The 288,358-nt window shown below is 42.3% G+C and overlaps 13 protein-coding genes across 15 annotated transcripts in view; 3 read left to right on the top strand and 10 right to left on the bottom strand.

Moving 5' to 3' along the window:
• Nucleotides 1-12,202: 12,202 nt before the first annotated feature.
• tmem120a (transmembrane protein 120A) lies at nucleotides 12,203-17,500 on the bottom strand. Its single transcript, XM_034607138.1, has 12 exons — nucleotides 17,332-17,500; nucleotides 16,200-16,318; nucleotides 15,753-15,884; nucleotides 15,513-15,572; nucleotides 15,328-15,423; nucleotides 15,116-15,205; nucleotides 14,810-14,875; nucleotides 14,555-14,616; nucleotides 14,073-14,165; nucleotides 13,165-13,229; nucleotides 13,004-13,072; nucleotides 12,203-12,598 (listed from the first exon to the last, which is right to left on the bottom strand). Exons 1-12 carry the CDS (start codon nucleotides 17,407-17,409, stop codon nucleotides 12,485-12,487), a joined length of 1,044 nt encoding a protein of 347 aa, XP_034463029.1. The 5' UTR covers nucleotides 17,410-17,500; the 3' UTR covers nucleotides 12,203-12,484.
• Nucleotides 17,501-20,655: 3,155 nt separating this feature from the next.
• LOC117774280 lies at nucleotides 20,656-23,867 on the bottom strand. Its single transcript, XM_034606573.1, has 6 exons — nucleotides 23,751-23,867; nucleotides 22,771-22,881; nucleotides 22,580-22,622; nucleotides 22,312-22,412; nucleotides 22,070-22,119; nucleotides 20,656-21,430 (listed from the first exon to the last, which is right to left on the bottom strand). Exons 1-6 carry the CDS (start codon nucleotides 23,752-23,754, stop codon nucleotides 20,936-20,938), a joined length of 804 nt encoding a protein of 267 aa, XP_034462464.1. The 5' UTR covers nucleotides 23,755-23,867; the 3' UTR covers nucleotides 20,656-20,935.
• A 949-nt stretch (nucleotides 23,868-24,816) lies between these two features.
• Nucleotides 24,817-30,785, bottom strand: si:ch1073-15f19.2 (cell wall protein DAN4). Its single transcript, XM_034607211.1, has 7 exons — nucleotides 30,554-30,785; nucleotides 29,966-30,316; nucleotides 28,728-28,837; nucleotides 28,373-28,529; nucleotides 26,393-26,842; nucleotides 25,628-25,727; nucleotides 24,817-25,421 (listed from the first exon to the last, which is right to left on the bottom strand). Exons 1-7 carry the CDS (start codon nucleotides 30,633-30,635, stop codon nucleotides 25,283-25,285), a joined length of 1,389 nt encoding a protein of 462 aa, XP_034463102.1. The 5' UTR covers nucleotides 30,636-30,785; the 3' UTR covers nucleotides 24,817-25,282.
• Nucleotides 30,786-69,899: 39,114 nt separating this feature from the next.
• On the bottom strand, nucleotides 69,900-101,811 carry mtnr1bb (melatonin receptor 1Bb). The gene is made up of 4 exons (XM_034607108.1): nucleotides 100,690-101,811; nucleotides 72,521-72,639; nucleotides 72,048-72,392; nucleotides 69,900-71,019 (listed from the first exon to the last, which is right to left on the bottom strand). Exons 1-4 carry the CDS (start codon nucleotides 100,895-100,897, stop codon nucleotides 70,591-70,593), a joined length of 1,101 nt encoding a protein of 366 aa, XP_034462999.1. The 5' UTR covers nucleotides 100,898-101,811; the 3' UTR covers nucleotides 69,900-70,590.
• An 8,995-nt stretch (nucleotides 101,812-110,806) lies between these two features.
• LOC117773988 (protocadherin Fat 3) lies at nucleotides 110,807-177,935 on the bottom strand. The gene is given in 53 exon segments (XM_034605966.1): nucleotides 110,807-112,101; nucleotides 117,388-117,426; nucleotides 117,714-117,773; nucleotides 118,939-119,037; nucleotides 124,693-124,948; nucleotides 126,321-126,731; nucleotides 127,742-127,889; nucleotides 129,154-129,307; nucleotides 129,588-130,113; nucleotides 130,224-130,381; nucleotides 130,492-130,623; nucleotides 130,948-131,510; nucleotides 131,647-131,924; nucleotides 132,702-132,830; nucleotides 132,832-132,900; nucleotides 132,981-133,124; nucleotides 133,278-133,415; nucleotides 133,502-133,716; nucleotides 134,080-134,293; nucleotides 135,746-135,924; nucleotides 136,198-136,431; nucleotides 136,533-136,686; nucleotides 138,983-139,179; nucleotides 140,303-140,696; nucleotides 140,790-140,924; nucleotides 141,257-141,709; nucleotides 142,297-142,517; nucleotides 142,652-142,835; nucleotides 143,264-143,371; nucleotides 144,041-144,194; nucleotides 144,806-145,170; nucleotides 146,259-146,789; nucleotides 146,878-147,051; nucleotides 147,333-147,683; nucleotides 148,219-148,482; nucleotides 148,567-148,681; nucleotides 148,770-148,952; nucleotides 149,083-149,204; nucleotides 149,888-150,046; nucleotides 150,163-150,377; nucleotides 150,507-150,717; nucleotides 150,899-151,174; nucleotides 151,740-151,876; nucleotides 153,466-153,537; nucleotides 154,952-155,162; nucleotides 156,888-157,202; nucleotides 158,247-158,308; nucleotides 164,190-164,388; nucleotides 166,556-166,674; nucleotides 172,879-173,080; nucleotides 173,415-173,549; nucleotides 173,644-176,642; nucleotides 177,510-177,935. Coding segments are annotated over 52 exon segments (14,283 nt in total). The 5' UTR covers nucleotides 176,620-176,642; nucleotides 177,510-177,935; the 3' UTR covers nucleotides 110,807-111,358.
• Nucleotides 177,936-178,048: 113 nt separating this feature from the next.
• chordc1b (cysteine and histidine-rich domain (CHORD) containing 1b) lies at nucleotides 178,049-188,382 on the top strand. The gene is made up of 11 exons (XM_034605969.1): nucleotides 178,049-178,253; nucleotides 181,293-181,342; nucleotides 181,420-181,476; nucleotides 181,617-181,777; nucleotides 182,391-182,491; nucleotides 182,736-182,794; nucleotides 184,635-184,705; nucleotides 184,947-185,052; nucleotides 185,203-185,322; nucleotides 185,436-185,498; nucleotides 186,920-188,382. Exons 1-11 carry the CDS (start codon nucleotides 178,190-178,192, stop codon nucleotides 187,091-187,093), a joined length of 1,026 nt encoding a protein of 341 aa, XP_034461860.1. The 5' UTR covers nucleotides 178,049-178,189; the 3' UTR covers nucleotides 187,094-188,382.
• Nucleotides 188,383-189,012: 630 nt separating this feature from the next.
• On the bottom strand, nucleotides 189,013-194,630 carry LOC117773990 (tyrosinase-like). Its single transcript, XM_034605968.1, has 5 exons — nucleotides 193,809-194,630; nucleotides 192,651-192,867; nucleotides 191,239-191,386; nucleotides 190,967-191,148; nucleotides 189,013-189,877 (listed from the first exon to the last, which is right to left on the bottom strand). Exons 1-5 carry the CDS (start codon nucleotides 194,628-194,630, stop codon nucleotides 189,615-189,617), a joined length of 1,632 nt encoding a protein of 543 aa, XP_034461859.1. The 3' UTR covers nucleotides 189,013-189,614.
• Nucleotides 194,631-197,902: 3,272 nt separating this feature from the next.
• grm5a (glutamate receptor, metabotropic 5a) lies at nucleotides 197,903-216,930 on the top strand. The gene is made up of 18 exons (XM_034605967.1): nucleotides 197,903-198,083; nucleotides 198,907-199,211; nucleotides 199,287-199,420; nucleotides 200,571-200,832; nucleotides 201,168-201,282; nucleotides 202,000-202,249; nucleotides 206,332-206,567; nucleotides 206,710-206,831; nucleotides 206,908-207,032; nucleotides 207,142-207,310; nucleotides 209,453-209,579; nucleotides 210,039-210,156; nucleotides 210,635-210,821; nucleotides 211,998-212,156; nucleotides 212,237-212,362; nucleotides 212,711-212,893; nucleotides 212,991-213,160; nucleotides 214,351-216,930. The coding sequence occupies exons 2-18, from the start codon at nucleotides 198,984-198,986 to the stop codon at nucleotides 215,249-215,251; spliced, it is 3,612 nt and encodes a 1,203-aa protein (XP_034461858.1). The 5' UTR covers nucleotides 197,903-198,083; nucleotides 198,907-198,983; the 3' UTR covers nucleotides 215,252-216,930.
• Nucleotides 216,931-218,210: 1,280 nt separating this feature from the next.
• On the top strand, nucleotides 218,211-223,113 carry rab38b (RAB38b, member of RAS oncogene family). The gene is made up of 3 exons (XM_034606961.1): nucleotides 218,211-218,781; nucleotides 220,291-220,568; nucleotides 221,892-223,113. Exons 1-3 carry the CDS (start codon nucleotides 218,553-218,555, stop codon nucleotides 222,042-222,044), a joined length of 660 nt encoding a protein of 219 aa, XP_034462852.1. The 5' UTR covers nucleotides 218,211-218,552; the 3' UTR covers nucleotides 222,045-223,113.
• Nucleotides 223,114-227,520: 4,407 nt separating this feature from the next.
• bach1b (BTB and CNC homology 1, basic leucine zipper transcription factor 1 b) lies at nucleotides 227,521-233,358 on the bottom strand. Its single transcript, XM_034606960.1, has 5 exons — nucleotides 233,203-233,358; nucleotides 232,767-233,015; nucleotides 230,942-232,291; nucleotides 229,155-229,361; nucleotides 227,521-229,058 (listed from the first exon to the last, which is right to left on the bottom strand). Exons 2-5 carry the CDS (start codon nucleotides 233,004-233,006, stop codon nucleotides 228,750-228,752), a joined length of 2,106 nt encoding a protein of 701 aa, XP_034462851.1. The 5' UTR covers nucleotides 233,007-233,015; nucleotides 233,203-233,358; the 3' UTR covers nucleotides 227,521-228,749.
• Nucleotides 233,359-234,049: 691 nt separating this feature from the next.
• map3k7cl (map3k7 C-terminal like) lies at nucleotides 234,050-244,964 on the bottom strand. Its single transcript, XM_034607383.1, has 5 exons — nucleotides 244,464-244,964; nucleotides 243,477-243,558; nucleotides 240,521-240,579; nucleotides 238,040-238,155; nucleotides 234,050-235,168 (listed from the first exon to the last, which is right to left on the bottom strand). The coding sequence occupies exons 2-5, from the start codon at nucleotides 243,550-243,552 to the stop codon at nucleotides 234,985-234,987; spliced, it is 435 nt and encodes a 144-aa protein (XP_034463274.1). The 5' UTR covers nucleotides 243,553-243,558; nucleotides 244,464-244,964; the 3' UTR covers nucleotides 234,050-234,984.
• Nucleotides 244,965-249,441: 4,477 nt separating this feature from the next.
• On the bottom strand, nucleotides 249,442-284,624 carry grik1a (glutamate receptor, ionotropic, kainate 1a). Of its 2 annotated transcripts, XM_034606352.1 has the most exons (17): nucleotides 284,195-284,624; nucleotides 272,687-272,854; nucleotides 271,591-271,848; nucleotides 269,975-270,156; nucleotides 269,353-269,406; nucleotides 268,894-269,064; nucleotides 268,047-268,190; nucleotides 266,020-266,127; nucleotides 265,734-265,778; nucleotides 261,927-262,043; nucleotides 261,403-261,606; nucleotides 260,305-260,528; nucleotides 260,108-260,226; nucleotides 258,235-258,452; nucleotides 256,193-256,418; nucleotides 252,695-252,945; nucleotides 249,442-249,971 (listed from the first exon to the last, which is right to left on the bottom strand). In XM_034606352.1, exons 1-17 carry the CDS (start codon nucleotides 284,283-284,285, stop codon nucleotides 249,804-249,806), a joined length of 2,748 nt encoding a protein of 915 aa, XP_034462243.1. In that variant the 5' UTR covers nucleotides 284,286-284,624; the 3' UTR covers nucleotides 249,442-249,803. The 2 variants fall into 2 exon arrangements, with proteins under 2 accessions (XP_034462243.1, XP_034462244.1); XM_034606353.1 differs by lacking the exon at nucleotides 265,734-265,778 and having other exon boundaries at nucleotides 284,195-284,623.
• A 2,396-nt stretch (nucleotides 284,625-287,020) lies between these two features.
• Nucleotides 287,021-288,358, bottom strand: part of LOC117774159 (T-lymphoma invasion and metastasis-inducing protein 1-like) — a 72,490-nt gene continuing 71,152 nt past the window's right edge. For both annotated transcript variants that reach the window (XM_034606351.1, XM_034606350.1), the window contains exon 29: nucleotides 287,021-288,358. This exon is cut by the window's right edge and continues 1,013 nt beyond it. The gene's annotated coding sequence lies outside the window, so the exon portion shown is untranslated.

Below are 288,358 nucleotides of genomic sequence, written 5' to 3' on the forward strand. Positions count from 1 at the left end.
TTTCACCCCCGTCCGTTTGTTTGTTGGTTTGTTGGTTTGTTGGTTGGTCGCTTTGATTAGCCAAACACGACAGAATCAGTTTTTTTATATCCAATTATCCATATTAAGGAACATGTGGGAGTGACTCTGTTCATGCAAAGTGAGAAATTAACAAGTGAAGTCATTATTAAGACAATAAAAAAAAAGGTCTAAACACTAACCCGTATTTGGATGAATAAATATGAAATGTATGAAGGTAAGAACATTGTTCCTTATTCAACAAAAACCTAAATTTGTTTTAATACGAAGTCACGAGCTGAGCTTCTATAGATTTGATCCCGGAGAGAACCACGTCCCTTCACTTTGCACTGGTGCCATTTTCTGGGCTGGAGGCTTAACTGGAACATCACAAGGAATCATTAGATATACTACCCAGAAATTCTGATTCGATTACAGCGCGTATAGCTTTGTGCGTGCTCGTCAGGGGGGGAGTGTGTTTGTGCACGTTCCTGTGTGTGTTTTTCTAGGACAGGGGGCATAAATAGGTTATGGGACCTCTGGATAGTTTTGGGGGAGGGGGTAACTGATTATACCTCCTGCGATTGCTCAGATCTCCTGACAGAGTTTGCCCCGAGGCGAACTGACACGTTTCCATTGACCCCTCGGAAAGATTGTTGCCATGGCCACAAGACGCCCTTAATGAACTAATGAATCACTCCGGCACACCTCAGCTCAGGCACATCAGTGTCTTGTTGAGGGCACAGAGGGAGGGAGCGACGAGGCGGGGCCCTGGGGTCCATACGGACACAATAGAGGGTTTTTGGTTAAAGCACTCTGAGGGACCCAGGTGGCCAATTGGCCCCAAATGCAGTGAATCAAAATTGTGTCAGGGCGGCCCTTAATCACCAGCAGACAGAACACTTCACATTCATTCTCCTCTGATTACATTAACAAGACGTCCAGGACTGTGCCGTCTTTTGTCTCCTGTGTGTGCAGGGCTGCAGGTATGTTGGAAATTTGACATTTTTCATCAGTCGTATAAATGATTCAGTCTCAAAACAACAATCACCGTCCACATTAAAGGAGAAGTTCAACAGTTCTGGGAAGGAAGCGTGTTTTCTCTCTCGGTCAGAGCGAGAAGAGAAAGTCGAGACCGCTCTCATTTTTCTAGAGGGAGTCAGGATGTGGTTAGCTTAGCTCAAGGAGCCGCGGTCCTGTGTGAAATGTTTTGTCAGCCTCAGAAACCTTTTCTCTCTTCACTTGTTGGGTTTGGATGAAAACGGGACATGAAACCGACATTCACCTCCGTCATGCTGTGAGCGGTTCACTGTGCAGACGTGAGAAACGAGCCAGGACTGTGGCTACATGCATACAACCACGTTCTCCTTTTAAAGTGGTGTTTTAAAACTAAAACGATCCCTTTCTACACAGGCGTTTAGCAGCAGGTGAGGGACCAACAAGCTATTTTTTTTAAAGGGCGGCAGAGGAAGGTTGTATACATCACTGATGCCAATGACGGAATAATTGGTGAAACAGGGGGCACACAAACATTGACTTTGAGGTCACGTGAGATATTTTGAACAAGTGAGATTTACGGTCAAATGTTGCGATCACCTCCTCTGGGACAGATTTGTTCAATCTCTGCAAACATGACATGTAAAATGAGAATTTGTAGAAGGATTTCTTGGGTCAGGTGCAGTGAGTATCCTCTCATTTTGTCTGGAGGTGCAGCCTCACACTGGAGCTTATTTATCTTTGGGAGGCTAATGATGAACTGTTGTGTTTTATAGGCTGAGGATCACACGTTGAATTAGAGATAACAAGCTGAGGATTGTTTAAATAACTACAGCCTGTTCCTCACAGATTCTTTTTATCATCTTCATGTGTCCAACAGCTCTACTTAGCATCCTGCGATTCACAAATCACACTATGCAGAATTTAGATTAAATAAAAAGCTTATTGATAATGAGGGTAAATGCAATGGACCGTTATCCTGTTAAAGATCATAAAGTGTAACCTGGAGACACAGACCATAGAGGAATACTTAATATTTTGGTGCAAATGAAGGTGATGCAGATTGTTTTGTGTTTTATGACTAAAGACGCTCTGTCTCACCATGTTAAAGAAAGATACATTAAATGTGTTCGTCCTTGGGTCAGGCCTCACTCCTCTACAACCTTTCATGGAAATTGGTTCAGTAGTTTTTGCATAATCCTGCTAAATAACAGACAAACAGATGAATAATCTCCTCAGCGGAGGATGAATAAATCATTTATGTTAAGTCACTTCCTCTTTTTTTTCTTCTATAAGAACTAGATAATCATGTGTATAGGATTGTTTGGCCTTCTCAAATGTATAAGTGTCATTCTAGTTGTATTTTGGAGGTATTGTAAAGAGTCCAGAGTAATGGATGTTTTGTTTTCTAATTTCAGTGGTTTTTCGATTGACTGAGACAGTAAAACCCTAACCCTCCTCTGTACAGACAGTTACGGTTTAGAACATTTCCTCTCAACAATACACGGCAGCTTTAAAGGTCTTTGATATTTACACATGTTCAGTAATCCTGGTGAAATTTAATTGAGTAAAAAAAATAGCCTGTGAGCTGAAGAGCTGGAGCTTCAGGCGGCTCCGATAAAGCAGCTTTTAACTCCCTCCCTTCTTTCTGCCGTTTTCAGCTCCACACGAGAAATAAGAGCTGAACTGCTCTCGTCGCTCAGTTTCTCACAAAACCTGCACTTCAATTTTACATTTACAAAACAAAATCAAACGCACACACACACACACACACAAGATACAGTTTCTGAATTAAACAGCACGTTACACACGGTCAAGATTGGCCCCTTGAAATTGGCCCCCTGCAACTTTGACTGACAAGCCCGAGTGCAGTGGCTAGAACCATTAACCTCAAACCACTCAATCATCCAATCGCATAAAGAAGTCAAGTGTTTTCCCAAAGGTGTTAAACCGGGTCCACGAGTGCAACGTTACATGGCGCAGGTTCTCATCCTCTCCGATCGTTTTACCGTTTTCAGTGTTGGTTTGGGGTTGATTACACACAGTCAACCCATTCTTATTTTCTATATTCTATTTATTAGAATTCCTGCTGCTATAAAAACACACTCTAAACGTTCATTATCGGGGTCAGTGCATCGAAAACTAAAAGATTCTCGTTCCATTTTTGGTTTTGAAAATGAATTTGAAATGTTGAGAATGAAGTCGACAGTTGCTGGGGCCCTGAGCTGAGAGAGGGCCCCCCCCCGAGAGCAGCTGATTACATTAGTCGACAGCAATGACAATTTAGTGAGAGCCCCCTTAAATTCTACGATCGGCTATAAACAAGAGGCTGAAATGACACCATGGAAACCCCCTAACAAGGCCCCATGCCACAAGCTCTTTGGCAAAGGCTCCATAAATTTAGAGGTGTGGTAGAAGACTAGAGGAGTTAGGTTTGGTTTGATGTCGGGCCCCCTAGGTCTCCTACGCCTGGGGCCCCCGGAGTCCCTTGAAACGCTCCTGCAGCCAGGAAACATGTTTCTTAATTTCCCGTCGACAGCGCTGACTGTTTAGTTCCTGCCTGTGCATCACAGAGCGGAGAGACAGCAGCGGTCCTGCGGTTGCATTGTCCAGTTCTGAGGCTTTTATAGTTTAAAGCATCTTGCAGCTGCCAGCTTTACGTGTGGTATGTTTTATTACCTCGGGTTTGTTTGGTGTTTTACGGCGGGTGAGCAACGCCTCGGCTGCAGTGCGTAATTTTATATGCTGTTGTTTATGTTCTGCTACGTTTTTTGCGTTGTTATTGTAGACAGTGGAGAGTTATGGGAATCTTAAAAACGTTGGCACCGGACTTCAAGAAAAGTTGTCTCTAAATGTGATTTAGAGCTTTTCAAAATCGTCCAACGCTGACATTCTTGTTCTTGTCTGGCTCGGCCAAGCAGCTGGTCTGTCAGTCACATGGCGGAAAAACTCTTCAGATCTGTGACTGTAAAAGTAGTAAAACAACAGTGTAAAAATACTCAGAAAATGTAAGAAGTACAATTATTATGATTAATATCATATCTTTAAAAAATTATCAGATTATCACTGAAGCATAATTTTGTTCTTTTGCCCGTAGCGGGCAGTAAAGGTCATAAAAAACCACCTCCACCATGTTAATGGGTGGGATACAAGCAAACCAACAAGTACATGTTGAATAAATGTTAGTTTGTTTTTTTAAGGTATTTGATGCCATTAAAACAGGGTGAAACATCATGATTGAAAGCTGAGACTGACTCATGATTGGTCGACCACGACTTCATTACCACGGCTCCTCCCCCCAATGGCTACTTCGCAGACTCTGGCTCCAAAAGATGGCAGCGTTCGTATCCTGGTAATTTCAGATTAATTTCAAGACAGTGTGTGGAAGTGGAGACAAGTCGTCCATCTTTACATACAGTCTATGATTTTACTTTACTTTACTCCATGAGCACATTATTAGGAACACCATACTATGAGTGGTTCCTTCCTTTGCTCTAATAACAGCCTCAGTGCTTTGTTGTTGTCGTCCATCCTGAGTCCTTCTTCCCCGCAGCAGCTGTGGTTTCCTGAGTTACCGCAGCTTTTCTGTCAGCTCCGACCGGTCTGACCATTTCTCCTCTGACCTCACTCAGTCTGCAGAGCTGCTGCTGCTCACTGGATGTTTGTTCTTTCTTCTTGCACCACACTGACTCAACAGCAAATCTAATCCCAGCTGATCAGCACTTACCACTAACACCAGCCTGTCCGACACAAACGACACAAACAAAGATCTCATACGCTGCAGTGCTGCCTCATGATTGGCTGATTGGATAATTGGAACAGATCATAGCTGTGTATTCTTCCGAGGCTGCATTTGAAGACCGATTGCGTCACGGCGGCACAACTGGTCTGTCCCGTTTCTATAGGTCTATAAAAGAGCTCTATAAAAGAGATGATGATGCTTATAAATGTATCAGGCTTCAACTCAACTGGACAAGATACACACGAGTATTAAAACGTTCTCATCGTGTCTAACTACAGCTCCGTTGCTAGGCGACAGATTGTGTTTGTGGTCAATGCAGTTTCACCTGAATTTGGACACAGCTCATGTTTTAGTTTGAGTTTTATTTTCACACATTTCTCTCTGTGCCACGACACGTGTAATCCGCTGTGTTACGCTGTAATGACATAAAAAACATTATTTGGATTTATTCAGAGTGTTTGTTCGCTTTGTTTCATTTGCTTGTTTACACCTCAGCTCAGTGTGGGAGCACAATGACGATTTAAAAGGGAAATGGTAACCAAGGGAAACTGGAAAATAGCAGTGACCAGCATCCACCAACAATGGCTGCAATGAAAGTAACAATGACAGTGGAGGTTTTAAAGGCCTTTTATCATTCTTTTTTTTGTGCTGGTAAAAAAAAGATGGAGACAAAGGCAATAAACGTGATGTTGGAGAGAAAAGCTTTTCAAAGAGACAACACAGGCAGAGATGTGATATTTCAAACCTGTCACAGTGGTGACCTGTGGGAACAATGAGAGTTTTTCAGCCTCTTGTTCTCTCGGGCTCCACAGTTTGGTGAGTACCTGCTCACATTGGGTTCTGCAGCAACATCTCAGAAAGAAACGGATCCATTCATCCATTAAATCTTTTTTTAAATGTTTAATAAGCTGCTGTTATAGACTCCAGCTTCACTGTTAACCTGCAGGGTCAGTTCATGACCTCGGGAGGAGTTTGTATTACAAATAAACGTTTTGCTTTCAACCAAATATCTTTGTATCTTGCTGACTTCATGCAAAGTCTATACAGAGACTGTGCAGAGGCTTGAGTCCTCCTGCAGCGGCTGTAGGTTCAGTTCCCTTTACCGCGTGTCTTCCTCCAGAAAATCCTGGATCTGCCCCTTTGTCCAGATCAATGCCAAACTGCAACGAGTTCTTTCTTGGTTCATGTTCCATCCTTCCACCGAATTTCGGGAAATCTGTTCTGTAGTTTTTTACATAATCCTGCTGACAAACAAACAAACCAACCAACAGACAAAAGGACAGAGGTGAAAACATGACCTTCTTTTTATGATAAATTTCCCAAACACACTGAAGTACACTCGAGGACACACCTCCATTATCAAAGTAGTGTGAGCACATGTCTGTGTTTGTTCCTGCTCCATTAGAGTTCAGAGCCTCGGAGGATCTCACTCCATCTGCTCCGGAGGGTCACGCAGGGTCAACACATTACCAACATACCTCATACGACTTCAACGCTAATGGTGCAAATGCAAAGAGAAGGTTTGTGGCTCGGACTTGGCAGCTGGAGGAAAGTTAGACTTATACCTGTTTAAAAAAAGTGCATCACAGTGTGTAGTCCTGGTGCTGCTGCCCTGACGGTGCACTCATTTCCTCCCGTGACTCTCAGCGGACGTGTGTTGTGTGTGTTGCACGCTGACTGTGCACGGCAGGAGCCTGCAGGGTGTTTGTTCTGCAAGTTGCAGGGTGATTGTATTCAATCAGATGCGGGACAAAGTGTGATGTGATTAATTTTCTCTTGGCTCAGACTTAATTGGCCATCTGGTTTACAGGAGCCCACAGTGTGTGTGGGAGTGGACCTATTGACCCACTTCATTGTTCATCTTTTAGCCCCTCAGGGCTGAATGTTTCCAATATGTGGGTCAAGGACATTGATGGTGACGGTGTTATGGTGTAGGTATTATTATAAATATATCGGGGCTGTGGTGTGTTTTGAATTGTCTGAATACTGATTTATCGTTGTTTTAATTTGGTCCACATTAGAATTACATGATGTCATGGTCCTAATATCACAGAACCCAGAATTTAAGGATAATGTAATTAAAGGTTTTTGCTTTTTCCCTCAAGAAATTGTTCAACTTTAAGAAAAATGAACAGATTTGCTTTAATTTGCAAGTCAATAATTAACATGTTGTAGTGTATTTATGTCACTGCACCAACAACAGTCACTGTGTCAGATCCACAGTTTTTATGTCACACAGTTTTGGTGCCGAAAGAGACTAAATCTAAAATCTGTTCTGAACGGCAGCTCAAACCATAACTGGAGAATCTGCACACTTCTCATTGGAAGGATAAACTGTTGTTCATCTTTCGTTGCATCGGTGAAACAAAAGTTTGTGCTACTCGCACGTTAATATGCACGTTAATACGTTCACAACTCTCCTGCCATCTGTATGAATAGTTCTTTGTATGAAACGGTTATTCAAGGACTCACTGGCCCTTTCAAAAAAAGAGCCAATGAGTCTTATTTTTCATTTATCTCATTTCATTTCCTCCTGGAACATTAAGGAAACTGATATTGTAAATATGGAATATACTTAGTACTAATTATAATACTATAATTAGTCAAATATGTGAAATAAAATTAATGAAAGGCAGATTTCAGTCCTGCACTTTGGTCATTTAATTACATGCAAGACCTCAAACTGTTCCATTAAGTCCAATCTAACTGAATCTGATGTCAAATTTAAGCTCTGGAGAACTCTCCCAGTCTCGTCTGCTGAAAATCTCCTAAATCTCTTTGTCGAGTGAGACCAGGTCAAGATGGAGCGTAACATCCCACATTGGACAGTTAGAGAAAATAGAGTGAGTTAAAAACAAACAAGAGAAATCAGATGAATAATACAAAGATGTCATCATGTAACCTATTGGCCTGGAAATACATATAGAAACAATAATGTAATGCAATCAATGATTCAACATATGTGTCTGTATGAATATGAATATATCAAAACAGATAATACAACAAAACAGTAGTTAACAAACTTGGCATTTTTAATTGAAGATTGTTATTCATTCATAAGTTGATTTATCTACATTGCAAACTACTGACTTTTCATCGGCTGGATATTAGGGTCTGACTCCAGCCTGAAATATTTCAAAGCAGCAAAATTGGCAACTTGTTACCAAATTCTGTTTGGTGTTTCAAATAAAAAATGTTCAGGCGCATGGCAGGAACGTCTACTCCTGACTGTCTGCTTTCTGTGGTTGCCATAGGAACCTGTGGTCCAAACCCCCAGAAAGACAGAGTGTGTGTAATCAGCTCCGCAGAGCAGTGGGGGGGGGAGTCCTGCTCGGGTTACTCCCAAAGAGCCGCGTTAAAATAAAGATGAATTCTCTTTTTTCTTTCACACTCTGCAGGCCATGAAAACCTCTCTGCCTCTCTCAGTCCTTCATCGCTCATGCTCTCGTTTTACAAGTGGATGTAATCATGTTCCCCTCTTATTAAATATGCACATTTAATTTGGCTCTCAGTTCATATTTCAGGAGTGAAGGAGTCGCTGTCATTTGCTAATGAGGGGGAGAAAGATCTGAACCTCAGAGCCGCGAGAGCACGGAGAATATTTTTTATTATTTTGTCAAGTGCGTTTTGTGGACAACCATTATTTTGTTGAATCATTTCCACTTAAGGGATATGCATGTATTTCACTCCCCCCCCCTCCTCTGTTTGCATATATAATCCATATCCATGAGCATGCATCTGGAGGACGATTAGTAAATCTCACAGACTGGCTGCTGTTGCTCTGGATTGTGACGTCTACGGAGAGCCAGGCAGGACATGGGCCAGGATTGATGAAGTGTCAGGAAGTGTCAAGAGGGAGTAAGTGAACGGATGCATGTAGCTATAAAAAAAGATTAAACCAATATAAGCTAAGTATCAGTTGGTATGTGGTGGTCACTGTTGATGTTGTGGCCGTGGCCACAAACAAATCAATGTATGGACACTGAGAAGCTTATAAATACACATCTGTTTCATTGTGAAACTGTAGCAGGTCAGAGGACGTAAGTGGTTCCTCTTATGTGGCCCAGGACATATTTACACTAACCCTCTGAATGTGGCTGGAGGGATCAGATCTCAAAGTTTTCAGCTTTGTTTGTTAGGTGGATTCTGCAAAATGGGGGCGATGCAAATTTGTACCAATTTCCCTGCATGGATCTTTATGAAAAGAATCAGGCACATTTAGAGGCTTGATATCTATGAGTGTGTTTAAATTGGTGCACCTTGATTGAATTTATTGGGCCTTGGCAGTGGAATCGGCTGAATTCTCTATTTATTTAAACAGGAAAGATTCACAATGTACTGAAAACAGTTCTATCACCATTTTGCATTAACTGTATTGTTATCTCTACATCAATTGCTTTTCAGAAGCTTTGCAAAAGATAACAAGGGGTCAAACCATAATAAATATGCAGTTGTGAATGTTAATAAGCTGTTTAAAAAAGATTTGAATTATCATCTAATGAATCCCTTAATTACAGCTTAAGGTGCCTTATCGGAACCTGGGATCAGTTGATTTCTGCTTGTTATGTCAGAAAAGACAATTTTAACCTTAATTCTTTTAGATTGTATCTGACTAAGCTATACATCACACTGACAAACAAAAAGTAATAATATTTATATAATTCTTACTCATAAATAGTAAAAATCATACAAGCTGAATTATCAGCAACATGAATCAGACGACTTGTCGCCATCACAGCTCCTGGCTCTGCCTCTTTCTTCAGAATCACCTCTTCTCTCAGGAACCACTTCCTCTCTTCTAATCACTCCGTCCCAGATGGAAACTCATCAGCACTGCTCTGCTTTTTCACATCCGCTCTCTGCTCTGAGGGACAGCTCAGTGTATTTGGTACCTACTCAACCAGAGACTCCCCCTCCTCCCGTCCTCCCTCCCTCAGCCTCTTCCTCCTCCTGACTGGCTGCTGCTCCGGTTGTTCCCAGGCCTGGGAGAGAAGGTGAGCACAGATAAGAGGTCTTTATCTGGCTCCCAGAGGGGAGGCGGGTTAAGTTTTAAGGTGACGGTCTGACATGGTGCCTCGTCTGCTCGCTCTGGCTGCTCCCTTCTCTCCTTCTCCACCTCCTGATGCGAGGCTCAGGCTCGCTCCCCAATCCCCATGTCCTTGGGCTCATTCTTGACGGCCCCCACTGCTCCGGCTTTAATGAGAAAGATGAAAGAGGTGCAGGCTGGGAGAATACCCGGCCCTCCTCTTCCCTCTTCTTCGTCCCGTTTGCCTCTCTCTCTCTCTCCCTCTGGCCCTGCAGCACTAACTCATCCAAGACTTTTTGCAGGGGTGGGTGAGTGAGGAGGTGGGGGAGGCTCCACTGTAATAAATTGGAAGTGAGGCTGGTTTCCATTTTAAATTTTTCAGGTATTATTCCCTCTGATGTTATGTGCAAATTTCTTTCCATCCCTCTTTGTGTTCTGGCACTCGGCTGCAGATATGTTTAAATCATAATGTGAAGCTTTATTGAAATCTTTTCAGTCGCCATTCTTCTTTTCTAAAACTGTGCTGTGACAATTGTTCACAGATATTCTCATTTTTATTATTGTTTTATCTACTCACACGTTTCCACTGATTAATCTGGAGAATAAATATATGCTGACACACACTATTATTGTGTAGTCTGTTGTTTTTTGGTTGTAATTTTTTTTGTTGTCTATTATGTATTTTTGCTCTGTATGTGTGTAGATGTGTATGTATGTGTATCTATACATGTGTAATCATGTTTGACTTAAAATCTGTTTTGCTGATTGGGGAAAGAAAGGGAAAAACAAGCTATGATTCTATCTCAGCTACAGTGATGAACATGATACTGCATTGTTCACAAAATAAAGAAATTAAAATACTGGTGCATTGTCCCCTCGCAGAAAGAAGAGTCAAAGGTTCGAGTCCCGGGTCTTTCTGTGCAGAGTTTGCATGTTTCCCTACGTCAGCGTGGTTTCACACCAGCTTCCTCCCACAGTCAAATAACAAGCAGATTGGGGTTAACTGCAGACTCTAGGTTACCTGCAGGTATGAGTGTTAAAGGTTGTTTATATCAGGGTGTACGTACCCCGCCTCTCTCCCACTGCCAGCTCCCCCCTACGACCCTCAAACAATAAGCTCTATAGATGATGGTTGGATGGAAACTTAAACATCCTCTGTCTGCTTTCTCTTCTTCTTTTGTTCTCCCTGCTTCAACCACGTGTTCCTCCTCAGGTAAAGGAGAGAGTGTGATCTCCATAGAGAAATGAGGTGGGACTACTTTCAACACACAGTGGATGCAAAAGTGGGTGTTTACAGGAGGAGGGACTGTGTATGTGGGACTGAATTGAAATGAGGAAACGTGTTTGTTTTGTATTAAACATTAATCATAGATGATATTTGGCTTTTAATGTCTGTTGAGTTTATTTTAATTTTTCTGTTGTTTTAGGAAACTCAAATAAGAACAAACTGATTTCAGTATCAAACTGTGATTCTGTCTTCCATCTGCTCCAGTCGACTGTGTAATATATTCAAAAAGAGCCCAGATTGGCATTAAACTGTTGTAACTGTAGATGTGGCCCTCGAGTCTCCTCAGCTCCCACCGAGGCCTGATAAGTCTCCAACAATGAGTCTGAACCACTCACTGATGAGTGACTTTCACTCAGAGAAATTGTTTAAGATGATGAAATGTGAAGAATCTAATTCAGCAGCTCCTCATCACTCAGGAGTCGTGCCGCAGCAGATGGCCGACTGTAATCACCCTCATGAGATGTGATCCATCTGGAGAAACGTGCCCCAGACTCCCAGTGAAACACGACTTTACATAAAGAAAGAAATCTGGTGGGTTTTTATCCAAAAATAAAGAAAGGATTTGAAGTTTTCATGGATGAAATCTCCTCAGTGTAATAAGAGATGTGACAGCTCATGAAATGCAATGCTTTCACCTTGTGGTCATTTGGATGTAGTGCAACAAAAACCTCAACGCTCCAGATACTTTTAGACTGTTAAGAATAGAAACTATGGATTTGCTGTTTGTTTCGATCAAGGTTTTATTCTTTAATTGTACAAACTTGTGTTCATGCTGTAAACACTCAACAACAACACATGAATGTTACAGTAACAGAAAAGTTGAGGACGAACTGTGATGCAGCATGAACTTTTCTGCTGTAAGAGAGAAAACAAGAACATGGGCCGATTTGAAGGAGTGTTTTACTAAAGCAGCTGCTGAAACACAAAATGTAGATTTCCCAAAATAAACATGATGCAAATAACGGTTATTTGCTTTAGAGCCCAACTGATTTATTGGTTGAGCAATTAAATTGCTGATATGTAAACTTTTAGTCAACAGTGTAAGACAATATGTGATTCTGTATCTCCAAAAATATGTACCGGTAGATATATCCGCCCCCAAAACTCAATATTACCAGGGATCCTATATTTTATCAGTAACACTTCCTTGTCCGAGTTGTACAACTCGGACCAAAACACCCAAAAACCTACAAAAACAAGCTCACACTTTAACCCAGTAACACCTGACAGTCGCTTTCTTTTCTTTGGTATTACGCCATTAACAATATCTATGGTCAAGATTCCAGATTCAAATATATAATCAGAAGAACTAGAAAATCAAAGAACATGGATAAAAGAAGCTGTGCCTGTACATGATCCACACAGACAATGTACAGTACATTGATAGAAAGCTCTAAAGAGAATATTAGAGCCTCAGTGTTGGATCATTCCCGTTCTATAAGTTCTTAGACTTGTCCTGGTTGTTCATGTATTTCTGGTAAACCACTCCCAGCGTGGTGAAGAAGTTTCCCATGAACAGCACCATGTAAGCGCAGCCGCACATCACCACCTACACCGCAGGAGAAGAAACAAACACATGTACAAACAGCTCAGTCAGAGGATTTTAACAGCACACAGGACTCTAAATACACAAAGTACTGTGTGGTAATACTTTGTATTCATATCCACACACCAGAAGTGGTTCCATTGTTTTCTGCTGCCATGTACTTTTACTTTACACTATGTCCGGATAAAAATAAAGCTAAAAACTAGAAAGTTAAAACTACAAAACACAGAAAAGTATCTGAAAAGTATCTTTCGGCCATTTTAAGATGGTTGCTAACATTATCTCGTCAAATTCGAGGGAGCTTTACATTAATGATATTTCTACTGTAGAGCTGGATTAGTTGAACATATTACGACACGTTAAATGAGTAAATGTTGAATATAAAGTTTAAAATGCAGAAGAACAAACCTGCCACTCCTTACACTCCGGGAGCTGGAACATCTTGAACAGTGTTATACTGTTGTAAAGCTGCCAGAACTGGAGGAGGAGGAACAAGCATGTTACTTTTAAAAAAAATCTGAATTTCATTACTTTTCAATCTTCAGTGGAGACGATGACAAACTACTCACGTGACCAAAGAACAGGAAGGGGAGGAGGAAGGTCAAACCTCTCCACATCCACGACTGGAACCCCTCTGAACACCAGGAGAGAGAGTCACTGAGCTGAGAGAAACCCAACCTGTCTCTACCATCACACAATATGTCTCCTGATTTACTACAGTGCACAGAAGAGGAACAGCTGAGACAAGACAAGAGGACAGGAAGTGAACCTGGCTCTTTGATCTGGGAACTGCAGATCTTCTGTCACTTCTTTCAAATTAAAACTGATTATTTAACTATTTGACACAGCCTTTCATTTAATGAAATAATGACTAACTTCTTGCCTTGAGGTTGAAATGTGCTTCACAAATAAACTTGCCTTGTCTGATATGTACAGTAATCAAAGGATCATCAATATATCAATAGAAATATTGATATTTAAGAATTTCTAATTCCAATAAAAAACCCAAATTCATATAAATACCATCTCTTTTTTTAAATAAAGACAACTTTGTCTCACATTCTCCTTTTTCTGCTGTGGCTTAACTCTAACGTGTGAGTGCCCACTGGTGGACAAACTAGGTAATAGCAATTACCAATTTTACTCCCCTCTTTCTGTTTTTAATTTCACTTTTTCTTTCAGTTAATCTCTTTGTATCTTTGTCAAGAAAAGTGCTGAATAAATAAAGTTTATTATTGTGATTATATTAGTGTCTTTAACATTTCTCTGAGGCGACCTTGTTGAAATAATGTATGTCTCTGACTGTACGTCTGCAGACATCATGAGCCTGACCACTTCAACACTCGCGACCTTTTGTTCTCCACAGCATCACGTTAACTGTCATGTGCAGATCGTTTGTTCCCCTTCTCGCTACTTCAGAGACACTCAACTACAAAATGTATGCAAACAAACTGACATCAGCTCGGAGTGCACTCACCGACTGTGAGGTCCATGTTGTGTCTTTCCCCCAGAGCTCTGAGTCGGTACAAGCAGCCGCTCTGGTAATAGCACTGAAGAAACTGGACAAAACCTAATGTACAAACAGGACAGAGGAAACAAAAAAAACACACAAGTGCTTTCAGGACGTCAGACAACGACTGTTTACGATCAAGTTTCCCACAATACACATAAATTATTAACAGATTTTATCTTGGTTGTGCATTCACAACGTGCATTCAATGTGTTAAAATAAGTACATTGTGAAACTGAAGAGAATACAATTATTATTATTTAGTTTTCTAATGTGTTCGGCACAGAAGAAAAATATTTTGTCGTTATATATAGTGATAAAAAGTCACAAGTGAAACTTTGCTTTATTGTAAGAGATTACAAAACACTGACTAGGCTGATTAGTCCATAGAGCATATTTCATCATGCAAGTATGTGATGTGAAATTGGGCCACGGCTTAAAACTCTTACTTTGGTAAAGAGAGTATGCTAGGAACTGGTTTCTGAACATCTGGTAGAGGGCACCTTTAGGCCTGTGAACAAACACAACATCTGGTTAGAGCGCAAACAAGAGTGAAAGAAGTTTGATGCATTTGTTTTATTTTCCCAGGCCATCAGGTTAATTATATATATATATATATATAAATAAAAAAGGTACAAAAACACATTTTCTTATATATTGTTATAATATTGTGCAAAGGTATGAAAGTGTAAAACACGACTCACCACGTCAGCATGACTCCAGACAGGAAGGCCGACACATAGTGATGGGAAACCCACCAACCTTTAATCCTGAAACAACATGGACGACTGACAATGAAGGAGAGAGGACTGTGTGTCGCACGGACAGACACGATACTCACACATCAACCGAGGTTGTACTATTACAGTCGGTGTAGATACAAACTAGAAAAATACACAAAGAGGAATCTAGTCTACATGATGACGTCCAGAGGAAACCTTCATATGAGCAGTTTATCAGTTATTGTTGAAATAAAAGTAAATAAAGTGGTGGTTTGATTTGTTGCAGACCTGGAGCCGTTGTTGATGAGGATGCTCTCCCGGATAGTGAGCGTGCAGTAGTACCACACCAGCAGGAAGTTGAACATGGCATCGAGGGCTCTGAAATGAAAACATAAAACACACACGTAATAAAGTCAATCGTTATTTACACATTCACACATTTAGTGGAACAAACTGGAGCAAATCCAGCCACAATCTTTTTCCGTTTTGCGACATCTCACCTGTAGCTGAACAAAAAGCGACACGTGAAGGAGAACACGAAGAGGATGACGGTCAGGACCAGTTTAAACTTCTCATATTCATCTTTGTAGGCGAATCTGTTTCGGGGAAGCACAGAGAGAAACATTAATTAATGTGATGTGGTGACGTAACTGTACTTTGAATTAAGAACCTGAGTGTGACTTACTTTGACTGTTTGTTGAGGAGCGTTACATTGACGTTTCCTAAAACTAGAGAGAGGTAGAGCCTGCACAGGAAGAAACGTCTGTCAGTCACATTGATAACATCTAAACATTATAATAGCTTTGTGGTTTTAAAAATGGGAAAAGCTTAAACTTATAGTGATATTGACAAAATATAAAATATTTTGTATTATTTTTTATTATGAACTGTTCCACACACAATGAATTAAAGGACAGAAACGCACCCGTTCTTCCTCGGCAGGAAAGCTTCCATCTCACAGAAAGCATTTGTTCTGTCTTTGATGGAGTCTTCGATTTCAGTGATGGGATCGACATCGTCAGGACTTAACTCGGGTGTCGGACTTTGGTTTTTGCATCTTATCATGAAAAAGAAAAATCACGGTGGCATGTTAACGACACAGCGCTGACTTGTTGTTATTCGTTTGTAATTTTACTCCCCATTTCCGACTTTACAGTCCCCAACAAAGAGTCCAATTCCTCACTGGTTTCCCACCCACCAGAATCTGTTGTGTTTCTAACTTCTTACTCAATAAAAAGTAATTATCGTTATTATTGCGGTATCTGATAAGTGGATTCAATACTTGGATTCATGCATCACTAACAGACCGGCTGCAGGTTTTGTGAATGAGCTCAGTAACACACTCGCATCGAACTCCCTGATCAATACTCACTCCTCTAACGACGCCGTGAGTTCTTTCAGCTTCTTCTTCTGACGCGAGATGGCCCCAGAACAGCTGACCTGCAGCTTGGTCACTTCCTCAAGCTTGTGTTTATAAAGACGATGGGTGTCCTGCAGGTGAATGGAGAGAAACGTAAGATTACAGAGGAAGATAAAGAGGTTTATTTATATAGAGAGTGAAGAGGGTCACTACATGTCAAATCATCACACTGTCACAGATTGACATGTGTCAGTTATGGAGCTGAAATTTGATGTCTTGGATTCTAAATAAGGGAGTTTCACCAAGTTTTAACTTTTTTTGGGGGGGGGGGCTCTGTGACTCTGACTGATCTGGACAGAGACTTCAGATGTTGCACTGTTATATATATCTGTACTATTGGGGAAATCACATATCCAAAAATCCATATGGGTCAGGCTTGACTTATTTGATGGATAGATAGATCAGATAGATAGATAGATAGATAGATAGATATAAAGATAGATAGACAGATAGATAGATAGATAGATAGATAGATATAAAGATAGATAGATAGATAGATAGATATACAGATAGATAGATAGATAGATAGATAGATAGATATAAAGATAGATAGATAGATAGATAGATAGATAGATATAAAGATAGATAGATAGATAGATAGATAGATATAAAGATAGATAGATAGATAGATAGATGTCCTTTGGGAATTGGGAAATGATCCTGTTACAGCATGTCAGGGGCATTGCACATAGAGCGAAGTAGCACAAAAAGATACGAAGAATTCAAATAGCTGAAAATAGAATGTAACAAAGATAAAAATGTACTAAAATCTATAAAAAAATACTCCCCATACAACAAAGTACTAGAGTACACAGTAAAGTACTAAATACAATAGAAGAAAGAATAAGCAGATAAACAAGAGACACGTGTGTAAAAGTTGCAGTAGTAGTTTGCATTTAAAGACAAAGTGATGAGGTAGGAAGGAATATGAGTAAAGTAAAATCTGAGTATAAGAATAGTAAGAATATAAGATATATTCCCCCCCCCCGCCGCCCGGGACCCACCCTCTCCTGACAGTTTGCTAACCCGGACCGAGCAGCTGTTCTCCGGGCAGAACCACTGACAGACAGTCGGTGAAACTCACCTGGATTTGCTGGTAGTCCTTCTCTAAATCCTCCCATTCCCTCAGACACTCGCTGACTCCTGTCGGACTGAACAACATGACTGCTCCCGCACCAGGAAACCTCCGGACACAAGTTCGAGCTCCGCCATGAAACAGCTGCTCCACACTGTCACACACACACACACCAACGAGCAAGACGCACTTCCGGTCGGAGCCTTCAAAATAGTGACTCCACTTCATCAAACTTCTGAGTTTCACTTAAAAGTATTTAAGTAAGAGTATAAAAAGTTATTTTACATGATTGATCACATGTATGCTATATAGAGGAATAGCCAATCAGACAGAGTGACCCTATGATTCTTAAAAAAATATCACCACAGTTATTCTGCAAGATCATATCATATTATATTATCTTTATATGTCTAATTATATTATTTGTTATTATTAATGTCATGTATTTTTGTGAAATTAGTTTTTATCTGCAAGATCTCGGGATTTATTCTTCTTGGCTGAATATTTAACCTAAATATATTTACTTTCCTTTACTTATAGTGAGATACTCTGAAATAAGTAAATAAAAGACAAACCTTTACAGACAAATTATTCAAATAAATGGTAATTACTATCTTCTTTTATTTATTTAAATGTGATATGTTGCTGTTACCCAGTCCTATTATAAATAATTTGCCATGTAAGCTACATATTTTTAAAATGTTGTGAGTTAAAGTTTGATGAAGTTAAATGATCTGAGGTTTTTCTTTCAGTCTCATCTTGACTACAGGCCCCACACATGGTTCAAATTAGAGAAAAATATCTGCTGTCATCTATATATTGTAAATCAACTCTTACTGCCGTCCAATCTCTGACATTGCAAGTCGACAACTTTTAAGATGATATACATATGTGACTACTCCCCTGAGTTTAGTCTGGAAAGCAAAATAACCTCTTTTACAAATCCAGCCTGTTTGACAGTTTAACCATATACTATGACTCTGACCACACTAACTTAAAACATTTGAATCATACACAGTTTGGTCGGTTCTGCAGGGAGGGGCTCCTTCTCTCCTGCAAGGCAGCACACATGGCTCTCACTGCTCTCTAGTTGGCATTTGGCCTATATTTTTAGAGCTGGTGTTATGTGTAGACAGGGGAATGTGTCATCTCCAATAATGTCAGGACCTCTGGCAGAACCATGTATGGACTCAAGCGTGACTAATGACATTTAGATCTGCATCGGGCCCAAACAAGACAGCGGGTACACAGAAGTACAACGATATGAGTTCAGAAAGCTCGAGGTGTCACTGTCACTTCTTTAATTTGTGTTTCTGTTTGTCTGCTTTGCCTGAGGAAATATATCACACTGAGTCGGTAGCTTCCTTTAAATCAAAGCTTGAAACTTACTGTGTCGTATTGCATTCCCTGATTTTAGTCTGTAAATGTGTGTATATATACCTATGTCTGTGGGTGTGTATATGTATATATGTGTATGTATATATATATATATATATATAGAGGAGTGTATGTATATTATGTATATTTTGTTCTTCCATGTGTTACATTTTGACGTCATGGTGGAAAAATAATAAAAAGTTTGATTGTTTTGCGTGCCTGTCAATCATGACTCACCTGTGGTAAAAGGTCAGGACGCAAACAGGAGTGGGCGGGGCTAATTGCAATCACCGTGCTAACGGTAAAAGCACGGAGGAGAAGAGAAGTGAAGAGAAAGAGAGAATGTGAGAAACATGGTGGACCTCAACGGCGAATAGTGATGTAGTGTGATAGTGAAACATGGAGGTAGAGACTTTGACTCAGTGACACAGTGATGCTTTTGTGCTAGCATGCTAATGCTAACACCAGCTAATGACAGGACGTGGTTACTGACCGGAGAGGACAGCTGTGCTCCCCGAGGACGTGTCCAGGGTTGTCCTGTGGATTTCTGTCGTCTCTTTCAACTCTGGGACAAACTGTGTTTCTCCAGGACCAACTTCCAACTGCGAATTAATACATTTCTGTGTAAAGTCCCCAACATATGTCTTATTTTTTTTGTAACGAGGGAAAGAAACTCAACAGAAATGATATTACCTTTTATCCATCAGCCTTTAGAAGACACCTTAAAAGCTTCTGTTCTGTTTGAGCTGGACACAAATCAAGGAAACATCCTGTACAGTCCAGCTGATAGGTTTATACTGTAAAATGTCAAATAGCAAACAACATGTGTATTGATCGCACGTTGGAGAATCGACAGTTGTTTATAGTGCCTTGTTATCTGTGTCTCTGTATTTTTCTGTGCTCAGCATCTTTATGTCTGCAACAGTCGGATCTAAAACTCCTGAGGTCAAGAAATGAATCCATAGAGGGGAAGTGGGCCGGAGTCAGGTATTGAAAAGCTGTCAACACACAGTTAGAAGGCTGCCGGCCTCCGACTGCTCAGTTCACTTCAGACCTCAGTAAATTATCCTTCCAGACTGAGGAGGATACAAAGGCGGGGATCATTTAGTCAGATGGTGCATCAGGTCAATAGAGTTTAAAGATAATTATCATAACCACAGTTTGCATCCTCTGTGATGCGACATAACAAGCTGCCTACATGGAAAATAAAATGATCATCTATTTCCTTTTCTCCTTTTTATCTCTATCTTAATATTATTCAAGATGTAACCTGACTGAGAAACAGTGTCACATGTTTAAATCCAGGCAAATTTATTCAATAAAATACTGTCTCTTGTTTGGCCAAAGGTTTTCACACCTCTTTCTGAGACGTATGACTGAGACATCAAAACAGAAAGACGTCTCCCTCATCTTCCGTGACGATCTGACGATGTTCTTGTCTTTTGCGAAACAAACTGAAAACGTGGCCCCTTGACCTCTAAATGTCACACACAGTCTTTCCTCTGTGTTGATTTCCTCCTCTGCACAGAAAGATTCCTCAGTTGCTCAATGCTAAGATTTCGAGAGGCAGATTTGATTACCATCAAAAAGGAAATTGCTCAACTGTGTGAAACTCGCTGAAAACTGAACATGACAAAGTTTCCTTCTCGTAGACACAGATGTATTTAGTACATTTTATTGACTTTTTCCAGTTTGCTTAGAAAAATTATTCATGAACATTTTAAAAATAATTAGTAACAAAAATATATGTAACATTCACACAAGCATCCTGGGCCAGTAGGTGGCGATAAAGGCTACATCAGTGATCCACCAAATACCAGAGAAGAACGCCGTGGTCCAAGCCACATTGGGTGAAGCAGACACCTAAATGTAGCTGAACATTTGTAATAAGACCTAGCAGTGACAAAACAACAGAGGGCATGCAGTTTGTGCGGTGTTTGTAAAATTAGTTTTGCAAAATGTCTGCAGTAATGTGGAGAGATTTTTTCAACAGATCTACGGTTCAGCATGACTCTTCAACTTGCTGGACCTGATTCCGATTATTGAAGCCGTCACTGTAAGTCACTTGCTTCTCAAAGAAAAGTTACATAGAGTAAGAAGAGATGTTCAGGGTGAGAAGTGGGAATGAAGGAGGAAACTTTCTCCTTGCTCCAATGTCAGTGAACCAGCAAACTGATTTTTAAGCTGCTATTTTAAGGTAAAGAAGTTGCATAGTGTTGCTTTAATATTACGGCTGCTATACGATACTTTGTCGGTCACTATCTTGGCAGATGCTGCTGGTGAAATTATCTGAATCTCTCTGAGTAGCATGTGTACACACAGTCCCATTCCCAACACCCAGCTCTCTATCTTTTCTTTCCTCACTCTCTTCCTCTCCTCTCCAGTCCGCTGTTCCCCCGTCCTCCTGCTGTTCATTTCCTCCCCACCCCACGTCCTCCCTTTCCCAGTTCATACTCCTTTCTTTGGCCAACTCCTCCGTCTCTTGGGCTATCTGTTGGCTGTTCAGGTAGATGCTGGTGTGTGAGACCATGGTGCTGGTGTCTCTGGGAGGAAGGTGAGCATCCATGTCTCTCTCCACCTCCAAGAAACTATTCATGGGGGGTGGGAGGTGAACCGGCAGCTGATCCTGACGGCTGCTTCGAAACTGGTCTTGCTGATGTTGATACTTCCTCTTGCGTTTCTTTGCGATCTTCAAATCCAATGAGGCGTAATTCAGGTCAGTCTCAAAAGGCTGGTTTCAGACACAGAGACAAAGAGGGTTGGTTTAAAATACTACATTTGTATGTGCTGCAGCACTGTGCACCAGTTTAAATGAAGTAGTGTGTGTCGTGGGATCTTGTGGTCTCTTGATGTCCTTTCTATTATTAGAACACCTTGTGCATTTCTGAGTTCACTTGTTTACTTTCCCAGACCACAATGTGCTAATGGTGTTTGCTGCTTTCCGTTTTGAAAGCAAATCGGTCAACGTGCTAAGTTATTTTTAGCCATAAAAAAAACACAACGAATATTCTAAAACGGGAACATTTGCATTGTAAACAACTTGCAAACTTTTTTTTTAATTTGTTGGCCTTAAAGTGCATATTATGTCCACATGTCGTCCTCTGTATTGGAAATGCAAAGCTTTAACAATCAGGTTAATAATATATCCTGAGAACAACACATGCACATCAGAGCTAAGCACAGAGCACAGAGGCATAAGCGAGGATATTTCCATTCTGCCATAAGAGTATAGTCTCTACACAAGCTGTTAAATGTAAGATAAAACATATACCAACACAGTGTGTGGCAACATTACATACAGTATTAATCGAAATTATTTAAAACTACACCCATGGAAATTATAATAGAGCGATGCAATTATAGCAATTACCTCCGTACGATGTCTTGTGTGTTGCGTGGTCATCATCTCGGTGAAAGCCTCTACAGAACGTGAACAGGTAACATTTACAATCGGCACAGGAATGAAAAAAAAGAATAATAACGTTGATTTTTAAGAAATTGTTTGCTGAATTATTGACAGCCAACAATACAGCTTAATGTTTATTAAAAAGTGTGTACATTTTTTTCCCTAATGGGTAATCTACATGGTATTGAAGTCAGGCCTGTGCTCACCTGTTCTCACTGTGCTGATGTTTCCATAGATTGGATTTTCCTGTTGCAAGTGGGGATTTTCCTGCTGGTCAGGAAAAAAACGACCTTCGTCCTGTGGCGGGCTTCAACAGGTTGCAGAGAAACAATTTCACAGATTATTTCTACAGGTAGATGGTATTTGTAGATAAGACAAAACATTTTACTCATTACAAATTAAAATGTGTTGGACTGAGTAATATGCGGCTGACGTGTTTAAGCCTGATTAAATATTTTTAAATAAATGTCATACCCTTCTCCTTCATAAATATGTGGGAAGCAGCAGTCATCTTTTTCTGTATAAAAAAACATAAAGCCATTTAGAGAACGTCCTGTTGTCCTTATAAAAGCTGAGAGAAGTTTGATATCAACAGTGAATACTTTTTAAAATGCAAAAAATATGCCAAATAAGAATATATATATATATTTGACATATAATCATACCTCTGCAGTAAGAGCCTCTTCGTCTGATGAAGAGAATGAGATTGAGAATCATCGAGATCATCAAGGCCACAAATAAAAGCACCAGACCTATATGTTCAAGCATACAATCTAAAAGAAAAACACAAACAGACTATTATCATCTTTCAACATCTTTACACGCAACAAAAAACTCAGTGAATTTCAAAAGGAAACTTTTATCAGCCAATATCTGGAGTTTCCATCCGTAAATAGAAAGGATGAAACATTTTTAACATGTGTCACGACGCATGATGAACATTCACTCAATTGTTTTAACTTCACTTAACAATTCTAAGAGATGGAAAATATGAAGAAAAACTGTTTCACCATTAACATTTTTACGGTCATTATAAAATTATTAATATATAATACAATTGTTTCTACCCATAACTGTTTCCAAAATAATTTTACATCTACAACTCAGCATCATTCAGAGAGTCATTATTTCTTTACTGTGAGAAATATAAGAAATTTGCTGTTAATTGGTCTCAACTGACATCTTAACAATGTTGACACATTTCACAGAAAATTCATTCTTCATATTGGAACCTCGGCTTTGCTATAAGTAAATCATTATTTCTAAGTTAGTAAAAGAGAAATTCAAATAGTTTTTTTAAAAAGTGTCACAAGTGCTTTGGAAACCAAAATTGTTGAACGTACGTACTGTAACACAAATTAAATAAGGCTACGTGCATATGCTAAACTACAATAGATAAAGAATAGACCATTAAATAAATAAAAAAGTGTTTAAACTTTTATATTTTCTTTTTCCACAATTGTGATATGTAGCTTAGGAAACAATGTTTTTGTAGAAAAAACAATGTTATGTGGCAAAATCAACTTTTCGTACGAAGGGATAAAGTCAATATTTACACAGATATGTTCATTGTCAGAATGTTTAAAGTTTGAAAACCAAAACACAATTTGAGAAGTTTAAAAAGTTGCTCTGATCTCACCTCGTACCATATTCCAGCCGTCTTGAACAAAGCAGGTTGTCTGACACGATTGCTCTCGGGCTACAGGGCATGGTGTGTTAAGTCAGTGAGGTGTACTGCACTGTAGTCTATTTTTACCTTCCCATAGTTATCTCTCAGTGCTTTGCAAACTGGCTGCTCTTCAGTTACAAACAGGAAGCTATGTAACCTCATTCTCAAGCACCCGGTCTGTTAGGTGGCAGAAAAACAATTTCTACTGTCTACCATACGAATATCTGTAAGGAACTTTTAATATGAACGTGAACATTTGCACATTTCAAAATGTCTGCACTGAAAAGAATATAGACTTGCACCCAAAAAAGGTCAATCTTTCTTTGTGCACAAACTTCAGAGCTATGTACATCAAGAATTTATAACTTGCATATACCCAGTGCATTGTGGTTTTTTATGCTACTGTGGTTGGAAAATCAGCAGAAGAAAAGTTGCAGTAGTTAAAAGTTTCTTTGTGCAGCTCAATTGCACTGTTGTGTGTAAATGTGTTTTACAGTGTGAGGAAATTAAAAAGCCGAAATTAAGTTTTTATAAAATCTAAATATGGTAAATAACTTTAAATTGTCTTCACACTGGAATTAAACAAAAAGCATAAAATTCTCCAAAATATCAAAAGCTGCACCGTCAAAGTTTCCAGTAAGTGTCTCTGGAACTGTCATGTGATGTCATCTGGTGGGTGTTACATTTGGTATCCCAAGTGGTTTGGGGTTTAAGGCCCACTGGGTCAACTTGCATACCAGCCTGTGGTACCTGTGGACAACACTGAGATAAAGGCCAATTTCCAATTAGGAAATAATCCTTCATCAGTTGAAAGTTACAGCTTTAAACTGCAGAATCAGCAGATCTTCGTTAAGTCAGGGAGACTAAATCAGCCGTGTAACTTGTGTACAGTTATATGTTTCAGTGTAAATGTTTCTATGCAGATAAAATACATGTGTTATGCTTTATAAGACAGATTAGCACAGTATGCTAACTTCAGGAATGTCAGAAGAGGAACACACAAGCAGCTGAGGCGTAAAAATCGAATCCAGAATCAAATGAAACCAACTTTTATTTTCACATCTTAGAATCTACTGTACATACATAGTTTTAATACATTTAATACAACAGAAAAAAGGCTTTTTTTTAAACCAAGCATTCAAATATTATTTATACACGAAAGCATAGAACCAACCCCACCCACCCATGATACATTATCCACATTTAACTGCAGTTGAAACTCATCACATCTGACGACTTGAATGTTACCCAGTGGACCACAAACCTCCGCCGACACACATGAAGCTGCACACTCTTAAATCACAGTCCTTTTAAATATGCCAAACTTTTGAATTATCATCCACTTATTATGTCACAAAAAGTAAAAAAAACAACAACCTGGCTCTTCCCCTTCGACGGGAGTCACCCCCAAATTTTACGAGTTCTTAATTCTTACTCTTAATAGTACATCTTGTTATTGTACCCTTAAGAATAATAACCCAATATCCAATTTATCAACTGCTTATATGTTAATAAACATTTGATCCAAATTCCGCTACAGAGTTGCACCTTGAAGTGGGTACGGTCTGTTTGTACATCTCATGGTGTGTTGCAGCTGAGTACTTCACTGGAGGGGGGGGGGGTTTGAACGGAGGCGGCAGGGACATCCTACAGAGAGACAGAGAGAGAGAGAGAGAGAGAGAGAGAGAGAGAGAGAGAGAGAGAGAGAGAGAGCACAGATTGATTATTTGCATTTCTTAGAAAGGTAGCTGTACCCAGGAAGCAGTGTCACAAGTCGGGGGCATCTATCGGGGGCACCCCCCCCCCCCCCCCCCCCCCGCCCACTGCTGAATACATGCAAGCAAGAGATTTACCTTTGTTTTATAATTCGTCTCCGGTACAGAAATCCAGCCACGGCGATCAGAACCAGCACTGGAACGATGATTAACACGGCCAGATGAGTCCGCGCTGCGTCTAAGAGGCAGATGTAGAAAGAGAGGAACGCTGTCGATTTGTTCTGTGGCAAAAGCTTAGACATGTGTTTCTCAGATATTGATCAGTTTGCTCCGATGAGTCCAACATACACAGATAAAGAAAAATGTAAAAAATACAAGGTGAAAACTTTTGCCTCGAGGCAGAAAAGTGTCTCGCAGTTCTCTCCAAAAGGCATCTGGCCAGAGGCATGTGAGAGAGAACTGGAATCTATAAAGCTGCAGAGGGCGAAGGTCAATACACTGTGGCTAATATTCATCTGTAGTTCTTAAGGAGTCTCGTAATGTTTGTGGTTTGTATCTGCTGCTTTTAAACGTTTTTTCCGTTCTCTCATGGCACTAAAGCTGCTGCTGGCCTCACCTTGATGACCGCAAATAAAGCTAATAACACCGCAGGTCCCAGAGCAGATTCTACGATCAATCTGAGAGCATCAGTTAAAAGCCAATTAAAGGCAAGAAAGGCAGATACAGGCTAAAGACAACAGTAATACATAGTGTGACCCACTGGTGATGACATAGAAAGTTTTTCTTCCTTTAATTGTACCATCATGTTTTTTTGGGCTAGCGTTCACAGATCTTATCCTGGAAATGTTGCGTTTTTGGAGGGAAAGGGGAAAGTATTTCTCCATTATTTGTGAAAGTTATTACCTTTATTTCCTGTTCCATTCTTTCCAGTGTTCAGTGTCAGGGTTGTACCGGGGCGTTCATACTGTTCTGTACTTTTTCCAGAGGTGCTGGACTCACCCTGTGGCCTGATTGATAAAGAAATGTCCTCGTACTCGTAGTTCCTGTCGCTGGCCGCTTCCTGTGTGGATGTGAACACTGCACCACCAGGACTTAATGTAGCAGAGGGATAGGGGTCAGTTTGTGTGACAGGGGATGTTGTGACACTGAAATGTGTAGGACTTGTAAAAGAGGTGACGTCCTCCCCGGCTGTGGTCGCATCTGGATTATCGTCCCTCACATTAGCCGTGGTCCAAGTTACATTGGCGTCAGTGGTTAAAAGCCCAGTGGTCGGGGATGTGGTGGAGCTGGTGTCCGCAGGTACCGAAAAACTCTCTTCCGTTACGTAGGACTGAGTCGACACTGTTGTGGGATCTGAAGGAAGTAAAAGGCAAGTGTACATGAAACAGCTGGAAAACTGCACACTGCTTAACAAACAGTGACTTGCCAGCGGCGTTATTTAGTTAATTTAAAAGATAATGGCCTCTTTGGACATGTAGGTAAATACCTTTCATAGCCAAGAGTTGAATGAGAAATTTGATGTCAGTCATATAGATGCAGTTTTTGCAGGATTGGATACAAACATCTGGCTGGGCTCTGGACTCCAGTAACCACCACAGTGTGATTTCACAGAATACACGTCGTCCATTATGTACAGTCTTTTATAGTGTGATTATTCACTTTGACTAAAAAGGGAGGATTCTCCGGGAGCAATGAGCTGGAACTATTTCTTCATCTGAAGCAGTCGTCCTTTAAAACCCTTCTTTTAATATGTTTTTCTCAGAAATGTTTGGAGCTTTGTAAAGCTGAATATAGAGTAGTTACTGCAAGCGATGGTAGCCGGTAACACATCATTAAAACGTGGGTTAAGTTGGCATTTATCAGCACTCTATGTGCATAATCAATAGATACAATTAGGGGGGAAGCGCTTATTCATTCAAGATCCTGGTTTACAAAGTCATGGACACGGATTCCTGAGATACAAATTTTCATTTGCATGAATTGCAAATCCAGCAATACTCATGAGTAATGTCCATAATTAATCTGTTGTGTATCTTTTTGTCTACCATATTTATCCCCATGCTTACACCAGAACTTCCTTATTCTCAGCTGCCGTTGCCAAAAAGACGCATCTGCAACTACGTCAAATTTAGCTGATCTACTAGCATATTTCTAAATTGTGAAAACGCTGTTCGTGTTTCTAGCAGCTTATCTCAGTATCTCTCAAACCTCAAGGCTGTACTTCTCCAAACTGTCCAACAGATTGTGCTCTCACCCCACGCCGTGACTGATGCTGATAAGAGGCTCTGTCTTGTGGTTTGAAAGTAGACAGACAGAACAGGACGTGACTTCTGACATGTGTGTGTGGCTTGCGTTTCTTTTTCCTTTCGTTTCATATTAATATAATTCTCACGAGAAACAGGATGAGAAAGCAGACGACGGGGGGTTTATTTTTCCTACAGCCCACTCACTCATTGCACCGCGCCAACCTGTGTCACCATCGGGGGCAAACAATATGCAGTTTGTTTTTTTGTAATTTAAAATTATGAACACTGTTTTATCTTAGCATAATTCAGTATTCTCCCTAACCCCACGGGGCAATTGATTTCCAGCAAGTAATTGAGTTCTTTTTTGTTTTTTAGTTCCCAATTTATTCACAATTTCTGCTGCTTTCTCATAACATGGCTGGCAGATTGGAAAATCTCTCTCTCTTTCCTCTCAGCTAATTAAAAATTAGAATTGAGTGAGCTACAGGATAATAACAAAAGTCAAGTGTGAGCTCTCTGGTCCAGTGCAGTTTATTAAGTAAGTCAGTCTCTTGGGCCCTCTGCGAGATGGTTAATCCAGCCCTGAGGAAATGTGGAAAATTGAGTGCGACACAATGAGAGAAATGGAGAAGCTCACCTGTCTTTGCATGTGTGGTTGCTGTTTGTACTGCGATGGTAAACTCCTTATGCACAGTTTCATTTCCTGTGGAGACAGTCAGCGTGTAGACTCCTGCGTGAGCATCAGTCACCCACAAGAGCTCCAGAGATTCATTCTGTGACAACAGCTCCTCGTTCTGTGGAAAAACAACATTACGGAGCACTTAAATCATAGTGAGCATTTTTGGGAAATGTAGGTTTTTGATGTCAGAGGTAATCAAATCATCTTGATGTTCACTGGATGTGTAATTGAATAAATAAACAAAATAACTGAAGTGAAATCTACTGGAATGGGGTAAATGGCGTGATTCCCTTTATTTGATGGCGTCTGTTACCTTGGTCCATCTGTACTGTGCATCAGGGGAAGCTCGGCAGTGAATTGTCACATTCTGTCCATTACCCACTTCCAAACTGCTGTTGGTGTCACACGTTATCTCAACAGCATCTGACAGAGAAAATGGAGGATTAAAATGAATCACGGTCAACACAAGAAAGCTTCTGGAAAACATTTGCTGTGGGTGGTATCTGCTAAAGATGACTCTGACGACTCTGCCTTCACACGCGATACACAAATACAAACACCTTCATTGTCCTCTGCTTCTATTTACGATCATAACATCCCTTCAGTTCAATTATAGCTGTAAATAAGGGAAGAGTGTATTGTATAGTGTAGAGTCGTGAGAAAAATAAGCAGAAATGAGTTTTTTGCAATTATAAAATGTGAAATACTGACAATCTAGAGATGTGACAAAAGCAATATCAGCCTTTTAATACTGCCAGAAACGTCTGGTTGGGCATTCTGCATATTCACATACAGAATCTGTAGTGTAGAGTTGGCCATAGATAAAAATGTCAGCAAGTAAAATGGCGACGTGCACCATATGCAAGACTTCAGTTGCGAGTGGCGGCTCGAGTGTTGCCGTTTACAGCTCCAGCAATAGGCTGTACAACACTGATAGTGATCATCACTCTCTAAACAGGATTAGTAGTGTTAAAATACATAATATAAGTTATCTTTTTAAATGTAAAGGTATCGGAACAGTGCTCGCCATTGGCCGATACTAGATAATCGAAAAGGGAAAAGTTATATCAGAGATCTTTTGGAGAAATAGTATGGCGACGCCCCTATCCATATAGGACATGGGACAAATTGAACATCTACAAGAGATTTTTGACTGAAGCGTCAGACACAACTGCCGTCAAAACACCAAATGTGGGAATATCTCCTGGGAGAATGGTGCTGCATCCCTCCAGTGGGGTTCAGACGCACGGGGAATCAATGGAGAATCGAGGATGTTCTGGTGGCGCGTGATGGCCCAACACCTTGCTCAGGTTTTTCTCCCTTTTAATTTGTCACCCATCTCTACATTTGCTCAGAAGTAAATAACTGCGGAGATTGGCAGAGCAGCGACGCTCTGATGCAATCTGGAGTAACATGACAAATATGCACCTGACAATAAGACGGAAGGTAGCTGTGCAAGCCTTATCCAAATATTGAATCCTACGAGGACTGCAGAGTTTGTTTGAGGTGTGCATGTGCGACTTTGCATGTACTTGCCTTTCGTCTTCTTACCTTTAATCTTTAGCTCCGTCTCCCACCTGAAGGAGCCGTATGGAAAAGTTCCAATATCACAAATATAGATGCCGCTGTCCCATTTATTCACCGCAGGAAGCTGTAGATGGGACACCATCAACTTGCTTGCATTCTCATAACGTAATGTAAATGTGACATTAGGCCAAAATAAATGAAGTCCATGGCCTTCGCCAAACAGAGCCAGCTTGGTTTCATTGTTTTTCTTCCTCCATTCAATATTGACAATGTTGAGGTCAGGCAGGTTTTCCACGGAACACTGTAAGGTGATGTTCTGGCCCACCACGGCTTCTCTTGTGACAAAACGTGGCCTCTCAACATCCAGCCGGAACCCTGTTAAGCATATCAGTTTATAGTGTTGGAAGCAAAACAGAGTGAGGAGACGAAATCGCTTACTTTGAAGTTGATAATACAGACTGCGATCCGCTGGGATGCAGGCAGATAAAATCATAGAATTATACTGAGGCAGCTTATCACACCAGAAGCCAATACGCATTTTCAAACCCACGGTGAACATCCCATCTTGGCTGTTATATTATATGAACGACAGCACATGTGGTCCATGATTACCTTGTATAATCGAGGCACAGAGGAGGAGTGAGAAGGCCGCTCCCAGTGCTGCTCCAGCCACGTTTAAGCTCCCCAAACTCATTACGATCAATCAGGCTCAATCCATTGAGGGATTTAAGCAAAAGGCAGAACAGTAGACAGTCGACTGAGGTTGAAGTGTGGAGCAGAGACTGAAACAGTGAACAGGGTGACCCGTCTCCACAGGAAGCCACTCAGACACAGTTTCTGTGCTGCAGCTTTGCGGTGAAAAACCTCAGCTGCAGATATTTGCAGTAGAGGTGCAGTGCTTATGATTATGTATTCTTTTAGTCAGTGCTAAATAACAAGATCCAAGGGAGAGACTCGTTTGATTTCAGGTTATTTTACTGATTACATCGAAATCCTCTTTAAGAAAGATGCAGCGGGAGCACATCAATGATCTTTCTAAATCAACTTCTCTTTCCTGAATTGATTCATTCCAGTCCTGCACAGGTTCAACAATCATAAAATCACTTGAGATTAAATTATTTTTGTAGAAATGTATGAACTGCATTTTGGAATTAAACCTTATCAACAGCGCCCTCTGCAGTCAGACCTGGTGATTACTTCTGTTGGGTCCTGTATCCAGGCGATTAATAGTAGTTTTCACTTAGAGAAGAAACAGTGGATATTGACATTTTAAGTTTCCTTGCTGAATATTGGAAATAAACACAGTTTTTTTAGTAACTTGTCTTTTGAACTGATCTACAGTTCAGCTTTACTCTTGAACTTGCTGGGTCTGATTCTGAGGATTGAAACAGAGACTATCAGTCGTTTCTGGGGAGTGGGAATGAAAGTGACACCATTTTATTCTATTTCAAGTCGGTGAACCATCAAACCCATTTTGAAGCTGCAATTTTAAGGTAAAAAAAGCAGCAGAATGTTGCGTTAACTCAAAAGTCATTGTGTTCTCATAAGGGATTTATTACACTCTTTTAGCTTCACCTGTTGATCAATACTCAACAGACAATAGATCCTTGAAATCTTCGTCTGCCCTTATTGTGTTTATCAGAGGAAAGACACGTGCGTTGTTAAACTTGCTTATATGTAATAAAGATAATATTAATAGATAATGTTCTCTGGGCTTCCGTCTCGTGTTGTTTTGTCCTCTGTTCTTCTTAGTGGTGCTTTTCAGATTCTAATTTCATCAGCCGATCAGAAAGAAAACCAATTTTAACTTTTATTAGCATCACAAAACAACAATCTCGTTTCCCAAACAGCTCGTCCAACTTTCGTTCTTTCCATCTCTCCTTCACCTGTTATGAGCTCTCCCCCTTCATTTATTATGAATCGTCCCTGTAGAGGCGGCGTTCGGCTTTTAAATGATTGATCATTTTACAGTTCTATCCTGTGTATGACCTTTTATAAGTTAAATTAGGGTTTGGAAGAGTGTCTGCTATCCATTGGGAGATCTCTATCACTATTCTGTCAGTGTTTCATTCGATTGTGAGGGGGCCTTGTTCCATTGCTCCATTTGATAAGGGCAGCATCATTTCCCCAGGGAGTCATGCTCAAGGATTTCTGACAGACTGTAGCATCACCATGACGACTTCATTCAGGGGTCCAAGAAGCCATTTGGCCCCGAAAAGCATCGTTATAGCTTCCAATCACAGACAATGTTCCAGACACAAGACTGTGAATGGAAATTATTCTCTTTCAAGATCAAATAATAATGATGAACATGAATTACTGGCTCTTCTCGCTGCTTTTTCCTCTCTTGAAAGAAAGTGGCGCGACCCGCTGGTGCACCCCGCTCCTCCTGCATGCACGTGATCCACGCTGAGGCGATGCTGCTCTGAAGGTCTCGAGGGTTCACAGATCCCCGTGTGACCTGCAGCATATCGCACCACAGCACTGATTGTGAACCCTGTGTGTAGACGTTAGTTATCTCTGTGTGCGTGTGATGTGTCCACTGACCTGAAGGGGGTTGTGCAACCAGTGTTAACGCACATTCACACATTATGCACTGCTCTTTTAGTCACATTCAACGCTCAGATTTCCTTTTAGCGCGGCGTTAGCTCCCTAAACAAGGAACATTTGTAGAGGCAATGTAATGTTAAAATCAAGGCATGTTGAACAGACTACAAACCAGTCAAAGCCTTAGGAGACTATAGACCATAGAGTATTGATTGTGCCACACGTGGATCTCAAACTGTGAGGACGACCCTATATAACGTTAAAGGGCATCTATGTGGTCACCTCATTAAAGAGGAACTCTTGAAGAGTGGCAGAGCAGGTTAACCTGCACTCGATATCGCTGCACTTTTCCTACCAAAAGCTGAGCAGTGCCAGGTGTTAGTGAAGTTCTCATTTAGGGTGTCTTCCTTTTCAAATGCACGTGCACCCATCTGAGCACCCACGGGTGTTTTAGTCTTAACATAAGGTGGGATTCAGGTGCATATCTTGCATGTGGAGGCTGCAGAATGTGGTAGAGTGGTTGACCTGGTCTGAGGTCAGTAGCTCTATATGTCACTGTTACAACGGCACATTATAAACATAGTAATATGCACCTGCACTCTACTTAACTACATTATACCTTTATTTTTAAAACATTCAGATGGCCCATTTCCTTTGCAGACAAGAATAGAGTGTAGAATTTTATGCATAGTGTAATTTAAATCAAAGTCAGATACCCATTTGTGCACAGCTAAGTTCAGGAACACTACCATCAGCCCCAGGTTTAATGCCGCTCCAGAGAAGGACGGAATGAGATGATGTTTGTTTTTTTGTTTTACTCTCCTCCGTCTACGAGGATGACTCAAGTGAAATGTCCTCTATTTGTGTTTCATTATTCTGGCTGGATGACGTTAAAAACTTGAGCTGTCCTTCAGGAGGGGACATTTTATTTCAAGACAAAGTTGTAAAATTCGTATGAAATGTTTGACCACTGCAAGTGTACTTTTGGTGTCTTGTAAACCCGTGAAGATCGGGCACTTTGTGTGCATGACAGGAAAATAAAACACAAAAAGAAAATTAAGTTAATCAGTGGGGTCTAGGGGGATATAGGTAGTTATGGGTAATCATATGAGATCATTCATAGATAGATAGACTCCATTAGATCTTAAATTCACTGAGGATAAACTGAAGAAAGAGAAGAAATAGTTGAAACTTCATAAGGAGAAACAGAGACTGAAGATATAAACAGAAATATAATGCACACACTGAACAATCAAGATCTACAAGTGACAGAAAAACAAAACAATCGAATATATACAACCAAAAACTACAAAATGCATCTACATATAACACAATTCCAAAAAAGATTGTAAGAAAACTCATTAGTTTGTTGTCAGTTCCTTCCACACTTCACAATCTCTCCCTCACCCACAGAAAACATTCAAAATGAAGCTAAAGTTAGAAAATCCGTGTTCTTTCAAAGCCATCAAAAGGCTGGTTTAGAGCTGATAATCCCCAATTATCCCCTGGATGCATGAAACATCTCTTTGAAACGAAGAATAGAAGGTGAATAAAAGTGACTGTGAAGGCAATGGAGAATTGTGAAGGCAGAAATATTTTTTTCTCATTTATTCCCTCGCTGTTCTGCACAACAAAAGAAATGGAACCCGGCCACTTTCCTCCAGTAGTGAAGAGGAGATTATTTGTGGTAAATCTGTAAAATAATCATAAACTTGCTCCAACAACAGCTTCAAGTCAGATTTTCCTCTTGGTGGAAATTCTTTTGTTTATCTTAATTGTCTTAGCCTTTGTTTACTTCCTTATCTTTTTTACTGTTTCATGGAATTACACTGATCTCCGACAGCACAAATAGGTTTTTCCCAAATTCGTTTGGTTGTGCCTCTGTTTATTAGCTTGTGGGCTCGAGTTAGAGTCGGTTGGAATTTGAATTTGTAAATCGATTTACGACCATAGCCCATATTAATAGCTGACAATTTATGTATCAGTACCACAATACTATTCCATTTTTTGCGTGATGATAGTGGAAAAAAAAAAACCTTACATGATTGTCTCCGGGCTTCTTTCTGGAATAAGTCTCCTGGGAAAGTGATTTAAAGCAGCGAGGAAGAATTAACCCAACAGATGAGATCCTCCGGCTCCAGCTGTTCATTCCCATTATGGTATGCACAGCTCCATGCCGTGTTCGACCCCGCACTCCGGCGTACCTTTTCATGTCTTCTCCATCAGCAGTCAGTTGCTGTCTCGCTCTGAAACGGCATCCATTGATTAGCGTTGAATGTTCCCTCAACTCTCCGGAGACGCTCGTACCCACATGTGGAATTTATTCGTAGCAGTAATTTATTTTCATTGAACCTGGGCCCTGATTTATGACCATTTTAAGTGCTTCCTTTCTCAGGAGAAGCTGAACTGCTTTTACTTAAGGCAGCTAATCTTGTGAGGTGGAAAATATCCACAACGATGAGTGAAATGGGTTTAAAATAAGCAACAAGTGAATATGTGCAATGTGGAACAAGTCACTTATTATTGTGTAGAATCCAAAGAGACGACTCAGTTGAGCTGTGGAGACTCTTGGCCTCTTCTAAATTTACTGTATGTTACATTGGAATGCTCTCATCAAGCCAATTTTTTCAGTGTCAGGCAGCCATTTTTAGTTTCTCTGTCAAGCCAGTTGTACTCTAACTACCTGCCCAGTACAAAATGGCAGATGGACAATATAACCTGAAGATCCACGTATTCAGGAGTTGACAAATAAAATGAGAGTGAAAATTGGACCTAAATGTATAATGTAGTCAGAATAAGATTTGCTTATGTCACCCTGTGCCTGCTGGGTGTGTAAAAGTGAAGCTGCTGCTTAAACACTGGCCATTAAATGACTGTCACAGCTTTGAACTTTGTAAGATTGTTGTTGAAGTAGTGCTAGATTATTTTGCTTCATGTGCACCACTAACTGACTTCAAACAGTTATTGGGAAAGTGAGAATGTGAGAAGTGAATATACTTGTACTCGCAATATACTTGCATTTTAAGCCATTTTGAAAATTTGAAAATGTTCACACTTGCCTGCACGATATTAGGAGAACATGCGATATGCGATAACGTTGTTTGATATTGCGATGACGTGCTGTCAAACCAACCCATTTGATTTCCTACCTGCTTCATGCTCTACCCACAAGCCACCACTCACCTGAACGCTCCACAGATCTTCCTGTTTTTGTGAACATGTCTGACCCGGACAGTCTCCTGCTGCGTTCTCAATATGCAAAGTCTGGATAATGTCTGAGCTCAATTGCTTTGATACCGTCTGGAGGTCATCTCGTAAAATGATTTGTATACATATTTGTTTTGCACCACATGTGCAAATGACATTACACGTGTCCGTTAAAACCTTTAACCCAGAACATGTGGGCTGATTTGTGGACTCCTGAGTTCTTCAAGCAAAGTTACAGAGAGTCTGTCAAGCTAATAGCACTTTGTGATGCTAAGGCATGAATCTACACACAGAGTCACACACACTTTGTCCCACACAGTGAGGTGTTTTGTCTGTTATCTATAATAATACTTGAGGGAATTTAAACTTTTGTCAACTTGCCTCGAATGTACACCGTTATGTGTTTTTTGGGGCAAAGGACGATTAAACAACTCATCCTAATCTTAATCATAGAGGCAGTTATTTTCTACGACCACGTTAGCTCCCTCCGCGTGCTACTTATATTTGATCATCTCTTAATGTTCCCCAGTTGGTATTCAGAGTGCAGTGGCAGTAACAACTGAGGAGAGGCAAGGAGCCAGTCCAAAATAACATAACACAAAAACAAACCTTTCTGTAATAACAGTGTGGAGAAATGTGTCCTTTGTGCAAGTAAATGGTTTCATCTTATACTGTCAGTAGAAAGAGAAGCACACTCAGTTAAATATGAGATATAAACAAAGAAAACGTGTTGTTTTTCCCATTCATGTTTTTAAATGGCAAAAAAGTATCTTACCAGAGGCTTAAAGTTAACGTGTTCGGGTTAGAAGATTATCGTACACGAGTCATATCCAAGAAAACAATAACAACATATAAAGAACAAATAAATTAAAGGCAAACAATACTTTATATAAAACACATTATTCCAAAATATATGATTTTTCAAAACTAGCAACACGAAAAAAACCTGGTTCAAGCCCCCCTCTTAACCGAGGAGTAAAAAACCTGACGCGTGGTCCATATTCTCGTACATCATCACAACAACCATCCATGTTCACAGACCAAGATCCATATTTTACTGTTCTGATTATTATAATTCCAAAAACTATCACTAAATTATAGTTTCAATACATTACAGGAATTTTTGAATTATTGATTGTACAGAGGCTGAAATTATCACACATATGGTGGTAATTGTACTTCTGGTAAGTATGAAAATGAAATACCTACAATATCCAAATAATCCTCACACCTTGATATTAAAAATTACTTATTTATAATAATAGTTTATTTAGAATTTAGTGTTTCTCAATATTGGTGCCGATTGAATTTAGTTTTTTCAGTTTACATAATTGTAACGATAACAACTCTGTTCAGATCACATGACCTGTGAATCAAACCCATTCCACTCACTTCATTTTTATTTATTCTTCCTTTATTACACTGCCTTTTATAACCATTATATATATATAAATACTCAATGATGTATTCAGTGTCAGACAAGCACAGAAGTGTGGTGTTTTACTCGCTTGCAGTAATGAAGGCCAGTTACTATGAACCCAAAGACAAATCATATGCTCCTTGATATGTGAAAAACTGCCGACTCAGCGCTCTGTGGTCGGCTCTGTTGTAGGGAAGCGAGCAGAGGGTTACCAACGAGGCAGCAGCGTTCGGAGTGAAGTGGTGCTGGCGTGCCACGGAGTCACATTGAGACGTGACTCATTATCCTCGGGGCTAATTTCTCATTCACTTGTTTGAACATCCCTTGCTATTAGTCACCGTGTTTATCTCCACTTCAGCTCCCCCTGACTGACTGATCTTGTAGTGCCACTCCACGCAACCATTTTTTAATGTGAGCAATTTTGAGAGCACAGCTAAGCCTCCTCTCGTATTCACTGATTCCGTGAAGTTCAACAGTAAATATCACAACGAATTCAGAACTATTGAAAAGGGATCAACAGAATGTTATTTGTACTTCTTTGTTTCAGTCACAGTAAGAATTCAGATGACTGGACTCTAATGCCTGCAAAAGATGTTCATCACTTCTTATTTCATTCATTTATATTCCCCTGAAATTATGGATGAAAAATATTCAAAATCAATTCAAAAACAAGTCAAGATTCTGGCATCAAGATATTCTTAATCACCAATTAACTGCTAGAATGTCAGACACATCAAGTCATCAAAAAGACGGTGATCACATAAATTATATTCAGTCTGATTCTTTTTTTTCATGTGATTCATCTTCAACATGTTTCTGGCCACAGTAGTTTTTGTATAGTTGTGCATTTTGGGTATGTAAAAGTTGTACAGTTTTTTTACATTTTTTTTGTTGATGCTTAATATCCATCTCATACAGTCATTTATTCAGAGAAAATTATTTGAATGATTGACTTAAGGGAACTAGATTTAACTGAATCTCGAGACTCTGGAGAAAAACCTCACAAAAAAACAACAACACAAATCTTAGTTAAACATGATAATGTTCGCTAATTAGGTATTTGCTCGTAATAAAAAACATTAGCAAATATTACAAATTTGACCTGATAATGGTGCTTGATGATATTCAGTAAACAGATAATTCCTCCTGAGATTGTCTCGAAACTATGAATGTCAAGATATAGGTGAAACTTTTAATTGCTCCCATTGCAAGATGAAAATTCAGGGATCATTACAACGCATCCTCTGGGCTCCATGAATATCTATATTTCTAATGGAAATTCGTCCAGTTGTTCCATCCATGGAAGTCAGATGGATTCATCCTGGAACGTCTGCAGCCGATCTAGATTATTGATATTTCAGTTACAGTTCCTGATTTTGCCATTCCAAGAGCCGCACCACTCATGTGGCTGAAAAAGTGAAATGCTACATTCTGAATAACCTGCACCTTATGATCATTCTCTCAAAACACATTTTAGGCCCTTTCACAGTATCTGTAAATTAGAATTTCCTCCACAATATCCTCCCTGTGGAATAGTTCATGGTCTTTGGTGTCGGAGAGCCCTGAAGGGTATTGGTTTTCTCCCTGCACCGCTTTGTGCGAGCGTTCTCAAAGAGGGACCGTTTTTTTGCTCATGATTAAATTGCCACAGATACACAAAAGCCCTTCAATCAGCAGGTATACATGAAAGGTATTTGTGCACGACTGCTATGTTCCACCTCCACCTCCATCCCCAAACCCTGGCAGTGCACTGCCAAGAACCCTGCCTTCATCAGAGCCAAGGTTATGCAATGACCCTTTGTGCTTTCCTCACCGCAGAGAGGATGTTATTCCCACTGTAGGTTCCTGCATCCATGCCACATCGCTGATGAGCTTCAGGCACAAGTGCTCAAATTTGCCTGCACATTACACAATTACAGTTCCCTGTGCTTGGAGCAGAGAAGAAAGTGGGCAAAGGCAGAGTGGATTTTCAGCCGTTATGCTCACAGACTTTGACAGAATCATTTTCCTCAACACTGGCAACAGCTACTCTCCGTGGTTTGTGTTCTCCCGGGCTGCGAACAACTCTCCCTGCCGTGGAAGGGTCACTGGCCTAAATGTCTCCTCTGGGAAAGGAGAATATAGGAAATCAATCAAACTAAAAAAAGTACATTTTGGAAAAAAAGCTGGCAGTAATGTAAAGCACGCAGAGTTTAAATGCGCATGTGAGGTCTTTTGAGGTTGAGAGGAAGATTTTAAAGTGGAGTATAGAAAAGGAAAGACGTTCTTGTTTAATTGTTTCAATTTAAGCTTCAGCAAGTTTGCAATTACCGAAGCTGGCACAGAGCTTTCTACACAATGTCTGGAACAAAGCAAAGTCTTTACCAATATAAGTAAACACAGCAGCATGCGCCTTATGTGCTGATGATTACATAACCCTCTGGATACAGACCTACACAAATGAGATGTCAGAGACGATTACACATTAGACATCTCGGTATTACAAAGCAGGATCTGTGTCTGGCTCCTCTGCCCACATCCAGCCTGATTATGCAACTGCCACGGTTCTTGTTCAGGCAAACAGCCGGTTGGTCGGTGCTAGAAGAGCACATCAGCAGCAGCTCTGGTATCCACACGCTGAGGAAATAGTACACCGTGGTACGTGCGTCCTCACCCCCAGCTGTTTGGCTGGCTGCTCCATTTGAACTGTGGGCTCGATGCCAATGCAGCATCCAGAAGGAGAGTGTGCTTTAAAAAGACTACATAACAAAAACCTTCCTACTAAAAATCATTTACAATCGGCTACATCCTCAGACCTGATCATGCAAGACAGAGCTGCTGTCACTTCCTAATCATCTTTCCTCTCGTCTCACGTAAGAAAGTGATGATCTGAACCAGGGGCTGGGGAACCTCTGGCTGAGATGACAAACAAATGCAATGACTGCAATTCTTTTTTTTTCTGCGAGTAAAGAAGACAAACATTAACTAGTAGGCGGACATGTTCTTGAGGGTGGTCCCTTCCAGCTGTATGTCTATCAGGTCACTGTTTGGCTGACTGTGACAGCTGGTATGTGTCATCGCTGACAAGCATCAGGGTGACTGAATGTTTTCGGGGTTTCCAACAGAAGTTATTTTTTAGTTCTATTTATGTATTTTGAAGTTAAAAGACAAACCAGCATTCCTAGTTTGAGGGAGATAGGGCACTTTATCATCTTATTGCATATACATGAATTGAGATCAGACACATATACTTTGTACACAGGAGTTTTCTGCAAACTGTTTATATTAAACACAGGCACAATATCAATTTTCTGATACAGCTGAAATAAACATTTGTTACCATCCCTCAGCTGAATAAATATCACCCTTTTTTACTTTAGATATGAGGTGAACATTTTTTTAATGTGCTCTTCCCCGGCCCATACTCCATCCATCCACCAGTTCAGAGGATAAGTTCTGTAGTTTTTACGTAGCCATGCCAACAGACAGACAAACTGTAATGAAAACACTAGAATAGCCCAAAGAGTGCAAACATCCTCCAAGGGCAAATAGTCTCCTTAAATCTAATCAAGCTGCACCAAGTTGATAAATATCAGTCCTCTCAAACATTGTCAAGATCCATGAATTCTTCCCGGGGAAATCAGTGAAAACGTGGAAAAAACGGGTCTGAATGTCAGAATCTGGCACAAAATGGATTCTTCCTCGGCCCAAAACAAACTCTTCCACCAACTTTGTACGGTATTGTTTCTGTAAAATGCATAATCCTGCTAAAAGACCGAAAAACAGCAATGAAAACATAACCTCCTCGGTGGAAGAAAACATGCAGCTGAACTGAGTTAAACAGAGACAACGTTGCGCAGGCAAGTTTTGCAGTGCGCAGGCTAATAGCGAAGAAGCTGAGGCCTCATTCAGAAGTAGAATTTGTGAAGCAGTGCCTCGTCTCTGCGGAGCCGCTCACAACACGCCGTTGGCATGTGGCTCCACAGAGAAGCTTCCACTGTAGCACATCACCAAACTCTCCTGAGATGCCGTAATGTGCTGTTGTGTTATGGTTCCGCGGCCCCTGGAAGCATCATGTGACAAGTCCTGGTGTGACAGAAGCTGGCTGTTGTACCGCGGTCCCAAATGCACTCGGTGCTGCTGTTCCACGAGGGCACGATCGAGCTGTCCTCCTCACTTAACTCCTGGGATAACCCTGTGCTACAGAATAAGTCTTAATGAACTGTGCAGCTGGGGTGATTGTCGATCTGCTTCTCTCAGCTGTTCCTCCGCGACTCTCAGCGCTGCTACTCAAGTTAGTTCTTGAACTGAATTCCCTTTTCAGCTGCGTATATTTCACTTCTCATGTACTTAAGACGATTACACCCTGACCGTGTCTGCCTATGCTTTCCACAGGAACGACTCTCTTATGAACACATTTGTATTAAACACATCAGATTCAATCAGGGGTGCAGGAGCTAGTCCTTTCTAAAACATGACGATGACTAAAACAGAGTATGCTACCTTTTTATTTATTTGAACCATTCTCTTCGGAACATCTGGCATCTGCAGACCCTCAACTACCATAAAATATAGAGAAATTACTACACTCATAACCTGTGATAGAGCATCAAATTGAGGGTGATAATGGGAAACATCTCCGAGCTACGGTCAACATAACCTGTTTCCTGTTCCTGCAGTAACAGCTTCTGGTCTATTATAAGCTGTAAGGGGTGAAAACGCAGCACCAGTTACTCTCTGGTCCCGAAGCCACAAGCTCTGAATGTTTGCACTTCGTGTGGTTATGTCCACGTTTCTGTCGCGTCTCGCCAAATCAGTTCAGTGACCATCCGGTGACAGGGTTCGAACACTGAAGAGTCAACGTTGCAGGAAAAACAAGAGAACGGCTGAGGCTGTTTCTTGGCTCAAAGTGTGGAGATAATAATTTCTTCTTCAATCGATTGCACAGCTCTTAATCTTTTTTTTTTTTTTTTGCAAACAGAATCATCTGCAGTGGGGAGACCGCTCAGTTTTCCATCCCAACATCAGCCCTATTTATGTCTTTTTAAATCCACCAGGAGCCCGGAGTCCATTAAGGGATGTTAGTGGATGTCCGGTGTCACATGTGGACCAGAGACCCTCAGTCAGATCAGAGGCTGAGCTACGGCTCCGGCCTTTTTCTGTCACCTGGACATGGAAACTAAATCTCTCTCTTGAACAGATCATCAGTCCTTCTCTTTATCTCTTTCTTGTTTATCAGATGTTTTCTTTTTCATCTATTTCAAACCGATCTCCTGAAATTGCCTCCCTCCTTCGACTAACTAAGATATTTTCACACCAAGCAACTTCTAAGAGTTTTTGTCTGTATAAAGATGAATGCTGCTGTATATTGTTATTTTGGATTATACAACTATCTGACTGGTGGTGGTGGTGGTGGTGGTGGTGGTGGGGGTGGTGGTGAGGTAACAGTGACGGAATATTTTACCAAAGTGGAGTGAGTGAAATACAAGTGAGCCAGACTCTCTGAAACCAAGAGCCTTGATATGGTCCAGCACACACATCCCTTCTTCAAAGACCCTTCTCCACCCCCCACCCCCCCTCCTCTTCACTTGATCCACCCAATCTCCTCGTCCTCCTTTTCCATTTTTTTGTGAATGCAGCGCGGCAGGCGGAGTTGAACTTGATCCACGAGTCTTTCACTCTAATTAGATTCCACAGTTAAACTGGTGAATCCTTTTGAATGCACTTTACAGTCTTTAGGTGAAGGCGAGAGTTTAATCCAGGGTTCAGACTTTCCCGACGCAGACACTGTGACATTTTCAAGACTTGTCTGTTTTAATTAGGGTTAATTAGGTTTGTATGTGTTTTCTGTTTTCCTCTATCTCTTATTATCTTCAACAAACCCTCCTCTCCGTCTTCACGTCCTGATCATAAATGGCTAATTAACGATTTAAAGGTAACAAATAAATCCAAACTCTTCACAAATGCTACAGGATCATCATTTATCATATTATCTCAAGTAGCTACTTATTGTGTTTGGCTAGTTTACATTGAAATATTTACTGCATCCATTATATAAAAATAAAGAAAACATATCTCGGATACAGATGCTGCCATCTTCCAACTTAATTCATAGTTTATGATCAGATCTTTATGAACTCGTATAGCTATTGTTATAACAATGCTTGTATTATAAAGTGATCTTTATGTGTCTTAAAATTTGCACTTTAGATTTTGCAATGAAACCTTTGTCTGCCTGAATTAAAAAAACAGAAGCTCATCAAGGCAGCCAACGACAAAGAGGCTACTTTTGCTATAAATATATTTATAAACCTAATATAGTAATATTTTATTAAGAAAAATTCTGTTTCATCTGTATACTCCAGTTTTGTGCCGAATGCAAAAGCACAAGAAAAAAAGATGTTGGAGCCGATTGCATGTCAACGTTTTAAATTAATCTTTTTAGGATTAGGTTATCAGTGTCATGGTTGCAAAATCCATTAATTCAAATTTCATTGTCACAGAAAGAGAATCATGGCGTCACCCAGAGGTATTAGCCTTCACCCGCAATCATGGCCACTATCATTGATGTCGTACTGACCACGCATTTTTTCCGAATTTAGGTCAGCGATAATGTGCAGGAGGCAACTGACGATGGTTTTCAATTACTGCATCTTACACAAAAAGAGTTTCTACACTGTGAGAAAGAAAGGGGTTTATTTTTGTCCCTTTAGAAAGTATTCCAAGAGAAAAGCTGGGTTTTAATTTGACAAATGGGAATTGTACTGTCTCTTTGGTTAAGACTTGAGTTTGATAAAAGCCCAAATTGACTGTGACGCCGTAACCAGATGCATGCGTGTGTCCCGGTTTGTTTCTTTGTCTTCACTGTGAGTTTGTGTGTGTAAGCGTGATTATAACATGCGGCGGTACGTGTATGAATTTCTCCTGTGGCTGTTATACCGTATGTTGGTCACGGACAGCTTCACAATGGCTTCTGATTCACGCTATAAGAGGCACTTTAAATTCTACACATTATGTAGGAGACATTCAAGTGGTGGGAGGGAGGTTGGATCTGTGTGTGTCAGGATTAAACATGCATACATCAGAGGCAGCTTGAGTAGAAGGTGTCACGCTGAGTGTGAACTAAACCCTCAAGTGTTTCTCGCTCTTTCATCACCACGTTTGCTAGAATTACATGTCTAATCCAATGTGTTACTGTCTGTTTGTTTGCCCCTCTCTTTCTTCTTTTGGACAGTTTTTAGTTAATGGACAGGCTGAATATTTTAATGTAATGTATTGGTGTAAATGGTCAAAACCTAGCGGTCAGATCATTGCCACATGAACCCCAACAGTGCACTACACGAAGGAAAGACTTTATGGAGAGTTAATCACCATAATCCATCAGCTTCCAGATCCATATTATATTTACCTCAGGCGAATCACTCAGATTGTCACCTTAAAAATCACACAAGTAGTTCTTTTCTGAAGCGCCTAGAACCAGCTCCATTTTTTCGCATGCTTACAAATTTTTAAACCAAAAACAGCCTGAAATTGTTTATTGATTACCAGGGTCACAAAAAGCAGTGGCAGAAGTGTTCATGACTACATGAAAAATGAATCCATATCAACAAGTACTGAATCAACAAAATCCATAGCACTAGGTCACTTCAGCCGTTTATTGTTGTAAAACCTTTAATAATAATACCCATGTTGGGAACATACAGTATATAGTGTAGTTTTCCATTTTTACACTAACAACAATGGAACCACCACCAACAACAAATCAAAAATAATTTGTACCTGCACTGACTAACCTATCTATTAGTATCAAGCTCAATTATTATATAATTGGGCACTTTTGTTAAAAGCTTTTCACTCGATATTGAAAAGAACAGGGGGACAAAGGAAAAGTGCATAAGTGACTGCATATTACATCAAATTCGTTAGATGAATAACAAGGATATTTCTTAACAATTAAAAACATTAGAATTGAACTTGTGAAAAGAATGAAGCGTGTTGTGTGCCTTTGTCCGACCACCTCATAAAACCTTCTTATGTTCTCACAGGAAGATTCAATTTTGGTGAATTCCTGATGTTATAGTTACTAATAATATAAAATTAACAATTTCCTATTCACATTCGCTGTGATTAGCTTTAATAGAGTATATTTGATATGTAAAATACATTAAGCGAGCTTCTAACACATTTTCAGTTGTACACACACATTAACACACGTTGCTGTAGCTAAACACTTGTTAAGATATATCCTCCATGCACAGGAGGAAACAAACAAGAAACTCGAAGCTTATTTAAAAAAGAAAATATGTTATTACCTTCTGTCTGAACTAGAATAGCACTTAGTGGAGTGGATACCTGCTGCCAGGGCCCAGCAGTCCCCTAAATCCAATCAAGAAGCACCACCCTGCACACATTCATTTATATGAGCCCCCAAAATAATCAAAATTATTTCAAGAGCCTTAAATTATTCCCTATCTTGCAATGTTGAACTAAATTCCCGGACCCACCCTTTTGTCCGTGCCAAAATGTAATGGGTTCTCTTTTGGCCAATGTCCCGTCTTTAAAAGAAGTATCGTGGAAATGAATATGATAGTTTTTGTGTAATCCTGCTGACAAACAAATCATGCTCAATCCGTATAATATATTTACAAAAGAAAACATTGGTATATCTCTTAAAGTCCAACAATTTTCTGCCTTTGCAAGCATCAAAAATGAAGCATTTCGTTGTGACGGTTGTTTAGAGAATTCTAAAGAAGTGAGATAAAAAGGAGAAGTATAATAAACTGGGGCAAATGCGTAACGATGTATCATTAATGAGTCCGATTTTGTAATCCGTCCTCACATTTCAGAGGACACTTTCTGCCGGTTGGGGAATTGAAAGCCTCAGTGAAATACTGATGGATACATACCAAATGATGTACAGCTTCTGAGATTAATCACTGAGTAACCTTGCTTCAAAGCTTAATCTGGAATTAAAGTATGACACCTGCCGGCAGTGCGTGACTTCTGTGCACGAGCTTCTGAGGCAATATGAGGTTCTAAGACATTTCTCTAGGAGACACAACTCTTTAGAAGCCGGTGTTTGAGAACGTTACGGACCTAATACACGAGCATCACTATATCCATATTAATGCACAAACTGTGAGGATTCATTTCCCCCCCCTTGTTGTGTTTTAAATTAGGTTTTAATTTTAATTTAAGGAAAGTAATTTGAAGTTCTCCATGTGTGACGTTTATAAAACTAGAATGTCAAGGCCAAACAATCCTTGAAAAAAGAAAGTGGTCCGATAAACCAAATGATCCATTCATCATAAAATATTGTCCTCAACAGTTGGAAACCCCTAATGACAATATGACAATCTGCTGGATTCAGATTTTAATTTCAAACTGGATAAAACTTTTCTCATAAATATCAGCCCAACACGCCGGATTTTTTAAAATCAAGATCTGCGTTTTATTTCTTTAAAAGATAAAAAAAATGTTAAAGAAGGTTAAAAAAACCCAACAAACGAAATAGGATCCAAACCCTTAATCCGCATTCACACCAACATTTTATGTTTTTTTTTCCCAGGGACGAGGCCCAATCCGCGTACTTAGTGGAGGGATGGTGGAAATCGTTTTTTGTACTTTTGCATCATCTTTGCCAACAACCAAACACACAAGGCCCAACAGTCAAACTGCACACTCACGCATATCAGCTCCCTAAATGTGTCTGATTGTTTCCATCAAGATCCCCTGAATTATTCCCTGAGAAATAAAAAAACTAAACAAAACCTGGAGCCACTTCTTTGTCTTGATCCGCACCAGATGTAATGTTTTTTTTCTTGGCCAAGGATCCATCCTTCCACCAGGTTTCATGGAAATATGTTCTGAGGAAATTCTGCTGAAAACACAACCTCCTTGGTGGAGATAGAAGCAGTAATTCAAGTCTTGGTGTGAAAAAGGAAATTAAGGTAAACACAAAACAATAGTTCGCCCACAAGTGTTTCCACTTTCCTCTGGGATGATTGGACCTCATGGGGCTGAGGGCGTGTTTAGACTGCACTTGATTGATGACTCACAGTATCTTGTGTTTATCTTGTTGCACCTGACAGAACAACAACTCGCACCTCGATGTGTGTTTACCTGCAGTTTGGTGACGGCCCAGTGTCGGCCTCAGACAATCTCTAATCAGCCACAATAAACATTTAATTCCAACGCCCTCTATGGAGTCTCTTCTCCACGTTCCTGTAGTTATGTCCTTAGTGCAATAAATCAATCTGTTCTTGCAGAAACTTTTCCCCCGTTGTGGATATTTGTGCGTTATTACGGGATGAAATCACAAGGGGGAGAAATTTCCACGGATCAAAGCTGCTTTTCCAGCTGAATGAAATCAATTTGCAAACATAAACTGGTTACCAGGGTGAAAGCACCTGGAAAATTGGTGTTTGTCCTTAAGGGCAAGAAGTGACGCGTCCGCGAATTAAAAAGGCAAAAACACAATGTGAGTCTCCACAGGGAATATTAGAAGACACTTACAACTCCCATTAATCTTTTTTTTATGTATTTCCAAGCAGGCGGAGGAATAAATTTTGCAATGTAAAATAGTCAGGCAGACAAAAGATGCACACTTAAATGAATAATGCTGTCCTTCTGTGCCTCACCTTTAATTTCCAAGTGGAATAAATTTCCATAAACAACTTGTTGATGTTGTCACATTTTAGTGAAAAATACTTTCCAATTACACACAGTAGAAGGAGAAGTTGTACAGATAATACAAATGTGCAAAAGTTAATTTGAGGAAATAGTGTATGTTTTAAACATATATGGGTGTCTACACTTTTTAAAACCCCCGTGATTTTACACACAGCCCCACGTCTGATGTTACTTTAAAAGATGTATTATAGGCTCTGCAGTCGTATTGGAAAAGAAAATCGAACCATGTTGATGATCTATGCCTTTGGAGTTGTTAAAGGTTGTACGGTTGTTTTTCATTTCCTCTGTTCATACGTGTGCAGATCCAAATATATTCAGGGCTACAATTTAGACAAAAATTCACACCATCTATCTATCTACCCATTTCCCCTTATACCTGCCCGTCCTCTTCAGGGTCACAGGGCGCTCAAGCCTATTCCAGCATGCATTTGGTGGGATGCTGGCGATCTCCGACAGGTTGCCAGTCTGTGACAGAACTCATAAAATACACATGTATCCATTAGACAATAGAAGAAATATGATAATAGCCGTGGGAGACCCAGGGTAAAAAGAGGATGTCATGTTTTGTCCCATTTGTTTAGATCCAGTGAATTTGTACCATTACGAAATGACAGCACATGTCATGGTTTTGTCTCCGGACTGTTTTATTTTCAGTTCGATTATTACCTCCTTGCGTTTCATGTCCATCCCTGTGTTTTTTTTTTTTCTATGACTTGTTCCTGTGTCTCATGTTTCCCTGTGATCTGTTTCATTTGGTAGTTTCTGCTCCTTGTGTTTTCTTTCTTCACTTCCTGTCTTTGTCCCGTTTCCCGCCCTTGGGTTTGTCTGCACCAGTCCTCATGTGTTCCACCTGTGTTCAATTGGCCCTGCCTTCCCTGTGTATATAAGTCTCTGTGCTTCCCCTTGTCCTGGTCGGTTCGGTGTCCTTAATGCCTTGTCTCTTGTGCTTGTCGTCCTCTGCATCGTCGCCGTCTCTTGTAAGTTCCTAGTGTTTCCCATTAAAAGGACACTTTTTGTTTAAACCTCTGCCTCTGCATCTTGGGTCCACCTGCTCAGCAAAACCCTGACAGCACGTTTCCCATGTTCACCACAAACAACTTACTTTTACTAGGATCCTGTGTCGGGCTGTGGTTGTCACATGAAGCAACGTGTACAGGGGCCCTGAGAGCTCGATGCTCTGCAATCTCAGAGGACACATATAGAGAAAACATGTCTTCATCAATTTGACAACACATAATCATTTTCAGTTTAGATAGCTGTTACGATTAATGTTAGAAAGCTTGAGCACAACAGGAAGGTTAAATTATAGTGTGTCAGCTCTCAGGCCCACCGTCCCTCACAACAGGTGCATAGTGGTGCATTTAATATGAAATTGTTTCTTATATAAGGTTTATTTAATCATTATACAATGATTGCATCACCAGGTTTTCATTCGGGTGTTTTTTATGTAACATAACAAAGGTTTTTATAAATATCTCCATGGAAAATTGTGTGATAAATGTGAGGCCTTTCTTGAGGATTGAACTTGTTGCCCCCGAGGGAGATTAGACTTTGTCAAATATCACATGGGCCACATGGTAATATTGGCTCGAGGTGGTGAAGCTGTTCATAAAGTATGACCTGGGGAGGTTCTGGGTGCTTATGGGATTTAAATTACTTCAAAAAAGAAGAAGAAGAAGAAAAAGAAGGGTAGAAGAAGAGCTGTATAAATAGGCCCCAGGAAGACCCCCCTCTATGCACACACAGACACACACAGACAGACATAAAATAAGCTTCCCAGCAGTCTCCAGTCAGACACACACTTCTCTTTACACTTTACATACTTCACATACCGTCCGACATTCATTGACACTCATTCTATGGATCCTTAACTTTGACCCTAACTATCAGAATAAAATGCTCGAAATTAAATTACCTTAACCTAACTCTAACCTTAATCTAAGGTAATCGTAATCCAAGTCTTAACCCCTTAAAAAGCCATTACAAGTACATTTTCACAAAAAACAAATGTATAACTCAAGTAGGTCCTCACAAAGATAGAGGAACAAGTGCATGTTATGTATCCTTTATATTTGATCTTCTGATTAAATTTGAATTCAGATTTAAAAAGGTACATTCTGTCCTAAGTGCCCTTTGTAAGAGACGTGAGCCCAATATTGATTTCTAAGGAAATGTTAACTTTCACAGGTCAAGTCTCGCCATGAAAAGTTTCTGCTCTTTCATGCTCATGTCTGAACGTTTGTCAGGCAGAGAATGACAATGATTAAATTCTGCAGAACTATCCATGAACTGTAATCACTACATTTGCTTTGTGTGATTAGATATTATTTTAAACCAATGACTTTACTGAAAGAATTTCCTCAGAGGTTTAAGGTTGTAAAAAGTAATTTACTCACCTGTGGCATAGTGGAGATGATTTTTCTTGTTACATATTAAATATACAGACTGTCTCTCTCATACTATTATTATACATGCACTGAACTTTGGACATTCTCCTGAAACTTTCCAGAGTTCCAGATGTCAAAGTTAGTTGCTCCAGACATTGTCCCGTCTTTTTCCTGCTAGCTCCCAAATATCGTGTGGACCATGTCCGAGTGAGCCCATGTGAGAATACAGCAGGAAAATGTCCGGAGAATTTCCAGAGAGCAAGTTGTTGTGTTGACGGATGCAAAACTGATTTTAAAAAGAAAATCTCAGGATGATAAAAAGGTGCAACACACAAACAAGACGCAGACAAAGATGTCGACTTGGAAAAACAACAATATTCAAGAGCTTTAAGTGACCAGAAGCGACGGCGATGTTGATGTGCTGTTAAAACAAAAACACAGGATTTCCAAAGCAGAATTTATTCTTTATTTTGTAGTTTTCCTGTCGTGAACGTGTCTGACCCAGACAATCTCCTGATGGGTTCTTCATATGTGGAAGGCGAAGTCCGGAGAGTCTCTGGAACTGATTGTCTGGAAGTTTTCCGGACTTCATATCTGAAAAGGGCTTTAGAGAGTTTACAAACAAAACAAAACAAATATTTCAATGCCATATGCATGTGCTTTGGAAAAGTCAACAACAACCAGTGTTTAGCGAGACACGACTGATAAAAGGGATGTAAATAAAACCATTGAGAAGTCTAATCCACCATTAGTCTGCAGCAGTTACATCGAGGGTGGTTCACAAGTCCTGGTAAACTAAACTGAGCTGAGATTTCTCAATGTTGTAAACACAGAAAAACAGACCAGACACAAAACTGAACGTAAAACAAAATGCTGCTGGACTTGAACACGATCCGCATGTGACTCCATAACAAAGCGCTGTTCATAATAGCTTCTCACATAGGGGCTGATTCACTCTGGCAAATAATGGCGGCAGAGTTACGGCCAATCAACTATTTTCCATCCAAACTGATTATGTGACAGCCATTTTGTCCAAAGTGTGTCATCTGCTGATTTAGAGGTGCTGTGCACAATGAGGTTCAACAGTGACCTAGTTCACGAGTGACGATCTCGGTAATTGAAGCTCTACAGATGTAACGAAAGCATTAATTCTGCTTCTTTCTGTGTCGGAGTCGTCATTGTCCCGACGTATGACTCAATTTTGTTTGCTGATTGTGGTTCTGATGTAGTGTTCGTAACTTTTCAGTTACATGTCAGTTTACCTAATATTTTTCTTTTATATGTTATAAATTAAATGCAGTGACAGCACACACGGCTACAAGGTGACACAGAACAGCTTCATTTTATACAAATCACATAATATACCATATATATATATATATACACACTATAAAATAAGATTTACATACAAAATCTGTTCACAGCTCTGAAGTTTAAAGGTCAGAACTTCACTGGTCAAACTTAAATTCGTTTGATCCTTGAATCTAAGTCTTTACTCTTTGTTTCAACAACTGAAAATTCTAAACATACTTCAATGACATTCATGGAAATAAGCAACAAGTAACATGCCCCCATTGAAACAACAAACAGGTTTGGAGTAACAAAGCGTAAAGTTGTTTCGTTACAATCTTCATGTGGACTTAGCTTGGAAGGTAAAGGGTAGGGGTAGGGGGGGGGGGGCACAGGACAGGTCTATCAATCTTGGAATATGAAACATACAGTAGACTCAAGTTATGTTACCAACGGCCCCGTTCGAAACCAAGGAGCTGTAATCACAAATGAACAAAATAGGTATTTCAGCCAAGTGTGGCACGATCACCTCGGGGCAAATCAATCTCTACCTGGTGAAATGGGCAGCAGCTGGTTTCACAACAGACAGAACAGTTCCTTGTGGGCACCCCCACCCCTGCAGCTCTGCAGACAGAAGCACTGGGAGAGGTGAAGGGAGAGCAGCCGGGCTGGTGGGAGCTGACAGAAAACCTGCAGTTACTCTGATAACCACTCCTCACAGCCGCGGTGAGAAGACGAGCATTGATCAAAAGCAACAGCACAAGACATTTCCACATAGATCCACTCCTGTCGGCCAAGAACAGAAATCTGAGGCTGCAGTTGACACAGGCTCATGGAAATGTGAAATGTGAAGACTGGAAATAATTCTTAATTCTGCTGAGGTACCCAGATGGTCAGAATGGGGCATCAACAGGATACATTCATGGACCCAAGCTGCCTTGCATCAACAGTCCAGGCTGGGAGTTGTGGTATAATGGTGCGGGGAACGTTTTCTTGCCAGACCTTGGATCCTTTTATACAAATCAATCATGGTTTGAATACCACAGCTTGTCTGAGCATGTCTCGTTGACCATGTGCAGCCCTTCATTGCCACAATCTACCATCTTCTAATGGCTGTTTCCTGCGTGATAACGAATCATGTCACCGGGCAAACGTCCTCTTAAACTGGTTTCATGGCCATGACGGAATGATTTGAATACAGTCCTGTCAACATTTAGATCCAAAATCTTTTAGAATCAATGTTGTGAAGAACTGAGGCTGTTTTAGAATTAGATTTCCAGGAAAGTGCTCAGTGAGTTTTATGCCATAGGTTTGATTTTGAATGCACTTAATGTAATTGCCTGTGTTCCCTGACAAATTGAACAATTCATTACATTCATTGGTTACGTTGTCTTAACTTATATTTAGCAGCACATCACTGTAATTATCTGCCTGTTTGGTTTGTAGTGAGAGAGAAGAAGATTGGGGAAAAGAGACGGAAAGAGGAAGGGATGGTGATGGACTATAACTTTATAGCCTGCATTTATACAACACTTTGTAGTGGGTTTGAAGCAGCTTAATTATATGGGCTGCCAGTCAGAGTCAAGTCTGACTAATAGTAATTAAAACAGAAAAAAAAGTTGTGTCAAACTATTCAAAACAAGGAGAAAATAACCAGAAATTAAATAGTTTTAGGAAAAGACAGCAAGGCAACAATAACAGACAACAACAAATCGCTTTTCAAAAGTTAATTCACCCGACATAAACAACAACCAAGGAATATGAACATGAGGGTGTGTGTGTGTGTGTGTGTGTGTGTGTGTGTGTGTGTGTGTGTGTGTGTGTGTGTGTGTGTGTGTGTGTGTGTGTGTGTGTGTGCGTGTGTGTGTGTGTGTATCCCACAGAGTCCAGTCTGTGAAAGTCTGTTCCAGGTTTCCCCACAAGCCCAAAACAAGACAGTCTAATCCCTTTCAAACAAAGGCAAAACAACACAGAAAAATAGTCTGCTCTGGATTCTCCACAAAACACAAATTAGAAACTTCAACGGCAATAAGAGCGTTCAGGCTCGGGGCAGGTTCGGGCTAAATTTTGCACTTCTTTAAGATTATGGGACTCTTGTCACCAGGGTCCCGATAATAATCCGTCCCAGTTAAGGGTTGTGGAAAGGTCACATTTGGTGAGTTGAAGGCACAGACAGAATGTGATTAGGTTCATGAATGAGGTGAGGGTCAAGCTGAATGGTCGGGGGGGGGGGGGCGGTATCTGAGGGGACGGGCGGAGATCAGCAGAGTCAGGAAAGACGATAGGTTTAGTATGCATGGAAAGCCTTAGCTCCTGTAGCTGGAGGCAGAGGACGACACAGAGGACAGCAGAATAACAGCAGTCACAGCACAAGTCCATATTGGACAATCCTGTACCTTTACAATTTATGTCCGGTGGCAATGTTCAGGACGTAAGTAGCGTGGACTATATAGTGCGACAGGAGGTGAGGGGTGAGGCAGTTTGGGTGGCGGATTGGAATTGGGTGAGGCTGTAACTTCTGGAGGACTTGAAACTACTTTTCAAACAGCTCTTCACATGAAAAAGTGGCACATCAGTCTTGTTCCACGTTATAGGGAAGCGAGCTATTGTTGCATGATAAGAAAAGTAAATTGAGAAATTCTTCCAGAACCCTGGGCGAGTTGTTTTTCAGTCTGAAGGGTGTAAGAACCATCAATTACAACGCCTGTAGTGTCACATCCTATCGGTGGGACCACGGTACGTCTGTCCAAAGACCTGATGAAACGAGTGCGTACAGAACGATACATCATCCACACAGCAAACGAATGTCCGTGCTTGATAATTGAGTCCAAACAGAGCCTGTGTTGCCTTTTGGTAAATGGACCAACTCATGTTTCCTGATATTTAGAAGACAAAGTGTAGACAAAGTGAGTATTTTCCATTTTCTGTCTCAAAGAAGATCAGCTTTTTATTTGGCTCACTTTCTATTCCTCCATGGTAAGTGGTTTAGAATGAAACATCTGTGTGTTTGAACAGGAGGGCACTGGCATCAATTATAAAGTTTTTTCCCAGTGCCCCTCGGTGGTCACTGGTCTCGGTGCTTTTAATGTCTATTTGACATGCCCTCCACCAGCTCCACACTCAATCCACTCCTTATGGGGCCCCCTGTTGTCACTCGCTGCCAGTCATTTTTCTTTCACACGCGATCACGTCCGTCTTTGACATAAATGAATATATTTCCATTTTATTATCCCGACTTTGCTTATTGCTCCAGCACTTTTGAATATCAGATGGGCGTGCTGCTGTTTCTGTGTGAGGTCCCGGACAGTACAAAGATTCACCATCACTGAAGAACATGATCAGTGTGGTGTCCGCGCTCGAGTCGACTCTGCTCAACTGCTGTGGTGTCAAGTTAGAAATGTGCAGTCGTCTCAGGAAAATCACTGCTTACAAGTGGGAAAAAAACAACCTTTCATTGAAATGATTATTTAATTTGTTAACTGACACTATAGACACGAAGAAGATCAAGGCAGCTGAAGTATACTTCAACATTATTTTTGAACTACATTGATCAGACACCTTTACCTGTCTGCAGCCGGGAGCATGCTGATGGCAAGTCTGACGTCTGATGTCTGCTGATTCATGTTTCGTGTTGTAATTGCAGGAGCGGTGCAGAATACATAAGGAGCATTCGTTTTGTTTACACACAAACATGCACACTAACATAATCTCAAACAGAAGAAATGACAAAAGTTATTTCTGTTAACTTCACAGAACGGGCATCTTGAGTCCATGCAGCTCAAATTATCCCTCTATTTCATTTTCTTTCTACAGGTTTCGGCTTGTTTCTTTCCCTGTTGCAAATATATAACGAGCAGATGACACACTTCATGCCCGAGTATTCTCCCGTCTAACGCCTCGGAGAATTGGAAATTAAAGTCTTGTCCTTTTATTTTATCGGTGTCTATATTATCAGTTTTGTTAAAAGGCAAAGAAGAGGCTCAAGGACATTGGAGGCTAGTCGGTCTGTGTCATGCTCCAGCTGATACACATCGCAACACCTAAACTTTGACAACAACTGGAGACCCACAAACAGGCTTTTATTATTTATTATTTAAATAATTATATTAATTTATCTGTGTAATGCTGTACTTCCATCAGCCCTCAATCATCCACTTGTGCTCTGTATTCATGTCGTGACTCGTTGACGGTCAACCTCTGTTGAGTCCACTTCTGCTGGTTCGTAGCCATCTCACAGTATCTGCTGGTGGTTGCTGGAAACAGAAACAGGGAGAATGTTTCTGTATGGAAGCCAAACATGTCCCCGCTAAATGGGCTTGTTGGACAATGTTGAACAGAGTGAAAGAAGCCATTTCCCCCGATGATGAGTTGATTATTAAGTGTTGCTCTGTCATATTTCTTGGCCGTGGAATAATACAATCGGCTCCTCAATAAACTGAGACTTGTTTTCCACTCGCCATACGGAAATCTGTGGCTGTGGGAGGGTTTTTCCATCTTGCTCATCACACTGACTCAGTTTTTTAGCTCCTGCAGAGAAGAGATTAGACGTGTCCAGTCTCTTGATTGGCTTCCCATGGGGCTTTGAGTTGGTTTGACTCGTTCAAAGAGGAGAAGGGACAAGCTGCTTAACTTGTTGGCCAGAGTAAAAAAACCCGTCTGACTGGTTAACTAATTCAGAAACCAGGTCAGGCCAGCTGTGTGATTAGACCCTCATGTGAGGCCGTCCAGGGGCAGTAATGCACTGTCTGGGCAGTAAACAGCTGTGAACTGCAGCCAGTTACTCAAGCAGCCACATAACAATTGGCCCAGATTAGGAAAAAAATACTCTGCGGTCCAATGTCCAAACGGATAAAAAATACAAATGCAGAACATCCAGGTTCCCTTCCCTCTGCTGCTCAGTCTTCTCTCCTGAAGGTGCTTATAAAAAGTGCACATGTTCAAAAGAGTCACTGACTTTGCCCCTTAATTGGTGCACAAGAAATCTCATATAACATATCCAGTCTGGAAGCTGTTTTTTCCCCTTATATGGACATGTTTACTCCACAGTCTGTGGTTTATTGTCTGAGGCGCTCCTGAATACACTAATCTTCTTACACTAGCTTCACTTTGTAAAAGCACATTGTATCGTATTAGTCACTGAGGGTGGATCACAAGTTTGCAACAGAAGCAGGAACAGGAAGATTTGTGGACGGAGACAAAAGAGGAAGCGACTCCTATTGTGTCTTGTTTCCTTTGCCATTGTGGTTATGTCGTTTAGCCTTATGTCTGGATAGTGGGTTATGTGGTTGGGACAAAGGGACAGATGCAGGCATCTAGTGTTGCTTTCTTTAACATTGGCACAACGAGATTGGGCCTTTTTTATATATCAATCCCCAAAAATCTGACATATTTAGGGGATTCATATTTATGGGTTGGTGCAATGTTGTGCAGATCCAAATGGAAATCTGGATCTTGTGAATTTAAATGTGGTTTCATGAGAGATATGTAATGTCAACAACTATGAAACTGTTTATTTACGTAATGATTCAAACCATAATCTGTTTATAACGATGGACACCATGACAGCTCCCCTAAAGTGAAGCCAAATCATGTTGCCTGGCTACAGTCTAGGTCAAACGTCCTGCCTCCTTCATGTTAGTGAATGGGACATGGTCCAAACAAAGAAGTCAGAGTATGCATTAAGTCATTTTAGGTAGTTCTTACCACACTGATGTTTGTGTTCATTTGATGCTTCAGAAATGGGCTGAAACGTCATGATTGACATCTGAGACTTACTCAAAGGTGCAAGATGGCGGTTCCCATAAAGGGAGGAAGTTAAGAAGCACCGTCCCAATTTCTATACAGTCTATGAATCGTGTGTGATTCCGGCGATTTGATCCAACTCAAGGATTGTCAGACGCTCCCTCTCTCTGTTCAAGGAGTATCACTCACATTTCCTCTTTATCAGTGCAGCTGTAATGACCAGATCTCAGATTAGTGTATGGAAACATCCTTAATCCTTTCAGTCAGGCAACTGAGACGCCTTCTGGACGGCCTCTGCAGAGCGGATTTGGATCAGGAGAGCTGGGCCTGCCTGCGAATGTTCAGCATGTGAACACAGACTCGCATGTATTCAGGAAACAGCCTATTAACCCGGACTGCGTTTATGTGTTCAGCCGGGTGAATTGCAGTTTTGCTACTCTGAGACTGTGTGCCATCGCAGAGCGGCCTCACTAGAATGTGAACATTGTGGGAACTGGAGTCAAGTTCAAAATTGAAATGCGTCAAGAGTTCCTTGGTTCATCTGGGACATAGACAGAGTGAAGAGAAATCCATTATCCATTTCATAGTTACTTTCAAATGCCGACTATGTAGATGTCGAGATCGTCCCGCAGGTTCACGTACGCCCACTGGCCCTCGACATGCCTGCTCGGTGAACAGGAACATAATGATTGAATGGTTTTTGTTTACCGATTATGTAAGTAAATAAAAGCATTTAGCCTGTAAATAGGATTTTAAAACGCCAAGATATGAAACGGCTATCGTGAAACGGCTTTCAAAATAAGGGTCGTAAATAAACATGAATACGTTTGCAGTATGTTTAAGTTATATTCATAGTTATGTAATGTTACATAGACTAAAGTAAGTATGACCTGTGTAAATCTGTACCAGTTAACAAATAAACTATGATTCACAAGTTTAACCTCATTAAATATTGATTAATAACCAATAAGCATAATCATTTAATGAGAGATCCAATGAGCCATAGCACTTAAACAATATATTAGACATTTTAACGGTATCCTTATCAAATGCGATTAAAACCCTTTACATTAGCATTTCCTTAGCTCCGACTCGATCAGCAGCATTACGATTATTTTGTAAACACTTCACACACAGGATCATTTGGGCAGATAATCTCCACAGATTGACCTCGGGATCGTCCCCGTGATTCTCTGAAGGAGCAGATCAGGTCTAAAATCAACCGATTATCCTCTAGTGTGCAGCAGCACAAGGAAGAAAACACTCATAACATGACCTCAGTGACTTTTTACTGACATTTTGACACAATAATGAATTTACAAATTAAAAAAATAAATCATTTACTTCATTGTGATCTGCATAAACTGCTGCAAAGAGCTCAGTCATGTGCATCTGATTCGAGGAGCCTTGCAGAAATACTAAACACTCCTCAGAGTCACTGCTGTAAAAACTTTATCTTGGTTTTTCCAGTGGGAAAAAGGGCAAAGAAGACAAAAGAGCAGAGCGAACATTAAAACCTCTTTCACCAGTTGTGTGCTCGCTGCCTGATGTTCAAGATCAACTTCATCAAATGTTCACACACTCTCCTTTAGTTCACTGTAAAAGAATTATGTCGGTTTTCTGTTGAGTGTTTGACATCTTGTGACTTAAAGTGATAAATTCTATGCAGCAGTGCGTGATTGATTGACAGCTGACAGTGTAAGTGTGAAGAGATGGTAAACCACAGTATCTGGAGATGACATCGAGCAACAGTTTTACTGATAGGAAGTTTTTGTGTGCAGATGCAAAAACCTTATCCAAGGACTGAGAGTGTGGTCTTTCAGTTTGAGAGTAGAACTTGTTGATTTCACGTTCAGACCTTGTAATGTTTTCACTTAAAATTCAAACAGCCCCTGCTTTGATTTATTGCCTTGTTGTGGGTGGGTTAGCCTTTCCTCTTTGAGAGTCCCGTACGGGCAGCTACTTTAAGCGGGTTCATGCACTTCACCCTCCAAAGCTTTATTATTACAACCGCCTTTTCGACCGTGTGCTGAAGCTAAACCACAGGAAATCTGTCGAAGCAACAAAGTAGAGCGCAAGCTCACAGTTTGAGCACAAGCAGAGCAGATGTAAGCACACGCTGGGGCTGTTTGAGTGCATGCATGTGGTTTTGAGTGAAGGCATTACAAAATCTGAATGTAAAATCCTGCTCTCAAACTGAAAGACCATGTTATTCAATGAAGAGGGAAAAAACCCACAGAGTTTGTATTTACAGCTTCACAATTGTTTTTCTGTTTTTAGCCCAACTCAAAGTCAGTTTTTAGCTTTTTACAGACTAAACTAATTCACTTTTGAATAAATTAATGAATCAGTAATGACACCAGACTGAGCTTGATGACAATCAATGCACCAAACAATCCCTGTGACCTTAGAATGATTCACCTGGGGCACAGAAATGTTCGCAATCAAACCATAAGTGATGCGTCACTTATTTGACTTCACAGCTACTTAAACTGATTGTGCAGCACATTATGGAAATGTGTCGTGTGGGAACTATGAGATCATATCTATGGTTTTGATTCCACCAATAATTTCTTGTTTGATATAAAACGTGGACAACACACGAAGACACTGCTTTGTTTGTTTTTTTATATACAACACCCTTTCCAACACTTTCTAAACCACTTGTCCTTTTCACTGTTCGGGGCCACATGAGACCGGGGACCTTTCAGAAGTGGACGAAGGGGAGTGTGTTAAAACCTCTCGACCACCGTGCGCACGGTTTCCCAGTCTGTCACCGACAAACGCGTTCGCACTCATAATCACACCTGCAATTCAGAGTCCCCATTTCGCCTGACCTGTGTGTCACTGGACAGTGAGATGGAAATGTTTCACCAGGTGGAAACCCTCCAGAGACACACACACACACACACACACACACACACACACACACACACACACACACACACACACACACACACACACACACACACACACACACACACCAACAGCCTAACTGCTCTGCTCTCCAACCATACGTAGGTTGCTACAACATACGCACATGAGAGGAGTGACAGTGTTAATTGATGGATTCAGTAGTAGTTGTAGCAGTTGTAGATGCAGTGGTGGAAGTATTACCCTATTATTTATTGTTAGCATTATTATTATCCATCTATCTCTCACTATCATTATTTACAATGCTTAAATACACAGCTCTCTGTCTTCCATCAATCTAAAATATCCCAGGTAAGAACGACGCCATCTTGTGTCTGTGCGGTGGTAACTTTTTGTTTGGTACATGTCCCATCTAATAACACGGAGGAGGCGGGGTCTATGAACCATACTGCAGCCAGCCACCAGGTGGTGCTACTATGTGAAGGGCCTGGAGATAATGTATGTTATGGTTTGGAGAAAATCACAAACTTTATTCCAGTGAGGACAACATGTGACTTTATTAGCAGATGGAAAATGTGTGATCGGTGTAGTTCTCAGCTGAAAAGAGCAAAAGAGGCTGAAAAATGAAATGAAAAATTAGAATACCTAATTTCTCCACCGCCCAACTCGCAGACAGACGTTCGGCTGCTTTGGCATCTGTTGGTTTTAATTTCTGATGAGCATCTGCAGCATCTGTAGTCATGACACCGACAGAGCAAACACCGGAGGCCTCAGCAACTTTCTGCTGCAGTCTCCACGTCTGGTCCTCGACAAAGTGCAGACACTGGACTGCTGCTGCAAGTCGGACAGTAATTGGTTGTGTTTGAAGCGATTTGCCCGTGATTGCTTCTCTTGAACAGGAGAGCAGCTTTTCGGCAGCAAGGACAAAAGCTGTAGTTCCGATGGAAACATGTGAACTGAGCTTTGCACCAACAAAAAAACTTTTTATTTCCGGCCGTTAAAACTTAAAAACACCAAGACCCAAGCCATTTTTTCAAATTAAGAGCGTCTTACTAATTGTAATACTAATTTACCGGTGTGAAGTAAAAGGTCATAACTCTTACACAATTTGAACTTTTCATGGGTACAGCTCTGAACTCGTCAACCCTCAACAAGCTGTGACTCACTCACTCATTCCAAACTCATGCTCTGCAGCTCAACACCAATCAAACCTGCACCTGTGACGTCAAATTCTAGCAATAAAAAATTATATTCAAACTAATTACTGGAATTTGCATAAATATGTACAGATTAATTTGATGTACTTTCTCAGCCCTTATCATCATATTGAGTTTTAATATTTCACTCAGCAACATCATATCGCTTTAATGAAGAGCTGCACCGAGCTGAAAAAGAAGAAATATTGTCAGGCAGTGTGGAATTAGCCAATTTTAAACCTAAAGATATGTATTACTGATGATTTATTAAACTCTTAATCATGATTAAGACCATGCCATCCATGCATAATCCGTTTTTACTCATACAGTATGAGTTTATTCATGTATGTATTATTACAGGATGAATAAATTGCATGTCTTTTTCTAAAAGCCCTGAGTCCTGTTCAGCAGGGACGAATCTGACATGTTCTCTCTGTCTTCAATGTGAAGGAGTCCCTGAGTCAAAAGGGAAAAACGAGATTAGAGCTCACGTTTTCCAAATCTCTCCTTCTCTCCGTCTTACTGTCCACAAAACTGATACAAATCAGTAAAGTTCACAAATCAAACTTTATATAAAAAAAACCACCTCTACATTATTGACCACGTAATATCCGTAATAGATTAAGTGAACCCATGAAAATTCATAAAAGAGAAACCTCTAACATCTGCTTTAATGTGACTCGTGGATTATTTTAATTAATTCATGAATTGGATGCAATTTAAAATCCCCCATTACATCTTAAATGGTAATCAGAAATATTAAGGGGTCGAACACAGCCGCTCAGTGAAGCCTTGATATGAAAACCAGCAACAGAAAGAGCAGATTGTATCGAGGTTCGACTCATTTGAATGAAAAGGGCACAGGTTTGTTGTGCGAGGCCATAAAGGTTAAAGTAGAATATACACCCAACTTTTTATTAGATCTTTATAATCCAATTTTCCAGAAATTACCTTTTTACATTTCTGTCTAAATCATTTTTTATGTGGACATCGTATTTCATGAGGAAATCGCTTGCTGAATTTATTCCCTCTCGACTGATCGTCCTTTCGCTCTAACTTCCCATTACAGCATTGAGTCTGATTATGGGGATAAGTCGAGACCACCATCTGGAGATCATCCTCCACAATTATTCATCATGAGCAAGCAGTAATTTATCTTAACCACATCCTCCGCTCTTAATCAAAATCCTTGCCTCTAGTGCCGCTTCACATCCATCCACTTGTCCACGTCCTGCTGTCTGTGGGAATTTAATCTGCATTTATACATCTCCCGAACGTCGTCTTCTGTCCGGCGTGTATTTCATCTCTCACACGCGCTGTTGATTGATGAAAGGAAATTGTAGAATGTTTATTTATGACTATAAATTGATTTGAAGCACAGGAAGCACACGGGGAGCTACAGCTAAAAACACTTACGATTGATATTCATTTTTTAAAATGTTTAAGTGCTGAGACCTTGATTAAAAAATAAATGTAATTTAAAGTTTCATGGATAAACAAGAGCAGGAGAATTTTTTTTCCAAATAAATGATTTATCCCTCCACCAGGACCTGGTGACATCAGAGCGCACCACTTGGAAAAAGCTCTCTGGCTCCAGTTCAACGCATTTCTGAGCCTTAAGAGGAAACTTTCAGACAAAACACACTTAAAAATGTCCAGCGTCCTTGTCCACGATGAGGAATGTGTTGATGAAGGTGAATTTGGGGCTTTAACAAAATATGTTAACCACTAAGTGAGGTGTTGAATATGAAACACAGAGATGAGAAAGTGAGGAACAAAGTTGGAAAAGTAATTTTAATATTTGTTGATCATAGACAGCTCCCCAAAAAGGTTAAGCCAAAGCGTCTGGATCCGCCCCTAGTGGTTGACTACAGTATAGGTTAGGAATCCTGCCTTCTCCATGTTATAGGTTGGGACATGGGCCAAACTAAAAAGTCAAAGTACAAGTCACATACATTTTTCTCAATATTTCTGTCATTGTAGGTAGTTCTTATCACACTGATGTATGCTCAAGTTCCAATGTTTTACAATTAGTTTGGTTTTATTTGGTTATTTTATGCTCTAAAAATGGGGACAAACATCATGATCGAGAGCTAATCGACTTGTGATGTATTTGCGTGACCTGATTAGCTCGTGTCTGTCCCCTTATCCCCAGACTCTGCCTCCAGATGTGCAACATGGTGGAGTTCATATCTTGGATACTTTGGCTTTGTTTTTGTGGGAGAAAGTGACAAGTGAGTCCATATCTATCTCCGCCCACACAAACTTTGTTCTTTACAAAATATCTCTCTTATGCAAGAACGCAAAAACGCTTCAACAAGCGAAGGCAAGTAGGTGGCGACAAATTCTACATCTCAGATCTGTCATGCTCAGTGAGTTTATTCTCCTGTCGACCAGTTTATAGCGGCCTTTGTTGTTGTTTGTGGAGCACGCTTAGTAAAGCTGTGACGTCATATTAACCCAAACGATCTGTTTTCCGTACATACAGATACACAGAAACCAGTTTTTTTGAAAATCTGCATGGTGTTTGGATATATCTTCGTTTTAGTGACTTAAAATGTGCGTGTTGAGAGGAAAAAGTTTGTTTTGCAAAGCGTCCTGACTTTTACATCCAGTCTCTGATCGTGTGTGCTGATTTTGTACGATGACACAAATGAGCAAATAGCAGAAAGTGTGATTCCTCGGTTTTTATTGTCCATAACATCATGTTTCAGGAGAACTGTACACATAATGCATATCTTTTTAAATTTTTTTTTAATTTGTTTTACATAGTTCATGTTGATGAGACTCTGCGTCACAGCCGAGCCTTTTAAAATGTTAAACTCCATTACATTCCACAGATTTCCCTTTGGTTCATGGTCCTCGGGTCGTCCCCTGGGCATCACGTCCTGCCCCCGTTTGTGAATTCTTGTCAATGAACATCGGTCATAAACAACATCAGACAAGCATGCACATTTTTTGTACAGCCTGTGGAACAGAAGACAATTATCAAGACACATGTAGTCAACCGGCTAAAAGCCTGAGATGCAAGTTCAGTCGTCTATTTCCAGCTTTTTGCTCACGTTCTATAAAAACATTTTTATTTTTTATCTGGTGCCTCTTTACACCCCCCCAAAAAATACATTACATTTTTCTTTCTTCTTTTTTTTACACAATAGCTGATAAAGACATTAAGATACACACTCAGTTGCCACATTAAATGAAAGAAAATGCTGTTTGTGAATCGCACATCGTTTGTATGCGTGATGTGTGTAACAGCATCAAGTCGGCACGAACAGGAAAAATCTGGTGTAATATTTCCACCATATTAATTCATTGCTCAAAGATTTGAGGCTGCCGGGGGGGAACCAAGATCCCACCTGCGTCCAATGAGCTGCGGCCAAATAAGTGGCGACAACATGTAAATATTTATCAGGTGAAAAAGAGGGATTTGTGCTTTGCAAACATTTTAGATGCTGTTTCGTTAATGATTTCATCATCACAGTCTCAAATGTGCGGATTGGTTTCTTGTTTGTAAACAGTGTAGGCAGTGCATACGTAACTATGTATTGTGTGTGTGTGTGTGTGTGTGTGTGTGTGTGTGTGTGTGGCTTGTCATCGTATTTCCTATGACAGTGTACTTTACTGTAAGTGCATTCAGTTATGTTCCCAAGGCTCAGGCTCATTATTATTTTCCTCTTAGAAAAGGTACCTTGCATGTAATTCGGTCAGTGCTGCCACATCCCTTTTTTCTGTCTGTAGCTCTGTGCTACTCTCTTATTACACGAGTCAGGATATGTGTACTTTGAATTGTGCTCAAAGTCGATGGGTGCTGCAGAGGATATTTATTTTACTTTGCTTTACTGTTGTTCTGCCTTTATTTTGACAGTTCAGAGACACAAGCAGTACAGAGTAACCGTGACTGCACACTTTTAGAACAGCTCTGGTTCCTGAAGTAAATTTCCCATTCACCTTCTCCATTGACGTTTCAGTAAATCCTTATGAAAAGAGTTTAAATCATGGAAACACGCTGGCGAACTATGAGATTAATCATGACCATAAAACATTAAAATCTGAGAAATACATGTACTGGAAATACTGGATAAAGTTAATCATGGTTGCTCTGTGGTAAAAATAATGTATCGCTGAATGATATGATCGTAGCTGACATGATTTTTGCGGTTGTGATAAACATTTCTATGGTAACGGCGAGCTCCACCTATCAGAGACGTCGTTATTCAGGATTGTGGGTAGTGTAGTACGTCTTCTTGACATTGCTTTCCTCTCGAAACAAAGTTGATATCACATAGACTTGTAGTTTCTACAGGAGCATATAAAATTCTTTCACATCTCATAGCTTGAGGTAAGTCTACCTTGGATGGTTAAAATATTACGGCTGATCGCTAAAAGCTCTATTGAGGAAAATGTATTGGATTTTTTTACTTCAGGAACAAAGCTGTTGAGCTCAATGTTGAGGGAAAGAAAGACGAGTGTAACATCCAAATCAAACCAGTGATGTTAGGTGCTACATGCACTTCAAACCCTTCGGCCACCAGACAACCATAAATCACCTCCATGTTATACCTGCTCAAGAGTTTGCAAAGTTTTTGCACAGCAGACTGTATAACACTGATTAAATAAACTGGGCTGTGTTGCATTTCAAATCAAACATTACAGCAAAGGAGCAGCCTTGATTAACGTATTATGTTATGTTATATTAACTTTTTATAATTTTAATGTCTCAGCGATCTAATCTGCATTCTCATGAGACAAAGCACCAGTGGGCACGGGGCGAGGGAAGCTGTGATGTAATCTGCCTTTTGGACCGTGCTTGTGAATATTTCTGTTTTGATGACTCAAAACTCAGTTTGCGTTTTGGACGACAGGCTCAAAGGCAGAGGGAAAAATGGGTTATGCAAAATATCTCCCATTGGTGTGGACAGGCCGTCAATGGTTTGAGAATATCTGGCGATCTGTGGCCTGTAATTGCAAAACTGTCTCCATCAAAATAAGTTAATTGTGTTTGTTGAAGCTACAGAATAAAAACCTTTTCAAATGTAAATTAAAAAAAAAGGAGCTGCTGTAGTGTTACTCCACAGATCAGGGAGAATATTTATTTAGAAATTAAACTGTTAACGAGCAGCACATTAGAAACTCTGGCTTTCATCCTCCAAAGAGAAACAGTAACGACCTTCACTCATTACTTCCTCATGTGTTCATTTCGAAGGCAGGCTTGTATTCACACTAGTAAAATAAATGTTGCTTTTGTTAAATGTACACTTTATGATAATCAGACGCAGCAGCACAGTGGATTGTGTGGATCCGACTGCTGCGTCTCACCTGGTGTAAACACATTCCAGCTCAGCAATCAATCCACAGGGATGAATGTTTTGATTGTTGAAACTACGAAGCTCACCGCATAACCAGGTCTACACAGTAATAAGAACGTCTCAAACTTTGCTTTGATTCATATTTTTGGCCAACATACAGCTTACTTATAATTTTTCTGTCAATTCAGTAAAAAAAAGAAAGAAAAAGGATTGTATTATCTGAGTATTTCAACACTTTTCAATTTTGTAAAAAGGAGTAATTGTAAGATTTGTGTGGCTAAATGATGCTATTGGACTGTGAGAACTTGCAAGTTTCAAAATCAGAAATTGTTCAGTGTGTAGCCAGGAGGTACATAATGGGAAATAGCACATGAATTAAGTGCAGGTAAAATACTCTTTTGATCTGACAGGCAAGGTTTCATATTCGGTTGCGCGGAGGAACAGGTCGAGAGTTAAGGTTGCAGACGGTGAGCGAAGGGAACATAAGTGAACGTAGTTACACAATCTGGCTGTAGGGTCGTCCAGAGAGGAAAACACAAAAAGAAGGAGAAGGTAATATTTGTTCTTCTGCTTCATCAATTGAGTCTCTTGCCTGAGGTTTGCATGTTAACTTGTGTCTGGTGCTGAGACAAGTTTCTATAAACGACTGTCCTGAACACATGAAGAAAAAAAGAAAAAAGCAGTATGAATGCAAACCAGCTCTGCAGAATAAGATTCATTTGTAATATATGTAAAAAATATGGCACTTGCCGTAATATTTAAAATTTGACACTGTTGCATGAACTATAAGGCAGTACCCCTGAATGGAAAACAATAAAGGACCCAAGGTGTCCCCCCCCCCACCCGCAAATAGCTTATCAAAGTGAATGGACCCCCCGACCCCCCGACCCCCTGAAGCTGTGCCCATTTCTTTGGTTTTGAATTGAAGTCTTTGCCTCCCGTCATGTGCATCTAAAACATTCTCCAGACATCTGAGCTTAAGTTCTTTCTCTGTAACATAACATCATTTTATTTCTCCCTCCCAGCAGTGAGCTGGGCGACGCTCCGGCTTCCACCACCAGTCACAGGACCTTCCCACACCTCTTCAAACCCCATCTCTTCAAACAAAAACGTCCTAATTTTCTTCATCAGTATTCATAATACGACTCATTGCTTAACATTCTTGATCTGTGGCTTTGCACATTTCTCACCCTGCGCAAGAAATTTGCCACTAAAGTCAATTTAAAGAAGAGGGGAAAAAAAGCCCCAAAACCATTAAATTTACTATGAGGACCATGTTTGTGATTCTTGGATATTTAATTTCTGCTATTATACACTCAACACTGAGAAGTAAAGTAAGTAAAGTATTTTTTAATGACGCGATGTACATGCCAATTTAGCGAGAGGTTTGTCTTAGATGCACTTTGCAGCTGTAGTAGAGAGTGGGTTAAGCGTTGTCCTTTAATAAACTGTTAATTGTGTGGGGTTATTGAGCTTCAGATATATTTAAAAACTTAAGCACATTTTTTTTTATACATTTCCAACAACAAGATACCACAGTTAAAAACCACACTGACACAAATTTACAAAATACCCCCCCTCCCGCACTCAGTCCTGCTCACTACTGGAATACGACTTCAACGTTATGAGTTGATAAATATTTCAGAAGTAAGCGAGGGAGAGCGTGTGGGAGTTCCCCTCGTGTTTTTCTTTTTTAAGTCACACCTCCCTCTGACGCACCGTGATACAGATGTGCACTTTGTTTTTTATTTTTTTTTAATATTTTTTTTTTTACAAAATATCCCTTTGAAATGTCTTCAGTCTCCTTTTTATATGGCAGCCGACAAACTGCAAATGCTTTAGACGAGTGTATAACACGACAACATGTTTGGTAGGCACCCTGAGATGGGAATAAAGATATGAGCTGCGCTGTCTCGACAATCTACATCTTTCAAAACAAAAAAACACAGTTCAAATCAGAGGCAATCAAAATCACTCTCCCATCAACGTCAGTGTGATGAAGTGACGGTACGACGGCCAACACCGGAGAAGCGTCGCTCCACAGTGAAAGCATCATAATTATTATTCTTTCATGATGAAAAAAAACATTAATTATTAGCTATGAAATGAAAAGCTGACATTTTGCATAAGTACTTCAGAGTGAAGAATAAGAATTTGCCGCTGCATGAGACGACGACTGCTGCTGCATATGATGTAGGAAGAGAGGGAGCAACCTGTTTTCAGTCTATATTGCATGCTGCACATTCAGGAAGTGGATTTATTTAGGGGGGGGGGGGGGTGTCAAAGCTTTTGTGTGTTTTTGCTGTTGTGTGGCCTGGAGAGCTGCATCATTTAAAGTTATTTATAAGATTTGTGACACTCGTTAAACTATGGATGTACTAAGGTGAATGGATCTGACTTATTTTAGATGCAACTGACGTCTTGGATCGTGACAATGACTTTGTTCAGAATTGCAGAGCAAACTGTTGCATAGAGAAACGTCTTCAGCAATTTGGCGAAACTGAACAACGTATTGCATTATATTATAAGTAAATATAATATACTGTAAAAGGTGCAGGAACACAGTACTTTAAAGGCTTTATGAGCTCGGTTTTCATCTGTTTGTTCTTTATTTACTGTTTGCAGGATAACAAGAAACTACAAGACCAATTTACATGAAATCTTGTGGAGGCTTGGGGCATTTTATTTTTTTAAATAAAATTTAGTTACGGATCTGAATTGGGGTGGAACCAGGACTGATATCTGTGACGCTCTGCAATTTGGTGCAGATCCAAATACAAATTCAGATCTAGTGAATTTTCGAGTAACTGTGGTTTCATTCCCACAGAAAAGCTTTTAGTTCAATCTTTTTTTTCACCTTGTGCAATTTACCTCTTACCTTTGCACTGTGTTGTCACTGGGTTTGAACTGATGAAAGTTTAACAAAGCTTCTAAAGCAGAAACCTCAAACACATTATAAATGGTGTTGACTATGATAATTTGCTAATCACTTTTAATCTAAGTGGTAAAGTTAATGAATATTTGGGACATTTGAAGAGCTATGTCCCACAATATGTTTACTCATCTTTGTTATTTCAAATATCAAGGGCAGCTTCCAGTGATAAGTATGTATAAGTATAAGTGCTATCATATAATAAAGCAAAGCAGTAAAGGTGATATGCAGACTGACACAGCAGCGATAGTCGATGTTTCAGGTGTTGTCCACCTGCGTCATCACACACACTGTTTTTGTTTTGAGACTTTCAGAAACTGAAAACAACCCGTATTGATTGGCAGCTCGGACGTGGTGACACGGTGCTAGTTCCATCTTGCTTGTTTTGTCGTAAGCGACTTCATTTCCTGAATTGATTGATCATGTTTATTACTAAGATTTTGTCACTTGTTCTTTCCTGTGCAAGAGGATCCGACCGGGCAGCACAGAGAATATGCTGCGGCCATGTTCTATGCTTCGCGTGCAGATCTGTACACTGTGCATGAGACACAGACCGACACCATCTCCACTTTTACTAATCTGGCTTTTAAGGTGAGCCAAGTTGCACCGTTTGAGGCTTGTGAAGTTACTAAAGAGAGAAGTGTCTGTTTACCAGTGGTCACCCAGTCAGTGTGGAATATGTCTGAGAGTCTACAGCAGCAGACATTAAAGGACATTACATTTTAATGTAATATTAATGTAGCATTCAGATTGTTTTTAGAATCAGAACGAGGTGAAACTGCAACGCACGGCTCCGTTCTCACAGGATGCAACATCTAATAAATGTTTTCTCTGCTCCATCAATCACAGAGAAAAACATGCAGATTCTTCTACTGATGATATAAACTTCAGTTCTTTCTCCAAACTGCAAAATAACACGTCCAGAGATAAACACGTGTTCATGTGCCAATAGAAAACCAAGCCTTGTTTTCCAGTTTCACCTGTTACTTGACTCTTTAGCTGCACAACCGTCTGGATTTCACATAAATACAGGATTTACTAATTTACTATTTTACAGGCTCCAGGATCTAGTTTTCATTCCTTGTTAACGTGTTCTCTTACTGACTCGTTGTTGTTGTGCGGCGGCGCCGGCGGCGGCGACTGCTTGCTCTTCACGCTCCTGCCTTCCGTGGCGGCTCGGGAAGTCTCTGTTACGAAGAGCCGGGTCACCCACACAGAGGTGACAATGCGTTTGTACTCATTCCTGAAATTCCTGTTGAGCAAGCCATAGATGATGGCGTTCAGACAGCTGTTGAAGTAGGCCATGAAGTAGCTGACCACAAAGAGCCACTCGGGGATGCGGGGGACGACACGGGATGGATCTATGGCCACTGCCAGGCCTATTAGGTTAAGCGGGGCCCAGCAGATGGCGAACAGCACAAAGACCACGAACATGGTGATGAAATTCCGCAAGTCACTTGGTCTGAGGCGGGGGCCCTCCTCGCACTTCACTTTACGTCGCACCTGGAGAAAATGGAAACATACAAGATGGGAATTAGGCTGTAAATGATGCCAGAAGGCTGCTTTCACACACACACACACACACACACACACACACACACACACACACACACACACAGGCTGCAGAACCACTCCAGGGAGCTGGTCCATCTACGTGCTTGTCAAACATGATCACTCAGCTGGAATCACAGATGACGATTTTGCCAAATCTTTGTGTTAGAGCAAAATATTTCATATCAAAAAGAATATAAAATGGCAGGATGACATGTTTTTGTCTCAGTGTTTCTGGTATTAAAAAGAAAAGTGCTCTGTCCATTTTAAACAGTTTGGAATGGGCTGTTTGTTCGGCCTGTGGAAATGCTGGTTGCAGCTTTGGACTCTCTGATCCACAGAACCCTGAAGCTGCACCAGGAGCTGTTTACCTGTTGATTCAAAGTGTGGTGAAGATCTAGTCAGAAGGAAAAGACCAGAACTCATCGTTTCCGTTGTTTTAAACTTGCTGTTGTCGCATAAATGTTTTTTTTTTTTACGTGCTGTAGTCGTGATATACAAAATCACTTAAGTTGATGAGCATTAGTCGTATGTGTCTTCAGAATTTATTAATATTAAACATAAGACGCGTCCAAATCGCACCTAATTGAACTCTGCACTTCTTTGGCCCCATAATAATCCACATGCCACGTATGAAGCCAATAAGATGAGCGGTTCTGAAGATCTGTGTTCCACATATAGATAGACAGAGATTTCTGGAATTAACAGGAAGATGCACTGAAAAGTCACAACTTCAAAACTTCAATTACTTTATTTGATATATTTCAAGTCCATTGTAGATGAAGTAGAACTAGTGGAACTCTGTAAGGTTGAAATGATCTCGTTATTTTCTGGCCTGAGGGTTTTTTTCTGCTTGATTCACAGCTGAAGGCATGTTTCCTGCTTGGTGTGTGTATTATTATTCATAAAGTCGCACCATTTTAAAACCTTCTGTGCCTGTAAAGACATAACCAACCATGTAGAGAGGCAGGAACACTGACCTGAATCACAAGTACCCATATGCGGAGATAGCAGAATGTTACCACCGCTATGGGGACCAGGAAGTGCACCACCACCACCGCCACCGTGTAGGAAGTGCTGACATTCTGGGCGAAGGTGCAGGAGTAGACCCGCGGGTCGTAGCGCAGCGACCCGACGAAGAAGTTAGGGACGAGGGCCAGCACCGTGAGCAGCCAAATTAAGGCAACAAACAGCAGGGTGTTGCGGTAGCTGTACAGTCGGCTGTAGGAGAAGGAGTGACAGATGTAGCAGTATCTGTTCACCGCAATCCCCGTGATGTTGAAGATGGAGCCGATGACACTCAGCCCCATAAGGAAACCACTGACCTGAACGGAGAGAGAGACAGACAGAGAGAGAGAGAGAGAGAGAGAGAGAGAGAGGATTGCAGTGTTGTTGTCAGACTGCTGTGTGAGTGGAGTCAGGGGAGGTGCAGTGGTACTGATGGGAGTCTCACCATGCATTGTGTGTTTCCCAGTGCCCATCCATCATGGAAGAGGGCGTAGAGGACCAGCGGGTACGGGTAGAAGGCTACCACCAGGTCAGCAAACGCCAGACTCACCACGAACACATTACCTGCAGAGGGAGACATGAACACTTTCAATGTTTTACTTCTTTATTATATACGCGGGGCTGGGCAATAAAACAATATCAATAAATACTGCAATAGAATATCATTTTTTATCAAAAGTAAAAGAGTAACACACACTGTAATCCTATACGCACTGTAATCAATATTATGCTAAACATTATATCTTGATCATATCTTTGGATTCGACTTTATTATACATCAAGCATTTTAACAGTTCATGGTCAAAGTGTTATCCATGTATCTGATGATGATGATGATGATGATGATGATGATGATGCTTTTACTGCACGTTTCTCTGGGCTGTATTTGATAGAAGAGTTTAAAATGATAAAGACACAACTTTGAGTCATTTGACCGACAAATAATCTCAACACTTCCACATTTCCACCCATTTCCCTGCTTTAAATCACGTGTTACTACCAGTTGAAGCTCTGCTGTTGCCCCTGAGCCAAACCACAATAAAAAAAGTGAATAAATCACGAATTACAAGCTGCATGTTCTTGTGTGTACAATGAAATATGATGATCTACCTCTGATCAGTAAATCTTTTTGTCATTCATTAAAAAATAATGTGATATTGATAGAAAAATCGTTATCTTAATATATTTATTGTTCACATCATCAAGCCCTAATTAGACCTTAATGAAACAGCTCTTTTAACACTGGATTCACCCTTGAATGTGACGGTACAGGTTTCACCTCTCACCTTCTCCTCTCAGCATAATGAATTAGTCTGCGGCTGCTCAGCCGGTCAAGATAAGCACATTCGATCGCGGTGGCACGTTGCCACAGACGGTGGGAGAAGTGTTCATATTCACTTCCATAACACAATTAAAACGGCAATGCATTACCATAATGAAATTATTCTTTCTCTTACAATGACCCTAACGTGAGGTAAGTTATCATAAAATGCAGTTTACATTGCGTTGCTGTGTTCTGGGCATTTCCCCAGTCGGGTAAACACTACACTGTTGCATGGTATGCAATTTCCAGCGCGCTGTAACAGGCTATCTCAGCATTACCAGCTTGGTGTGATTGTTGGCTGAGTGGGCTGAGATTACATACCAGAGGTTTTTGAGCCTCTGCCTCACAGCCGATTGCCTCGGCCCAGACAAAGTTTTATCGGGCATGCCAGTCGCTGTGTTTTGACAGAGTGGAAGGACAAGCGTGTGGACACAGCCCTTGAGCTTCTGTGGCACTGGGGCACGCAGGTCCTTTTTCATCTAGCTGATGTGCAGCCAAATCCAAAGCGTGCTCCGCGGTTCCCGAACTGCAGCCATAAATAATCTTTTGATACACAAGACCCTGACTAAGCAGGTGCTGCACAAAGAGGTGTAGAAATGTGCCATGTTTCTGTCTTGTTTGTCCAAACCAACACAGAAGTCTGTTGTGAAGGTGCATCCAGAGATGATAGGTCTGGATGGTCGTGCAACATCTAGGTCTCATATCTGTGGCTCACCTTGTGTTTCGCCTACAGACGCCTGCGAAGGTCGTTTGCAGGGGAGCGTTTAAACTCACGATGCACAAACAGAAACTACTGATCAATCCTGTGTTCATCAGCACAGAGCTGAAGTATTGCAGGGACCCCAGACCTTGGTGCTGAGGTCTGGAGAGGAGGGAGTCCTCACTCTTGCGTGTCCGCCTCCTCTCATCTCGTATCATCCATCTGCTCGAGCTGTGTCACAAGTGCATCGCGAGAACTGCACTGGAGATTTATTTATAGCTTCACCAAAGCATGAACCGTTTCTACACATTTATTTTTTTGGAGCTGCGGCGGGTGCACATGTGGCTTTGGTGTGTGGCTGTTAACCTAGAACTGTCACTGTGCCCCGCGATGCGCAAAGGGAAGACAGTAATTCAACACATCCTGTATACAAGGACATTTGTCCCCTCTTTTTTTTTTTGTGGAGAAATCACTTTGGACTCGTCCATCACTGTCTGAGTGTCACTGAGTGTCACTGAGTGCTGATAAAGATGAATTGAGGGGGTTTGGCTGGTCATCACCAAGTCACTTCAACTGATAAATGAAAAAATCTTCCATTGCATGATTCAGATATGATTCCAGATATCTGATGTTAACAATACAACACGTATTCATCCGTCTGTCTCACCGTCTCACACCTTCTGGACCGGCCCCTCGCTCACTGGAGTTTGGACTAAAGTGTTTGACTGGTATTCAAAGGCCTATAAAAGACCCATCCAACCGGAAGCTGTGTCATCTTCGGCCTCCCTATAACTATGCAACAATGGTATCGTATCCAAACTATTTCATGTTAATTTAAATGCCAAATGCTCCTGTGAATCATCCTCAACTACATTGAAAATAACCCAGACTGTATTTAGAGTCCAATTTCCTTGAGGCTGCTTTAAAGGGTTGTCGTTTTTCTACACTGGTATGAACTCACTGTTTCACTTAACATACATCTTTATTATTTGATATTCCCCTGCTTCGTTTGGCTCCATATTCCTTTATTCCAAACAGCCTCCAGGTTATAGAATATGCTTTTAATTAAACATGCAGCCTACAAGTTAGGTTAGGTCAGTGTGATAATCACTTAGCACAGTTACAGCTTATTATGCCCGTGTCTGCCTTTCTGTCTAAAAGATTAGCTGCTAAATCGCAGCATTCAGTCTAAATCAGACACAAGCAACACATATATATACGTGTGTTGAGAAATGCACGAGTGTGGACGATTACTTATGCATAGGCTTACGGCAAATTCACCACGGTATCTTCAAGATTAAGAGTTCATAATATAATACGGTTCATTTTTTCCAGGGTATTTGAATATAAATTGAATGTATGCAGCGTGGATAAAGAACGTACTATATACTGAAAAAGGAGGGGGTGACATTATGTACCGTTTAAAAAAAACAATCTTTATAAGAGTCTTTTCATTATAGAGGAGAATTGATCTCTTCAGTTGGGACAGATTGATGTTCATTACTGGGCTGTTTTGTGCGTGTGTGGGCATGCATGTCCCACTTTCAACACACAAATCATGCAAACAAACAAAGAGACACAAACGCACACGCACACGGACGTATATCAGCAACGGAGGCAAAAGAAGCACAGGCACAGGCTTTAGCTTCTATATGCACAGCAAAACTTTATTTTACTGGTTCTTTCAACATCCACCTGGAAGAAATGTCCATGTTCATTATTTCTATCTCTTTTTATATCTAATATGTATCTTATATCTAATGACATAGTTATAAACACATATTATTTAAACATTATTATTTACATGCTCTCTTTCCTCACACTGTCATCACAGCAGCTCCTCTGTTTAGCCCAGTCTGCTCTGATTGGCCAACTGACCCAACTCTATTATGATTGGTCAGCCGCCTCCAGCACCTGTAGGAAATGTCGGCAAGTACGTAACGCTGCCTTTTATACACGAAAGGAGATTAAACCGTTTCAAGCAATGTAAGTGTCACTGCCCACGCATCACGTTGGCATTGGTTGTTAAGCAATTTGCAGCAAAAGCAACCGTTTGTCTCTGAGCCATCGTATGTTCCCTGTGCTAACTGTTAAAGTCTCTCCTTTGTTGACATTGTTAAACTCTCCTCCTCGTGTCTTATGGTCATGTCACTCAACTACTGGATACACAGTCCCAACACGATTTGCGGAGGCACTGCAAATGAACTCAGTACTGACAGAAGGCTCCGTCCAGTTCTGCATACGTATCTAATGTTGAGCATAAACGAGCCTGTAGGGGGCGTGCATGAGGTGCTCCCTTTACCACAGACTTTGAGCAGAGCTTTTACATTCACAAAAAACATTTATAACACATTAGAGGAACTGAAAGAGAGTCTTATGTCTCCTTTAAAACTTTCTCTCATTTAATTTGAACAGCTACATCACTCACAGTAAAGACTTACTGCCCACATCTTGGATCATTAACCATCATTTACTAACATTAACATTAACTATTAAAGTTTTTACATGGGCTTTTCCAAATGTACGCTCCTGGTAATCGAGGCTTACTTGGAATAAATGTGTGCGATGGGCAGCTCGCCACAAGGGGGAGATCTTGTTAATTGTGATTTGAATGGCTTTTTCCGACAGTAAAACTTCGCCATAATTAGCCACTATGCATTCACAGTTATTGTAATGTCACAGTTATTGTAATGTCAGGAAGAGCCGGACAAAAAACACCTCCTGATAAATGTTTTCTGGAAAATGCTGCTGCAATTCTACCTCTGATTCATCCAGAGCTTCTTGACCCAACTTCATGAGGTGAAACCTTGAGCCCCATTTTCCTGCAGAATCAGAAATGACTGTGAAGAAAAGGTTTTCTGATAATTACAGACATTATTTTTTCCCATCTTAAAACGTGGAACTCGGTCTCCTTCAACACCGAGTGCAGCATGTTTGGAACCGAGCTGCATGCACTTCACTGTTAAATTATTCAGACAATTATCACACAGCTGTCAGAGCCATGTTTTCTCTACAAGGGGACGAAACCCCACAATGTTCCAATGCTGCCTGAACTATAACAAATGACCCAGTAGTTACACTGCACTTACACGACGTCGCCTCTCATGAGAAATAATTATGGTGGAGGAAGAACTCAAAGAACAAGTACAACCTTTACTTTTCTACTAGTAAAAGTACCTGCAGATTCCCTCACGTGGTCTACTACATACTTCACCGTGCCTACTATGTGAACATGTAAAGCAATTCTTTATAAAAATGTAGTGGAGTAGAAAGTACAGATATTTGCGAGCATATGTCGTTGAGTAAAAGTGGAAAGTACCTGATCTACCAAAGTAAAGTACATATACATGGAATAAAGCAGTAATCAAGTAAATGTACTTTGTTACATCCCTCCACTGTAAATAACTGGCTTTGTGAAACTCTCCCTACAAGCTCAGCCTCAACTGTGCACCAAACCAGATTTCAATTAATAAATCGGACAAATTTAAACTTGGTTTCATTGTTATCGTTGAAGCGTCGCTTACCGGACAATCAAATGGAAGTGCAGGGATGTTTATTCATGACTGTGAGAGTGTTGTTTATTTCGTTTGAGAGGTAATGAGCAGGAAAGTTGTTTTTGCGCACATTGTTGAGCGAATATTATTAGAAGTGGCGTCGTATAACAGGCGAGGCAGAGATAAAGGAACTGAGGTGTTCTGGGGTTTTGTTTACGCTGACACACATCCAGCGGACGTGTGTTGGTGTTGCTGAGAGCAGCTAAACAGATGGTGCCGTAATTATCAACAAAAGCAAAAAAGGGAAATCCTCTCTGTGATAAATACCGCAGATGTTTATGCCTACGCCGACTATACGATAATGCTAATGCATGAGGAGTGGATAATCAGCCATTACTTCACATGCACTGCTTTGGAATGGACCCAGGGAATCTTGGAGTGCGTGCGTGTGTTTGTGTGTGTTTGTGTGTGTTTGTGTGTGTGAGGAAGAGGTAGTAGCCGGCTGCTTGGTTCTCATTGCCATCAGCCCGAGAGGCAGCAGCACGCAGTTGACAGAGCAGCAAACAAGTGTTTCACATGTGGGAATCGAACAGACACTCACTGCGGACACACCTGTGAGAACCTCTGAACCATCTGTTCACAAAGCCATGGACTCGTCTGACGATCACATCCCATCGTTATTCACAGAATGGACTCTGAGCTTGAGTGTGTTCATCTTGTTTAGGCTACAACCAACTTCATTTACCCAGAAGCCTCTATGGGAATCGGGGGATAAGTTGAATGACCAACTGTCCAGAAAGGGTTGAGTTTATTAGAGGATTTCCACATAAGAGCATGTGCACAAAGTTTTATTCAGTGTCGCATAGTTAACAGCAAATGTTTACACTGCTGCTTGTTTATTCCTCTATTTGAATGTCTTTAAATTGCAAAATTGTAAGTTTGGACAACTGTTCACAAGGTTGTGCACTTAGTGTTAATTGCATATGGTAATGTTGACAGATATTTATGACCGTGATCAACCGAATAAGTGCAGTTTTGTGCAGTTTCCCTCGTCGTCAGTAAGAAATGCAGAAGGGAAAGAGATTGCAATGATTTTCCTCCCGTTTGCTTATTTTAAACGTCTCTCCTGTGGGAGGACATGCTATAGGCCGATTTGCCTTGCTTGCATTTAATTTCTTTTCAGTGAAGGAAACGGTGGCCAAATAACCCTCCCCCCCCCAAAAAAAAAGACAAGAAAAATATGCTGTGGGAATAATGACAGGAATGGGGATTGACTCCAGAAGGGAGGGATGTGGAAGACAAAGTGGTCGGGGATGATAAAAGCTGTACTTCGCTGTAAGACGACGGCAAATCTCATTTAACAGGGGTAAATAAATAATACCATTTCCCCTCCAGACATGATCAGGACAATTAACCGCAGTGTTGTTTTATAATGAAGCTGTCAGCTCTGGTCATTCCTTCAATCTGTGGAAGAACATCTCGCAAACACAAAAAAGAAGACAAGATCTGACTCGGTCTGCGGAGATGAATGAAGAAGGCTGTCAACAAAATTAGGAAAAATTAAAAAAGGGAGATTAAAGGTCAGCAGATGGGTGAGTGTGGCGTCAGCTACAATGCAGGTGTTATAAAGGGCTGTTGTAGGGAAGAAGGAGCTGAGCCACTAAGCTTTCCATTTACTGGTTGATCTACGTCCTCACCCATGGTCACAAGCTCTGGTTAGTGACAGGAAGGGTAAGGTGGTAAATATAGGCAGCCAAAATGAATGTTCTCCACTGGGTGGCTGAGCCTCAGAGATAGGGCGGGGAGTTAGGACGTCAAGAGAGAGCTCGGAGTAGAACCGCTGCTGCTACAGGTCGAATGGGGACAGTCGAGGTGGTTTGGAGGGATATATCCCATTTGACCTGGGAACGAAACAAAGGGTGGCTGGGGAGAGGATCTCTGGGAGACCCTGCTTCACATACCAAGCCCGGATAGGCGGAAGAAGATGGATGGATGTATGGATGGATGGATAAAAGAAACATGTCATCACCACTACACATCAAGGCCCTTTCATCAGCACACAGAGAAACATGTCGGAGCTTCTTCTCTCTGCTGACCTGCTCACTGCCTGGTCATATATATCAGTTTGATCCAGAGGAAAACCTTCCTGCATCCTCCACCGGTATCTGCTCTATCTCTTTTTGTCTATTCTCTCAGCTGCTGTTCACATTTCTCAGCCTGCGACTGTGAGTTTTGAATGCTCCGACCCAATAAACCTCCTCCCTTGCTCCCTAATGATCCCGCTTTCACTGCAGCGGCTTGTTTTTTTTCTCCTCTCGCCTTGTTTTCAGAGGTTGGATGTATTTTCCCTGCGAAGAAAAGAGACAGAGCGCACACAGAGACAGCAAGGTGGATGGTCAGCCCGTGCAGCAGGTCTGAAATGGATTGGAAGCCTGTCGGGCTGTACCACTACGGGAGGAAAATGACCTTTTTATGGACAATTTATCAGCCTCCTCCCCATCCATATTGAAAACGAGTTCACAGAAGAGAAGTAATGGCAAAGTTTGACTCTGCTCTTATACAGAGCAGACAATTACAATGTGTTACGGACAAAAAATATTCAGAATACAATATTCCTTCTAAGCTGTTTACATGGCTAATGAAAATGAATATTCCACATTCACTGCTGCATACTAACAGCAGTGAATGTAAGTGGAATAATAAAATGCCTCCAAGAAGTCGTTATTACTTTTAAAATCAAATAAAAAAAGCTACGTGCATATACAAAACCTGTTTATATCCAACATATATAAGACTATATACTGTATATATGTGTGTATGCTTGTTCAAAGAATAACCAGAAAAATATGTACATATCAAATAACATGTTTTATTTGTATCTGGGATATTTTTGCCTCATTTCTGGATAGTGGGAGGAAGTGGAGATGTGTTGTCGACTAAACCTAAAAGTTTTCACTTCAGGCAATTACTGAGTAGTGATTTAAATTTTATATCCTAAGCTTTCCTGAATTGACAATGATTTCAATTAACAGCTTAAAATGACTGAAAAAGTAAATTAAAAAACAATTATTCAAATACATAAAACCGGTACAAACAGAGGCTGAATGGTTTATAAACAGATTTAAGGGTTTGTGAAAAGAGTTCAGCGCATAGAAACTAAAAGCAGATCTTCCCGAGCTGAGCACAGACACATGGGACGTGTAGGAGTCATTAGGGCAAGTTAGATATTCTCCAGAACACCAGACTAACATAGACGTGTTATATGACAGCAGCTCTCCAATGAAAGCCTTGTGGATGAGCAGTTACAGATGTCTATCACATCTATAGGACAGAGCACAACACTCAAACTCTCCATACAGGATGCAACGACGAGTACTGTAAGGATCACCCCTGATTCACCTGAGGGCAGAGCGATAAACAGCTAGAGGCATACAACATCACATCATCATAACTAAGAACAGAAGGGAAAACAGCAAATATCCTTTTCCTACACAGCAAAGAAGTGTTGGTTTTACTTCTATCTATATGGTATTTGAATATGAGTTTATCTTTCCAAACACCGTGATATTTATATTCTGGAACCCTCTTAATAATGGATTCCTGTTCAATGGAAACATGAAAGTTTATGCAACCAGCACCTCAAGCTGTACGTCTGCTTCTGCTTTGAAACCAGCTTTGCAAAGAAGCTCTTCCTTTCGCTGCCTCCCTCGGGTCTCTCCCTTTGACTCCATCAACTCTCTTGACTTTAGAGGCATCAGCACAGATTGTTAACTAAGTGTAAACAATGTGCAGCTCCCAATATGTGGCTTCATTCATAAATTGCATTCATCTTAAGTAAACACTGGCGGTAATCCCTTATGTCAGTACGTCAGTAATGTTACAGCATAATGATGAATTCTAAGATATTAAATAAAAACATGAATCCACATTAGAGTAGATTATTTAGCAAAAACTAAAAACTAGAATTACCACTCTGTAGTTGTATTGACCTTTGACCTCTGAGATGTAATCAGTTAATCTTTGAGTCCAAATGACAACTGGTCGAAATTTGAGTAAATCCAAGTGAATGTTGTAATGACATTCCCTGAGTGATATATCACGTTCAAAATACCAAGAACATATGGTCGCCATGGCATTCACCTTTCATATCTTGACCACCAAATTTGAATCAGGTCATCACTGATGTCAAGTGAATATTTGTACCAGATTTTAAGAACTTCCCTCAGAGTGTTGCTGAGATACTGCGTTCACAAGGCAACAATTAAGTTTGGTGACGCCTCAGAAACCTTGACCTTTGACCACAGAAATCGAATCAGTTAATCTTTCAGTCCAAGTGAATGTTCGTACCAAATTTCCAAGGCTTCAGACAACCTGAACACAAAATGCCTTCAGCTCTGGCTTCCACTGGCACTTATTCACATGTGTATTTTCATGCTATTCTTTATTTAGTTTGGACAAAGTTTTTCCATTTGATTTCCTGTCACATCACTTTACTTTTATACCTACAGGAGTTTGAAGTTAACGCAACACACTGACCACAACACAAACACAATCCTCACGCTTTGCTCTGTGCACTAATTAAATGAGAACCAATTAAAGGAACTGCTGAGCATTGTTACCTCAACATGCAAATCAACCGGACCTGCTGAGTAAATCTCCTCCATACTGATCGTGCTCAGTCAGGCAGAGAAAATGAAAAGAACGAAGGAGTAAAATTATAAAGTGCCGTTTCTCAACTGAAACACATGACAACATGAATGATGAAGATATTTTCTCATGAAGGAGGTTTCTCACATTTATTTTAATTACAGCAACAACCACAGCATCTATGTAATGTTGATCAATTCATTTCTATAATATAAACTTTGTAAAACTAAATGTGTGAAACTTCAGTAAAGAGGCACTTGTTTCAATCCACTTCTCGTATTGACTCGTGCGTGTTGTCATTAGAGAAATGTTCAATATTTGCCCACAGTTTTGCAAAGTTTATTATGCAAATACACGATGTGCTGCGTCCCTGCACACGGACCATTTGCATATTAAACTTCAGTCGTGTTCATTTGTTGTGACAAAGGGTCACTTCACTGCCCTTCACGCTGTCATGCTCAAAGGGCAAAACTGAAACTAACTTCACCATCATCAGTGTGGGCTGCTTGTGTTATAACTGTTTATCCAACTGTACACTTTATGCCAGTGAAATGTGTGTGTGAATTTGTACAGCTCGAAAGTGTATTGCTGGCACATGTGCAAATTCACCAACAGTGAAAAACTTCTGTACAAACGATAGATAATATTCAGCATGTTAGCTGCTGGCATTAGCATTTAGCTTGTCACACAACACAAATAAGCCTGTTTTTTACGTTAAGTTGAAACATTAATGGCCATTTTATTTTTTGGGTATTTCTTATTCTGTAACACAAGTTTTCATACCGACTGATATATAACTTCAGTTCTAATAACAATACATTGATATGTGTGTGAAGGGAACAGAAAGATTTTATTTTGCGTATGCAGACATTTACTTTAGAGCACAAGCTCCTGGAATAATGTTCCATATAAATCAGAACTAATTAGATCTTCTTTTTTTTATTTTTTTTTACCATGCATCATCTCTCTGACAAATGGGAATGAGAACTTGTTTTTAAATGATAAATATTGAGCTTGATTATTATGGCACATTGGGAAAAAAAACAATTGTATTTTTATAGTGTTATGGACATAATTATTTATTGCTCTAGCCGTGGGCAATACTATTAGAGTTATATGAGCAATATAAAAGTTAACATTCAGACCAAAAAGTCAGCAGGAGAATAATCAACTGGAATAGACTGAGTGAACAAGACATAAACTAAACATCTACCATGAACCTGAACAGGTGTCAGTTAAGCTTCAGGTCTCTGTATATGAAATGTATAGAAGAAAAATGATAAACTAACAGATAAAAAAACGAGCATTAGAAAAAGAACAGACAGGAAAGTACATGGTGTGAGCGTTACACCGTGCGAAGCCTTGAGTAGACAGATGGTTCTGGATGTGATGGCTGGAGAAATGTGACTCTATTACCATATACATGAGGGCACGCAGAGTTGGCGAGACTTCAGAGAAAGGGACTGGGAGTAAAATCTCCCAGTTTTGAGGTCTGCAGCACCTTCGTCAAATCAAAACGTCTCCTTTTGTCGCGGCAGACATGATAAATTGTTCCCCTGTCTGACAGCTACTGTCTGACAGCTACTGTCATTGTCTTAAAGCACAATGACGGGAGACAATGGTTGTCTTTCAAAGAAAGTGTCTGGCCATTGCATAATTAGCACTGCCTGGATATTTGGCAGGTTTGTGCTCAGGCATGTACTCAGGGGCCCTTCTTGGTTCGGCCAGTTCAGGCCTCATGCTGCAAGAGGGAGTCATTCAACAAACTGAAACTCAAAAGTCTGGGGGACTGTTCAGCAAAATGCTTTTCTGTGTCATGGCCAATTCTTTCTTCTTCTTCTTTTTCAGCAACCATCAGCTTATCCAAGCTCAGGTTATGGAGGTAGAAGGTCTTTCCAGCTCTTCCTGGGGGATATGGAGCCTGTTGTGAGGCCAGATGGGTAATGTAGTCCCTCTAGGGAGTTCTGGGTCTACTCCAGGGTTCCCTCCAATGGAAGGAGGCCTGGGAGGCATCCTGATTACATAGCCTGAACCACCTTTTGTCACTTTTCAATGTGAAGGAGCAGCAGTTCTGCTCGGAGCTCCCTCTGGACGTCTGAACTACTCACCCATCTCTAACCTTGAGCCTCGCCACCCGACAGAGAAAACTCATTTCGACCGCTTCTATTTGCCATCTTGTTCTTTCAGTTGGAACCCAGAACTTTTCGCAAATATGAAATGTATAACTTGGAGTGTTCTACCCACTCTGTCCTTTGGCAAAACTGTGTCTTTATACTTTGGAAAATACTTTTACTGTAACATAAATGAAAGCTATAATCGATAAGGTCGGTGTTGGTCAAACAGTTTGAGACAATGCAGTGTAGGACTGACAGACTAATGGCTGAATATAAAACCCTGCAGTATGTAGCACTACGGTTTTAAAAATAGATCCTACTTCACTGACAATAATACATGATATCATAATATATATGATACATGTAAGCATCTATCTTTAATGTAATTTGTGCTTGAAGTTGGAAGCTTTAATAACTTTTAATAATTTCTAAAATATTTTCTCTGTAAAATTTTTGACTGGTTTGGTCTCGAATGACATAACATAAAACTCCCATGATGCAATAGTATCTTCGGTGCCGCTCCGTGTGCTACATAGTGCATGTGATGTCTTTTGTTCGGCTGTGTGGATGTGATATGAGCCAGAGTCCATGTGAAACGCTCTCAAGTTATTTCTCATGATTTTGAAGACAACACGATTTGGGAGAAATTTGCTCAATAGGAGAAAATCGGCTTACAAAAGAGCACTGGAGCCAACGCACGTGCACACACACACACACACACACACACACACACACACACACACACACACACACACACACACACACACACACACACACACACACACACACACACACAAAGAAACACCAGATTAAATCTTTAGTAGAACTTAAAGGCAAAATCAGAGGGAGATGAACACTGGGGGCTCAGTGGTATTAAGTAAAAGCAGCGATTTTAGAATAATAGAAACTATAAAAAAAACAGAATAATATGACTTTCTGTAACACGAAATCAAAGTAAAAAGAATAGGTAATAAAGAAAGGATAAGATATATGAAAAGGGACGAAGCCTTCAGTCCATACTCTGCGTTAATTACCTCAATATTTCTGCACGTCTCCTTAAAGTTTACTGATACAGACGAACCAGAGCAGTACCATGTAGCCAATAGTTCATGTGAGATAACCTTAAGACACGAGGAAGAAACTACAGGCATCTCATGAAGTACAACCGCCTCCACCATCGCCATGTTTGTTATCAGAAACACTTGCAGAAGTGTTGCTTGACAACCATGTCAACGTATAGGAAAGGCCTTTACACTTCACTTCACTGGAACTAGACATTTAAAGTCTTTATGAAAACTGTTGACAGTGTGTTTTGTCACTTCTGTGACTACGTAAAAATAAATGAATAAAAACAGAAATTTGCTCAAAACCTAAGCAATTAAAACAAATCTGCATTTTTCAATAAATTGGGAGCACTGTCCCTCTCAGACTGAGACACTAGACATTCAGCCCTGTTGTCAGATGTAGCTGTTGACCTGTGATGGCCACTGCTTGCCAGTGTGTTATCTTCAATCTTGAATGTGAACATTGTTAAAGAGAAAGAGAGGGCGAGAGAGAAAGGGAGTCCTCAGGATCTCAAGATAATGAGAACACATCTGTGAAATCGAGCAGTTAAGAGGCTACAGTCGAGTTGAAGCGTGGTATCGATCAGGGCAACAACAGAAGAAACATCCAAAGTTTCAAGGACTCTGTGTCGCAAAGTTCAAGTTCATCCGAGACACGAGTCGGGTGCATTGACGCGCACAGCCCAGACAGGAAGCTCCAGTTTGTCTCCAGCTCTCTTTAAAAACTCCCCACACCCAGTGACGGGGGACGGATGTGACAAAGTCCAAGAGACAGCTCTTTGGGGATCACCGGGCAGATGAGCAGCCGGTGATACAATGAGTCCATTGTGTTCAGTGTTAATGGAAAGAGTGAAACATATCCACATCTGCATATTTGGTTGTGTCCTTTGACTCGCACATGAAACAAGTCCCTGGAGCAGCCGTCTTCCACCTGCGTGACGTTATGAAAATTAAAAACATCCTGTCTCAAAGGTTAAAAATACTGTTGTGCATTTGTTATGTCCAGACTAGACTGCTGTTATTATCAGGATGGGTTTTTAACTCAGTAACAATCCTCCAGTTGATTCTCACTGCTGCTTGTGCTGCAGCAAATCAGATTTCTTCCAAATGACCTTCTCTGCATTGGCTCCCTGTAAAATCCTAGAACTCAAAATGTTTCCCCTCATGTACAAATCCCTTAATGAAGGAGCTACATCGTATCCTTAAGAGCTCGTAGTACCTTATTGTCCCGTTGCACTCTAGATGCATGCCTGTGGTTCATAGAGCCTCTGTAGGGCCTCAGGCTACCAGGCTCCTCTCCTGTGGATCCAGCTTTGGATCCGTGAGGCAGATCGTTTTTCTACATTTAAAGTTAGCTTTAAAACTTTCCCTGTTGAAGTTTATAGTCACAGTTGGCTCTGGTAGGCCCTGAACCCCCCATTAGATGTGCTGCTGTGGGCCTAGACTGCTGGGAGAACTCCCATGGTACACAGAGAACTTCATTTCTCCCCTTTAGTCGGCCCTGAACCACCCCCTTAGTTAGGCTGCTGTATGCTTACACCGCTGGGAGAACTCCCATGGTACACTGAGTACCGCTTTTACTCTACTTTTACTTCTTTTAAATATTTTAAAGTACTTGGTCAGGGTGGGGTGAACATCTGTGGTTTAAAGAAGCTACTATGAACTGTGAATGTGAATGTGAAGACCACAAAGTCATACAGCTCGTCAATCCAACTGTCCAATCCCATCTTATTTTGCAAATAAAAGACAAGAGCATCTGAAACTTAGAAATCTGAGTTATTAGAAATCATAACCAGTCTACAGCACAGCAGTGCTACAAGCTGAATGCCTGTGTTAGCATGCTAACATGCTGATGTTTAGCATGTCCAGTATAATGTTTATTATGTTCATCATCGTAGCTTTGCTTGTTGGCACAGCAGCGGATGCTCGCACCAAACAACTTGGGGGGAATTTTGTAAAACTGAGTTTATGCTCTGATCCTTATCGGAATATCTGTAAAAAATGTCACGTAAATCAATTCAGGATTTGAAAATATATTCAGTCCGAGCCCACAACACTGCCATCCTAACGATGCAGCTGAAAATGACTTTGGCACGACATATTTTCCTGGAAGTTCTTAGCTTTAACCCAGAAGACCAGATAAACCATCCCGAGGAGGGTGGAAGTGTCCATGGCTGTACTGGTGTCAGCTCCTTATCGTGGCACCCTTCTTCCACTTGGCACTAGTTTATTCTTTCAGTTTATCTTTGAGGGAAAGTTTGTTGTCACACTGGTACATTTCTCTTCATGCTGGTGTCAGCAACACAATCTAATGATAAATAACAAGTCATAGTGATTTATTGTAGCTTGAGTTGGCAATAGTTGGCAACTACAGAGCAAATCCTGCCATTCACCCCCGCCTGCCTTTCCCAGCAGTTCAATCCTCATCAGCCTGGCTATAGGGGGTGATGTTGCTGCTGGCCCACCATGGAACCACAGCTCACCAACTCAGCTTGCTACCGTCCGACCATTCGCTGCAGCACATTCAGTGGCCTCCTCCTCCTCCTTCTGCCGCTCTGTGCTGCATTGCCTCAGCAGAGGATTCTGATATAAGACAGACGGTTTTACAAGGACAACAATAATCTTAAATGCTCTTCAGTGAGAGGGGGACAGACGTCCTCAGTGGAGTCCACTCAAGTTTATTAGGGACCTGTATGGAAAGATCGACTTAACCACTCCACTGCACTGAACACCTGAACATGTATTAGCGTGGTCATGAATAAATCAGCTGTATAAAGATTAAATGAAAGATGATATCTGTCCTTAATGTGCAGGACAGTTATGCTAAAGAAAACATTTTGCAGTTGGAATTTGCTAAATGTGCAAAGGAACAGTCAACTACATTTAAAACCCCCAGGAGAACAAGAAAATGAACCAAGTAAATTCTTATTATATCTGTTTAAAGCACCACGGAGGTTGTTCTCTCCCTTTTTTCGCTTCTTTGTAAACTAGATCACACAAAAACAAATAAAATGTTCACATTCAAAGTGTAAAATACAGAATAAAAGAGGACAATGTTCACAATGACTTCAGGGACGTGTTCATGTACATTAACTCTCTAACTTTAACCAAAGTAACATTGTTGCCCAAACCGAACCACAAGCGGGACTGCAGATGTCTCTGGGCTGACAGCTTTGTGCGCTCGCCGTCCACCCCAATCACCTCCCGGCGACTCCACTGCTGTTAATGAATGTAGCGCTTCATTCATTCAAGAAATTGCCCCTGAACATAATCCAGCCAGTCATTCCATCCTCTACATAAAAAGTGTTTGCTGCTGCAGTTTTAATCTATAGAAAAGTAATTTCTGGGAAAATGTGGGTTGAATATTCTCCCCTACTTCCAGCAGCGTATTATATATCCATGTAAAAATATTAATCATAGCAAAAAGCGGGACTTTAAATTGGTAATAAGAGCAGCAAACGAAAATAAACAATAGTTTTGAAATCACTGAACAGAATAACAATAATATTTGAAGAAGAATCAGAGAAAATAGTTGACAAAACTTCTGCCCTGTGTTCTTAATGCTGTGTGTGGAGCCCTGGTTTCTGTGGCACCATAACTAACTGCCGGGTTCAGCGATGCCTCGGGCCTCCTATTACTGTTGACTTATAAACGTAACAAACCTATAAACATGTCGGCAGTTTGATGAATACAAGGAAACAAGCTGGAAAAGATGAAAGTTTCTTCCCCCCAATGAATCACAGTGTTAATATACCAGCTCTGATTCTTTGCTCTCTCGGCCTTCGAGGTATGTTTATTCCACAAGTGTAATTGAAGGTTTAATCAGTGATAAATTAATCTACTATCATATCCACCCATTTCTCTTCCTTGCAGCTGTAGCATCTTTAAGCATCAAATTTTTTAATAGGCACCGTGAATGGTTTATGAGATTTTTTTTTTTTCAGTTCATTGACGGCGTCTTTCATTTTCTTTCTTTAATGCGATGCCACCATTAGTGATGCTGCTGCTCGGGGCCTGACCTCAGGTGTGAGTTCACACAGCACTGACGTCCAAACGCTCAGGTGTTTGTCCTTCTGTTTTCAGGTTTCCAAGGGTCAAATTTGTTTTTCTACCAGGTCTAATTAAACATCCTGTCTCCCCGACATGCAACGGGGCCACATATAGTGCCAATTGCCTTAGAGCAGTCGACTTCTTGTTGTTTTTCTTTCTTCTCGTGAGCTTCTTTGGCTGAGGTCGACTGGTTGAAATGATCAATGTGATTCTACAAAAGTGTCTTTAACACCTGGCAAATAATTAAATTTGGTAAGAGCCAACTTCACACCCCCCCTTTTTTGTCCGAACTAATCTCTATAAATTGATTTTGCATGTGAATGTGCAGAATCTGTAGGTGAAGGGCATGTTTTTGTGGCTATAAGCCTTTTGGTTGTTATTCTACTTTGACCAATCACGTTCGAGCAGGCTTTGGTAAAACAGTCCATGTGGAGAGGTGGAACACATTGATAGAAATGCATCAGCTATCTGCTTTTTAAATTAATCTACATTCATATAGACACCTGATAATATAACACCTTCAAAAAGTATCACTGTGTTTTGTGTGTAGAAACATTCGACTTGAGTGATAAAACAAACTTATCAGACTGTAAACGGTCGATGGTTCACGGAACCTGACTCTCGGCCTGGAGATCTGCTGTCTGCACTGGAAACCCAAAGATATTGGCCGTGGTCCCAGAGGTTGGATGATAAACAATGTGCTTTGAGAAACAGCAGGTGTGAACGGGGCCTCGAACCACGATCCGCTCCAATGGAAAAAGAAACAGCCTGTCTGGCATCATCTGAATAACTTGTATAACTTGTCCAGCCGACTCTTTTTAATACAGGAGAAATACTGTTGACATTATTCTTAAGATAATAAAACCATCTACTAGTGTGCATTACAGAAATAATATAACATCACTGTTATGTTATATATCAACAGATGTGTGATAGCAATGAGTTCTGCCATTTGTTTCCCTCTGGAGAGTTTGATAGGACTAGAACATGTCTGTCTGTTACGTAAGAGAGGCAAGTTATTGCTCAGATTCTCGAAGGCTACACTGGAAACAGAGATATTGCTGCCGACTGTTTATCTTTTGCCCGAGACGGTTAATCCAGATCAAGCTGCCTCTCAAACCAGATGGAACCTTGCACAGAGCGTCTCGTACAGTGAATGAACTTACAGTAAGAGGAAAGCGCTAGTGGGGCGTCACAAGGAGACGAACCACTTGATGGTGTCGTCGTCTGCCAAGATGAACTCCATGAACAATTCCCTTTGCCTCAGGCGAGCCGGAGCCCTCCGTTACCCTCACTTCTCCAAAACACTCCCCATATTTAGAATGCCTTGCACTAGGCCTTGTCTGTTTTCCCCCTCCACTCCTTCACATTAACGATCCCATTCTGCTCAGTCTGACGGAGCCTGTGCTGCCAAGTCAACTGTGGCTATATTATAGTTTAACATCCAGATGGGAAGTGTAAATCTAAAACAGAGGGTCGTGCAAAGTAGATATTCTTTCTGATTTGAAAGCAAAGATGTAAAATATTAGCTATATAACAAACTCTCTCCGGCCTGCGCTGTGGTGAGGAGGTCACTAGATTCTGAGTAACGTGTTACACTGTGTCTGCGATTCAGTTTTTGTTTCACATATTTTCACGCTGGACCCACATTATCCTGCGATCCTGTGGCTTACTGCTCCTCCACCGAGTGCAGCAGGCCGACATTAAGTCTGTTTAGTCCTGGGAGATTGACCTTTGAAGTGCACACTGAACTGTGAAGCAAAGCAGATGATTAAATCAGAAAGCTTGTCTTAGCTCGTCATTACAACAGTGAACATTGGGAAAATAGAAAGTCGAGATTAAAGCAGCGCAGCACAAATGAAGAAAACGACTATTGACATTATTGATTATGAAACCATCAAAACCAGGCGCCATTCTCCGTTATGCAACATGTTTGCCTGCGCTTTCCACGTCATAACTTGCAGAAATAGACCCAGTTGACCGACAGCAGTCTTTGAAGGGCTTTGGTTTCTCTGGGCATTCTGTGTTTGATCGGAAATACTTGGCATTTTCGATGCACAGCATTTTGAGTCTGTCGGCACTGCCAAGTTATTCCAGGGCTGGAAGCACGGGGCTCTGACTGGGAGTCTGGGAAGCACATGAACAAATGATGGGTTTGAGTGGAGGTATAGTTTCATGTTAGTCTGCATGTGATGTGTCTGATGAGCTTTTCCAGATTGACTAAATTACAGTCAAACTAGTTTTAAACACACAAATGAATTTTGACGTTTACCTGCAAAAATAACAAAAGTATAAAGAAGAAGTTTTATAAGTTTCCACTGGTGAAAGTGAGGGAAAATGTATTCATGTCGGAAATAAGGGGATTTTCCATTTTGACTTGGAAAGCTTCGAGTTTGAAATACTTGACTATGTATCAGTCAAAACCAATAAGATCTGGTTTTAAATTCAATGTATTTTAAATCAGTCAGATTCCTTTTTCACACATAGGTTTTCAATCAACGGATTTTCTCCTGAAAGGACAGATTACATCTCTTTAATAAAGAGAAAACTAGCTGAATGGAAACACTTGAATGATTTGAGCAGAGCTCGGCTACGACGCATCAAAGTGTAGCTTTCAATATCCTACTGATATTAAGCAAGAAGTTATACATATTTTGAGATAAATTTGTGCATTTTATTGTGATTTATTTGGCTTTGTGAGACGATTTCAGTCGTGCTGTGAGAGTTGTCAGTTTGCCATCAAAGTTAATCTGCCATCTGAACACAAGATAGATTAAATTTGAAATAACTTCTCAGATGCTTTTCATATTCCGGATTATACTTTTCACATTTGCCCTCTAAATCCGAACACACATTCGCAGCCTTTTGCCTTTGTCCAGGACGTAGCTTTCCTTCTGCTTCACTGTCTCTCTGCATCTGCCCGAAAACAAACGTGCTGTTTGTCTGTTATGTTTGCGGTTTTGTTTGCATGACTTCACTCCTGCACATCCATGCAACACCTCCCTCCCTCCCCTCCTCTTCCTCATCCCATTCTCATTTTTTCTCATCCTAGATTGGCCTTGATTTCCCCCATCTTCTACATTTCACCTCCCTCCTCCGTCTCATTCTCTTTCTCTTGCAGTAAATCCCTCGCTTCCTCCACCTCTTCACCCACTGCAGCCTGAGGGTTTTCAGAAACTGTTACATAATGCACTTCAAATTATCACAATGCATGTATTATGGATACGGGGAGGTGTGTGTGTGTGTGTGTGTGTGTGTGTGTGTGTGTGTGGGGGGGGGGGGTTGTGTGTGTATGTGAGGCTTTGATAAGGAATAAAGGGACGAAATTGCTGATCACTTGCTTTGCAGATTAAATCCGTTCAATCTATCGTGTTGATGGTTATTGAGATTAAAGAAAACTGTTCTGTCAGTTGCTGTGTGTGTGTGCACTGATATGTGCAGACTTGTGCTACTGAATCATCCCCCGTCGCAGCACTAAAGTCCTGATAACAACTGGGTGATTCTGATGACACATGACAGTAGTTCTTACATTGTCTCGGCTGTGCCTCTTCCCTTTAAAAGGCAGCATCACTCTCCTTCCTCTCATTGTGTGGGATTTCTGTCCTTTTCCTCTATTATCTAAATGTTGGGCTGTCTTCCTCTATTTTATAGCCTGCGTCCTGGACATTTTTCTCTTTTTGAACTCCTTCCAACCCATTCCTTCTGCGTCTTTCTCTATATACCCTTGCTACTCTCTGCCTGTGCCGGTCGGAGCTCCTCCTGTTTTCTTTTTCCAGCTGTCTTCATTTGAAGGAATTACAGCAGTCATGCTTCACCCAGATGATACGGGACAGCGTCTGGGCACAGTTCAGGCAGAAGTAGACTCTCTGAGCACTTAAACCTGCTGAAAACATCCCCAGTAGTCATGTCCGACCTTCACTTCTGTCTAAATACTCACTGAGCAAGACAAAAAAAAGAAAAACAGTAAGACCAGATGATGAAAGAATTATATGGCAAACCCTCAGCACATACAGAAAATCCTCCAAAGCCCCACAGACGCTCTCCTCGCATGCATTATAGATCGGTGGCAACTCCGCTCCCCTATGGATTCTACACAAAACTACACGATGAAACCAGGGTGGCCAGTATTTGCCACAATGGGATGTATAACGAGATGTCAAATTCAATTTTCAATGCGCAATTCCAAACGATTCAATATCAAAATACATTGATGAAGTCGAATGAAAGTAGCAACAGAGCCCCTGTGTCTAATCTCTTCCCCTTTTTTCTTTTTGAGCTACAGCTTAACACTTTCTATTTCCATTCCTCTTGCACTGTGATCTCCCCACTTCTCCCCACTGCTGCCTTTTCTCCATCTCCTCTGTTATGCTCATAAAGAAGGTTCCAGTGCGGTGCGTGGTACGAGCCGGCCGTGCATCGGAAAGCTGAGAAAACTCCCCCAGGATTAAAAATAAAAGGTCTGATCTGACAACCTGTTCAGTTGGCCGATGTCCCGTTTTGATTTTAATGAATTAAAATCAAACACCCCAGTGGCCCCCATGGCAAAAGACCTTGGTCAAGAGCATAAATTATGGGTTGAGTCCAGGAAGAGTCAAGGATCTGAGGATGCCTACTGGGCCATGGTGAAAATTAGGAGCATAACTATGTTTCAAAAGTAATGAGCAGAATATTAAAATCCATTCAAGTGCTGAGAAGAAGTTCCAGATCAGAATCAGGGGCTTTCTACCAAACTGTGATTGTAAATGGTCCATGCATCCAAATGGATCCTGCTTGCGTCCTGAGATCTGCTCAAACCCCATTCGGAGGTGGTCTTGAATGTTCGTGGCCACATTCTTTCACTGTGTAGTTGCAAAATTGTCCAGGGCCATAAATGAAGGACCGCCTGCTCACCTGACGTCTCTGACCCGCTACGATTTAAACATATATATATATACGCTACTGAGTTTCCATGCATTGATTTGTTTGTAGCCAAACTACCAACCCTGACCACCACATAATGATTGATACCTTTTATAAATTAGTAAAATCTTTGTTAATAGCTGCACACATTCATTCACTCAGTCCCTCCTGACTCCGCTCGCTCTCTTTCTCTCTATCTCTACCACTCAACACAAATGACGTACGTGATAATTTACATATAGAGGACGGAAGTGGGATCCAATTTTGTTGCTTTTCAGATTTGTCTCTAATAGTTTGTAACAAAACCTCAGCAAGATGAAAGTCCCATGATGCTCTTGGAAAGCTGAATGCCTAAAATGTAAAGTTGTGAAAGATAAACCAAGGAACCGTGTGACTAAACTAAAAAGCCGATAATGCCCGACAGCAATTCAATTTCTCTCTCGGTCTCACCTTTCTCACTTTTCATCAGTCACGCATTCAAACTTATTTGCAGATTTTGGCTCCCACTAACACTATTTACCTACAGAAACTCAAAACCCATTTGGAACCGTGGTGCTGATGTTGGATGGAAAATAAATCTGCCTCCTCAGTCGTCAACAGCAGCTGTCACAAGCCATATCCTCACCTTTAAGGGCCTGTGATTAAAGGATTAATCACAGTATCAAACCCGATCGGACACAGACGTGGAGAGGCTCCTGATCAATGGGGCAGATTGAGCTACTGCATTGCTTCCCCACTTTTTGTGCTTTTAGAAATAAACGCATCATTATAGAGTCTGTGAGATCAGGTGATACTATTTGAGCCGCTTATATATCTCTGACTATGACCATTTATATTTTGATTCAAAAAGGTCACACGGTTGCTGATCACGCTTCGAGCTGTGAAAAGTGACCAATTGAAACCTATAGACTTTGTTTTAGCTTCAGTTTAACTCAGAGTTTCGATGGAATTCTTTTTAAATAGAAGGAGGCGCCTCTTCGTTTTATGATTCATCCAGACTCTCTGTGCTCTGCTTTCATTATAGTGATAATTCAGTCAGGTGTACATTTGATTACTCCGACAGCTGTAAGTTTTATTATTCTGTCAGGTGCTATATTGCTATGAGGCTGTTTCACAGTCATTTCCAGTCCATTACTGGTAAAGTGGCTGGACTCAAATGGAGAAACACCAGAACTGAGGCTCAAGGTTTTATACAAAAATTCAAAGATGGGCTTAACAAAGCGATTTCTAGATTTTAGATTTTACTCTAACACCGTTGACTAATAAAGAGTCCAGGTCCGAATCAGTTCTCTTACTTCAGAGGCAGGGGAGGAATCCAGAGTCAGAGCGTGGCTGGCAAACAGAGAGGTTGATGATCAGGGTACATGATGATCAGCACATCAGGTCGAACAAGTCCTCAAATACTGCAGAAGCTTGTTTCTTGGGTGAAGGAGGAGCAACAGACTTCTGCTACACTTGTTAGACTCTGAGGATGCGAGTATATTGAACTTAAATACGATGACGTTTGACGTTGTGTAATTTCCTGAATCCTATTGTGATGTGTTTTAAATCTGTTTCATTCAATGTTTGATGCCGTGACTCAAGCCTCCGTGCGCGGGGTGGCCCACGCAACCTGCTGAGCATGCGGGGGCCCCCTTGTTTAAACTTGACCTAGTTGACTGCAACCTACTATCATTTTAAGGTTAGATAACAAATGCGAGGCTGAGGCTTGATTTGAGTGTTTCAGCTCTTTGTCGTCAGTGTCTGGAGAACTTTCATTGTACAAAGTTTTCTGATTCAGGTCCTTGGCCTTTTGAAACTTCTATTTTCAAGTTGAAGTCCAAACAGTGGATTATCAAGCAGGTCAAGTGGGCACCGCTCCACATAATGGAAACATAACTCAACTAGGAGAGAGTACAAGAATGACTTACAGTAAATGGTCGTGATTCGAACCATGAATCAGTTGCTGAAGACTGATGCATCCACACCCGCATCAAATATCAGGCAAGAAAATCAGGCAAGATTACTCAAAAACTCAGTTTGCTGAAAACTCACGTATCAAATCTAAAATTGTTGCCATTTTCAGATCTCGTGTACTGTGTGGTTTCGGGGTGTCGGGAGAAAAACTGCCATGTACAGTGAGGGTCAACAGGGGGCCCATCGACATGTCCCCCCCCAGGGCCCTGAAGGAGCCAATGCACCGAGAACAGGAAAATACAGTTTGCTCAAATATGCAGCTGCTGCGTTCATCGCTGACAAACTCAGCTCAGCCGGGCTTCAGTAACAAGAGCACATTTCAACACAACTGTACTGTTGAACTGTTCTGTCACAAGATACCTCGACTCAAAGCTTCGCCAACAGACGCTTTCTAGTTGGAAAAAAGTTTTTTCGGGGGATTTCAGCTGGATTGACTCTGAAATACAGTAACTGTTACTGTTGCTCCAAAGTAAATCTACAACACTGTCTCTGTTAGATTTACTTTCAGCATATACAGAATTTATTTGTTTTTTTGTAGAATACGGTGAGATACTTCTATATGTGAAAAATAGGAATAAATAGAGGCAGTGTTGTCGTAAATCACTGTCACAAACACATTGGCATAAAAAAAAGTTACCTTCCAAAAGGCAACAGCATGATGAAACACGACATCCGAGGAAATAACCGAATGGCTTCTCAAGAGAGAACTGTTCTCAGCTTTGATGGAAATGGACGTGAGCCCGCTTGTCTCATCTGGTCTCATTTGGTCACACCGGAGCAAACTGGTCACTTTCTAAATGGTTTCACTTTCTCTCCTCAAAGAAAAATCGAAACTTGATTCACTTTACTACAACTGTCGACCACTCAGACACAGAGATTGGAATAGATCCTCTGCTGTTGCTCGGTTTGTGTGAGATGCATTCTGGGATGCTTCTTTACATGAACGGTCCCTCGGCTTTTGAGTTGTTATTGATTAAATGGCCGGTGCACGGATGTTGCTTTGGTGTTGCAGCAGGTTTGAAACAGTTCTTGTGCCGATGTGACAAATTGTGAAAAACAGGCCTTGGTTTGATTGTTTCAGGACCTTGGAGAGAGTCAGGTGAAGAGACTGGTTTCAGCACCACGAACAGAGGCGGCAGCGGCCGGACGTGAAACACTGCACATTTGGTGAGGACGTCTTTTTTTTAATTCATTATATTTGTAGCGAGGCTTTAGAGAAAAGTACCTGGAGAGGGAATGAGAGCAGGAGGGGGGGCTGATATCATGTAAATAAAGTCTCTTTGAAGAGAGTCTCCGTAATGTGTGATCCTGTCTAACTCTCTTTGAAGGTTTGCAACACCTAAGCTCCTTCAAAGACAAATGTCAGGGGACAGAAACCTCTGCCCCACACCCCTGTACCGGGTGATTGTGACACAGTCATACACACATTTTGTTTTGCGCATGAAAGCACAATATCACAATTAGATATGTCTATATATGGCACTGCACTTTGCTGCATGTGCTTTATGTGGTTTTGCATGGCAGCCACGCACCTGTCAAAGCTTTTGTTTTTAAATTTCAATGGACTAATGGCTCATGTGCGTTGCACCGCTCGTCGCTGTACAATAGCCCATGATGAGGCTGCGAGATTGTTCAATTTAACATTGAGATCTTTGAAAAGAATAACGGGGGGGAGGGCAGGAAGATAATGTGCAATCCTAATTCAGCTCAGTTACGTGACCAGCACGCTGTCATATTTGAAACAGTGTAGAGTTTGCATATATCTCCACTGTGGGTAGGTGAGAATAAGCAGAGTTAGTCATCACCCATAAACCCAGCATCTGATGAAATATTGGGGCGGCAGCAGGTTACTTCACCCGCTCTGCCATAGCAGAGACTTATGCAAAGCTACGACAGCAGTAGTGGGTAAATACGCCATCACCCTCTGCTCCTACTGCCACTGTTCATACACTGCTGTCAAGTCAGGTGTTTTCTGTTTTTTCCAAACTGTTGAGTGGGTTGTTTCAATCTACAACAACCGTCCTCTGAGTTCACGACTGTGGGTTCAGTGTGGTTTCTGAACCGCTGAGTGGGCAGTTTGAGTTGGGAGAGGTCAGCTTCAAGGCAGAGAAGCACAATGCGAGTGGCAGTATATGTTTAAGGGGCACTCTTCCCTGATGATGTCCACTAAAGGAAACTGATATATATATAGATACAGGAAGAGATAACCCATAACTTCTAAGAATACCTCAAAGATTTTTAATTAGGCTGTAAAATTAAAGAATTAACTGTGGTCTTATCTGGTCTATTAGTTCTCTGTGGGGCAAACTGTAGACGTGATTAAATGAAAGATAACTCAGGTGTGCAGACATGTATACTATTCTGGAATGCAAAAATTTACTGTTGAGCCCTTTGGTTGTTCTAACGGTTCTAATTCAGCAAAAAAGTAAATCAACATTATCACCCTTTTTTCCATTAGCCGTGCCATGACCGCTTCCTCTTCAAAACACAAAAGCCACTTGAATCAGGCTCTGTGAAAACACAAGCGTGTTTTTAACCAAAGGGTAAACGTGATCACGGTACAGAGTATGATCTTATCCAACATAATGACTTCAGTAGAAGAGTATTAATGCGTGCGGTGCAAGACAAAACCTGCCACAGTTGTTGGATTCCCACAGAGGTCATGTAGCTGTCTCACTCTAGTGTACGTGTTCCAAAGGCTTCACTTGTCTTTATGCAGGACTGAAAATGAAAAGCAGCCTGAGATAAAGGTGTTAAATGTGCTCTCTGGTTAAAATAGCCAACTATGTTTCTTAATAACACGTATTCTCTGTTATTTCCACTGGAGATGAGAAAAATCCTGTCGCTGTGCACACAGATACTGATAAAAAGGAACTTTGTAGATTGTGCACACCAATGAAATCACACTTGACATATTGCTCCCGACTTACAAATTCATTTCTTCCTTCTTAACTTTGTGAAATCCATTTTTTACCAGCTTCAATAAATAAATAACCTTGGTTCAAGGCGGTTCAGAGCTGTGAAAAAACTGAACCTTACCTAAACCTAAAAAAAAAGGTAAACCCACTCGACGTAGGGTGCAGAATGTGGGAGTGTTTCTGTGAAGACGGGGCTGCAGCAGCCATCATGGTGCTCATCCACGACTGAATTACGTCTAAATAACCAAGAAAAAACGTTTTCCTGTGAGAACAAATAGACGGGATGGTTCATAATGTCCTCAGATGAAAGATTGTAGTTGTTTTGGTTTGTCCTCGGGGAATTTTACACTTCTGCTAATAAGGAAGAGAGATTTCTGGATGCATCCTGATTTTACAGAAAAATGCTAATAAATGCATGTTTCCTGGCCTAATTATTGTCTGAAATAGCCAGTCAGCAGAGTTCAATGCATAAAACATCCATCCTGAGAAGTTTACAATCTCAAGCATTTTCTTAAAAATCAGGGGGAGAATTATTTCAATAATTTGTCAGTATACAGTATATAAAATCGACGAGGGGTAAAATGAAGCACTAAACCAATAAGGTTTCCTTGAAAGGCTTTAATGTTTAATCAGGAGAGAGTTGAATTACAACCCCAGGAGTAGTTTTTCCTTTTTACCTGAAGCGACGGTTCTGTGAAAGAGCACTTCCATGTTTTTTTGATTCGACTTCATGCTTCACTGTAGCTGCAGGAAGCCTCCTGGGTAATTTCACACATCTGCATCTGAATGGGTTCATCAACGGCATTGTTAAAAGGGACTCACCTGCACTAATGAACCAGCAGGTGTGAGTCAGTGTGAACTTTCACCAGAAACAAGAGAAGACCTGGTATTCTAAGACATGGTGTCTATCAAGCTGTTCCTATGGTCTGATGAAACTGTGAAGACGTAAATGACCAAGAGCAACGAGCCTCCATCACACTAAAGATACCGGCTATCAGCAGGTCCACCAGCAGCCATGTGTCCTCTCAAGATGCTCTTCACATGCCCACAGTGCAAGAAGAAGATTGTCTATGTGGAGGACAGGAGCAAGTTGACACAATAATCCAACATTTAGCCGAAACCATATTACTTAACTTGAAAGATGCTCAAAATGCACAAAGTTGCTTGGGGATGGGTTTTGTTGCTGATGAGGGCAAAGTGTACGCAAAGGTCCAAATATGAAATGTGAAATAGCGGCTTATAGGAAGAATATGGAAGTAAAACAAACGTGACAAACATTATTATGAAAATTCAAAGTACAGAACATGTGGAAGTTAAACAGAAAAATCCACCTTTCCCCAAAATACGAGTTGTTATAGGTCGTGATCTCTAATCAGCAGGTTAACTTATATAACCTTGTGGTTATATAAGTTCAAGCTACATCATTGCAAATGTACAAAAGCTCCTACCCGCGTTCCTCAGCTTGCGGTTCCTGAACACCGAGATGATCACCAGCAGATTCCCCAGCACGTCCACCACCGTGGTGAAGATCAGCACACTGGCCAGGATGGCTATGACCCAGGCGGGGCGGACGCTCCCCTCCGTGGCCAGTGTGCGCTCCAGCGGCCCCAGCCGAGGCTCTGTCCGGTTCCTTATGAGCGTGAATGTGTCCGGCATCACTGGCCCGCAGCCTCACGCTGCTCGCCCGAGTCCCAACTGTGCGTTTACGTCCCGCAGGTACAGCCAGCACCGGTGTGTCCTGGACGGAACATGGAGCGCACCTGGGTGCCTCCCCGAGCTCCACCAGGCAAATCCGCAACTTAAAGCCAACTCGAGTTACTTGATATTTGCGTGGAGATCACGCGTGACCTACATGAAGTTACACGCACTCTTGGCTTTATTTACCTCCGCGCAAAAGTCATCCATCCATGTGACACGCAAGGATCGGACACGCGGTGCTGCCACTCCTCCTCCTCCTCCTCCCCGGTGAGGAAGATGTAGTTATTTGTCCTTTAGAGCATGTTCCATAGAAGAAGGTGCAGACCAGTCATACGTCAAGTCTCCATCCTCTCGACGCGTCCCTGTCTTGCTGGTTGGCATCTCCAGCTCCCATCAGTCCGCATGCGCCCACGTTGGAGAGGGATGGAAAAAAACAAAAAAAGCAGACGGCTATTCCCTCGTTTTTTTTAAAATGTCAAATCATCTCTCCGCCGCGGGAGACTCTCAGATTTCATTTGATGTTCTCCGAACCAGGAGCTAATTCTCTTCTTGAACCAGTCGAGACGTACTTCCTCTGCGCGGACCCGTACGACGCAGCCGCGGCGCCGCTGTGCGTGGCGAGGCGGCTCTGTGGCAAATCTCACGGAGGAGCCCTCAGTCAGGCGCGCAGCGGGATGTGGAGGAGCCCACGGAGCGAGAGAATCAGCCTCTCACCAACAACACTCACACACCTCCGACTTGTGCTCCCCCCCCCCCCCCCCCATCCTCTCCTCCCCTCTTCTCCCCTCCTCTCCTCTCCTCTCACTGTTTCCGACTTTCTCATCTCCCACCACCAGCTCCACCGCCGAGGTCTGCGTGCAAACAACGACTTCCCCCGATGTCCCACCGTCTGCTCCCAGCGTGACTCCCCCACAATCTGTGTTTGATCTCAGCTCGACGCTCCGAGGGGCATTAATTGTACACACGGTGGTGGGTCCAATCAGCGGCTCTGGGCTCTATGTGGAGCACTTCTCACATGCAGGGGGACATTTTGAGATCAACAATGAAACACAACAATAGCACTGGTCTTCGTGAGATGTTAGATCCAATTCTGTTACATTTGTAATTTTAGGGGTTCATTAAAACCTTTTTAAAAAGTGATTCATGCTTCTATTTCATCTTGACTGGGTTATTGTAATTCTGCTGGGTTTCAGTGGTTCCCAATCTAGGGCTCGGGACCCGCTGGGTGGTAGTGAGACAACAGTGGGTTGAGCCATGAGACGTTTTCCAGAAATTGAATAAATGAAATGAATCGCACTAGTAGAGTAAGTGCATGCAGAGTCTCAGCTGCAGTTGTGGAGAGAGAGAGAGAGAGAGAGAGAGAGAGAGAGAGAGAGAGACACAGAGACACAGACACAGACAGACGCCCCCCCCCACCACAGAATGAACTCTGGGAAATGCAGAATCAACAGACAAAATACTGTAAACGAGTCAAAGTTAGCCGCGGCCTATAAGCTAATGGTCATCTGTTACACGGCGCCCTGAAATAAAATTATTGAGTAGAATGGAAGTGATGACCTGAGGAAATCACACTGTTTTTAAATCATCCCTCAAAACGTACATTTACCGAATGGCTTTTACTTGATTGTTTTAAGTGATTGCTTATGTTACTTTTATCCCTTTTTGTTTGCCATTAGTTTTAAATAATGTATAAATAAACTTATTATTATTATAAGACTTGTGTTCATGCATTAATCTTTAAAAACACACACATTCAAGATGATTATTACCATAAAAAAACATCTGGAGACATATCCCGGGAATATTTCATTTGCGAACACAATGCACTATTCATTAAGCTGCGTGCAGGCTTCCACCTTGGTGCCATTTTTGGGCTCCGGACTATGATTCACTTTGTGCACAGCAGTGCAGTCAGAGCAAGTGGAGGTGACAGTCTAATCCCATTCATCTTGATGTGGGTAACTGGTGGCAGTGATGCATTCGAACTCTCCATCAGATCCAGTGGATTCATCTGTCATCGATACCGTCAGTGCCGGTGGTGACACATTGAGGCCAGCGCCAATTCACTTGCTCAGCTCCTCGCTGCATGGTCGCATGGCTGCAGCGGATGCCCCGGAGCCCAGCAGCAGTGGGAACAGATTAGAGCAGCCCGGTGTCAGCCTCAGAGCAGGGTGATATGTTCCACAGGCCCTGATGTGATGACCAAAGAGACAGACAGTTGTGGCTGTAAGGTCACACACAGCCACACACTGACGCACACAGCGACACACACACACACACACACACACAGTTTGAAACAATCTCAGTAGCAGGGACAGACACTGAGCGAATGCTTAAAAACCTCACACTTTAAGAAAAACACTGCACCGATAGTACAAAAAAAACCAAAACATAAATCTGCTAATTGAAAAATGACAAAGCTTATGCTGTGCTGACAGTAGTGAACATGCTTCACAGACTCTCTGTGTTTGTGGCTGCTCCGAAAGAACCTTTAACAATCTTTAAGCACTCGAGCACATTCTTGTGGAAATAAAACACCGTCGACAGCGTCCTCCACAAGAACCCAGTGATGTGGCTGCTCCACATGCCTGTGCTGTTTCAGCCGTACCTCTAAAGGGGAAAGATATTATTTTTTAATCGTAATTGATGGTGCAGTCTTTGTTGGCCAACCCTCTCAGAGCCGTCGTTCCGCAGAGAGTTTAGTTGAAATCACCAGATGGTACCAACAAACAAAAAAAATGTCTGGAGAATAAACTGCAAAAGAAGATAAAGGGGAAAAAAAAGCACGGCAATACTGTGGGGATAGTTCTTTTCCTTTTTTGGAGAGTGCCTTTGGAGAAAATAACCTTATTTGTATTGCAGTCATGGACACAAAGGCATCTAATCTTTCAGTGTCACACCTTATTGAGATGAGAAACAGGTTTGGAGGAGAAAGAGGATGCAGTCTCGAATGGGACTCAGGAAGGATACAGCTTTTGAAAATACTGCAGTTTATTATGGTAAAACTGAAATTCTGCTACTATTCAAATCTGTGTGAGGAAACAACGATAATCCCTTAATTGTTGGCAATAATTTGCTGTGTTCTGTTTGGAGCATGTGTTTTCTGTAACAGTGTGAAAATGTTTCAGGATTTTTATTTAGCGTGATCCTCTTCATTGGTCTATCGGTTTATAGCATTCACCACCGCAGCTCCACAACTATCCAATAAATTGTCATGGTCCTCAGAGGATGAATCCGGACATGAATGATTCCCTCATTTTTCCCCTATTGCCGTTTAAAATGATCACAACAACTTTTCATTGTCTTTAATAGCACAATGATGAGAAAACTCTTTATCAAGGGAAATTAGAATTTTCATAACATCACTTCTTGGGCTATGCAGAAAAAAATAACTGCAGCTGTAGTCCAGAGTCGCTGGCGGTTCCCTACCTCTGCGTTAGCGCCACCAGCTGGTCAGTGTTTTCACTCATCCTGTAAAATGTCTCTCAATGACAGATTGCAAGATCACAAGACAAAGATGTTTGTGGTCCTCAGAGGATGAATCTCTCCCTCCTCATCCCGATGATCCACATGGCGTTGGGATGAAAGTGTTGCTGTGCCAGAGTCAATCCTCACAGAGCTGCCAGGATTACTGCAGACGTTTACTACTGTTGTGTTACACTTAGGTAAATAAACCACATTTACCACTGCTCAGTTATATTCAACTAATAACAACCCATTTTCAGATGATCCTCCTCCGTCATTGCACCTCCTCATTAGAGGACCACTCCAATGGGCTGAGAAGGAGCTGCAGAATGTCAGGACCAAATTGGGCTTATTCCAACTTCCAGTTTAATCAGCTGTTCTAAACTATATATGTGAATGATTTGACATTTATTTCTGCAAATCCCTGACTAAGCTTTTTAGAGAAAAATGTAAAAGAGAAACATTTTCATCACTAAACCGCAGAAAAGATAGTTTGTGAAGATAAAAAGTTCATAATCCCTCTGCATATGTTCCTTGATTTGGGACATACTGTAGTTTTTTAGTGGTGAGAGATTGTTTTTTAATAATCATAAGAAATCACATTCACTGTATGACAATTGGTTTATCTATCAACCCATTTTATGAAAGTCTGAAAAGCTTGTGAACGATGTATTTAATTTGGTGGAAATAGGACAAACCCAAAGAGAAGTTGGACAATAGATGATCCTTTTGGACAGAGGGTCAAAGATGTTTAGGACAAAGGTAATAGCTGCAGATCTCAGTGGTACATCTGCAGTAAAATAATTTTATTTTAAACTGCTGAAGTGGCATATTTCAGGTGTAATAGCAAGAATCTCATTTGGAGGTTTGCGGTCTCCACCCTTGTGCTGTGTGTTGGTGACACACTCCACTATAAAGGTTACAACCACAGGATATCACAAGTTACACAATTTAACAAGGATCTTATAAAAGTCTCACAGTTGTCAGCAAATTAAGATGCTTATTGTGCTGGCGAGCATAATAAAAAAAAACCCCTGATGATTAATGCACAATATGCAGCAGACCTCCTTTCTTTCACCAAAATGGGATCTCAGCAGTCTTGAGGGTGACGGCTCACCGGTTCCTCAGAGCTGAGGCAGATAACGAGCTGAGCTCCGAGGCCCGTGATGAGGTCAGATTTCTCCTCCACATTCTGATCCATCATTCTGTCTCTCACCTCCGTGAAAGGCGGCATTTTATTACTGAGATCAGAACAAAGCGGGGAGCGTTGTAATAAAAGACCAGCAGCAGTTACACGGACAGCCCCTGTCAAATCAGCCCATCAGAGCTCAGACCAAGACTGAGATAAACACATACTAGATAACGGGACTCGGTTCTTTTTATCTCTCATACGTTTACATGGACACAGATATTCTGATATTAACCCTTTGAAGACATTATCAAGGCATTTTCTGTTTACCTTAACCTGATCATGCTCAGAATAAGCAGAATTCAGAGTAAGATATGTGGAGAATTCTGACCTTAGTCACATTATGAAAACACCTTTTTTCGCATTATTACGTCCTGTTGGAGTTCTCACAGCATTTTGAGTCATTAACATATACGTCAGTTACCAACTGCTTGGCGACACGTGCCCTGGGTGTTAAAAAGATGCACAAGCTATCAATCTGTCAATCCTTTCCGTGTCCGGGCCGGGTGAGGGTTTCCCGTGTTGAGTCAAATTAAGCCGCAGCAACATGACGAGGGCTGTTCGACCCCATCCAGGTCTTCTCCAGGTTCGAACTCCAAGGTGGAAAACGGACGGTCTTCCTCTTCAAAGTTCATCCTTCAACAACACTGTCGCTTGAAACCTGTGCAATATTCACCAGAGATTTCATTTCTTTCAGTCTCATACGACTACTATGATTTCTGCAGCTACAGACTCGTTATTCTCACAAGAAATATGTGTGGATAATGAAATAATTCTCTTTGATTCATTTCAGGCGGCTCTGAAACACGTTAACGGGAATATAAATACAATATTCTATTCGCAACTCCTGTAAACACCATAATCAAAAATAATGTCTTCTTCTTTATGGGGTCAATCGGAATATTGTTATCAATGTAAATGTGCTCACTGCGTTTTATGCAGTATCCTTCGAATCCTAAAAAAAATACAATAATGTCACGTTAATGCGACATAATCCAATGACATTTATGCACTTTTATTGTGTAAGAAAAACTCCAATGAAGCCCAGAGTGTGGGCGGCTGACGTCCCCGTCTCACACGTTGCAGTTTTGCAGGCATATGTCAGAGGATTGCTTTAGTAATAATCTGTGGACGCTGCAGGGGGTGGGTGATGGGTGATGGGTGGAGGGTTGGTATACACAGCTTCCTCCGCTCGGGGCAGCTTTCTGATGTGAATTCATAACGTCATACATGGACGTGACCCCTTCCCGCTCAATTTGCCCCCCCCCCCCCTCCCCCTCCATCACTCCGTATAGCTTCGTTTTAGCAGCGGAGGCATTTGCTTCTGATTATGCCCCTAAAAGTATCCCTGAATAATTCATGTGATCAAATTACTCGAGACACTGACTGCATCGGTAACCATTATGATCATGTTTACATGCACGTTATGTGGCTGTGTGTGTGTGTGTGTGTGTGTGTCATCCGAGGCAGATGTTAGACACATAGATTAGGTCTGGCTTGTGTGTAATCCTGGTGTTACTGAGAACAGCGTGGATTCATAATAACCCACACAGCCACCCCTCAATACGAAGGAACCGAGGGAATGGTAATCTCTCTCTCTCTCTTTCTCACTCCCTCTCTCACTTTTCCTACTTCTCCTCTCATCTTTCATGCCTCCATTCCCCGCCTCCTTTTATGTAACATCCCTTCATCCTTCTGTCCATCCCTTTCCCATCAGCACCACGTCCACACAGCCAGATCTGGAGGAAAAAAAGATATTGTGAAAAATGGAGCAGAAAGAAAGAAGACGGAGGGCTGGTTGAAAAAAAAACAAAAAAAACAACAGGGGTGAGGCAGCAGAAAGAGGTTTTAAGTGGCTTAGCTTACTCTATGGTGTAAATGCCAGATGGTCCAATGAAAAGCCAGCAGAGCTAAAGGGACTGGCAGGTCCTCATCAGGCTCCTCTGATGCATGATGAATAAACACAACAGTCACTTTGTTCCCCCCCCCCCCCTCTCTCTTTCTGTCTCCTTTCCCTCGCACGCCCTCATTTTGCCTTTGCTTTGACCCTGTGTCTGTCGCCGGGACAGCCAGCATGCTCAGAATTCTTTAAACAAGCCTGATGGCCGTAAAAATGACTGTGCCAACTTATTAGAAGTTATTGGGACACGTTACATAATCCTTGTCAGAATAATTTAATAAGCTATGAATCTGGATGAATAAATTGCTCTCCCCCCTCCTCTGTCCAGACAGCAGGATGTTGTTTCTACCTGTGGTGAGCTCTTTGCATTTTCTTCTCGGTGATAGGGAAATGTATGGCTGCAGGCAGAAGTAATGTTATGTAAGGTTTCGTCAGTGAGGGAGCATGTCCTGTGGGTAATGACTCCTCTTTTCCTCCCTCTGAGCACCTAAACTGACGGCAGGATCACCACACACACACACATTAAAACCACATAAATGAATGGGTAGACCTAGAGGAAGCTGACATGCCACCTGCTCCTTTTCCAGACCTCTGGCTGCCATCACTGGAGACGTCTTTCGCACATTATGCTAATTGATAGAAATCGTATTCTCCGTGTTGCCTTGTTGTGACAGGGAGACGCAACAGACCCAACATTAAATCAGGAGTCGTGATCACACCGCGGAGCAAAAACAAGCTGATTATTTTTAGACCGTAAAGTTTAGCAATAGAAGTTGGCAGATGTCTCCTTCCCGCAGTGACAAGTTTCGTCAATTTCTTAAGTGCATTTTTTTTTTCTTCCCTTGGATGCGGAAAAACTAAAGAGATTCGAGACGTGCCCCTGTACCTGTTCTGAGTAGTTTATGGTTCATGGTTCCTGCAGAGAGAGAGAGAACAGAACTGGAACAAGCCGGCCCGACATTTGACTATGAGCTATTTCCATCTTTTGCACTGACACAAACTGGCGTGCACTGAAACATACATGAAGTGTTTCGCTCAAAAATGATATCTGCTGTTCGAACGATGTAACACTTACTCTGACAAAGTGTCCTGGAAATTCAGCTCCTGCTGCGACTGGTGGGGTATCAGAAAACCCACACTTTACAAATAGTCATTTTAAATCGGACCGACACGTTCTTGACATTTATAAATAAGCTGAAGGTAATTTTTCTTGACTAAGACACTACCACTGTACATGCTACCACTGAAACCCGACTTATCTCAGTCCATGCCTGCACCACACTCACATATTATAAGTTAAGGAGTGGGCGAGTGCTTGTTCTTGTGTCAACTCTGCTCTCTACAGTGGCGGAGACGTCTCGCACTCGGGAATAAACAGAAAACACAAATGCAAAAGCCACACAACAGAAACGCACCCACAACAGAAGCGAGCGACTATGGATGTTGACAATGGAACAGACTGTCATGGATGTATGAGTCAAGTGAGTCGTCGTTGGTGAAAACCTCGACACAAAAGTCGCCCCTTAAATATAGATGCTTGTCGAATTGAGGTGTGACAGAACACCTGCACCTCAACACCTCCAATACACAAGCATTACATTTTAAGTGGCGACTGGCCTGACCAGATTTTCCCTTCAGGCTGTGAACAAAAAGTTTTTATCACACTGAGAACAGTTAGCGACGGCAACGTTGACGCCGCACTGCAGAACATAACGCAGATGTAACCACAGGCTGCAAAGATGAGACTGGTGAATATAATTTTTCATTTTCTGCAGAGGGGTTGTAAAGTTTAGGCGACATAACTTGAATGACAACATATTAGCTTGATGACCTCCATCATTCCAGAAAATGTCAACAGCTCACAACTCGTCCCCACAAATTCCGATGTCGTGAGCACCACAAGAAGTGTGTCTTTTTGCATTCGTGTTTGCAATTAATGGACTTCTCCGCCACCGTATAGCTCTGCATGTGGCATTCTGGCATCGTACGGTACAAACACACAAACACACGTACACGTCCGTGCCCCTTAATTGGCCAAAATGTGTTGAATGTGTCAGAGAAAATGAAAAACAATAAGGGGATTGTCTGGTTGCCATGGGAATGCTTTCTGTTGAGATGTGGAGGGTTTGATTATAACAAGGACAAAGTTTGTGTCAACTCCACGGGGGGGGGGTGTGGGGGGGCAGAGGAAATAATCAAGAACCGCAAAGGTTCCTCGCTGCGTCTTCTCGTTAGTTGCAGTCGGAGTAAGTGTGGAGAGCAAACGTGGAGCACGCTGACCGACCGTCGTCTGCCTTCAACCTTTTGTCACCAATCAAGAAGTAATGACCGGCCACCTTTTGAGGATGCAGATGAAGCGATTAAGAAATGTCACCTTACTCGCTGACACGCCGTGAAACGTTCGTTAATTAAAGCTTCATTCATTTGGATTCTCTGCAGACATGCTTGTTGTCTTACTTAAACACAAACCCAGGCTGTGGAAGGTTTTCTTTTTTTTTTAAACGTGTGGCTGATGGCTGCGCAGACAGCAGAAGTTTGATCTAATCACAGACACGCTTTGTACAGATGCACATTCTGCATGATGTAATCCTACAGGGTCAAGACAGAGATAAACTCAGACACACACACACACAGGTAAAAAGGAGGAAATCACAATAATCTGAAAACATCTATTCAGGGCAGAAATGAAATCTGTTCCTGGGGTAAACACAAAAAGGACATTAAGAGAAGATTACACAGAAAATCTACTCAACTGTTGACAGCGTATAGAGCTGAAGAAATCTAAGCCACGATCACAACACCTCAAATAATCTGACATGATTTATAACTAACATCACCTCTTCCACTGAGAATGAAGTTTATGCACTTAACATTCCACAAGACGTTCTTCATTTTTCTTCTTCTCTCTACGCCTTCGTGTCTTCCCGGGACGTCGATGACTATAAGCTCGGCTAAACGAATCTGCCAGATTCCAGTCGGTGGGGAAAGAAAAACATATAAGAGGCGTGAGGAGACTGACTTGATAGGATTAAATGTTTTATGGGGGATTATTTATCTCATGTAGTCTCCGCTGAGATAAAGCTCACCTGCAACAACACACCACGTACATATTCACCATTATAACAATTCTCTCCAAAGGACAAACACGTTATTCTGTTGGATCACTCACACACACACACACAGACACACACATCAATTAAGCAATTAATTCATTTCTTATTTAAATTGACATGCTGGGAGAGAACCAGTCGCCCACGTCCTTGCCATAGCCTCACAGATGCTATTAGGATTATCACAAGCTGATACCAGGGGGTCCTTATTTAATCATTTAATTATTATATACTTATTAATTTAATAACTACACCATGTTTGGTTGCATGTGTATGTGTGTGTGTGTGTGATCCAGCAGAACAATGTGCGAAATGCACAGTAACACAAAGTACACAACACTGTTTTCATCTACAACACAGACACACTGGCTCCGTTCATATTTCACTGTTAATAAATGCCAAGCACCAGTGGTTCTATAAATAATAAATGTAATAGCATTGATTCTCAGCCAATGTCTAACTCTCATACTTCACAGGTGGAGGTGTTCTGAGAACGCACATATTCCCCCCTTCTTTTCCTCCAGCTTAGAAAAGAGCCGGGGGGGATTGCTGGTGGATTAGCGTTTGCTTACAGCAGGATAATAATGTGGGATAATAAAAGTATATATGGTAATATTCTCTTTTAATTATTTTTAGGTGGCAGATCAATGGTGCAGTATTATAAATGTCAGCTTTAATCAGAACTGGGGGTTGATGCCACTGGAATATATAAAGGAATATTAAATCTTTTTTTGTTTTTAACAGTACTAGTGTGCTCATTTGAATCCATCCCAGCTTGCCGAGGGTTCAGATCCGGTGGACGCTCTGTTCGTCCGCGTGGCTCTCCTGGCTCTGAGCGACACCAGGTTCAGTAATCTCTCCAGCTCGTCCCCAGAACCTGCCAGGCCGCCGGAGTCGAGTCCGGCACGATTCTCCTCCTGCGAATCGCTCAACTCCCCTGTCTGTAAATCCCACGCCCTCAGGGGGGGCAGAAGTTGAGCCGGGTGCAGATTGAGGCCCGGGGGGCTCGATGGGTATCCTGCGTAGGCCCGTCTGGTCGGGGGGAGAGTGTCATACAGGCTCTCTGATTCCTCCCTCTGCTCTGGGTCGTGGCTGCACTCTCGGTACTCCTCATAAACAGGCGAGGAGCCGCCTTCGCAGCTGTCGTCTCTGTGGTCCTGCTGCCCCCCCGTGTCTCTGCTCCTGTTGCCCGTGTTCTGTCCGTCCCCGTCCTGCCTCCTCTTTTCATCTCTGTCCAGGATGCGTTTCCTCTCCCACTCACCCGACTGATTCCTCTCCCACTGGAAGGTCCTCCTCCCGCTCTCCTGTCCCTGCTCTTGGCCCCTGTCCTCGCTGAAGCCCACGACTCTGGAGTCCAGCTGGAGGGAGCGCGTGCTGCCCCCCCGTCTGATGTTCTGCTGGGTATCACTGAGGTCGTAGGTGGATCCTACCTCTGGTGGACGCAGACGTGATGGCGACAGCCAGCTGGATTTGTGGCTGGAGGACTCCCAGAGATACGCTGAAAAAGAAAATGAAGCCGGTTACAGAGGATAAATCATTTTAGCCAGTTTGAAGTAGTTTCAGTGACAAATAGTGTGTTTTTAATGGAAAAGGTTAGGAGGAGTAAGAGAGGAATCTGAGTTTACATCTCGTGTAAGGAGCACGAGGCTTTATTCCCTGGACAAATGAGTGCTGCCAAATCCGTGGATGTGTGTACAGTAGACCTCGCTTGAACGTCGTAGTTATGTTACAGCCTCTCTGGACAGCACAGTGTGTGTGACAATGAGATTATCTACCTAATAGGATCAGCCGGCAAAAGGTGCCACATCAATAAATCACCTCACTCCTGAGACAAGAGTATCATCGCCATCTTGTCAGCAGAAGGGGAGCGAGGTGACACCGGTGAATATGCATCAGTTACGGGAGGGACTGATGTGAAGATCTTCACGATGGCTCACATCACTCAACATTCAAGTTCCCTGCTAAAGCAACAACACCTGAAACTATGTAGGTGTAAAATACACACATGAGGTGCCACCTAATAAACAAGCTTTATCATTGGTTGGCTTTCTAAGGCTACATCCATTCTACTTATTATTGTTGGAAAACAGTGTTTTCAACTAAACCGTTTGTCAACACTCGTGTTTTGTCTCTGTATTAGTTCTAATCCCCGTCTATAATAACAAGCCTGAGCTCTGTGGCCATGCAGAATTTTACTGCACAACAGCTGTTACCGAAAAGCTTGTAATTGATTATCCAGTTTGCGGTTTTACACTTGTAGCGAGGCTGATGTCGGTTGTTGTTTTCCGGAAGAGGTCACGTGATTGAACCCTGACGAATCAGCAAAGGCTATGTTGTGACTGAAAAGTCTGAAAAGCCTGCAAGGAGTTGTGAGTGTCTAGATCATCATTTCCAAATATCTCAATGCAAAAACAATGCTCCGGAAAATAAAAGGAAAGCAGCATTTCCAAACTTCGCTGTTTTAGCTGCTCTAAAACTCCTGAGTAGTGTGGACACCGGGGGGGCTGTATTACGAAGCAGGTTTTACACTTATCGGGGTAACGTCAGGTTTAGTTCAGGGTTACTGGTCCTAAGAAGCTTGCTCACTTTGTATCACCACGGTAACTTGTGCTGAACGGCTAACAGAGCAGGTTAAGTTGGAGATCGACCCGTATAAAAGCTCCGCCCACTGACCAATCAATACCTTTGAAACATTACATCACTGTTCTTCGAGGATCCCGTGGAGCTGGTGTGGATTGTTAGTGAGTATCCGAGGAGGACAAGAGGTCTTCAGAGACCCACAAGATCCTTTCACCTACTTCAATAAGTATCTTAATGAAAGATGTAAATCCTCATCAGAGGGAATGATAAACATTTGTTAGCTGCTGGAGCCGAACACAACCAACCTGACACGTAGGAGCAAAGTTCTCACAGCAACACGGACTGTCTGCGTCGCACTACGTCCCTTTACTGATATCGATGCAGTCGGTGTGTTAGCGGCGGGATAACCAGACATAGTTTTATACTTTTATCCTTCTCTTTAAGTTGGTTTATCCTATGAAAGTAAATATTTATTTGGAATCGGGGATAGATAGTTGACAGATTTACCTTGTGACAGCCTCCATCCCTCCCTCCCCTCTCTCTCTCGGAGACTGCGGTGCGCACTGTCCTTAAAGGGAAGGACAAGGGAAGTTTAAAACAATGTCTGGTCCCCGCTGCTAACACTCCCACTACATCTCAATCTCTCCCTTTTTTTTTTTTACCGAAAATAGGTCCATATGTGTTTATTGACTAGTAATGCCAAACATTTCCACCACAGTGTGTCCTCAGAGTCGGTGCAGACAGAGTGTGTCCAACTAAAGCTCATTATAGAGGCTTCATCATGTGATCAGGTGAAACGTTTCATCTCTCATCCAAGAGGCTTCTTCAGTTCAGTTCCACAGGCCTTTGGGAGGAAAGAACAGATTCACATCTCGTGGCCCCAAGTTATTTATTATGTCGTGGCCACGTCATATATTTTTTTCCAGAGATGATTTAGCAGCCGTTATTCCTGCATTCCTGTAACTGTGTTTCCTCCTATTTTTCTAATATGACAATTTGATCCTCGTTTGTGCGTCTCCGCTGCCAGTTCACTTGTCCATGTCGGTGATTGGTCATACGCAGTAACGCTCCTTTCCTGTGCACACGCTCATATCTAGAGTCGGACAGCCTGGGTTAACTTACCGACTAGATAACCAGCTAGGTTAACCTGTTAGGTGAAGTTCACCCGGATATCGGAAAGATATCCTGGGTATGTGGAACTCCCTTTGTTGTGCAGGCCCCAGGTGTTTCTGTAGCAGAGTTAGTGTGGACATAGCCTTACTGTTACTATGCCGCCGCCCCGAACTAGTCCACTACTTCCTACAAAGTGCAGCATGCCACTTGCATAATTCATGGTTGGGATATGAGCCGCGTGAATATATATATCATATTGATGAAGAGAGAGGAGCCAGAGGGGTCACCTTCTGTGTGGGATGGAGAGCACCCTTCATTAGCAGCGCTGGCTCCTGGTATATAATGCATGACAAATGTGTTGACAGGGGTATCTAATAGACTGGCAGCAAACCACACAACATGTGGGAGTTCCCGCTGCATGCCAGGCTGCTGCTGAAATATCCACATTTGTGGTTGAAATATTTTCAAATGAATAGTTGAGGCTGGAATGGGGGGGAGGGGGAGGAGGAGCTGAGGGAGGTATAATATATAATATATTTTTTTTCTTACAATCCAAAGTGTATTATTTGATGAACTCTACACAAATCTCATCTTTGCTCTGCAGGTGGCGACTCGCTGTCAGTGAAGTGGAGAAACATAACAAATATCTCATGGGACAAGAAGCCTTTGATGATGAAATGCTCTCCTCGTGGAAACCAGTGAATGCAGAGGAGCCGCGGTGAATCACGGCATGGAAGAGAACACACTCGATGATACGGGGGGGGGGGGAGACACACAAACTAAACTCCCGATAGGATGCACTGCACGTACGCATGCACACAAGTGCATAATGTGATCGCATGCAAGCAGCAATAATGACGACTGAAAGCGAATATGATTAACCTTATGAATTGGTATTTTGTATTCCTCTCTTTTCATGAATCTGCAGTAGTGTTTGGTTTGCATGTCCGCTCTCATTGTCCTTATACATAATGTTTGTGTTACACCAACATAAATACTCTAAATCCAATTGGTTATTTGAAACCAGACGACTGAATGAAAAATTTCATTCATCATTTAATTCTCCGCCGTCTGAAACGCAGCTCCTCGTGCTCCAGTGGGCTGTCAGTGACAGGGGCATAAACACAGCTTTGCTCTGAGTCAGTAATGAAATGCTCGGCAGACCTAGTAAGTTACACTGCAATTGACAACAAACAGACTCGGTAACTACGAGCCAATTAACATTGATTTGAAGACCGTGGCGCAAACTGACAACATAAAGACACAGGGTTGGATTTTCCTGGGATAGAATTGGATGGTTGAATTTGTTTAAGCAGGAGCCGCGAGTTCGTTAAGCCTGTAAATGATGCCCCCATTTACTGGGAGAAAGAAAGAGCGCGTTTGAAGCTGCCTTCTCTTGTACTATTCTGTGCGGATGTCAAGCTCGGTTCAAAGTGGCCCTAAAATCCACCGAGACCCTCTGAAAGGCCGGGGTGAAAGCTTCGCCGAGCTTGAAGTGAGGACCACTACACCAAAGTTGGCCGAGCTGTTGAAGTGTCAGCATTATTCAGATGAGCCTCATTAACTATTTATCTGCAGTAGTTGTGTTGCTCGAGTTGAATTCTTACCTGCGGTGAGAGAATTGCTTTCATACATTTTAAAAAATTAACATCACCTGATGTTTCTATTGGATTATAAAGCAGTATTTCATTTTGAGGTTTGAATTTGATTGTTTTATAGTTTATATCCTTTCACACCCTTTGTCAAACTTACTTCAGTTTAGCCTTCAATAGTTGTTTGTAATTAAAAACAGCAATTGATTGAAAAATATTCAAATGAGATCTTTAGCAGCTTTATCGGCTGAAGAAGCCGAGAGACTAGAGTTTCGAATGGAGGCCTAATTCTTAATTAACAGTTTTAATAATTAAACACAACCTGTCTGGAAACGAGATGAGCAGCACAGGATGAAGTGCTGACTTTATATCAGACACGTTAACTGTTTAGAAAATGAAGCTTGAAACATCTGGATGGCTCTCTGGCTGCTGGCAGCAGTTTAGGTACTCAACCTCCTCCTCCATGTTAGCAGATGGGACATAGACTAAACCAAAAAGTGAAGGTAGACTACACATTAAATAAATGTCTCCACACTGTTCAACTGTATATATTTATGTAGGTAAGTTAGGTTTAAATTAGTTATTTGATGCTATAAAAACAAAGTGAACACTTGTGAGTGTAGCTGATTTACTTTTGTTCAAAAGATTCTCAAGCTACTGGCTCCAAAAACTGAAGAAATATATTAATAATATCGATTTAATATATTTATGAACACTACATGAGAGATTCTGAGTATTAACACTCACTCTTTCAAGAGTTGTACATGTACAGAGACGACTGGACTAACTTTTGTTTCTTGAAGTCCAGTTGCCTACGTACGTGTACAACTCCTGAAAATACCATGACCTGGATGACAGAGACTCTTCACAGATAGAAAAAGATGTCACAGTCTTTAAAACTACACAAACACACAGAGCACTCAGGATAATAGAGAGGTGTTTTATAAGAAAGCTGAATACAGATATACGCTCGTGGAGAAAACATTAACCAGACAATCTGTCTCATTGTGGCCTTTGATTACATTTCATTAAACGACAGAGGAGCCTGACTGATATCGGTTCTTTTTTAAATCAGTGCTAATATTGATATTTCATATCTGCCTAATTGTGTTTTGCAGCCAACAGGCTTTCTGGATAAGAATCTAATGATATTTTAGTTATTGTTGAGTTGTAGCCAGGACTTTGCACGACTGCTCTGGAATTATTGTTAATCAGCCACAGCTCATACATTCAATCATTTTCACGGATGAAAAGTGACAACGATGAGACGCCTCGTACGTAAATGTTTTGTTCTGCTGGGTTATAACGAGAAAACGAGGCTACATTTACATTCAAATAAAAAAAAAAACATGTGCTGTATGGGGAAAGATTAAAGTATTCAGAGGAAATAATGTAAAGAACACAAAGGGTTGGGTTTTTTGGGATTCGCAGCTTGAGAAATGAGCCAAAGGGATGGTGAGTTAATAAGATGTTTTTCAGTTGCTTTGCATCTCACTCACCAGGGCTGTTCCGCTGCTGTTCTTTGTCCATGTTTGACACTACAAAGGGAGAGAGAGAGTGAAAGTCAGAGAGAGACTGAGACAAACAACACAGAAACCAAAGGGGGGAAAATGAAACACAGAGAGATCCAGTGTCAGAAGCTGACAAAAGGAAATATCAGGAATCTAAGCAGGATGTTTTATTCTAAGTAAGAAAAGAGAGTGAATGGCAAACGCTTGGCTGGATGCTGTACATTATGTGTTAGTGCTGCGAACAAACACTGTGGCTCCAGCAGAGACACACACACACACACACAGAGGAGATAACAGAAGATATTCTTTCATACCTTCACTTTCAATATCATCCACGGCATCATTGACAAGACGTATGACTGTCACTATGGAGGCTGGACAGACACAGGAGAGAAAAGAGGAGAAACAGAGTCAGAGCATTTATGAATAGGGTAAGGTTTCATGTGCTGGGTGCAGCCAAGAGGAGAATGTGTGTGTGATCATGTGTGTGTTAACAGAGTTGCCAACACGTTTGTTTGCATGTGTTAGTGTGTGTGCGTCCCATAAGGGTTAGGGAGGGGAAAGAGTGCACTCTTCTCTTTGCGGTTGCACTAATTAGACAGGAAACAAAGAATCTACATCATGTGTTCCCCCTGTCTCCGAGTAACACACTCACCCACACATGCACACACGCACGCACGCACACACACACACACACACACACACACACACACACACACACACACACACACACACACACACACACACACACACACACACACACAATCATTAGGGAAAGATCAATGGTATTGAGTGATCTGGGGGGAAAAAGACACCCTATAGATTCCAAGAAAAAGAAAGTCAGTTGTTCTTCCTCTAAACATCTGGGCATTAACCTCTAATGGGTGAGATGCCTGCAAGTCCACCATTCACACATTAGGGAACTTTAACTCTGTCTGTGGTTCCCAGAGTTGTTTGCTCGTGAGTCCTAAATACAGAGAAATGTGTAAAGTTCATTAAATTCATAGCATTAAATCACTAATTGAAATCAAACGTAGCGGAAAACTGAACCGTTGAACATACATCTGTGTGGAAACATGTTTTTAATGTTGTAGGCTGTCCCATCTGATATTTATGACCTATACTACAGCCCACCACCAGGGGCCGTCACTTTGGGGAAGTATTCATGTCATCCATCTTAATATATGTAGTCTGTAGTCTATGTATAAAATCCATTGAGAGCATTTTTATTCACCCGCCCAGAAGAGAGCATTTTAACCTGAACTGGAAATGTGGAGACATTTGTATCCCCTGAAAATCTCAATAAATAAAACCGTGCCAAAAAAAGAAAAATCCATTAAAGTCTGTTTCGAATTATTCATTTTAAAAAGTTTTCTGGCTGAATGTGGACATAAACTCTAATTCTGTTCAGTATTACTTATTCAACTTGCGACTATTAGTCAGTCCCACACTTCTCACAGGAGACTGTACCCACCCACCAAAGTTACATAAAACGTTGAAGGTGAGAAGTGGGAAAGTTATCGTAACTCTAAGTCTTACCGTTGTCATCAAATGACTCCGAGGTGTAGGAACTGAGGGAGTGTTCATCAGAGGTGGAGTCTGAGAGACAGGCCATGTCGTCCACCAGCTCCGACACGTCTAACAAACACACGTTCATATTCATATCAGCATCTTACACTCAAATTCAAAATCATGAAGCCGATACAAATGTGCTTGAGTCAAATCCTAATACAATGCTCCCATATATCTTTATGTTAAAGACATTAGTCAGTGGTGTAATCACTGCTCCTGCTCCTCCTGGCTGTGCAGAGATCCTCTCCTGGCACGACTTTAAATTAATGAGGCTTCATCAGTGTGACTTTGACGAATCAAGAGAGTTTGTACTGTGGCCTTTCGATTGAAGTCGATGCTTCATTTAGATCAACTGAAGCCTCGTGTGAACTTTGAGTAGAAGACTTTTCGGTACACGCCTTTGCTCTGAACGGCCGATTTCCCTGTTTCTCACAAAAGGGATCTACTCAGAATCAGACTGGACAGGAGAAATGATTACATTGTCAGAGAAGTCTGACATTTTTTCACTTATGAACAAAACCTTACCAATCTTTAAAAGTGTCCATCATACTTCCACACTTTCAATCGTCCATTTATTCTCTTTCTGGCTGGCTGTGCTGGGTAATGAGACACTTTGGAAAATGGGCACCCGCATATTGCCAGGCGACGCACATAATGCGGCACAGTGGAACAGCGGTTAGAGCAGTGGCCACACAGTCCTGCTTTAACTCCCGGCTTGACTGAGGTCTTTCAGTGTGGAGTTTACATGTGGTCCCCAGGTCTGTGTGGGTTCTCTCCACCTACAGTCCATCTAAACTGTCAATCACACGTACGTCAATGCAGCGGAGGCGGACCTTTGCCTCCTGTTCACTTCCAATCTGTGCGAGCTAGGAGGCAAATAAGGGCACGGCCGTACACAAGGGAAAGTGCGAGCTAGGAGGCCAAAAAAACTTTCTGTAACGAAGCAAATCCGCAGCGTGGAGTTCAAGCTTGGCGACCTGTGACATTCGCCTGCATATGCATATGTGTGACTTTGCCCTGAGCTTGATACAGTGTTTGTCTCTATATGTTGGCCCGGTGATGTGCTGGCGACCTGTTCAATGTCAACTGGATGGGCTCCAGCTCCCACTGCAACCCTCCAGAGGACGAGCAGTATGGGTAATGAATGGATGTTATCCAGTCGGTGGTGCAGTGTTTAGCACAATAAGAAAGGTTCTGGAGTTTGCATGTTCTTGTGCGTGTGTGGGATGGACTCCAGCCTCACCTCGACCCTTAAATGATAAATGGTATAGCTGAGGGATGGATGGACACACACAACCCTCCACACCTAGAGGCTAATAAGTTGCAGAACACTGCAGTATCTTCCAAAATGAAATTCAGTCTTTTCTCAGGGGCTTGCCTAACTGCTTTAGAGAACAGCCTTTTTAAACAAATCCCAGTGCAGCCACTGCAGCTGCAGGTCCGCTCACTCCCAACCAGCTGCAGCAGCTGGAGGAGTCGAGGAGGGCGAGGATCGAATGTAGCTCAATGCAGCAGATGAGGAACCCAACAGACAAAAGTGCAGCCGGTCACATAACAGATCTTTAAAAGTTGCTCTGGTCTGGTCGTCCTGCTGACACTGCAGCAATCAAAGCTTGTTTTTTTTTTCCTCTCTCCAGTTACAACCTGACATTTTCTCTGCACAAACAAGATTACATTTCATTTGGAGGAAAGCTTGCCAGCCTCGGAGCCTCCAGTTAACCTTAACCTGCGCATCTTAAGAGGCAAACATTGCAAATAAATAGATGCTTAACGAGTCGCTGTGATCCCTGACACTATTTTCCTTTTGTCCAGCTGCTATTTCAAGGTTTGTATTCTTTCAAATTACTCAAGACTTGCCTCTGAGTGATTGTTTGTCAAGCGGGTGCCAGAGGGGCAGAGCGGCTACTCTTGGGTCACAACGACTCCAGATTGCAGCGTTTTGCCATGAAGACAGTTGACGAGACAGTTTGTTAACGAGAGAGACAGGAACGCCGCTCTGCCAGGGGCTTTAATCTAGCAGCAATAAAATGCCCGGTTTCACATTATTGTTCAAATTGATGAAAGACACTCAGGTATGGGCTCAATAAACACTTCTATCAGGAATATAAAGCTGCTTGGATATAATAACTGGCAGCTTTGCTGATGTGATTAAAAGAAACTCTGGGCAAAACGTCAGTTACTTTATGTTTGCGGGTGGAACAAATACGGAAGGAGCGGAAAGAGAAAAGCAGTTTGCAGTTCACTGCCCCGTCAGATGAAACTCAATAAACTTTAAGTACCGACCTTAATGTGTAAAGCTGACTGATTATTGACTTTGGTATTAAATGCTCTGGATTCTCAGTCTTCATCAAATATTTACACTTATTTCAATCCCAACTTTGCTCAGAGAATATGTTTATTATTTGTCATTTTGGTATCAGTACCACAATACAGTGCATAACTCCTCCAAGGCCCAAATCTGTTCATGTGGACATAGTTCTAAAACTATATAAACTGTTGCTTTCCAACTAACTCCACATGATCTCAGCTACACATTTGTGTTGGTTAAAGGTTTCTAACCCAATTTGTTACCATACAGCAGCTGAAACTTTTCCCTCTCTTACACCACTGGAAACTTTTCAAACTTTTTCTTTTGATATTTTTGCAGCTCAACAGGATTTATTATTATTATATAGTATATGCGCATACTAAATACTACTACATTTATCTGGAAGGGCTCATCAGACAAACATCACATACAGACGAAATTGAAAGTAGAATCTCGGTCAAGCATCATCCACGTTTTTTCCACATCTGCACAATCATTTAAGTTCTTTCTTAGCCCACGTCCCAGCCTTCCACTAAGTTTTGTGGAAATCCATTCTGTAGCTGCTGAAATCAAACAAGCAAACAAACAGACAGACAAACACAGAAGAGAAAGAATAACCTCCTTGGCAAAGGAAAACAATCAAAACGACACCTTTGTTTTCTGCTGTTTCCAAAAATCCTGTGCAGCTTGATCTTGAGCTGCTTTGTTTTCCGCCTCTTTCAACAGCACCTGTGTGTTTACCACTAGTAAAAAGATTTTCTTGTTTTGCAAAACAAAACAAAAAATCCATTGCCAGTGTTGCAAGGTTTGTTTTAAGATTGCATCTTTCTTCTAATAACCTCTGTCTGTCTTTAGAACTCTTTGTCTGTCACATCTTCCAACATATCGGTTTTAAAAGTGATGCTTTTTATAGACTGGACATTCAGAGCATTCAGAGAGCAGTCAGGGTTTGAAACCATCTCATAACCAAAACCACAGTCTGTCCATGAGGGCCACGGTGTCTGGCCATCACACTCCAGCTCGCTCAGCCCAGGCTAGGTGGTCATGGTCCGCTGTGTGCAGAAACAAGTGAAGCGCACCTGAGGGAATGTGAGCAGGAAGGCAGCGCCATCAATCAAACGAAAATAAGAGAAGCAGAAAACCTGCTCTTATTCAGCATGCAGGCGACATAACAGAGTTTAAAAAATGTAAAGATATATATATTTTATCTTTCCTTATTCTCTTCTTTATATTTTCTTTCCTCACACATTTACTTGTTATTCTGCCAGTGTCTCTCCCGCCGTGTGCCAGCGTTGGCAGCCATGCCTGAGGTGACGGACCCGACCCCTGCTCTAATCCTACCACTGACACTCTGCCAAGCCATATTCTCATCCTGGCACCAAATCTTTGAAAATCCCCTACACTTTTCCTGTTGTTGTGAGAGTCATCTTCAAACTACCAACAAATAACACTCTCACTTCTGTTACGTTACGTTAATAGAGGATATAATAAAGTAACAGCTGCTTTGGCTCCTTTCACTTTGCTCATTATTTTTCAAAATGTTTCCACTCAAGACAGCTTACAACTTTTTAATTGGAGATCCTATAACCTCCAACCGCTCCAAAAACATCTAGCACTTTGCAGATGTTGCAGAATGATTCCTGGAGCGGATATCGATGCGTGTGTGTGATTTGGTGCAGCTTGATTGAATCTAAGTGGACTGTTGGGCCGTGTGCTCAACTGACAAAAAGACGTTTTCAGACGTTTTCCCAAGTTTCCAGAAAATGTCTGGAAAATTGGGATTGAACATTTTCTGAGCTTGTCGGTCGCATATGAACAAACGCAGCAGGAGATTATCTGGGTCAGAAACGTTCACAACAGGAAAATATCCGCAACATTGGGGCGAGGGGGGGGTGTCAGGGTGGAATCATCAGTTTTTGTTTACGTCATTAACACGCCCACTCACTGGACATGTTCCTGCTGTATTCTCACCTAGACTCACTCGGACACTAGGGGGCTGCAGGAAAAGTTCTGCAGAGTGTCCAGAGCAGCTCCTCTGGAAAATTTCAGGAAAATGTGTGGACTTCAGTGCATGTCTGAAAGCAGCTTACGTCATTTAATCTTCATTTAAAAGTTTCTCTGCAAACCATCTTGAAGATTGATACACTTATTTTACGACTTAGTATTTATGAGAGCACCATAGCCAAAATCTGAGGGACCTGATTTGTTTATAAAGTATTTAATTATTTACAACTCTTTATTTATGCATGATGCAGCAGGTAGTGACAGAAATATGTCTCCTTGTTAGTTAGTCGCTCACGTTTTGACTGGTGCCCATCCATTGCAATATTAATTATTAATCTTGTTGTTGGCTGCTGTGGTGCAAATAAACAACTTAACTGTTTCCAATTGAATAATTAAACCGGCGGTTAACACTGTAATCACACATTAACATAATAAACAGGACATTAGCATGAGCATAATGTTGTGATAATTAATGGATTGAAATGTAACGGTGAACCTTAGGGGTGCATACTTTTCTGCACACACTCAGCAGGACAGCAAAAATCCTATTTCCCATTCCCACAGGACGGAATCAATAATTAACAGGGAGGAAGTTCCCACCACAGGCAGAATTCTTCAAACAACAAGTCGGACAGAGAATCGAAACATGTGACGTCGACCTCAACACTGAGATGTGGTTAATCCAGAACAACCTGTGAACTGTGCTGCTGCTGTTGTCGACAGCGTCGGCAGGGAAACATCCAGACTGACGTCGAATTATCAGTCAACTCGCACCACTGCCCCTTGGGGTTAATATCCTCTCATTTGTCTGAAGCTACAAGCGACGCAAACAGACTCTGTTTGAGCGGAAGTCTTCCAGCTGCCGTCGTTTTCATGTAACCTTTACTTTTTTTTTATTGTCTTTGAACAAAAACACAGGATGAGAACAAAGGACATGACTTCTGGCTGATTACCCTGAGCATTCACACAGAAGTGCACCAGACGTGTCTGAGAGCTGAGGTGATGCAGGAGGACGTCATCGGCAGTTTCAGCAGAGGTACAGAAAAACAGGCTATATTATATTATTTTACTATTTCCTCCCAGGAAGTAAATAGTCAAATGAAATGATAGCAAAATAAAAAATACGACTTCTTAAGCACCCTTGCTTACTCTGGGCCTTTTGCTTTGATGTGCGTGATCAAAAGGCAGAGATCAGTGTGAAATAAGCTCTTCTCGTCGAGATGATGGTTTGGGTGGAACACAATGAGTTCACGGCCTGTGTAATCTGTGTCTGTTTGATCAGAGGTTAGAAACTGTGTGTATGTGTGTGTGTGTGTGTGTGTGTGTGTGTGTGTGTGTGTGTGTGTGTGTGTGTGTGTGTGTGTGTGTGTGTGTGTGTGTGTGTGTGTGTGTGTGTGCTGCAGTCTTACCCTGTGGACTGTTATCTCTCTGTGTTCTCTCCAACTCAAAAGCCCTCTGCCCCCATTCCTCCTCTCTCTCATCTCTCCCCCTCTCCGGCCCTTCGCCCCTCGCTTCCTCGCCCTCCCAGGACACCTTGTGGGCCGGACTGAGCTCGGAGTGGCACGCCGACGCCAAGGGGAGATTGGGCGCCACGCTGCACACGGCGATGCCCCTCCTGTTGGCCACGCCTCTGATGCTGGACATGTCGGAGAGGAAGCTGCTCAGCTGCAGGGATGGAGGAAAACAGGCAAAATATGCAAAACGAAACCCTTTCAGGAATTCAGTGAGAAGAGCAACAAGTCAGCTACTGATGGATCGATTCCCTCTGTGCCGTAGTTTTCTAAAAACAATTAAAAACATCAATGGGTCAGATGTTTATTCTTATAAAGATCCTGGAGTTTGTTCTGCTCCCATTCATTCGATCTGATGCACCAAACCTGCGGCCGTGACCCCAAAAAACGTACATTAAAAATTCCCGATTCAGCTTTGTTTGCATAAAACTACAGAGCTCAGCTTTTTTTAGAATGAATGTTTATATTTGTGACCAAAGATTTTTTGTCTCCACTGGAGTATGAACGAGAGAGATTCATAAAAAAATTATAGAATATGTTTTTTTTCAAAGGTGCACTTGAAGCCACGATGTGTCAGGTTTTGATCAAGATGATTTGGCTTCACTTCTGCGGAGCTTTCGTGTCGAACATCTTAATATACAATCTATGTCTTTACCCCCCCCCCCCCCCTTGTCTTATGGTATTCATGAACTTTGACGGGTTTGCCAACATTTTCTGAATAATGTTTTCATTCGATGGTGAGTTAATATATTGTAATTTAAGTCTCATCTCGTCTTTTTCCCCTCTGTCATTATTCCTTTGTGACCTGTGTCACGTCACCCGCCTGCCAGCTCGCTGAACCCTTCGCAGGCTTCTTTGCCGACAGTAACGTTATAATTAGTGTCTGTGTTGCCCGAACACCAAGCGCACAAAAGTTCAGGAGTTCCATTTGTGAAGGCAGCTTTAGATTGTGTGAAAGATCATGTAGCTTATGTGTTTCTCAGCCCATTGCGCTCAGTGTCCTGTGGTGGGACAATCGTTGTTTGGGGTCTACTGTAATATATTTGTGGACATTTTCAAATTTTACAAATTGTGGCTTTAAATGACAGAAAACTTTCATTCAAGGTGATTTTGACTTAACTGTAATTTGTATCTCTCTTACTTCCAGCCAGAGAAGTAAAACTGAAAAGTAAAACCTTTGCTGTTTGTATGAACAGGGCTGAACTACAGAAATGCATCATCATCAAATTAAGGAGCTGGAAGATATGCTGACAAAACATTAATATCGATATAATATAAAATGGAACTTTTATTATTGTATTATCACAATGAAACTTAAATGTTTCCCTGACCGGCAGCACAATTCAATTATACACTACACACACGTCTGCTTGTTTCTGTCAGAGCTCGTGAGACAATATGTCATAATATTAGATTTTTAATAACACACGACTCTATCAAGTTATTTCAGTGTGATTTTAACAGAGCTGAAGCTGCCTCGGACAGGAAAATAAAGTCCAGTCGTTCAAACATACCCATGTACAAACCTGACTGCCCTCGCTGGTCCTGTCACCATCTCCGCCCCTCATGCTCTGGCTGCTGAGACTCCCCGGCAGTGGAGAGTGGGCGGTGGGACGCACCATGACCTGAGGAGGGCCTCCAGTGCTGCCGCCCACCTCACCGTAGGTGCTCGTGGCCCCCGGTGACCCCGACAAGCGCACAGCTTTGAATTCGATCCCTTCGGCCCCCATGCCAGTCTTGTGCAGCATGTAGCTAGTTTCTGTGGAGATGGCTGAGACGCCCATCACAGATTGAGTCACTGGGTCCACGTCTGAGTCTTTACGGAATTTGATTTTTTTCCTGAAAGCGATGAACAGTATGAGGAGGAGGATGATGACGAAGGCTAAGACCCCGATGCCGATTATCTCTCCTGGTCCGACGTAAGACAGCGGCTCCGCCTGGACGACAAGAAGAGAAACACAGGAAGGCATTTCAGGGGATTTTCATGTTCAGGATTCATTTTCACTCAGATTATAAACAACACGATCTTTTCAATGTAGTGAAACTGTGAAACATTGAACTTCAACCTCCAAAACTTTACGAGTACAACTGAACTCATCAAATTTGAAGAAATTCCCTCAAGGTGTTCCGAAGAGTTTTCTCACAAACAAACATTGTGAGGTCACAGCGAACTTTACCTCTGACCTAAGAAATCCCCTCAAGGCGTTCTTGAGATATCGAGTTCGCAAGAGTGATGCATGGAAAACCCAAAAACATTTGTGTTGCTGAGGTATCTAATTGTCCTGGAAGCGTTAGAAAGAGGAGTGAAGGATCATTTACGGCAAAGCAGACAAACCATCCCTCAACGGAGCAGCAGGTCTACGGCTCCACTTGTCCTCCACCTACGATTCTGTCTGTTCATCACCTCCCAGGAGACGTCACATTCACACGTGGCCCCGCAGAGGTTAAACAGTGTCCCCCCACCAGGGACACCGAACTGAAGAGGGCTCTTGGATGAGAGGGGGAAACCCACGACAGAAATTCAACTTTCCATAGAAAACCACAACCTGAGCAACTGTGAACCTCCACAGACGCCTAACAATGTGCAGCCTTAATTGAGCTTGCAGTCTCAGTACAAGGTGAGTAGCACTCTCCCAGAAGTCAGGAGCATGACAACTTCAAATGGAAACCATGATTTACCCATTACCACACTTTCATTCATCCACGGCGGAGACGGAGATACCAGACTGGTGAATAAACCTTCCGGGAGGCCGCTGCACACTCAACATTCTCCGCAGCTTCACTGAGCATGCCAAGTCTAATTAGGAGCAAGCTGAAAGCACAAAAAGCAATCCAAAGAGCTGGGACTCTTCTCCCCCCCCCCCCCCTGTTTGATTGTACTTGAGTATATTCTGTTGGAATTATTCTCACATAAATTCATTCAAGCTTGTCAGGCGTTATACTTTACCTGCGTGTCGTCCTCCGCGTCATCGGGCGTCTGGTCGGCGCAAAACTGCCCCTCGGAGCAGTTGCAGTAGAACGACCCGAACGTGTTCACGCACTCGCCTCCGTTCCCGCACTCGTCCTGGTCGCACTCGTCAACGTCCTCGTCACATCTGCAGGGGGGGGCACGGTCAGAAAAATTACTATGCATGGGAGGGGGGAGGGGGGGAGAGATTATTCGTGTCCGTGAGAGAGAATAAAAGATGAAAAGACACAAAGAAAGAGGATAAATACTTTGGTCTTGCTCTTTGCTAAATGAACAGATTATCTGCACAGATGCCCTGATTTCGCATTTTATGTGGCTCTTGAGTTCAAGAAATGTGCCTGAAAGCAAATACACACAAAACACAAGCACACTCAAAACACAAGCACACACTCAGACGCTCAGATAAAGACGTCAATTCAGACAGAACGTCACAAACACACCCACGTGCTCGTCCCTGGCTTGTCATTTGAAACTTGGCGTCCTGCTGTGCGGGATCTCTTTTCGATACATTTTTTCTTGATGGTGTTTTTACAACACACTACAACAGAGACGCTCTGTGAGAAGAAAAAGCATTTCTGATTGCACGACCATCTGAAGTTTCGCTTTATAACTGTATAAACTTAAAAACAGGCTTGGACGTGTTGGCCAGTGATGTTCTCTCATTAATATTCTCAATTAACAAACTGCTTGGATTCAAATAGTTGTGTCACATTTGAACTACGAGCCTATGATTCAGTTTTTAAAGAGAAGGGTTCACATCTTTATTTCAGTTTGATACGATCATTTGTAGATCAGCAGGATAAACAATTTCACAGCCGGTTACACTCAGCAGCTGTTTTCGCTTGTTGCAGACTATATCTACTTTAACACTTCAGTCTGTTTATCATTACCATGAACTGATAATGATCTAAACAATCTGCTGTCTGGAAAAAGTATCATTAGTTTTATCTTTATAGTCAATCAGCTAAATTTGAAAGCATTATTTTTATATTTAAAAAGCCTGAAAGAAGAAGAAGCATTTTCTCCTTTGAGGGAAACCTGCTCTCTAGTGGTGACTCCGCTGAACAACCACGGGAGCCCCGAGTTTGTTTCAAAGGCAATTACAGAGATATAATTAAAACAGCAGCAAGAGAATGATTACAGGCTTTTCTATAGAAATGATACAGAATCGAATTAGAAACACTAATTCATCACACACAATAACAACTAAAGCAACTCAGTGGGGGTGCTAATGTGGGATAATGATGTGTGTGTGTGTGTGTGTGTGTGTGTGTGTGTGAGAAGGGAGATGCAGATGTTAATCGCCGCAGCCACCGTTAGCTCTGTATTTTCACACGGTAATTAAGGCTCTAAAAGTGTGTGAGTGTGTGATTGCAGCTGTTTTATCTTACACAAGTCCCCCGAGTCCTCTAGGACAAGCACAGAGGAAGGCACCGCCGACAGGCCTGCAGTCTCCACCGTTCTGGCAGGGGTTTGGCATGCAGGATGTCAACTCGATTTCACAGCGCCCCCCAGTGAAGCCGGCGCTGCAACTGCACATGAAGCCTGTTGGAGAGAGACACTCAGGATGTGTTGAATGTGATAATAACGTGCGTGATCATACATATTAATACATGATTTCAATATATCATCTTGGAAATGTCTCTCGATCTTATCTGTGAAGTGTCGTAGAGTGAAAAAAACACATGCAGCTTGATGGTCACTATCTAATTAAAGAATAAGATTCCAGACACTAACACTCAAGCTATGAAAAACTGTTAAATTCAATTTGATTCCTATGTAAACAGTCTATTACCACCCACACACATGCCCAGTGTGCACAGACCTCCAGAGGGCAGGCTGCTGCAGATAGCTCCGTTGAGGCAGGGCTGACTGACGCATGGATCTGGGTAAAGCACGCAGCCCAGCTTGACCTCGCTCAGCCCGGCGATCTCGGCGTAGCGGCTCCTCTTATTCTGCAGCGGCAGCTCGTTACCGTTCAGCATTAGAGAGCCCAGGCAGCCCTGGAAGCCGTCCTGGGCTCTCGGCGTGCCCCTCGCTCCGAGTGCTGGCCCTCCTCCCTGGACTCTCCCTGGCCCCGGACTCGGCCCCTCACCTTGCCCAGCCGGTGGCCTCACTTGGGCCCCGAAGAAGAAGGACGAGTCCGGGGCCAGGGGCCAAAGCCGAACAGGTGCTCGGGCTGCTCGGCGGCGCTCCACATAGCTGTCATCCAGCGACAGGAGAGTGTAGTTCCTCGTCAGCTCCAAGGCAACAGCGTGCCAGAGGCCGTCGTTTATTGGTCTGCCAGAAATACCCATAATGCCAAGGGTGTTGTCACAGTCCAGCTGGAACCAGAGTCGACCCCCTTCAATCTGGGGAGAGAAAAGGGAGAATAATTGTATGTTTAGAAATGACACAACCACCTTTCAGTGCAGCTTTAGCTCAGCGGACCAGGCGTTTGGAAAGAACACAGTGAGTTGACCTTGAGCATGGTGCAGGGGTTAACCCGGGTGAACATAATGACTCCTCTCCTCTGAAGCGTCCTGATCCTCAGGCTGAGCCTCATCTCTCCGCTCTGGCCGCTCTCTGTCACTCTGTACTTGATGTAACTGTTTCCAGAGAAGCTCAGGGAGGTTTGTCCTGCGTGTCCACAAAACAAAGAGATACGGGATTCGAACTAGGGAGTAAAAACAAAGACCCTATCTGGATGTGCAGGGTTCCAAACTTCAGACATGAGGATGGAATCTCACCTGCACACTCGTCCAGTCTGTCAGGCTGACACTGGCAGACAGATGGCGCTGTAGGACCAGTGCGGACACACTGCATGTCTGCCGGACAGGACTGACCTTCACAGAGCTCCATGGGGGTGGGGCATGATCCTTCTGCTCAGACACAGAGATATGAGAAAATAACACCTTCAACACGTCAGGATATCATCTGTCTTCAAATGATGAAATATTTATACTTCCATATCCTAATATTTATATTCTTTAATGTGTAGCATCATTGTGCCAAAACATCTGTCTCTTGATTACATCTGCAAGAGAAAACATCTGTGTACACGTAGTAAAATTCATCTTCATTTAGACATTACAGTAATTTATAGATTTTTATATCAATACTGATGATGTATTTGCTGATGTATAACTGTGACAGATGTGAAGGACACTGACAATGGGAGCTGAGATTAGATTGTAAGTCCTCACCAGGGCAGGTGCAGGTGTCCGTGCGGCTGAACGTCGGCGACACCAGGCTGACCCTCTCTGTGCTGTAGGTCACCGGCGAGTCGCTCTCCATCACCAGGATCTGCTCACACACCCTGTCCCCACACTCCAGCTCCCCGGAGCAGGCGCTGCTCACCACCACCGCCCCGGCTAGGACGCCTCGAATCTGGCCCCGCACGACTCCGTCCTCCAGCTTTGCCGACAACTCCTGCTGGGAGTAGAACCCGCCCATCCGTCCGAACCCTGGTGTCTCTGGCCGCTCCATGGCCAGGAGCAAGTCCACGTCAGGCGTCCCCATCGCCGGCTGCACGCCGAGTATATGGAGGGGATCCTGTTGTCCTGGCGACCACTTCCAGCCAGATAGACCACGTAACTTGAGCTTGATCTGGTTCAGGTAACGACCGAGCAGGTCCTCCGGGGACATGGAGCTGAAGCGTAAGGTCAGGGCACTACGCAGCAGCACATCCGTCACCTGCTCAACCTGGACTGACACATCGGCAATCACCGCGAAGCGCCCATCACTCACTGTGGCGTTCATCTGGTATCTACAAGGAAACAGGTTGTATTTTGAACCAGGATATTATTTTTATATTGTATGTGTGTTGGTGTGTTGGTGTGTGTGTGTGTGTGTGTGTGTGTGTGTGTGTGTGTGTGTGTGTGTGTGTGTGTGTGTGTGTGTACCTGCCAGGTTCCAGGCCCGGCAGAGCCACGATGCTGCCTTCCTGCCTGCTGATCGTGAACATGCTCTTGGGCTGAGGCTTCTGGGTAAACGACAGAGCGTCATTGGGATCACGGTCGGTTGCATATATCCGACCAATCGGGCCGCCCGGGAATGTATCCGTCACCATGACAATGAAGATTTCCAGCGGGGAGGCTGCGGGTTTGTATTGGCTGTTTCCAATGACCCTGAGGAACACCCAGGAGGAGGAGGTAAGACTCGGCCTCCCAGAGTCACTTGCCTAAGAGACGAAAACAAACGAAAACTGAGATATTCAGTCACTCGGAAACATTTAAGGACTGATTTAAAAGTTTGAGCTTTAAGTTGCTCCGTTGCTTACGGGGGAAGACGGAAAAAAAAGTGGTTACAGAGCCTCAAGGAAGGTTGGATGATAAAAGTTTGTCTCACTCTTTGTCCTGGCATCGGTTTAACCAAACATTAAAAACACGTAGAGACAAAGATTGTGAAGCTATTTAGTGAGAACATAAAAGAAAATCACTAACAGCATCAATATTAAAGTACAGACCCTCAAACTCCACCTTATTAATGGTGTTAAAAACTTCTCCAAGAGAGAAATGTGTTTATATAAGTGAGGCTGTAGTTTCATGGTATAATGACTCCTCACATTAACGTCTGATCCAAAACCAACAAGTTGAAGAGTAATGTTAAACTGTAGATCAGCTAAAGAGTCATTAAAAACAAGCGTTTATCTCCAATATTCAGCAGGAAACTTTCAAAGTTTGAAGAATTCCAAGAATTCCATTGACAGCTCCTCTGGTTCCGGAAGCCGGGGATCATGGGTAATATCCACCATTTGGTTTACCAGTCACCAGACTGACAGATTTAGTTTTTTCTCTACATGAAAAACACTTAATCGCTCCGACTCAGAGTCCAACAGAATGAATCACCATGTGTAGCTGCAGGGGGCGCTGTTGCTCAGTAACAGCTACATTGTGTTGCTTAAACACAGTGAGAGGAACCGAACAGTCAACTGTTAAATAAAATATCAGTCCCTCACCTGGATTACAAGAACAAACTCTCTGGGGGCTTCGGGGCCAATCACACGGTTGGTCCTCAGAGTTCCCGTCTGGTCCAGGGAAAGAAAGTTTCCCTCGTTTCCTGACACGACGCGGAACTCGAAGGGGGGGGCCGTTCCTGGGTGAGTCCTTATCGCTGACGGACAGCTTCAGCAGGGTGGTGCCAGGGTCTTGATTGAGCTGCGAGTACAACGAGAGAAGTTGAGATGACGTGCGCACCAAAATGCACAAATCCAAGCAAAGACACACAGACTGTTAACCTGTAAGACGGCTGTGGAGTTGGCAGGGTTGAAGACGGGAGGGTTGTCGTTAACGTCGGAGATGTCAATGTTGATAATGACCGTGGAGGACATGGCAGGGGAGCCGCTGTCGAACGCCTGCACTGACAACGAGTACCTGGATACCTGTAGTGGAGCAGAAAGGAAGGAGTGTCCCCCAGCAGCTGTAATGCTCGTATCAGGCAAAGTGCCAAACACCTGAGATACTTTACTGTCTGTACTCATGAGCCATAAAATCACAACTGATTATGTATGAGATTCTCGAAGCTGCATCCTTACTAGTTCTCTGTCGAGCCGCTTGTTGACTTTGAGCAGTCCGGCTACGGGGTCAATCCAGAAGTGGTTGCTTCGGTCACCTTTCAGGATGGAGTAAGTGATTCGCCCATTGACCTGACTGTCCAGATCTTCTGCCAATACCTGCACAGCATTAAAAACAATATCTAATGTAAAGTTTAACAATATGAAAATTAAAAGATAAAAGAATACGAGGGAGCGAACGTTACCCTTGTGATTGTCTGACCAACAGACGTGTCCTCGCTGACCAGCACGTTGTAGATGTCTTGAGTGAAGGCCGGAGCGTTGTCGTTGACGTCCATGAGTTCAATGATGACCATGGTAGCGGTGCTGAGAGGAGGGTTCCCGCTGTCCCAGGCCTCCACAGTGAGGTAGAAGTCCTTACACACCTCAAAGTCCAGATCATCGGCCACAGAGATGGAGCCTAACGCACACACAAAGTTCAGTTTATATACAAGAAATATTAATTTAATTAACTTTACTGCTCAGGATAGAGATGCACTTAGCGATTAAATGCGCAGTATGTAACCTCGGCCACCAGGGGTCTTCAAATCATAACAATAAAAGACCTAGTTTGATGATATCGTGAAGCAGCGTCGGAATATGAGTCTTCAGGTGCAAATCATGTTCAGAGATGAATTAATGTATTAAAGTTTTACTTACGTTAGACAACAAACAGCTGAATAATCGTGATCTAGATAACAAGCTAGCGCATCGTACGTTGTTTGTTATTGAAGTGATATTTTATCTTTAAATTAACAAACCACCTACGAGGACCTGTGCTCACCCAGGTTTCTGTCTATGTTGAACTTTCCCAACTCGTTGCCCGACCGGATTTTGTACGTGACATCCGCATTAGGTCCGATGTCGACGCTGGTCGCCAACACTCGCAGCACTGCGGTTCCCACGGCTACGTCCTCGGGGACAGTGACAGCGTAGTCCCGCCTTTGGAAGACTGGAGCGTTGTCGTTCACGTCCAGCACCAGGATGGTCAAATCAACCTGAGGGGAAGGACAAGAGACGGTAGAGGGACATTTTGTCAGTGTAGGAGGCTCAAACAGGGATCTCACAGATATGAATGGGAGCAGAGATACTAAAGGTCTCACTAAGAGAAGAGCGGACGGACAAAAATCAATCCAAGTCTGCGTCCACCAAAGCTTGAGCGAGACTTCATTGGCCACTAGATGAATGTGAACGATTTGTGGCATTAGTGAGTCAGATAAATGTTGTTTTCTGCTGGAATCCAAGTCAATATTTCACCTTTTAGGCGCCGTCACGTTGTCTCTGCTTTTCTAAAAGATTAGTTTCCGTCTTGTTTGAGGTTGTTTGTGTCCTGGTTTTGTCTCATTTGTGTCTTTGGTGCAACACATTTGATTTCTGTTCATTGAGGTTGTTGTAAATTAGATGCACAGTCTATAATTCATGCTAATCATGGCAGGGGTTTATCCTGATTCAAATGGTTCCGTCAAATCATATTTCACCATGAAATACAAGTGCAGAAACACCACCAGTAGGCGTGACGTCTATGATCCACTTTTCAATCGAAACACAGGCATAGTGACATTTTATGACATTTATGCTCCGGCTACACTAATAACGTGGATCCGTGCCGTGTTTACAAAGCGACTGAATCATTTGCCTGTGAGTCGGCTGCGCTGATCGGAGCAAATTCTACAAAATCTATCTCTATTACGGGTTTTCTATCATATTTGAAAAACAGTTGTTTAGTCTAAAAACAATGTTAGGAAGTTATTTTCAGTTTTGAGTGTATTCTAACATCGTAGTGGGTGTGAGCGAGACGACACTTTCTGTCCCCCCCCCCCCCCATCTTTCCTCATTTCACCCACTGCACAACTACAGAGCTCGAAGATGAATTTTTCATCTTAATTAAAATCTACCAGGTTCCTTATCTGATCTCTTCAGTCAACAACATGCGTTTATTGACGTGTACAGACGGAAACACAGCGTGTACAGATCACTGATGACTCCACCGCTGACTGATCTGCACTTTAACATGTACTGTATGGATTGATACTGCGGTGACCTAAATGGGAACACATGTCCTAAGCAGCAGGTCACTGGGTTGACCCCTCCGTCAGCTGGACCATGTCACCCCCCTCTTCTCTCCCTACATGTCTGTCACTTTTTAATTAACACGAAAGGCCCAAAAATACATTAAAAAACCCTGATTTAATTGATAATTATTGTTAATTAATGTGTTAATCACTCTTTACAGGGACAATGCACATTAATGAACATTTCTGTAATGAGCCAGTTTAGAAATCTGTATTATTATCATTATTATTATATCCTTTATATTATCCTTTATATTATTTCAGAATTATTTTTCTACTTATATTTTTGGGGATCATAAGAACTCTCCCTTGGTTTAATTGATAAACTGAACAGCATCAAAAATACTGAGACCAGATCTGTGTCTCTCCCCAACATACCTGTGAGGACAGTGCCCCCTGTTGGCCGGCCTGGTCAGTGGCCTGGACGCGGACGCGATAAGAGTCTCTGCTCTCCCGGTCCAGAGATTTCTCCAGAATCACCATCCCAGACACGGCATCGATGGAGAAGAAACCGTTGACCGAGTCCAGCAGAGAATAAACCACCGTGCGGTTCAGACCTGGAGACGACACGAGACAAACGTTCAGGAGACAGACGTTCTCCTTCCTGTTCATGTGAATCCTTATTTCCATCAGAGAGAGAGAGAGACGATGGATACGTGCACTAATTGCATGTGACACATTTGCAATGGAGTATCTCGCCCATGTCCTAGTCAGCACTTCGGCTGCTCCGTGACTCGGTGGATTGCTTTCCCTGCACGTAGGAAACTTCCTGTGCTCGTTATCGGCCACACACCCCACATGCAACCGTGCGTTGCACTGCAGCAGCTCACCTTCATCGGGGTCGCTGGCTTGCAGGCGGGTGAGCAGGGCCTTGGGGGCTGCGTTCTCGAACACACTGGCCAGGTAATGAGGGGAGGAGAACGAGGGGGCATTGTCATTCACGTCCAACAGTTTGAGGGAAATGTCAGAGCGGCAGAACAGGCCACCCCCGTCGGTTGCCTGAGCGATGAGCTTGTAGGTGGGTGTCATCTCCCGGTCCATGACGGTGGCCGTACGCAGATCACCTTACAGGACACAAACAGGGAGACGTGCGTGGGAGGGGACAGGGTGTTAATTTGTGTTTTAATTAACGACAAACCCGGAGAGGAGGAATAATTGAATGTACCGGTGTTTGCGTCCATGTAGAAATCTTCGACCCCGATGCCAAACAGGGAATATTGAATCTCTGCACTGGAGCCTGAGTCAGCATCTGTGGCGCCCACTGTCAGAATGCCCTTGTTAGTAGGAATGTCCTCAGGAAACGAGGCGCTGTACACCGCCTGTCACAAGATACACACACACACAAACACACAAAAACAAACAAACACAGTGGACGTCAATTCCTGACAAAAATAAAATACATCCGTCCAGCACATCAAACACATTAACGTGTCGGCCGCTGCAGCCATTATCCCGGCTGACAGAACGGGCACAACACGGGGAAGTGGCCTTTTGTGACCCTGCTCCTCTCCTGCCCGCACGAGTTCACCAAACACACACAGCTTCTAACTGCACTGTGTCCAAGTTCAGTGCAGCACATCCCAGCCGGCTGCTTCGGCTCTGTCACATCATCTTAATGAGTTAATGTACGAGATGAAATGAAAGAAATTGCGTTTTGACTATTTGTTGGGGGGGGGGGGGAACAATCAAGTTTAAGACACCGGACATTAGGAAAATGGGAACAACAAAAAGAACATTGAATTAAATGAATTTTGCCATTTTATAGAACTTTTTAAATAATCGTCACGAAGCAATTATCACTGAAGTCACTGAGAGTACTGCTTCACACTAACATTCTTAATATGGCTTGTAGTAGAACTACTGTAATACTGCCAATACTGATACTACACACTACTACACACTACACACACTGATATCACTGCACTGCCACATTGGCCTGTTAGTTTAAGATCCCATTAAATCCATGAATTTATTTCCACTTTCTTAGTAACATCAAGCTTTTGCAACATTGTCTTTGACATTTCAGAGAATAATGGATCTTGATTAAAAAAATCTGCAGTATTTAGTGAGCTCACACCTTTAAATAAATTCTGTGTTCTACGTTTTTAACAGTTTAAACTGCAGCTTTTCCGGTTGATATCTTTTATGTTGTTATTTAACACTGTGTTAAGTTTATTTCACTTGAGCAGATTCACATTGTTAAGAGAGTTTCTTTTATCATCCTACAATAAGTGTAAAGTGCCTCGTTTTATATCGTACCCTTATTTGTTTTCCTCTGCGATAAAAATCCAATTTACTATTATTATTATTATAGTATTACTAATACTACAGCTACTACTGCGATTTTTGTTTTGTCTCCAGAATGATAAATACTCTCTAACATGCTGTCTTACTACGAAATCAACAGGTAGAACTACTACCACATTAAAAATGATATAAAAAAGCTGTGAACAGCACAGTTACTGTACAGAGTCTGACACTTAGCGTCTTTAGATGCAATCGATGCAGTTTAAAGTCAGAGAAACCACTTTGTGAAACCCAGTGCCGACTTATCTGAGAACAGAAGGAATAGAAGAGGAGAACAGGGAGACGGCGAGAATTGATTTCAAAGAGAATTAGTAAGAGTTTAAAGTGAGAACGAAAGTTTCTCAACTAATTATGTGCAATTGAAGAACTGCAGAACTCTCCTAAATGAAAAGGGATATTCCTTGAAGACCGCGCCGTCCAATTATCTTCCCCTTTCACTGGGATCTTCCTCCCATGCACCGGCTCGTGCCTCAGTATTAAAACTCATTTTAGGATGACTCCGAAAGTTGCAAGGTAAGAAACAGTTAAATGAGCTAAAGTTGATTGGTTTTTAATGACTTATACTTTGGTCTGCATCTTTATTTTCCATTTAAAGAGCAGTGCTCAGCAGCTCTTGAATCTGAATGTTTCCAAAACTTGCATTATTTTATCATAAACTACAGGAAATCAGTTGATATGAGCCTTTCACAAACATATTTGCATTTATCAAAACTTTGTCTCTACAGAATAATAATATATGTTTTTAAATTCAAGTTCTATACATTAAGTTGTGTTTTCTTTTTAGTTATAGTTATTCATAATAAAGTTTATGGTCAAACTGTAAAAAAAAAATAAGCCTCCATTACATTTCTTTATCGTAAGAATTCTATTATGAAATCTAGGAATCATTGCCATTTTTGTAAAATATATAATTTGATATCTGAAAACGTTTACGCCCTCATATAAGTATCGGCATAAGCCATTCAAAATCCATATCGGTCAGGCTCTTCTTGTTTTTATGACTTTGTGTGTTTGTCCTCGTTCCACTGTGCGTCTTTAAAGTGATGTAAGAATAAAGTTGAGTGCAGCTTAAAAACCTTGATTTTTGCACATTCCTAATCCTTCCTGTACACTAACTGTGTCACTGACTGTATTTTTAGGTTGTGATTTTACACAAAACACTAATTGGATTGTGGTTCGCCTGGAAACAAACAGCGATTAAAGACAAGTATTAAAACAAATAAAATTAAAAAGTTCATCTCGCCCCAGTCGGCTCGATGTTTTGTTTGCTTCTCATTTCACTCGTCTCCGTGTCTTTTCATCTCTGACCTGGTTGCAGATGGGACTGTTGTCGTTGGCGTCCATTACAGTAACTTCCACTGCAGTGCGAGCGACATAAAGGCCGTCGCTGGCTGTGATGTTGAGCAGATACCAGTCCTGCAGCTCACGGTCCAGCAAGCCGCTCACATAAACCTTCCACTCCCCCTGCACCGGGGCCAGGCCGAACACGCCCCGCGGGTTCCCCCCTGCGGATCATAAGGAACAAGGATTAAACTGCTGACACTACCGGGCAAAGAAAGAGGTGAAGATGTGTTGTGACAAAAACAAGAAGTTGTATTATTCCACAAGATCAATAAACACCAGGCCCCCCCCTCCCCTCTACCCCACCCACCCACACACACACAAACATCCGCATTTGGTGCAATCAATAAACATCTATCATCAAAGTGTAGAATCAGGCGGCTGGTGTAGCAGCCACTGGCCTTTCGAAGTTTAAAAATCTGACCTCTTATTACAACACTTCCATTAGGCCAATCAGTATTTCTGTAAATGCCAGAGCGGCCGAGCCAAAGTGTATCATCCTCAGTCATTATCAGACGCTGCGACGGGAATGGAAAACATCCAGCTCAGCATCAAGGTGAGAGTTTTTTACGACTGCCATAAAAAAAGAAGCGACCACACAAAGTCATGCGTGACTGTGAAAAACGACCACTTACTTTGGAATCTCCGGCTCATAGACGAGTCGTAAAAATCGTCTTGCAGGATAAGGCAGCGTTTAGTTATCAGTTTTATGGTGGTCTTATTTGTGTTTTTATTTCCGTTTGCTAATATCTACAACGAACTGAGACACGACAAACTGTGCACGACACCATCTTAAAAAAAAAACTAATAATAAAGTGCGACATAAGTGGCGTTAAATGAACGTTAATATGATTACGACCTTTAAGACCTAGTAGGTCATTTTCTAAGATGTTTACAACTTTTTAAGGCCTGAAATTCAGATTATATTTTTTAGGGCCCATGTGAAAACCCTGCTTTTAAATACACAAAAAATAGAGGAAAGAAAAAATGATAAAGAATCATAAAAGTTTCCAGGCTGGTTGTTATTAACTGAAAACTAAAGGAATAAAATAAAAAACTGTCTTTTCTTTTTGCCCTTGCTTGAAATGTTGTAGATAATACAAACCTAAGTGCAGTCAAATTAAAAGATAATATAAAAAATAAAAGGTTTGACATTTGAGTTAGAATTTATTAAAGATTTGACCTTTAATAATCACATCTGTGTGACTCAACGTTATCTCAGGGAACCAACTTATCGCAGCGGAAGTTGTTGAACTACATCATCAGTGTTTCGCCGCGTTTCCTCACCTGTGATGTAAAAGTTGACTTGGCGGTTCTGATCCGTGCCGTCTCGATCTTTGGTCTTCAGAGAGGCCACCACCTCGCCGAGGGGGTCGCTCTCTTTCACCGCTCCCCGGTAGAGCTCCCTCTCGAACCGCGGCGGGTTGTCATTGACGTCCGACACGGTGATGGTCACCACCGTGGTGGAGGAGAGAGACTTCGACTCGCCCAAGTCAGACGCCACCACCTCAAAGCTGTAGCTGGAGCACGCCTCGTGGTCCATCTGAGTCACCGTGGTGATCCAGCCCGTTTTACTGTCGATGGCGAAGACGGAGCTCGTGGTGATGGGGCCGCTGGCGGAGAGCGCGTCCTTTGTCAAGTCCACGTTGTAGGTGAGGAGAGGCCCGAGTCTGTAGGTTACCTGAAATGTAACAAAGAATACACAGCTTTTCAAATACACGTCTGAATCTACTATTCTCATTAGTGAGTGATGCAGTATTTGTACTTCACACACTTGTCCGTTGGAGCCCCAGTCGGGATCGAGGGCGCGCACTTGAACCACTCTGGTCCCAACAGGCATTCCCTCCATCACCGTGGCTACATAAGTGTTTGTCTCAAACACCGGCTTGTTGTCATTCACATCCAGGATCTGCACAATCACAAAAATAACATGGTTTTTCAGCTTTGCCCATAGTGAAGCTCCCATTTGACCGAGAGCATCTATTGTGAAGCTTAAAATGGGTTTCACCAAAGTCATAGGTTTACAAAGGAAGTATAATATGTAGATAAATGAGATTAACTTAAAAAATGTCTTTATTGAGACAATGGTGCACGTGTGAAATGAAAAGAGAGAAAATGGGCGATGATGCAGCAAAGAGCTGAGTCGGACTCAAGCCTCCATATCTTACTTTCCACATTTTCAAAAAGTCTGCAACATAAATCGCAAAAAAAGCCGGTTGCGTGTTCGACTGCATTACCAACCTTGACCTCCAGGTCCACGGTGGTGACGGACTCGATCAGGTCCCTCCGTGCTGTTGCTGACACCTTGAAGCGGAAGATGCTGACCTCTTCGTAGTCCAGCGGCTTGACCAGACGGATCAGACCCGTCTCCCTCTCCACGAGGAACGTCCCTCCCTGGTTGCTGTCGAGCGTCTCCCCCTTGACGACAGTGAAGAAGCCCGTCTGTCCGGGGCCCATGTACACGGACCCCAGGGCCGTCCCTACCGCTGTGTCCTCGGGGATGGTGAAGGAGTACTGTGGCTGGCTGAAGGAGGGCACGAACGCGTCTGGAGGGACGACGTGGATGAAGGCCGACACCAGGGAGTGTTTGGGTGGTGAGCCGCAGTCTGTGGCTTTGACGAAGAAGGACAGAACCGTCCCCTGGAGGTGGTCCACGGTGCTTTTAGTCATCATCCAACCGCTGTCGGGCTCCACCTGGATACCAGCACAACCACACTGTTGTTATACTCTAACCCTAAAATCTATCTATCTATTCGTCTATCCGTCTATCTATCCGTCTATCTATCTATCTATCTATCTATCTATCTATCTATCTATCTATCTATCTATCTATCTATCTATCTATCTATCTATCTATCTATCTATCCGTCCATCTAACTATTGATCTATTCATGCTACCTTTTATGTTACACAGCCTTTTATATTTTCATCTAGTCCTTTGTTCGTTATTTAATTGCGTTTCCCTTTTAAACAGTAAAGACTGACTGAGGCATCAATCTTCATGAAGCTTCATTTTCATTTGATGAGCAGAGTCGTATAATCTATGGCTGACAGATGGTTGTTAATCCACACAAATGAGGAGGGGGGGGGGTGTCAGCTGAGAATTTATCTCTTAATTGAAAAAGGGGGGGAATCAGTATCGCTCTAATTGGAAACATGGTTTACTCTCGTTAAACACATTTGTGGAAGTTTGGATCTGGTTAAACTTTATTTTTTCATTTACGTTTGAAACTCCATGAAAGCAGCCAAGTGACAAACAGTGAAGAGTGAAATACACGGACCTCCAGCACGTCGACCAGCGACAGACGAGCTTCACTATAAAGGGAGTAGGTGACCCTTCCGTTAGGCCCAGCGTCCGGGTCTGTAGCTTGGATCTGTGTGACCAGAGACCCTTTGGCAACATTTGCTTTAATGCTCATGCGGTACTCCACAGCCCTGAAGCGGGGGGCGTTGTCGTTTTCATCAGCGAGGACAACTCGTACTGTGCAAAATGATGCACGGCCTGAAAAAAATAAATGTAGAGATTTAGCACATATATATTTGTATAATTTAAATATAGAAATGAATGATTATACTGTTGAGTTCACTGTAGTATGTATAACTTAAATATTCATAAATCTGTGTCCACTACCGTACCTCCACCGTCCAGGGCCATAACGGTCAGCACCATGTCCTTGTTCAGAGGATTCTCTCTGTCTAACTTCTGGAGAGTGGAGATGACTCCGTCTGCATCGATGTTGAACTGAGTTTTCCCGAGGTCGTTGATAAATGAATACGTGATCTGGCCGAACAGCCCGGAGTCCTCGTCTGTTGCACGAACCTGGAGGTCGACACAGAAATTCAGGAAAGTGAGATGTTGCCTTGCAGCAATAGGGTCACGGGTTTGAATCCCAGTTTGGTCTTTCTGTGTGAAGTTTACATGGGTTTTCTTCAGGTTCTCCGTTGCCCTGGGCTTTGGTTCATTGGAGACTGTGAAATGTCTGTAGCTGTGAGTGTGAATGGTGGTTTGCATGTTGGCCCTGCAATATACTGGTGACCTGACCAGAGCGGATGCCACCTCCTGGGATTGGCTCCATCAAAACAATAAGTTTTATAGATAATGGATGGATTTTCAAAAGAAACATTAAGACCCATCTTTTTACCATAACCTTTTCCTGACGTGTTTTTACCATAATGGCTGTTGTTCATTTTTAACATCCCACTGCATCATTGATGGAGGGAGACTGTTAAGTGATGAAGAAAACTCACCTGAATGACCTTTGACCCTGGAGGGGCATTTTCTTGGACCTCAGCCAGGTAGAACCTCTGACTGAACACTGGGCTGAACAGGTTCGCTCCGAGGACACGGACAATCACCTGTGGATCACTGTCACTGTTACAATCATCATCATCAACATCATCATCATCATCCTCATCACCATCATCATGACAAACATCATCATCATCCTCATCACCATCATTATCCTCATCGCCCGCATCATCATCCTCCCCCCATCATCATCACCAAAAAACTACAAAAACTGGGATGACGTGTTATTACTGTGTTATTACTGCTACACCATGTTACCACTGCTACTCCATGTTATTACTGCTACACCATGTTACCACTGCTACTCCATGTTATTACTGCTACACCATGTTACCACTGCTACACCATGTTACCACTGCTACACCATGTCATGGGGTTTATCAGACATGTGGTGAAACTGAGCCAAAAAATCCCACATGTCCCGCTTGTAATTTACATTAAGAGACAGATGTGACCATTTTTTCTCCAGTTGGCAGCTCATCCTCGTAGCAAATTAGAAATGACACGAACACACATTAACCTCTAACTGCGGAGCCGCTCAGCAGCCGCCAGCGAAGAGCTGCAGTCGAACTGCATAGCTGCAAAGTGCTTGTAATAAATTTGAAGCAGGGTTTGCTAAAGCAGGTCACGCAGCTTGCTGAGTATTAAAAAAAACAGGAAAAAGACAGCAAATCAGTCGACAGAAGTAAATTGTGAATGCAGTGAATCCGCCTCACCTGAGCAGTGTTGGTGAAGACTCCATCTGACACGGACACATTGAGTTGATACGAGAGTTTCATGCCTTGTCTCCTCTTGTTAGACAGACGGAGCACTCCTGTATCTGGCTCCATCATAAAAGTCATCCTCTCGTTCCCGGAGACGACGCTGTACCTGCAGGAGAATTTAGACAAATGAGCGCGCTGATGATTATTTTGCTCACAAGCTGCTGGAAATCAAAGTATTCTTGAGAAGTGCCGAGTTAGAACTTTAATTTGGGTTGTTACTCGAAAAGGTTTAAATGCTCTAATGTTCAGAAAACACATCACCTTCCTCACCCTGTCCTCCTGCTCCTCTTGGCTTTGTTAGGGAACGTGCCAAACTAACCATTAGGCTACATTATGCAAATGTGGAGCATTATCACATGTGCCATCCCAAAGATGCAGAATTATTGATCGGATGACTAACAAGGTCTTTCTGTGAGTTTCTGTGTTTTCTGTGGAGGAGAGGAGCTCCCTGTACCACAGACGTTCTGTTTTTTAACTTTAATATTGCATCCACAAAAAAAACCATATACAACACATTAGAGGAAAGAATCTGAAAAACATTACACGTCTTCTCTAAGAAAAAAAGACAGAAAAGGTTTTCTGAACAAAATGAATCTTTAAGTTGACCTTTGTTTAAAAGGAAACAACGAACAAAGGTCAACATCTGCATTCATGGTACAAAATGTTACCGCAAAGCCAAGAAAACAAGAACTTTTTAGAGTTTTTCTCTTGTGTTACCTCAGCCTTTGAGCATCACAGATGTCGGCGTCTGAAGCCTGAACACAAGTCACAAAGTGTCCGCGGGGAGCGAGCTCGCTGACAAAGGCCTCGTACAGCGTTTGGCTGAAGTTAGGTGGATTATCGTTGGTGTCGGTGACGGTCACAGTTACGCTGACGTCGCTGCTGAGGGCCGGGTCCCCGCTGTCCGTCGCCTTGACGATGAAGTTGTAGCGCTGGACGAGCTCGTAGTCGAGCAGGCGTGCCGTGAATATCAGGCCGCTGCTGCTGTCGATGTGGAAGTAGTCGCTGCTGTTGTAGATGTCAGATAAGATCTGGTAACTCACTGCAGCGTTCTTCTCCGAGTCCTGGTCCTGAGCAAACACCTACAGTGAGAGAAGCATTAAACTTTTCAGCGCCTTATGAATTATTCAAGATAAGGTCTGATTTGTTTGCCCTGATAGACTCTATATGGCTGCGGAGGCCTTCGAAAAAGGAGATAAAGTTCTGGGTCTTACTGAGACTTTATCACGACACAGTCACATCGCAACCAGATCAAAATAATAGTTAAACATCAAACAACAAAAAGAATGAAGACGTGTTATTGTCACTTAAAGGGAAAAAAAGATTTTTAAGATTTCGAGAATGAAGTTGAAATATTAAGAGAAAAAGGTTATAATTTTAGGCTACATATCATTTTAGAGGCACAATATCAGAAGAGTCTGTGTTAAAATGTGAAATGAAGAGCATCTTGTTACTCCTACTAAACATTTCCTGATGAATGTTTTTCTTTTTGCTTTATTCTCTTTATTATGATGATTTTTCTCATTAAATTCCGACTTTATTCTCGCAATGTTATGACTTTCTTCTCAACTACGACATATTCACATACTATTATTACTTTATTCTCATACGATTTTCGAAATCTCCGAATATTTTCTTCATATGGTCCTAAATACATCATCCTAACACTACGTTGTAAGTAGGAGGATCAACTTTTTTGTTATTGACCTCAAGTGTTTTGAGCTGCATTGACAAAATAAAATTACATAGTTTGACCAATGAAGTGAACTACATCGCAGTTTCAAGCCCAGGTGTATTGTAAGCTACAGCACATAATAATATGATCCATTATTCTTAAATTGATTTCTTGAATACAAGAACAATCAAATAAGGCCAATAACCTGTCTGACTACAGATATTATTACACAAAAAAACAATGAATCCAAAAAAGCAGTGTCTTAGAACTGTCTTGCACAAAATGTGTCTCAGGGCGACAACAGCCCTGGTCTATTATCTGCTAAAGGTCGAGAGCTTCCACTGGGAAATTTCTAGGGAAATATGGCACTATCTGCTCATACATAAATGATTTGGAATCTAATATTCATCCACAGTGCTGCCGAAGGGAGGTGTAAGTGTAAACAATCATTCAGCGAGAGTACACACACTGTACAGACACAATACACACACACACCTGTAACACTGTGGTTCCGATCATGGAGTTCTCAGGAAGCACAGTGGAGTAGGAGTTGTTCAGGAACAGCGGCGGGTTATCGTTCACGTCCAGCACGACGATGTCCACGTCCACCTCAGACTTGGCCCCGGTCAGTGTGTCTGTAGCCTTCACCGTTATGCGGAAATACTGCGTGGTCTCGTAGTCTAACGGGTAAACCACTCCGATGATTCCCGTGTCGAAGCCGATGTCGAACTGGAGCGACGGGTCTCCGTCCGTGATGCTGAAGATGACGTTCTGGCCTTCAGGGCTGGTGGCATTGATGCACAGGACGGAGGTGGAGACGGCCACATCCTCTCGGACGGTGACGCCATAGAAGGGCTTGTCAAACACTGGCATGGCTTTATTTACCACGGTGACGGGCAGCTCCACCTCACTGGACAGAGGAGGGAGGCCGCCGTCAGTGGCCACAAGGACCAGCTTGTACTCTGCGTTGGATAAATCCACCTCAAAGGCTCTTTTCAAGCTCAGCTCTCCTGTCACTGGATTCACCTGCACACAATATGGAAGCAGTAGTTTGTACCATGAAGAGACAACCCATGGATTTCCAAACTTCCTTCAGGACAGATGTAGCTCTCACCTGAAAGTTCCCGTGCTGCTCCTTCAGGCTGTAAGTCACTTCTCTGTTCAGGCCGAGGTCTTGGTCAATGGCCGACACCCTGAAAATAGCCAAACCTGGCTCTGCTTCCACCTGCACAGCAGCGTAGTACGGGAGGTTCACAAACTCTGGAGCGTTGTCGTTCACATCCTCCACCTACAGAGAGGACAAAAACAAATGTATGGGGGAACTGAGGGCTTAAAGAATAAGCTCCTTACGTTGGGTGATAGGATCAGAAAATACTATTGATAATCAATGATCAAAATGTCTTTGTGTGTAGCTTAGCATTTATATTGTACATCTGCTGAAGCTACCGTGAGAACTTGTGAGCAACAAGAAAACACAATCGGCAAAACACAATCCATGCAAGTGGGAAATAAGACCCTCATGAACACACACACACACACACACTTCCATACACAAGTTTCCACTCCCACCTGCACTCGTACAGTCACCCTGGCCACTCTCAGTATCTCGTCCTCTCTGTTGACCTCCACCACCAGCTCGTAACTCTCCTTCTCCTCCCGGTCAAAACGCACGCCGGTGGTGAGCACCACTCCGCAGGTCGGCCGGATGATGAAGCGTCCGCCGGGGTTCAGCAGAGTGTACTTGAGCGGCTCGTTGAGGCGCTGGCCGACTGTGTTGACAACAGTCACCACGGTGATATTGGCTACGTTCTCTGCGATGGAGGCGGAGTAGAGGGGTTGGGTGAAGAGGAGGCCGCTGTCGATCGCTTCTCTGACGACCACAGTCAGAGACGCCATGCTGGAGAAACGTCCGTCCCATACCTAGAAACAGACAAATATAATAAGGCTGAGATTGCCAAATGATAATCAATATGTTATCTATCTATATAAAACGCGCACACACAGGGAGAACATGCAAACTCCACACGGAAGGACCCCGACCAAACCGGGCTCCAAACCAATCCCTCCTGCTGCGAGGGGTCAGAGCTAACCCCCGCCTCGCACTCAGCTCAGATGAGGAAACGTCTTTATACATATACAGAACAGCTGACTCAGGGCAGACTTATCCACAGAATGTGATACTGGAGGTTTAAAAAAAATGCTGCATGCGTTGCTGTTTTCTTGTCTCCACCCTGAAGCATGTAGAGCTGCAGACCACCCCTCGCACTGAAGTGTCCTACATCAAGACACTGAATAACCAGAGGCTCTGTTCTACAGCTGACCCCCTGCTCTCACCTCCCTGGGGAAATAATTACTATCCAGGCCAAGTGCATACTGATTATCAAAGCCAGAGACAAGGCCGCACACAGAAATTCTAATCACGTGAGCACCCTGTCCACTGGATCAATCACTTTACCTTCACATTAAAGCGGTAACGATCCTTATTGAGGTTGGGATTGATGACGGTCACGACTCCAGTGTTGCGCTGCACCGAGAAGTGCTCCACGTTGTTGTCCACCAGAGAGTAAACCAGCACGGGGGTGACCGACTTGTCCGAGGTCGTGTCAGGGTCAAAGGCCTCGACCCTGAGCACCTCCACTCCCATGTACGTCGGCAGGAGGAGGACTGTCTCGTACGCGTCCTGGGAAAACCTCGGAGGCGAGTCGTTGATGTTGATCACCTGAGAAGCGGCAGAAAGAGAGATTTTGTTAAATTTTTAAGTAATACAGGAGGAATTAAAGTGGTGTATGAGGCAGTGATGTACCTTTATAACCACGTCCGCTGGGCTGTCAGCCGTCTGAGGAGGCTGACCACCGTCTCTGACATGAACCCGGAAGACGAACTCAGAGAATGTCTCATAATCCAGGCTGGCGATTGTTCTAAAATGTAAAACAGTTCATTTAATCAGAAATCACGAACTATATCGCGTTATGAGCAGGTGAATCAGAGAGCATCAACGTCACTGACCGAATGGATCCCGTCCCAGAATCCACGCTGAAAAACGCGCGAGCGGTGTCCTCTATGATCTGGAACACCAGCAGGGCGTTGTGGTTTCGGTCCCTGTCGGTCGCCCGGATGACCAAAGGGTTTCCATCCTCTCCCAGCACCACACTGTTGACTGGAGCAGCCTCACTGATTTCACCCACATACCTGATGTAACAGAGGGAAACGTCACGTGTAAAAATCCCTCCAGACGATAATAACTGTCAGTTCTCAATGTGACATGTCAGCAGCAAACCTCTACTTTCTATCCACTCTGCAAATTAGCTTCCACTGATACCTGATTTGTTGGAAGACAGGCGGGTTGTCGTTGACGTCGCCCACCTGGACGACGACAGAGGTGCTGGCCTCCACTCCAGCCATGCTCAGAGCCTGCACCGCCAGGAAGTAGGAGGTTGTTTGCTGCCCAAACAAAGATGAGGAAAAGTTGTTGTGTTTTATAATTGTTGCAAGTGAAAGTTATTATTCGAGGAGGTTATGTTTTCCCTCCTGTCTATTTGTGAGTTTGTCAGCAAGATAACACAACTGCACGGATTTCCAAGGGTGTCAGGGAAGAATCCATTAAAGATTGGTGCAGATCAGGATCAGGGGGCGGATGCAGAAAGGTTTTTCATTCTTTTTGGCATCGCAAAATAAGCAGTTTTTCCACATTTTCACTAATATACCAGAGAATAATTTATGGATCTAGATGAAAAAAATATGGCATTTTAAGGGGACTGATTTCTATGAGTGTGTGAAATGTGGTGCAGCTTGTTTGAATATAAGGGGAACGTTGGAGAGGTATGTGTTCTCCTGAGTGCCACTCTGGTTTGTACATGATTTAAGTGAAAAGTGAAAAACAAACTGCAGGAAACCAAAATTCAAATGAGGCTTTCTTCAAATGTTAATGCACCACTGCTTTTTTATTTGAAGGAAAATCAAACAGCAATTGTGCAACACGGTGATAATATTCAAAGAAAAGGCTTCAGAGTTTGTTTTCACGTCTGTTCACTTCAAAAATCAACACGTCATTGGCCCAAACTTTTTCCTGAGTATCTACAATGAGTACTTGCAGGTGGATGTTGAACTGAAGATCATTCACATACCTCGAAGTCAAGTGGTTTGCGTGTGCTGATGACACCGGTGTGATGGTTAATGAAGAAGCAGCTCTCCTCGTTCCCCCTGTTGATGTCATAGATGAGAGCTGAGCGGCTGAGGGCGCTGACGGTCGTCACGTACGTCCCGACGGTGCTGTTCTCCATTATCTGTAAATACAAAGTCTAATTTTAGGCTGAGTTAAAGTCCACTGGTGATCCTGTATTAACCTATTAAATATAGAGATCATCCCCCGATACACCCGACTTCTCAGCTCTGTCTTTACCTCAGCCTGATACTCCTTCTGAGAAAATGTAGGTTTGGAAAAGTCGGAGAGAATCATGGAGATGCGGACGGAAGCTGTGGCCATGAGCGGAGGAAATCCACTGTCCGTGACCCGAACAGTGAGCGTGTAAAAGCCCACGCAGGTGAGATCCAGATCCTTGGTGATGAAGATGAGCCCTGTTTTATTATCGATGCCAAACACGCCAGCGGAGTTACCTGGAAGAAGAGTAAAGGTTAAACACTCCATTACTGGTTAATATACAAAATTGAATCTTAATCCCCGTTTGTGAAACTGATGAAAAATAGAAGAAAAGAGAGAAATAAAACTTTCAGATAGCATCACACCTGCATCTATGGTGTACGTAAGCTGCCCGTTAATCCCATTGTCTTTGTCTAAGGCCGTTACTTGAAGCACAGACGTGCCAACGGGAGATGACTCGTAGGCCAGAGCGTCGTAGACGGTGCTAGTGAAGTACGGGATGTTATCGTTGGAGTCCTCCACCGCCACCAGGATACGAGCCAGGTCTCGGTTAAATGGAAATTCCTGATCCTTGACCTACAGCAGCATCAGGGAAAATGAGAGAGGAATACGGATGGTGTTGCAGGAGGCTATAAATGAAGGAAACCAGCTAAAATCAAGTTTGGCAGGGGGAGTTGCCAAGAGGTGCATTACTTGGACGACCCCACAGGGACACACACATTAACAAACACACATGAGTGGTTGTGCGTCCTCTCACCATGATAGTGAGGATGTGCTGCGTTCTGGCCTCGTAGTCCAGCCTGTCCGCCGTGTAGACCACTCCGGTGCCGGGGTTGACCCTGAACAACCTCATGCTGGCGGGGTCCACGCTGCCGTAGATGGTGAAGCTCAAACGGGCGCGCTCATCCACGTCTGTAGCTCTAACCCGCAGCAGCTCCATGTCAACCGGCACGTCCTCCGAGACGCTGACATCATACGTCGCCTGCGAGAAGACCGGAGGGTTGTCGTTGCTGTCTTGTATTCGGATGAACACCTGAGAAAGGGTTACAAATAGTCGGTGGAGTTGGTGCAGAGAAGAAACGTGCGCAGTATATTTTCCTCGCGGATGAGAGCGCTGGTGTAGAGGCAGCTGATAATACTTTATATAGTTGTGGGGTAGTATTGTCATCCCTGGTAGAAATACCTTTAAAACTGTTATCACTGTCTCTTCACACCGAGGCAAGGCAATATTTATGTCCCTTCTCAGAGCCGTAGGGTGTGTTGTCAAAGAGGGATGTGGGCAATTTTTGAATTTACACAAACACTTGACCTTTCCTTGCCCGGGCTAATCCCATTAATCCAGTGATATCGAGGATTCCCCTCACAAGGCAGACCCAGTGGGGCAGCCCAGGCAGCGGGAGCACCGGAAATGTCAAAGGCAAGAGTATATTTCATAGTCAGCAAGAGATAATTTGGGGAAAAGGGAGTGCAAGTGTCGGAGGGAGGAAAGATGAGAGTAAACAGCTCCTCTCGGAAGCGGTAACAATAATTTAATTTGATGTGGGTCTGGAGTGTGTAAATGGCAGTGCCAGAGCATAACAAATCAAGAGTGTGAGTACCTGCGCCGTGGCAAAGTTGGTTCCATCCGTCACCTGAATAGTCATGTTGTAGACAGCCTGCGCCTCCGCATCCAGGGGCTTGGCCACAACTAGAGTACCCACACCGACTTGAAGGTCATACTGCATGTCAAAGCTCCCTGGAATCACACACACAGATCACACAGGGGTTCAGCGGTTTAGTATTCACTTTGTGTGCTAAACTCAGGTGCTCTAAGTTATTACTGTGTAATTGTTTTGGCCAGGTGCCTATGTCTGGAGCTGGAGGGTCTGTGAAATAACGTAAAATGAAGCAAAAAAAATGCAGTGCAATGCAGCGGCGAGCCCACTTGGCAGCCTGAGAGCTGCTAACAGCCACACAAACATCCGTCTTATCACTGCGAAACACAACCCATCTCAGAGATCAAAAAACCTGCAGCCGGGTCTGTTCCACAGGCGGTGAGTGTACAGTTTAGAGGCTTAATGTTTGATTAGAGCGAGGGCGAGGGTTGACGCGCGTTAGGTATTCAGCACCATCCTCCGTCTCACTTCAGCTTCTCCCTCTCTCGAGATATCTGGGAGCTGGAGCTGTCCTCAGCATATGAATACTGATTGGGCATTTTTCACAGAAGCACTGATGTGTGTTGAGTTGGAGCAAACCACAGGGATTTGTGCTTTTTGTTGTTGTTGTGTTTTTTTGTGTGTAGGTTGGTCAGTATTACACTACGGGGGAGCTGTCTCGCAGCATTAAGAAAAACACAAATGTCTGTGTGCAGCATGGAAATAAAACATTTGTCCTGTTTCTTCTCTGTCTGAAGATATTTCACAGGTTGTTATAGTGTTATTGGAACAGTAGCATCTGTTTAACATCGGACCAGGTACTGGATGTTTATGTGTCTGCAGAAGAAACTGAGTAGTTAAGTTAATAAATTAACACAATAATGATGCACATAAACCTTTTCATTAGAAAATTATTCATATTAAATATCACACTCTTTCACATTTGTCTTAATTAAAGATAACAACATTGATTGCTGTCAGCACATAAGTGACAGGCATGACTAATAAGTTAAAGGTGCCCCGTGGAATTTATGATCTCTAGTGGTGTTTTACAGCGATCATATTTCTCTAGTTTCGTTTATATCACATATTCTATCAGCAACTAAACAAAATACACATAAACAACCCAACAATTCAAGAACTATGTATATATATATATATATATATATATATATCTTTTCTACGACTGCAGTACTGCGGACACAGTATTCTTTACTTTTTCCTGTCAAATGTGGTATAACAGATTTATTAGCTAATGTGAACTTGAGTGAAAACCTGATGATTTTGTCCCTCATTTGTGTCTTTGAATGAATGTTTCAGGCGTTTCTCAGTAAAATGTTTGCCCTCTTTTAGCTCAGTTTTTGGTCTCCACCAACTCCTGAGGGAAATATCTGTCCCTTTAAACGCTAAATTCTTTAATGTGCTCAGCAGCTGGTCACTAACTTTAAACTCTTCAACTTTCCAAAGCTGAACTAGTAGCATGAACCTGCGCTGCATGGAAAAAGATAACAAATTAGCGCTGTTTGTGTGAAGTTGTATGTGAATCCTTTTTTAAACCCAGATCAATATGTTCTGCCATTGGCGAAACAAGGCCCCGGTGCTACATGCTGCATTTCAAGCGTTTTCTGACTTCCTCCAGACCTGAGGCGTTGGAGGAAGAGCTGTGGCGAAACTTAAGCTTTGACCAAACCTGTGTCGAGTGAGCAGTTCCTTCCACAGGCGTTCTGTGGAATGTAGAACATTTCTCTGGCTAGACGTCCACCTAGGAGAGAGGGTGAGAGGGATAAAGTTAGAAACAGAGATTATTAATATTTAAGAATTGGAGGATATTCTCCTGATCAAAGTCTGCATCATTTTCAGTTTATATACGGCCGCTCTGCAATGTCGACAGTTTTCACAGTCATGAGTGTTATTAAGTAATGTAAGCAGACCGTTCATCAGAATAATTCAGCACAGGAGAGGAAATGTGACTCAGTCATGAATGATAATTTGAGTCCAGCTCCAGAAGTTTGAGAGAAAATATCCTCATCACTCCGCTTGCACTTTAAGCACAAGAAAATGAAATATTAAAAAGCTTTTCCTGTACAATTACCCCACAGGCATCACACATTAGCATTTTCTGTATCTTTTAAAGAACCTCTAAGTGAGGGATCTGGGTCTCTGCAAATGTTTTGTTTTTTTTGTCATAAAAACTACCGAATAGCAAAAGCAGTAATTATCTATAGTATTCACGGATTATACTCTCACAGGCTTGAATCAGGAGGTAACGGCACGGAGCTGGTCAGCAGCAGCGGCAGCAGCAGCCGCAGCAGCAGCAGCAGCAGCAGCAGCAGCAGCAGCAGCAGCAGCAGCAGCTAATTGTCATTAGTTTGATTCTGAATAAATAAACTCTCAAGAGCAACATAGCTTTTTTTTTAACAGACTTCGCCCTTTACCTGTTTACAATTAATCTCCACTACATAATGTGCCGGTGGCATTTTGATTTTAACAAGCTAATTTAGATTGTGAGGTTAATGAGAGGTAAAAGAAATGAGCTGAAATACGTGCATGTTACGGGAAAGTTGTTGAGGACTGGGAGGAAGCCTGCGCTCTGAATCAGGCTGTGTTTAACGTGGGCAACATTTTAGTTTTAAAGGAAACTTATTTAGCTTTTTCTGTTTTTCTTTCCTTTAGTGTGTTGTATTGATTTTATTTTTATGTAAATGTCCTGCAAAGTTATAAAGCCCCAATTCCTGAGAACCTGAATATGAGCACAATATGTCTCCTTTAAATATATGACGTCCAGAGTGTTGGTTCTGTCTCATGCAGTTCCAACAAAAACAGCCAATCAACATCTCTACAACACTATGATGCTGAAACTATGCAGATGGTTGAATTAATTCAATTCAAAACACTTTATTCAAGTCTCGAGAGGCAATTCAGGATTTAAATGGTTTTGTCTGAATCTGACTCACAAGTCTGATGCTTCCAGTAATAAAATCAGAGTTCCTCTTTTTAACATGTCAATTCAAAAAGGTGGATACCAGCATTAAGTGTAATTGAAATATTATTTTGTTTATATTTTACATTAAAGTACAATAATACACATCATTTCTATGAATAAATGCATTTGAATGAACCTGAAATCACAGGATCCTTCTCTGGCCTGTTCGGTGCTGCACGTTAATTTGTCTTACCCACGATATTGAACCAGACAGGCGTGCTCGACTGGCTGATAGCGACGACGCCCACCGGCTGAGCCACAGCAGCCGACTCCGAAATCGAGAAGTTGTAGTACCTCTGGGTGAACACCAGGGGCAGGGGCGAGGGGACGGGTTTGCGAATCCACTCCACGTGGAGTTTGACAGTCGACCATAACGGAGAATCGCCACTGTCTTCCGCTTTTATCTGAGGGAGGGAAACAAATAATTTTAACATTAGACGTCATTGGTGTAGGAAGTAAATTCAGAATGAATTATCTGGGGTGAGTATGTGTATTTATTCCAAGCAGGCAAACGTCAAGTCTATTAGAATTCAAGCCTCCCTGTCAAAACAATAGTGATAAAATCTATACTCATCTCCTCCACACTGACACCATCCCCCTACATTTACATACAACTGCACTTCATCCATGAATTATATTTAACATTAACCTCAACAGTTGATCTCAGCACTTACACGGGGCGGCCGGCCCTGTCTGACTTCAAATTGCTCACTCGTCACTTTCACACATCGAAGCGAGAACGTCATAAATCAAAGACAAATCTTTGGAGTGAATCGTAAAGTGTTGTGTTCACTGACGACCAAGAAGCTGCGAGTCGAACGCTTTATTATCTCCGCCAAAGGAGGTAATGTTTTCTTATCTGTTAAGTAAGCAGCAACAACTTTTGAACGGATTGAAATAAAACTTGGAGGAAGGATGAATTGTGGGTCAGGAGAGAAACCTTTAAAGTTTGCTGGGGCGCCGGATCAGGGGGCGGATCCAGGATGGATTTCTTTCAACATTGCGAGATTTTGTGTTTTTCAACATTTTCCTATATTTCTGAAAGAATAATTCATGAATCTTGATGATAAGAAATCAGACATATTTAGTCTAAAAAGGAAAAGAGGTAATGATGTCTGATCTACTGAGCGGCCACATGGCTTGTGGCCACTCAGATTTACCTTTAGCCTCATAGACCCTCAAGTTGAGCATGTGTTGTCGATCACGAGGCCAAAACTCTCGATGACGTCAAGGTGCACAACTGAAGTTATGTCCCTAACATCCGCTGGTGGCTGCTAACACCTGCTAACATCTACTGGTAGTTGGAAAGTTAAATTGTGCAGAAGACCATCGAACGTAAAAGAGATATTCACCATCTTGTCCTATATTCTAAAATAGGGGACTTAGGGATTGGATGAAGTCCAGGGCAGGCGACGTGTAAGTGCCAATTTCAGGCCAGAGTATCAGACGTGCACTGTGTTACCTGATGTGTATAAATGTCAGCTGTGCCATCCACCTCTGCATTTTTTAGTTCACTGACCATGGAATTACTGCGACTGTGTACAAGCTCAAACATCTGGATTCGTGCCAAGGTGTTTGGTCCACTTTGCACTTGCTTGACGCCGAGCACAATTTACTGATGGCTTCCCTAAAGGCTTCGAATTATGTTGTAACAAGAAACAGGATTTGGAAAAGCAGGACTTGTGGTGAGCGGGGACCGTCCCTGAAAGAGGCCTCAGTCTTAGAGCGTCTCTAGTGAGGTTAACTGAAATGTCTCATTTAGCCAAATCTTAGCTTAATGACTCCACAGAGGCCCCTTAAATTCTGCACTTTCGTTTGAGAACAGATCTAAAACTGTTGAAGATGCATATAAACTGTTGATTCCTGACTGAATCCAGATAACCTCAACTACACAATGTTGGTGGTTGCAGGTTTGAAGCCCAATTTGTCACCCAACAGCAGCTCAAAAAAAGCTCCCCCCTATCAAACAACATTTAAATCCACTACATCCAGATTCGCCAAAATTTAATAGGTTATTTTTTGGGCCACGTCACATCCTTCCACGAGGTTTTGTGAAAATCCTGCTGACAAACAAACAGACAGACAAGGCCTAATAGGACAGGACCATTCATGACCATATTTTAACTTACGGTGAGGATATCGTAGCTTCCGGCCGTCACCACCTTCTTCGACGACACCATCGCTGTCCTGGGGTCGATTCCGAACTTCTCGTCGTCGTTACCGTCCACGATGCTGTAGGTGATGTTGCCATTTGGTCCCAAGTCGCGGTCGTAGGCAAAGACGCGGTACACCGGCTCACCGCGCTTGTTGCGGTCTCGCTCTGGCAAGCTGATGCGGTAGGTGACCTCCGGGAAGGTGGGCGGGTTGTCGTTCTGGTCCTCGATGTGAACGATGACCCACACGGTGGACTGGCGGGTGGTCACGGGTCCGTCTATAACTGTTACCTGAGGGAACGAGGAAACATTTTAGTCCCTTGAGCTACTTTTGGTGGGTGTTCATTTGTGAGGGCGTGTATTTATTAACATCTCCCACTGTATGAATGTCACTGTGGAGCGCAGGAGGCCGCGTGGGGCCGAGCTCACGAGAAATCTCTTTGTATTATTGATCCCCTGGAGGCAGAGGCAGAGGTCTGATCACTGATCAATTGGATTAGATCAGGGCGAACACCGCTGCTGCCAGCTCGGCCGCTCTCTAGACTAGTAATTACAGACAGGCGCTGTGGTATGCAGTGCATGCACGGGCATTCCAGCTTGACATCTCAGGACGAGACAGGAGACAACAAACACTCCTGCCCCCAATTTTAAACTCTTCTTGGCTGTGAATGTTCGAGTATATACGAAGTGATAGATGTGAGCGACTTTCTTTAACGTCTGCTGCCTTCATTTTCTCGTGTGTTGTCATAAGCTGGGCTCTTATTAAGTCCTGGAGCCGAACAAAGCAGACTTATAGAGCCTGGACAAGTCCGCTGGCAATACAGCAACACAACGCCGCGCAGCAGTGCCGTGGGTCAACCGCGGGTTATTTCATTCCATTTTGTCGAGGGGGCAAAGTGCTCGTGGATTCCACTGACTTTAATAAATTGAAGGAAAAGTCCGGGAAAGTAGAAGTTTGCCTGTGTCTCTAAAGTCTAGAGTCTGTGATTATCAGGTTCATCTGCATGCAGAGCAACAGGAGCAAGTGAAATGGTAATCACCGAGCTATCTGTATGCCCAGTGTCTGCGCTTATCAAATGCCGGGCAGACCAACTCCTCTCCTCCCCTGTTCTCCTCCTGACTTGAGAAGATAACCAGTGATGAATGATTACATTTAGAAAATCCTAAAACCTGGGGCCCAAAACTGCAGCCATTCATCACAGTTTATGGAGCCTTGAGGGCCTGCCAGGGTTGTCCTCCACCGTGTCTCTGTTAATAGTGAGTGGTGGCAGGTGGCAGGGCCAGATAAATAATAATACTATAAAGCAATGAGGGCTGTCAAGGTTTTTACTGTACCTCTAAAAAGTGCTCCGCCTGTTGTTCTCTGTCCAGTTTCCTCGCCGTCGTCGTGATGAGCCCTAAAAGTCACAAAAGAGAAACTTTCGATCACGCAGACAGACGCATGGTGGATGAGGATCTGCTGCTACATTTAGTGTCTGGATTCCTGACATCATGCAATATATTTAAGTTTACAAACAGTGTAAAGTTTTATGAGGCCAAAATAACTTCCAATGAGAGTGAAGAATGAGCGGCCGTGCGCACGTGAATCCCCACATGCACGCAGATGATATATTGCTCTTTGTAACTACAGCCTGCAGCTCTGGCAGAGGCGAAGGCATTTGGCACATGTTCACATGGCTGTGGGTCACTCAGTTGGCCAGCGTGCCACCAGGACAGAGGGAAAGGAGCAGGGCTATTGATAACATTTTGATCGAGCCAGATTATTCCGCTGAGCAGACTGCCGGCTGCATGAGAAATCACAGCCTCTCCAAAGAGCAAAGACGCCACCTCTCGCTCCCCTGACGCAGATTGTGTTGATCGATAATTTCAAGGTTTCCTCAGCATAAACTTTAAACAAATAAAAAAACCCCTCTCCAGACATTATCAGAGGGAAAAGGGAAACACAGACATTGATCCAGCGGCAGATTCAGCCCTTTACGTGTTAGTTTTACAACACACAGATATTTGTTGTCCAAGAGAAACGAATGTCCTTGAATAGTATTCATGAGATGAAACACAGAGAAACATCTCAGCTGGGATCCAAGTATTTCATCCTAGGTCATAAATACAAAACTGCAGTGATACAAGGACTGAAATATTATAATTTTGTTTTTCTTATAGAAGAAAATGCAAAGAATCACAGACACAGGCTCAAATTCAAACATATATGAACTCTGATGTGTTTTCTGTGTGCATTTCTATGCAGAATAACACTGAATGTGCACGAACGTGTTTGTCAAAGCCTAATGAAGCATTGCAGCAAAGCAGGATTAGTTTGGATGCTCCAAATATCTGTGCGGTCCACACTCAACGGAGAGACGTGCACTCTCTCACGCTCGCTGTCGTGCTCGCACATATCGCAGTGTCACCTTGAGCTTGCTATGCAGGCTAACTTCAATTAAGCAAATTAGGAGCAAATCCAGAGCGACGGCCACAAGCTGCAGGAGAGAGAGAGAGCGAGAGGGTGGAGAGGGCGGAGAGGGTGGAGAGGGTGGAGGTGGGGCTTGTTCAGCAGAGCGCAGCGTGAGTAACAGCTCTGATAAAAATCAATGATCTACAGCTCGCAGCACAACTGCAGCCGGACAATCCTCCATTTTAATTGGACGTCGGGAAAAAAAAAAAAGTTTAAATATCCCAACCCACAACTTCCCATGCATATGAAATTTCATGTAATGGTCCAGTGGCCTGTTTCCAATCTTTACCTCTTTAAGAGATAGTGTCAGTAATTTAAACTGGGCCTCGTTCTTCATGAGGCGAATAGCTCTCATACATTTTCTAACTGGAGTGAGATTAAAAACACCAGGTTAAGGTTTTCTAATCATTTTCAGATTCCTGCTCATCGCCGCTCGAGCACATTGACTCAAACATCCGCAGCCGATTACTGTTTAAGTTCTGGTACAGCAGAATCAATGCGATCAAACAGAGGGTGCTAAAAGGTCACGCAGCCACCGTGACGCCACGACAGACGCACAAGAAGCGCTCCACATAACACAACACCCCGTGTCAACACTCATCTTTTTCACTCCGCCCGATGGAGGTCGGCGGCGCTCACACACCCGCAGACTGAACAGGCGGCGCCGTGAAGCTGTCACATTCAAACATGTCGCACTCATTCAAAGGTTCTGCCTCGATGCAGGGTGGGTTACCTCGAACGCATCAAACTGACACTTCCACAGTGAACTTCAGAAATGTGTATCACTACAGATGTGGATTTGAAAAAAAAAAACGATCTGAACCTTGACGCCGCTTTTTCGGTTCAGGTCATAATGTCGCAGGCAGCTGCTTCGTGAAAGCAAATCAATCAGCCGGGGCTTTGTTTATTCATCTGTCCAATGAACTCGCTCTGGTGCATGGAAAGTTTCTGACTGGGGAAGCAGCGAAGAGTGATTCATATTGAATTCATCTCTCACTCGCGCATGTCTCATTACCTAACTAATAGACCTGCACTGCCGATTCCATTACTCTCAGATTTACTGCAATGATTGTATTCAGATTTAGTGCAGGACAGAAAACCCATGAAATAAAAGAAATCTTCCACACTTTTCTTGTTATTTACTGGTCTTCAATGAGAAGGTGGAAGCCGTTGCATGGGGACGATTGCATGAAATATTCAAAACCAATTGCTCAGTATTATAGTGACAGTTCATTTATCACGGCATCAACGAGATAGTCATCAACACGAGTTCCCCCTGTACGGAGTTATGATTTACACATAGTAAAATACTGGGTCTGGGTCTCTGAGACAGGCAGCGGGGCTCAGATGGCTAAAAACTCTCCCCTGCGGCACACACACACACACACACACACACAGATGTGCATGTTGCTCTTCACACAGAGATGTATGAACACATGTGGTTACACAATCTCCTGTGAGTTTCCTGCAGTGTGAGGCAGCACCATCTTCATCATCAGCGACTCACGGCAGCAGCTCTGTCCTCTGTAACCAATTAATCATTTGATTAAACAGCCACAAACTCTCATTCTCAATCTGTCTGCCACGCACACACACACACACACACACACACACACACACACACACACACACACACACACACACACACACACACACACACACACACAGCTGTTAGATGTGTATTCTAATCAGCTGTAGAACAAATCAACTCCATATAATTTTTGCGACTCCATTAATGAGTTTTACATCTGACAGATGCAGCGACACAATAAGTCATTATTACAGCTAAGATGAACAAGGCCCTGCATCATGTTTTATTCTCATAGACTCTAATGGAAGCGGTCAGGTGGTGGAAAATTATATATATTATAATAACGTCCCCTCAAGAAACATGAACAAGAATAGTGGCTGAAAAAAAACAGACATCCCCTATATTTTTGTTGACTTCTCAGGTCATAATTCATGGATCTTGATAAAAAATAATCAGGCATATCTAGGGGAGTGTGTGAAATGTGCTCCACATATAAATCAGGATGGAGCAGAGGTTACATAAGGGACTGTCGGCCCCTTGGCGTAGGGAAGCTGCTATTCTACTTTACGATTCTTTTCAGGTAAAGCAAAGTCTCTCTGGTTGCCCTTTGCAACGTCTTTCCAGAGCTACCTCATCCACATTCTCAATAATGCAGCAACTGAAACCAAAAACCAAGGTTTGCTCAGAATCTTTTGGATATACAGTGTCCCAAGTAAACCGGGTTTGACATTTAAAGAGACTTTGGTATTAAACATCTCTGACAAACGTTTTTACAACATCCTTCCATGTTTGAGACAGTGCACATGTCACCGAGGACCAGTTCGTCCTTATTAGAATAAATATTAGTCTTCTTCCCCCTGCCTGAGTTGAGTCTGCTTCTCTGCATCATGTCAGTGTTACACATCTGTGACTCTACAAGCACATATTCAGTGAGGAGTAGAGGACGAGAAATGTAACAAGCCACTTTGATTCACAGACAGAGGGAACATGCAACAGCACAACATGAGGGAATCACTTCCTGCAGAACTGAATATTACATGCGGGCCACAGGTTTGTTTTATCATCACTCTGACATGTCTTTGCATCAGGATGCGGGTCCCTGTAAGAGCTGAAATGTACATACTGGAGCCTTTTGTTGTTGTACTGACACACTCTTAACTTTATCTGGGGCAGAGAAAGCAAAGACTTCTCGATCATTTTCAGTTTTTTTTTTATCCGGATTTGAATAGAACATTTCACCTCTTCAATAATTCTTCAATGGAAGCTTGTCATCAGAAAGCACAGCCCCCCCCCCCCGACACGTCACACTTGGCAGCACAAAGCGAAACACATCTCACTTTAATAATGTTTGTATTCTGTGCAGATAAGAGTCATAATCTGAGTCATTTTTAAAAGGGGACGTTTTGTCAATTAATCGGAATTACTTGAAAAATGTGATCATTAAACAACACTCTTTATTTTACCCCTGGCGCTGACAGGGATCCTGTCTTTTACACGGGGTCTAAGGGTTTGTGAGGTTTGAAATGACCGTTGGGTTTAACTTTGTGAGATGACATTCAGCTGTGTTGAAATGTGCAAATGTCTAAAAATAGATTTTTGATAGTTCATCAAATTGACCGATGTACAGTGTCGGGGTCTGAAATCCTTTTGAGAATGTATAAACAAAGTATCACCACGTACACAGATTATCTGATTACACAAAACAAGCAATATGTTTGTGAACATAATCTCTGAGTTCTGATTAAAAACAGAAAACTGTGCAAAGCTCCAACAGGAGAAGATTAAATAAGTTTACACATTAAAGTCTGTTTGCAGATCTTAAATGTGAAAAACCTGTGATAAATGTTGATGATGGTTAGTTTTTGTCTCACATTGTAAAATAGGAACTTAGAAATGTGTTTGTCATACGTACGTCATGTCGTCATCACCAATGTGGGCTGGTGTATCTACAGATACTTGACACCGATTGGTTGTATTCGCAAATGATTTTGAATAAAATAAATTAAAAAGTAGTCTTTCCTTTGTTAATTTTGTTCGTGCTTGACATTCGGACATTATATCCTCGGAGGTAAGTCAGTAATCCTGCAATTCTTCTTCTATCGTTTAATGCGGTCTCAACTTCCTGTGATTGGTCCGAAAGTCCAAACTATCCAACAAAGTTTTTTCACTCTGCAAACGGATTGAATCATGATTCAGTTTGATCCGAATCGTTATTGTGTTTCAGACTTAACTGAAAATCACAAGCTCCGCACCAAAAGCTACAAACGCAACACAAGCAACTCTCCAGCTAAATTGGATTGGAGTTGAATTGTGGGTTAATGTGGGTGAAAGGTTTCCATGAGGACAGAAGATACAACATCTCTGCTCCTGCTGCATCAGTGTTGAGTCCGACAGTGAGTGAGTACAATGCTGAATGAGTGAGGTCTCTAAAGATACTAAGTCTGATCACATCTTTACCGCCCACTTCAAATAGACTGAGACAGAACTACCTACCTCCTGTATGTAAATGAGAAAGATAGTGTTGCCGTCCATTTAGGTTTAATTCACAGAAACAGACAGGTGTTGTTTTTTTTAGCAGGCACACATTAATTAAAAAACTTTCAGGCTCTAACTTCTCACGCAGTATTTCCCCACATGCAGGCTCACAAAAGGTAATATATGACCAGAGGCTGTCAGATCCTCATTTTCACAGGTTCACCCTCTTTCAGGCTCCATCTTGATCCCACATGTGGTGCAGGGGGGATTTTTGAAGTTGGCAGGGTCTTCTAAATAAAAACCTCGTTCCAAATCCCAGCTAATACTCCTGGAACCTCCTGCCAGCATGTTTTTTCTTTTTCATTTCATATGACTACAGGTCACAAAATGGATAAAAACACCCTATTTGGCCTTTCCTATAGCTAATGGGATAGAAAATTGCTCTGACTAATGTAAACTCCTTCACGATTAGAAGATATTCACCCACATGGGGGCTTATTAAAAAAAAAAAATAACTGCACTAATTTCCCAGAAAGAGCTTACACCCCTGAAGAAGAAATGTTTGATTGCGATGAAGTTTGTCTGCACGGCTCGTCAGCGTCCTACATGTTCGTCAGTGTGGGCACAGAAGTCTCTTTAATTTGTTGTGTGTGGGGATCAAAGCCTTTTATTAAGTGAAAGAATGAAGTGGGAGAGAAATGATGAAAGAGAATTTAAGCGATTTCAGAGACAAACACATAAATACGATCGGTTTGGGTAATTATATGCTGTTCAGAAGGATAAGATACTAAGTTATACTCGTCTGTTTTGTGAGTCCTACCTGTTTTGGGGTTGATAGAGAAGAAATTCTGCGGGTTGCCGGCAGTGATGCGATAACTCAGGCGACTCGGTGTGGCGGTGAGGTCGGGATCCTGCGCCTGGATGCGGATGACGGACACGTCCTTTGGAGAGTTCTCCATCACGACTGGGTGGTAGATGGGATCCGAGGTGAGGGGAGCGTTGTCATTGACGTCTTCTACCTGAGTAAGGAGGATGGGGAGGGAGGAGAAAAGAGGAGACACAAAGAGGAGAAAGGGAGTGAAAGGAAGGGTTGGGTGAGGTACAGGATTTGGCAGCGCTGCGTGCATCCATCTTATCTGTCCTCCGTCTCTGAGATGGATCTGAATTGGCAACGGTTGCGTTGATAAATCAGCATGTATAGCGTTGTTGTGTTTCTCTGCTGATTTTAATATCCCAAACAACTGAGGAAATGCAGCACGGACCGGGTTCAGGGTTGATTCGCCATCAGTCAGAAAATGGAAATGTATTAACCAGAAAAATGTCATAGATGTCACACTTTAAATGCACTGCAAATTAATTTCCCTTCTTTCAGCACAGATCTAGAATATTTATGGCAAACAGGGCGTTGATGGAGTGTTCGCTGGGAGGCACGCCGAGCCAAGGCGCTTCAGCCGGTGAATGAGGAGCACCTGGGCCTGATTAATCTCCCTATTTCTGTCTGTGATGAAGAGGCTGCGAGTAAAGCACCCGATCACACCACCGCACCTGAATGTCCCGGAGCCAGGAAAGGCTGTTTGTGTTTTTATACGCCGCTGAACCCTTCCCCAAAGGGGGAGCGGAGCTGTAGCAGTGATGTGTGTGTTTGAGTGTTTAAACAGTGGATTACTGAGTGCTGAGTGAAACCAGGGCCAGAGCAGAGACTGTAACTCTGTTATTGCAAACCACACTGCGACCAGCATGAAAGAAACATGACAATAGTCAGATAAAAGTGTGAATACTGCTACGACTTACATCTACTAACCAACCAATAGGAATGCAGCGTTATCAGTGGAACCGAACCCAGATAAACATAATAGATGGTGGTAAACCATGTGATTCTTGCCACAACTACAGATGGGTGACACGAGGTAATGACGTTGTATTCTTGTATAATTATATCCGTCGTAGGCAGCGATTCATCAATGTTTCTACCATCATACTGTTCACATATATCAAACTTGACGTCGTACCCACGTTTATTGGATCCCTGTCACAGCGGGACTTGCAACACACTTCAGTCTGTAGGCGTCATTAGAGAGTAATGATGGCTGCCCGGAGAACTTTATCAATGACAGATAGAGACTAATCTGTCGGCAGCACCATTTAAAGGAGACAGATTCTGCTCATATTTAGGTTCATAATATTGCTCATTGCTGCAGCTCCTCTTTTCAGCCTCTGTCAGAAACACTTGGTTCGAGCTCCTGTCTCTTTAAGCCCCACCTCCCGATAAAGGAAATGTTGTGATTGGTCAACCGCTTCCCACGCATGGAGGAAATCTCTCTCCCTGCGTCTGCTCTCGCTTTATCTTTGTTAGGTGGCGTGCCAGACTGGCCGTTAAGTGTGTGAAGCAAAATGGGGCATCGTGATGTCACGTGACACCTTATATATAACAGCCTAGAGGAAAAATGTGCACACATTACATAACTTAGCTATAACATATTTCACTTTATTCCTAATATCTCTTATTAACTTTGGACTTTTTAACTTTGCAGAACCTTTTACACATAAGAAAAAGCGTCAATGTCTCCTTTAATAAATTCGTAATTTTTGGAGTAAAAAGATGCAAGAAGTTGCATGTTTGAAATCTGCATCGTTTATAGAGCATAAATAAATGTACAGTAAAATCAAAACTTTGTGGTGGAAATAAAGCATCTTTTCAAGTGTTTAATAATCATCCCCCTGAAGCCTTAAATAAAAGCTCTGCTCTTTGCAGCGTGTGAAGCCCAAGAAGCTGCAGCTCAAATCTTTTAGTGTGGTTTAATCTGCAAAGGCCAATTAGTAATTCAAAGTAGATTTCAACTATTTTCTATCAAACTACCACTGTTTGCTGACTAATCTGGGACAAATTCAGAATCCAACCACTGGCGATTAACAGAGTTATAAATATAACATCTATTATAACACTGTTGTAAATATCATAATATATTAAACGTCTACTTCTGTGACTTATCAAGGCTCCGCTGATGAATCTTAATCAGAGACATCTCCACACTGACCACTGTCCTACACGGCAAATGTCTCCTTTGCATTTCAAGTTCACGCATATCTCTCCGTCAGATCTCTGTCAAATCAAAAGAGGTTTTCTCCGTACAGGGCCTCTTCTGCATGCACAGTATAATGTGAATGTTGGCAGCAGAGTGTGTGTACCTGGATGAAGACTTCTATGGAAGCTGACAGGGGTGTGACCCCCTTGTCCGTGGCGTAGACCGTCAGCCAATAGGAGTCTTTGATTTCACAGTCCAGGATACCGGCGGTGTAAATCACGCCTGTTGAAGCAGAGAGAAAGATTAATGTCGTCGTTATTTCAGAATCTGATCTTTTACCTGTGTGTGTGTGTGTGTGTGTGTGTGTGTGTGTGTGTGTGTGTGTGTGTGTGTGTGTGTGGGGGGGGGAGGGGGGGGATGGGTGAAAGGGTTTCGTCTCCAGAATACAAGCTTAAGACATCTCATCGTGGAAAGTCTTAGAAGTTTCCGGAGGCAAGGACAGAAGTTGCGAGTAAACTTTGTGTCCCGGCTTCAGTGACATTCACAGGCATTAGCAGCGCCGCTGTCGTCACCTTCAATGTTTCAGCTCCTCTACAGCTAATCACAGCTGACCAAACTGCTCCCACTGCTATTTGCTTAGTGCTAAACGTACCCTGAACTGCCCTACACCAACACACACACACACACACACACACACACACACACACACACACACACACACACACACACACACACACACACACACACACACACACACACACACACACACACACACACACACACACACACACACACACACACACTGAGTGGCGTGCGTTTAGTGGCCTTAAGGAAGATAAGTAGCCGACAGCTTTGGTGACCTCTTGAGGGACAAAGACAATGTTCACAGTGGCTGACACATGGGCGCCTTTTGTCTTTAAGATCATTCATGCAGGACTGTGTAAACACTAGGAAAACAACAGACACACACACACACACACACATACACACACACAGACACACTCATATGTCAGTTCACATTCTGAATATTAGCCTCACAGTTGGCGTGTCGTGTCCATACATTGTCAAGAGCACCGAAGCACAACGGAGCAAGGTCACAAGCGTCGCTTTTGATTAACAAAAATCAAATTTAGGATAAAAATGACCACATTAATATACAATAAACAGCTGCATCATCTCTAGCCACAGAAAATAACTGGGATAAATGGAGTGAGCTGATTGGAGGCGAGCAGTCGATTTCCACCCAGCGAGCGCAAACTCTCATCGAGTCTTTCTGTTAAACTGCTGCAGTTCATGGAGCCGGCTATATTCCCACAAATGTATGAGTCTGCGACTTCAACGGAGGAGAGGAAACTCATTACGTGCGAAGATATATGTGCACCGACGCTTCCGGAGCGCACGCATCTGTGCTCGAGTACACAAACAATTAACTCAAACCAAATGCTACACAGAGCTGAACGTGAGCGACTGATTATTTACTTTGGCTCTTATATGTTCATTTAAACCTTAAAACTTCAAGCCCACTTTTTAAAATTAAAGACTGATTGATGCTGAGTGAGATCACTGTCTTCAATGTGCAGCTTTGTGCTTTTGCAAAGACTTAAACTGTGATAGAATTACCATTAGAATACGTATTAGAGCCGGCGGTATTTCATTTGAGTAATATTTGATGTGGCTGAAGGGTCTTATGGCTGCAGATGGACCTATTGTCACTCCTTATCCATACTAATGAACATTAAACATGTCAGGATTTCCTCTATAATAGTAAAGGCTCGGAGAAAAAGGAATAATGAAACTATAAGTAATGCCAAGGTAATAATGGATAACAGCAATTAATTTGGAGATCAATTATGATATGCATTTGAGTGCACGTGTACGGGGCTGCTCCATAATGTGTGAGGCGCTTGCTAGGCAGCTTTTGACATCCTCTAACATTTAAAACGCTGTAATTTCAACTTGAAAAATTAGAGCATCAAACAAGACGCATACACAGACAACACATTTTATAAAATACTGTGTTTCTCCATGCAGTGTAATAACAAGACCATATTGGCGAATTCCTTAGTTTGACCAAAACAAATGGATGATGGACTCCAGGGAGGCAGAGAGGGTGAAGACAGTTCAGCCTCGTCTTTAGGCCCCTGGGGGGAAACAGACGTTATTCCGTGCCCAACCTCGGCCGTCCCTTCATTAAAAAGATCATAAAATATATTGTTCAGTGGAAATCCTCCAATCTGAGACTTTACGGTGAAATCATCTTTTCTGAATAGATTTCTTTTTAAAGACAAAGATTGATCTTTTCATGCATGTATAAATCCCTTTGTGTTGTTGGGAGAAATTAACTCGATTCGCTGTCACGCAGCAGACGTCTGCTCCTCCATAACTTCCACTTAGCCAGAAGCCCCACATGCTCAAGCGATAGTCCTGCACGCATACAAATCAGCGGCGGGAGGTGTGACCGTCTGGCCATTTCCCACACTTAACGCCGTCTTGTTGCGACTTCCTCAGCTGCATGGCGAAGGTGTTGCCTTATCACCAGACAGCGTGTGTATATGTCAGATTATGAGTAAGTAGCTTCCCGAGGGCGTGCAGGGAGCAAAGAAAGAGTGTTTGCAAAAAAAAAAACACATCCCTGCTCTGTCGTCCTTGACCATGTCCTTTTCAAAGCACATCTCATCTCCGTCAGATAAGTCGACACAGAGAGACGAGGAAACCGGAGCTGGCTGTTTCAAAAGCTCTTTGAACTTTAAGACCGACAGGCACCATTCAGTGAATTCAATATAAATCTGACTCGACAGCATCCATTCTCACCACAAATAACACACTTCAAAGACACGGAAAAAAATGGAGTGGTCACGGCATATTTTCTAATCTAGAAGTTCGCAGTACGCTTAGGTTTACGTTCATCTGTCGTGTCTATTTAACTTCTCCATTCTTGAGGAAAAAAAAGGTTTTAGGGTCCCGTTGCCTCATTAAAGCCACCAAATAATCAATCACGTGATTGATGGGAAAACACTCTCTGCATCTTTGTAGCCTGCTAATTTCTTTTAGCAAAATCGGGAATAGATTACTTTTAAATGTGTGTTGCCGTGTAACTTAAAGAATGCTCCATTCCGAGTGTGACAAATCCTGGAGCTTGCAAACCAACTAATCGAGGAGCAGGGGCTTCTGACAGCTGCTCAATGAGAAATTGCAGGGCTTGCTTTACCCCCCCACCCCCCCCCCCCCCCCCCTCACCAATGACAAGAATACCAATCTGTGTTCAAAGTGTGGGAGTTCTGAGGGTTTGAGCCGGCAGAGATCCTCGTTCTTTTCTGATAGATAGCCCCTGTGCTCTCCACCCACACGGGACTGAGTCGTCTTAAACATCTTAATATCAAATGTGGGAAAAGGGGGGGAATTCACAAATGACACGATGCATGATAGAGCCAATTTACAAACTACAGGGGAGGCAGAGGCATAAGTTCTCTCTCGTGCAGCTCTCTCGTTCTCTCTGTCCCTTTTCTCCATCTGTTCCACTCTCTCTTCACATATTCTTTTTCTTGGCACTAAAAGCCACGGATTGACAAGCAGCGAGAACAAAGCGACTCAACAGGGGGGCCCAATGCGTGGTGGGAGGACAGCGGTGCGGCTCCGTCCACGCCTGACAACACTTACTTCTACGCTACACGAAGAAATGAAACTCTTGAAGAGGGGAATACTTGGCACGGGCTTTGAGTATTTCTCAAAATACCAAACGGGCACTGGTCAGAGACTTCTCATTTGCTTGTTATACTAGTAAAGAGAAAATAACAAAAGCTGGAACTTTACAATAAAAAAAATCTAAAGATGTCTGCGAGGAAGAAAGCAGTGTTTCCTTCTGACACTTTTTTATCTACCCCAGACTCCTCTGCATCCTCTTCCTTCCACTCTTCGCTTCACTTCCACTCCCCTCCCTTCACTTTCTGCTCTAACAAGCACTCTGATTTCCCCTGGAAAATCTGCACTCTATAAACTTTCTCTCTGGCTGTGATGCTCCTTACCGAGGTTAAAATACTAAAGCGAATAAAAGCGGGCAAAGAACTATCACAGAATACTATGTAATACTATTTATGTAGTACACACATTTCTAGTCAATGAGTGAGTATTTACACAGAACATAGTGATCACTGCTAAGGAGGTTATGTTTTCACCCCTGTCTGCTGTTTGTTGGTTGGTTGGTTTGTTTCTAAGCAAAATTACTCGGAAACTACTGGACCGATTAGCACGAAACTTGATGGAAGGACACAGTATGGGTCAGGGAAGAGCCCATTACATTGTGGTGTGGACCCAGATCGGGGGGGGGGTTTCATTGTCAACAATTTCCCAGGAAATAATTCAGGGATAAAATCAGGCCCATATAAAGAATTAATATCTATGAGTGTGTGCAGCTTTGGGCAGCTTGATTGAACTTAAGGAGAATGTTGTCTAGTTTATTTCATGTACACAGTTATATCTACGAAGAGACAGAGATGCAGAGAGAGTGAGGGAAAGAGACCTTCTCTCTGTCTGTCCATCTGTTCCACTCTCGCTTTCTATACTGTCAATACTAATTAGCCTAGTTAAAGGTCAATACAGGCCTCCAGTGCGAGTCATGTACAGTAGGGACCAGTGTGACGAGAGGTGAGAGAGAGGAGCGCTGTCATTTCCTCCCTAATATAAAGTCAAACTTTATGATAGGGAGGAAATGACAACTCTTAGTCCACTTATCACTTCATTGCTAAAATTGACAATTGATTTTATTCGTTGCTCCACCATAGATTAATGCTCTATGCATAAAATCTTAGGTCTGAATACAATTTTTCCACTTTTCTCAAGGTGCAATATAAAAAGTGTCAACAACTATACTAATGCTAACAAGTCTCTCGCCTAGTGGAAGTTTTATAAAAACAATTGTTTTATTCATGCAACAAATTTGATTTTGCTAAATATTTAAAAGCAATGTTGACTGTTAAATTATAGTGTTTGGTGGAAAAGCTGCTCCTTCTTGTAAGCAGCGGTTAGTGATAAAGAAAAAACTTTTAAAGTATATATAAGAAAATCAAGTTGTCTTTAAAACAATATTTCTTTGTTACTGATTAATAAAAAGGAGTGAAGATGCATGAGAGGAGTAATGAGGAGGATGCGTAAATAAAATTCTCACAAAATATTATTAACACGACTGATTTAAAAGCCCTTATTGCATAGTTGGGATCTACAGTATCTGGTTAAATTTCAGTATAGACTGTTAACAGGCAGAATAGTTGCACTAGAGCAGTAAAATATAGACTTTTATATACAGTTTATGCCTTCAAAATTCACACAGTTCTCAGCTTTCCTTATATGCAATACAGTACTACAGTGGAACTCCCTAAGGAGTACCCTGCAGTATCATGCAGGGAGGCAGAGAGACTAGAGTGAGTGACAGAGTGATGGAGTGAGCTTTAGGTTTGACTGCTTCAGCGCCATGAAGAGCGACACACAGACAGAGATTAGCCTTAAAGGCTTCGGCACCATGGGTGGAGACAGAGACTCGCTGAGCCTTGATGGGAAAGTCGGAGCTCTCAGTTACACCTTCCTCTGTTCCCATGGAAATTTAAAATATGCACACTTTGCTGTCTTGCTATTTGCAAAGCTGTCAATTGGAGAGGTCTCAGATTCAAGCCAATATCCCTGTGCTCACAAGAATCCCATTTCTCTGCTGGAAATGAAAATATAGAATATGCCAAGATCTTATCCAGCTAGTCATATTACTATATGGCATGATATACATATATATATATATATATATACAGTATATATATATATATTGGCCCTTTCGTTCTGAACATGAGCCAGAATGGAGATGAATATGTACTGTCCTATTTTCATACTGGCTATTTGATTAATTTTATCCCCGGGTGAGTGAGTAGCGGCTTTTTGTTTGGCTCACCCTGTTTTTAGCCTTGGCTCGACACTGTAGGACAGTTGGACACAACTACGAGTCTTTTTGGGTCAGGCTTCCTTAAATAAGTGATTTCACTACGCTTGGAAGGGACGGCGCCGCTGTAGGAGAGCCTTGATCAATGTTATCCACACAGCACTACATCGGCTGTACTGAGCGGCCATGCTGCCCTCATTACAGTAATGATCTCCCTGTACACAGATCCCACGTGAGGCCACATCAACACACTGACTTTGACTGTACCTCACACTCGCTTCAACTCACACAACTCTCCATCTTATGCACATTCACTCAAAAGAAACCATGCAACTGGTGATGCTCTAACTTGCAAATCATTCTGGCACAGTGGCACAAATAAAATATAAACAGAGATCTGAGTAAAAACCACACACGAGTGAATGTCCTCACTGACTGCCAAGAAATTTGATTTCATCCAATATGCAATGATTAGTAAAACACTCATGTTGAAATTCCAATCATGGCACTACACATAATTGGATTTTCACTTTACATAAATAGGCTTCAAAATGGATCTTGTGTCACACCTGTGTCTTCGTCTATGGTGAAAGTGCCGAGTCCGCTGCCTCCTCTGACGGAGTACCTCAATACGCCATCGCGTCCCCTGTCGTCGTCCTTAGCGCTGACTGTCAGGACACTGGTGCCTGCACGAGAGTTCTCCTTTATCGAGCCTCGCACGGCAAAGTCGAGGAAGTAGGGTGCGTACAGATTCTCATTGACATCCACCACCTGGAGAGATGTAGTGGTTCACTTCAAGATTATTATTTTTTTAAAGAATGGCATGCAGCTACTAGCGACATGATTTCCTTACAAGTTATTATTTTTGCAAATCAACTATTAATTTATACTTGCTACTGTATCCTAAATGGTTGCTTTGGCAGATTTCAATTGAACTGAATTTAATTAAATTGAATTGAATCAAGAATTGAAAGCTAATGTTCTAATACGACCAATGTGTGCGTGCGTGTGTGTGTGTGTGTGTGTGTGTGTGCGTGTGTGTGTGTGTGTGTGTGTGTGTGTGTGTGTGTGTGTGTGTGTGTGTGTGTGTGTGTGTGATACCCACCTCCACCTCCACAAATGTCTGACTTCTGAGGCTCGGTATGCCCCTGTCCTCAGCGAGAACTGTCAAATTGAAAAACTGTTGTTTCTCAAAGTCCAGCTCCTTGGAAATCCTCAGGATCCCACTAACGAGATTGATCTGTACAAAGTGTCACAGGCACCTGGATCACACACTGGCATTTAAAAGGGGATCAGCATACATGGTAGTAAAGTCCATACAAATGGGGACCTACCTCAAAAGTGCCATTGAAGTCATTAATCAAGGAGTATCGGACCTGTCCACCGGGGCCCATGTCTGGATCCTGAGCCTGCACCCAGGTAATCACTGCCCCTGGTGGGAGGTCCTCTAGTACTCGAGCAGTGTAGCTGCTGGGGATGAAAGCTGGAGCGCAATCATTGACGTCCTCCAGTATTACACTAAGAGTTGTCACTGACGACCGTCGAGTGCCTCTCTCAGCCTTGTCTCTCACTTCAATCTTCAAAATGAACATTGGAACTGCTTCTCTGTCCAAGTAGCTCGCCACAAATACACTTCCGGTTTCACTGTCGATTCCGAACTGAGGGACCGAGGTCAGCATCACGTAGGAGAGCTGTCCATTTTGACCAGTGTCTCTGTCAAATGCAGTGACAGTAATAACTTGCACGCCGACGGCAGTGTTTTCAGACACAAGAGCCGAGAAGCTGTCCTGATAAAACTGGGGGTCGTTGTCATTTGCATCCTCGATGATCACGGTGAGCAGTCTCCAGCTGGACATCTGAGGGATGCCCTGGTCGTAGATGGTGATGTTCAGGAAGTAACGATCCATTCGCTCACGATCAAGTGGCTGCAACACAGTTATCAACCCAGTGTCCATGTTGATATTGAAGCAGTTTTCTTTGTTACCATCAGATATGGAAAAGAGGACACGGCCATTGAAGCCTGTGTCACCATCTCGTGCTCGCACCTGAAACACGCTGGCGCCAGAGGCGAGGTCTTCTCTCACTAGGATACTCGTGGGCAAGGCCTCAAACTGTGGAGCCTGTTTGTTCATAAAGGAAAGGTCTGTATTTATGACGTCAGGTCTTGGTCTCGCCATGGCAGACGCTTTGGACAGCATTTTTTCTGCCAACAGCTGAGCTACCCTGGTCTCTCTGCAGTTGAACCCCCTGGCTGGCATCCTGCCCCTCACCACAGATACATTTACAAATGTAGGATCGGAGAACAATTCTCCATCTGTTGCAACCAATTTAAGGTTGAATATCCCATTTTTTAAATGATCGACTTCTAATGACCTTTTCAGTGACAAAGCTCCGGAGTCTGTATTTAAATCAAAATACTGTAACTCGTTCCCAGACAGTATTTTATACTTCACCATTCCTAGCTCGTCCATGTCTACAGCTGACAAGGTGACAATAGTCTCACTGACAGGGAAATCACGGCTTATCATCCCCCTGCAGGAAACCATCTCAAAAAGAGGCTGGTTGTCATTGATATTTATCAGACGAATGGTAACATTTACTTCACTCTCCCGTCTGTAGGGTGAACCCCAGTCAGATGCCCGCACTGCAAAAATATAGATATCATCTGATGACTCAAAGTCCAGGTCTCTTGTGATCCTGACCTGACCTGAGTCTTGGTCTATAACAAATGGAAGTGACTGTTGGCCACTGATTGTATGGGTTACAAACCCATTCTCTCCTTTATCATAATCCGACGCAGACACTACAAGAACTACGGTGCCTACAGGTAAACTCTCGTTGATTGCAACATCATAAAACGGCCTATTGAACACCGGGGAGTTGTCATTTGCATCCTCAATGGTGATTTTGACCCTTGCTCGCCTCTGACTGATAGTATCAACTACATCCATCTCCATGTAATCCTGCGACATTCTCGTCAAATGCCTTGTGGTCATAATAACTCCAGTCAAAGGGTTCATATCAAAGTACGTTGGATCTGAGAGGCCGCTGAAGCTGTAATTGACACTCAGAGAAGCTGGGGAGATTTTCACCATCTCCACAATAGTGCCTGGGGGAGCTACTTCACTCAGCTTGACTACATAAACATCTTTCTCGAAATTCGCTAGAACTGGGTCTGGCTTTGTTACCAACAGCTGAACAACTTGGGTATTAGAAAACTTTGGCGGTATACCCCTGTCTTTAGCCTGGAATGTTATGTTGCAGCCATACGGGAATGTGTCCCAGTCAATGATTTCTGATGTTCTCACCCTATACTCATTCCCACCAGGCGATCTATCAACTACAAACTGTTCAAGGGGGTCACCCTCAATGATGGAAACCCACTCAATTGCTCCAGATACCCCCTCGTCTTTATCTTCCACAGTCACTACGGCATAGACAGGGTCCTTGTCCGTCCATGATGGAACAACAGCAACTGCACTGAGAACAGGATTAAATTCATTAACCCTCTGTACAACTAGGATCAGCCGAGCAGTGCTGCTGATACCATTGTTCCCATAGAGTTTCATCCCTCTGTCCACAACCTGCACCTCCAGCTCAAATCGTTCTTCTTTGTCCACCCGGGGCTGACCTGTCAGGGTGATGACCCCACTGGTCGGATGAACAGCAAAGAGTTCTACTTTGTTCCTGAAGAAGTAGTAGAACTCCCCGTTGGAGCCCACATCGGCGTCTGTGGCCGTTACACGTCCGATGCTGGCTCCCAGAGGGGCAGTCTCAGGGACAACAAATGAATAAGAGGTTGGGGAGAAGAGAGGTCGGAGGTCATTGGTATCCAAGACCTTGATATAAATAGTGGCTAAGGCCTCTAGGCCTCCTTGAGCAGATGCCTTAACTGTCAGTGTGTAATTGTCTTGTACTTCCCGATTCAATGTTGCACCACTGCCTCCGTTAGTGCGAACACGGAGGAAACAAAAATCTCCCATTATAAACTCCTCAGCCTGAAAGATTCCCTCGTTGTCTCCAGACGCAACAGAATATTTAATGTCTAAAGACCGAGGCGGAGCAAGAAAAATGCCCACTTTGACCTCACTTCTGGTATAGGTTCGGGTGGCACAGTTCTCGAAGATGGAGGCGTTATAGGCCGGCTGGGTGAAGAGCAGCAGGCCTTGTCCTGCCCGGGGTTCGGACAGGAACTGGGCACGGGTTGAGGGGAAACAGAGGAGGAAGAGGAGGAGGAAGAATAAAATAAAATGGAAAAGAAGAGAGAAGCCGGGTAGAGGAAGCATTTCTCCCCACCGATTAGCCTTCATCACTATTCCATCACCCAGTCACCCTATATTTGGAAAGAAAACCAAAGAAAGACAGATCCGGCTTCAGTTGGTGAGTTGTTAGAGACACGTTCTGTGCATGCTGAAAATTTGATAGAGAAGCGTGAGACAAAAGTTGCTGAGACATTTCAGGGGCACGTCTGATCACTAAGGGGATATGATAGCATATTCAATGTTGAGCGCAGGCTGGTTGCACTCAGGCACTGAACACTGCACCCGAAAGGCTCTGTAGCACAGACTGACATGTCTTTAAACAAAGCACATCTAAGGCACAGTGCACTTACACAGCTGCAGTGAAACATGTCGTGTCACCACACAGAATAACAGCGATCAGGAACAATCACTGCCACTGTCACAAAGACTCGGCTAAAAGACACACAGGACTTTGTTATTCTTTAGCCAGTGACTGGGGTTGGGACATTTTCACAAGAGGAATATGTAACTGGGACAAAAGATAGCACGCTCTGAGGGAATCGGTTGCACAAATCACTTTTGGAAACAGCCTGGAAAAGTTGCAATCAAGTAAATTCAAATGCAAATTGAAAACCAGATAGAAATGGGAAAAACTAAAATGTGTTTTATGCTTCACCTTATACTGAAGCCATGTTTTGATCTCGACAAAAAATAGAATAGAATAAGTGATGATGAACATTTAAGTCTATTTATGCTGCAAATATGAACATGCATATAGATTATAATCAACACCAAATAGGCTTTTCAGAAAGACAGGAGATATTTAGGCTGCATTCATTGCCTCCTGTGTTGATGCAGAACCAGTGGAGCTCCGTGCAAAATCCACGAGTTTTCAGTCTGCAGCTGCATCAACTCTCCTGTACTCAGACTTCTCTCACACATCGCACTGGGTCTCCTACCTTCAGACGAAACAGCTGTAGTGGAAGTAAATCCTTCCCCATCCCGTCTCCCACAGACAATTCTGCACACAAAAAAAAAAAAAAAACTGGTGCAGAAATCGTTGCTGATGCACGAAATGGGAATTAAACAAATGCATGTGCACAAATCCCGCACGGCAGTTGTCTACCAGGCTGCAGCCATCCTCTGTAAAATAAAATAAATAAATAAAATAAACTACACAGCAGCTATTGCCCCAGTTCCCGTGCACCTGACCACAGTAACCCGGGTTGTAGAGGGGGGGGGGCTTCATCTGCAGGAGTTTCACACCAAACTGTCTTCAAAACAGTCAGCTGTCCTGGAGAGGTTCGAGTCCGGGATGAAAAGGTGGTTCAAACGCACGTGTCGCTTCACGCAAGTTTTTTTTGGAGGCGCTCCGCATCAGCTGTGGCCGGTGCGGGGCCGCGCGCGGGGCTCGGGATGGAGGAGGAGGCGGAGGAGGTGGAGGAGGAGGAGGAGGCGGGTCGGGCGAGCGAGCGCCGATGTTTGCCGAGCGCAGCCGAGCACAACCCGGAAGTGAGACCGGGGCGATGCACAGCTAGTTTGCGCTTCGGACGGCGGCTCGCACACGCTCACACGAGCCCGTCACTGGTTACTTCAACGCCCGGTGACCAGTGTAACTAGTTCCACAGGGGGGGTCGCCATGTCTGTGTTGTGTTATAATAAGGGATGCGGACAGAGGTTTGACCCAGAGAACAACCCGGAGGGTGAGTAGAGTGTCAGTTAGCTCCAGGGTGCTAGCATGCTAACCCCGGTTCCTCTGGAAGTTTGTGTAGCCGGCGGCCGGGCTCGTTGGGCCCGCGTAGCTGACCTGGTGTTGGGGCTGTAAACTCCATTCATCCATAGAGATAAAGACAGTGACTCAGTTAGGTAACAACACGTGGAGCCGGCTGTTTACCGCAATGCTAGTAGCATGTTAAGCTACTGTGATTAGCAGCGGGGTCAAACTTCACTGAGCCGTTAGCACTGTTACAAGTTACAGTCAACGGTGTATTACGTGTATTTACTCTTATTACACGTAGATTACACACAACACCAATCCTCAGTGTTATTCTACAATCACAACGGTGCTGTTACACATGTCTAACACAGTTACACTCATCTTGTTCCTCCAATGAACTGGATGTAAAGCTGTTAAAATGTTCATTCAACTTTCACTTTAAATCATTAAAGTAGCAGATGTGTCAGCAGCATTTAGATGTGTTTGAAAAGATCACAATCCACCCTCACACGAGTTGTCCTGCAAGTTTAAATTTCCTAGGACACAGACACGAGTCATGAATCACAACTGAAGTGATCCTAACATCTGGATACAGATGTTAGGATCACTACTGCCTCCCAATACACCACAACATGCTCACAGTCCATGTTCATGTTTCTTTATTCATTTGCAAGGGACAACGCACATTTAATAACATGTTTGTCTGGGTCCAACATGTAAATGTGGCAGATTTGCTCACACCTAAATGATTTATTAAAACCAATGACTTAAGTAAACAAGGATAATGACACATGGACAACACAAAAGTACAAATAAGTATATAAAGGCAATCCAGCAAAAGGACATAAAGGTTAGAGCCAAACCCACATATGCACAAAAATTGAAAACAAATAATAAAACAGTTGTTTCCGACTACTCTAGATGATGACATGTTTAAGTGTCCAATAACCACTGTTTTATAGAATTGGAAAAGGATTTTATATTTGTTATAAGGGCATTTTAACAGCCCTGAGTAGGTTTAGTGGGTTTGTTATTACCAACCTCATGTTTATGGCACGTCTGCCCTTCAGCAAACAAAGAATAGTGAACATTTCAGACCCAGGAGCACAAATTCATGAGGAAACACAATGTAAATATTTATGAGCTAATCCTTTTCTTTACTACCACAATGGCCTGAGGAAAGCCAGAGTATATCTTGAAGCCTCATTCCCTGCAGTTGCAGAGACGATACTCATAATCACCTGCTACATTTAGGAATCAATCCTGATTTATCTGGAATGTTTCTTTATTTTATTACTTACATTATTTATTATTTAGTTGAGTTATTCCTCTTCAAGACAATGGCAAAGCACTTCATGTTATGTAACAGACAATTTAAACACTATTCATCATCAAAAGCTTGTTTGACATACGCGTCCTCCAGAAGTGCAGAAGAGACCATGATTGAGTTCCTGTTTATAGCACAATTTGTATGGCAAACACTATCTATCACCATGTTATTATGTGTTTTATTATATGAAAATGATCTTATTATTTCCCCACACATTTTACTGTTGATGTATAATTTAAAGATTATTGTTCTCTAGAAATAAATAAATAATTCAGAGGTTTACGACCCCAACAAAACCACATGGAAAGAAACTTTCATCCGGTTTCATCCATCACTTCTTCATCTTGAGTTTTCTTACTTAAGATAAATTTTGTTTATTAGACGCTTGTTGATACGAAGCCACTAATCTAAACACAATCTGAATTTGAAGGCAGGGACATTGTCTTCAGCTCCTTCGACAAAACCCCAGCGAGTCACTTATTTTCATTTGTTAGAAACGTCCTCTCTGTCTTCAGGTAATACGACATTGTGCGGTGCCAGATAGTCCGTGCAGGAGTCAAGTCCAATTTCCATTTTAATAGGATGCCTCTTTTCATAACACTGGAGTATATTATCATTACCTTTCTATCTAAGATGTGTATCTCTCACATTAGCATGGAATGGCCACAGCTCCGGCTGCACTGTAAGGAGGAAAATGCTTCATTTATAGTGTCGCCCGACTGAATTTCTTTATTCATTCCACTCTGATTCGCTTTTCAGGGCTGTTCCCTAAAATTGACATTCAAAAAAATAATGCTGTCCTTTTCGTTTAAAGCAAAACTAAACTAATGGATTGTCATCATTTCTTATTGTTCTAAAATATCTTAAATCTGCTCTTTACAGGGACAAATGCAAATAGTTTGATGCGTTTTATGTAAAAGGAAGTGACAATTATGGTTTATTTTTACATGAAGAATGAACATTATCTATAAAATCTTATTTCCTTTTCATCTTTTATATTATACTCTATGTTTTGATTTGCCAGGCCTGTAGTAGACCTCTACTGAAATGTATTTTTGGCGATCTACCTTCTGTACTTACTTTACATTGATTAATATCAGCATTTTAATCCTACCCTTAAAGTCATTATTTACCACCTGAGTACTTTATGATAAATATTGTTAGTGGCATGTGTGACCCCCATAAAGACGTGAAATGCTGCTGCGATAACCAGCATCTATAGTTAGTTAATTTTACTTTGTTCAATGCTTCTCTGTGAGGTTCACGTCACTTTGACCTGTGAAGGCAGCGTCAGACTCCGCTGACCACTGACAGATGCACCACATCACTGACATCACTGACATGCTCTTTACCTAGAAAAGCATGGTCCCATTAAAACAGCTGAAAGTGACTCGATTGTTTGCAGTTGTTGACTCTCTAGATGTCGTGCAACATTCAAAACCTTTGACAACTTAACTCAGCATTTTCTATTATAAAAAAGGCATTTTTCCAAGCTGAGCAGTTTAGGCTGAAATCCTTCTTGTGAAAGCTGAAAGTTTTAATTATTTATGAACGTAGATTTAATTATAAAGTAGGCCAGTAAAGCTAAAAGCCTGTAAACATGTTAATGTTATTCAATGCTGCTTTTGTTACACCATTTGCAATATTGTCACATACTTTTCTTCTTAATTAATCAGCGTTGTTTTCTTTTCACAGATGGCTGCACCTATCACCCGGGAGTCCCTGTGTTCCATGATGCATTGAAGGTAAAATGGCTGAAAATGCACAGTCAGCTTGTGTCCTGTGTCCTGGTTAAAGTTAATGTCTCCTTAACTTCCTCCAGGGATGGTCGTGCTGCAAGAGAAGAACCACAGACTTCTCTGACTTCCTCAGCATTGTTGTGAGTCCATGTCCATGTTCTAATCCATACTCCGATGTCTCATTGTCTATTGTTTTCATGAAGCATTGACTGCCGCCTTATAGCTGTGGCCGTATTTGGCTGAGCCTTCATTGTCCAACACAATCACCCTCTCCTCGCAGGGCTGCACCAAAGGTCCCCATAACAAAGAGAAGCCTCCTGAGCCGGTGAAACCAGATGTGACGTCATCGGGAGAAGGGAAAGAAACAGACGACCAAAAAACAAAGTTTAACGAGTACATCATTTCCGCACCAATACCTCAGGAGGCGATTCGCAGACCGAGGTTCGCTTCAAACGTTGTATTTTTTATTTTTTAATCGATACTATAGGAATACCCTCAGCTCCTATTAATGGTGCAGTTTCCCCACATTAAAGCAGACATGATGTAGCCTTCACTAAAAGTGTATTTGATCATGTCAAAACTTTTTATTGGCATTTTGAGAAAAAATAGATAAACACGATTAGACGAGCAAGTTTTTCTCCGCTCAATACAGGGCTTTCCGTTTAATACGGAAATAATAATATAGTATATGGCTCCAAAGACTACATCCTGCTCTGAATTATTCTGGTTCAGTATCAAATGCATAAAAGGATAGGTACAGTTTCAGAGGCATGAAATCAGCCTGAAATCATCAAACATATACAGAGGCGTTCTCTCGTCTTTTACCCAGGGTACATCCCACCAGAGTTCAAAAGGAAGTGGACTGATGAAGTGATAACTTCTGAAAAGTGAAACTCCTTTCATGTGGTGTATCGGTCTTTGGCTGGCTTCATACCAGAGTGCTAATTTTTAAATGATATTTGCCAATAATGTGTTCCTTACTTAAATTAAAAATCCAAATACGCTTCCAAATTGTTCTTAGTTACAAAAACATCTTCTATCTCTTCTGTTGCAGTGGTGACGAGCCGTTGGTGAGATTGCAGCATAAAGTCTCTACTTCTCTGAAGCAGGCGCTGGAGAAACTGAAGCTGACTGAAAACACAGCAGAGGAGAAAGGTGAAGAACCGAACTTCATCCACTCTCGTCTCTTCTTTACTCGTCCGTCTTTCTGTTTTTCCTCTTCATCACAGGTTTTCACTTCTTGTTATAGTAGCCGGGAAGGTCGTGTTGACAGCGGAAGTTAATGGACGGCCACAGGGAATTTGACAGCTGACAGGGACGGGACGATGTGTCATATTTGTGAATGCAGTACTTGTTTGATGCTCTTTGAAAGTCAGCTGTTGTGTCTCTGTCTTTATAGAGGAAGACAGCGACGAGATCAAGATCGGAACGTGTTGTAAAAATGGAGGCTGTACCAAAGTAGGTAAAAGTGTCTCTGCATCACGTGAAAAACCTTGTGGAATAAATTCTTGTGGTGTTGAAATGTGTAAAAATCAGCTTAATGTTTACACTACTGAACCAAATTACTAGTATTAAGGTTTAGGGCGTTATGTGCATTTCCCGTACAGTTCTTTCAATTCTGGCTTAAACCTACTCAAATTAGAGACTTTGCACTTGGTAGTATCCGATTTTCCGAAATTATTTTCTCTAGGTCAGTGCCTGTTCTAAACCTTCCTGTTAGTAATGGACTGCTCATCCTGTGGTGATGCTGGTTGCAGCTTTTCATTATGAAATTGTTAAAGTAGACTTACTACTGGTCCACTCAACCCTGAAGCCACCGCTGCCGCACAAAGAGTTGTTTATTCAAAGTTCAGCGATGCTTGACTCAGGAGGTAGAACCCTGAACTGGAGAATTAGTTGTCATTTCTGCTGTGAACGCACTGATGGACAACATCATTTACACTGATGAGTCCCAGCCTCCGCTGCTACAGAGAGCTGGTCCCCTGTTTAAAAGTTTATTAATATTGAATGTCCAAATCACACCCTAGTCGTTCGGAAATTTAAAGGACTGTGTTAACTCCCATCATTTAACCTTCTGCTCTACATGTTTCTTTAACATGCTCACTGTCACAGACAAAACAAAATAAACATGCGTAACCACACTGATGCAGAGATAACAGGTCGTCCCACACCTGACCTCTCAGAGCCGAACTCTGAGGCCGTCACTTGCTTCCCTGCCTCGGTAACACAGGACATCACTCACCCACTCAACTGCCACTTTCCCACAATGCCCCTCAGGACACAGATACAGGTCAATAAGAGGCAACAGGCTTCGGCAAATGGCAAATACCTGCAGCCACAGCGACACTTAATAAGACATCATGGTCCCGCTGTTCGCCAGCTGTTGTCTCGGTGCCTTTTTTTTTTTTATCGGTGGAAGTTTAATGTTATTGAGATGTCCTTGTTTGGTATTGTTGCTGCTCAGTGATGTGAACCGGGTGTTGCTCTGTTGTTTGTGGGGTTGAATGTGATTGTACAACGTTTCAGGACAATAAACTAAGTAACCAATTGAATATGCTGAAGCTCAGAACCTGAAGAACCCAAAAATGTTTACCATCCAAATACTTCCAACCTTGACTGTATTGGAAGAAATCTTCAAAATATTTATAGTTGCAGTTAAATAAAAATAATGTTAATCCAACCTAGTGCTCAAACTAGAATTTAACTCCCCAAAAAGCTGAACCACCACTTAACCTCCTCGTTTGTGCTGAGACGGATTTAAACCAAACTTTTTTTGCTCCAGCTAATCTGACCTGTCAGAGCAGAACCCCCCCGAGATTAGAACATAAACTGTGAGGGGAGAAATTTACATTGACAGGGTTTTATAAGAAGCTTTAAGTGAGACTTGAACAACTTCCATAATTGTACTTTGACTGATTTGATTGAAAGCCATAACATGTTTTCTCAAGGGCTGCTCACTTTTAGTAGAAAAATCATTTGAGGTTATGGTAGAGTTTGAATTTAGTGTTTTGTCAAATTTTTGTCTGTCATTACAGATAATAATATTCAATAATATTCTAAAATATGCCACTGGCTTTAAAAGGCAATAGATTTTAAGGAATCCTCCTGCATGCTACGATTCATCTGCAAAAAGATGACAATTCTGGAGAAATATAATCTCAGACTTCAGTTCAAATAACTAATCATAGAAGAGAACCTACTTTACTGTTTGTTCTCAATTCATCCCCAAATGTTTTTTGATAAATAAAAACAATCTCCTTCAGTCTGTTGAACCGAATCTGTTTGTCGTTCTCTTTAGAGTTTTGAAGGACCTGCGAGTGATTCCGACGCATGTTTCTTCCACTCTGGATTTCCTATCTTCCATGAAGGGTTAGTATTTGTCATCTATTCTTATATAATGGAGTTATTTAGTATTCAACCCCTGAACCTTCCATCTCTGTGTTTCACTGTATCAACATGAAATGGTAGATATTCTCTGGAAACTGTAAAAAAAAAAAAAAAGAAGTGTGAAGGGCAACAGGAGGATTTTCCTGTTTCTCTTCCTGCTCCACTTGTTTACCATTTCTCTTGAGTGACGAGTTATCGACTGTTTCTCTTCCTATGTCTCCAGGATGAAATACTGGAGCTGCTGCAAGAGGAAAACCTCTGACTTCAACACCTTCCTCTCTCAGGAGGGCTGCACCAAGGGAACGCATCTATGGAGGAAAAAAGACGAGGTAGGCGTGATGATGTGTGTGAGTCTGCATGAGAGAGCCGCGGCTGCGACTCCATCTAGTGGAGTCTGGTAAACACTTGTGCGGTGGAGGAACTGCTTTGGTGGTGGAGACTTTGACTTTATGTATAGTCTGTGTGGAATCTCCCTGCAGGGTAAGAAAGTAGTTCCGTGTCGGTTTGACTGGCACCAGACTGGGACGCAGGTCATCGTCTCCATCTACGCTAAGAACGCCGTCCCAGAGCTGAGCTACGTGGATGCAAACAGCATCACGGTGAGGGATTTCAGGGATTTTATATCTGAAACTAATTTCCCTGGATATCGGAACTGCTTATTTTTCCATTTTGTTCATTTCAATCTGAGGTTTATTTCTGTTCTCTGCTTCAGCTCGACATACATGTTATATTTGAAGGAGAAAAGGAATTTGCGCAGAAATTCAGCTTGTGGGGGGTAAGTACAGCATCATCTTCAACCTCATGTAAATGTCTTGTTATCTTTTATATGTGCTGTTTAAAAAAATGTATACTGGCTCTGTAAATAATTAAAGCAACACTATGCAACTTTTTACATTAAAAATAGCAGCTTCAAAATTAGTTTGATGGTTCACTGGCTTTGAATATAGAGGATGGTGCTGCTTTATTTCCTCCTCCTCATCTCACTGGGTGGCTGTGGCCCAGGAGATACAGCGGGTTGTCCACTAATCAGAGGGTCGGTGGTTTAATTCCGGGCCAATCCAGTCTTTATGTCAAAGTTTTCCTTTGGGCAAGACACTGAACTGCAAATTGCTCCCAACAGCTGTGCTGGCAGCATTTGAACGAGATGCATGACTGAAATACAAAGTTTGTAAGTAAAGTAGATGTAGTCTGGTTACCCCCCCGGACACCTTCTCTCGTTCTGTGTAACTTTGGTGAGTCGGTTCGATCTCTTGTGAGAAGTGTGGAACTGACTGACAGCTTCAATTGTCAGAATCCGGTCCAGCAAGTTGCAGAGTAATGTTGAACTGTAGGTCAGTAAAAAGACTGAGAAGATGTTAAAAAAACTGAGTTTATCTCCAATATTCAGCAGGAAACTTTTCTAAATCCTAAAGAGTTTGGTGGATTTGTTTTAGCAGCAGCTCTTCTGGTTCAGGAAGCCGGGGATCATGGGTAATATCCACCGTTCAGCTGTGTTTCAGTTCAGTTACTGGAACTACACAGTCAGTACATTGAGATATTAAACTGCTCGGACTCCAATCCCAACAGAATTAATAACCTTGTGTGGCTGCAGAGGGCGCTGTTGCACAGTAAAAGTGACATAGCTTTGCTTTAAGTTACTGCAGTATAATATAATAGTTATTATTGTTCGTTATTAAATAACAAGTATAAAAGTCATGTTATTTTATATGCTAACAGACCAGGGACCTTTGGAGTGAGGATTAAAAAAAGGCAGCAATTATAGCAGAAAAATTAATTAGGAGCTGAATATATACGACTAATTGAAAACCTAACTGAGTCTTGTTTGCCGGACCAGTTTATCTGTGATCCCTTTGTACTGGGGGAACTGTGCTGCTGTTGTCTCACAATTTTCTGCTTTGCTCCCTTAACCCATCTCCCATGGGCTACAAGTGCACACCCTTAATTTGGTAAATGTAAGAAACCATCAATTTGGTTTGGTTTGTTTTTCTACCCCCCCCCCCCCCCCCCCCCCCCCCCCCCCCCTAGGATGGAAAGATAAGGAAACATTCTGAGAAACCTCTAATTGTTTAGATTTGTATGATAGTAGGATTTTTTTTTTTATGTCGCTTTGGGGCTTTTTCATGGACTTTTTATTTTTCTGCCTTAAACCACCAGCTTCTCTCTTTTTACGCACTCCTCCCCTTTTTTTCCTCACAGGTGATAGATGTGAGTAAAACTACAGTGAACATGATGGCGGCCAAGATCGAGATAGCCATGAGGAAGTCCGAGGCCATGTCATGGGCTCGTCTGGACCTCCCTCCCCCCGTCCCGCCACCCAAGGTGGAAGAGAAGACAGAAGAGGACAGTGAAGACGAAGACGAAGACGAATGATGAGGACTTACAACTCACACAGTCCTTTCTTTACCTCTTTATAGAGTCGCCTCTTTCGCTGATGTGGGATTTCGGTCTCTCCTCAACATTTACAGCTAATAACGCTCAGACGCCACCTTCCTTGATTTTGCCAGTTTTTCTCAATTTTTGTCTTTATTTTTTTTGACGTCATTACGTTTATTCTAAAGATCTACAAGTATTTTTACAGCCTTTTCTTTTCACTTAAGGACTGCATGATTAGGGGGGGGGGTCGCTCTGACTTTTAATAGACCTACAATCAGACAATGACTCACTTGATTACTGCACTGATCAACACAAAGAGTCCGGTGTGACCATGTTTCCATTTCATACCCATAAAGCCCTTTCCTGTGTCTCGTCACATGGACCGATGACATCACGTTATCCCAAAGGATCCCACTTGTGACTGTCTTCTCTTCCAACAACCTTGAGAAGAAGAGGATTCCATCTGTACGTTGTCATGTGTTTCATTCCTTTCTTTGGTTTCATTACTTGTGTAAAATGGTGCGTTGTTCGGTCCACCAGAATCACATCAGACTAAATGCTGTCTTCTTAGATATTTATCTGTATGTGTGTGATGATGAAGCTGCTCCATGTCGTCCGAGTAGGAAAGTCTCCATCTTGTGCCCTCTTGTGTAATATGGAGTTTATTCTGAATAAATGAACATAGAAATAAGATGATCCACCTTTTTCACATGTAGATTTGCTTTTAACATGATTAAATCTAATGTACATTTTGTACAAAATTTGCTTTCAAATGGTCGCTGCTAGATTTTTCCGAATTTTCTGGTCAAACCAACATGGCACCGTTTTGAGAATGTACTGTAATATCGGAGAATGCCGACTGAATACAAAGTATTTAGAAGCAAAGTACTGTGTTATTTAAAAGAAGTAATGCTCTGCTATAGACAGCATGTGTCAAGGCTCGGAATGTATGAAATAAATTTGGCTGAATGAGACCACGAAGTGAGGGTGAAGTTATTGAGGAACCCATTTGTCTTACCAAAAATAAACTTCAGAGTGGAACTTTTAAACTTGGGGTGATGTATGTATGTGTGTGATGGCCTGAATCTGAGTATTTCTTGTACTGTATAAACTGAGAACTACAAGCTTTGTTCGAGTTGTATTAACGACCGACTCTTTCAAACTGTTGGGACCTGGTGAAATGAAACACTTTTTTTGCATTAACGTAGACGTGACCTTTCCAGTGAAGGTTTTGAACCAAAACTTCTGGGACTGTAATGACTTTTACAAATGTCAGGGCTTCTTTTTTTTTTAACTAATACATGATTTTAAGGTAAAATAGTGAAGTACTGTACATCCTGACGCTGTGGGTTTGTCTCACACTTTGACATCTTAATAGACAATATCAACTGTTTGCTTTTTCCAAAAGAATATCTCAACAAGAAAGAGGAATCTGTTTAAGTGTTATTCAAAATGTGGTTAAATCAACAGCCACATAAATATAATATACGTTTCTTTCCACAGAACTATGGACTGAGCTTACAATAGATGGACTAAACCAAAACTGTATATTTTTACAATGGTAAAAACTGAACTGTCACAGAAACGATGTTGTACATCATCTGTCTAAAAAGCAAAGATTTCTATGTGTTGAGCTGAGATCTGGTGTTTAGACTTCGACTGTGGAAACTGGACAATTAGATAATTTAATCATCTATGTCATAAGAAAGAAAATGAATTAAAAAACATTGTTATTGTCCCTTTTGTTGTGAAATGTTTAAAGATTAAATAAAAGATATTGATTTTTGCAAAAGTGTAAATATTCAGTTTGATTCAAAATCCGAGTGAATTTATAGATATGTAATAGTTCTGTATTTGCTTATTTCAGTTTTGGATTTCTTAAGATTTTTATTTATTTCATGGTCTGTGTATTTTCTCTTTTTCTTCTCCACACTTTGTATTTGTAAAACAGGAGGAAGGACATTTAACCAAGAGAGAAACACCAAATGATACAGAAATATAAAATATATGTAGATTATATTTACGTATGTATAATAAGTCGCCTGAGGCTTCTGTAAACTTATTTAATTAATTTGAGTCAAAGAACCACATTAACTTTTGTACTTGGTTATAAAGATACTTAAAGTATTAAAGTACTTGCCGAGTGTGTCATATTACTGCAAACCAAATACATCATTATGGCTGAGACCAATTCCTCTGTTATTGAGTACTTAAAAAAGAAAACAAGGCGATCAGGTATCCCATAAAAAATCTAGTACAAGTACACTAATGAAGGATATGTACTTTGTCACATCCCACAGTTGAGTACTAATTACACTGATGCTACACAGTTGAAATCACTGAATTTGAAGGTTGTACGACTACAAATAACAATAATAAACTTTATTTAAAGCACCTTTTCAAACCAGAGTTACAATGTCAAAATACTTTGTGAAAATACTGTATAAGAGACAAAGATCTTTGGTATTAAAACTCATATTTGTGTGTGTATCACTGTACAGGGGCCTGGCTGTGGCTGTCACATGGTTGTTTGGTAGTTAGAGTGGCCGTCCTCACTATCATCACCCCGGATAAGTGGCTGTCGTTCTGGGAGAGCAAATAAGTTTTTCCACTTCCCCCCCTGCAGCCAGGCTGAACCTCCGAATCTGCGTTTGACAGTGAAGACGGCAGCAGCTACGCCCACCGCTACAATCCCCCCCGAGAGTCCTGCGAGCAGCAGCCAGGGCCACACGTCCTGCAACGCCTGCAGGAACGGACGCATGGATTCTGCCAGCCTCAGATCTGGAGAGAGAGAGAAACATGAGAGGACGCAGAGAAGGAGAGAAAACGTTAGTGTTCTCTCACAAGTTATGAATAAAAGAAAGATGATATCAAACCAAATTATCCTTTCACAGATAAAGACCTGGAGTTTAGGCCTTTTTACCACAGCTGAGGGGTTTATGTTTACACCCCTGCTTTGTTTATTTATAAGTAAGATTACACAAAAAACTACTGAACGGATTCACACGGAATTTGGTGGAAGGAAGCAGAACGGGACAAGGAAGAATCCTTTAATCCGTTTGGTGTAGATACGGATCAGGGGCAGATCCAGGATTTATTTTGTCCCGTTTTCTTTAAAGTTGGGAGATTTTTCAACATTTTCCTTGATTTCTCACAGAATATTTCATGGATATTGATGCAAAAAGTGAGTGAATTTAAATGGGGTTTCATGAGGTGACTGGTGGAGGTGGAGGCGCTCTCTCTCTCTCTCTCTCTCTCTCTCTCTCTCTCTCTCTCTCTCTCTTTCTAGTTGTGTGTTTGTGTGTTTGTTTGTTTGTTTCTGGGCATTTTTCAACATTTTTCATGATTTCTCTGGGATTAAGCATCTGGAACTTGAAAATACAAATCAAGCATCTTTAGGGGACAGATTTTTATGATGATGTGCAATGTGGTGCAGATTTGGAATCTTTTTCGTTTGTGATCAAGATTACACAAAAAACACAGGACGGACAAATCTTGGTGGAAGTGGATGTTATGGGTCACAAAAGAACCAATCAAATTTAGGTGCGGAACCGGACCAGGGGGCAGATCCAGGATTCTCTGTCTTTAAAGTCGCGAGATAGGGTGTTTTTCAACATTTTCACTGTTTTCCCAGGGGATAATTTATGATAAAAAGAATTCGTCACATTTAGGAAACTGATATCTACAAGTCTGTGAAATTTGGTGCAGCTTAGCCTTGGCAGAAGTACACACTCCACTAAGTACCACAGTAGTTTGCTAAGTACATTCAGTGGGTCGATGAGAAATAGATTAACACTGATAATGGAAACCAGAGACAGCCTTTCCTTAGACGCAAATACAAAGATAGAAAAACCTCAGATGTCCACTTACTGGCGTCCAGCAGGTGGGAGTATTCGTACCCGAGGTCCTTGCTGGAAATGAAGTATTCTCTGTTTCTGTGGAGGGGCAGGAAGGGCACCATGTGGTACTCACTGTTGTGCCCGATGGGAGCATTGGAGTCTGGGTACTGGGAAGGAGACGGCCTGTGCCTCCTGAGCCACTGCTCATAAATGCTTGAATGGAAAAAGAAAAACCGATACAGCAGTTTTTGTAAATGCACATGGATGGAGTGTGTGTATCTCTCTGCGTGTGCCATCTCTCACCTGTCAACAAAAGCGTGGTGGAGCAGGAATATGGGGTCATTGGCTGAGCCCTGCACTGATGACATGGATCCGTTCATGAACACGTGGACGGCGGCGTGCATGCCCATATGAAGGCTGTTTCCAAACCCGGTCTGAGGATCCCCGAACCCTGCAGGACGAGACGTGTCTCATGAGCACTGACAAAGATGGCAGCTTGTTGTGTTCAGAAAATCAAAAGTGAAATGAGATCTTGTCCTCACCCCCAGGTTTTCACTGACAACAGGATATTTTATGCTTTGGAAACACCAGCGTGGATATGTACAGCATTTTGGAATCTAATATTTTAAACAGATTAGGATTCTTTCTGTAGAAATGATGTGTACGATGTATTATAGTGATTCAATAAAGCTTTTCTTCCGTCGACTATATTATAATGTTCCAATCTGATAGTTAAGTCCTGATATACAATCAATAAAAAGTAGATGTTAATTTTATTTAGTTCGCTGATTTATAATTTTTTCTTTCCTACAATAACAGAGTTTGCACATAATTTACCATCTTGAGTACAAGTTTAATTCCAGCTCTGGGATAAAAAAATACACAGATATCAGCCACAGGCCAGAGGTTGTTAGAGTGCGGAGGCGGGCGTCCCACAGGGCCTCGCCATGGAGTCAGGGAGTCTCAGTGAATGGAAGCCAAACAGGAATAATCTGGTGAACGAGATACTGTATGTCCAACATGTCGTTGTTTTTGGTAGAATTTTTATTGTTTTCCAGATTTTCTAGCGGACAACTCTGAGGTTATGTCCAACGGCAATATTAGATTATCTTCGCTGCATTGTTGTTGTTTATGGATCAAATAACACAATCATAGGTGAGATAAATATATTGACCTTAGTTTTCTTGCCGAAACAAGGACAGAAAACTAGAGAATAAGGGAGTCGCCTAGTTTTGTGAAAATACTGGATACTACTCTGGTTCTCTTGATTTCACCTCACTCTGAATATAACAATGGTAAATTACTATTTTTGACTTATTCTTCAAATCATTGATGAATGCATCATAAATCATTAATATTACACAGGATATGCACATAAACCAAACAACAGGAGCATGTTGGTGTGTTGCTGAGGTTTCTTATGATAAAGATGATGTTCAGACCTATTGATTCTGAGCCTTAAGGACATTGGTGAGTATCCCTTCATCTGCGTCTACACACGGCAAATATCATGTGAGTTACTAACAACATACAGAGGAGCACACACACACACACACACACACACACACACACACACACACACACACACACACACACACACACACACACACACACACACACACACACACACACATAGGCAGCACAGTGCAGGGACTGCAGGCGGACCATGAGATGGAGGAGCAGCAGAGCAGAGACTCTTCAGACTCATATCTGACCTTCCAGCGTGTTCCTGAAGCTCATGTTGGCGCCGCGGTCCATGGCCCCGGTGTCATAGTCTCTCAGGCCGAGAGTGAACTCCACCTCCGCCGAAGTCGGCAACCGTTCCACCAAAGTGCGGTTCTGGTTTCCATGGTTACGACGCAAAGGGCCCTCATCCTTGGCATCGCACAACACGCCCCTGTCGTTGTAGACCTGGGGTTGGGAGCACAAGACCTGCAGGTGGAGACACATGTAGAACACAGCATGAAGGTGACAGGAAGAAGGTGAACAGTCAGACAGATTGTTGGTACAAATTATTACTTACAAATAACAAGAAATTAGAAAAGAGTTATTACTAAATAATGTAAAATCATTTTATCATATTGATCAATATGTATTTTATACAGGTAGATAGATATATAGATATATAGATAGATAGATGAATAGATAGATAGATGGATAGATAGATAGATAGATAGATAGATAGATAGATGGATAGATGGATAGATGGATAGATAGAGAGAGAGAGAGAGAGAGAGAGAGAGAGAGAGAGAGAGAGAGAGAGAGAGAGAGAGAGAGAGATATCAAATTCTTATTCATCAAGGATCTTCTATTTATCTATAACTCTATTATTAAAATCTATAAATTGTATTACGTCCTTTCAATTCATCCTCACGATTACACAAAGGTACAATTTGTGATTTCTTTTACTCATTCATGTGTCATTAGTCTTTACCTGCACAGTGAATGAGTGGATATTTATATTAATTACACTGAGTTGTATAATATCCATGGAGTATGTATAGTTGTTTAATACATAAACTGTATTTATATGTGTTATATTTTGACTGAATGGCAATTTATTCATGAAAAAACTTAATCAAAGTGAAAAAAGAAAACTGTAACAGTATTGTATAATGGTGATGAACAAATATCTTAACTTGAGAAAAGATTCAGTCTGTGAATGAGTGAACATTTAGATGAATTACACTTAACTATAGAATATCCATTAAGGTGCATGTTTACAAGTTAGAATTAATAAATGTCTGCAGCATCTATACTACTAATATATCATATTTATTCTCATTTTATTTCAACTGTAATGTAAGTTATCATGAATAAATATCACTGGAGAAAGAGAAGTTAGATGTTAGGTTGCATGTGTGTGTGTTTACCCTCCATGAAGAGAAGACGGAGCCTGGGCTGAGGAGACTCGGGTCCTGGGGGCTCCTGTCCCCCATCAGCTCGTCCGTGCACACCTCGCAGCCCCGGGCGTCCCTCCAGTCCCAGTACGGGATGGAGAAGCTCGTGTCCCCGGTCAGCTTCCTGATCTCACGCTCCCAGTGCAGCAGGTACACCCGGTGCCAGGGCAGGAAGGCAGGCGCCCAGTGCGCGAAGTCCACATCTGTCCACACGTTGCCAGGGCCTCCTAGCAGCGCGTCCCTGGAGACGTAGTAATGCATCCACACGAACACATCGTACACAGACACGTCAGCGAACAGCGGGTTGGAGCCGTTCTCCATCTCCATGTAGGTGCCGGTGGCCACAACATAGTCCCTGCTGACAGTCTGCTTGGCCAAGTTCAGGTAGGACACAAGTTTGACCCTCTCCGCCCTGGACAAGTGGAAAATGTTCCTCCGGAGAGACTCTCTTCTTTCATTGCACCTCGCCCCAAAGTAGCCAAACTTACAGTCCGCGCAGCTGAAGCCCATGAAGTCCCCTGCGCACTGGCACGTCCGGTTGTAGAACACCAGGGGCCACTTCTCTCTGTCGTCCACCCCGGAGAAGGGGTACTGCGGCCCGTCAGGCTGCTCCGACACCTCCACGTCCTCGCAGGAGCCCCGGCCCGAGCTGGCTCCGCAGGGCGAGCCGTCCCCGTCCCACAGCGGGCAGCACTCCTTGGTGCGTAAAGCTGCCCGGGTGGCGCACGGCCGAGGGAACTGCGCACAGCCGGGCGCAAAACACAACATGAAGGTAAGGACTACCAGAGGCGACATCACAACCAGGGGGTTCACACTTTGAACACGGTGGATACAGGCAGTCGCAGGGAAATTATAGCCAAAGTGGTGGAGCCCATGTGATCCATTCTCAGGGTTAAATACTTGAGGGATTTCTGCGGTGCCCCCCCCCTCTCTCTCTCTGTGGAGCCGGTCACATGCTGCATGACCTCAGGGTGAAGCTCACTTGATGTGGGTGGAAAGCAAACTGCAGCCAAAGAAGAAAGAAGTTTCATCTAATGACATTTGTGCACATTAAGTGGAGTTTTTAAGTCTTTATGGGCCTTAATGAAAATGTATTATTTGCCTGATGATACCATTTAAATGAATAGGCAACATATCACCTCATTATAGGCTGTTATTTTGTTAATTGAGCAGAAAACAGGCATTTAACTCTCAACACACACACACACAAACACACACACACACACACGCACACGCACACACACACACACACACACACACAGCCACAAATAAAGCAAACTATTATTCCTGGCATTATGGGATGAAAACCACCGTGATAATTCTGGGTCCACAGAGAGACAGGGACATCAGGATGAGGAGAGAGATAATCAGCCATGTTGTCATATTTTTATATCAACAACTAGCCTATAAGAGGTAAAGTTGTAAGGTTGTTAAATGAGTAAACTTCAAAATACTGTTTAAACACTGGCACCAGGTATGATCTGATTGAAAATGAGATTTCAGATTTGTTTAATTAAAACAGTTGATTATATGAAAGTCAAAGTTTTTTTTTTTTTTTAATTTGCTGTTTTGCATTGAATTTTGGGCTCAACGGTATTTTCTTGCCGTCACCAGGTGTAAACGAGTGAAGCTCAAAAAGGAGACTCTGCCTGTGGCTAAGAAATATTCTGGGCTATTTGCATTTGTTTGTCAGAAGAGAACTTTGAAGTGTTTGTCACCTTCTGGGCACCAGTGTCTCACATGACTGACAAAAACATGAGGCCTTCAATTCACAGTTTAATGATCACAGGACATAAAGCTCAGGGCAGCAGAGGGAGTCTCCACCAGAGGGGGCCATGTCCCCACGTCTGATGTAATCCTCTCTCCATAAAGGACAGTTCACCTCGGCTGTAGCTTGTTTTCTCTTCAGGCAAATGACAAAATCACAAATTCGGAGAAAATCCTCCATCTTCATTCTCATTACCAACAGGAAACATCGTCAGTCACACATCTGACCTCTGTTTTATTAGTCTTTCAAAACATAGCTGGCAACAAAGATGTTTTTGTTGTTGCATCATGGGTCTTAGTGAAAAGCATTCTTATGATTCTTAATAATCCAAATGTGACTTTGTTGGGAGCTTTCTAAGAAACCTCTCACATATCTGATCATATCTGGAGCGTCAACAGATCTCGGATGAAACCATTAAATGTAAATGAATCAGAGTGATGTAGACGATAGATGGATTTGTTGTACCTGTGTTGTATGTTCTCTAAGTTAGAGCAGGATATTACACTAAATCAGCTGAACTACACGTATACAGCATTTTCTAACTTGTTCATAAACATATTTAATTCCATAGTTGTATCAAATCGTGTACAATTATTTGTTAATTCATTTAACAGGGACAGAGAAAAGAGAGAAAAGAGAATATTCATGTTCATAGAAACATCATTAAGGTCACTCTTATATTGACATGTGCAATTTAAAACATGCATAACAAGAACTCATGATACGAAACGTAAGATATTAATAAAATGAGGGATGTTAAAGTTGATAAAAACATGGACTGTGCATAGACTTGTAAACAAATTTTATTAACAATATTTAAAATCTAACATATTTCCAAATCACGAGTTTGTCCTTTGATACTTACGACAAAGATCTACTGCTTTTCATCTTAATCGCTTGATCTTTATGACGTTACAATCCTTTTTTTTTACACACACAATAACATACAGACCTTTGATGATGTTCTGGATCGTTGTGACCTACAGCAAAGAAGGGCAGCGATTCACTGGAGGTGCATGAAAGTACAATTTATTTTAAAATCTCATTCCATCTTGTGGTCTCTGTTATTTTCCATTTGACCCGAACCATGTGTCTTTGAGCAAACAGACGGCAGCGGCAGATTTAATGAAAAGCCATGATGCATCGAGCTGAGTAGATGTAGAGTTTATGTTTTTAGATTATAAACAGTAGAAAGGGTCAAATCAACCTGGAGCACAGGAGGGTCAGCCTCAGAATAACATGTCTCTACAGTTTTACCATTTGGATTTGAAAGTGACAGTGGTGGGACTCTCTCTCTTTACTGGACATATTGAAACTGGATGTTAAATGGTACTTTCCCTTCTGATTGCAAGTTTACAAGCGACTGAAGTCTTAATCTGATGCTTCATCTTAATCCACATAAAAGAAAAATCCACTGCTTCAATGCACTCAAAGATAAAAAGAATTTCCTTGTTACAAAACTTGATTATGAAGAACGTTTCCATCAGCTGATCCACACAAGGCATTTTGTCATATGGTAACGTTAGTAGTTTAATATGTAATCTTAAAGGTTCAACTTTAATCGTGAAATATCAAGTTTATTCTCAGCATCTCGACATTATTCTTAATATTGATTTTCTGGTTTAATTAAAATGTATGTTCAACATTTTGACTTTATACTTTTTTTGTATCTTATGTCTGGCCCTGGTTCTCTTCTGTACTTTTAAATCTGCTTGATAACAGATATTTGTTTTATGCATTATTCTCCGGGGAATTTAAGAAAATGTTTTAAAAAATGTTTAAAAAAATAAATAAATAAACAACGCAAAAACGTTTCAAATGATCCACATGCACGTTCAAAGTGCAAAGAATTAAAAGAATATATTTTTGCTTACTGCAAATATCACATGTAAATACAGATTGTCAACCTGTAGATAACCCTTAATACTACCATAGCTTCTTGTAAATAAATGTAAATAAATGTTATTATACGTCACTAAAAGCGTGAGTCAAAAAAGAATTGGGGTCACAACAAAACAGTAAAAAAATAATTAATAAAAAAAACAGAAAAAATTGTTGTTGACATTTAATTATATCCATTCTCACCCTTTATTCTTCATTTGCTTCCTCACATATTTGTGTTATTCTCCTCATACTCTACAATGTGTCTTTGTGGTTTCGCCTCATGGAGCTTTTCACAGATGCAGTCGCTGTGGCTGCTGCACGCTTTCCACTGTTTAGGAGGAGGAGGAGGAGGATGAGGAGGAGGACGAGGGGGAGGAGGAGGAGAGAGAGAAGGGAGGGGGGGCAGCCGTGTGCGTCAGTAAGTAACATGTTCCAATAACGGACTATATCATCTGCTGCTATTTGCAGTTTGCTGTAGCCAGGCACCAGGCTGAGCTGCAGAGAGAGAGAACGCTGCAGCCGGAGCGTTTCTTCTCCTCAGTGATGGAGACGCTCTCAGAAGGAATGACACCTGCGAGGCAACTGGCTGAAAACAGGTAGGATCAAGTTCGTTGAATAATGTGAAGCGCACGATGATGACTTTATAAGTGAGCTTTATATATGGATCGTTAATGCATTCATCGATTTCACCCAAGTGGCACGATGCTGCTGCAACATCATTTCATCACCATGGCAGCAACTTGAAATCATTTTCTTGTAGGAGGAGGATTTGTCAATATCAGTGTCTTCTTTTCCTAAAATTCTAAATATTTTATCATTTCACTTGAAATATCAACTTGGCTGGAATGGACTTCTTAGTGTCAGGGGCGGATCCAGGGGCGAGGCCAGGGGGGGCACTGGCCCCAGCTGAAAATCTGATTGGCCCCTGTTCCGTCAGAAATCGTTAAAAAAACACTTACTAACAATAAATATGACAATTTATGATAATTTATGATAATTTATTTTCTGATTTACAACCACGTTTTGAAGAACACAATGTGCTCGAACAAGGAGCAATTTTCTAAATATATCTAATGATGTGTTTCTTTGCTCAAAACTGTGGAGCTAACATTAAACACCGAATGACTTAAATGTACAACTAGCTCAATCAGGAATTGTGCATGGATGTTGGACATGTAATTGCCCCCCCTCAGTGGCCCCTTTATGGCCCCTGATTTAGAAAAATCCTAGATCCGCCACTGCTTATTGCATTGTGCATTGATCGTGATTGGTTGTGATTGATTGTGATTGATACAGTGAGTTTACCTGTAAAGATTATCAGACTTGCTATATTCTGCACAAGCAATTCCAGTTGCCTATGAGCAATTCCTGAAAAAACACTGAGCCCATTCACTTCCCATCCCGATCCTTTTGCGGCAGGAATCGAACCTTTACCCCTGGAACTACAAGCACCACGCCAAAGACATCCCATTCATCAGAACCTCAGCTGTGAGAGGATGGCAGGAGGTGTGAGGAGCAACACGAGGATGGGGAGCGGACCAGGGTTTCATGTCAGGCTGTTGGCGGTGATCGTGCTGCTGGGGTCTGATCTGAGCTGGCTCGGCCTGAAGGAGCGGGTTGGGGTCAACGGCCAGAACACGGAGAGACGGGTGCTGGCACACATCCCCGGCGACATCATTATAGGAGCTCTGTTCTCAGTGCACCACCAACCACCTGCAGATAAGGTACATGCTGGGTTTATGTTTGATCGCTTTCTCCTCGTGTACACGTGATAAATATACGCGTTACATTTCGGTCAGGTCCACGAGCGGAAGTGTGGTGCGGTGAGGGAGCAGTATGGGATCCAGAGAGTCGAGGCCATGATGAACACGCTGGATCGAATCAATGCAGACCCCACTATCCTCCCCAATATCACCTTGGGCTGCGAGATCAGGTCAGACACCAATCACACAATCATATCATGATACATTATGTGTGCATTTTAATTTAATTTCCAACCATGCACTGAGGACCATTGGTTTTGTTTCTCTCTAAAACATATAAAAAGCTGTGATAACTGGCACATCAAGATTTATTTTACATCGTCAAATAATATGAAGAAATGTTGCTTTAATTGGGTGTTAAATTCTGTGAGACTGAGGGTGTTTGTGATTCGTACGAGAACGAGACACAATAAGACAGACGGAGTGTTTATAGAGCTATTAATGAGCCGAGGGTCTGGGAGTAAATGGGGGAGGTGGCAGTCGGCAGCAGGGGAGGACAGATTGGAGGCAATCTTCCACTGAAGATCGCTGACTGCAGACCGAACAGTGGCTGCAGGAATCAGGACACAAGACACGACACAAAACTACATGTTGTGCAAACCAGAGAGGCAGTAAATCTGAATGTCAGACACAGGCAAAAGGACGGGAGGAGATATCGCCTTAAAAAGCATAATTCTATAACCTATAGGGTGTGTGTTGGAGGAGTCGATGGCTGAGGGCTGATTGAGCCAAGCTTTAAGAAACGAGGGACCACATGTTGTCTACAAAAGTCATTTTAAAGTTCAGCTGAAGCTAATATGGAGGCTGACATTGCTGGTTTATGCTCTGTCGACAAACCTAATTACCAGGAAGTCTCTTGACACAAAAAGGGATTTTTTAACTAAAATACTTTGAAACATTCAAGCTGGATTTGACTCACTCACCCTGATGAAACTAGAAAGATACTCACATACATTTAATTGATTCTTCCTTGACCCGTGTCCCCTCCTTCGACCAAGTCTTGTAGAAATCCATTGAGTAGTTTTGGCCCTTTCTGGGTGAAAATCAAGCAAATAGAGTAAATCTTTATATGTGGATCCAGAGTAGTTTTTGCATAAGCTTGATTCTGAACAAACCAACCAACAAACAAACAGACAGTAAAACATAACCACCTTGGCTGAGGTAATTACAGAGTTATATGTACTCAAATTTAAGTGGATTTTTCAAAAGCATGAGGCACAGGCTGTGTGAGCATCCAACTGGCGTCTCCAGGCGATCATCACCTCTTATTCCCGCCTTGCTCGCCAAGACAACAACGTGAACTTAATCTGCCCACACCAGGGACTCGTGCTGGCACTCTGCTGTGGCTCTGGAGCAGAGCATCGAGTTTATTCGGGACACTCTGGTGTCCAACGAGGAGGAGGAGAGCCAGAGCAAGTGTGTTGCAGAGGCAGGGAGCTCGCTGCCCCAGGGGAAGAAGCCCATCGTGGGTCTGATCGGACCAGGGTCCAGCTCCGTGGCCATCCAGGTGCAAAACCTCCTCCAGCTCTTCAACATCCCACAGATCGCTTACTCCGCCACCAGCATGGATCTGAGTGACAAGGTAGGACGAGAGCATGAACATCAAACATTTGAACCTTTTACATTTAATTACATGGTTGCAAACATGTCTTCACAAGCAACGCAAAAGCCTTAACAGCAAAAATACATCCATAATCCATCATCCATCCATCTTTCCATCTTTCCATCTTTCCATCATCCATCCATCCATCCATCCATCCATCCATCCATCCATCCATCCATCCATCCATCCATCATCCATCCATCCATCCATCCATCCATCATCCATCCATCCATCCATCCATCCATCCATCCATCCATCCATCCATCCATCCATCCATCATCCGTCCACATGAACATGTAAATTTGTCCCCACAGAGCCTGTTTAAATATTTCATGAGGGTGGTACCTTCAGACATGCAACAAGCCAGAGCCATGGTGGACATCGTCAAGAGATACAACTGGAGCTACGTGTCCGCAATACACACAGAGGGTAATAATGTGTGTGTGTGTGTGTGTGTGTGTGTGTGTGTGTGTGTGTGTGTGTGTGTGTGTGTGTGTGTGTGTGTGTGTGTGTGTGTGTGTGTGTGTGTGTAGGTGTTTTGCTGCTTTAAATTTGTCATAATTTAAAAGAACAGTTACCCTATTTGACATTTGTTATATTTGTCATATTTTCATATGGAGATATAAGTCTGATCTTCAATTCTTACCTCAAAGAAACAGATATCGCCTGCAGGTAAAAAGGATTTTCAGAAGGGAGGAAATAAATATCAACCAATATTTATAATGAAGTCAGAAACGGCTGCATCATCAGTCAGAGGGAGATGAATTGAGGTACAATTAGAGTGTAAAAGAAATTGGGGCTCTGTTATGACTTAAGAAAGCAAGTCACATATGGGAGTGAAACTCACATGAAGTAGTGAAAACGATGCCTCAAACAGCATCGTGCTGAGACTGAGAGTAAACTTGCAAAGCCACAGAAACTAGGTGACCTCATTTCCAGCAAAAACAGAGGAGTCTCCCCCCTGACAGTTCCCATAACAGAGACTAAATCATCAGATTCTCCAGTGCTGGGCTGCATTACATCTGTGTATTCGATTGTCCTGTGTCCGTGTGTGCAGTTTGTGTTTTTAATTTTAAATTCTAAAGCACAAGGTAACAATACACTGGGGGATTGTGTATATGACCAACAATCCATTTCCGTCCATAGGTAACTATGGAGAGAGCGGTATGGAGGCCTTTAAAGACATGGCAGCTAAGGAAGGAATCTGCATCGCCCACTCGGACAAGATTTACAGCAACGCAGGGGAACGGAGCTTCGACAAGCTGCTGCAGAAACTACGAGCCCACCTGCCCAAAGCCAGGGTGGTGGCCTGCTTCTGCGAGGGCATGACGGTCCGGGGGATTCTCATGGCCATGAGGCGACAGGGCCTGGTGGGAGAGTTTCTGCTGGTTGGAAGGTGAGAAGCGAATCTTGGTTTCATAAGTGCATTTCTTTTTGCTGTGATTACAAGACGTCGAAATGATTTGTGCATCAGGGGTTTCAGTGTCATGCATTGATTTTCGATCCAGACTTTCTTCAGATGCTTGACAAGGTCAGACAAGGTGTGTTTGTTGTCATGGCAGCCATCTTTTTCCTCTCATCATCATCCTTGTTATCATCTTCATCGCATCCCTCGACTTCACGGTGATCCAGGAAACTCAAGGTATTTTTTCAAGAACTCCTTTTGTATTTATATGACAGTAACACTATGTCATTATCATGAAATCAGATTAAATGAGACTAGTTTAGGCTGCTCTGTGTTTATTTACTGCTCCAAATACTGTTCACTCATGCAGATCTTTTATTAGAGCAGCTGAGTCTCGTCTGCAAGAATATTTTTCACCAAGAAAACTCATTTTCAGGCATATTCACGCCCCAAAATCGGATCGATTATGGAGATAAATACAGTAAATTAATCATGAATCAATATTAATAGTGTTATTGGAAGTTCTTACATTACACTCAAGAAAACGAGGTCTAGCTGCACGTCATATAAAGTCATAGCTCACTTAAATAAATAGACAGTTAATAGATTAAGCAGGGATGGTCTATAAGAATGTGATTATGTGCAACATCCCACTCCATCCTTCAGAATATGACATTGTGGAAATACCCCAGTTCAAATGCTTGCATGCTATGTATTGGCTCATTGCTATGTTACTTTAAACAGAGAGCATGTTAACGACTGGGCATAATGTGCAGGAGAGAATGTATGCAATTAAAAACATGAGGGAAGGAAAATAAGAGGGGGTTGATTTATCAGGAGGACTCAGCCTCTCTGAGAATAAGGTTTTATTTTAAGGTTTAGCTCTCTGGCTCGCTCTCCTCCCTGCATGCTGTTCTATAAATGCCTTTCCTCATTAGGAGCCACATATGTAGGCTGTCGCTCAAATCTGACAGCAGGAAACAGGAAATAACCTTGAACTACATATTACACAAAAAAAGCTCTAAAAAAAACAAGCTCTGTAATCCATATTCATGTATAATAATATATATGTTATGAATCATTGTCGATTTGTAAAGCTGTGTAGATAAAGACGAAGGGTTATAAGGTTTGAGTTGTGCCGTGGAGGTGGTTCATACAGTGCATGTCTCATTTTGATGCACGTGCACTGACACGATCACTGAGTTCTGACCTCAGTGTGTTGGCTGCTTCGTCTTTCTTGTTAATCCAGTTTGTTACCTGCACAAACCGTGTCAGCCTGGAGGATGTGTGATATATATATGTATGTGTTCATGTGGTGTATTCTGAGCTTCCACTTATAGAAAGAGAGAGTCGAGGTATCTGAGGGAGCAGATGATGTGTTTTTTACATAGAAATCAACTGAGAAAATAAAGATTTCTTTGAGAATTATGCCTCAGAGCGAAGATGCTGCATGAGGCTTAGGCTATAATATGTTGGTCACACATGAGCATTCCCCTCTTTCTGTTATTACCCTGTTGTAAGCGGTATGTGGCTCGGGGGATGGTGCATGGTCGAGCACTTAGATCCAGTCTTTACAGCTATTGGTTGGATGCTATTATCATGCTGTGTAGAAATTTGTGGTCCTCAGAAGATCAACCATCCTGACTTGAATCCAAATTGGCTCTTAAACCTTTTTGCTGTGTTTTAAAGCTAATTGGAAAACCTCAGTGAACATTGTACCAACTATATACCTGCTAGATATCGATATAAACATTAAATTCAGGTGTGAATCTGGATCAGGGGCAGATTGTTCACGTTCTTTAACATTGTGAGACAGAATAATTCCTGGAGCATATTTACGAGTGTGGATCCAAACAAATATCTAGAACTGGTGAATTTGAATTTGATAATATTGGGACTGTTGGGCCTCAGCAGAGGTATCTGCTCCCTGAGTGACCTTCTAAATTCAAGTTATTTCCACTCCATCCTTTTCCCTCACTACCTACATTGACCAGCTCCACTCCTCTGCAGGGTTTACACTGTGGTGTGTATCCGAGCCCTTCTCCAAACCAACTACATTTTTTGAGCTTCAAATAAAGCAGCATGATCCCCCAGCGGCTTCCCACCTGAGCGCTTTCATTTGTGCTCACCTGACTTTGTCGGAAACACAGCAACCGAGGTATCGCAGGTCGTGGGAACGCGTTTCCTCTCTTCCGTTCAGACAACTGTTTCATTGTTTCTCCTTTGATATTTTGGTTCATTTTAGAAAACGGACGCTGGTCCAGGCGCTGCAGGGCTGTAGAGTGTCCACTCAGATGGAAATGCAACTATTATTGTGGCATACGAGTTGAAACGAGAGCCCTTGTGTGTCTTCAGGCTCGTAGGTGGTGGAGCTGCATCTCCAGCACGCTGCCCTCCCAGGTCGCTGTGTGGGTTTCCGAGCTCTCGTTCTGGAGTGATTCAAACTATCCCGAGTCAAAGCCCTCCATGCTTTTCATATCCAGCCCTGCCTTTTTTATGCCAGCGTTCAGTTTCTGCGCTCGCTCCTCTAAGGATGTGTTATGAAATGATCTCCTACCTCAACCCGGCATCACGAAACACCCACGCTGCTGTTGTGTAACTCTGGCTCGCTTAGCGAAGTTTAAAAAAAAAACAACGACTTCTTATGCTTTTTTTTCTCCCTTTGTCGGTCAGAAATAGAAGAGTGTGATTGTGTGTGTCAGTGAGGTGAGCGTGTTTACATGTGTGCACATGTGTGGAGGTGTAATCACACTTCTGTTTGGGTTGATTGTAGACCAGTGTCCGGAGGGAGAGATAATAATAGACGGAACAGAAACCTTTTCAGACGGTTCACTGATCACAGCTTATTGGATCCGAGCCCACGGTGTTTTTGAATAAGCAGCAGATCAGATGTCTGCAGACGCTGTTGGTGTTTGTCTGGTTTGTTAGGAATCAGAGTGTAACTCTCATCGGAAAGTGTTGTAGCAAACTGCTTTTCTGCAAACTTAATAATCAATCATACATTTATCATTTCTAATTTAGTCCTATTTTCAAAGTAAAGCAAATCCATATGTTCTTCTTTACAGCAGCGTCTCAATGGACCTCACAGATAATGAGCCGACAGAGATCTAATAATCCACAGTCAGACACAAGCTGAAGTTATGTGACTGTGGAAGTGATACATATTTAAACAATCATACAACTCAACACAGTTTTAAAAGACACAGCAGGTCTCTCTGTCCCGACGAGCCCAGTTCTCTCAGCTTCATCGACCTCTGATCCCTGGAGGTTTATCACAAATTATCTCTGCACATGAACGTAATTAAACATTTCCACTTAACAATTCTTCAGTTTGGATATGTGGGCAAATACTTTTTATTTTTATCAACCTGAGAGTGCGATTATTCTACTGGGACTCTTCATTACGTTCATTTTATAAGGTACCACCTGCCACCTCTAGTACATTATACTGCATATTGTTATAACAGATTATCATAAGCACCAACTAGGACATTTTACAGCCGGCCACATAAAGGATTCACCACCATAACAGGCAAAGTGCCACTTTTATTTTATAAAACCATTAGAGTGGTGCTCAGTGGACAATCCCTGGAAAACTGCAAAAAATAATATGCTTTTTGAAACTTAATTGTGAACCAGGTATAAACACAGTGTCAGATCGGAGGTGAAAGTTCAACTTCATAATCCTGATGATGTTTCCACTCTTCAGCTCTGAGGTCTCTCCTGTATTTCCAGGTTCACTTGGCGATGTGAGCAATGAAAGAAATCTGAGAGACACCTAAAAACATGTCTCTGTTCTAATGGTCATTATCAGTTGTAGATTTTTATTGTTTCTTTATCTGGCACCGTGTCTGCTTTACAAACTGTTTCTTATAAAATAACCGTAGTTTTCCTCAAGTCATGCTGAGGCGACAGTGTTGTCTAAGTCTTTGTGTGGGCTGCAGTACTGCAAGATGTTTAAGCAATTAATTTAAATGGCAGATTTAATCAATAGATTTAGAGAAATAAAAATCCTGACTCTAATAACCTGCTGCATCTTTTTCTGTCTCTGCCTCTCTCCTCCTCCTGGGCAGTGACGGCTGGGCCGACCGGTACGACGTCACAGACGGATACCAGAGGGAGGCAGCTGGCGGAATCACCATCAAGCTAAAGTCTGCCTACGTGACCTGGTTTGATGATTATTACCTGAACCTGAAGCCGGACGCCAACCAGAGGAACCCCTGGTTCCCTGAGTTCTGGCAGCACCGCTTCCAGTGCAGGCTGAGGGGTCATCCGCTGGAGAACACCGCGTTCAACCGCACCTGCACCTGTTAGTACAACACAGAGATCACACGTCCTCATGCACGTTTCACACGTCATCCAGTCTGTTTTAAAGGGTTTCACTATTAATCTAGATTACACAGACTGTGGTGATTGGTTTCTTCTTATGAGCAGGTCTCTGTTCTCCACAGGGAGAGAGTCTCTGCGTCATCAGTATGCCCAAGACACCAAGATGGGCTTTGTCATTAATGCCATCTATTCCATGGCGTACGGCCTACATGCCATGCAGCAATCTCTCTGTCCAGGATACAAGGTATGATGGTAAATATCAGGCACATTTGTGGTTTCACATTGAGCATGAAAGTATTGACTTTGTGACTTTTCTCCAGGGTTTATGTGAGTCTATGAGGCCCATCGATGGCCGCAAGCTGCTGGATTTCCTGATGAAAACCAACTTTACTGGTGTTTCCGGGGAGATCATCCTCTTTGACCAGAACGGAGACTCTCCGGGCAGGTGAGGATTGTACTGGGGGAGGAGGAAAAGAAAAGGAAATTAAGAAGTAGAAAGAAACATTGAAGGTGTGCATGTGCTGTCTCATGCAAACCGGGTTCATGTGCCTCAGGTATGAAATCATGAACTTCAAGCACATCGGCGAGGAGGAGTATTCTTACATCCACGTGGGGAGCTGGGATCAAGGCGGCTTAAAGATGAATGATGAGGAAATCTGGAGCAACAACAGCGAGTTCATCCAGTCAGTCTGCTCGGAGCCCTGCCAGAAGGCACAGATCAAGGTACGTGTGCACAGAGCTTTTCATTGCTGGGATAAATGTGATGCAAAATCAACAACGTAGTTGAAATCATTTAAGTGACAGTGGTAACGGAACATATATTTATATTTGCATGCAAACAATAGAGCATAAATTAGCCATTATCTAAATCAGTGGTTCCCAAACTAGGAGTTGGTACCTCCAGGGGGGTGCAAGACAACAATGTGATGATTTACAGAAATTGAAAGAATTTGATAAACAATTAGAAATAGGGTATTTTATCATAATTGTTACTTAATATATGAAAATTAAATTTAAATTTAAAATAAAGCCATGCAAATAAAAATATATCTCATCAGCTTTCCACCCTCAAAAGGATAGATGTATAGATAATAGATGGATGATGGATAGATGGATAGATGGATAGATGGATGGATGGATGATGGATGGATGGATGGATAGATGGATAGATGGACAGATGGATAGATGGATAGATGGATGGATGGATGATGGATGGATGGATGGATAGATAGATAGATGGACAGATGGATAGATGGATAGATGGATAGATGGATAGATGTATGGATGATAAATGGATAGATGCAGTTTCTGTGATAATCTCCAACACGTGGTTTCTTACACCAGTGAATATATCAAACAGGACCCACACAGATCCCACTTGGTTAACACCTCAACATGGGTCCAATCAGATCTTTGAGTTTTCCACGGGGGGACTGAGTGAACCTCTTTGTTCAGACTTTCATCATCTCCCATCTGGGCTCCTCTAACTCCCTTCAGCCTCTCAACATCTCGGAGAATAACGTGGCCTGTCTCCTCCTCATCATCCCGAAAGTCTCAAACATTAAACCGACCCCACACACGTCACAACGTCTCCCTGCGAAGTGACAACTTGAAGGGAATTCAAAACTCCAGGCTCGTAAGGTTTGGAGAAGATCTGCGAGCCCATAAGTTCAGGACAGACACCCCAACCCTGTAATACCCAATAACACCATCACTCCGTTTCCTATTTTCTTCATCAGAGTCAAAGCACAGGAGTTGAGGCAATGTGCTTTACAATCATAGCGAAGGAAAAACAATGACGAGTATGTATGAAGAGAAAGATGAATCAAAAACACAGAAGACAATATACAAAAATAAAATTATATAATGATGCTGAATTTAAAGCAAGATTAAAAAGGTAATCCTTTAAATGAGATATATAATTATTGATAATGTGGGAAGGGAGACTGTTCCACAGTAACAAATAAGGGCAGTAAGTTAAAAAAAATGTAATTTATTATAACACTGCATAATTATAACTGATATTATAATATGCAAACTGCATTTTTGTGGAAGTTGGTTGAGGTGGAGTGTGTCATATTTTCTGTGGACATTATACTTTTTGAAATATGAATCGCTAAAGTGAGTAGTATCTGTATCTGTGGAACACTATACTGTATTTACAGTTACTCCGAAATGGAATACTAACTACAAAGTTGTACTTAAACGCAGTAGTTACTTTCTTAAAAAGATGATTCTATTTTTAAGCTTTATTTTTTCACGTTGTTTAAAAAGCACCTCTTTCTGTGGCATTAGACATAATTACATTGGGGAATTGATAGACAGGTAAATAAATAAAGTAATAAACATAACCTCTCCTATTCTCTCCCTAAATTTATTCATTTAATACGTTTTGCATTTCAATGATAAAAGACATCAGCAGTAAAAAGCGTAATAAAACCTGATTCACGTTGCCCTGGAGATCAGATGTACTGATGTGCACGATCATCATTAACACACGTGTAAGGTCGACAGAAATTACAGTTCTATGTGAAAATAACTTAGTTCAGACTGTACATCTCCAGTGAAGCTCTGCTGAGGCAAAGGTACTTTCTTCTCACTAATGAGGTCCAGTGAGATTCTACAGTATAAACCCTCTTCCTCCTCTGATCCCCTGACGAGGAAATCCTCATCTCTCTGCTTACAGGGCGAACACAGTGTAAGATTAGCTACAGAAGAGGGCCATTGGAGCTTTGAGACCTTTCTGCCCCTTCATGTTACTGAGTGTGTGTGTGTGTGTGTGTGTGTGTGTGTGTGTGTGTGTGTGTGTGTGTGTGTGTGTGTGTGTGTGTGTGTGCGTCTGTGTGTGTGTGTGTGTGCGTCCAGGTGATCCGTAAAGGAGAGGTGAGCTGCTGCTGGACCTGCACTCCCTGCAAGGACAATGAGTTTGTGTTTGACGAGTACACTTGTCGTGCCTGTGTCCTGGGCTCCTGGCCGACAGACGACCTCACCGGTAAACACTTTCCTTATGTCCCCGGTAACAAGGTCTCCTGCCACAATTCAGGATTTGGCCAAAGTTTAGATTTCTTAACTCCAGAATCTACGAAAAACTATTTGAAACCCCTCTCCTCCCCCTTTAGAAACAAACATATGTTGTGTATATACTGTAAATATATTCCTACTATTAAGTATCTCATGCTTAAACACCTTTTTTGGTTTGTATTTTGAGGTTTGTATTTTGAGAACAGCAGTTTTCCATTTTGCAGATCTCTTTTAATGTTTCGCTATAAATTTGCTTCACTTCTGATGAGCCCACACACTGAAGGTTTTACACATAATGATTAAATTATTCTTTGCATTTTACAGTAAATACTGTCTTATGAATACACATCCTTTCACTATCAAACTTTCAGAGCCAATCAAAAGTTAGCTTGAACCTTCTGTGTGTCGTTTTCTCTCCATATCCCTGAAGGTTGTGAGCGGATCCAGGTGCAGTACGTGCGGTGGGGGGATCCAGAGCCCATCGCTGCGGTGGTCTTCTCCTGTCTGGGCCTCATGGCTACACTTTTTGTTACCTCAGTATTTATCAAGTAATTATAGCCAACAGCTTTAGTCACAGTGAACTTAAAAATCAACGAATTCTTCATATTTTTAAAGTTTCCTGCTGAATATTGGAGATAAGCTTTGGTTTTTAATCACTTCTAAGTCTTTTTAACTGAGCTACTCATTCTGAAGCTGATGTTTCAAGGTTTAAAATAGTAATATTATATGTTTTTTCATGTCTTTTCCAAATGGTTTTGTACAACAAGAAATTTGTGGCACTTTGAAGGCAAAACTTGAGCTTTTGCATCTTAACACTGGTTCAAAAAAATGACAGTTATCTGCAGCTATTAGTCTAATTTCTATTTGAACGTACCGATTGAAACTATTAAGTGCCAATTAAAACATTATAACTTATTAATTGGAGCAGTAGTATAACATTATTATTCTATTACTGCTCCAATTACTACTATTTACAATTGCTCTTTCAGCAAATCTGCAGTAGATTGACTTTTCCTCACTCTGTAGATTTTGGGACACTCCCGTGGTCAAGTCGTCCAGTCGTGAGCTCTGCTACATCATCCTGGCTGGAATATGTCTGGGCTACCTGTGCACCTTCAGCCTCATCGCCAAGCCCCACATCATCTACTGCTACCTGCAACGGCTCGGCATCGGCCTGTCCCCGGCCATGAGCTACTCCGCCCTGGTCACCAAGGTGCTGCTCGTCTCTGTGTCGTTACGAGACAGAGAAACAAACGTTCAACATTTCGAGTCATTTAGTTTCACTTCCTGAATGAAGTGATTTCAATATCAGCTTCATTTGAATTGAGTTTTCTTTTAGTTTTAGTTTAGTTTGGTTTAACTGTAATGGTAAATAAAATCCACTTATTGCTTTTATGCTAAATCATCAATATAAGTTATATATTATAGTATTCAAGAGAAAATTTGACATATACTAGTATAACGGGAAAATAAATACAGATTATATTTACAATATAAAATAGAAGAACACGTTTTCATTGCAAATCAAATCTTTTTTTGTACGTGGACAATGACCCTGTGGAGAACACCTCTGTATTTAATAGAAAACTGAACATGGGATGATTTAAACTTTTAAAAGGTCACAGAGTTTAAAACTACTCCACAAAGTGAAAAGTCATCTAGACCCGCTTTCATTAAAGGTTTGATTAAACATGTTTTATTTTCTGACGTATTCCACGTGAAACAGGATGTTGGGATCAAGATGCTCTTGAAAAGAGGGTTCAGAGGTCGGCAGAACAAAAGTGCAAAATGTTCTGTGACTGTAGCTGCTGAAGATGATTCATATATTTCATCACACATAGTTACAGAGGAGGTGGAGGTAGAAAACTATAGTTTACTACAGTATATGTCAGTGCCTTTGTCTGAGGAGCGAGTGCGCTGCTCAAATCAGCCTCTGAGTGATAATATGAGAAATATATATATTAAAAAACGTATTATTAGCATTATTATTGTTGTTATTTCGTGTTTTTCAGGCTCTATTATGAGATTTTAAACATTAATATACCCAAAAACCTGAGTCCCTCTTGTTCCTTTACAACTAACAAAGCATTTGTTTTGGTCCAATATGCGATTGCTCTAGTCCGACATCTAGTGGTCGTCAATGTCCATAACCTTAAACCATGAGGAGAAGGGCATCTGAGGAGAAGAGCAGGAGCAGAGGAGCTCCTGTCAGAGATTGGGTGATGTCCAGCTGTAAAGGGAAGGCATGATAAACGTATCTGTGTGTGGGCTGAGGTTGATGTTTAAGATCTGAGGACGGACAAAAAGGGGGGACTGCTGTTATGAATCACAGCGAGCTGTATTATAAGTGACGCCTACCAGCATAACCATTTGATCTATTTATACCCAGACCAACCGTATAGCACGGATCCTGGCAGGCAGCAAGAAGAAGATCTGCACCAAGAAACCTCGCTTCATGTCCGCCTGCGCACAGTTGGTCATCGCCTTCCTACTCATCCTGCTTCAGCTGGGGATTATTGTGGCTCTTCTCGTCATAGAGCCACCACAGGTCTGTGTGTGTGTGTGTGTTGGGTAAATGTTCACTTACATGTATGTTATCCATGTAGAATGACCCGTGTCTCCCGTCAGGTGATCTTCGACTACCCCAGTATCCGAGAGGTGCACCTGATCTGCAATCTGACCACTGTGGGGGTGGTGGCGCCGCTGGGCTACAATGGGCTGCTCATCCTCAGCTGCACCTTCTATGCCTTCAAGGTAACGGCAGCATTGCATCGGTTAATAAAACACAACCTGTCCCATTATGTACTTTCACAAAAACTACTGGATAGATTTCCACAACAATTGGTGGATGGATGTGAGATGTGGTATTTTCAACGTTTTCCTTGATTTCTCAGAGAAGGATTCATGGATCATGATGAAAAAAGTAAATCAGGCATATTTAAGGGACTGATATTTATCAGTTTGTGCAATTTGGTGCAGATCTAGTGAATTTAAGTGCGTTTTCATTAGGGGACTGTTTGACCTTGAGGCTCTTTCTAGTCTTTTCTTTCTGCTTCATTTGACGCTGCTTTAAAAAACGTAATTCCTCCTTTTCTCCCACAGACTCGTAATGTGCCGGCTAATTTTAACGAGGCCAAGTATATTGCCTTCACCATGTACACCACCTGCATCATCTGGCTGGCCTTTGTCCCCATTTACTTTGGCTCCAACTACAAGATCATCACCATGTGCTTCAGCGTCAGCCTCAGCGCCACCGTGGCTCTCTGCTGCATGTTTGTCCCGAAGGTAAGAAAAGAAAACACGTTCTTACAGAGTCACAATCATCTCTTTGGTGTCTTCATGTGTAATCTGATGGTTGTGTGTTGGTTATTTTCATGGTTAGGTTTACATCATGCTCGCCAAGCCGGAGAAAAACGTCCGCAGTGCGTTCACGACGTCCACGGTGGTGCGCATGCACGTAGGCGACGCCAAAAAAGCTGCCAAGACCACCAAGTCCTCCAGCAGCATGGCCAACTTGTTTCGACGCCGTGGCTCTGCTCAGGAGGACGTGAGGTATGTGGGGGAGTAAATTAAATTACCTCCTCATTGGAACAATTCCATTAGGTTTTGTGGTTAATTTGTTTAAACACAAATTAAAGAACTTTAGCAGGATAAGGTTCATTCTTTCTCTACAGGGTGCGGTTGGGGTTCTAAGGTCCCTCATTAAAACAATTGATTGGTTAAAATCCATAAACAGAAGAAAACTCTACTGACTTCCGAGGCCTCCTCCACGACTGTTACATAAGAAAAATCAAGCATGTTAATATGAAAATAAATAATAACAATATAACAGCAAAAATAAATAATAGTGATGATAGTATCTAGTGTTATTCGGAGCAATGAGGACCAACACAGACAATTATATACACATATACACAGATGGGTAAAGTGCCGACGATAGTGTTATAGTGTTTTAAAAAACAAACAAACCCACACAAAACACATGTGATCTTTGAAGTGCTAGAAAAAGAAATGCTATAGTATAAAACCACATCAAGATTTAAAGACACACTCCCTGGTTATATAGGGTTAGGGTTAAGGTTAGGGTTAGGGTTAAGGTTAGGGTTAGGGTTAAGGTTAGGGTTAGGGTTGGGGTTAATTACTCCAAATTCATGTAATCAGGATGAATACTAGTGTTTTCGGTAGCGACAGACTCTATTAAGTATATTTTCGGGTACAGGGGGACAAAGAGCTAAGCGAGGACAGCTGCAGACAGAAAGAGACACGGCAGTCTAACTACTTATCTTATGCACTGAGAGTCTAAACAGAGTCTGTACACCCACATCCTCTAATGGTTTCTGTCCATGGGCCCATGTATAGAAATGAAAGCTCTGCTGGTTCCACGGCAACAGGCTGAATGTGAAGCCAAGAAAAAACTGCTCCCTGAGCTGAGAAACGGTTTCCTCATTTGGGTTAAGTCCTCCCACAGGAGAGCCGCTGCCTTCAAGGATTTCTCTTTCCAGGGAAGATGAAGGGAAAATGGAGGAAGATGTAAAATTACACAGAAAGCAAATTATAGAATGGGGGGGATGGAAGAAACACTTAGAAAAAGAAGTAGAACATGGACCTTAGGGTAGATGGTTGAGGTTCTTTTCTCAGCGTTAACACATCTGCAACTTCACACACAGTTATCTCTTCAAGGATTTTGCGGGTTAACAGTATCATATAATTAACTAATTATCCTCCTCTTCTTCGTTTCCTAGTGCCAATGGGAAATCAGTGACTTGGACAAAGAGTGAGCGCAGCTACCGACCGAACCTGTGGAAGAGGATGTCGTTCCACGTCAAGAAGAAAGACCCAGTCGAGGCAAACCAGACAGCCATCATCAAGCCTTTCTCTAAAGGAGGAGATATACCCGTGGACGCCACCGTCAAAGAGCAGTACGAGGAGCCACTGGTGTCTCCGCCCTTCGCCTGCTCGCCCTCTCGGTCCCCTCTGCTCAACGTCAGCCAGCACGCAGCCAAGGCCAGGGGTCTCCAGGGGGGAGAGGAGCCACAAGCTTTACCCACGTACGTACCCGAGCACGCTGCCGGGGTCAGAAGAAGAGGTGGGGACGGCAGCCAAGGTTTGCTGGACGGTGGGGATATCAGCATCATACCTGTGGGCATGGGCGACATCGGCACGGGGTTGCTTGGCGGTCAAATTCAGGGCGTCACCATCATGGACCAAATCAGCTGCGTGGTCAACCGATTCACTGCCAACATCAGTGAGCTCAACACCATGATGCTGCCGGGGGGGGCCGTCGTCCCCCCTGATTCCACCACCGCAGACCCAGATGCCGCCCCTGGCCCTCCTCAGTACCTGGCGTCCAGGAGCAAGCAGGGCCCCTCCACCGTCACCACCTACGCAGAGGTAGCGGCTGTTTCCACTTTCTGCGAGAACCGACCAGCAGCTAAGATTTACGAGCACCTGGCCGGGACTTGTGTGAGCAGCAGACGAGCGAAGGACATGGAGGAGCTAGTGGCTCTGACACCCCCCTCCCCGTTCAGAGACTCATCTCTGAGCTCCGACGGCAGCTCGGACCCGTCGCTGTCCCCGGCCTCCGAGGCAGAATACGACCAGCTGCTGCTCAGACACTTCAGCCAGAGCTCGTCCTCCCTCTAAACCTGCTCGTCCTGCACCTCTAGTCCCTCGTTTACCCTCCAACTGGAGTATTTCAACCTCCAGGAGACGACAGCAGACTGGACCCAACTCTTGTCTTTCTACATTTGAATATTCTGAATGTTTAAATTGTTCTTTTTTAAGAAAAGTACCTGAGCAGTGTCAGTGTTTCGTCTTACATCTTCAAGTGATGAACCGGAACAAAACAATTGGGCATTTTACAGACTTTTGACTCATGTTTCTAACTCTGTTTTAAACTTTTCAGATTCCAAAGAAAATACGTTGATCAATAACAAGTGGAGGAAGTTTACCAAATCTTTAAGTTCAGTGTTACTTTGGATTCTTTGATTTATTCTAGGAAAGTGCAGGTTTTAGAATGATAAGGGTAGTTGTATTTAATTTGTATATTTTGCATTAATATTCTCATGAACGCAGATTGTTTTTATTCTTTGTATTATTGCTGTTTACTTTCTGCATATTTAATGTTTTTACTACTGATAATTTGATCTAAGCATTTTGAGTTTTGCGACAGTTTGGATATCGACATTGACGAAAAACCGCTCGAATAACTTTTCCTGGAAGGTCAAACAAGATGCATTTTCCCTGCAACATTAATTCGTTGTCAATCCTGGAAGACGAACTCAGCGTCATTTGTATCAAGCTGCTTACGGAGATGCTGCGTTTTGCAAATCAAGGAGCAATTTGAAAGAAACCCATGTAAGACGTTTGTCTGAATGGACGCCACATCGTCTGATCCGTGAACTGCTTGGACGTCTTCTTTAATTCTTTTCTCTACATATGACTTAGTTGAATGTATGATAACGTGTCCTCGTGTGAAATGGACCAAAATGATCTTCCACCTCAGGATGTGTCGGCCGCCGGCGCCACATGTTTCTAGTTTGCATGATGTCAGGATTTGAGTTATATTTGTAATCAATTACTTTTTTTTTTATATTGTTCAGTTAAGATGAATAGATATAGTTGAAAAAAAGGTAAAGATACTCTTTGTGGTATTGATGTGTCTCAGGAGAGAGGTAAGGGGATGTATGCCAGATGTTTCTAATGTTTCCATTCTGGCTTTTTATTTGATCTTTGATCTCCAAAACCTTTTGAGGCACACAGTGAAAAAAGAAAATACTTTACCAAATTTAAAAAACGGAAAAACTAAATGAATTAAGTTCATTTTTGTGTTAATATAACTTTAATTTTCAACAATTTTAATGTATTTCGGTGTTTTTATATTTGATCCAACAATTTTCTTATTTCAGTGTATGGAGGTTGTTATTTTTGATATAATATTTAATGACATTTCTTATGCCTGACCATTATTAATTCTTTTTTTAACTATATATTGCATCTACAGTTCGGGCCTCTCTGACCATGTGCATTATTGATAGTATTGATTCAATGGTTTGCAGGTTTTCATCTTCTATATCTTCCATGTTCTGATTGTCACATGGGAGCAGGATTATTTATGTTTATCAGGTTTCTTTCCTTGTTTTTTTATATGTTTACACAGGAAAGAATGTTTTCATGTTTTTTGAAATGTGCAGTGTTTTTTTTTACTGGTTTTCAATGTAGACATCATTATAAACATTTGCATGCAATCTTGTGCCAGTCAAACTTTTGCAGGTGCATATGATGCTTGATGCCAATAGTTCACGAATATAATCTCCAGAGGATGTTTGTCTCCGTCTTATCTTTTCAATCTCGCCTGAGTTCACCATTCAGAGTTGAGCTGGAAGACGTGGACGGGTTGCAGCGTTATTTTTACACGTCCTAAGTTGATGTTACTTATGAACCTTTTCTCTAAATAAGAAGATAATTGTGTCAAATCACTGTGCGATAATTAATAAGCCGAGAAATAGGGTTTCTAGGGCACTCGCTATTAAATACCGTGATATAATTTCCTTTGCCGTAAATTGTCGACCAAAATGAAATTAATAGTCGCGAGATATGTGGGTAAAGTTTATTCATAGTTAGAGCGTAATAGCTTTGACGAGCCCAGGGAGAGAGTGAGGCCCCAATGGACCAACTCATTGTTTATCCTTGAAATCTAATTGCAGTGTGTTGCATTACTTATGGTCCATCTTCACTGATATAAATATCATGTATTTCTCTGTGGGAAAGCTCCTGAAGATCCAGATAAAGAGACCGGCAGCTTCTCAGCATCTGTCTAAAGCTCAGCCCTCCAGCTGGATCTGTGGGATATCGTCAAGCAATCAGGTGAACTTGCCTTATTTCTGTAAATTCCACACCTCATGTGACTCTGATTGAACTCAGAGAACTCACCCTGGTGCCTCGGTAAACGTTGCTCTGGGAACAGGCCTCAGTTCATGTCGTGACTTTCATGCTGGTGAAGCGAACAACAGAAGAATCGTGTGTTTCTGCTCTCTGACACTTTAATGTGTTTGCATACATACAATAATCACATTATACTAAAGCATCACTCCAATTAGTTCCAAGAGTTCCATTCATGTTCTGTGGGACATAATTTGATTAGTGTAAAAAAAAAAACCTTCACACAACTTCTGTCTTTTTTATGCAGGAACCAACCTCAAACTGACAATATGACAACTTTTACAATAATAATAAAACAATCCACCTTGTAGAGCACATGCCAAGATGTGATTCCAGGTTAAATACACTAGAGAGAAACTGTTGTAGTTGTGTCAGTCCTGATCCAGCAGTCGGATGTCGTGTAAAGGTCTGAACCACAGTATAGATTTTACATGCATCTGACTTGCTGACATCACTACTTTTAACTGCATTATGGCTGCACTTTACAGCTGCATGTAACCGGTGGTCACATTTACTGCACTTGTGCTTGACTACATTTATTTGTGTATCTCATTTATACTCTTACTGAGTAAAACGTGTGAGTACGTCTTCCATCACTGTATGTAAACAGACATTTAAGGATGAAATGGAAAGTTTTACTGTGTGCAGCTCTTTTCATGTTCAATAACTTATCTGTGTCTTTTATTACCAAAGCAAGGACGCGACGGTTTGACCACACAAAGGGTTAAAGTATGGCAACAGTTACATCATGTGGTTTACAGTGAATTGCATTAGAGGCTCACCAGACCCTTTCCACATGGAACCGTGCGCACTGCTGCGCACTGCTCCTGGGTGGCGAGGTCACAAGTTCCCATGAGGCACTGCCCCTACAGCGGATCACACTTACCCACAGGCAGGGCGGAGAGAGGCTGAGACACTGGCGAGGCAGCTGGACGCGAGGGGAGAAGAAGTCCGGACTCGAGGGGAAGCGAACATCTGGCGCGTCTGAGAGCCGACAGGGGGAATGACCAATCACCCTTCACAGGCTAACGGCATGCACTGCCTCCGGAAGGAGCACCTGTACAAGGTGCTGGTGATCGGGGACCTCGGGGTGGGGAAGACCTCCATCATCAGGCGCTACGTGCACCAGACCTACTCCAACAACTACCGGGCCACCATCGGAGTGGACTTCGCCCTGAAGGTGCTGAACTGGGACTCGGAGACTGTGCGGCTCCAGCTGTGGGACATCGCAGGTGGGACAGCGGGGATCATAATGTCTGTCATGTGCTGTGTGTGTGGAGGGGATCGTGTCAGGATGTCACTGTAACTGAGAGAAAAGTGGATACTGACATCATGTGCAGGATCCAAGTCAACTCACTGATGCGTAATGAAGCATTTTGGGTGTTTTTACGCGTAAAATCAGCAAGAACCAAGAAACTTTTCCAAACCATTACTGAAAAAAAAGGGGAAAAAGTTGTTTAGTGAGACTGTGAATGTTCCTGAACAGATGATAATGAGAGGAGATTTATTAAGTTTATCTTCAAAGTGACACTGTGACATGACTCGTAAAGTTGTGAAACATGAGGATGGACTGTCACTGTGGAGAGCTCCGACGACACACACACACACACACGCACACACTAAGTGTTGCTTAGGGATGAGCACACTATCATTCACTCATCCTAGGTATGGGGCTGCATCATGTGATTGGGTCCATGTGAGGGAGATTTTAAGCCCAGTCACAGGAGTGTCATTGTGGCCTAAACGAAAAGCAAAACATCATTGCTCAGAGTATCTCTCTCACACACACACACACACACACACACACACACACACACACACACACACACACACACACACACCACACACACACACACACACACACACACACACACACACACACACACACACACACACACACACACAAATGCCAGCACGTGCTTTAAGCAGTTAATTTGAATCCACAAAATTAAATTATGAATTCCATTAGATTCAGTCAACTCTACCTATTTAAAATTCATGGCTTTGAGGAGTGAGGTTAAACTAAGTCAGGACGGTGTGTTTGCTCTTATTTATAGAAGTTTATCTGCCTTTAAAGGTCATGTAAACTGCACCATCTTTACCGAATGACGGTGCATCAGGTGACCTGTGAGACGTGTCTGTCTGGAGCTGCTGTCACACTGCTGCAGATGACGACTCCGTGTGACTCAGGAAAATCATTCACACATTCTCTTGCACAAAAAGAGGAACTTCTCCACCCTTTTTTCCGTTTCCTGTCCCTCGTGGGGGCCACGAGAAATGACTCCAGGGACATCTAGCAAAGACGAAAGTCGATTCATATTTATTGGCCAATACTTAATTTTCTGCTGAGAGGGCGTGTCATGTTAAACAAACAGGATGCACACACCTTCACGCTCAGGCTCGGACTCACAAGTAGTCACAATAGACGACAGTGTGTGTTCAGCTGTTCTTGACCTGTCAGATGTTTGACTCCTCACAGATATGTTTTATCAACCGTAGGTCAAAGTTTATTTTCATTTTTAAAGTCGGCCTGTCATAAGCAGGAACAGGCTCCTGCATTGAGGATCTTGTTTGGTGAAACGTGACAGTAAGACTGCAGGAATGTGCTGGTTCATGAAATACAGGCGCCGCTAACTGCAGACTCAGTTATTTCACCGCAGAAATGTAGGGGAACAACGAGAGTTCCTCATCAGTGCAGCTGTGCTGATGAATGTGAATGTGTGTGTTTGTGTTTGTCACAGGTCAGGAGCGTTTTGGAAACATGACGCGAGTGTACTACCGTGAAGCCATGGGAGCCTTCATAGTGTTCGACGTGACGCGGCCCACGACCTTCGAGGCGGTCATCAAGTGGAAGGAGGACCTGGACTCCAAGCTGATGCTTGACAATGGACAGAGTATCGCCACCGTGCTGCTGGCCAACAAGTCTGACCAGGGCAGAGAGCTGACCAACAGCGCCATGAAAATGGACCAGTTCTGCAAAGACCACGGCTTCGTCGGGTGGTTCGAGACCTCAGCTAAGGTGAGATGACGGAATTATCCCGATGTTCGGGGTCTGTGAAGTAATTCTGAAGCTCGAGTCAAGAAATACTTTGTCTAAAGCGTCGACTGTGGATAAAATAGGTCATAGACTCTGGGTCTAGAAAGTGAAGCCAATATGGAAGTGCCTGAACCCTGTATTCTCTCGAATGACCACCAGAGGACGACTCTACCGGTCAATTTCTATAGAAGTCTATGAGAAACTGACTATAATTTTCCTAAGGAGTTTATGGTCTTAATCTGTAGTTTCTCTTCAACACAGCATGAGGTTCATTCACAAACCAGCGGGTGATGTCTCGGGGCTGTTTCCAGCTGCTGGATGTGTCTTTCTCTTTCAACTCTCAGCAAGAATGTGAATGAGTGTATTTCCCATTTCTGTAATCGTCCACGTGACGATGACGCGGCCTGAGTGTTGCCTGTTAGCAGTGGGCGTCTGACACACTCAGTGGAGTCGTCTCCCGTTAGGTTCACTTCAGTCAGAGAAAAACATCCCGACTGGAATTTCATGCCCTCGTGGAAAGTGGCTCGATGAGTTAGATTTTACACATCAGGGTTAGAAGAGGCCACTGAGATTAACAGTTAAAAACATTAGTGGAGTTCTGTTAAAGAATTAGACCGAATCACATCGGTTTATATATTTTGTTCATGCTCAATCCAACATGTCGTGGAAGCTCTATCACACTTTGACAAAATAAAACATTAAAATCAAAGATGTCATGTATTCTTATGGTAATAGCAATAAATGAAATATACTGTCGAGGGATCTTTACAAGAATTCAAACTTATTTTACTCTAATTATATCGTTAGTGCATTATTAGCACATAGCCAATAATTCTACAAACGTCTTCATTCACACATCCCCTGTTGACACTGGCGTGTTGGGTGCAGCCAAAGTGCTCTGTCATCCTCATGCCATCGAGACTCAGCATTCTGAAAGGTCAAAGGTTACAAGGTGCAGGTTCAGCCAGAGGTGTCAGAGGTGGGGTCGGCAAACACAGACACGCGTCCGTCTTCGGTCGCAGTAAGAAAACAAAAATGTTTACGGTATTTACAGGAAGAGGTTTTAAACCCATTTGCTTCCACACATGTTCACATGAAGGCGACAGTGTGTGAGTGAGCCACATTTTCAACAGGCAGGAAGTATCTCGCCATTTAATTGGTCCTTCCTTGAAAATGTCATGAAACTCGGTACATCTTGTGTAATCCCGCTAACAAGCGGACAAACAAAAACGCAGATGAAAACCCAACCTCCACTTTGTGAGCAAGAACAAATTACTGAGCAGTTCCTCTCTCTCTCTTTTTCAGGATAATCTCAACATCTGTGAAGCTGCAAACTTCCTGGTCAAGCACATCATGGCCACGGAGAATGAAATCATGAAATCGATGGTATCGGACACCGTCTCACCGCAGTACGACGACGACAGACAGACGAGCTGCTCCGGCTGCTTCAAACAATGAGGGGGGGGGGGGGGGGGGCGTGATGGTGGGATGGAGCAGAGTCACGGGAGGACAAAGAGGGACAGACACACACCACACGGCCCTCCATGGACGTCTGAGTACCCACGGGGCAGTTCGGCTCCTCTGGTCCGAATCGGAGTTGAACATTGTTGTTTGCTGCATTTTTCACTTTCTGCAGTAAACCAGAGCTGAAGCGACGTGGACTCGGGAGCTGGACAAGTTTTAAGAGCAACTGGACAACTCATGGTTAAAGTTTCTGACTTCAGTGAGACAGAACACCCACATGGACGCTCTTTGGTATTAATGTACGAGATTATTTAAAGCATTATAACGTCAGCCTCGCTGTTTGGGAACTGTTCCTTTAAGATGGTTGAGATATTATTCTCACTTCCTCTAATGTAACAGCTTTTCACTCTGACTAAACTAAATAAACCAGTAAATACTGGAGCCCGGCCGATTTACAATCAGCCAATATGAACCTTTCCCAGATGTTCATGTCTGCTGATGTGATAACTTTTATTTTACATAATAAACGTGTAATAAACGAGCATTTAACATTTATGTCTACATTATATCCTAATTCAAGTTCTGTATGTTTGGTTGTATTTGTGTTTTCTTTTAATTTATAGTTATTTACGATAACGTGTGTGTTTAAACTATAAAATATCAAACCTTTGGGGTTTAAAAACAACATCTTGAGAATCATTGACAAGTTTTATTTTTTATTAAATGTGGGTTTTTACTCCTAAACATCTGGCTGTCTGTCTGAAAGACAAGTTTTCTCACTTAATCTCAGTTTTTCACCTTCTGTGTGAGTGTTGTTGTTGATGTTCTCTCTGTTTAACCTCCACGCAAACTGTGTGGGAGACCTGCCGCCCTCCTGGGACGTAACGAGAGCCAAAGAAAGTAATGTTGACCCTTTGCATTGTGTGAACTGAACATGCATTGTTTTTTAATGGTTTTAAGTTATTTGCTGTATGCGTGGGTGTGATGCTGGTTAGTACAATGGAGAATCAGGGCCACTTAAAGAAGGAAAAATATCTGAGATCTCGAGGATGAAGTCGTGATTTTTGGCGATGTGTCATTTTAGAGGAACATCAGACGATCAGTCCGTCACCTGCGGTAAAAATGAGGAATGTTGAGCATCAAGTTAAGTTAAACTTTAGTACGAAAAAAGAAATACTGATCGTTATTGTTGGTGACGTCGGTTTATCAACAAACAATGAGATTGCTGCTTATACATTTTTCTTTATCCTCATTTTGTAATGACGAATAAGAAACTTATTCTTATAATTTAAATTTCAAGAATCTCTTAATTGTATTTCTTCAGTAAGTCTCTAATACCCCGTGTTAGGTTAGTGTTTTATATAGATGTCGGTTAAGATCCTTCCTCCAGCTGCCTATCATGTGAGCCCAGTTTAATCAGGCAGTTTAACAATACATTTGTATTTATAGCAACACAAAGGTGGGAGCTGCAAAGAAAGGGAGAGTTTAACACTTAAAGAGACACCCTGGAGTCTTTAATGATCAGTGGGCGGTTCAGGTTTAGAGGCTCGTCAGGAACCTGTGTGTGTTGTTGTTGATGGAAGAGTGATTTTTGTGTCTTTTCTTGTTTCTGACTCTGTGCTGCTTGTGTGTGTGTTATTTTTCTTTTCACCAGAGAAGAAATTGTTTCTGGTTCTAAACTGGACATGAGTTCACTTGCCAAAGCCTAACCTCGGTATCCATGGTAACTGGATGAAGTCATTTTTTTCATGGGCATCCTCCGACATCTGCGCGAAAGCTATTGCTGTATGCACACACACACACACTCACACACACACAGACACACACACACACACACACACACACACACACACACACACACACACACACACACACACACACACACACACACACACACACACACACACACACACACACACATACGCTATATACAAACAAAAAATATTTCTCCTTTTCTCACCCACTCGATCCTCCATTATTTTTTCTCCTCTTGGATTCCAGCTGCTTCCAGTGTCTTTCATTTAAATTCCCTCTTCTTCTCTATAATCTCATTAAACCTTCACCCAGAGATGAGCTATTATTGAGTGTATGAAGGTGTTTTTGACTCTGCACGTCTGTCTGCACGACGCTGAGGCCTTCGAGTCTTTCCTTGGCCTCGTATGACTCCTCGATCAGGGGGTTAAAATGCAGCAAAACTTGATCAAATCAATTGCATCATGTGGTGTGTCGCCCAACAGTGAGTGTATAATGATTTATGACGTGTTGGTTCCCTATGCTATTGTGTGTTAGGTTCTCGTCCTGCATCCACACGGATTATTACAATGTTTCCGTCTCAGGATTTGAATTCCCCAGCGTTTGTTTGGCTCGTCATGAGGACATTGGCGTGGTGTCACACTCTAGATGCATGAGTTAATCTGGACCCGGGGAAAACCACCACGTGCCCACATCTGATTACATCACTTGTGGATTGTTCTTGTTCATTCTTTATCGCAAAGTGGTGAAGAATGAAGTGAAGCAACTCATTTCACACCAAAGTACGAGTCTGCCTTTTCACCTTTGACCTGAAAACCAACCAGGCAGCGAACCGACGTCCAAGTTTTATTGGTTCAGACTGAGAAATGTGTCTCCGGGCTGATCCAGGACTCTCAGGTTCTCATTAGTGAACCACATGACTGAGTGGATTATTCTCTGCCTGAGGGAGAAGATTTGCTCGTCTGCTCTTGGCTCACGTTAAGACTCATTAAACCATCCAAAAAACGCAGTGGAAGCAAGTTGGGGAGAATGTTGTCATCTGAAATTCATCAAGCGATAAGTGGATGATGGTATAAATCAATTTGTTGTTGGGGTGCGTGTCAAGAAAAACACGCAATTAAACCTAAAACAATGAAAATGAACGTTTTTATTAATTGTGGGACAAAGCTCCTCCTGAGACAACACCTGGCACAGATCTGAGCTTTCATTACTGAGAATTATCAGCTCAACATATTGTGCTCTTTGTAGTTGTGGAGCTCCGGCTGCCAGAGAACCACCTCCAGAAAACACCCACATATTCTCACAGCGACACAGAAACACAACGGAGAAGAAGCAGGGAGAGGAGAAGGAGCCGAGGGAGACGTGAGACCCAAGAGCCACGAAAATGATCCAGACTAGCTCCATGGAGTCGCAAACAGAAAGAGAGGATCATGAGGAACGGCTGGATTGACGCAGATTAAAAGTGACAGCTCCACATTAGATCAGAGAACATTGAAGCAGTTAAATCACATGGAGAGAAACAGATTCTCACATTATTCAGCTGCAAGCATTTATATGACAGAGGAGACTTGCTCATGTGGCGCCATCTGTTGTCATATAAGGTCAACTGCAGGCATGCTATTCATGAGTGTAACAATTTTAATAGCTTGTGATTAAAGTGACTGAACTTTTATAGATTGTGTGAGTGGACAGATTAGTTCAATTTACTAATTTATAAGATGCCTCAAACCTCAAAGATGGTTTTAGGGACATGCTGAACACACACACACACACACACACACACACACACACACACACACACACACACACACACACACACACATCCTCAGCGACGAGTAAAGTAAAACTAAGGTTGTGTTTTGCATTATTTGTATGTTAATTTTAACATTTGTGAATCACTTTGTAACCATGTTTTGAGAAGTTCTATGTAAATATTATTATTATATGATATAACAACAATAATGTTATTGTTATATATTTATTATTATTATTATTATTATTATTACTATTATTATATTATATAAATTATTGTTATTGTTGTTATTATTAATATTATTATTATTATAAGTGGTAGTAGTAGTAGTATTACTTGCCATTAAATAACACTAAGTACCTTTGTTATTAGACACAGATTTTTCAAAAATACAAAAACATACATTCAGCAATAGGATGTGTATTTTTTGTATTTTTACACAGAATTCAATGTAATTTAAGGTTCAAGACCATTAAGCAGTTGAGTCATCCTGTAAAAACATCTATTATTTCCCATTATATAAATATATGGATTACATTCAATACATTACAATAACACTTAATTTAGAAAACAAACCGAAAAAGTGAAATAATACAGTGAATTTCTTTGAATTCAAACTCACCTGCAGATCTATTCTCTTTTGTATAATAAGGCCATGAACAGCCGGTGAGAGCGACCAACATTTCTGTGATTTACAGGTTGTAGTGTGGGTTTGCCGTCACCTGGGGAGTTTGACACCATGTTTGTGCACATAAACAGAAAATTGAGACGTGAAATAAGTCTCTGCTAATTAAACCAGCCTCCTGGGAGAGAGAGAGAGAGAGAGAGAGAGAGAGAGAGAGAGAGAGAGAGAGAGAGAGCAGGAGTGAAGAGAAAGAGAAACTCTGAGAGTAAATGAGAGTGAGCAGAGGTGAGACGAGGAGAGAGAGAGAGAGAGACTGCAGAAACATGAAAGACAAAGTGAAAGTATTAAATCATTAATAACACATGTCCAGGTTGAAGGATGAGTTCTCTGCAGACCTGCTGAGCTCAGCTATTCATCACTCACACTGAACTCTGGCACATTCTACATCTCATTAACCTCACTCCTGTTTTTTAATAACACTGCATTACTCATATTCATCAGCGGAGGGAGATGATAACAAACATGTTTTAGTGTTTGGAGCCATTTTCCATTTTAATGTTGATTATTTTATTAACATTTATCTTATAATAAAAATATAAGGAATCCTTCTGCACAGTCATGTTCCTTCATGAGTAGAAGCAGCATATCCTGTGGTACACATCCATACAGCTCAGTCTATTAACACTAGAGGGCAGTAAGCACCAGTGTTATCGAGCATGACTTTGACTTGGTGTGTGAGAGAAATATGTTGTTAGCCACCATCAATAAACACATTAAGAATCCATGATCCTGGAAAAATATCATATGCTTAATCGGCATCTTCTCATTTTCTGCACGTACAGTATCAACTTCATACTTTACTCTCGTCATTGTAAGAGCAGCTGCATTGGGATGACTGTTGTAAATCAATAAATATACAGTGTGCACATAAAATACAGTGAAGCCTGGTATCAAGTTGTCATAAGTGTCAAAGATTTACTACGAGCCGGGAGAGAAGAACAGAAAGAGCTGCAGAAAATTGGGTAATTATTGGGACGCACCAAACAAACAATTGTGTTGTTGATCGTCGGCAACAGGAGACACAATAAAAAAGACACAATCTGCTCGTACTGCATCCGTCAGTGGGAGGATTTTGATCAAATAACCGGCAATGATTCAATCTAATAAAAAGAGAGGAGGTCAGTCGCCACAACACAATGACAGACACACTGGGCGGCAACTTTTTCCCTTTACACACCAATTTAAAGGAGACATATTCTGCTCATATTCAGGTTCATAATTTGAATTTGTACTTGAAAATGTTTAAATGCTCTAATGTGCAGAAAACACATCACTTTCCTAATATTGTCCATTGCTGCAGCTCCTCTTTTCAGCCTCTGTCTGAAACACTTGATTTGAGCTTCTTTAGCTTAAGACCTCAACATGTCGGACTTTTATAGGAGGCAGCAACGTGCGCATCATGCAAATGTTGGGCATGTACTTTTTAACTTTAACTTGTACATACAAATATAACACACTAGAGGAAAGAAACTGTGCATCATATGTCTCCTTTAAAGCCATTTAAAATGTGTTTTCGTTGATCAGAGCTCTAAAGACTAGAAGGAGCTGTGTCACTGTGGTCGGCTGAGGAGGGACGACCACAGTGACTGTCCGAAAACACACGAGAGTCAGACGTACGACCAGAGGGTGAATATGACGAGTCCTTTTGTTCAGATGTCTGGTTGTGTGGTCGACATAATGACGGCGGAACCAACACTGTGCCGTGCAGGCTGCTGTATCAAACTGTACCAAAAAACAATAAAAGTACACACACACATGATTTTGTCGTCCTGAGGTAATCAAGCATTGAATCATAAACACGCACTGTTCCCACTTGATTTATATTTATAAAGCTGTGATCGTTTCAGAGCCAAAAATCGTCATTATTCTCAATAGAAAACAGACTGAATTGTATTCAGTGAGTCATTTGCAATGCTGGGACCAGTCGCTACAGGCGGTCATCAATGCTTCATAACTATTTTCCTATTTTTATCCAAGGGGGAGGTATAAAGAGCAGGACTTATTGATTTCACGTTCAGATTTTGCAATGCTCTCACTCAGAAGCCTACGCTCACACTCAAATAGCCCCTGCTTGTGCTCAGAGTTACTGACTACACCTAGCACAACAAAATATCCGAGAGCAAGTGCACAGTTCGAGCACAAGCCCTATTCGAGGGCCAGCACCGGGTTTTGAGTGAGAGCGTCGCAAATTCTGGATGAATGAGTTCTTCTCTCACACTTAAAGACAACACCCCTGAATAAAAAGTCGGGGGAAAAAGTAACTTGAATGGATTTGGACACCAGGAATGAATTCCTAACCTCTTGATATAGGTTTGAAACAAAATGGTAGCGTTAGCTGTGTGCCGGCCCTGTCGTTATAAATGCACTTATCTCACGTCTTATCATATTATGATCACGTATGTGATTGTTTTATCCTGCAGCCACTTGTCAGTCCACAGTCCACGGTAATATACCTTTGGTTCAATCTAATAGCTCCAGCTCCATGGACCTATGAGTTAAATGTGGACGTTCAGTGTCTGTGGTGGATATTTGTGCCGTCTCCTGTGACCGTGTCCCTGCCGGAGCGACACCAGTCCTCCTCAGACGCCGGGGGCTGGAGAGGCAACCCGGACTGTGAGAGGAGAGCGTCTATGTGGGGGAAGAGGGAGGTCAGGGGGCAGTCTGGAGGCATGTACTTGGCCAACACCTGGAGCTGCTCCGGCTGCAGGTGGGCTTCGCTGCAGACCCTGTGACACAACACAGACACGCTGTGACGTGCTGTCACCTTCATCTGGCTCAGATGGCTCTTCTCCACCATCAGTTTCTCCCTCTCCGTCTTCTGTGACACACACAAACACACACACACACACTCTTATTAACATGTCTGCAAACGAGAATCTGCAAATGAATTCGAGATTTAAAAAAAGATTCGTACCAGCTTGTTGATCTCACACTGCAGATTGTGTATGCAGTCTAGCTTCCTCTTGCGGCAGCGTTGGGCCGCCAGGCGGTTCTTGCTGCGGCGTCTCATGTCGTGGACAAACTCGAGCTGCTCCTGCGTGAAGACCTGTTGCTTCAGCAGCTGCTGGAAGTCATTTCTGCTCAGATCCACAATGCAGTCCACAGAGAAAGGCAACTGCACCTGAGGAAGCAGGGAAGAAAGTTTACACAGATTCTCCAACAGTGAGAGTATCGACATCAGTGAAGGGGCAGAGTCACAGAATCTAATTTTATATGACGTCGTGCTGTAGATGACATGTTAAGAGTCTATGGATGTTTGTAGTTTGTTGTTTTTCTTGCATTACAAAGCATGATCTTATATTTTATTTTGTGATGCACCTTGTAACTCTGGTTTTGAAAGGCACTATATAAAAAATAAGAAATACTCATAATATCAAATGATTTCCATATAAACTACATCATGACATGTAACTGGTTGTTATTTGATTTCATGCTTCCAGCTTTACACCTGACCAGGGACCACAGATTAGAATTAGCCTCTGGGCTAAATCTGGCATATTTTCAGTTGTGTTATCAATATGCACTGTACCTGAAAATAAACATAATAAAATAAAATAAATATTCTTGATATTGTGTAAACAGCGTGATGTCCATTTTGTGTATTAATTTTCTCTTTTATCGATGAGAATTTTGAACCAAATCGTTCCTAGTCTGCTGACATGTTTGTGTATACTAAGGAACTAGAGATGTGTTTTCAATGTCTCTGATTCATTGTACTTTTACATGAGTTTATATGAGATATGTTTTTGCCAAAGTACTATATGTAAAACTATGTATTTTCTTTTACTGTGACACATCGTTTGCATATTCAATGTTGTTACCTGTTTCCTGTCATTTGGAGAATGTCACTTTTCAAGCCCCTGGAGGCATCTTTGGATTCTTATTCTTTTATAAATGTGTAAATTAATAAAACTAAGCAAATCATTGTTTCTTCAATCTAAATAAATGAAAAATTGACCTAGTAGATTTCTGCTAATGGAAAATTGTCAAACATCCGAGCAGAGCTGGATAATTGTTTTTAAAGCAACGCAAAAGTCAGACGAGTTCAGATAGTTATATTTTTACCGAGCGGTTAATGAATTAACTCAGAAAGCGAGTTAACTTTTAAAAGCAGAGGTCGGGTGCTGGGTTATTGCCGCCGCTGCTAACGTGTGACAGGAAACGTGCACTCACCAGTTTATAGGAGCAGTATAAATCATGCCGTGTTTTTATCTTGTGTAAATAAAACCACTGTTTGCACCGAAACGACCTCAACTCAGTGTCTGCAGACCCGCCGCAGTGCGGTGGCACTTTTTCGGACGAACGGGGAATAAGAGTCTGGACGGTGGCGTGAGCAAATTCACCCAGAGTTGTTGTTTGTGTCGCCTGCTAACTCATCGGGCTGAGGCGTCAAACTCAGCTGAGTTGGACTCTGGACCAATTAGCAAGACACATGCTCAGGGTCACAACACACACACACACACACACACATCATTATCACCATTGGTGAATCATTAACGTGGCACCATAGCGATTTTACTTTCTGTGACGTGAATGCAAACAATCTGATATAATGTACCTGAAAACTCTTATCTTTAACAAACAGAGTAGTGTAATCTACAAGTAGGGTGAATTCACTGATGCTTAAAGCCGCAGGTTCATTCATTCAGCGTGAGCTTTTTTACAGTAGAGCCTCAGCAGACTTGCTTCACAGCCGCTCACCTGTCTGGCCCTCTCTCTCGTGTAGGCCTCGCTGTCTCCCTCCGTTTCCGTCTCCGAGTCTCCGTCCTCCCCCGAGTTCAGGGATGATACCCCCGAGTGGGACGCGCACTCCGACAGCCCCGCTCCCTTCCATAAACATTTGCTCTGGTCCAGATCTTGGAGGAAGGGGCAGTCCGAGCTGCTGGAGCTGAGGTTGACGTGAAGCTTCACCCAATTCTCAGATGTGGCCTGCAGCTGTCCGCTCCCTGTGTTGGAAGATCTTCCTGCGTCAGGGTCCGACGAGCCCTCATCAGACCCCACGGGGCTCCCCTCTCTGGCATTGTTCGCTGGCAGGGTCGCTCTGTCCATGATTCCCCTTTCCCCCTCAGTTTCTGCCTGTTCTTCTGCCCTTTGAAGGATGGACACTGGCTCTTCTCCACCAGACTCCCTTGTTTTGTTGTCGTCTTTAAGGTCCATGACGAACCTCTCCTGCCCCTGTGACCTTGTAATCACGGGGGCCTCAGCTGAGGCCCTCAGCGGGCAATGGTGCAATATTAACCCTGGTGACCTCTCAGCCAGCCTTGTGCTTTCCCCCACGGAGACTGCTTCGACACTAGATCTATCCCGAGAGCTGACCCTAGCGGCTTGCTCCATCGCTTCCTCCATCTTCATAATATCATCCGATGTCCCCTCTCTTTCATTTGTGTGTTTCTCAGCCTCCCCACTGTCCACATCTATTGTCTTTTCATGTATTTCAGTTGTCTGTCGCTGATCAGCTCCGTTGTCCCTGAGTCTGGCAGGATTTGTTCGTTCAGTTTCATTCTTGCTGTTCGCGCCGCTGGAACAAGGTGAGCAGGACAGGCCGCACTCATCCCTGATGGCTGGTGTTAGTCTTTTCTCTGCAGCACAAGCACCCTTCCCACAAGCCAGCTGGAACTTGCGATACTTTGGACATCGCATGAAGCCGTCATTTGCCCCCTCAGCCGCAGCAGCAAGGGTGGCCGTACTTTTCTGACTTCCCAGTTTGCTGCCCTCTGATTTCTCGCAGGGCCGAGCCACTTCCTGCTGAGAGGGTGAGTAATCAACTGGTTTTACTTCTTTCTCTTCCAACAACACGGCGTCAGACTCTGTGCAGCTGCCTGTCTTTGATAACTGCCTCTTCTTCTTGCAACAGGTCTTTCTAGGACACAGGGCAGAGCCCTTGGTGCTGGAGAAGAACTTAGGGAGGAGGAATTCAAAGCAGGCCTCGTCCAGGTCTCTGAAACCGAGGACGGAGGATGAGTTGCGTATTTCTAAGACATTGTCTTTGCCAAAGAGGAGTTTGGACGTGTAGGCAAACTTCAGCAAGGGCTCAAAACCAGCAGCTGTCACCTGTCAGAGAGGACACATTACATTACAGTCTATCCTTGATTTTACTTGATTCACAGTCATGGATAGAAGCAAGTCATCTTATATTATTTTCAGGCAGATAACAATGCACAGAATACAGTCCAGATGTGAAAATAGAGCTATTCATCTACAAAATGAAGCCCAGCATTGTAGGACTGCTACAGTTTCAGTTATAAATACTTCACATGTGACCAGGAAATCTAGTTTTTCTTGTTCCCTTTATTTAAAGAAGCTCATGAATGAATCATCAGCCTATTCTCATGAATCAGTTTTGTGGAAAACAAATTAAAGAAAGAGATTTTTAGATCAAAAATGTCTTTCTTATAATAGCAAAATAGAAAAATCCAATATGCGGTGGCTCTAGAAATCCAAAACCTGTGGCTACATCGCTGCCTCGTTTACTTTTTTGTATTCATCCATCTATCCTCCTGTGTGGAGCCATGAGCTGACGTCTCACCTCCTGTGGCAGAGTGAGTACGGCTCCATGCTGTGTCAGGGAGGAGATCCTGTGCGTGAAGTACTCGCTGCAGGAGGCCAGCACCGAGCGGTGGGCCCTGAAGCTCTGACCCTCCACCACCACGGTCACATCACACATCACGTCCCGGCGACGCTGGTCATCCAGGCAGCGCAGCACATGGGAGGAATGCACCGTCGACTCAAAGGTAAACACGGACGCCCGGGGAGCAGACATGGCCATTAGGGATGTCTGTATGTACACACACACACGCACGCACGCACACACACACACACACACACACACACACACACACACACACACACACACACACACACACACACACACACACACACACAAATTCATATCACCACTAATTCTCTATCAGGACACATACTTAATAAGATATAAATGAAAATAGCAACAAAAACGTGCCTACCTTACACAGCTGACTTTATTCATAGATATCCAAGCAGAGTGGTAGAGAAAGTTGAGCACACATGCTTATTTCTCAAAGGAATGTCGTCCAACCAGACTACGCTTCCCAGAAAGCCTCATCTCAACTCACTTACAAAGTAAAAACTGAGCTTGACTCAGTCATATGTCACTGTGTGTGAGTATGTGAGAGGGAGGGAGTATGTGTGTGTGTGTGTGTGTGTGTGTGTGTGTGTGTGTGTGTGTGTGTGTGTGTGTGTGTGTGTGTGTGTGTTGCAACAGCTCTGGGTGGAACAGAGCAAACGCTGACTCACGCAGTCTTGCTGATAAAGGATGAGCAAGCAGGTTTTCCCGTCCATACCAATCCCACCCTTGGATCCAGGGGGGTGAAGTAACAAGGCCCTTCCCAGGAAAAAGAAAAAACTTTAAGTAGATTTACCACGAACACAATTCCAGAGATTAAGGTTATCGGATATTAACCCCGTGTTTGGACAGGATCATGTACTGGGAAGGTCTTTTAGATTCAGATTAGCAGGGATTTACTCAGGTTGTGTGAAAAATGAATCAAACAGAGAAGGAGATTAAAGGTTCCTGTCATTTCATTTTGTGTGTTGTTTTCTTTGCTGGAAGTCGTAAATCTTCATGTGAGCTCAAGCCGTCAAAATAAGAGCATAGAGGTATGATAGGTTAACGGCTGTAAAAGAGCACAAACACACCCTAACGTCATTTGAAGATTCGTCCTCTCTGACTTTAAACATTTTGTGGCTTTTAAAGTGTCAGGTATGAAATATCTGTGCTGGGATGACGACATTAATACTGACAGGGAAAGTGCACGATAAAAACTTTGTAAAAATAAACAGCACTGGGCTCCCAGGCAGTAAAACACAGCAGAATAACCATTGATAGGAAGCACTGATGTGGCCAGTGTCACATGTCTTGAATGAGGAAAAAAGGAAGCCGGGCTGAAGCCAGTTTATCAGATGACTGTTTCATAATTCCCGAATGAGCTAATCTCCTCTTGAAAAAAACCCACAATCTAGTTCCTTATTCCAAGTAAGCGACACAACATCTCCAAAACACAACAGCGGCAGCCTGGAGAAATGAAACTACAGGAAGGAACCGACGCTGGTGTTAAAATAAAATGCATTTTATTATTAGTCGAGGACAAAAAGCAACAGTTGCTGTGTACTTCCCCTTCTACAGGTGAGTGAGACACACTACATGGAAATAAAATGTACAACTCCTAACAATCAACAGTGCTGCTCCTCACAATTAGGCTACAATTCCCAGATAAATCATTTTCTGTTTTACCCTAACAAGAACCCGACAGGCAGGTACAGGGGGAATCACACTCCTCAAAAAAACACAACGTTTGGACCACATCCAGACCTCAGGTAAGAGATCTGAGTCTCCACAGGACCTGAGACAGGTAGCACACAGATCTGGTCACGTTCACAGCAGCTGACATTGTGAATTTACCAGCCAAGGTTCCCTGAACATCACATAACAACAACACAGTGCACTCGGGAAGACGGGCTCGTGTCGTAGCTCGGTAGATTCACTCTAACACCTTCACACTGATGATGACAGTACATCTGCGGTTCAAACAAATGACTCAGACATGAACAAACACGGCGTCTGTCTGTGTAATTAACTGATTCACAGACCGCCGTCGTCTAGAACGAGGGCTACAGCCTGAGCCTTTATTTCTGGTTCTGGTTGGTTCCCTGGCCCCGGTGTCAGCTGGACGCCCCGCGCGGGTCTCAGGTGCTGCAGAGGTCAGGGGTCACGAGGAGGAGTCGCGACTGGTTCGGTCAGACAGGCAGAGCCTCTCCAGCTGCTGCGCGCGCTCGTTGTGGACAGTCACCAAGTTGCGGTTCTCCTCCGTCAGACGCCGGAACTCCTCCTCGAGACGGGCAATCTCCACGGCGACCTTCTCGTCCTCCACCAGCTCCACCAGCAACTTGCGCCTACATGGACGAGGGAGACCGAGATTTTAGGAGCAGGTTCTTACATCCCTTCAAGAAAATGATCAAAATGCATTCAAAAAAGTATAGGGAAACACTAATAACAGGTTCCCACTTCAGAATAAAGGATGATGGTCACGCACATTCATACCTATGAGGAAATTACAGCTGTCGTGTTTCTAGACAATAGAAGGAAACCACAGAAACCTAAAGAACTATGTCAACAATGCAAACATGGAGGGATAGCTGAGATGAGAAAAAACCCTGTTGGTTTGTTTTCAACAAAGTTATCCACTATGAAATAAGTCAGTGGGGGGTTTGGTGGTCAGGGTCAAATAGAGTTTCACCACAAGTTGTTGCCTGTTTATAAGGAAATATGATCTGTTGGTTTTAAGGAAAAATCCAAATCATAACCATGTTGTCTAATGTAAAACAGCTGCGGTGTAGGTTCTCTGTGTTTAGAACTGTCGACAGATTTATTGTTCTCCCGGAGAATAAACACCTTTTATTGTTTATTATAATGATTTAAGAGCCACAAAAATATTCTTGAGCCGACGCTGACCAACCACAACCAATCAATTCACTATATTTTACAGACTTCTGTGTAATTTAACTGAAAGTAAATCGTTGACAATTGACAGTATGAACAAATAAATGAAGACATAATTATTTGATGGAGTCAATGTGTCTCCATGTCGTGACTCTACATTCAGTTATTACATATTTCCCTACTATTATCCAATCAGAATAATTTAGTCTGATTTGATGTGGATAACCTTATTTATTATCTAATACTAAACACAAGGACATATTGTGAAAGGTTTCAAAATCGTTTCCTGCTGTAATTAAGTACAGGTTATTTTTAACCATGAGTTTTTGACTGCAGTCACAGACACAGTGTGATTTAAAGTGAATAACGAGAGACTCAGATACAGGATGTGATTTTCTCCTCTTTTAGAAACAGCACATACTGTAATGTGGGTGTGCGTCTGTACATGTGCATGTTTATGTGACAAGTGGGAAGAGATCAGCTCAAACTAATTCTTCAAAACAGAGAATTGACCCTGAATCTGATAAATATATACAAATGTATAGTAAAAGGCTTTATAACAATAGATCATTTTGTCATTTCTTTGTGAAGATCTGAAAAAAGTTACAACAAATTACCACACCACCCCCGTGTGTCACCCACATGTCACCAAAATGAAACCTCAATCCCACTTAACTCTTTCACTCTAAGTTTATTTCTTGTGTGTGATGCTAAAAGGCTTAAAAACATTAGGTTAATTTCCAGTCTTGAGTTAATGTTTCTATAAATACACTGAAGAGGGTTTTTCTAAAACTCCATTATTCCACTATGACCAACTTTTTAAAAACCCAACCCATTTTTGTTATTTTTGTCGTTGGTGTCATAACTTTCACTTTCATGACATTTATGAATGTGAGTTAAAGTTTCTGATGAATGCTGCTTTGTGTTTCTTGTTTGATACTGTGAGTGAATTTTGTCAAATTTCATTTTGTCATCCTTGCCACACATGCAAGTGTCTGAAATGTCCGTTTTCTCTCTGTGAGTTCTCTTCCTCATAAAATACAGGAAGTAAAACTTTCATTGTGTCATGCATGTTGCTGTTGGAGGATGACCAACACAAAAATATTCACCCTCTATGGAAAAGTATTAATGAGAAGTTCCACTTAGTAACGGAATACGAGCAGGTTGTGGTTTTGCCCCCATAGTGTCTAGTTGTAGCTAAACTTTCTGAAAGGGTGTGTGTGTGTTTCAGTGGGCCCGGATTCAAGGGGTTGCACAGGTCTGACTCATTGTGTTCTTATCTAAACCAAAGGCTACACTCATCCCATCAGTCGGCCTGCTGTTCTCTTTTTAGGAACTGCCAAGTAGTGTGTGTGTGTGTGTGTGTGTGTGTGTGTGTGTGTGTGTGTGTGTGTGTGTGTGTGTGTGTGTGTGTGTGTGTGTGTGTGTGTGTGTAGGTGTGGTGGTAGGGTAACAGTAAAAGGCTTTGAAAATCCATCTGCTAAGACTACCCACAGCTGCTGAGGACACAGGGGACAGTGTGCTCTGAGTGTTTTACACACACACACACACACACACACACACACACACACACACACACACACACACACACACACACACACACACACACACACACACACACACACACACACACACACACACACACACACACACACACACACACACACACACACACACACACACAGGTCTCATGCAATCACTGCTAAAATAGGTTTATTGAAGGTTGAAGGTTTATTTTCTGAGGCTGTAAACGGCCAAGTGCCATCTAGTGGCCAAAGCTCAGGTGGCTTTAATGGGAATTTAACCATAACCCCTAAACCTTGTAAGTTTGATTTCCAATCATACATTAGATTTATTATAATGGTACATTATAATTTTTTTTCCTTGAATTACTTTTATCTAATTGTCAATTAAGGACATTTAAGCATCTAAAAATTAAGTTTTCTAATGACTGGCCTCGACAAACCAGTAGCTCTTCATCTGTCCATTATCTATACTGCTTATCCATCGAGGGTCATGGGAGGCTGGAGCCAATCCCAGTTGGCCGAGAGGTGGGGTACACACCACACAAGGGCAATTTAAAGTGGCCAATTAACTCAAGCCGAAGCTGTATCTCTTTGGATTGTGGGAGGAAGCTGGAGCACGCTGAGGAAACTGACAAGTACGAGCCACTTTACCACTGTGCCACCCAGTGCCAGTGTTTCTGCTGGTGGGAGCTGTGACCCTGACATGACTCTAACACAAAAACCTCTGATCTGAATTTTAACAAAAGGGTTTATGGACCAGAATGAACAACATAGAAGTGACTTCATGTGGGGTCTTACTTGCGGTCCTCCAGCAGGGACATCTCATGTTTGACCTGGTGGAACTCTCTGGCCATCCTGCAGTGCTCCTTGTGCACCTGGACACTCTCTCTCCGAGACCCGCAGGGGGGAACTGGCTGCAAGAGGTCGAACACATGTGGAGTTAGTTCAGATTCATTTCAAGCTGCTGAGAAAAACATCACACAAGCAACAGTTACTCTTTAGAAAGTATTCTGTGTGACTCTAACAGCAATTATCATTCATTATCGATTAAAAAACCTATTTGACAGTTTAAACACTAACATTTAATCGACATAAATTGGCACAGGTTTCATCTCATACCTTTTATACAAGAGGACTTCAATTTCTTTTAATTCTTCGATGGGAAAAATGCACCTTAATGACCATCAGTATAATATACAAGATGTAAATATGCTGTGTTGTAGAAAATTGGCCTATTTACAGTCATAAGTCATAAAATAAAAAAGGAAAAATTATGCAATTACAAAAGTGTTTCACAGAAAAAGTGGACAACAGGTAGACAATCACTTAATGGTCTTATAAGTCTCTTTAAACAAGGAAATCTCTCTACAACAGATTGTGAGGCATATAAAGACTTAGAAAATAAATAAATACACAACCGAAAAAAGAAATGTTAAATCTATAATCGTTAAGACTCTTTAGCTAATGACTTGAATAACCCTAAACAATTTTGAAAGATAATCAATAGTAAAATCAATAGATCCACCAAATGCTTCACTATAGAGTAAGTAATGAAATTGTAAATGATTCTTATATAATTACCAATTCCTTCAACTAACAGCTCTGTCTGCAGTTCACGATTTCTTTGAATTGACCTGTTCTCATATTTTAATGAATATACTTCTTTACGTGCCCCGCAAGGTTCATATTTTGGACCACTGTTGTTCTCTGTTTTTTTTAATTACCTCCCACAGATGCTGTGATGCTTTATCTATCATATTCATTTATATGCAGACGATACTGTCATCTACTAATATTTCATAAATACGCTGTAAAAGCAGATTTTGCTAAATTTTTTTTAGTTAATAGTTAAAAGTGAAGTCGACAGAATATTATAAATAAAATGTGTTGAATAATTTCATTACTGATAGGACAGTTTCCATGACAACTCTTCACTTCATCAATGTCATGTTTCAGCATAAGTGAACCGGCCTTTTTCATTGTCAGGTAATGTTCCTGTACTGAAAGGTTGTGACAGTGGGTTGAGACATCGATAATCCTGAACTAAAGTCAGCTATAAACAGGAGCTATAAAGCTCACTGCCCAAGCCTCTGGCCAACTTTGCCGTGGGTCTTTCAGAGCAGATCTATTGCTGGTCGTGGCGTTCTGCCACGGACGAATTTCTGCTGACGAGGGCCAGCCAGTTCTGTGTAGAGGTGTCATGAGGGGATCCCAAATTCTGTTTCTATATCAAAACAAAGACGGGAGACATGGCGTCCTGCCGGTTGCCAAGGACAGGTAGGAACGCTTCCACTTCGCAAGGTCAAGAAAATGTTTTATTGGCAGAGTTAAATTTCTTTTTCATCTAGATGCTTAGAAATGTCTTCAGTGATTCGGAAAATACAGAAAAGATTTTCAAACACGTCTAAAAAGAGGATTTCCTCTCTTGTAGTAGCAGAAGCTATAAGAGGCACAATCTGTGGCTTGGAATGTCCTCGGGTATTTGTCAAATGTCCGAACTTAGCAGCAGATCTCACTTCTGTTAAAACATGTGACAGCAAGTAAAACCTTATCTTATTTACATTCATACCACTTGTATGAAGAAGTGTATTTAATGTTACATGGAAACAAAAGCCATGTGACCCTTTTCCTTTTTCCAGTAGTACCGTGTCTGGCAGCGATCATTCACTGGCCTACTACTGTTCCCACTTGATACTCTAAACCGACGTGCACTTTTTGTGACCCTGGCACTGGCTCCCGCTGAAGGATAATTCAATGACAACAATAATAGCAGCGTGAGAACACACAGTGAAAACATTGATTTATGGATGAACTGATCCCGAGCGCCTCCTTATTTAGCAACTCAGTAACAATAAATCATCAATATAATAATATCATCAACCCTTGATGTCGGCTTTATACCTTTTTATGTTTTACAGTGAGGTTTATTTTTAATTTTCTGATAATCTTTAATCATTTTTACAGCTACTTTTCCTCTAAAACTATTTTTTCAATTAGTAGTTTCGTATTTAAATGGCAGTTTGCTTGTTTGTACAGTAAAATACTCTAAATTAAAAGAGGGGAATTTAAAAGTTTGGCTTTCGTGACTGTACAGTATATTGCACAGTAAAAAAGAAAAGAAACAACACCACAAAACAGAGCCAGACATGATGTTCAAAATGTAAAATGCTAATATTTTCTTCACCAGCATTATTTGCCATCATCTCTGTATCATGCACCTCCTCCTTTGTGCTGCTCTGCCACATTGTGTATCCAATGTAATGTGTTGCATCTGTTTACCTGTAATCGCTGTTCGAGGTCTGGGAAAGTCTTCGCGAGGTCCCCCACATCTTTTACATCTGTTGAAACACAACACATGACTTTGTCTGATTATTTTAAAACAAATAATATGTAGAATGTCATTTATTATATGTTGAATGAATACTACTATTGAAAGATGTTACTGTGATGTATAGTGTGAACTATCAAAAACAATTCTGTTAAGGATATTAAGAATTCAGTTTTTATTGTTTTTGTGTTAACAATTTCGTATTCTCTACAAAGAGCATACATTGTGTTTTATGCAGAGGTGGAATAAATATTAATATTTTCTACTTAAGTATAAGTCTCTTATTCTTACTGTCAAATACAGTTAAAGCAAAAGTCCTGCACTTTAATGTTGCTTGATTACTATTTTATACAGAATTTTCCCTTTTTGAAAGCTATGCTGAATATTTAGTATTTTTGGTTAAATATTATGGACACATTAACATTTAAGAAGAATATTAATATATATTGTATATTAGTTTGAAGTTTCAACCAATGGTTTAATGGATTAAAATTTATATATCTAAGTAATCAATGACAATCAGCCTGCAGAAACTCACAAGTTGTGCAAGATGGATCATTTTGTCAAATCTAAGTTTGAATCATTTAAAAACAGTGGATCATTGGAATTTATCATTTCAATGGCAACTGTTGAAGGACGCTATGAAATTCTGAGTTTCTTTAATGAATAAAGTTTTGTCTCTAGCTGCAAGTTGATTTTCAGATAGGATGCTGATGAAAGTTTGTCTGAAAAGTAGGAATTCCTTCCGGTCCAGAGTTATCTTACATCACTTGCTGAATCAACATGCTGCATAACGTCTTCTCAGTCGTTTGCTCTGAGCCTTTGATTTACAGCCAAGTGACTTGTTTTACAGGCAGTCACTCTAATGCCTGTCTCCCCCTCATAAAACGTCCCAAAAGGAAACACTATAGGGGCCTCTTCTATGACACAACAACATAGCAACACAGTGCTGCACTTATAAATGAGCCGTGTCCTCTTGCTGAACGGCAGTAATGAGCTGTCACATTGAAAGACATGACGCGGGGAGAGAATACAGGCACAGACAGATAAACACAGTGGGCAGAGGGAACAGACAGACCAGACGTATGGACAGAGAGAGATTCAGACGGACCCACTGACAGCCAGACAGACAGAAACAGACAGGTTGTCTGCACCGGCCTCCTCCTCGCCAGCAATGTCCCCCCGGGAGGCCGAGCACGTGGAGAATCCTGGGGTGATGCAACTTTCTAAAAGCAGGCGCATTAGCGGGCCGGCCTGCAGCCATGGGGCCAATTATGATGTAGAATAAATACAGTTCCCAAGCTTGGGATTGACACAGTGTGGGGTTATAACTATGCCCGGCATGAAGTCATAGAGGGACTAGAGGATGATCCCCAGATGGTGCAACAGGTCTAAGTCTGCCTGCTGAGAACATGGGTTTCAAAGACTCAACAACACGATCGTCTGGGGAACGAGGTTTGACTCTGGAGGTTTGACTCTGGAGGTTGAGGTCGCATTGTGCCGGAACTCTTTTTATGAAAAACTAAAACAAGGGAAGTCACAACTAAAGCAGATCCTCTGCAGTGCCTCAGATTTATGAATGTGAACTGGAGCATGACGAGATATATTAGGGAGATGAAATTATGCTCTTCAGAACGATACAGACGAAACAGCAATACCACCGTATATCATTGGGGGGCAGCGTAGCCAATAGTTCAAGCGAGACGACAATATGTTAGCAGTGGCAAAACCTTTTGAGGAGAGACGAGGAGAGTAAGTACGTTTACAAGGCCTCATTTTAAAGAGCTGCATCATCACAACCTCCTCCACCGTCGCCATGTTTGTTGTTGTCAAAAACTGTTAAACAACCATGTCAACGTACGTAAGGACCCAGGGACAGGGACATCGTTTGAAATGGACTTTTGTCTTTTTCTCTAAAGGCAGCATAAATGAGCCTTAAATGAAAATCGATGTGTAGTGAATGAGGATGTTTAAGGAGGAGGGAAAAGGCTATTTAAGGACAAATTAAAATCAATACAATAGATTAAGGAATTCAATAAGGAGCACGTGCAAAAACAAAAGCAGAGCTTCACTAGTAGTTCAGCGAATCTGTGCTCGGAGTCAAATGTGAGCGTGTTGTTTCGACCGCAGTCCTTCGTCTCACTTCCTGGGAGACAGACACGGGGGATCAAGGATGGGTGGAGCAGGACTGTAAGTGTTAACTGCTTATAAATATAGGCCAGTGTTCTAAAAGCTGAACAGTGAATCAGGCAGCGGGACACTGTTAGTATTAGCGGGGGAAACCTGACTCTGCCATTGCAGGGCGGCAGCTGCTGTCCCAGTGCCTGGCCCCACTGCAGTAAAACCACCTCGCACCATAGGTACCTCAGACCTCTGGGTATGTGAGTGTGTGGGGACAACATGAATCGTGCATATTTTTGACTGATTGAATAATTGATTAATCCACGTTGGAGTAGCAACGGTGCGTTTGCTCATGAGGCTGCACAGCTGCAAACGTGTATGTGTGTGTGTGAGTGTGTGTGTGAGGTTTGTTTGTTAATGTGATGTGGTCCAACAGAAATAGAGGGAGCACCTGTTAGAGCTACAGCACAGAAGAATGATCACGGTTACAGTGATAGGGTGTGAGGGGAAGGGGTATGGGGGGGGGGGTCACAGCTGCTGGTCTGTTTTGGTGGGAAGAATGTGGTGCATGTGTTCACATAGTGGAAACACAGAGAGAGAGAGAGAGAGAGTAGAGCTCCACGCTGCATCAGGTGTTAAATGGTCAATTAAGTAATAGGTGACTAAACTTAGATGGAGTCGTTTCCTTGTTTTTGAGACGCAGCAGGTGTGTGTGTTTGTGTGTGTGTGTGTGTGTGTGTGTGTGTGTGTGTGTGTGTGTGTGTGTGTGTGTGTGTGTGTCTGTACCTGAGGTTTCTTCGAGGCTGAAGGCGATTCTAACTTCAGATTTATCGGGAGACACTCTTCTGGTTGAGGTGATCATTTATCCCTTCATGAGGCCACAGGGACAAAACAGAGCTGTTAGCACAATCGACAGGAGGCTGGTGAACGACCGGTGAAGATGTAACAACGGCACAATTAGTGGATCGAGTCAAAACTTGCAATCATTCAAGAGATCTACCGTGAAAATAAGGTGTTTCCAGCATCTTAAATGTGATAGTTTCCCGACTTTATCGGATTTAGATGATTGTAAATCTGTGGGTTTTAAACTTGGACGGAACAAACGATTTTTCCCTTTTTAATGAAAATGTACAGCCAAAACTCATCAATCATTGATTTACATTGATTTCCAGGAGACTTACTCTAATCCTGACCTAACCTAAACCCAACTCTTAGCCTAACCTTGACTTAAACCAAAATTAACCAAACTTAACCTTGACCTCAAGTCCCCCATATGTGACTATGTAAACACCCCCCCCCCCCCCCACACACACACACAAACACACAAAAAACACACACACACACACACACACACACACACACACACACAGCAGTTCCATCATGCACTTGGAGTTGCGGTGGGATTAAATAATTAGGGAGCTTTGACAGACAGGCTCTGAGGTCTGGATTCTGGGCGCCTCTCTTCCAGTAAAGGTACAAGCTTTTTATATCATGTCTGCTTTAACCCTGGTAAACCCTCCGTCCCACACAGAGGACCTCGGTGACCTTCTACACCAGCAGACACACACTTTCCTTCATGTTGTCTCTCTCTGTTGTTGTTGGGAAAAGTTAAAATATCAGTTTATGAAGCTGTTCTGACTCAACAAAACGTGTTGTGACAAAATAAAGTACACAATCAGAGGGTGAAAGAGGATAATAATAATAATTCACATTATGATGGAGAGTGTTCCATCCAGTGAAAAGGACCCATTGGGCCCAACAGGTCACGGTTACCTGAAGCAGCTGTGAACCCGGACCAGGAACTTGAGAGTAGTTTTAAATCATGAAGCAGTTTACGTCCTCAGTGGGTTGTGGTTTGATTCCCAGTGGAACCACTTCAGGGGGGGAAAAGCGCAGGTCGTCTCTCGGTCGTTGCGCCTTTACGCAAATCCAGCAAAGTTGGCACAAGTCTGTCGTCCAGGAGCTGACCTCCGCTCCCCCGTGGAGACCCCAACTCGACTGGTTTGTGCTCAGAAGTTTTCCCACCGTGAAGTGAAAGCGTCCAACACACTGGTGTCGCTCGGGGGGAAACTCCAGCAGCTCAGGTTTTGCACGGACGGACGCGGACGTGCTCTCCACACGGACTGGTGCGGCCACGCGGCGAGAGGCAACACAACAGGGCGCAGGCGGTGCAGGAATGCCGTCCGCTGTCCCCCTGTGGCCGCCCGGCTCCAATTAAATGTCTCGGATGACATGACTTTAGCCCGCAAAAATGCCCATCGCTCCGGCGCAGTGTTTTGAGTGACACGCTCATGCCGGGGATGGTCTTTGGATTTGCAATAGCTGTGCAATGAGGCAGTTGCTCAGAATGAGCGTCTCACACTAGAATAGCTCCGGAGGAAGAAAATAGAGTAACTCTGTGTGTGTGTGTGTGTGTGTGTGTGTGTGTGTGTGTGTGTGTATGTGTGTGTATGTGTGTGTGTCTCGAACATTTGGAGGACCCCACCTAAACACAGGTGACACAGTGGTAAAGTGGGACTAGTCCGCTGAATTCACATGAAACTTTATGTATATTAAAACATAAATCAGCAAAACAACATGCACACTGCATTCACTCCACATATGACACTTCCAAGAAACTTTTTGTGCAATACCATAATATGGTTTTAACATATTAACGAATATTGATCTATAAGATTTCCCTTAAACATGTGTACATCAAAGTTTGCAGTTTATATATCTTCTTATACACTGAGTTACTTACAATTTATAGCTGACCAGTAAAAGTATGTGCCTCAAGGTGTATGATTGTAGACAATGTGTTAATTCTCAACTCACTCAGATTTAAATTAATCTATGCAGTGCAAGTGCTACACTGTGTATGTTCTGTTATTATTGTTTGTGGGTTGGAAGTAAACTCTCAGGGTGCTTAATCTAAATGAAGCATTTTAACTTAACATAGGTATTTTTCTTTTCTTTCGCAGATACCTGGTTCTAATTGGAGATCAACAATTTGCATTTTAACCCAAGTGTCCCAACAAACCAACAAAAACGGTTCACATGATCTCAATTTGAAAACTGGCCTCTCGCGCTGTCTTCCATCTTTCTTTATAGGCTGACGTCAATGTTTATGAGCAGAATTTAAAATGGGCCTCCACTGCATCATAATGATGCTTAACTGACCTTAAGCCCGTGAGGATGGTTTTAAAAGAGAGAGGAGCGTCGTAAATCCGGCCCCTGCGGCTCTCTGAGTTACTGCTCAGGGTTGTTTTTTATGTCCTGATTTACTGCTGTGATCTGTTGCTTTATATCCATGAGGCCACTTCACCTGCGCGCCAGCAGATGACAGCATTCCCCCTGAATTATTTACTGCCGGGCTCTCAGGTGGCAGGAGAAGAGGGGGAGACACAGAGGAACACAGAGAGAGGTTGAGAGAGAGAGAGAGAGGGAGAAATAAATTACGCTCTGCACTTCCAAGAGTCCTCCTCCTCCTCGTTTGTCTTCATTGACAGGCTGTTGACACAGACCTGGCTTATCAGCCCCAGAGACTGTTCATCTCATTGTGATGGATGGGACACACTCACATGTCTGCCACTCTTTCACGCTGGAGTCATAGTCTGGATTTGATTTCGTCTGTGCTCGTATTTACAGTTGAGAGACACATGAACAGGACTTGACAGGTCCGAGGGATTTAAATGTGACGTCTGAGAGGAATTCTACCGATTCCACAAAGAAATATGTTTTTTTTCTTTTGCAAGATATATTTATAATGCAGCTGGGTTCGTGCAACAAGGTGGTCAAAATAAATCCCGTCTAAATTTAGCTCTTCACCGCTTTCCTGACCTTTCCTCCACATGAACTCAGTAATGCTCCATTTTAGCATTTTAAAGATGTCAACAACAGACTCCCTCAGCTGTTTCTCATCTTCTTCTCTGGATCCTTCCTCCTCAATCTCCTTTTCCTCCGTCTCTTCCAGGAGTGAATAAGTATGGATCACAGCCTCTGACCGTCTTACCGGCGGAGCAAACAGACAGATGCCACTATCCCCTTATCTCTGCCCACGTCTCCTTCACCTCCGGCCAAGGTTGCGGACTCCTGTGTTTCGAGGAAAACTGAGGGCGAAACGCACAAGGACGTGAACACAGGTGAAGACAAACATAGTTCTGCAGCAGCGTGGTGTTCAGGTGAGGTCCTCACAGGTTAGGAAGCAGCTGAGAGTCCTGCTCGGCTGTGCAGAAAGCCAAGGTCGGAGTTGTAATCCATGGCCTCATTCATGACGGATTAGATAATGAATAAAAAAAAATACTGCCTTTGGTTTTGATTAAGAATTATGGGGTTAGGAGATTAGAGACAACCAAACGCTATTACATGGGACTGAGCCCAATCCCAGAATTAATCTGAATACCAAAAAGAGAAAAACTCATTACACGAGGAGATTAAGAAAAGCTCGGTCCAATTCTCTCAGGATGCACACAAACCGCCGCGCACAATCCACCGGGGGAAATGTCACAACCAAACCTACGGCTCCAGTCATTTAGAAAGTATTTACATGTTTTATTGCTCGTCCCCCGTTTGAAATGTCACCGCGTTTAGCCGGTAAAAGAAAAGAATCAGAGGTCAGGTACATTATTGAGGATTCGTATCACGATCTAATGTTTGAGGTGCTTCATTGACATTTAGATTTCTTTCCATTTCTCTGTACAGTTTCTAATAAGGCTGGTGACGGTCACACTCTGTTTTTGTGCATTTCCAGGTGTGGATTAGCTCACCATAAAACTCAGGGAAGGACCAGTAGGATTTTTCTGAATCAGGGGCCATAAATGGGGCCACAATTTACACACAGGGGCCAATTATATCTGCAGAATCCAATCGCAATTCCTGATTCAGTAAGGTGCACATTTAAGTCATAAATGTGACTTGTTGGCTTCAAAATGCTTTTCCAGAAGGACACATGCTACACGTCCAGTCCACGGACAGAGCATGGGGCAAGCAGGAGGAAGACTCAAGGGGTAAGAGGAGGACAGGATCCCAGAGAGGGATGAGATGAGGAGGAGGAGGAGGAGAGATTAAACAAGTTGGGTAAGAGGTGGCAGAGAGTCAACGAGCTTCTTCCTCATTATTTTTACCCCGAGGTCAGGTTCAGTGGACAAAAGCAAACCTGAGGAAAAAACGTGGGCAAACTTCTACTTTACCATGAAGCACTGAACACAGTGGATCTGATGTAAGACTCGTCAGTGAAAACATTAACGTCATTACAACATTCGCTTGTTTCGCTGCAAGCTGATGTCAACTTGATGTGTATGTGGGCGCTGGAGCGTCGAGCTGATTGTTCTGCTGCAGGTCCTGATGAGTGGCGTTCACTTCACAGTAGCGTGTGTGTGAGTCAGACGGCGATGATTGCCATGAATGCTTTTTGCATTCCTGCCGCACACGGCTAATTGTGCCGAGAGCATTTTCATTCCTCATTCTGATTACCTGCACCACGGAGGTGAAAGTGCTGCACACGCCGCTGTCAGGTGAAGGATGCGCCTGGTTTAAATGTGTTTGTTTGAGATTGAGTTTAAAACGCAGACAAAACAAGTTAAATGTAGTTTTCATCTAAATCTAACTGTAATTAAATTTTCATAGACATGAAAACCTGACTTTTTATACTTTTTTTCCACTGGCTTCCTCTTCCACAGTGAATCCAATTCAAAGATGAGCACACAAATCAGGATCTAGTGAATCTAAAAGTGGTTTCATAAGGGGACTGTGAGCCTTGTTTGTCTGCTCGCAGATCCAGGATTTTGCGTTTCTTTATCATTCCGACTTGGGGCACAATTACCCAAGGAATAATTCATGGATCGAGATAAAAATAATCTTGCATATTAAGAGGACTGATATCGACAAGTCGGTGTGAAATTTGGTGCAGCTTGATTGAATTTAAGGGATGTATGTGCTCTCCTGAGTGCTATACTAGTTTTTATATTTCTAGTTATTTGTTTTTCTGTATTTTTAGTCTATGTCTCAGGGTTTATGAGCATTGATAAAAGCTCTACATGAATAAATGGTTGTATAATTGTAATTATTGTTAATTGATCATGTTATTGAGCATGTGTTGTATTTATATCGTTGTATCTAGTGATCATAATTCATCATAATCATGAATTGCTTGACATCTGCAGGTAAGTTGTTAAACATCCACGGCAACAACTTCAAGAGAAGCAAAACTCAATGTGGCAGAAGCCTCAGGCTTTTTTCAAACTGGTAAACAGCAACCAGGAAAAAATAACAAGTGGGAACGAGGAAATTGTGTTTTGTCTTTGACCTCCTGAGAATTATAAATTTCTTATTTTGTCATTTCCGTCCTCACGTGTCATCCTTTTTCTGAACGCTTTATTTCATGATCACAGGCGTTTATGTGCAGCTGTGTGTGTGTGTGTGTGTGTGTGTGTGTGTGTGTGTGGTTTGATGTCTGTGACGCTGGCATTTGAAGTTTATAAAACAGCAGGTGTGTTCCTCACTTTCCTTAGAAACATCCTTATCTTTCTTTTTCCACTGGCCAGAGTTTGGCTCAGGACTCGGCTCTGAAGCTACTTTTTGTTACCTGCCAGAGAACAAACACACACACACACACACACACACACACACACACACACACACACACACACACACACACACACACACACACACACACACACACACACACACACACACACACACACACAACCCAGCTGACTATAAACAACAACAAACTGGAAAACTGTTTTTAAAAAAAATGCAAAAATCGCTTTACTCTGAAAATCAGTGAAGTTGTCGTACAATTACACGGTGGGAGTGTCGATAAAAGTTTGCAGATTCAACTCTACAAACTACTCAGGACAGTGAACGACAGCCATGAGGGAACAGTGAAGGATTTTACACAGAGAGAGAGAGAGAGAGAGAGAGAGAGAGAGAGAGAGAGAGAGAGAGAGAGAGAGAGAGAGAGAGAGAGAGAAAGAGAGCTTTCATTCTCCGTCGTCATAACAACAGTATAATGTACAATCCATTCACATTGGGTGTAAACACAGGGGTGATGAGGGAACAACTTGGGCCACAAACAAAGAAATCAAACAGTCTCTGATCTGTGTTCCATTCGTCTTTTAGATCCAAGGCTCAAGTGCTGGAGTCCCGTCTCGCTCCGTCCCTCTGCGACGTGCGTTTGGGTTGACAGATGACGCACGCCGACCTCGCTCCGCTGCGGGGTCGCGACCTCCTCCGGACGCCTTTGTAACACTGCAGCGAGATTCCCAGCTCCTCCATCACGGCGCTAAAGGACACACACTGACAAAGAGAAGCAGGGGAAGGCCTGGGTGAAGGTTTCAACCAAAATCATTGTGAACTTTATGAACTTGGAGGGGAATTATAAGTTACAGCATTAAGAGGAAACAACACTAATTTAGTTCAAAGATAATTAGATTTTGATTTCAGCGCTGCCTGCAGCTGAATGTGAGCAGTCGACGCTCTGAAGGTCCGACCAGAAAAACACCACAAAAGACGAGAGTTGTAAAAAGACACGCAAACTCTGTTGTCTCATCATAAAATCCAATTACACAGACAAAAGATGAAGGACAGTGTCTGCCGTGCAATATCCTAATGCAGGCAGCTACGAATTCATAATATGGTAATTATTTTCAATTACCAAAGAGGCCCTCAGGCTTTATTTGATTTCGCACAATAATAAATGACATTGAACTCATCAATCTTCAGTCATATTTATTTTGTTCTCCTCCGAACGGTGCGCTCACTAAAGTGTGTGTTTTGCATGCGCAGCACCGAGTCGTCCCGTTTTTATCTGCTGGTCTTTGCTTCAGGACCAGAGAAGGTGTCTCTCTTTCATCCTCGGGCTTCGCCTCAGGGTTCTCGAATGAATGTGGCTTCCCGCAGGTTTTCCCACAAACCCCAGCAATCACTCGGTATCAGCAGAGCGCCACACCTGGTATCCTACCGCATGAAAGACTCAGACCTGAAAGACTGAGGGAGAAGCAAAAAAACCAAAGAGTAAATTGCTTTTGGTTTGGGGCTTTTTGTTAGTTTTTTGGACTGTAAACCTAAACCTGATTTATCTAACAGGAGCCAAATCAAGCCTGAACTTTTAATTAACTTCGCCAAGGAGGTTATGTTTTTACCCCCTGTCCGATTGTTTGCGGGTTAATATGTCTGTTTGTTTGGTGGAAGGATGTGGTATGAGTCAGGGAAGAACCCATAACATCTGGGTGCAGGTCCAGATAAGGCAGCAGATCCAGGATTTCTAGGTGTTTTTCACTGTTTTCTCAATAATATTACTTAATGGATCTTGTTGAGAGAAATAAGGCTCATTTACAGGACAAATGCAAATTACAATCTGGATCTAGTGAATGTAAATGTGGTTTTCATGAGGGGATTGTTGGGGCCTTGGCGGATGTATGCACGACCTTCTAATTCATTTACTTTCCTAATAACACACGTAATTATCTTGCAGTCCAATTGTATAAAAAACACTGTTGTTTTGCTCTTTAATTAATTAATTAATGTATTATTGAAGGGCATCCTATTTATCTGGCTCCAGGATTGATGGATGATGGATGGTTGGATAATCCTTTTCATTTCTTTAGCAGTTGACATTATTATCTAATGTGCACTGATTTACATCATTCAATGACAGAAGTATAAAACACTGCTCTTTGTAGTATTTCATGTTTGGCATAACTCAATAAGAGACAGATTTAAAGGCTAGATTGCAAAATCAGTACAGACCTTCAGAGACTCTTTCCCCTCGTAGTCACTTATGAAATGATAACTTTCCTCTTGGCGTTGGATCTGTGTCGGGGGACGCATTAACTCCACAGATTGTCCCATCGCTCTTATCCAAATTCCAGCCAACCAAACCGGGCTAGCAAAGAGCGTAATGAGGAGGAAAATATTCAAATAACTTTTCCCCTATCTTTTGATTTCCCAGAAGGCGTTCAAAGTCAGCTTCTGAAGTGTACACAAACGCCTGCTGAGACTGGAATGAATGAGGCAAAACTTCAGGGCTTGCATTAGAAGGCTACTTATCCAGAGCAAGCAAAAAAAAAAAAGAAAGAAAAACAGCTTAACACCAAGGGAGCCGTGCAGAGCTCTCCACCAGTTATATGAACTGAAAAATACCACGTTTTTCAAAACTGGAATGATTTTGAGATCAAAATAAAACAAATGGGTGTTTGTCTCTTTGATTTACCTGAATATGGGTCAATATTAAATTTATTTAATGTGTTATATAGGTTTTTGTGAGTTAAGCAGCCTAAAGAAGAAGAAATGACAAATCAAAATGATGAACCTGAGCAGAACGTGTCTCCTTTAATGCTATCGGATAAATAAGTGTTGCCTCAATATCACAGGAGCCTTGTTTCAGGATGGGTGTAATGGTCCCAAACCAAAAGAGACCACAAATGGGTTTAACCACATGAAACAGACATTTTGCAGGGAGACAACGTGGGCACCAGGGGCGGGGATCGAAGGTAGAGGTAATGATGGGTGGGATTGACTGAGACAGGTGCAGGTACTGTATAGGGTGGGATTTCCAACAGGGGCACAGAGAGAAGGACACCTGGTTACAAACCTATCGTCTACAGAGTGTGTGTGCTGCTAATGTGCTGCCACGGCTACTCTGTGTCATCGCCCAGCAGCCTGCCGCTCTCCAAATCAGTAGATAAAGAGGTGCCGGTGGAGGCGGTGGACCCACGTCGCTGAAACTGACGGGACTGCACCCCGTAAAAGAAACAAAAGGCCTGGTGGCGGCGTGCAAAGAAACAGGGGGATGGAGAAGAAACACACAAAAGAGATGAATAAAGAAAGAAAAAGACGGCATAAAAGACAAAGATAAAGCAAAGCAAAGAAATTAATCCTGGAAAATGAAGGAAAAGTGCAGTTGTTCATCATGTGGCGCTGCCAAGATTTAACCAAAGTACAATTTCTAGTTTCCTTTAATCCACTCATTTGTCGCCATCACTCGGCCGAAGACGAGCGGCTCCTCATCCCTCACTCACCTCCTCTATGTCTGCGTTCCTCCGGGCCTTGTAGATGAACTCTCCGATGGCCACGAACACAGAGAGGACCAGACCGGCGGCCAGCACGATGAAGATGCCGCCGATGTTCTCCACGCCCAGAGCGTTGGCCTCCTTGTTGTCTTCCTCGGGGCAGCCGTTACCTCGCCACCACTTCTCCTTCATCATGTGCAGCTTCCCTTCCTCCTGCAGCTGAAGGATGGCGATAGTCACTTTGTCCCTGTACGGAGAACCTGGAGAGGAGGAAGGCAATTAGTGTAATGTCATGTGTAGACAAAGCAATTATGGGTTATCACTTGTTTGTCATTTGTGATGAATGCCTTTAAATGCTCTTTCTGTTTAATGTTTTGGAAGCATGAGCATTTTCTCCCTTTGATATTTAGGCCTTGGATGAGAATTGAAAGTATCTAAATGGACTGTATTTACATTACGAGCGGTATTCAACTGTTCCTGCACACATTCGTACAGAGCTTCTACACACAGCATGTTTTCTATTTCACTATTCATACCCCGTCAGGTGCCGTTTGGGGCAAGGACACTTCGGAGCCGGGGATAGAACCAATGACCTTCTGGTAAGTGGACAACCTTCTGTACCACCTGAGTCACAGCCGCACCAGGTGTGACAGGAATCATGAATCTACAAATATCTTCAGAATATAAAATGTCCCATTTGTTGTTTATTATTTTGTAACATTAACCTCTGCACTATATTAAAGATCTGTGTCTTTTCCTGTGTAGATTGTAAAGTACAAGCAAGTAGAAACTATTGTGGGATTTGTGTTTATGGGCCCTATAATCCATATGCTTGACATGACTTAATACAATATACAAGCCAGGATTCAGTTGTATCACAATATGCATCATGTTCACCACAGACCAGGTGAGATGGGAAAGGTGAAGAAGTTATTAAACCATTAAATTAAACCATTTTAAATAGCTTTGATGCAGAGCTTTCTGCCTCTCCACCCTCCAGCTCTAAGCTCCTCAGACCTACAGTGTCTCTTCGATCACACAACCTGCAACTTCCAGGATCACTTGCAGATCAGGTGAGAAAAGAGCTGAACACAGAGGCACTACAGAGCTCCTGTGCTGTGGAGAACATCCTGTAAAATGTACCAACAAGCAAAAAAGTCACAACTGGTACTAAGACACATACAGTCCCTAATAATACCATCGCTGGACTCCTGCAGTCTCCCTCCGGCTAAATATAGTTATTTTTCCAGTTGTTTTAATGCCACATCACCTGACCTGGTTTGAACTATGCTCATGGACATGCAGGTGGTTTCACCAGAGTGACACCAGGGTGGTCGGACACAGTCAGTAACAGATGCATCACAGGTGTCTCCCTCCTTCAGATCACGATCCCTCCTCCTCTTGTAGCTCGGACCAGTAGGAAGAGGAGGCTCCACAGTCAAATGATGGGAGCTGAACCCGGTGCAGCTCAACATGAAACTGGATTACCAACCCGGACCCGGTCAGGACCTGCAGCTCTGCTCTCTGCAGAGGCTCTGGACATTGGCCGTGTGCAGAGCTGATGTTCTTCCATCCTGTGGTGGCGACATCATTATATTCAACACTGCAGAGTGTTTTCTACAGCGGAAGCCGAAGGGGAGAAGGCAACACCAGAATAACGAAGGAAGGTCTCGTTGCTGGTGTGAGAGGAAGTTGAGACTCAGGTGGAGGTTAGTCATTAGATCCTTTGCAGGAAGTTGAATCTGATCAACTCATCGTCAATCAAAAGTTCTGCCACTCAACTTCAACTTTTTAAAAATGTCACAATTTCCTGATAATTGTATTTATAATTGCACTTGTTTGGTTTATATGTTTGCTGGTTTATGTAAAAACTACTGGACTGATTTCCACCAGACATGGTGAAGGGGCGGGGCCTGGACCTGTGGAGAACCCATTCAATTTAGGTGAGGATGAAGATTGAGGTGGACTTTCTTTAACATCACAATTTAGGGCTTTAAAAAAAATGTTTTGCCTTCATTTGACAGGACAGATTTAAGCGTGACAGGGGGAGAGAGAGAGCAAAGGGCAGCAAGTCGGAATCGAACCCTGGCCGCTGCAGAGAGGTTTGAAGCCTCAATATCTTAGGGAAGTTTCCTCCAGTTTCATAAAGTTTTCAGGGAGTAATTTACTGATCTCCATAAAAAAAAAATCTGATCCAAATAAAAATCTAAATCTGGCATGACTTTAATATCTTTATGGGACATAGTCTTACATTGGTTTCATAGGACTATGATTTAGGACGAATAAATCATTTGGGTTGTCAGACCACTACATTTTTCTTTTATACCTCTAGTGTAAGAACAAGACAATCATATGCACAGTGGTTCGGCCTCGGCAGAGCTACGCACCAGTAAAAAACATGGCTCTCACAACCAGCAGCAGGAAGGAGATAAATAAACAAATTACAACATAAAAAAAGACTAAAAAACCTCTAGAGAGGAGAAGAGCAAACAAAAGGCAGACTCAAGATGTTAAGTAGAGCTTCAGTAAACCTCCATGCAAACACGGTCCAGCAGGTTGACTCGCATCCAGCTCCAGTTCTTCAATCCACCAAACTCTCCTGGAACCTCACATGAGCGTTAGCACCGAGCAGCTGGCAGAGCTTCGACATGAAGTGCATTTGCATGTCGAGGAAACACGATAGCGGCTCCGTACCCGACTTCGGAAGAAAGGAAATGCAAATTCCGAATAAATTGAAGTTGGTATCTACGGGACAAAAGCCGGTCCTTTGTGGGAGGTTGTATTTAAATTCGATTCTCGTCACACAATTGTCACAAAGGGCCTTCGGTACATTGTAATATCCTCAGAAGTGCTTGTATGAATGTGATCCGTGCAGGACACTTGTCTACGGCCTCTCCTGACTAACTTAGAGGCTAAACAGGTGCAGTCTACCACAGAGAACAAGCAGTTAATGCTAGAAAGTTTACACAGTTATAAACAGTGTGTCTCAGAGTCAGTGTGTGTTCAAATTAAAAGAATGAATCAATAACATGGACTGTAAATATAAAGATCCAGAAATTCAGCCAGAATATCTCACATATGAACGCTGACGAGGTCCAATCCATAAAACGCACTCAACCCATCGTGAGTCGTAAGTATGAAAACTTTTTATACCCTCAAATAACGAATTAAAACCAAATTTACCAGTAAAGCGAGAAAAACTGAAAACATGACGGCAACCGTTTTAGAGAAACATTTATCTAACATGCACTTTGACTTCAGTTTGGTTCATGTCCCATTTGCTAACATGGAGGAAGCAAGGATTATGACCTATACTGTAGTCAGCCACCAGGAGGCGATTGAGACGTTTTAGCTTCACTTCTAAACTAAGCAACTAAAGAGTCTTGGCTATTCTTTCACTTTTTGTTTAATTTCTGATCCACGACAGTAACAAAACAAAAATATACACTCATGGATCAAGTGTTTGTTGGAGAAGTGAAGAGTAAACCTCTTTCTCGTTCTTCTTACCGATAGGCGTTCCCACCCCGTAGCCCTTGGAGTCTATGAGGCCTCCGATTTGTGTGAGGTTGCAGTTTCTCTGGCTTATGTACTCGATGCTGGTGGACTCCATCAGCATGGCGTAGTCGGTGGTCAGGACGCGCGTGATGCCGTCCTTGTTGTTCTTCACCAACGCCGTGTTCTTCCTGCTGCTCATGAACGCCCACATCTTCTCGTAGGTGGAGATCTTGGATTTCTGCAAAAAAGGAGCCGAAGTGGGTTAAGCAGTGTTTTGCATGCGATGTGTGTTCATGGCTGCGTATATAGTCGCAAACAATGTACTACACTGTATTTTAAGATTCATGGTTTTTTAAGATTCAACTTATTTAGTGTCACACAGGTTAGGAGGACGATCCTGTGAAAAACTTTTGCAGGGAAGCTCCAATAAAGTAGCTGGTGAGTTAGTGAGGTAAGACAGTACGAATACCACTACTAAGTACTAATACTACAATACCTAATAAGTACAAATGAATATGGAAAAACTGTGTAAGGTTGAATAATTGTAAAATGTTGTGAAAGTCATTGTTTTGCAATCATGTATGAAATTCGATCATAACCACATGCACAGTAAGTGCACAACTGGGACTGTGTCTTGGTGTGTGTGTGTGTGTGTGTGTGTGTGTGTGTGTGTGTGTCTCCTTGCACAAAATGGGACAGCTGTGTTCTAAATCTCCTCCAGCTGATTCAATTTGTTCGAGCCATCAACACGGCCTGCTTCCTCCTAGTCGTAATCACTGGCTGCAATCTGGGAGGATAAAGCCCCTCGTGGATCACATCCCGCTGAGCCACCAGGATGCAGCGAGAGCGGGCAGCGGGGGGGGGACAGGGTGTGACAGGGCCTGCCTGAGGACATCAGGGCACTGATACATTATATAATTCAAACTAACAAGTTAACACATGTTTATCTTGGGCACAGACACCCCAAAGGGCAAACAACGAGTGGCCCTGAGTGGCTTCGTCTCCACTTCCCTCCTGATGCATCAGCCTTTCAGCAAAGCTCATTTCTCTGCCTCTGTCTTTAGACTGTTGTGTGTTTTTTCACTGGAGATACAGGATGCATGAGACGTCGAGGGAACTAACGTGTTCCTGGTTTTTATGGAAATCACAGAGTCACACTCACATCTGGTGCTTGAATACAAAAACACAGCTTGACCCTGGGTGACGTCTTTTTTTCATTTGTAAGCTTAAGAAAACATCAAAAGTTTTAATATTTATATATATTTAGACATGTTAACATTCATTTCAGAATGATGTGCTCCTCTGCTTACGATGACTCAAAACAAAGGAATGTAATAAATCTGTATTTATACATCACTGGTGTCGATAACCACTCAAAGCACTTCACAGTTTCATTCATACAGTGCACCTCTGTGCAGCTCTGTGTCCATCACATCACTCACACGCTGCTGGAACACTCGTCAGAGGCAGTTTGGGGTTCAGTGCCTTGCCCAAGGACACTTCAGGACGCAGAAGGAGGAAGACTGGGATCGAACAGCCAACGTTCTGGTTAGTGGACGACCCGCCCTCCACCCTAAACCTACGCTAACTGCTTGCATTTAATAAAAGACAATTATTTGATTGATTAAAATACTTAAACTTAATATGATTGGCCGATATGAGCCTTTCAGAGACAGATCGTATCGGCATTCATATTAATGCTGATATCAAAACCTTTATTTTACACAATAAAGAAGATGTGCATTTATGTTTACATTTTCAAGTTATATATATGTGTTTATGTTTGTGTTTTCTCTTTATTTATAAAGTATGTATATATGTATGTTTGAACAGTGAAATATCAAACCTCAACATCTATTTCCTGGTCATGGGGGTTTGATAATGACATCTTGGGAATTATTGCCAATTCTATTAATATACAGTATATATCAGCCAATTCCTCAGTATTAGAAATGTTGTACTACATAATATAAGTATAAGCATCGGCCTCAGAAATAAAATCCACACAGCTCGGCTCTAGGAAGGAACATTCGGGGGCCTCCAGCATTTTTTACCTTGAAGAAGGTCATGGTGGATCCATCCCTCACTGCCCCATATTCAATCCTGGTCTGCTTGGCCAGGTCGTCTGCGGAGTCAATGGGAGCATCCATTCGTTCCACGGTGAGGAAGGCAGCCAAGTTGGCCGTGTAGGAGGAGATGATGATTAAGGTGAAGAACCACCAGATACCCCCGACTATACGAGTGGACAGAGCCTTAGGCATCAGCTCCGAGCCTGGAACAGCAGTGATAGAGGACAAAAGGTTAAAGAAGAGCTTAAAATGTAAAGGTTTGAGAGAGAGATTAAGGATTAAGGTTGGATGGGGAAGAACAATGTTGATATTATCATGCACAATGGCTGCGTATGTGTAGATCCTCTTTAAATAAAATGTCAATATTCTTCCATATCAAGTACACTGGTTCAAATGGTGCGAATACAGTTGGATTTTCACCTCCGCATAAAAAATGAAACTGTGCAACTCTTCATATGATTATTTTCTTCCTCTGCACAACATGTTCAGAATAAAGAATTGAACAAAAAAGCAAATTGAACAGAACAAAATTAGAAAAGTAAAGAAACTAAGGTAACAAACAAAGGAAATCTAAATATAAAGCAATTTGAGTGAACGTTGAAAAATATATAAAAGTGAAACATTATAATAAGTAACATGATTTATGTTTTTCTTCTCTGTGCAGAGAAAGTGGAAATTAAAAAAGATTAATGTAAGTGAAGAATGAAGTTGCCACATTTAATGTGCCAGGTTTTGTGCCAATTTTTATAGCTTCTCAGTTTGTGAAAATGATTAATTACACCTCAGATTCTCAGGAGTTTAACAGGCATTTAATGTGTCTAAGGATGCAGTTCCACAGAAAGCTCAAATACATATGCGGAATATGAAATACAACATAGTTGGAACCTGGTTTACGGATCAGAAATCAAAATGAAGAAAACGCAGAGGCTCCTGCTTCATCAATAACAGCTTCACTCTCTCGTCTCGTCATTCATCAAAACCGATGCGTTTCTGAGGAGCTGACAAACTTGACAAATGTGGCCTGCCTTCAGCAAAATCACAACATTTCATCAGCACTGCCATTTTCGTTGTGCAGTGGTGTTGTCGGTCAGTTTATCAAACTGATCCTGCACAAATCTCCTGCCTGGAGGGAGGTCAAGTCCACGTGAACCGCGACACGACTCCGCTCGCAGCGTTCGGTCGCAACTCAGGGGGACTGAATCCAGGCTAAACGCAGAGGGCAGAATACAGGAGGCCAATATTGGTGTTTTGAAATAAAAAGCTTAGAGAAGAGTTTTCAAAGTCAGGACAGTTTTTACTGCTGCACAGAGACGTCAATAGACTCTACAGCTCGATGGGAACACTTTAAACTTGCAATAACAAATTTTTCTTTCTGACCTCATGACCAGCGGGAGTCTCCTTTGGAGAAATAAAACAGAAAATGCTCCTGGCTTCATCCTAGAGGGGATGGACAAACTAATTTATATTACTTTAGCAACCCTGTTCACATACAAGTAGTCAATATTAAAATATTGATTATTATGTTACTTCAAGCGGGTTAATGCAAGTAAAGCTCCCACAACAAGGGCAGGATGATTACATTTGTCATCACCAGGCATTCTATTGGTTGGGGAATGTTTACAGACTTTTTAGACAAACAAAATCCAATTGCAGGAGAAAAAAAGAGCTCAAGGAGAAGAGCTGGAGCACAGGAAATCTGTCCGAGCAACAAAACATCTGAGCACAAGCAAAACTGAGTAAAAAAGCAGAACAAAATATGAACGTGAAATCAATAAATCCTGCTCTAGATCTGAAACGCCAAGCTCTAGAATAAAGAAAAACACACAGATTATAATCTCTTTAAGTGTGAGTTCGATACCTTGCCGCATGAGCGCTCCGACGCCAAACCAGAAACTGTTGAGTAAAGTGAAATTGTTCTGTATCAGAGTCGAGGACGGGTTGCACGGATGTGGGTTGTACCACTCGTACGGGGTAAACCTGCAAGACAACAAAAGAAGAAGACTGAATATTTCATTTCTTCTTCTTCTCATCACAGGTATCAGTCCGTCCTCTCACCTGGCGATGACGAAGAGCACACAGCTGACTCCCGTGCAGGCCAGCAGCACGTACATCCAGATGTCCGGAGACAGCGGATTGAGGAAGGAGAACACGCCCGGGTTGGTGCCGTTGGGTTTGCGGTACAGGATGCTGATGCCCAAGGTCATGAAGGGCTTGGAGAAGTCGATGGACTTCTCTCTGACGTAGGTGATGGTCAGAGGGGCCACGGCGAGGTCCGCAACCTGGAAACCCCAGAGACACAGTCCAAGTATTTGTTTTCCGTTTTTCTAACAATCGTACTACCATCAATATCCCAACAGCAAATATTAAACCTTGTTAAAAGATGTTCTTCTCTAATTAACGGAGGGAAATTTGAGATTTTTAATTTGCAGGACGAGTGATTAAGTAAATAAGAGCAAAGCAGAGAACATTTAATCAGTCATAGTGAACGAATTTCAGTGTTTTCATTCATTACCTATAACCAACAGACTAGTTTATAGCCCGAGGCTGCAACAGGTGCAAACGACCATTGATTAAACTGTCGCTCCTGAATCTACTGCTCTATAAAGACATTGCTCTCAAACTGGATCTGTTACCACCTGCAAACTCAATAACAGACAACTTTTCTCTCGATTATGTGTCAGTTCAGTGAAATCACAGTTTGTCTTCATTTTTCCAGAGAGATGACTCATGGGAATAGATGTTTTTTTCTAATCTGTATTCAAGAGCGTGGTCTTTCAGTTTTAAGAGCAGTGTGAGCGCGAGGAGAAGAGCTGGAGCCGGAGCGCGGGGGAAATCTGTCCGAGCAACAAAATATCAGAGTGTGAGCGCACAGTTTGAGCTCAAGCAGAAATACCATTTCCTTGAATAAAGATTAGAATAAAATAAGTAATAAAAGGTACTTTTTAGTGGACTGTCGCAGTTGCCCCACAGGACAATCTACTGGACTGATTTCAATAGTATTTGTAAGCACCATTAATTTACACATCTACAATAATAAACATATGGTCCAGTTGGAAATTGCTGGAATTCCCCTTTAAGTACTTAAAGATAACTTTGACTCTATCTCATTTCAGATGAAGATATCATACATTTCGTTTTTAACTGTGAACTCACGTGGTCGATGAGCTCTCGGACCATCCCGTTCCACTCTCCCTTGTCATTCTGGGCGCCGTATTTCCCATCAGCCACCAGTCTGACCTCGTACGTGAAACCCAGGATGTTGGAGAGCTCTTTGAGCAGGTCCAGACAGTAGCCCTCGAAACGATCGTTGCCAACGAGCTCCTTGTCGGACTTTTTATACATCACATATGGATTTTCCTGCACAGCAAAGAACACGCTGAACTTAAATCCATACGAAACACATGTTAGAGACAGAGGATGTTACAATTTGTCTCTAAACATCAGTTAGAAGCAGGTGAATTGCGAGAATTAAGCTTGAAATATGTGTTATTTTCTAATCCTTAGCAACCGTTTTCCACAGCTCAACACCACCTATTGTTTCCCTCTCTTCTCTAAGTGCGTCTTCCTCTTATGTCCTTCTATCTGCACTCTACCCATCCCCATATGTCCTCCTCTTCCTCCTCCTCTCCGAGCTGCCCTCTGTGTAACCTCCCTCCTCCCTCCTCCCTCCTCCTCACCAGAATCGTGGTGACGATGAGGGTCCTGTTGGCCAGAGAGTCGGTCACGTTGTTATTCTTGTCTCTGCTGGACTTCTCCGTCAGGTTCATCCCCTTGTACGAGTTCCACACAGCGATCTGGAGAGAACAGCGAGCAGGACCACAGGAGGTTACGTTTGACACCAGCTACTGGAGTCACCATGGAGGACTTTGATTAAAGCCATGTTTGTATCATCTCTAGCACTTGCTGCTGTTAACGGGAAGAAGCTGATTGAATATTCTAATTATTTTTCATACCAGAGACTTGAAGTCTTCACGGGAAACTTGAAACTGCTCCAATACTCTTTTCACATTAATCGTATTTTCTGATTCGTCGAACAGAAGTGTAAAGGTTAGAAAAGACCCGACTCCTCCTGGCTCCTTTTCAACCTTCTGCTCCGTTCACTGTTCATTTCCCTTTCGCTCGGCTTTGCTCTGATGATTCTGGGCAAAGCGCCGAAAACTTAATTTTATGTAGAGTCAATATAAAGAGTCTAAACAATAAAAGTGTGTGTGTGTGTGGGGGGGGGGGGGGGTGGGGGGGAAACATTTCTTTCTGATGAACTATTGCTTTAGATTGGCTTCTGGTGGCCTCTATATTTTATTATATTTTAATAGGAGCAATTCACAATTTTTAATCCGTCTGTAATTTTTTAAGCTAAATGCCAAACGTATTGTTATGAGGGTTTTCTTATTTGGCTCTTATGTGATAATACATCAATCAAATGATCAAATTAGGTTTAGTTGCACATAATCTCAATAAACAGATGCCTACTGTGAATGAATGTGAATGTTTCTAGTTTGACCAATCACAGAACAGTGGGTGTGGAGAGGAGCAGCATCAGTGGCTGACTTTTAAATTTATCTGCATTCACATGTGGATGGTTGTTAATCAGGCAAAATGTCGCAAGTTGTGAAAAAATGCGTTCGTAGACTCAAGTCTCATGTTGCTAGTCGGACTTTGCCGCCAACTGAAGACGGACACTCGGCCCGCTTACGACACCATGAACCCCAAAAGGCAAATTCCTTACAGAAAGATTGAGCAGCTCTACTTCAGTACGATGATGAGTAGTTAGAAATCACACAGGCAGGGACAGTTTGAGGGAGGAAGAGCAGGATCAGGGGTAAACAGAAGACAACATTGGCGTTTGACCTCCGCGCCGCCACAGTAAGAGCGACTGAGAGTGTCCGGTTCAATCGTATAATCCGGACAGTTAGCAGATTAGGGCAGGGCGTCTGGCAGCTGGATTTTTGACCCTTTCAAATCTCCTCACTGGTTAAAAGCCGAGCAAACGTCAAGTGGGCTCACGACGCTGATGCGATAGAGTTAAGGGCATTAAACGATCAGGGTTCATCGTTAGCAGAGCTGAAGCGGCACAAGCGAGCGAGAGCAGATTTCCTACTTCTGCTGCTCAGTCTGTGAACATGAGGTAATGAGCGTGTATTTTTAGTCAGAAGCAGCAGCGTGCACGTCAGGGGAAGAGGGGCCGAGCGAATCGGTTCCTCTTATTAAACGAAGCTGAGGTGCAATCTTTATTTTTCATAGTTTATTTTTACCAGAAAGAGCCATGTGGGATTACCTATCGGAGGAGATAACATGCTTTTCACTCCTCATTATCTTCCCCTGTTCGCCCGGTCACACGGATAGAAAACGCTCTCACTTATAAACTCGCTAAAAGCACATTATATCTCCTCTGTGGTACTTTTGCGAGGGGTCCCCTCTTTGCAGGAGTCCATAAATCTGTCTTATCTCTGGACACAGCAGATGAGCAACACAGTGAATGGGGCTGGACTTAATTAATTGTATTGTCCTCAATCTCAAAGATAAATGGACAAAGTAAGAACAATATTTTTCGGAGGACTGGTTCCAGCCTCTGCAGCTTCACGTAATCGAGCTCATGTTGTAGAACTGTTACTATTTTGGGAAATATCCTCCTCTGTGTGAAATATCACCTGCACGATTATACAGACTGAAGTTTAAGTTATAAAACTGGCCAAGCCAATGAAATCAAGGCTAAAATACAACCCAGGACAACTGCATGGCATCCAGTCATCATCTTCTAAATCCCTCAGTCATGGATTTACTGTGCCATCCCTGCAAATTTATCGTGTGCACCAGCGAAGCTCCCGACAACAAAGTGTGCTATAAAAACTGACAGCGATTCTCTCTCTCATGCGCTGGGAGTTTATTGTTATCTGTGAATCCTAAAGCGCTTCTCCATCCAGAACCAAATCGGCCTGGAAGAGCGTTACCGCCGAGCAGCAGACACAGGGAGCCGGGCCAAGAGAGCTGAGAGGGGAAGAGGAAAAAACGTATTTCTGGAAAGTCAACAACTTTAAGAGAAAATAATTTATTCCCCCGGAGACTTTCACTTTGTTTAGTCCCATCGTGCTCTTCAGAGAGTATTTAACACTCCAGTGCCCAAGAACTAACACGAGTGCTACGGACTGATAATTCATTTTTTTTTCCTACTGATGTGGTTTTCCCTCTGAGGCGACGGTTTCCAGGGCTAAAAGCACTGAATGGAATTAAAATTACAGTATAAATCACTGCTTCTGCACCTTGACAGCTGCCGTCTGACTTCACATCCCGTCTGCCTGACGAAGGAGAAGAGGAAGTGTCGGTCTGACGGGAGGAATGAAGTCAACACTCTTCAACGCTATTATTCATCATTAATTTTCAAGGTGATAAACAAAGCGAAACAAACTATTTGGCATTTAAGTGTTTAAATTAAATGAAGCCAAGAACAGAGCTATTGTTTGACTTTGCCGTTACACTCTGACAAAGGAATAACGATTTAATTTATTGGGATTGATTTAACGAGTGCACTGCTTGTGTTTAAGCGTTTTAAACCTGCCTGTGTTTGGCTTGTGTTGATGGCTTTTCTTTCTGAAGTCACTGGCAGTATACAGGGAGCAACAAGTAAAGACCGACTGCAGGACTCAGTCCTCAGAGCCCTGAAGCTGCTCCACTGCAGCTGCTCAAAGAGCTGTTCACCTGTTTATTCATTTATCATATTTAAAATGCATTAATATCGACAAATCACGTGTCTACATTGCACCAAATTGACCCTGAACAATACACATGCCAAGTGAGATGCCGATAACATAAACACTTCTCCAGATACACAAGCCTCAAACAGACAGAGTTTTTTCCAGAATTAATGGAGAAATGCATATATTTAACAGCTAAATTGGAGCAAGCACTGAACTTGTGTGTCAATCAAAGGAAAACAAAGCCAATCTGCTCCTCTCACGACAAATCTCGATCCTTGAAGCTGTCGTCTCCTCTGCAAACTGGATCCCTCTCGGCCGCAATTAAAACACTGCCGGCCTGTCATTTCCACGGAGCCAGTGAGAGTGAAGCACATTAAAGGAAGTGGACTGACACGTCTGTGCAGAAGTGAAGGATCTGCAGGATCATTTGTTTCCTTCTTATTACTCACAGCCACCTGCTGCAGAAACAAGACACCAAGTGAAGCTGCAGGATTTGCAAACGGAGGAATCGCTGTGTCTATACTTAAACCAAGAGATTTCAGAGTTTCCTTTTCTACTGCTGCAAAAGTTCTGACAAGTTGTCAGAGCCGTGGCTGCACTCAAACACGGGGAAAAAACAGGAAAATGTCAAATACAGAACGTGGCAGTGCTGTACACAAAATCAGTGGAGAGAAACAAGGTTGACAAGCCAAGGAGCGGGGGGGAGCATGAGGCATACAGAGTGAGAGCAGAGGGGGGGAGGACGAGGAGGAAAGAGCAAACACCCGGACCAAACGAGGCACTGGCACAAACCTTGATCCACCTCTTTGTGAGGCGACTTCCGCCGTCCATGATACCCTTTAGACAAAAGTGAGGAGGCCGACGTGAAGCACAGACAGCGTGGAGAGAAATAATCAGATGTTGCAGCGTTATTAATATTCATGAATGAAATCAAAACCAGACAATTAATGTGTGGATGGACAATGGGAAACAAAATCTACATAGTAACACACACACACACGCCTTAATGGAAAGACTCAGCCGGCGTGGAAGCAGCATGAGAGTGGTGTAATTGGCTATTCGAGGCCTCTGCGCTCACCCTGGCAGTGCCGTCCTCTTTGAGGCTGATGATGTCCAAATCAAAGTCTCTCCTCAGGCCATCTGTCTTATTAAGAACAATGTGCCCTGTCAGTCCGTCCCACTGTGCCTGCAGAGAGGAGAGGCAGAGGAAGAGAGGAGTCTCAGATGCCGTGTGAGTTATTGGTGTTCGCCGAGCCTCAGTGGAGCTTTGGGAACAGAGAGAAGTGTGGGTGATGAAGGCAGAGAGAAGCCAGACGGCTGTGAGAGCCACAGGATCACGTCAGGTGAAGACTGGAGGATGTGGTGAAATCAATCAGCCAATCGCAGCTGACATTGGGCGAGAGGCGAAGAACAATGTGCACAGGTCCTACATACAGAAGTTCTCACATTCAAACCTTCAGACAATTTAGAGTCTCCAATTAATCTATTAACCTATGTCTTATAGGAGAATCCTCTCACACACAGTGAGAACATGCAGTTTTAACACAGTAAGGCCCAGGATTCAAACCGGGAACCTTCTTCCTGCACAACTGTGTCGTTCCATTCGGAACAAATACCTTCGCTTTATATCCTGCACAAAGTAACAAATTTCTATCCTGCCTCATTTCATGTAATAAATATCAACATTTTATTGAACTTTATGCTTATTAATGAAGCGTATTTTCATTATTTTGGGTTTATTTCGTATAACTTGCACAAATGTGAATAAAAAGTTAATTCTTCTTTTGATAATGTCTGAGATGGAGCAGGGGAGAGATCCCTGTGCAGACACGAGCAGAGCTACGCTGCACTAAGTAACAACCCACATTTATGCACTGCTGCAGACCAGCGTCCCCCTTGAACCTCTTGAACCTGAAAAAGTGTTAAAATGCTTGTGGCTGTTACAAAGTCGTGGACATGGCTCGAGGAGAAGAAAGTTTTAATTGCACACTTGTTGAGAAAAATAACTTTTCTCAGGCTCTACTTATCCTGGACAGCAGAGTTTGTGATGAGAGGAAACTCGTGAGGAAATTGAAGTGAAGAAACGCTTCATGTTGTGAAGACATGATGAACTTGTTGAAGGAAAGTCAGTCAGAAAATAAGTTTTTGCAGCTGTTGACACTTTTAAGATTTAAAATCCTGTTTTCACTCATGAAAGGATAAACACTGAATAACAAGAGATCAAAAAAAATCTAATTCAGCTCATTTTTCTCACAGAAACGCCAAATATTTTTAACTGCAGTCACCAGAAGAAAGAGAGAATGCACAGGTTAAAGTGCCCAATATTTAATTTGGCTTGTTAAATGAAAGCTTCGCCTCTCTCTCTCTCTCTCTCTCTCTCTCTCTCTCTCTCTCTCTCTCTCTCTCTCTCTCTCTCTCTCTCGTCAGAATTGGGTTTTAATTGAGTGCTGTGTGAGATATTTTACTGCTGCTTGCAATCAAAAGGCCTCTTATCTGGTGATGAATAGCACAGGAGGACAGATGCATCAAAGGACGCGCAGCGGCAAACAAAAACGAAAAAAAGCTGGAGGAGCAGAGCGAGAGAGGGAGGGAGAGGCAAAGCAAAAGAAAGAGAGAAAGAGAGGGAGAGAGAGAGAGAGAGACGGAGGGCAGGGTGGCGGTTGGGGAGATGAGGGGGGGGGGGGGGGGGGGGGGGGGGGGGGGGGGGGGGGGGGGTGAGGGGATTGAATGATAATGTTCCGTCTCCATGGCAGGCAACGGTCGTCCGCGGGATTTAAGACTTAAGAGATCAAAACACTCGTGCATCAAAGGCCTCATTTCTGTCTGTAGGCATCCAGTCTGACAGCGGAGGCAGGCCGCAAGCTTCCAGCTCATCACTACATAAATACCATATATTTTCCTGTTGTGTACTTTCAGAGGGGGACCCGTAAAGTAACAAATCACGAGAAACGATCTGACAGTTGTTCGACAGGCGAAGCGTTGAGCGGGGAGATGCTTGTGAAGCCCCTTTTCAAAAGCAACGCCATCCGAAAAACATGGCGGTGAAGTTATCGCCGCGGATGTAACGTGGTTTGTGGATCCCTCTGAGATTCCACCCACACTGACCTCTTTGAAGAGGTTCATGAAGCGCGGCCCGAAGCGCCAGGGCTTGTGGCGGTGACACTGCAGGGAGCTGACGGTCATCTGAGTGGCTCGCTGGGACGCGACGGCGACCATGAACACGGCGTCGTACATCAAGGCTGCGTCTGTCTGCGGAGGGGGAGGAAGACGTTGTTAGGGTTTCTTCAATCAAAAGCGCTCAAGGCATCTCATAGAAAAGAAATATTAATAGAGTAATTCATAGAGGAGTAAACAATGACAATTATCGTTGTGTGAACCTGTGTCTGCACATTGTTGTCTTTTGTGTATGTGTGTCAGCAATCCCCCAATTCCAGTTCTGTTTCATCTTCAGTCTGACACCTCAGAGCTCTGAATCACACCCGCCCACTGACGGGACTGACTTCTACCCTCCTCATCAGTCTCTTTCTTTTCCTCCTGCTCATCATGAAGTTCCTCTGGATACCCTTCATCGACCTCTTTGTCTTCCTCTCGCTCCTCCTCTTCCACCTCCCTGATTTTCAGGTTCTGCCTGAGCAGGAGTGCAGGTTTTTCATGCATCTCTCGGAAGCAGAAGTCCACGTAGGAGGAAGATGAGTTTTCCAGAGGAAACTCTTCGTCATCTTCACTGTACTTGCTTTTTCTTTAAGATCTCATTATTATTTATTGAGAAATTCAGCTCCCCCCCAGTCAAATCCTCTCCAAAAGTTAACAAGGTCTCCCTTCGCCCACACCACACCCTTCCACAAAGTTCCAATAAAATAGGTTCAGTAGTTTTTACGTTATCCTGCTGACAATCCCACAAACGGCAATAAAAACCTAACCTCCTCCCAGGTGGTGACATCAAGACACTTACAGTCATGACTCCGTCCATCAGGCCGATCTCTTGCTTGGGACCCTGCAGTCTCTCCATGGCCCACTTGTCCATGGTGGACGCCACCCATGGGTCGTCTATGTTCAGCAGTCTGAACCCTGTCATGTTGACGCCGCTGTAGCGATACGGCTCCAGGTCGAGTGCGAACAGATCCTGCAAAGAGAGAGAGGAGATGGACGTGAGGAGCAGGTGGTGAAGGTAGAGCAGAGTGTGATTCTGTATATATATATATATATATATTTATAAAGAGATAAAAACAGTCTGTCACGTTCTCAGCCTTTTTACTGTTGATGAATCACGTCAACATTTGTAGCCGTGAATTTACGAAGCCCGTTAGAGGACAAACGAGCTCCCAGACGACGAGCTCGGTTTTACTGTTACGCGCAAACACTACGTCTCTTATCTCCCGTGAAACAACAGTCGCACATTTTCCTGACTCACCAAAGTTGTGAAGAAGAAATGGTAGTACTCCGTCATCATGCCCATTGATGAAAGCTGCAAAATGAAAAGAGGAAATTAAACGTTTAAGGAAAATGTCCGGCCACATTGTGGAGTTTCTCTGCAGCGTCATTTCTCTTTTGCATTATTTTATATTATATTGAGTGAAGGGAGCCACTTTGCACTAATAAGTAAAGCACTCAAAATATTGATGAATTTCACTTAGCAGCTGAATAAATAAAAAGCTTCATTTAAGTTTAATCCTTTCTAATTGTCTCTTTTTACAATGACAAAAAAAAAAAAAATCAAATGTCTGTTAATGTCATAAATCAGCCACTGAAGGAGAATGAGTTGAGCACCATTTAAAATCCTGACACTTAAGAGGAAGTGCTATTTCATCCTGAAGAGCCTATTCAACAACTTCTCTTTATCATGTCCTTTAATGGCTCCTATTTAAATCACAATGAAAGCCTTAGTAAACAAGGTAATAGGCTCCGTAAGATTTACTGCGACATAAAAAGACTTTGTGTTGCAGGAATCGTGAAACGTGTCGTCCCCGAAGACGCATAAACATGTTGTAAATCCGTGGAACTAAAAAGTTGCTGAGATAAATCTTCGTGCAAACCTGCTTGAGGAGCTCCGCAGCCATTCGATAGGAGCAGTCGAAGAGAATGAAGAACTCCTTGTCTTTCTTCAGCTCCTTGAGCAGCGGCCGGGCGTCCTGGTTGCCCGGCGTGAGCTGCCGGATCTTGATCTTCAGGTTGAGCTTCGCGGGAGCTTTGATCAACTCCTGCATCCGCATCAGACCTGGAAGAGAAGCACAGTCGGACAGTTTTGTCCTCTGACACGTTTGTTCAACAAGGGGAGAGGCAGAGACAGGAGAAGAGCTCCAGCTTCCTCCAACAGTCCAAAGACATGGAGACTCTGAATTGGCCGTTTTCAGAACTGACCGTCGGAGAATGTTGGCGGAATTGGGTCTGGACTTTCTCTGGAGTTCACACATGTAAAACACAGCAGCAAGAGATTCTCCCCTCAACACAGAGGTGGTGGAGATCACATGTTTTTGTTTACAGCACATCGACACCGGCATCAGCTCTCATCGGTAACAGCTCTCTTGACATCTTCGTCAGTGTCTTCTACACGTGTGGCTCCTCTTTTTCATCCTGAGATATATTGCGTCTGTCACGTGATAGAAACATCATCGCCCACTCGCTTGCTGTGACTCCTGCGGAGGACCTCCTGCTGTGTTCTCACATCGGCCCCTTCGGACTCTCTGCTGACTTTTTACCGGGGGGGGCGGCCGCAGAAAATCCGGAGCCTCTCAGTCGGACATTTGTGTTCGCACATAGAGCCTCTCTGGAGAATGTCCAGAGGATCTCAAGAGGATCTCAGTGGATGTCTGAAAGCAGCTAATGTTCAGGATGTACCTCGTCATGTCTCAGCTTGGCCCCACTTCCCCCTGTGACCCTCAAAGGTTGGATGGATGGATGGATAAATGGATGGATGGCAAAGGTTCAATGTCTTGCTCAAGGACAATTCAGCGCGTGCTTGAATGACTCTTATCTTCTCGCTTATCTTCTGGCATCTTCTTCTTTGTGTTTTAATCTCCTCAAAGACAAACAAACACCTTTATTGTGCAGCCCGTGCACATAAGACTCTGTACCTGTGTGTGTGTGTGTGTAAGTGTGTAAGTGTGTGTGTGTGTGTGCGTTACAGTGTGTAAATTGTGCAGGTGTGTGCCTTCGGTGACATTTAAAAAGAGTACATTTCTGATCAAAAATAAAAAAGCATGAAAAGGAAGAAATCCATAAACTATGACATTTCAGCTGCAGCGGTTTCACACTCCTCCAGGTCGTGGGCGGGAACTCTCTGTGGGACGCTGCTGGATTTGGAGGGCGTCAGAGTTGTGGTTGGGATCTCAGCGGTTTCAAGTCCGAGGGCAGGAACGCTGGCAGCTGATTGATATGAGGGAGCGGTGCCCTGCAGCAGATTGGGTTCAGCAGCCAGCGTGAGGAGGAGGAGGATGGTGACGGACGGCAGGATTGTGCATCTTGTGAGTAATTAGAACCGCGACATATGAATATATTAAGGAAAACACAAAGGCTGCACGTTTGACTTCTTCTCCCCATCGTTTCTTCACTTCAAATGTCATGCAGTGTTATTGTTGATATCCAGCCATGCACTGGGGAATAAAATCAATACCAACATATACAGATGATGATAAAACGAGGGGCCCGATACCTGTGCTGTCCTCGTAGACCACCGTCAGCTTCCTCCACTTGAAGAACGTGACCACGTCCAGGATGGCCCTGGCGATGGCGGTGTACTCGGGGAACAGGTTGATGAAGAACGTGTCTTTGTTGTCCACTGACGGGTGTTTCCAGCGGGTCTGGATGTGCGGGACCTCCAGGGCGTTGCAGATGGACTGGACGGCGCTGACCGAGGAGCTGTGGGAGGGGCCGAACACCGCCACCACCCCGAGAGCCAGCTGGTCACACACTGGAGGAGGAGAACGACTCAGAGTCAGAAGTTCAATGATCACAAGGCTGTGGGAATTAAATAGGTCGGATAGTTTCACAACCATATTCACCTCCACCTCCTCACTTGAGTAACGTTAACTGTAGCGTGGTTTTAAGGGTCATTTGGATTTGAGGTTAACTGAAGTATATTTCCTTTTTACCACTGGTTAAATATAAAGAAGTACAATTTAAGTACTGCACTTAAGTACAAATTTGAAGGCACCAGTACTTCACTTGAGTATTAAGAAAATCCTTTCAGGCAATATTTTAAGTATTAAGTGTTTTATTTTCTTAAAGCACCTTTAGTTTCAGTCAGTTGTTTAATATTGATAATTTTGTGTTAAATAGATTTTTCATAAAAAAGAAAAAAAACAATGTTAAAGTCATGGGAGGCATTTGTCTGCATAATGACGACTTAAACTTTTAATGCTTTAATTACATTCTCCTAATTATAATTCACATTTACTTAAGTACTTTATTACTTTTACTTTAAATTTAATATTTAACTTTTTGCTAAATTTGTCAAGTTTCAGTGAATCCATCACTCTTAGTATTAAAATACAACATATACTTTGTTTACTAAATTATAAACTTAACAAAAACATAAATGAATACATCAGTTTGAGAGATGAAATTGATCCCTAACTAAGATGTACTTTCTTATTGATCTGCACCTGTGAGGATATTAATAGGTGTTTATTAATTCACAGTACTAATCTACACACTGCCTCCACCCACAAGAGGAGTCGTACACCTGCTACATTATAATGTGTTATAAATGATTTATTTAAAGGTAAATATGCTGTTTTATTTGGTACCTCTCCGCGAAGCCTCGAATCCATCGAAGATGTTGATCCTCTGGATGTCGTAGGTGAGCGTGGTGTTGGGCATCAGCGTCTTGTTACGGTTTATGTTGTTCACAGCGAACTTGAACGCCAGCTCGTCCATGCTGACCAGCTCACTCTCCCGGGTCTCAAAAATCCCACCTGCACGTGGAGAAGCACAAAGCTGGACTTTAATAACAAGCGTCACTACCCACTCTGCGGCAGCGTCGGTGATAACAGATCTTTAATTGATGGAAACTGTGCTTCTGTGTGGGCTGGAAAGATTCTGCGTCCTTTGATAAAAACCATGTCTCGCAAAAACCCGTCATAAAAACATTGAAAAACAACGCTTGCTCTATTTCCACTGGTCACTGAAGACAAGTCATTTTTACTGTTAGTGCTTCCACCTCATTGTGCAGTAATATGCATGTACACACAAACTCGGAGCTGATAAACCCGAGTACCCTCCCTCTCAATTAGAGCTCTTCACACCGAGGCACATTAAAGCAAAGTGAAAACATGAAGTGCATTATCAGGCATGTTTTAAAAGCACCGTGGATAAAACAACCTCCGAGAGCAGCTGAATGAATAATAAGGGAAATGGAAAATGGTTTAATTTTTGAAATATGTAATCACGTCTCCCAGTTATTGGACTTTGAATCAACAAATGGTTGTTGGACCGGGACAAATTCAAAACAAGGCACGCACACACGCTTCTAATCATCCCGGTACATATGTACTCTGCATAAAATTACTTGCACTAATGAAATTGCTTTTATTTTATCAAAAACAGGAAAAAAACTAACGAAGGACCAAAACATTACGACTCTGCTGAACTGCTGAGATGCACCGAGTTCATGCTGTGGATGCTTCTTCATTAATATTACATTTTCCTTTTGGGATTTATAAAAAAAATAAAATCCCATTCGGTGGTATTTGCTATTTATTTATTGCACATCATAAAGTCATCGTTAATAAATTCTTGTATATTCTCAATATTTCTAAACCATCACGTCTGCAGTCTTAAATCTTCAAAACACCGACTGTGATTGAAGATGGAAAAACACGTCTGCACTTCCTCCCACTGTAAAAAAAAAAAGATAAGAAGCTAAACTGAAATGACACTCAGTCGATCAACAGTCCCCTGAACTGCACCACACTGCACACAATCATAAATATCAGTCCCCTAAATATCCCTGATTCTTTTCCATCAAGATCCATGAATTATTCTCTGAGAAATTCCTGCATCTACACCAAAACGTTATGGTTTCTTCCTTAACCCATATATCATCTATCCACCAAGTTTCATGAAAATCTGTTCTGTAGTTTTTGTGTAATGATTCTAACTCACAGAGAAACAAACAAAACTTCCTTGGCGGAGGTAAATATCGTATACATGCATTCGACCAATCATTAGTCAATCTCAGCTGTCAATCATGATGTTTCACCCCATTAATAAAAACATGAACACACATGAAAACACAACATGTGATAAGAACTACCTATTATGAAAGAAAAAAAAAATGTAACATGTACTTTGACTTTTTAATTTGGTCCAGATCCCATTTGCTAACATGGAGGAGGTGAGGTTTTACGACTTATAATGCAGACAGCCACCAGGGGGCGATCAAGGTTCACTTTTGACGCCAGTCGGTTTTATTCATCAAGTCTGAAATAGGAAGTTACTGAGACATTAATCGTCTGCAGCTCTTTTGTAGAAGGTCGATGATCAAGCAGGATAAACAGTCACATTGATTTTTCATTAATAATTAATAAAGGCTTATAGATAAAACTTGTAACCCCGTATTAGAAAGTACTACAACAATATACAGTATACCTAACGTACTTCATAAACCTTAACACCATTCAGAGAAGCCGTGGACGAAGAGGAGTCACAGAGACAGTCTGGCTCCAGATCGGTCGACAGTAAAACAGATAAGGCCAACGACATACTTCTATATTTATTCTATAAACAGCCGAACCATCTGCACAAGATAAAATTACACCAAATGTTCTGTGCAGCCCGACTTTTACGAGGTCATTTTCACACAGTTCCTTTTTTACGCAAGCCAAATCTCCCCGTCGTAAACAAAGACATAAATATGTTATGTCCCCGATAAAAGGTAATATTTGTAGTTTCAGTGTCTCCAGCTTGAATATCCCGAGCAGGAGAGTTCATGTGGAATTCCCACAGAAGCATGTGAAATGAAGGAGCTGGAAGATGAACAATCACCAGTTTTCTCTGAAGCATATTGTAAAAAACGTTGTGCATGAAAGTAAAAGTGAAAACCACTGATTCAAAGGTAGCTCCTCTGAAACTGCTCTTACTTTTACAATATGGGCGCCACACACACACACACACACACACACACACACACACACACACACACACACACACACACACACACACACACACACACACACACACACACACACACACACACACACACACACACACACACACACACACACACTCGACTGTCAGCAGGACTTTGAAGAAACGATGCTGAAAACTCCACATCAACATCCTGTCGTCGAGGTGCAGAGGACGTGAAGTGTGGACTTAGAGGCGAGATGAATTTAAAGTCACGGAACTGCTCTTGTGTGAAAGTGAAAAAATAAAAGAAGCTTCCAGGAAGTTCAGAACATACTTGAGACACAAGAATCAAGTATTGTTTAAATATGTTGGTTTCTTCAGCATGACACAGATACATTTGTGCTCTTGATGTTGAATGGGATGTTAAACCATTTCCTTTTGTAGCTCCTGCGTCACGATGTACAAACTAAAACTAGCGACCTGTGGTTGTACGTCTCCACCAACCAGGGTCACATGCAGTCACAATAACATGAGGTCACTGTGACCTTTGACCTCTGATATCGCATCAGTTCACGATGGAGTCCAAATTAAAACTGGTGAAAATGTGGAGGAAATTCCAAAATCCTTCATGTGTTCTTTGAATGTTTGCACCAAATTTGAAGAAATAACAAATATCGTGTAGATTAAATAAATGTTTTATAAGATCTTGACCTCAAAATAATATCACGATTATTTCAAACTTTTACCTCGATTGCGATTAATGAACGCAATGAGGTCTTTACGAGGTCAAATCGACTTTGAACTTTGACCACCAACATCTAATCAGATCAGTCCTCAGTCAAACTTTTTATCAAATTTTAAAGAAATTCCCTCAAGACATTCTTAAAGAATCATGTTCATATCGGGACAATGATGCTGAAGATGATGCAGAAAGAAAGCTTCATAGAATCTGTAGATAATATCTTAAATAAAGATGTTGCTATAGAAAAGAGTTGAAGTTGCTACATGACAACACCTCCATTCAAACTTTCGTCTTATTATAACTTTCAACCTCCACAACGTCTGTATGCTGACATCATTTTTCAATAAACATAATGAAGTAAGTGAAGACAATGAGGGGACATTAATGTCTCTGGGAGAAGTCATTTGATCCACTTGCTTCATTAATCAATAGCTCCGACTTTCTACTGCGCTGGTTTTTACACACCCGGCTGCTTCAGGGTTCTGCAATTTAATTGGTGCTCTGAATTAAATCCCTTTCCACAAACAGGCAGTGATAAAAAGTCCAGGGTAGTTGTTGGAGGCATTATTGGAATTGAATTATTGGGTCATCACAAGAGGCGGATAATGAACTCAACTTGATTAATCGTCAACCGCATATAAGGAGACACTATAATATGAGAGGCAGAGGCAGAACGGGCTTTTATGGACTCTAACAGCTGCTGGTCAAGTGCTGTGCACGAGATGAGCAGAACACAGGTTAATTAACACGTGTGCACTTCTTTGAACACGAGCTTGATGACAAACCCGATACAGTGTCTGAGCCGGGCATCAAAATCAATGTCTGAGACACGTCACTCCCACAAAATCACATCTCTGGGTTTTTTTCTGTGCGTGCTTAAGGAATATTAATTTGCATACAAGCACTCAGAAGATGTCCGGGTCGTAAATAAAATCCCTGCTAATGAAACAGCAGCTTATTAGCAATTATAATCAAAAACCCATTATGCTATTAACAGGAAAATGAATTTTCTTCTGCAATCGCTGTAATTACCAAGCACGCATCTGTAAATGGGAGGAAAACTGTGAAAGTAAAATGTGAATACGTTCAGGATGAGCTTCTGTCTGCTGCGGAGGAAACAGAAAAACAAGAATTAAAGCTTAGAGGGGCCAGAGGATAGACTGAATATAAAGATGGACGACAAGACAGCTCCCCAAAAGTGAAGTAGAGGTCATAAAGCCCACCTCCTCCATGTTAGTGGATGGGACATGGACCAAACTAAAAAGCACATGTCGGAAAAAATGATTTTGGGGATGATTTGGCTTCAACGGAAAGAAGTGGAGACCTGTTCTCCATCTTTATTTACTGTATGGTGCAAATATGGAATAAAAGGTATTAAGTGCATATGCAGAACATGATGATGTCACAGTGGAGTTGACCTTTGGACTTTTAGATTTACAATATCATCTCTTTTTATATTCTACTGAAAATTTGTGTGCTTTTTTGGGTCATAATTAGTGAATTAATCCTCAAGTTGTGGCTAAAAACAAGTTTTGTGACGTCAGTTCATCCTTCAGTCCAGAGGTACAAGTGTGTGTGTGTGTGTGTGTGTGTGTGTGTGTGTGTGTGTGTGTGTGTGTGTGTGTGTGTGTGTGTGTGTGTGTGTGTGTGTGTGTGTGTGTGTGTGTTCGTGGAGAGTCTTACATCACTCATCCCTCTCTTTACTATTTAATTAGTCATGTTTTAGCCCTTCTCACCGAGAAGCTTGAACTCTGCTGTGCGTTGTGACTCCCGACATCATAAAAGTGACATTTCTTTTCAAACAAGGTGTCCCCCCCCCCCCCCCGCGAATGAATGAACGTACCTCCGAGCACTAAAGGCGTTCATTCATTCCCAAATAATGAGGACTAATATGCCTGAGGAACTCACCCATCTGCTCCACGAGAAAGCATAAATGAGTGCTGGAGGTTTCAGAGGACCCGCAGGACGCTGTAAATGCCTTTTAACATGCAACTGGGGTTTGCAGGTAGAGTTGATCTGCACAAAACACAAACCCACTCAAGATACACAGACGCTGCTTCATTTAAAACACAGGGCAGCTTGTTATGGTCAAATTGAGGATGAGTGCAAACTTATAAAATCTATTTTTCCATTTGCCTCAGTGGGGATTTATATATTCGGGGTATTTAACAATATGATGCATCTCTTCCTTATAAAGGTCACAGTCCAGAGAGCAAAACAGGAGATTAGCTTTATGTGTTTTGATGAAGTGATGCACCGGAGGATTTGACATTTCTCTTTTAAAAAAAAATATATATTTAACTTGCCAATAACAACATGTGCCGACCATAGACTTTCTATGTTGTAGCCGATATCTCAGCTTGTCCTTACTTGCACATACTTTCTTGTCATTAAAACAAAAACACTGCTGCAGAAACAAATACTAATTGATGACTGAGAGCCAAAAAGGAACATAAGGTTTTTAGTCCTAATTATTTCATCCACATTTTCCAATGTTGTTCATATTTTCAACTAAAAAATGAGAAGCGAAGGAGGAAGGATGCACAAACACGATGTATCAGGCAATGCTAACTCTTTTCTGTTTTATTTAAATACATATAATGACCATTGATCGGTTCATCGAACAAAGCTGTAGATTGTGTTTAATCTCATTAGTTGCAAAAGTTAATGCATTAATAGTGATGTCATGATCACGCCGTTTCTCCCCATATGATAAAATATCGAATACTTTTCAATGTCTTAACCCCAATAAGATGTAAATGTGCCTACAAAAATGCACTTTTGAAATATGCATGACATTATTTTCATGTCACTTATCACATGACGTCATAGGATGAGGGATCATCGTCTGATCAATATGAGCTCTAGTGTTTGCAGAGATATCTTGAAAAATATAACATTTTCGGATCATGTTTTTGTTGATGTGGAGCTTTGACCTTTGAGTGATCAGCTTTTTAGTTAATTTGCACACACAGACGGGGCAAAAACAGCAACCTGCTTCCAGCTTTGCCTAAATGCAGAGTCAAACTCTTTCCAAAATTTAAAGTCAGCACACGAGACAGAGATATGGATCTTTGTTAAAGCTGTGAACGAGGATGAGAACCCTGCCTTCTCCAGAAATGACTGCCATCAGTGTCTGTCCGTGGCCGGGCTCTCTGGAGAGGTGAAGTGTCTGCAGGCGGGAGGAAATGCGTTTTTGGCCGGTGAAATAAGGGGTCTCGGATGTCAAACTAAATGACAGGACTTGTCACTGCACCCTGTTGTTCTGCTTGTGAAAAGAAAAGCACAGGAAACATTTTGGTTCCCGACTACAAATCAAGGCAGACGTACAAATGGGCAAACAAGGCAGAAACGCAGTCAGGGATGAGACAGAGGACGACAGAAATAACTGAATACGACCCCGAGGACGAGAGAAACACTGGAAATCGTTTCTGGAAGTCATCAGTGCAATGACCACTCTGAAAATATCCTCAATTGGCGCATTTATACCAACTTAATATGGACGGAAATGGGTCTTTTTTTGCATTGAATAACAGAAGGGAGGAAGGGGGTGATTTTTCTAGCTGGAGTTTTTGTGTTCTGGCTCTGCTTTGCCACAATGAGAGCAGTGTGTGTGTTACGGTTGAAATGAGGCTGGCAAAACACCACAGCTTCCCTTTCAGGCCGAGACTCTCTCAGGCTCCAGATTCATTTCTTCTCTCTGCTCGCGGGTCACACGGACCCAGGTACCACAGCACCACACACACAGAAAAGAGACGGATAGAAGCTGGTGGATCAGCACATCACGAGAAAGACCACAGGATCAATACACACAAATCAAGACGACTGTTATCATGCGACGCCATGACGCACGCTACAGCTCTGCCTTCCTCACAACTAACTCAGAGTCCTGGGCTCCTGCCAGCGAGATAAACCATCGCTCCACCGCAGACGTCATCATATATCTGTGACAGAAGTGAGGCCAACTTTGCAAAACTCTCAATTTGGCCGAGGAGAGATTCATTTGTTTCACTAATGGTGCTTTGAGAGAAAGAAACTAATGAATAACATTAAGCAGGTGACCTTTATATAAACGTTACAGCAGCGGCTGAACAAATCAAACTGCTGAACGTTCAGACATTAATGTATTATGATTCATATTTACGTGTTTAATCATAAACGCTCGGAGGCTCCTCTTTATGATTATTCTGGGTGATTTAAAATATGTTTTGCAAGATGGAACATGGACCATCAAGGCAAAACTGGGAGTTTTATTTTGAAAAACTAAAAGATCTACTGGTAAATCCAGCTCCTGTTTGTGAAAACCAGAGAAACAACAGGAATATAAGGAGCTGATCAATAGTTTTCTTTTTTTTCAGAGAGATTTAGAGTTTTGACAAATCATTTGACGAATAATATGTAGTACCACTATGACAAACGGGATAATACAAGATTCATGATTCAAAGACACGATGATCAAACTCATATGTAAAACAGTTCTTAGTGATCAGTAGAGGATTTTCAGTGATCAGGTAACTTGTGAGAAGCTTCTGGAGACATCGTGGGCTCTTGGTGCTGTGATGCACCGAGGAACCTGCTGCCTGTGAAGCTCAGAACTGGGCTCGCAAATTATGACCCAGTCGCTGCTGTGCATCACATTTGCTGCACACATGTTTCTCCACCATTTGTCTTTTCACACATGCACAACACAACGAGAGGTTCTCTGCTCAGACGCCTTCAGAAACTCTGGAGGTTCTCACTCCGACATTCACACATACAGAGCAGTCCCTCTGGAGAAGCAGTGGAGGATCTTCAAAGTTCAGTGCATGTCTGAAAGCAGGTTAACAATCTATGTTAACGCTGGTTGGAATATGACATCAAAAAGGGAAAACGCTGAATCTGCTTCACTGTGTTTAAAACCTGACGAACTCCGGGTGAGAGAGAAAAAACATGCAGAATGAAACTCCAGAGCTTTTATCTCGACAAATGACGAACACGAGCGCTGAAGGGTTTTCTGAATCATTAACAGATCAACATTTTAAGAAATGAGCATTAAAAACACAGGTGGAGACGCACAGAGTCATGGAGCGATCCTCCAGTTAACAGAAAGAGACACCTGGAGCCAATCTTTGCATTTCCACCATTTTTTTCTTGCAGTTTCTCACACACACACACACACACACACACACACACACACACACACACACACACACACACACACACACACACACACACACACAGTGTCTATATGTAAATCTTTTAGAGAGGTGTGCATTTCAGGAGTTGTGTTGTTCAAGGGTCTGAGCTGAACCATCAAAGCTTAATGTCCTGAATGGTGCTGAATATTAACGTGTGACCCGGAGCCAAACTCCTCATCAGGAAACCTCCGCATGTGCAGCGGTGGACTGCACCAGATAAGAGGAACAAATGCTGTCCATGCTAAAGAGAGATCTAACTCACAGGTGAGCCTCCATCACGATGTTATCAAGGGACACAAAATAACTGGATTCTCTATTTTTCATTGGTAGTAATTTAGAAAAAGGTGTCAGAGGTTCAAAGGTTCCCTGTGAAAACAGCCGTCAGGGGCAATTTGGAGTTCAGTATCTTGCCCAAGGACACTTCAGCGCGTGGAAGGGGAAGACTGGGATCGAACCCGCTCCACCCCCCTTAGCCCCAGCCGCCCCTATCGTGACGTTAAAACCAAACCTGTCAAAGTGTGATAAGAACTACCCTAAAATGACAGAATCTATCTTTGAGAAAAAGTTATTTATTTGACTTTTCAATTTGGTATATGTCCCATCTGCTCACATGGAGGAGGTGGGGTTTGAGACCTGTACTGGAGCCAGCCACCAGGGGGAGATCAAGATGATTTGGTTTCACTTTAGGGGAGCTGTCATGTCATTCATCTTTGTAAAGTCTGTAGCAAGGATGTAGTATGTTTGAGCTCTGACAAGTTTTTATAAACATTAAAACATCCTGACACATTTTATCTAATCCATATGAGACATGTTTCTTTAGTTATACATTTATTCTAAAGAATGAATATCAACTTATAGTGTTATCAATTTTTCTTAACGTGTCAGAATTAGTCTCAAAATGTGCAAGTTGTTGTTAATGGCTTGTTTACTCCTGAGCAGTAACACTGACAGTAGTTATCAGACGTGCAGATATGCTGGTGTGAACCCTCTGTAATCCACTGTAACCTTATCTGTCCTCTGTACGAGCCCCTCAAAGCCCCCCCCCCCCCCCCCCCCCCCCCACTGCAATATGTGATTTATTTGTTGTTACTTCACTTGGATGTGTGACCTTCACTGTGCTGAATGATGTATGTGCACAGTTTGACACCAGAAGCCTGTTTTCACATTGACTTGAAGGAGAAAAGCTTCTGTGCATTCACCTTAGATGTGATAACGTGGTCGTTCTGATTCCTCTAATGATCCACGGTGTTACTGAGAGAAGATGATGTGGAAACCTGAAGTCTGCAGCGTAGAAATACTGAGTTATTTAGTTTTCTCCAATGAGGAGACATCTTGTGTGAAGGTCTGAACCAAAAACCATAACAGACAAATCATTATTGAAAACTTTCTTCTCTTAAAACATGTCACTTTATCAGAAACTCCACGTATAAGCTGATCCCTGGTGATTCTGTCAAAGGGCATCACTTCCTCTTAGAGGGAAAACCCACTATTCTTGCTTCTACTGGGCAAAGTATTATAGTTATAGTACAAGTTATACTCATCTAGTTTGTTAATATTTTGTCCCTGTAGATAAAATACTTGATCATCAGAGAAGATTCTCCTCAAGGTCCCAACTGCGTAAATCTGCCTTTTCTTTTCATGCCACAGAAATTTGTTTTCATTAAACAATTTATACGAATGCAATGACTATTTTATATATTGCAAGTGATGCATGTTCATATGCTCTACTGCAGATTAATTATTGTACATTATCACGTTAGAAACTTTAAGATAAAATGCAAACCCCCTGATTTCTACTGCAAAATAATATGATGAATAAAGTTTTAGGCAGTTTATAAAACGTATACCTTCGCCAAGGAGGTCCTGTTTGTTTGTCAGCAGGATTAAAACTAAATGACTTAACAGATTTCCACACAGGATGGGACATGAGCCAAGAAAGAACCCATTAAAGTTTGGAGCAGATCAGGACAAAGGGGCAGATTCTTTAATCACTTTCTTTCACAGAGTGAAATAGGGCGTTTTTTATATTTTCACCTATTTTCCAGGGAGTGATTCATGGATCCTGATGTGTGTGTGAAATCGAATGCAGCTTGATTGAATATAAGGCGTGTGCTCTCCTGGGAGACATTCCGCATCCAGCCCTGTACGGGACCCTCGTCTACAGCTCCTCCATCCCTCCGAGGTAAGAACACGTGGCAATGACTCCAAATCTTAATGTATTCAGTCAATTTGATCCACATGTGACTTTTCTCCTCATGCCTGATTCAAACCCTGAGAGTGAGACGCCGGGATTAATGAACACAGCCCAGGGGCGCTCGGCAGCCCCCATCTAATCAAGTGTAGGTGAAGTTCTGGCTCCTCGTAACACCAGCGCACACGACAGCAGGACAGGGGCTGATTGCTCCGACGCTGCATCCATCTCAGTGATGGAGAGGCTTCGGTGTGTGGGAAGATCAGCTGCTGCGGAGGGGAGGGGGTATTTTTGAATGAAGGCGCCCCAAGAGGGGTCTCTGGTGGCCAGGGGAGAACACAGGGAGGAATCAATAATCAATTAGTCTTACCTGCCTGTGTGTCTACAAGGTGTGTGTGTGGTGTTAAGCACATTTGGTTCCCTTTAATGTAACAAGTTAGATTCACATCTGATTGGTTTAAAAGATACGTTCAAGGACATTGCATGACAACGGAGTTTCAGACGTATTCTCTAATGAATTACAGTAGATAAGAATTTTAAAACTTTTCATCTTTTTTCCCTTAATTCATCAAGATAAATAAGAACTTGAGATATTTTCTGTTACAGGTAATTTTTTTTAATAAAAGGTGAGTGTTCATTATCAGCTCAGAAAAAAATACAACCTGGATCCACTTTATAGTGACTTGAAATTAACTTTTCAACCTTTTCCCATATTTAAAAATGAAAGACAGGCTTTGTGTGAGGTAAAGAAGAGAAGTGAATCTGTCTTTTGTTGTAAATTATCTTTGACTCTATAACCTCCTAGATAACAGTGAGAATAATCACGTTTTTCTGGGATTAAGAGCTCAAACCACCCCTGAGCAAACATTGAGGACAATTGACGCCATTCATGTTTGTTACCAAATGGATCAACAATGAATTAAACAAGTTTACAGCCACAGAAACCACAGATTGGACTAAATGGATGTGATGGGATGATTCCATGTTGTCTCCACACGCTCTCCTCTCTCTGACTGACAGATACCCCCCGTGGCTCCCTTCATCTCCACCGCGCGTAATCAGCTGTTGCGCTTACCGATCCGGAGGACCTGCGCCGGGCTCCGGCTGAGCTGCGTCGCGACCACCAGGCAGAAGAACAAGAAGAAAAGTGAGGTTCTCTCCTCCATCGTGCTCCACGAGATCTCACCGCCAGCACCGACACCATGACAGACGGACGCGAGCCGTGTCCGTGCGCTCACACACCTGACGCTCCATGACCCGCGCGTAAAAGCCCCTGAATCAAGTTTAAAAGCCGAACCGATCCGTTCCGCTCCGCGTCAGTCCGACGCACCAGCATGAAGAGATACGGTGAAACGATGGAGGCTGAAATAAAATCCACACAACTGTCCCGCAGGAAACCAACCGGAGTCACATCTTCTGGAATCAAAACTGTCTGCAACACTAACTGGAGAAAAAGTGTGACAGAGTAAACACGCCCACTCATTGGTTGATGGGGGGAGAGAGAGAGAGAGAGGAGGGGGGGGGAGATGGAGAGAGAGAGAGGAGGGGGGGGGGAGATGGAGAGAGAGAGAGAGACGTGTGAAGCTGGTGGAAATGTAACTTCCTGCAAGACTTTTCAAAAGAATACACAAAAAATAAAATCATAATAATAATAAACTATGTTTATGGTACAATTCATCCATAAGATACAACACAATGATCTTTACATAAAAGCAGTCAAAAAGTTACGATAAAGGAAAATAAGAAAATGAAATTGAATATAAATAGCGTGTTGAGCTAAACAGGATCAAACAGCCGTCAGGTAAAACAATTAAAGTTTAGCAGTGAGAGATAAAATGAAGCAACTATTATTATTATCATTGAACAACCAGATGTGTTATATGTTTTGTTGACTTGTGCATTTACATCATCCAACACGTTTCCAACAATGTTCAAATCCATCCATTTCCACTTGTTTGAACGTTTTAAACACATAAATACGACAAATTTAGTTTAGAGTGTTAAAAATGTCTCTAAATTCTGATTTATAAGCACGTGAACACACCGAAGTCGGGAAATGGGAACTTTCGTGGAGCAAGTAATTGAACAGTAATTTCTGGGACAAATGAAGTACGACAAAGGAAAACCACTCGACTAGCTAATTAGCCAATTAGCTGTTTTTTTTCTTCCGATTATGTTTATATTGGTAACTCGTAATGGATCATGATTAATTATTTCCATTTCCTGTGTATCGTGAGTATGACTTTTTATCTCATCCGTGAACATGATTTGCGAATGAATCGCGACAGCAAAGTAGATCAGCATGAGCAGTGGTGGTGAAGACAACAAGTCCCATGACTCCCAGGCTGCTTCATGACATCATCAAACTAGGTCTTTTATTTTGACTGTAAGACTCCTGGCGGCCAAAGTTACACATTTCAAGGTTTAAAACTTAAATCCAGTGTTTTATTCTGTTACACAAACATGTAAGTTGATGTCTGTGGCCTCTGTTGGATCATGTGACGTACAAGTGCTTTGCTAGTGCCAAGGAAATTATTTTTGACATATCTTTCCTCATCTATACAAGAAATTAGCTCTATTTGAAGCAGGAATTGTAAGAATCCTTTAATTTGTCCAAATATCGGGTGTCTGATATTTTTCCCCTTGACAGCTCTGCTTTTACACTGAAAACCGTCTGGCTCTGGTCTAATCTGGTGTCTTTATTTGGCTGGACGTGGTTTGGATTAAGGAGCAGATGGATTGGCAGCGGTTGCCTCCACCGGTCCTGATGAGAGGAGAGTAATCTTCAGGTTACAGGGGCAGATGCCAGATTATCTCTCGCCGCAGACAAACGAGGTCTTTATCTCCGCGGCCCAGTGAGAGACAGTTCAAATAATAATAACGGCGACATGACTTGAGAATAGATTTTGAATAGCATCAGTCACTTTGAGTGCTCCACCATCCCTGAATAAAAACAGAGACCTGAGGTTAGGGTTATGTTCCGTCGTAAAAACTACTGACTGATGCACAATCCCATCAACACTGGTTTGTAAACTCTCTCGTTAAATTCAGGCCCCCGTGGTTTGATATCGTGACATTTTGAAAAAGGCCAAGAATCGAGTGCCAGTCGCCTCGGAGTCTCAACTCTCCTCAAGCACAAACATTCTGAACAGAATTGACATTTTGTTTATCACAATGTTTGTGAAACTCTCTCCAGGCCGGCAGCCAAATGATCTGAGGAAAAAAAACCTGCCAACTCAACCTGGACCTCTGACAAACAGCCTATAGACAAACTTAATTAACCCAGACAGTGGCCACCCCAGCCTCTCCAGGAGGAGTCCTCTGGCAGCAGTCCCAACACCAATCCAGCCTGATATGAATACTGAGCAGAGAGGATCTGGTAAATGCCACACATGTCAAAGTGAGCTCGAGCTGAGGAAACAGGATTACTTGATGCATTAAAGAAAACAATTCAAAACAAATGTGTTTATGGATGTTATTACCGACAACAGAGGTCCATTCTGACCACACAAATTCAATTTCAAAGATATTTGATCTTATTTAACTTTGTGTCTTATTTAGTTTAGAATTTCCCCGTGGCATCTTTGACTTTATACGGTGCCATATTTTCTCTAAATCAAGTCAGCCCTCTTGAAGTTGAAGCTTTTGGAGAAGAGAGCTTTGAATCCTTTATTTAACCTTTTACATTTTAAAACCGAAGACAATGGATTTCCACACTGAAATTGAATCTGCAAAAAGGCTCCGGCATCAATCATTATTTATATTTGATGGGCTGAATGCGATTTCTCCATAACCTCTATGAGAGGGAGTTATTCCAATGAGAACACCTGGAAGAAAAAGGTGATGATACAGTTGCAGAAAGAAAAAGGACGAAAAATAATTCTCACTTTCACACAAAAACTAAATTTAGAAAATTTATTTAACATAAAAACCATACTCCACTGTTTCTTGTTAAACGTACAAACACAGTTTTAGTACAAAGGGAGAAGTCAAAGGGGGTTTCCCACAGTATGTGCCTCCAAGGAATGTGATTGTACCTCACAGTCTGAACGTCCGAACGGGGCCTCGTCACCCGGGAGCTTAAATCTAAGAAACCAGCATAATAAAAACACAAGAACATCCAGACCACATCTCCCCCCCCCCCCCCTCCACTCTCCTCAATCTCTGACTGACTCAGAGCCTCACACCCCCAGACAGGTGGGCATTAAGTGCATGTTCAATACAACCATTAAGGTGCGATGACTTTGTTGATCTTAGCATGAGGGCTGTTGGTGATGACATATAGAGAAACAGCACAGCCTGGTGGATAGAGGAAGAAATGCAGGAGAGAGTGGGAAGTGGTAACAGGCGAGTGAAGTCTGCTTGAGCCAGATTCTGTGATTCTGAAAGGTCAAACAAAAAGAGCTGGAGAGAGCAGAGGAGAACGTCTGAAGGTCGACTGCATGATCGCTCCTCTGTTACAGTACAGTGACATGGCTCTGTTTCTACCATCCTTTTAAAAAACAAAGAAAATTCAAGTCAAACAGGATCGTTGGAGGAAATATTTTGCTAATTATCAGGGGTGGAGATCGTGGAGAGAGTTTGGCCTCTGGGGTTTAATGAACCTAATGAAATTGGTAATGAAAAACGGCCATTTTAATTAAGAACAGAAGAAAATAAGGGCTGTGAAGGACACAAGCGAGTTTCTGGCAGCAAACACAGGAGGTGGCTCGTAACACTGGGCAGCTCAATGTGGTGTAAACGTTACAAAATGACAGTAAAAATACAATAGTTAAATAAAGACTTACTATCTTTCAAAAAAGGATAATTCCAGGAGACAAAAGTGAGCTTCAAAACTATATTTTTTATACAAGAGGTTAACGGCACTCTATTGTACTCCCGGCTGCAAACCGAGGTGCAGCTGATATTTAACTTAAAATGATATAAAGCACAGTAAAGCTAGTTGGGTCTCACCATCTCACACGCAGCAGTCGTTAAGCCAGAAGCCCCTGAAGAGAAGGTCAGTAACACACAGCCCTTGAGCGTCGAAATACAAACAGTTTTCCGAGTCAGAAAAATAGAAACACCCACATTCCTGTGTTTTAAAAAATAAAACTTTGTTTGTTTTGTTTTTGGCCAGAAAGTCACAGTTCAGTGGCGACGTCTCTTCAGTACAGTGCGTGCATGGTACAGTAGCTGCCTCCAGTCTCTGTGGCTGTGCTTCTGTGTGCAGTGTACAAACACACACACTTTACTGTGC

Source organism: Hippoglossus hippoglossus, chromosome 14, assembly GCF_009819705.1.
Source record: "Hippoglossus hippoglossus isolate fHipHip1 chromosome 14, fHipHip1.pri, whole genome shotgun sequence".
Lineage (NCBI taxonomy): Eukaryota > Metazoa > Chordata > Actinopteri > Pleuronectiformes > Pleuronectidae > Hippoglossus > Hippoglossus hippoglossus.

Excerpts from the sequence above, each read along its gene's own strand:
- LOC117773990 (XM_034605968.1), bottom strand. The coding sequence starts at position 194,630 with ATGTCGCCTCTGGTAGTCCTTACCTTCATGTTGTGTTTTGCGCCCGGC. Across the intron at positions 191,387-192,650 it reads CTTCAGGAACACGCTGGAAG|GGTTCGGGGATCCTCAGACC; the intron begins GTCAGATATGAG and ends CTCGTCCTGCAG. Across the intron at positions 191,149-191,238 it reads CACCACGCTTTTGTTGACAG|CATTTATGAGCAGTGGCTCA; the intron begins GTGAGAGATGGC and ends TTTCCATTCAAG.
- chordc1b (XM_034605969.1), top strand. The coding sequence starts at position 178,190 with ATGTCTGTGTTGTGTTATAATAAGGGATGCGGACAGAGGTTTGACCCA. Across the intron at positions 178,254-181,292 it reads CCCAGAGAACAACCCGGAGG|ATGGCTGCACCTATCACCCG; the intron begins GTGAGTAGAGTG and ends TTCTTTTCACAG. Across the intron at positions 185,323-185,435 it reads TGGATGCAAACAGCATCACG|CTCGACATACATGTTATATT; the intron begins GTGAGGGATTTC and ends TCTCTGCTTCAG.
- rab38b (XM_034606961.1), top strand. The coding sequence starts at position 218,553 with ATGACCAATCACCCTTCACAGGCTAACGGCATGCACTGCCTCCGGAAG. Across the intron at positions 218,782-220,290 it reads CCAGCTGTGGGACATCGCAG|GTCAGGAGCGTTTTGGAAAC; the intron begins GTGGGACAGCGG and ends TGTTTGTCACAG. Across the intron at positions 220,569-221,891 it reads GGTTCGAGACCTCAGCTAAG|GATAATCTCAACATCTGTGA; the intron begins GTGAGATGACGG and ends TCTCTTTTTCAG.
- si:ch1073-15f19.2 (XM_034607211.1), bottom strand. The coding sequence starts at position 30,635 with ATGAGTTTGGGGAGCTTAAACGTGGCTGGAGCAGCACTGGGAGCGGCC. Across the intron at positions 28,530-28,727 it reads CACAGTACAGATGGACCAAG|AACGAGGAGCTGTTGTCACA; the intron begins GTAACAGACGCC and ends GTTTTTCCACAG. Across the intron at positions 25,728-26,392 it reads GAATGGAACAGGAAATAAAG|ACGCAGCGCGGACTCATCTG; the intron begins GTAATAACTTTC and ends TCTGCCTCTTAG.
- grik1a (XM_034606352.1), bottom strand. The coding sequence starts at position 284,285 with ATGGAGGAGAGAACCTCACTTTTCTTCTTGTTCTTCTGCCTGGTGGTC. Across the intron at positions 269,407-269,974 it reads CTGCGGAGCTCCTCAAGCAG|CTTTCATCAATGGGCATGAT; the intron begins GTTTGCACGAAG and ends TTCATTTTGCAG. Across the intron at positions 261,607-261,926 it reads TCATCGTCACCACGATTCTG|GAAAATCCATATGTGATGTA; the intron begins GTGAGGAGGAGG and ends TTTGCTGTGCAG.
- mtnr1bb (XM_034607108.1), bottom strand. The coding sequence starts at position 100,897 with ATGCCGGACACATTCACGCTCATAAGGAACCGGACAGAGCCTCGGCTG. Across the intron at positions 72,640-100,689 it reads CCGCAAGCTGAGGAACGCGG|GTAATGTGTTCGTGGTGAGT; the intron begins GTAGGAGCTTTT and ends CTCCCTCTGCAG. Across the intron at positions 72,393-72,520 it reads TGGGAAACACACAATGCATG|GTCAGTGGTTTCCTTATGGG; the intron begins GTGAGACTCCCA and ends CTCTCCGTTCAG.
- grm5a (XM_034605967.1), top strand. The coding sequence starts at position 198,984 with ATGGCAGGAGGTGTGAGGAGCAACACGAGGATGGGGAGCGGACCAGGG. Across the intron at positions 207,311-209,452 it reads GCCAGAAGGCACAGATCAAG|GTGATCCGTAAAGGAGAGGT; the intron begins GTACGTGTGCAC and ends GTGTGCGTCCAG. Across the intron at positions 212,894-212,990 it reads GCTGCATGTTTGTCCCGAAG|GTTTACATCATGCTCGCCAA; the intron begins GTAAGAAAAGAA and ends TTTCATGGTTAG.
- LOC117774280 (XM_034606573.1), bottom strand. Across the intron at positions 22,623-22,770 it reads AAGAGGCTCTTACTGCAGAG|AAAAAGATGACTGCTGCTTC; the intron begins GTATGATTATAT and ends TTTTTTATACAG. Across the intron at positions 21,431-22,069 it reads ACACAAGACATCGTACGGAG|CCTTTTGAGACTGACCTGAA; the intron begins GTAATTGCTATA and ends GTCTGAAACCAG.
- tmem120a (XM_034607138.1), bottom strand. The coding sequence starts at position 17,409 with ATGTTGTTCAGTCCGACAGGAGTCAGCGAGTGTCTGAGGGAATGGGAG. Across the intron at positions 14,876-15,115 it reads CTCATCAACAACGGCTCCAG|GATTAAAGGTTGGTGGGTTT; the intron begins GTCTGCAACAAA and ends ATGTTGTTTCAG. Across the intron at positions 13,230-14,072 it reads CAACATGGACCTCACAGTCG|AGGGGTTCCAGTCGTGGATG; the intron begins GTGAGTGCACTC and ends CCTGGTGTTCAG.
- map3k7cl (XM_034607383.1), bottom strand. The coding sequence starts at position 243,552 with ATGATCACCTCAACCAGAAGAGTGTCTCCCGATAAATCTGAAGTTAGA. Across the intron at positions 240,580-243,476 it reads CAGCCTCGAAGAAACCTCAG|ATGTAAAAGATGTGGGGGAC; the intron begins GTACAGACACAC and ends GTGTTTCAACAG. Across the intron at positions 238,156-240,520 it reads ACCTCGAACAGCGATTACAG|CCAGTTCCCCCCTGCGGGTC; the intron begins GTAAACAGATGC and ends GACCTCTTGCAG.
- bach1b (XM_034606960.1), bottom strand. The coding sequence starts at position 233,006 with ATGGCCATGTCTGCTCCCCGGGCGTCCGTGTTTACCTTTGAGTCGACG. Across the intron at positions 229,362-230,941 it reads CGAGAGAGAGGGCCAGACAG|GTGCAGTTGCCTTTCTCTGT; the intron begins GTGAGCGGCTGT and ends CTGCTTCCTCAG. Across the intron at positions 229,059-229,154 it reads AGTGTGAGATCAACAAGCTG|AAGACGGAGAGGGAGAAACT; the intron begins GTACGAATCTTT and ends TGTGTGTCACAG.